The sequence below is a fragment of the Peromyscus eremicus genome, chromosome 2 (genome assembly GCF_949786415.1).
Source record: "Peromyscus eremicus chromosome 2, PerEre_H2_v1, whole genome shotgun sequence".
NCBI lineage: Eukaryota > Metazoa > Chordata > Mammalia > Rodentia > Cricetidae > Peromyscus > Peromyscus eremicus.
Genome location: NC_081417.1, coordinates 155,635,851 through 155,889,789, shown reverse-complemented (window position 1 = coordinate 155,889,789; position 253,939 = coordinate 155,635,851). Strand labels below are relative to the sequence as shown.

The 253,939-nt window shown below is 45.5% G+C and overlaps 1 protein-coding gene across 1 annotated transcript; it reads left to right on the top strand.

Annotated features, from left to right (window-relative positions):
* The first annotated feature begins 15,546 nt into the window (after positions 1-15,546).
* Positions 15,547-249,928, top strand: Vps13d (vacuolar protein sorting 13 homolog D). Its single transcript, XM_059255348.1, has 70 exons — positions 15,547-15,646; positions 20,103-20,272; positions 32,263-32,340; positions 35,101-35,291; positions 35,381-35,461; positions 38,538-38,654; positions 41,151-41,255; positions 42,140-42,310; positions 42,655-42,755; positions 44,194-44,362; positions 46,462-46,563; positions 46,723-46,924; positions 47,438-47,617; positions 48,707-48,837; positions 49,852-49,927; positions 50,321-50,491; positions 51,547-51,677; positions 54,486-54,618; positions 56,499-58,712; positions 60,007-60,158; positions 63,506-64,537; positions 68,709-68,799; positions 70,396-70,522; positions 72,213-72,393; positions 75,735-75,914; positions 80,366-80,588; positions 83,262-83,472; positions 86,514-86,685; positions 86,884-86,996; positions 88,394-88,606; positions 92,832-93,094; positions 93,927-94,060; positions 98,240-98,395; positions 103,291-103,501; positions 104,099-104,173; positions 105,995-106,201; positions 108,546-108,635; positions 110,612-110,752; positions 111,889-112,011; positions 114,144-114,218; positions 118,057-118,159; positions 120,007-120,159; positions 121,841-121,976; positions 123,490-123,537; positions 126,588-126,738; positions 126,901-127,111; positions 130,096-130,343; positions 131,718-131,909; positions 132,207-132,333; positions 134,796-134,938; positions 139,158-139,288; positions 139,505-139,680; positions 146,125-146,248; positions 147,692-147,927; positions 150,603-150,711; positions 153,991-154,154; positions 155,217-155,325; positions 158,396-158,575; positions 160,899-161,015; positions 161,841-161,990; positions 166,552-166,701; positions 167,600-167,696; positions 170,044-170,192; positions 177,527-177,661; positions 178,694-178,861; positions 203,435-203,567; positions 206,641-206,836; positions 241,230-241,361; positions 247,716-247,956; positions 249,465-249,928. The coding sequence occupies exons 2-70, from the start codon at positions 20,176-20,178 to the stop codon at positions 249,594-249,596; spliced, it is 13,161 nt and encodes a 4,386-aa protein (XP_059111331.1). The 5' UTR covers positions 15,547-15,646; positions 20,103-20,175; the 3' UTR covers positions 249,597-249,928.
* The last annotated feature ends 4,011 nt before the right edge of the window (positions 249,929-253,939 follow it).

The following is a 253,939-nucleotide window of genomic DNA, read 5'->3' as shown; positions in this document are numbered from 1 at the left end:
ACCTGCCCAGCATGGATACTAGAGATCTGAATTCTGATTCTCATGCTTGTGTACGGAGCACTTTATCCACTAAGACATCTCTCCAGGTGCTCCCCCTTTTAATGAGTTAAGGTTGGACTGGCAAGATGGCTCAGTGGATAAAGGCAATTGCTGACAAGCCTGAGGACCCAAATTGGGTCCCCAGGACTCCTGCAGGTTGTCCTCTGACTCCTCCACATGCATGCTTCTGCACGTGTGTGCACTCTCACACACACAATACATGCAATAAAATTTTAAAAATTAGTTGACTTTATTTTGTGTCATTATTTGTGCTTATTATCTGTTTGTTTATAGAAAGAGTATTTCTATATACCCAAGCTGGCTGCATACTCTGGGCACCTTGAACTTGCAAATTCTCCTGCCTTAGCTTCCAGAGCACTGAGTTATAGTCATGTGCAGCCATGCTAAGACTTTTTGGGCATTAAATTTTCCTTATTTATTTAATCTTATTTTTTCAGATAGGTCTGTGTATTTCAGGCTGGCATCAACCTTGTCTAAGGATGACCTTGAACTTGGTGTCCTCTTGCCTCTACTTCCCAAGTGTTGGGGTTACAAGTGTGTTCATACTGTGCCTGGTTTATGTGGTGCTGGGGATTGAACCCAGGGGCCTTGAGCATTCTAGGCAAACACAGCCCAGCCCCAAACTTTACTTTTTGTTTGTTTGTTTGTTTGTTTGTTTTGAGACAGGGTCTCACTATGTAGTTCTGGTTGTCCTGGAACTCACTCTGTAGACCAGGCTGGCCTCAAACTCAGAGATCCACCTGCCTCTGCTTCCTGAGTGCTGGGATTAAAGGTGTGGGCCACCACTTTACTTTTAACTTGCAAATTATCATTAACATTGTTACCAAACAAACAACTCTATTGGTGTTAAGTCCTCATAGGCACTTGACCGTCATTCTACTGCCTTTTGGAGCTCTGTGCTTGGCTTTGCCATAGCTCTATTTACTAAAGAATGCTTAGGGAGTTCAAGATCCCCCAGAACAGTGGTTCTCAACCTGTGCATCATAATCTCTTTGGGGGTCACCTATCACTGTGTTTAACATGTATGCATGCATGCCAGAAAAGGGCACCAGATCTCATTATAGATGGTTGTGAGCCACCATGTGGTTGCTGGGAATTTAACTCAGGACCTCTGGAAGAGCAGCCAGTGCTCATAACCTCTGAGCCATCTTCTCCAGCCCCCAATAGAAAATTTTTTTAATTTAAAAATTTAGCCAGGCGGTGGTGGCACACGCCTTTAATCCCAGCATTTGGGAGGCAGAGGCAGGTGGATTTCTGTGAGTTCGAGGCCAGCCTGGTCTCCAAAGCGAGTTCCAGAAAGGCTCAAAGCTACACAGAGAAACCCTGTCTCGAAAAACCAAAAAAAAAAAAAAAAAAAAAATTAGCATTCTGCCAGGTGTGGTGCACGTCTTTAATCCCAGAACTTGGGAGGAAAAGGCAGGTGGACCTCTATGATTTAGAGGCCAACCTGGCCTACACAATGAGTTCCAGGCCAGCCAAGACTACATGGTGAGCCCCTGTCTCAAAAAAAATTCTAGCATTCTTGAGGCCAGAGAGCTGGCTTGCTGGGTAAAGGGCCCAAGACCCACATGATGGAAGGAGAGAACTGACTGACCTCTGCTCATACACCCACCCACATATACAATAAATAAAATAACATAATTTAAAAGTTTTAAAAATATGTAGTATCCTCTGCTGGGACTGGAGCTCCATTGATAGAGTGTTAGCCTAGCATGCACAAGGCCCTGGGTTCAATCCCTAGGACTGCATATACTGGGTGGCTTCTTGTAATTCCAGCACTAGGAGGCAGAGCAGAAGAATCAGAAGTTCAATCATCCTTCGCTACATATCAAGTTCAAGGACAGCCTAGGCCACATGAGAACTTGTCTCAGAAAGGAGAAGGAAGAAAGAGAATAAAAAAAAAGAAGAAGAAGCTGGGCTGTGGGAGCACTTGCCTTTAGTCCCAGCACTTGGGAGGTAGAGGCAGGAGGATCTCTGTGAGTTTGAGGCCAGCTTGATCTACAGAACAAGTTCCAGGACAGCCCCAGCTACACAAGGAAGCCCTGTCTTGGGAAACCAAACCAAAATAAAAGAAAACAAAAAGATAAATCTAGCATTGTTCTTTTGACTAGACCTGTTACAGATCCTATGCCAGTTAGAACGTAAGCCTTGGTTTACTATGTCATAACACTGTATGAGAGCCAGAAACACAAATATATTGAGTATTGAGTATGTTACTTTTCTCTTTACAATGAGGAAACACCTAACAAAAGCAACCTAAGGAAGAAAGAGGTTTTTTTTGGCTCCTGGTTAGAGAGTCCAGACCATTATGGAGTCAGGGCAGCAAAAATAGGAGGTGGCTGGCCACATTGCCTCTGCAGTCAGGAAGGAGAAAGAGAGAGAGAGAGAGAGAGAGAGAGAGAGAGAGAGAGAGAGAGAGAGAGAGAGAGAGAGAAGTGCTGTTCAGTTCACTTTTCTTTTTCATTTAGTTCCATCTATGACTCCTATCCCTTAGAGCAGTGGTTCTCAACCTGTGGGTCTCAATCCCCACAGGGGTTACATATCAGCTATCCTGCATATCACAATTTACATTACGATTCATAACAGTAGCAAAATTCCAGTTATGAAGTAAGAACAAAATAATTTTATAGATGGGGGGTCACCACCACATAAGGAACTGTGTTAAAGGGTCGCAGTTGTGAACTTTTTTGTGGGGGGGGTGGGAGGGTAGGGAAAGGGGTGTGGTCGAGACAGGGTCTCCCTATGTAATCCAGGTTGGTCTGGAACTCACTAAGTAGACTAGGCTGGCCACGAACTCATAGAGATCTACCTGCCTCAGCTTTCAAAGTACTGGGATAAAAGGCATGCATCACCATGCTCAGCACTTCATGAATTCTTTGTTGAAAAATCTGGCACTGAAAATTGAAATACCAAGGCTGTGGGTGTAGCTTAGTGACAGAGCACTTGTCTACATTCTGCTGGGCTCTGGCTTCAAGCCCAAGCATAGACAAAGAAAGGAAAAAGAAATTATGACTCAATCATTGATGTTATTTTGGAGACACATGCTCATAGAGAAGCTAGACAGGCTAGCTGTGGAGCCATATCCCAAGTGGGTCAAAGCACAGGGTGCATACAGCCAGTGAGGAACGTGATCCCGCAGCCTGCCCCAAGTACGCCATCTGAATCCAGGCCGTGGCATTTGAAAGTATGCTTTCCCAGCAAGCTACCTACTCAAGCAGGGGAGTTGCCATTTAAAAGTTAGCACTTCGTGGTGTGGGGGAGGCGTGGGAGGTACCTCATCCATTAGGAGCACTGGCTGTTCTTCCAGAGGACTGGGGTTCAGTTCTCAGCACCCACATGGTGGCTCAGAACTGTCTGCAACTCCAGCTCCTGAGGCTGTGACGCCAGTGTGCTGGACCCTTTCTTAAATTGATTTTGTCAGGACATTTTAATGATAACAACAGAAAAGAAACTAAGACAAATGGTGAAAGTGTGCGGAAGCATCCTGGGATGGGCTTCTCTTCAAAAATGCCCATGTTCCTGCCAGAGGCATGCCTACCACCAGGCATGCCCACAGCCAGAAGCTAAAGTCACCTCTTATTGGTGACATGTTCCACCATCGTGAACGTGTACTCAGAGCAGAAGCTAGGTGTGGATGTGCTTGTGTGTCCTGTGTGTCTGTGTGTCCTGTGTGCCTGTGTGTGTCCTGCTGTCTAGCAAAGGTAAGAGTGCTTGTTGTTAAGCCTGATGACCTGAATTCCACCCCCAAGACCCATATGGTGGAGAGAACTGACTCCCACAGTCACCCTCATGTTCAAAGACTCCAGTGTTAAGATAGGCGTGTTGGTGCACACCTGTAATCCAGCATTTGGGTGGTAGAGGCAGGAGGATCAAGAGTTCAGGGTCATCCTTGGCTACATAGTGAGTCTGAGACCAGATTTGGTTGCGTTAGAACCTTTCAAAACAAACAGACCAAAACCAACAGAAAAGCAGACAGTGGTGTGATATTTTCTTCAGTCACCTTCTCTCTGTGTCTCATTGACAGAGACACCTATGATGACACTGGACCAAGCCTGATAGTCCCAGAGAGTGTCCTCATCTCAGGATCCTGAAGAGTAACATGGTCATAGGGTGCCCCAAATTCTTTGGAGGGGGCCACTCATTAGCCAGCCCTCCTCCCCACCACCCACTCACTGTCCCGATGCAGCCTTTCACTCCATCTCCTCTCAACCTGGGCCCTGGCTTTGCCCCTCCCTCATCTTTAGGTGTGTTACCTGGCTCCCTGTTTCACTGACAAAATAACAGAAAGAAAAGGGAATGCCTGGAGCTTCTAAGTCCACCTCCCCCTTGTCCGCACCTCAGTCCATGTTCCTGGCTTCTCTGTGACCATGGCTGAGATACACTTTCTGCATATTCTTCTTTCTCTCTCAAATATCTATTTATTTTTATTTTATGTGTATGAATGTTTGCCTGCATGTATGTAGATCATATTCATGCAGTGCCCTGGGATACCAGAAGAGGGTGGCTGTGATTCACCATAGGGGTGCTGAGACTTGAACTTGGGTCTTCTGCAAGAGCAGCCACTGCTTTTAACTGCTGAGCCATCTCTCCAGCCCATGGCATCTCTCATGAATCAAATGTATTGCTTTGGTGACTCCAAGTTTTCTCTGTCTGCTTACAGACACAATGATCTTTTTGTCCCTTTTGCAAAACAACATCCCACCTCTCACCAGAAAACAGAAAATAACAGTAGTTGGTGACATGTGGAGAGTATGAAACCCTGTGTCCTGTGGGTGGGCTGTAGAACAGGGCAGCTGCTGGGGCAGGTGGTGTAGAAGTCCCTCAGAAAGCTAAACGTATGAAACAAGCCCTGGATTCTATCGCAGGCACTGAAAATAAACCAAACATAGAACTATCAGATGATCCAGAAATGTCACTTCCGGATACCTACCCAGAAGCACTGCAAATGCACGCCAGCCTGAATGGGTATTTGATTGAACATCATCACACACTGCAGCATTGTCCACAAGAAGTAAGAGATGGAGACAAGGGGAATAGCACCCATGACAGACAAAGACAAAATGCAGACTACACATGCAATGGGGGTATTCTCCCTTAAGAAGGAAAAGGGCTGGGCTGGAGAGATGGTCCAGCAGTTAAGAGTGCATACTGCTCTTTCAGAGAACCCAAGTTCAATTCCCAGCACCCCTATGATCACATCAGATGGATCACAACCATCGATTACTGCATCCCAGCTCCAGGGGATCCAACACCTCTAGTCTCCATGGGTACCTGCATTCATGTGCACATGTCATACACATAACTTGAAATAATAAAAATCAGAGCCAGGCATGGTGGCACATGCTTTTGATCTTAGCATTTGAGAGGCAGAGGTAAGTAGAGTTTGAGGCCAGCTTGATCTATGTAGTGAGTTCAAGGCTAGCCAGAGTTACATGGTGGGATCTTGTCCCCCCCCCCCAAAAAAAATATGAACAAACAAATAAAAAACATAGTGAGATCCTGTCTTTTAAAAATGTATGTTTGTGTATGTTAAAATAAAATCTGAGAGAGAGAGAGAGAGAGAGAGAGAGAGAGAGAGAGAGAGAGAGAGAGAGAGAGGAGACACCTTATGTCAAACCCTGGCTTCCACATACACACATGCATGCACACACATCTATATACATATGATGCACAGCCATCCACCAACACATTGTACATATGCACACACAACTTAAATAAAAATAAAAAACAAAAAGCTAAAAAAGGAAGGAAACGGAAACTGAAGAGATGGTTCAGTTAGAGAAGTGCTTATTGAGTAAGTGTGAAGACCTGAGTCTGCACCCAATACCCGAGGTAAACAAAACAAAACAAAACAGCCTGGAAGGATAGCCCCATGGTTGAGAGCACGGACTGCTCTTGCAGAGGACCCAGGTTCAATTCCCAGCACCCACACGGCAGTTCACAATCAACTGTAACTTCAGTCCCAGGACACCCAACACCCTCTTTTGGTCTTTACAGGCACTGCATGCATATGATGCATAGACACACATGCAGGCAAGAAAACATTCATGCACATAATAATAAAAAAGAAGCACCCACATGAAAATGTTCCCCACACACCTATACACACACAAATATGTGTGTGTGTGTGTGTGTGTGTGTGTGTGTGTGTATAAATGAACAAATGGAAGGAATTGTGCTGTGCACTATGGCATGAATGAACCTGAGGGCAGTGTAAGTGAATGAAGATAGTCACATAACCTCATGTGACTCCTCCTCCACGAAAGATGTACAAGAGTCAAATCTGCAGATGGAAAGCAGAATGCTGGCTGCTGGGGGCTGAGAAGCAGGCAGCAGGCCACTACTGGGGATGTTGTAACTACTCAATGTTAAAGGCAGAAAGAGTTCTGGAGATGGTCAGTAGTGAGGTTTGCATGGCAGTGTGAATGGTTAAATGGTTAACGGGAACAGGAGTGTGGCTCAGTTGGTAAAGTGCTTGCCTAGAAAGCACCAAGCCCTGAGTTCCAACCCCACCTGGTGGTGTGGTGGTGGTGCATGCTTACAATCCCAGCCTTCAGGAAGCAGAGGCAGGAGGATCAGAAGTTCCAGGTCACCCCGGCAACATACCAAGTTGGAGGACAGCTCGGATTCATGACACCCTGTCTCAAGAAATCAAAGTAAAATAAAATACTACAAGCAGTCCTTGCCAAATCTGATGACCATGTGAAGGAGTATTGGCCATGTTCTCAGCTGATCTTTCCTTCTAGGCTCTGGGATACGACAGCTACTAAAACAGAGCCTGTCCAGGAAAGCAGGTAGAAACAGATTATCAGACAGATGAAGATGTGTTGGATAGGAGGGACAGAGGGATGGGGACACCCATTTTGGGTGAGTGGTCAGAAAGGGACTGGAGCAGAGGCCAAAGGGAGGAGGGAGGAACCAGGCCTCCTGCTCTGCTTGGGCAGACAGGTTGGACGAAAAGAGGGAAGCTAAGGCAGAAGAGTGTCAAAGAGCATCATCCCCCGTCATCCCCCATCATCCCCCGTCACCACCCACTCTGCAGATGGAAGCAAGACGCCAGTGACCCTTCCCATCTGGTTCTTCCTTCTGCTTGCTGGTGTCCCTCTGCCCTCTGCACCCTTTGCAGTGGCACAAAAGACGTTAGCAGGAGGAGAGGGAAGCCAGGCCTGTATTCGCTCCTCCTTATGTACCCTCTGGTAGCTTCCACCTGTCCATTAAGCCATAGAGTTACCCTCAGGGCCTCTACTTAGGTGATGCCTGGATCCTGACTCACACCAAACAAAATAATTTCTGGGGAGGCTAGATGGCTCAGCAGGTAAAGGTGCTTGTTGCCAAGTCTCACAATTTGAGTTTGATCCCTACAACCCACATGATGGAAGGAGAGAACCAACTACCTAAGCCTCTCACCATGGCACACTTAAATAAATATAAAAAATTCATAGGGTGGCTCAGCAGTTAAGAGCACTCTGTGCCATTACAGGAGATCCAAGTTCAGTTCCCAGCACCCACATCAGGCAGCTCACAACTGCCTGTAACTCCAGTATCAGGGGATTCAGCGCCCTCTTCTGACCTCCATGGGCATACATACACACTTGTGCATATATCCACACACAGATACACATATACACATAAGTAAAAATAATAAATCTTTTTATAAAAAGAAAGAACTTCAGAATGAGTCAATATGAAACCAAGTTGGGATTTATTTATTCATGTAGGTTTCTGAACCTCCTGCCTCCAGCTCCTGAGTGCTGGGATTACAGGCACGTATTCCATGTTTGATTTTTGCTGGATAATCAAACCCAGGACTTCTTGTCTGCTAGAAAACTGCTCTCTCAGCTGAAATACGCCCTTGACAAGACAGGGTTTTACCCAGTAGCTCAGGCTGAACTAGAACTCACTGCCTGGGCCAGGCTGGCCTCCAATTCACAGCCAACCCCTACCTCAACCTCCTTGGTACAGGGATTACAGGCAGGAACTGCCATACCTGGAGTTGTTTTTAAATTACGTTTTTAAAATGTATTTTAGGGGGTGGTGCATACATGCCATAGCGCTAATGTGGACTGTCAGGGAACAACTTTAGGGGACTGGTTCTCTCCTTCCATTATGTGGATCCTGGCATTGAGCTCCAGTGGTCAGGCTAGGTGGTAGGCACCTTTACTTGCTGAGCCATCGGTCCAGGCCCAGAGTTGGGGCCTATAAAGCACATACTCTAAGGAGGCAGATCCAGAGCACAGGCATTCAGAAAGAGTGGCTCCTAAGTTTTATAGGCACATGTGTGCGTGCACGCGTGAGTGTGTGTATGTGTGTGTGTGTGTGTTTGATTTTACCATTTGAAGTCACACTGTTCAAAAGATATAATTTACAACCAGATTTAAAGATTAAATAGGCTTTAAACATTAAGTTAAAAACTATGAGCTGACTTACTTATTTTTCTACACACCATTTCTTTCTGCAAGTGAAATTATAAATAAGGTGGTTTATGAGGTTTGTTGCTGTAGTTTAGGGGTGAGGAGGAGTCCTGATAAGCTTAAACTCAAAGGTCATATGCATTTCGGCACTCAGTATAGATTGTAGTAAAGTGTTTGCACACTCTTGTTGAGATAGCACTCACAAAGGGAGGATTGTCTCTGTGCAGGTGGTCCTCATAGGTGTGTGTGTGTGTGTGTGTGTGTGTGTGTGTGTGTGTGTGTGCAGTACAGAGGTCAGAGGAGGATACTGGGTACCCGGCTCTATCACTTTCCACCTTATTCTCTACCTTGAGACAGTCTGTCACTTGGAGCTGGGCTGGCAGCCAGTAAGCCCCCGAAATTCTCCTATCTCTGTTCCCCTCCCTGACAGCACCCAGGTTACAGGTGTGCATGTGGCCACACCTGACTTTTTATGTGGGTTCTGGGGATTTGAACTTGGGACTTCGTGCTTACACAGCAAGATCTTTTACCCTCCAAGCCATCTCTCCAGCCCCTCACAGGGGTATTGACTGCTATGTTGAAACCCTGGACTCTTAGCCAGTGAGAAATGCAAATCAGATCCTCAGGGGAGGGCCTCCCTCCCATTCCCATGCTTCCTTAGTTTCCCATCCTCCCAATTCCCTCATACCTACAGCTACCAGCCTGTTCTGTCTCTGCCCCTCCCTTGACTCTAACAACTTCCATCAGGCTTGTGCTTTTCTGGGTATAGATTATAGCGGTAATGCCCGCGCTACCACCACCCGTTCACCATGTCCGATCAAGGGGCTGTGGATCAAAAAACAGAGACAAGAGAATGCCAAATGACGTTTATTGAAGGAGGGAGGAGGCCTTAAATACAGGCTTACAGCACAATGGGAGAGCCCCGAGGGCAGAAGTTCGCTACCAATGTTCTACATTCTTGCATCTAAGCTGTTAATGCCCAATATGCAGGATACACAAACAAGGGACTTCCCTTAAGCATTCAGGAGTGTGGAAACTGGCAGGGAATTAGCATAGGGAGGACATCTGGTCAAGGTCAGCAAGCAAGGCAACAGCTACCCAAAAACAGGGGCCAGGGCCCTACAATAGATGGTCAGCTCTGTGGTCTCCCCTGCTGGACCGTCCTCAGCAAAAATCACCCATGACCCCTGGTTTCCTATGCCTTGTCTCCTGCAGAGAGACCCATGTAAACTTGCAGCTTGACAACCCACTTATTGCACACTAATTCCTGGGGAGATGTGTCTACTCACCTCATATAGTAAAGGTAAGGATACTACCTGTCCAACTTGGGGAACCAATGCTTATTGGGGTTACTTACAGGAGTGTGGGTGAGGGGTTACAGGAGCAGAGATGACTCAATGGCAGCTGCATTGCTGAAGCTCACCCAAGCAGGAGTGACAGCTCATGAAAGCTGGAACCCTGGATTTCACTGCACAACCTGCAGGAAGCTCTGCAGTTCTCGGTGTCTCTTCCAGGCAGCCCGACTGGTCTGAACGTGTCTCTTTTCAGTCCTTACTTACTGCTTACAACCTCAGGGAGTGAGGTAGATAGACTGAGAAATGTCTCCCATAGGCTGAAGTATTTGAATACTTGGCTTGTGCTTGGTGATGCTTGGTGATGCTGTTAGGGAAGGTTGTGGAACCTGCAGGAGGTGGAGCGTTACTGGAGGAATTACATCATTGGGGGCGGGGTTGGAGAGTTCATAGCCCTGCCCCACTTCTAGTTTGCTTTCTCTGCTTCATATTTGCAGTTGAAGATGTGCTTGCTCAGCCTTCCACTCTGACCGTCTGTGACCACGCCTCCCCCAACACTATGGAGTCTCCCTCTGGAACCACAAGCCCAAATAAACTCTTCTTTCTAGAAGTTGCTTTGATCATGACATTTTATCACAGTACCAGGAAGTAACTGTACAAGAAGGGAGGAACCTAGTGTAGCTGGTCAGTTTCAGGGACTTCCTGAAGCTTTTGAGTTGTTTACCTCCTGGGTTTTAGCTGGCTCCAGAGGACGTTGCTAGGCAACATTGTTCTAATCTTTGAGCTTCTCCATTTTTAAAATAGGCTTAATACCAGCCCTAACTCCCTTGAGATACTGATGTATGAAGAGATGAGCTAAGAGTTAAGGATGTGTCACAGTTGGTAGAATGCTTGAAGCCATGGGCTGATCCCTAGCCCCTTATAGCCAGGAGTGGTAGTACATCCCTGTAATTCTAGCCCTTAGGAAGATAAGATGTTGAAGTCCATTCTTGGCTACATAATGAGTTTGAGGCTATGGGTTACCTAAGACAGAGACAGAGATTTAGAGAAAGCTCGGAGAGCTTGAGTGGGAGGGAGGACGAACCGAGCAAACCCATTAGGTCGTGAGCTGATAAAGGGCTGCAAGGAAGGGGCGCTGCCTCTTCAGTCTCTGGCTCCTTTCATTGCTGGGCATTGAACACGCACTAAGGATGGGCCTCAGGGACCTAGCTGTGACTCACACCATTGAGGAGACAGTGGAAGCATCGGGTCATTAAGTACAAGAAGGTACAAATTTGGGGCAACTGAGGCAGCCACCTGACGGAAGTCACCAGTCAATAGGCCAGGTGCATCCCCTGCTCACTGTTTGTTCAGGCCAGAGTGAGCAGTCGGCTACGGTGGGGAGGGAGTGTCTGCTTGCTCTTTAGTTTTTGTGGCTCATCTCATTGTTACTCGGGACATGCTGATGGGGTAACAGTGGCCAGAACCCGTGTCCTCCTGTCCTCGAAGCTGACCTGCCACAGAGTGAATCTTGGCTGTTCCATTCACTCACTTCCTGTCTGTGTGATTGGTATCAGGCAATTGATGCCCGTTGTCCCTATCTGGAAAGTGGGGTTAAGAAAATACCTCCCTCAGAGGGAAGGCTGGCTTGAGTTCCTACCTGTAAAATGCTTAAAACAATGCCTGGCTCACAGCAAGAGCTTAGTTTGTGCCTGTCTTCTGTGAAGGTTCTGGAAAAGCATCTGAAGACAGAGCAGATAAGTCGCTTCCAAGAGCTACGGTCGGAAACACATACAGAGGGGTGGGTGTAGGTGTGTGTGGATGTGCAAGAGGCCTTGAAGAAACACAAAAAGAGGCAAAGGATCAAGGGGACTGGGTGGGGGTGGGTGGGACGGCTGAAGTGTTGGTGCCTTAGTGGAGCTGGGAGGTGAGATAGCTCTGGGAGTATGAGGAGATAGAGCTAGGGTTGGGTAGGATGGCCTTAGAAGCGCAGTACAGGAAGTCGAGTTTTACTTTCAGATGACACAGGAGCGTGGGAACTGTTCAAGCATGGCCTGATCTTAGAGTTGGGAAACCAGGCTTGCGTAACTTCATCTGGGAGACTGTTCTGGGAGAAAGGAAGTCGTCTACTTTCTGCTTTGCAGAGGAGGACCAGGAAGCCTGGCTGGTGGGACTGGTCAGGCATGGTGCTTATCTAAGGAGTGGGCTGGGTGCTTGTAGCAAGCTGCTTACTGTGGGAGGCTCCTGATAGCCAGTTCCTTAGAAATGCATAAGAAAGCCAGAGTTTCTCAACCTGTGGGTCGTGATAGTATTTACACTGTAATTCATAACAGTAGCAAAATAACAGTTATGAAGTAGCAACAAAAATAATTTTATGGTCGGGGTTCACCACAACATGAAGAACTGTGTTAACTGTTAAAGCCTTAGGAAGACTGAGAACCACTGGACTCTAAGCTAAAGATGGCTGTGACCCAGTGCCACCACGAATTGTCCTGAGAAAACGTGGAATGGCTTCTGCTTTCCAGAGCTCGGAACCTCCCCTCTGAGCCAAGGGCTACACTCTGTCATTTGTCTTTTTCCATGTCCCTGGGTGACAGTGACATCCCTCCCTGGGCTCTCTTTATTTTCACTACAAACTCTAGCCCTGGGCTCCTAAGCACCGTAGCTGCCAGGCACAGGATGCACCTGAGCATCAGAAGGAGGTCCATCCCGAGACTGCAAAATGAGTGTCAGTACTAGATGCCGGAGATGGAGGATACAGCTCCTTCTTTAAGCACTTAGACACATTATGCGGTCACACATACATCCTGGGTCACGTTTCTTTTTTTAAGCTGATTACATGTTAAAATTATGTTTTGGATACTTGAAGGTCAATACAAATTTTGACCGGAATTTCGTGCTTTTCTTTTCTCTCATCCTGATCTGGCTGCTTGACATTTTAAAACCATCTCTGCTGCTTCAGCTCCTGTCTATTCAACAGCACTGTTCCAGAAGGTTAAAAGCACTCAAGGAGCCGGGCAGAGGTGGCGCATGCCTTTAATCCCAGCACTCGGGAGGCAGAGCCAGGCGGATCTCTGTGAATTTGAGGCCAGCCTGGGCTACAGAGTGAGATCCAGGAAAGGCGCAAAGCTACACAGAGAAACCCTGTCTCAATTAAAAAAAAAAAAAAAAAAAAAGACAGGGTTTCCCTGTGTAGCCCTGGCTATCCTGGAACTCTGTAGACCAGGCTGGCCTTGAATTCAGAGATCTGCCTGCCTCTTCCTCTCAAGTGCTGGGATTAAAGGTGTGAGCCACCACTGCCTGGCAAAAACTTTTTTCTTTTTAATGTTTTATGTGTATGAGTGTTTTGCCTACCTGGATGTATGTGCATCATGTGCATTCCTGATGTCCTTGGTGGTCAGAAGAGGCATCAGGTCCCCCTGGAACTAGAGTTACCAATGGTTGTGGGATGCTGGGAACCAAACCCAGGTTTCCCTGCAAGAGCAGCAGGTGTTCTTGACCGATGAGCCATTTCCCCAGCTCCTGGCTTTGTTTTGTTTGAGACGGGGTCTTGCCATGTTGTCCAACTAGCCTCAAACTCCTGGGCTCGAGTCTCCTCTCGCCTCAGCCTTTAAAGTAGGGAGACTGCGGGCACAGCGACAGTGCTGGCTGAAGGTGCTTGCTTATTTATTAGAACATGCTAATCAAGGGCTGGCCCAGTGAGCCACATCTGTGCTGACCAACCTAGCCTGCATTCCATCTGGAGAGTCGCATCTGGAGAGTCCCAGGTTTTGTTCCCACATCTAAACTTTGAGATGCTAAGAGGACCCAGCTTTGAGATGCTAAGAGGTCCCTGGGAATCCAGGCCTCACTTAGGAGTGAGTCACCCACATCAGTGCAGCGTTATGAGGCTGGATAATTACCATGGTGAACATGTCGCTACAGCCTTGACATTCAGCTTCCTGCATCTTCTATGTGAGCCTTAGATGCTGCCCTTGCTCTTTTTGGGACAATGGAAGAGTGAAGTGTTCATTTACACATTCATTCATTCATTCATTTTGTGTTAGTTACCTTTTCTCATCACTGTAGCCCAATACCCTACTAGCAGCATCATAAGGGGTAAGGGTTAATTTGGGCTCACATTTTGGGGTACAGTTTCATGGTGGAGAAAGCATGTGATAGGGACAACTTGGTCTATGTCAATAACAAGAAGCAGAGAAAGAGAAATGTTGGTGCTCAGCTCTCTTTTTTTTCTTTTTTATTTAAAAGTTTTAAAAATTAATTTGTATTTACATGCATGTATGTGTGTCGGCTTGTCTGTATGTGTAACATGTGAAAAAAGTATGCTTAGGGGCCAGAAAATGGTGTTGGATCCTCTGGAACTGGAGTTACAGGCAGTTGTGAGCCAACTGATGAGGCGCTGAGAACTAAACTCTGGTCCTCGGTGAGAGTAGCAGTGATCTTACCCACCGAGCTGTTCTCCGCCGGCTGCTTTTCTCCTTTTTATTCAGTCTGAGAAACTGCCTCATCTTTCTCACATTCATCCTACTCCTCCGTTAATGCTCTCTGGAAAAGCCCTCACAGACACACTCAGAGGCACGTCTCATTAATGCCCTAGGTGTTCACTAGTCCAATAAGATAACCCTGGAGAATTCCTTTCTTCCCTTTCCCCTCTCTCCCACTCCCCCCTCCTCTCCCTCCTCCCCTCCCTCTCTCCCTCCCTTCCTTCCTGGTAGGGTCTCATGCAGTACAGGCTGGTCTCAAACTGGCTGTGTAGCTGAGAAGGCCCTGAACTCCTACCTCCCCTGCCTCCACCTCCCAAGTGCTGGGGTTGCAAGTGTGTGCCGTCACCCGGAGCTCGGACAGTGTGTGCTGCGGTAACCACTGTGAAAAGATGAAGCATCTGTTTTAGAGTAGCTGTCAGGCTTAGGAAAGATAACCAAGGACTAGACAAATACAGATCATCTCATGGAGCGTTAAGTCCTGTGAAGAGCTGGGCACGGTGGTTCACATCGCAATTCCAGCTCTCCAGAGGTGGAGAAAGGAAGACCAGGAGTTCAAGATGAGTTTTAGCTACATAGGGAGTTTCAGGGCAGCCTGGACAAACAAGCAAACAAATAAACAAATAAGGTCTATGAAGAAATACAGCAGCTGGAGACATAGCTCTGTGCTCAGGAACAGTTTGGTTTGCAGCACCCACACAACCACTATGTAGCCCAAGCTGGCTTCGAACTATCAATCCTCCTGAGTGTTCAGAAGGAGGAAAATATTTTTTAGTTAAAACGTTTGCATTTATTTATTTTGTGTGTATGTATGGTCAGGCACCGAGGCAGAGGACGTCTTGTGGGAATCAATGCTCTCCTTTCACCATGTGGGTGCTAGAAATTGGACTCAGGTGATCTGTCCTGGCTGCAAGTTCCTGTACTGGGTGAGCCATCTTGCTGGTCCAGGAGGTGAGTTTTAATAAAAGTGTAGTGGGGTGGGTGGTTTAAGTAGAAAAGGCATCATTTGAATAACAGACTTCGGTGACAGTCAAGGGGTTCCTGTGGGTGCGGTGAGATGGAAGGTGGATAGAAAGCAGGGCGTTTTTGAAGGCACAGTACTGTTTGAACTAGGTTCATTTATATCCCTACACGCTCCTGGGACTCAGTTTACCCCCATCTGTGAAACAGGGCTGATTGAGTTGTTGCGCATTAAGCCCCCAACATCCTGGGAGGCGGCCGCAGCCCTGCAGGAGCGGCTGCAGACGCTAGGGGGCGCCCCATCGATGGCTCGGTGCTCGGCTGGCCAGGCGCAGACACATAGCCTTTCGATTGGTCGGGTCTAGCGCTCCAGTCAGCGCCATTGAGGAGTGGCTGAGAGGAAGCGCCTCGCAGAACCGGGCTAGGGCGGCAGCGACGGCGATAGCTCCAGCTCCAGCGACAGGTATGGGGGAGGCGGGCAGGGCTGAGGGTCTCATGAGCGGCGCCCACCGCGATCGCCCCGGCTGTGCTTAGACGGCCCGGCTCGGGGTCTGCGGCAGCCGGCCTCTCCCGGAGCCCGGGCGCCCTCGCGGGGACCCCGGAGCCCGAGTGTCGCCGGCACCTCAGGCCCGGGCTCGGGGCACCGGTCCCTGCAGCCTGGCGACACCCCTGGATTGTGGGTGTCACTTCTCCCGAGGCCTGATCCCAACGTGCGAGTGTCCCTTCAGCACACCCCCAGCGGGGCGTCATTCCATCCTACAGTGCCTCCATCCCCTCTGGGGTCACCTCTGGGTGGGGACATCAGGCCTGGTCCCTGGGGTCCCTCCCTTCCCCTCTCCACCTCCAGGTAGGGGACCCTTCGCCTTCCTTACTAACCTAGAGAGCCATCTTCTCTAGGTTTGGTTCTGTCCCTTGCTGCAGCCAGGCTTTGGGGTTCTGACAGCCGATGGAGGTGTGGGAAGGCAAGGGAAGCTTTGCATTCCTGTGGACCCCTAGCCTGACACCTGCTCGGAGTTGTCCCCTTGAGGCAGAGCTCCCGGGATCCCTCAGCTCTCAGTCCAGGCTGCCTCGCAGAGGGACTCCCTGGGTTCAATTGGCTGCTTCCCCTTCCCGGGTTTGGCCTCCTCTCGGGAGGGGCCTGGCTCAAGGTCATGTCCGGCTGTCTGCCCAGGCTTTGGGCAAGTTCAGATCCTCAGTGTCACCTGCCACACCGATAGGGGAAGCCAGGTGGGGGTTATTGCCGAACAGCTGCCTAGAAGTCCTGATGGACCCGAGCATATAAACACTCTGGGATTCTGGCCAGTCTGGCGGCCCTTCCTGAAACCGGATTCCTTAAGGGAATCCTTGAAGTGGCCTCAAGCCTCGTCTAGATGCTTAGAGCAGCTAATGGATGCTTTCTGGCTTGGGCCCCAATTTACTGAGCAGAGGAACATTTTAGGGCGCTAACCGTCCACGTCTTTGTACCGTGTGTTTTGTATTCTTCCACATAGAGAGTAAAGTATGGTAGGGCCTGAACTTGGGTACAAAATGACAGTAGTTTGCTGAAAAAGTAAAATTATTTTACATTTATTTGGTGTTTGTGTGTGTGTGGTCAGAGGACAACCTGTAGGAATCTGTTCTCTCTTTCCACCATGTGGGTTCTGGGGATTAAACTCAGGTCTTCAATCTTGGTAGCAAGTCCCTTCATTCTTTGAGACATCATGCTGACTTGACACTGGTTTCTCTTTACTGGGAAAACATCTGGAGTTGACACTTCAGGGAGAGTTGACGTTTAGGGCTGAAATTAATGGCAATAACAAAAATGAAGCGTACTCCAGCCTTGGCTGGGTGCCCAGGACTGTTGGAGGCTCACACAGTAAAACAGGCTAGTCAGTTTCACACTGTGTTTTAATAGATTTACCTTTTTAAAATGACAAAAGAGAAATGTCTCTTTTACTTACACTGTGAAGCATTTTTGATTAAAAATAAAAACTTGTTTTTGTGATCTCTTTAAACAAATACTGAAGAGTCTCCCCCAGTTTCTTAGTTTTATGTCTGGAGCATTAAAAAAAAAAACTTTTGTAAGAAATAAGGCAAGTATTCTGCAAAATGTTTTAATAATACTATTATCTAGACAGGATCTCACTATGTGCCCTGGCTGGCCTGGAACTCTTTATGTAGATATAGACCAGATTGGCCTTAAAACTCAAAACTCCTTCTGCCTCCCTTGTGCTGGGATTAAAATTGTGCACCACCACCCTGAATAGTTAATTGATTTTTAACTGTCCCTGATAACAAATAAATCTTGCATGGAAGTGCTAGATATTACTGACAAGTAAGTCAGTCTTCCCTGGAGACTGGGTTAACTCTTAGGGGGCTTTTGCTCTGGGTCTTCTTTGTGTTAATAGCCTTTTCCTTGGGGTGAGTGTATCTTCTGGCACTAAGATAAATCACTAGTCATCGGGCAAAGTCCTTGGAAAGGATCCTGAAAATAGTCTGGTTCCAAGTGGGACACATGCCACAGGAAATCTGGAATGTCTGGTGTGGTGGCTGGTGATCAACATGAATGGCCTAGAGCAAGATTTACAGCTCACAGTTCTAATTGGGATCCACTGGCGCAGTCATCTGAGAATCTACTTAAACTTTTGTTTTTGTTTGTTTGTTTTGAGCTGTTCTGGAACTCTGTGTTGACCACGCTGGCCTCAGACTCCTAGAGATCCACCTGCCTCCGCCTCGCAGTGAGATTAGAGTCGTGTGCCAACATTCTTGATTCCCACGTAAACCTTTTTTGTTTATTTGTTTCAGTCTCTCTTGTGCTAACCTTTTTTTTAAAATCTGTGTTTGTTTATTGTGTGTATATGCATTTGAGTCTGTGTGTGGGTGTGCCCCATACCACAGCTTGCATGTGGAGGTCAAAGGACAGCTTTCTGGACCAGTTCTCTCTTTCCTGTGGGTCCTGGGGACGGAACTCAGGCCCTCTTCTGCAGCAGGTGCCTTTACCCTCTGAGCTATTTGGACGGCCCTCATGTTAACCTTTTTTTTTTTTTTTTTTTAAATATAACAGTAAAAATCATCTATATAATCTCAGGCAAAAACTTTTTTAAAAAAAATTTATTTTATATTATAAGTGTTTTGTCTGTATGAATGTCTGTGCACCACATGGGTGCCTGGTGCCCATGGAGGACCAAAGAGGGCATCAGATCCCCTGGAACTGGAGCTACAGATGGTTGTGAACCATCATGTGGGTGCTGAGAATTGATTGAACCTAGTTCTCTGGAAGAACAGCCAGTGCTCTTAACCAATGAACCATCACTCCAGCCCCCCAAGCAAAACCTTTTACAAATATTTGCTAAAGTATTATAGTTATGCCGGAGGCAGAGGCAGGCGGATCTCTGTGACTTCAAGGCCAGCCTGGTCTCCAAAGCGAGTTCCATGAAAGTCGCAAAACTACACGGAGAAACCCTGTCTCGAAAAACAAAAACAAAAACAAAGTATCATAGTTATGTTTACACCAGATGAAATGAAAACTGACTTTAAGTGCCAATCAATATTTTGATAAGCTTTATAGTGTTTAAGTATGTGTTTAAAAGAATAATAATTATTATTTTTTTTTATAATACTGGTAAGCACAATATTATACCACTTATTGTAACAAGCAATTGTGAATCTAAATACTGAACCCATAACCAGAGGATTTCTGGTGTTTGGCTAAGATACTGCATTAGGTCAACGTTATCGGATGTTTAATGATAGGGCTGGAGATGTGGCTCAGTTGGTAGGGTGCTCACCTAGCATGCTTGAAGCCCTAGGATCAATTCTCAGCACCACATAAACCAGATGTGGTAGTGCGCACTTGTAATTCCAGCACCTCAAGAGTCAGAAGTTCAAGGTTATATCCTCAGCTATATGGTGAGTTCAAGGCCAGCCTTTGATATATGAGACCCTGGTCTGGAAAAAAAAAAAAAAGATTAGTGATAAAGCACTGCCTTTCCCTCCCATTTAGATGATTTTATGAATGAGCCTAATGAATAAATTTGCAAATTTTAACTAGGATACCTTAACTAGTGTTGTAGAGTGTGAATTTCATCCACATAGCTTCTTGGACATTTTTGTTTTGATCTAGGTTCCTGCTTCTTAGCATTTGGGCTGGATGAGTCTTTGCTCTGTGGGGTTGTCATGGGCATTGTAAGATGTCTGACTGCTTCCATAGTCCCTCCTCACAAGATAGTCACAGCAGCATCTGAAGTAATAATAATTAAAAATGTCTCCACAGAGCTGGAGAGATGGTTGTGGGGGAGTTAAGAACACTAGCTCTTGCAGAGGAGTTGGGTTAGGTTCCCAGCACCCACATGGAGGCTCACAGCCTTCTGTAACTCCAGTCCCAGGGGACCCGATGCCCTCTTCTGGCCCCCACAGGCTCCTGCATGCATATGGTGCACACACACACACACACATAGAATAAAAAAAGGAATGTCTTCAGATGTTGCCAGATTGGTCCTGTGAAAAACCCTGACTAGGGCAATCTGATCCCAAGTCTAGTCCCCAAAGGAAGTATTTCAGAGAACAGTTAATTAAAAAGGCACAGTCAAATTGCAGTGATTTTCAGTAAGTTTCTGAGTGACCTTCCCTGTAGCTGAAGACCAGTGTGGCTCTGGTCTTGCATTCTCCCTCATCTCCATAAGCCCGCCCCTTGCATTCTTCCACCTGCAGGCTGGCAGAGCAGGAAGTCAACAGTAGAAATCATCCAGGTTCTGTCTTGTTGTTTTTGAGACAGGGACTCGTTATTTATCCCTGGCTGGCTTGGAAGTCTAGACCAGGCTGGCCTTGAACTCCCAGAGATCCGTCTGCCTACGCCTCTGGAGTGCTGAGCTTAAAAGTATATGCCACCACACCCAGCTATTCTGTTGTTAATTTCCTTTTTTTTTTTTTTCCTTTTATAGATTCTGTGACCATGAGAGAGAGAAATAAAGACTGATCCATGATTTCTAAGCACCTTTTCCAGAGGAAATAGTCATGTTGGAAGGTCTTGTGGCCTGGGTTCTTAATACCTATTTGGGGAAATATGTCAATAACCTGAACACTGACCAGCTTTCAGTTGCACTTCTCAAAGGTAAGCACACTCATTTCTCTTCAGTAAGGTGTGGCCTGTCTGTCTGCCTGTCTCCCTTCCCTCCCCTCCCCTCCCCTCCCCTCCCCTCCCCCCTCCCTCCCTTCTTTCCTTCCTTCCTTCCTTCCTTCCTTCCTTCCTTTCCTAACTAATTAATTAAATTAAAAATTTACATTATTTGTTTATGTGTGGGAAGGTAATGCAGGTGTCATGGTGCCCATGTGGAGGTCAGAGGACAACTTGTGCAAGTTGGTTCTTCTACCATGTGGGTTCTGGGGGTGAGTGTCAAACTCACATTAACAGCCTTCCTGGCACCTGCCCCTACCCACTGAGTCACCTCACCTGCCGTAGTTTACCTGTGGGTTTGTGTGTGTGGTAATACCCATGTTTGTGCACAAGTGAGAGTTCATGGGTGTGTTCAGAGGCCAGAAGCCAATTTAGGGAGTCTTTCTCTGACACTTTCCATCTAATTTCTTGAGGCAGGGTCTCACTGTATAATCTTGGCTGTCTAGCTAGGAACTGACCATGAAGATAGGCTGGTTTTGAACTCAGAGATCTGTCTGCCTCTGTCTCCTGAGTGCTAGGATTAAAGGTGTGTGCAACTATGCCCAGCTAATTTTTTTTTTTTTTAAAGCAAAACAAGACATAAAGTGACTGCTTTACCCCAGTTAGGTTTTATGGAGGCAGGTGCTATGTCATGATAGTGGCATTGACTTTGGCTTCAAATGCAGTTACTTATTAGCTAGATAATACTGAAATATTTTTTTTTTTCCAAGACAGGGTTTCTCTGTAGTTTTGGTGCCTGTCCTGGATCTCGCTCTGTAGACCAGGCTGGCCTCGAATGTACAGAGATCCGCCTGCTTCTGCCTCCTGAGTGCTGGGATTAAAGTGTGTGTGCCACTGCGGCCTGGCCAACAATATTGAAATTTTGAGTCACATTTTCTTTAGCAAAAGAGGGCGCTCTTCCTCCTGTGGTTGCTGTAAGGATCACATGGAAACACTCCTAGCCTGCTTCCACATAGACACAACATAGCCATCTACTAGAAGTTTTATTAAAGTATTTTACTTGGAGGTCTTTGAGAACTTGCTTTACTTAGTAGTTTCTTTTTTTAAGTTGGCTTTGGTTCTAGGAATTGAACACAGGGCCCTGTGGATGCTAGGCTGGTGCCCTACCACTGAGCTATATCCCCAGCATGTTGTCTTGCTTAGAAGTAAAGTACTCCAGGTTTGGGGCATGGTAGCCTTTGCTGGCCTGCACTTGGTGCACTCAGTTCTGTGATTTAATGTGGGAATTGGAAAACGGCAACTTTCCTCTTTTCCTTTTTTAAAAATTGAAATTCCCTTTGCCCAGCTCAAAGTGGAACTGTTTAATATGTGTAGAGAAGGAATATGAAATTTGAACTAGGCATGGTACACACCTTTAATCCCAGTACTTGAGAGACACAGGCAGGTAGATTTCTATGAGTTTGAGGACAGCCCGGTCTACATAGTGAGTTCCAGGCCAGCCTGTTCTACATATGGAGTTCTAAGCCAGCCAGGGATACAAAGTAAGACTCTTCCTCAAGAAGAAGATAGTTTGGCTTCCAGCATGCAAAGTCAAAGCTTGTGGAGAGGAAGGAGGCCCAGTGTTCTGGGAATAGGGTTTGCCCAGGCCCAGGCTGGAGGGGATATCAGTGACTCCTGGGTTTGACACTCTGAGAGCAGGACCAGAGATGTGTTCCAGGAGGTTCCCACCTCTAGGCTCCTCAGGATTGGGTGAGGTGGCTGTGGGAGCTAGTGTGCTTTAGTTGTCCTGTACGCCCTTCTTCCTTTAGTAATGGTCCAGATGTTGCTAGCAATCCATGGAGTCTGCTTAAAGGACAAAGGAATTTATTAGAGAGGGAAAACTCACTATACAGAACAGAGGAGTTACTGCAGGGTCCTGGAAGGCTGAGGCACAGACCCACACTGTTCTTTCGCCTGGTCTGTCTCCAGCATCCAAAACAATGAGGGAACAAAGAGAGCACCACGTGCATCCCAGGTCTTAAGGGTCCTGAGTGGCCACACCCCTACCTCACTAGGGGCAGTGCTTCAAGGTCATGGCTAGAATAGCTATCCACTAAACTTTAGAGACAGGAATGTATTCTCCTCTGTCCTGCTTTCCCTTCTGTTCTTTTTTTTTTTTTTTTTTTTTTGGTTTTTTGAGACAGGGTTTCTCTGTGTAGCTTTGCATCTTTCCTGGAACTCACTTGGTAGCCCAGGCTGGCCTCGAACTCACAGAGATCCATCTGGCTCTGCCTCCTGAGTGCTAGGATTAAAGGTGTGCGCCACCATCGCACACTTTTGGGACAACTTTTGGGAGTTGGTTCTCTTTCCACCGTGTATGTTCAAAGGCTCATATTCAAGCTGGGCAGGAAGCACCCGGCTCCCTTCTGTTCTTTTAAGGAAGCTAGTGGGAAGCAAAAGTGATGAGTATGTCATAGTGTCAAGTTCTTGCTCTGAAGGTTACTGATGTGCCCGGGTACCTCAACGCTGCAGGTAACAGGCCTAGAGAGCATTGCAGACTCAACTTCACTGGTTAAGAGCTGGTGTCTCCAGAGTGAGGTGGTGACATATTGTTTGCTGACAAGATGAACTGATGGAGCTTTAAGGCATGGGATGTATCTCTAGATTTACTAGTGACAGATTTCTAATCTCAGCACTTCTAGGCAGAAAAAAAATATATATAATTTAAGTGCAGGTGTGGTGATGCGTCCTTTTAATCACAGTACTTTGGAGGCGGAGGCAGGTGAAACTCCATGAGTTCAAGGCCAGCCTGATCTATATATGTGGGACCCTGACTTAAAAAAAAGAGGGAAGGAGACTGGAGAGATGGCTCAGTGGTTAAGAACATTGGCTGCTCTTCCAAAGGACCTGGATTCAATTCCCAGCATCCACATGGCAGCTCACAACTGTCTGTAACTCAGATTCCAGTGGATCCGACTCCCTCACACAGACATACACGCAGGCCAAATACCAACACACATAGAAATTAAATAAATGAAAAAAGATTAAAGTTGCATTTATATCTTTTGTATGTTTGTGGGCACACATGCCATAGTATGTGTGGGGAGGTCAGAAGACAACTTTTGGGAGTTGGTTGTCTTTCCACCGTGTATGTTCAAAGGCTCATATTCAAGCTGGGCAGGAAGCACCTTCACCCTCTGAGTCATCACCCTGGCCCTTCCTGTTGTTTTTCAGTCTGTAGCCCTGGCTGAACCTGACACTTACTATGAAGTCTCTGCCAACTTCAAACTGGAGTTGATCCTCCTGCCTCTGCCTCCCAAATATTGGGATTATAGGTATGTGCCACCACACACAGCTTAGACAGAATACGTCTTTTATTAATTAATTAAAATTTTAAATTTATTTTACATCCCGATCACAGTTTCCCTTTCCTCCTCTCCTCCTGTTCCTTACCCCTGCCTCCCCTCTACCCACTCCGTCACTCCTCCTCTGTCTCTGTTCAGCAGAACATGTCTTGTAATATCTGCATGCATCATTTTGTTGCTTTAGGGTAACTTTTCACACCCTCTTTAAGGACTATTCTCTCTGGCTTTTAAATATATGGGATGAAGCTGGTGGAGTGGGGCATCTTCCAGTCCTAGCAGTGGAGAGGCAGAGGTAGGCAGAGAGCTGCTCTACATAGTGAATTTAAGGACACTAGGGCTATGTAGACAGACCTTGAATTAAAACAAACAAACGAAAGATCATGGGATGAAACCGTGAGGAATGTTTTTCTTTCATAATTGGTATTAGTTATGAAAGAACGTGCCCCCTTTACTAAGAACCCACAGCACACCGCAGCATGTGGAGCATCACTGTGAACTGAGGGACTGGTAACGAGAGGAGCTGATGGAGTTTGTTGGTCTTGACGTAGCAGAGTAGGGATTGAAGACACAGGGTGCTAGACAGGCACGAGACTGTTATTCTGATCTAGTAGCAAATATTTGCTGTTGTAAATATATGGGGAGATACAAAGGAGACAGTGCTCTGGTGTCTGGACTGATAGTGGGGTCTTGTGGCTGGACTGCCTGGAAGGTGCAAAAGGGGGAAAAATGAAAAAAATAAAGACTTTTTTGTTTTGTTTTTTGTTTTTTCGAGACAGTGTTTCTCTATGTAGCTTTTGGAGCCTATCCTATATCGGGGACTATGGGGGTCCAGCCCCTTGATAGTCCCCTCTCAGGGTCCGTGAAGAATCTACAACCAGCTGATAATTAATCTTTGATAAAAAGAAATGAATCTATGTACAAGAAACTCCTAGTTCATACACTTTATTATTCTGTGATAGTTCTCTCTCTGCACAGCTTCTATTCTGCTCTCATGTCTAGCTCCATTCTTGCCTGATTTCTCTCTATATTTATCTACTGTCCCCCCTTGGTTCTATCTTAATTCCTTCATCTAGTTCTGTCCCTTCTAGGTTCTCATCTATCTAGTTCTTTCCCCATCAGCTCCTCTCCCATCTCCTTCTCTCTCATCTGGCTCTTCCTCATCTTGTTCTTCCCCATCTGGCTCTTCCTCATCTTCCATCTTGTTCCTCTAGTCCTCTCTTCTAGCCCTTCAATCTAGTTCTTCCCCATCTCAGTTTGTTCCTCTCAAGTTCTTACACATCTAGTTCTTCCATTCTCTTTTCTCTTCTCCCCTTTGTGCCCTGGAAGTCCTGGTATATAAAGGGAGGGTCCGAGCTAAATTGTGTAAAGCTATTACTTAACACCCACCTCTCCTAGGCGGTGTCTCCTTGTCGAATTTACCTTAAGATTTAAGTCAGGAGACTTGCAGGTGGGCTGTTATCATTGTTATCCTCAGAAGTTGGGTGCCCACTTGGGTGGTGTTTCCTGTAGTCCTTGAAAGTGGCTAAGGGAGATATCTGATTCCAGAGAAAGCCTTTCCTGAGGCTGTTCTCCAAATACCTGCAATGTATATGTCCAGAGAGTGATCAGTCCACACTGTTAGCCCTTCTTAGGGAAAAGTCAATTGGGAAAACTATGAAGGCACACATGATTTTCATAACAGAAGACAGATGATATATAACAAGCCAAGTAACACCAAAAACTCCTTGGGATTTGGCTTCCTCTGGAGGAATTCCCTGATTCTTCCAGCTAGTGACTGCCATAACCAGCTGAGTTCTTATGATATATTCCTGCGGCCCGCAGCAATCCTAGAACTCACTCTGTAGCCCAGGTTGGCCTCGAACTCACAGAGATTCGCCTGCCTCTGCCTCCCGAGTGCTGTGATTAAAGGCGTGTGCCACCACTTCCCAGCTTGTTTTGTTTTTTGAGACAGGGTTTCTCTGTGTAGCCTTGGCTGTCTTGGAACTCACTCTGTAGACCAGGCTGGCTTGGGACTCACAGAAATTCTCCTGTTTCTGCCTCCTGAGTGCTGAGATTAAAGGTGTGCACCACCGCTGCCTGGCAAGACTATGTATTTTTATATCAGACAGTTTGTGTCCAAGTCATAACATTTAGCAGCAACTTGAACACATTATTCAGTTTTTGCATGTGAGAAATTATTAACTATCCCATGGGGTTCTGAGGACCAAGTAGGTTAATGTGGGTCAAAGAGCTTAGAGCCGTTCTTGGCATGTAGTGGGCTCTCAGTGCAGGTGAGTCCTCATCATCCGTCATCATGATGGGAAGCACAGGACTGGCTGTGCACATGTACTCAAGTAGTTAAAATGCCAAACACTGGAGGACAGAGTTTGCACTTGGTCCACACTTAGTGAGCACCTGCTGTGGGCCAGGTTCTAGGCTTGGGACTGATACCAAAGGATGCGGCAGGAAAAGCACCCAAGAGTCAGGCTTTCATCACTTACAAGCTGTATGTGATTTGAGTGGCCTCTAAAGGCCCTCTCCACCCTCTTTCCACCCCAGGGCAGACAGACCTATGACCTCTAGTGCTACCATGTAACCAGCTCTGAGATTTCTGAGCAAACTGCTTGTCTGCTAAGCCTCATTTTCTCATCTTAAAGTTGAGAAACTGATAGTCAGGTTGAGTAACCTTAGTCTGGAATGTTTTGAAACTTAGAGCACTTTAGTATTGACAGCTCAAAAAGCCTTTGATGTTGGAGCACAGTAGTTGCATTTTGAATTTTTTTTTTTCTTTCGAGACAGGGTTTCACTGTGTAGTCCTGGCTGTCCTGGAACTCACTATGTAGATCAGGGTGGCCTTGAACTCACAGAGATCTGCCTGCCTCTGCCTCTCGAGTGCTGGGAGTAAAGGCATGCACCACCACTGCCCGGCTTTTAATTTTTTTTTTGTTGCATTTTGAATATTTTTAAAATTTAGTTTTCCTCTTTCACTCTCCTCCCTTACTTTTTTCCCCCTTTCTTTCCATTGTATTAATTAATTGGTTGATTGGGGTGGGGTGTGCCCCATATGAAGTAGGTGGACGTCAGAAGATAACTTGTGAGAGTCAGTTCTCTCCTTCCATGGTGTGATCCTAGGGATCACACTCGGTTGTTAGTCCTGGTGGCAGTCGGCTCTACCCTCTCTAACCATCTCTAACCTCTGGATTCTTTAAATAGCCCAGCTGGCCTCACACTTGCTGTGTGGCTGAGGATGACTTTGACTTTCTGATCTCCTACCTTCACATCCCAAGTGCTGGGCTTACAGGTGTACGCACTCCAGTCTGCAGTCCTGGGATGGACCCGCTGGCTCCAGGCATGAGAGAGAAAGTACTCCACCTATGGAACTACAACCCCGGCCTTGAACTTGTTATTTTTGTTTGGGAATGCTCAACCAGTAAAATCTATGTAAATAATTTAAAATCTGAAAATCCCCCAAACCTGAAATATGTGAATCCCAAGCATCCCATACAGGGGATACTCAACTTGTAGTATTTCTTTGCCTTGTTATGAAGATTGAGTGAGATAATACATGGGCTGGAGAGATGGCTCAGCAGTTAAGAGCACTGGCTGCTCTTCCAAAGGACCCAGGTTCAATTCCGTGTATCCACTTAGTAGCTCACAACTGTCTGTCTGTAACTCAGTTTTAGGGGATATGGCGCCCTCTTCAGGCCTCTACATGCACCAGGCACAGAAGTGGCACAGAGACACAGACATACATACAAAACATCCATACATATACAATAAAATTACAGATTAGAGTGTGTTGTCTTAGTTACTGTTCTATCGCTCTGAGGAGACACACAACCAAGGCCACTAATAGAAGAAGGCATTTAATTGAGGGCTTGGGAAGCATGGGAGCAGGCCGGTAGGCATCATGCTGTAGCTGGAGCTGAGAGCTCCCATCTGATCTGCAAGTTGCAGACAGAGACTGGGCCAGGCATGGGCTTTTGAAACCTCAAAGCCCACCCCCGTGACACACCTTCTCAAACAAGGCCATACCTCCTAATCTTTCCTAAACAGTCCACCACCTAGGGAACCAGATTTTCAAATATAAGAGCCTATGGAGGCCATTTTCATTTAAACCACCACATGTATTAAATATTTAAAAAATATTTCTTTTATCTGTTTGAGATTATAATTATACCCTTTCCCCCTTCCCTCCTTTTTTTTTTTTTTTTAAGATTTATTTTGTTATGTCTACGATGTTCTGCCTGCATGTTGCCTGCATGCCAGAAGAGGGCACCAGATCTCATTACAGATGGTTGTGAGCCACCCTGTGGTTGCTGGGAATTGAACTCAGGACCTCTGGAAGAGCAGCCAGTGCTCTTAGCCTCTGAGCCATCTCTCCAGCGCCCCCCCTTTCCTCCTTCTAAACCCTCCCATGTACCCCTTTTTGTTCTCTTCCAAATTCCTGGTAAATATATATTTTTTTAATGAGATAATAAAGGGGCTGTGGTTATAGCTTGGTGGTAGAACATTTACTTTGAATGAGTGGGTGGGAGATTATGAGGGCCTGAGTTTGAGGCTCACTGTTTGGGGGAAAGAGGGATAATGATGAAGTATTTGGCACACAGTAAGATCTAAGTGGTGGGTGCTGTCACTGTCATTGTCCCCCTCAGCCGGTAAAGTCCCTGTCCTCAGAGCCACTAACCTGTTGGGGAGGCAAACTAAACAGCAGCACAAGGCAGCCATTGCCAAATGGTTGCACTTCAGCCCTCAAGTGAGGGCTGGCTCCTGCTGTCCCAGCACTTGAGAGGATGAGGCAGCAGGATTGCTGTGAGTTGGAAGCAAGTCTGGGGTACATAGTAAGTTCCAGGCTAGTCTGGGTGACACTGTGAGAATCTGTGTTTAATTACAAAAAAGTTACATTATGCACTTTTTGTGGGTTCATAGGAGAGGAGCATTTTGTTTTGTCTGTCGGGTCTGGGGAAAGCTCCTCTGGGCGGCTTTTGAGTGAACAGAAAAGGGTCTCAGTGGGTTGCACAGGAGGGGTCGCCACACTCCAGGTGGGTGAATCCGAGGAGCAGAGGCCGGGAGCTTGTAGGCCCAGGGGAGTCAGAAAGTCAGTCTGTTGTGCAAGGACTCTGTCTGCCCTTCAACTCCCCCCTGTTTTTGAGCTCTATTCAGCCTGGCCTTTAAATAACCTGGAGCAGAGTGAGGAGAATCTGTAGTCAACAGAGATGGCTCGGAAATGCCTGAGGTCCGAGTTCACTCCAGTGTTAGTGAATAGATCTCTGGCCAGTGTGAGGTGAGGAGTTTTGGGGTGAGCCATCCATGAATAAGCCTGAAAGTTGTTTGCCTAGAAATCAATGAGTGGCATGCTGGCTTCGAAAATGCCTACCTCCTTCAGGTGCTTTACTGCCTGAGTCTCAGGCAGTCCTTTCCAGCAGGGCAGGACCCTTCCCAGCAGGGCAGGCCAGGCAGACCGTGGGCACACATGAGTGAGTGAGTGAGTGAGTGTGTGGGAGACTAATATGTCTTCCGTCTTGAACCATTACTGTGGTTTTTGCTGTTCCTTAGCTGTTGGCTTCTGTTTCTTTCTTTTCTTAACCTCCTGTGCTTTCTCGGCTTCGGCTTCTTTGATGTTTTATGTGTGAGTTCCTGATGATTCTGAGCAGTACAGCAGCCAGGCAAACCCAGGAGCCACCTGCCTTGGTGACGAGTTAGCATATGGAAAAATAAGGCTGATCTCAGTGCACATGAGAAAAGGGCCCGGGCATGGCTGCACATGGAGCCCTCACCTCACATGTGCAAGAACCTGCCTTCAATCCTGGTGCTGAAAACAAACAAGGAAATGGTAGTTTTCTGTTGGAAAGTCATTTTCACCTAAGGAGAAGATTGTCTGATTTGTTTTTCTCCTTTATGATAATTGTCTCACCACCTTTGGATGTAGATTTATTTTGCTTTAGGTTAGTCTTAAAGCATGTGATATGGGATCCCCCCCCCCAAAAAAAAAAGAGACTACATTTGCTTAGAATCTGCCAAATTGCAGGTTTGACCTCTTTTTTAGAGTCTGCATAGTCATTTATTTGGGGAAGTCACGTGCCTGTGCCATTACATCTTTGCAGTGAGCTTTGTCTGCCCTATTCCTGGGCCTTTCTACCAGTTAATGGTTGTTGTCTATACACCGTTCTCAAAAGTACCTATCCCAGACAGATTCAAGTAGCTCAGAAGTTGTTTTGTGTTGTGCAAGCAGCTGTATGATACCAAGGCCCTCTCCTCAGCAGTTCGTGGCTAGGGTGTGATGTCTTTCTCATGTTCCCTGTCGCCTGCACAGAGTAGAGCTTGATTGTATATATGCAAATGGATTTGCACAGTCAGGTGAGTCTGTTTGTCAGTCCTCCCTTACTGTGATAAATACCTGAGACAATCAGTTGAAAAGGAGGAAAGGTTATTTTGGTGCAGTTTTGGTTCACATGGGTTGCTTGGCCCCATTGCCTTTAGGCCTACAGTGATGGTGGGAACCCCTGGCAGGCAGGCCTGCTTACACTATGACAGATGGAAAGCAGAGTCAGAGAGGGGCCCCAGGCTCAATACTCCTTTCAAGGGCATGTCCTTAATACCTTAACTTCTACCAAGTAGGCCCACCACATAAAGGCCCCACCCCCTCCCAATAGTGTCATGGGATGGGATAATCCTTTAATTCATTTGGTGAATATTTGGATCCAAATGGTAGCAGAGCTGAATCTAGCTAGCTGCCCTGTCTTGGCACACCCAGGCTGGAGTCATCATACAGGCTGGCCCTGTTCTTTCTGTGCCTTCTGGCCAGTTATTATACCTCAAGGGAGGTGTAGAGAGACCATTTGGTCTTGCTAGAAAAAAAGAGTACTTTTGGGTGACCAGTTTTATTTATTTATTTAGTTGCTTTTTGTTTGTTTGTTTGTTTGTTTGAGACAGGGTCTCTACATAGCCCTGGCTGTCCTAGAATTAACTGTATATATTGACCAGGCTGGCCTCATAGAGCTCTGTCTGCCTCTGCATCCCAAGTGCTGGGATTAAAGGCATGTGCCACCATGCCTATGTTCAGTTTTATTAACTAAACCATGGACTCTCAAGCATTTTGTGACCTATGATCAATTCTGGGAGGAGGGCATTGCTGAAGGCTGGGACCGTGTTAAAAACTACAGCAGAGTCTTGTGTTTTAACCTTAGCGATTCTGATTTGGGGGATGTTGGGGCGGACCCAGGAGCCTGCATTACATCTTAGTCAGATGATGGCAGTATTGTGGGAACTGTTAGCCTAAGCTGGGTGTCTTCAAACTAGCCAGCAGGCCCGATCTGACCTGCTAGCTCAGGATGGCTTTTACTAACTTTACTAATATTACTTAATTCATTGTGTGTGGGTGCTTCCGTGCGTACGTAAGAGTGCAAGTCAGAGGACAACTTTTGGGAGTCTGTTCCCTCCTTGCACTATGTGGGTCCTGGAGACTGAACTCAGGTCTTCAGGCTTGGCATCAAGTGCCTTTATCTGCTGAACCATCTTGCTGTCCTCTATTTATTTATTTATTTGTTTATTTTTTGAGACAAGGTTTCTCTGTGTAACAGTTCTGGCTGGCCTGGAACTCACTTTTGTAAACCAGACTGGCCTCGAACACAGAGATCCATTCTCCTGCCTCTGCCTCCTGAGTGCTGGTTTAAAGGCATGTGCCCTCACTGCCTGGCCTCTATTTTTGAGACAGAGTCTCATGTAACCAGGCTAGCTCGCAATTTTGCTATGCAGTCTAGAATTATCTTAAATTCCTGATCCTTCTGTCTCTACTTTCTGGAATTCTGTCTTTTACTTTTTTTTTTTTTTTTGACAGAGTCCCTGGCCCAGGCTGGCCTTGAACTCACTATGTAGCTGAGAATGATCCTGAACTTCTGATTCACCCTGTCTCTACCTCTGAACTGTGTGATTACAGAAATGTACCACTGTGGTGGTGTTACATTTTCTTTGGTGGGGATCAAACGCAGGGTTTTGTGTATGGTGAGTGACCATTGAAATCCCTAGCTGTCTGTTACATTTTTAAACCTTTGAAAAAAATAAATGAGCTGGGTTTAGTAGCATATACCTTTAGTCCTAGCTACTCAGAAGGCTAAGCTAGGGGGATAGTATGAGCCCAGTAGTTTGAGGTCAGCCTGGGCAACATAGTGAGACCCATGAGTCAAGAAAAAAAAATTAAAAAAAAAAAAAAGAAAAGGAAATGCCAGCAAGATGGCTCAGTGGGTAAAGACGCTTGCTGCCAGGCATGGTGACTCGTATTCTATCGCTGGAACCTACATGATGGAAGGAGAGAATTGACTTCTGCAAGTTGTCCACTGACTGTCACACGTGCACAGCGCACACCTGACACACACACAAATAAATAAATGTAATAAAAAACTTTAAAAAAGGAATGCAATTGTCATGATATAAAGCCTTCAAATATTTACTCTCTGGCCCATTACAGAAATAGGTAGGATCTTGCCTAAGCTCTTCAGGCCGCTGCTCTTCAGCTGTCATTTTGGTTCAGAGTTGGTGGTCAGATTAATGCTGCAGACAGAACCCTTGGGCTAGTGGTGGCATTGCCATGGCCGTTACCCTTCAGTGCTCTGTGTACAGCCAACAGCACTGTCTTTGGATGAACATTTCATGGTGTTTTGTTTGTAGGTGCTGTTGAATTAGAAAACCTCCCATTAAAGAAGGATGCCCTGAAAGAACTGGAATTGCCATTTGAAGTCAAAGCTGGTACGTGGAACCAAAGGGGGGAGGAAGGTTTGAGGATCAAGTTGTTTGGGACAGGAGAGTCGAAAGCCCTGGAGTTGGTATCTGCTTGACCAGGAAGTAGACAGGAAGTTTGAGAGTTTACATCAGTTTATATCAGTCTCACCACATGGGTAGGTGGATCTCTGTGAATTCTAGGCCAACTTATTAGAGGGTTCCAGGCCAGCACCAAGCAAACAAACAAACAAACACAAACAACAAAACCTGGCCTCAGAATAGTCAGGGAATAATAGGGCTGGGCATGTAGCTCAGTGGTAGAGCATTTGCCTAGCATGCACAGGGCCTGGGATTCCATCGCATTATACACACACACACACACACACACACACACACACACACACACACTCTTAAACACCCTTGCACATGCAGAAAACCACAAAACCACAAAATCATAATAGTATTTATTTATTTTGTATTTTTAAAAACTTTTTTACAATTATTTATTTGTGTGTGTGTGCATGCATGCATACCACCCGCAAATATACTGACAGGAGTCTGAAAGCTTAAAGAATGACACTGGTTACTTCCAGAAGAAAATTCTTCAACTATTGAAGGATTAAGAGTAACTCTTTGGCCGGGCGGTGGTGGCGCACGCCTTTAATCCCAGCACTCGGGAGGCAGAGGCAGGCGGATCTCTGTGAGTTTGAGGCCAGCCTGGGCTACAGAGCGAGATCCAGGAAAGGCACAAAGCTACACAGAGAAACCCTGTCTCGAAAAACTGAAGGGAAAAAAAAAAGAGTAACTCTTTGGGGAAATTGATGTTTTTCTAATACTGTATTAGCAAACTTGACCTTGTTTCTTACAAAAAGTAAATAAGATGTATAAAGTTTTTCTGTCAGAATGCTTTGTATTCTCTTGCAAACTCATTCAGTACTACTGCTGTGGCCCTGCATGGCAGAGCATGCCTACAACCCAGCATTTGGGAGGGAGAAGGAAGGTCAGGCCTCAGGACCAACGTAGACTGTATACAACCCTGTCTCAAGCCAAATAAATACCTGCCACTGTGTACTAATTCAGATTGGCATGTAAGTTCAGTTATAAGTCTTATTTTTCTAGAGAAAACTAATTTTTCATTACTTTTTTCTAAAATACTCCCCCTGTAGTGTTGAGTATTAAATCTAGAGCCTTGTACATGCAAAGCAAGTATTCTATCATTGAACTTCATTCCCATCCGCAGTATTCTTAATTTACTACTGGATTAGACAGTCAATTGTTTGTATGGACTGGTTTTATAGCTCAGGGTAGAGCCCTTGCTGAACACGTACGAACATATAAGGGCCTTGGTCCCTTCTTCAACCACATACAAAGGAAAATACAATTCTTAATGCTCCATCTTGCTTTTTGTGACTGAGTCTCACTATGTAGCCCTGGCTGGCCTACAACTGTGTCTCCAGGCTGACTTCAAATTCACAGAGATCATCCTACCTCTGCCTCCCAAGTGCTGGGATTAAAGGCATGTACCACCATGTCCAGTGACCTGCTTTTATTAAGTTGAATTTAAAGGCTTGGCTAAAATGGAAGAAGTTGGGAAATAAGTATACTTTTACAGGCCAGGTAGCTCTGAGCCTGGATTCTTATTTCTATATCCATATGCTGTGTTGTCTGTTTTAGTTTACAGTGGGTATATTCAGGGTTAAATATGTAAGCATGGTAACTCCCAACAAATACTTGTCAACCAACCAGTTATTAATTAACAAGAGATGGATGAGTCCTGTGACCAGGGTCTGTGCAGATGTGTACCATGGGAAGGGTCTGTGCAGGTGGGTGCTAGGGGAAAGGTCTGTGCAGATGGGTGCCATGGGAAGGGTCTGTGCAGATGGGTGCCATAGGAAGGGTGTATGCAGGTGGGTGCCATAGGAAGGGTCTGTTCAGGTGGGTGCCATGGGAAGGGTCTGTGCAGGTAGGTGTCATGGGGAGGTTCTGTGTAGGTGGGTGCCATGGGAAGGATCTGTGCAGGTGGGTGCCATGGGAAGGGTCTGTTCATTTGTGTGTCATGGGAAGGGTCTGTGCAGGTGGGTGCTATGGGAAGGTTCTGTGTAGGTGGGTGCTATGGGAAGGGTCTGTGCAGGTGGGTACTGTGGGAAGTGTCTGTGTAGGTGTGTGCCATGGGAAGAAAGACACCTCATAGGAATTCAAGGTGTGGTCCAGTTGGAAGAGTGTTTTCATAGTAGATAGTCTATATTTGATATAAAAAAGACTCATTGGGCATTTTCCAGTTTAATTTATTGTAGCTGGTCCTTTTTAATTAATTAGTTTATTTATTGTAATCTAGCTTTTACAGACTATGCCCTAACACTAGTTTCATATATGTAGGAGCCTGATTGGCTAGCCTTGAACTGACTTGTGCTCCAGGCTGGCTTTGAACTTGCCATCCCCTGCTGTAGCCACCTGAGTGCTGGGATTATAGGCATGCCCTACCACTCCTGGCTTGCTGTCTGTTTTTGTGATTTTTGTCTTTTTTCCTTCTGGTTCTGGGGATGGAGTCCAGGGCCTTGCACTTCCTAGGCACATGTTCTACCAGAGCTAAGTCCCCCTCCCCAAGGTATGGCCCCCAACGGCCTTGGTCCTCCTGCCTCTGACTCTTCAGCATTTCTTAAATGCACCAGGACAGTTGTCAGATTCTGTTTTTTAAAATAAAATAAATAGTGGTAAAAGTAATCTGTGTGCTTTAAAGGGAGATAGAAAATGTACGGGTCTCTAATGAGGCGTTCCTTCTCCTCCCAGGCTTGATTGGGAAAGTGACCCTCCAGATCCCCTTTTACCGCCCGCATGTGGACCCCTGGGTGATCTCCATCTCAGGCCTCCACTTAATTGGTGCCCCTGAGAAGATCCAGGACTTCAACGATGAGAAGGAGAAGCTACTGGAGAGGGAGCGGAAGAAAGCACTGCTTCAAGCCCTGGAGGACAGATGGAAGGCAAGGCGTAGAGCCGCTGGGCCCTGGGCGCCTGTGACATCCAACAGTAAAGGGCAGGACCGTGCTGACACTGGCTCTTTCCCTTGCAGAGTGAGCGACAGCAGAAGGGAGAACCCTACTGGTACTCCGTCACCGCCTCCGTTGTCACGAGGATCGTGGAGAACATTGAGGTGAGTCCTGTCATCCGTTATGAGGACACATGAAGGGTTTCTGAGCCTCAGATGTGTTTTCACTTCTGAGTTGCTCTTTTCTTGTGGGTTTATGTGGTACAGTGTGTGGGGGCTGACTGCTCAGGTGTGCACTTTTGGAGGCTGTGCCAAAGGGAAAACCTGAAAAGCAAGTCCTGTGTTGTGAGGCAGACACAGGTCTTTCTTGCTTTAGCTGATGTGAGTGGGCATTTCCAAGTCACACCCCCCACCCAACCACACTTTCTTTTTTAACGTTGGAATCTGACTTGCTAAAGGATTTATCACTTCAGAAGCTAGGGTACTTAGGTCTCAATGAACTGGTTTCGGGGCACGCCATTTAACCTCTCTGGTCTCAGTTTCTTCATCTGCAGAAGGAGAGAGGCAGGGTCCCCGTTGTCTATTGTGTTGTGAACTATGAGTGGCCATAAGGTGTCCGACCTCTCGGTGATGTGTCTTACTGAGTTTGGATGCACTGTAGCGCTGGGGCTACTTGTTTGCTCATTAGGAATGGGATTGGGGATGAAATCTTCATTAAATGTCACAAGACAACCCATACTTAAAGTCTCTAGGTTCTCTTGCAGTGTCAAGGCAACCCAGGCCAAATGTGTTCAGCGTGTGTGATGTTCCCCAAAAGTATGATCTGAGGTTGTTGTTTCATAATGTGGATGAAAAGATTGGTGCACTTGAGGGCATTGATTTTTTAGAAAATATTACTATTGCCGGGCAGTGGTGGCACAGGCCTTTAATCCCAGCACTTGGGAGGCAGAGGCAGGCAGATCTCTGTGAGTTCGAGGCCAGCCTGTTCCAGGACAGCCAGGGCTGTTATACAGAGAAACCCTGTCTCAAAAAACCAAAAGAGAGAGAGAGAGAGAGAGAGAGAGAGAGAGAGAGAGAGAGAGAGAGAGAGAGAGAGAGAGAATATGTTATTATTATAATACTTTTGTTCATCTGGAGTGTGTATGTATGTATGCTTTACGTGCAGGTGTGTGTGCATGTATTTTCTACAACAAATGAATTATTTTTTTCCTCATAAAACCTTTTTTTAGCATTTATTAACTGGGGGGTGGGAGGCACATGGGAGATCTGAGGATACCTTGTGACAGTTGGTTCTGTCCTTCTACGGTGTGGGTCCTGGGGATCAGACTCAGGTCATCAGACTTGGTGGCAAGCACCCTTACCTGCCTAGCTTTCTGCTGGCTCCAGAAACGTCTTTCTCAAGGACCAGAAGAAGAAGGCCATTTCTCTGCAGTGTAATCACAGGAATGCGAGGCTTGTGCTGTGAAGCGTTGCTGGTCGTGTGCAGGTCTTATGTAGAGAAACCCACTGTATCGAGTTCCTGATCGGGGTGGGCTTGTCTTTGCTTCACTCCTCATCCTCTGGGTCTTACACTTTTCTGTCTCTTCTTCCTTGAGCCATTTAGGGCTGGGCACCCCCCCACCACATTTTACAAAGTGTTATCTACTGTGTGTGTGTGTGTGTGTGTGTGTGTGTGTGTGTGTGTGTGTGTGTGTCTAGGTCTAGGTGTACACATTTGGAAGTCAGGCCAGCTTGAAGAGTTTGGTTTTCTCCTTCTACCACACAGGTCCTGGGGATGGAGCTCACATCATCAGCCTTGATGACAAATGCCTTTACTCACTGAGCCACCTCGCTGGCCCATATTATGATTTTGGCATCAATATTAAGCATTGGTTTTTCTCCACGTTGGTCTCAATACCATGATTGTCTTTTGATTACAATCATATTAATAGAGTGGTGACTTACTGTTGTTTGACTTTCTCTTTTCTTTTCCTTCTCTGTGATGTGTGTGGTTTATGTTTGTTGGGCATGCACACACATTTACATGTGGTGCCCTTGTGTTCTTGGATGTGGAGGTCAGAGCAGGAGGTCAGTGCCTTCCTCTGTTGCTGTCTGCCTTGTTGCCTTGTGACAGGGTCTCTCCCTGAGCTAGAAGCTTACTATTTTGACTAGGCTGATCCAGGACTTGGACCACCAAGGTCCTGGGATCTGTCTGTTTCTGTCCCCTCAATGCTGGCATTACAGGTAAATGAAGCCATGCCTGACTTACTATGTGGTGCTGGAGATTTGAACTCAGATCCTCATGCTTGCAAAACAATTGTTCCTACCCTTTGAGCCATTTCCCTGGCCTAGTTTGTATTTTCGTAATGGCTACTGATGCTGAACAACTTTTCTTTCTTTTTTTTTTTTTTTTTTGAGCCTTTCCTGGAACTCACTCTGTAGACCAGGCTGGCCTCGAACTCACAGAGATCCACCTGGCTCTGCCTCCCGAGTGCTGGGATTAAAGGTGTGCGCCACCACCGCCAGGCTTGAACAACTTTCCTTGACCACATGTGTATATACTTTTTCTTTCTTGTAGTGCTGAGGACTGGACCCAGGCCCTTGCACTTGATAAACACACACTCTTTTTGAGCTACTCCCAGGCCCCATTGTTGGTTTTTAATTCACTGAAGCAGAGTACCTTCTCTTGCTCACAGGAGCAAGAAGAAATAAACACACGTGGAGAGTCTCACAGACCTTACCTGCCTTGCTGGCTTTCCTGGGCTCAGATTCCTACAGATGCTAGAGCAGAGGGACCGTTTGTCTGGATTCAGTGACGTTGTTCTTTCTCCCTCCTCTCTAAACATGATATTAATTAATTAATTAATTAATTAATTAATTATTATTATTATGGGTGGTGGGTATGTGTGCAGAGGTCAGAGGACAACTTTCTGGTATCTGTTCTTCCTTCTGCCTTTACAAGGGTTCTGGGGATTGAGCTTATGTTTCTAGGCTTGCATGGCTGTGAGCCATCTCTCTGGCCCATGGTATTCCCGTGTTTAAGTGTTTACATTGATTTCTGGAATGATTTGATGGGAGCATTGTAGCCTTCCTGTGATAATGTTCATGACGGTGAACTCTCGTTTTTGAGTGGTTTGTGATTATGTCCCGTGGAACTTTCAGCACACTGGGAACCTGTGTGTGGATGCCCTATGGTTGGACCCCACCTATAGGACTCCACCTGCAGTGGTTATCTAAATGTTTCCCCTTTTTCTCTTTGCAGTTAAAAATTCAAGATGTCCACTTGCGCTTTGAAGATGGTCTTACCAATCCCTCTCATCCTTTTGCGTTCGGCATCTGCATTAAGAATGTGTCCATGCAGAATGCTGCCAATGAGCCTGTGAGTATGATGAGCTCTGACCACAGACCAAGAGCAGAGCTCCCCGCTGGGAGCTCTGGGGCTCTGCTCCACCCCTCAATGTTATGTAAACTAGCCCTGCTACTTCACCATTCTATGCAGGCGTCCTTTTTTGGTTTGTTTGATTTTTGTTTTTCTAGACAGGGTTTCTCTGTGTAGTCCTGTCCTGGAACTCACTTTGTGGACCAGGCTGGCCTTGAACTCAGAGATTCACCTGCCTCTGCGTCCCTGAGTGCTGGGATTAAAGGTGTGCACCACCACCTTCCCGGGCTATGCTTGTGTCTTGTGTGTAGGCAACAGTTAATTTGCTGGGAAGGAGAAACAGTTACTCTTCACCGACCTGTTGCATCACTTTGGTTTTATACACAAAGAAGCTGAGGTACAAAGGATTCCTGTCAGCAAAGGATTTCCTCCTCCATTTTTCTACTCCTTTGTCAATCACCAAGGAAACTCATTCCACTTAGAGTTTCACCTGCTCCCTGGGAATGTCTGTGATGGTTTCCACACAGTCCCTTTTTTATAGTGGTGTTTTAGCCTACCTGATAAAACACTGATTCTCCACACTTTTCACATGCCCTTGTTTTTTTTTTTTTTGGCTTTTTGAGACAGGGTTTGTCTGTAACAGCTTTGGCTATCCTGGAACTCATTCTGTTAGCCAGGCTGGCCTCAAACTCACAGAGATCCACCTGGCTCTGCCTCCTGAGTGCTGGGATTAAAGGCATGTGTCACCAATGCCCGACCACACCTGTCTTAATTGATTGTATTTCCTATTGTAGAGGTAGATAACACCTTACTAGAGTAAGTGTTCTGTTGGGTAGGGCTAAGGAGGTTGATATTGCTGATAAAGAGAAGTTGACAGATCATTTCCAAGTTTGAGATGGCCTCATGGAGCTTAGGCCAAACTTGAATTGGATACGCAATTTACTAAACATCTCTTTGGACTTCTGGCCTTCCTGTATTCTCTTCCCAAGAGCTGGAAATTACATATGTGCACCACCATACCTGCCTCAGCAGCCCATAATTTTTATTTACTGGGACAACCATTTATATAGCTTTTAAGCCTTTGTGTGCCTGTGGACCTGGCACCCTTTTTTGGCCTCTGCAGGCACTGGTTACATAAGATGTACAGACATTCATGAAGGTAAAATATCCGTACACATAAAATAAACAGCAGGATGTGGTGGTGCATGTCTTAAATCCCAGCATCTAGGAGACAGAGGCATGCAGATCCTGAGTTCAAGACTAGTCTGGTCTATGTAGTGAGTTCTAGGCCAGGAAAGGACAACATAGTGAGACCCTGCCTCAGAACAAAACAAAACAGAAATGAAGGTAAAAACAAAAAAGCTACAGTAATTTATTCTCTAGTTCTGGAAACCAGAAACGTGAAACTAAGAAGTTAGTGTATCCACATCCCTTTCTAGCTGAGGGTCACTGGAAGCTCCTGCTTCCTTGGTTTATAGATGTGCCACCCCAGTCTCTGTGTGGGTGTTCACAAGGCCTTGTCTCCTCTGTCCTTTTCTTTTTCCTTCTTACAAGGACCCCATTCATTAGCTTTGTACCTACACTCATCCAGGATGGCTTCATTTTGACCTCATTCTGTCTGCACAGATGATGTTTACAAGTAAGGACACACTCACACTTGTGGGTGAGCGTGACTTCTTGGAAGAGGACACTGTTCAAACTAATACCCTAGTAATAGTCCAAGATGCTTTTTCAATACTCAGCTGACTTCCCACTTCAAATATGTGTTCATGCACATGTGTCCATACTGTTTCTCTGCCATTCAGAGTTCTAGTTAAGAAATATAATCACTGTCCCCTTTTTTGCTGACTTAGTTATTTGTATGAAATTTCAAGTTTTTTTTTTTCCCCACTTTTTTTGAGGAATCCTCTGTCTAACACTGACTGTCCTGAAACTCGATCTGTAGACCAGGCTGGCCTCTAACTCATAGAGATCCACCTGCCTCTACCTCCCGAGTATTGGTACTATAGGCATGTGCCACCACCACCCAGCTGAGATTTGCAGATATTTTGACACTTCTCTGCCCAGTGATATTTTCTGTTTGTTTGTTCCTAGCATCTTAGATATTCTTCCACTGCTTCTTCTATATAATTAAAAATATTTGTGCACATTGGTGTTGCCAATGTTGGATTTTGTTTGTCTATTTATTTATTTTTTAAGGCAGGGTCTTACTTTGTTTCCTGGCTGTCCTGAAATTCACTGTATAGACTAGCCTTGAACTCACAGAGATCTACCTGCCTTTGCCTCCTGAGTGCTGGGATCAAAGACGTGAGCCATCAGGCCTTGCATGGGTGGAGTTTGAGGTGTAGGAGAGTGGACTGTTTTCCTTTGGTTTTGTATCCCTTGCACCTTGCAAAGTGTCTGATGTGTGATATTTCACACTCCATTAGTTGAGTGAACAACAAATATACCCAGGATTAAAGATGGCCGTCCTTTTTTCTCCTCTTTCTCCCTCAGGTACAGAAACTAATGCGAAAAAAACGATTAGACGTGGCTGAGTTTAGTGTCTACTGGGATGTCGATTGCACTTTATTGGGGGATTTGCCCCAGGCGGAGTTACAGGTATGTTCTGGCCAGGGCTTTAGTGTAAGATGGTACCAAAGGCATGTGGTGCGGGGACTCTAATTTTCAGGCTGTGGTCCCTGGGTTCTCCTACAAGTGTCTTCAGTCTAGAGTCTGCTTGAGATGCCTGCAGTCTGTGTCTGCAGGTTTGAGCTTCACATGCACTGTGGTGGCTTGTGTATTTTAACTTCAATCAGGCTGCCTGGTAGATGTTTTTGTGTCTTTTTCATGTGAAGTTTTGTTTTTTTTTTTAAAAAAAATTAATATTTATTTTTAATTTTTGAGACAGGGTCTCTCTGCATAGTCCTGGCTGTCCTAGAGCTCACTATGTAGACCAGACCAGGCTGGCCTCAAATTCACAGAGATCCTTCTACTTCTGTCTCCCAAGTGCTGGGATTAAAGGCCTACACCACCACATCTGGCTATCATTCTGTTTGTAAGATGTGTCTGAGTGTCTGATTTCTTGCTTCTTACTGCTATGTGCCCGTGGCACACTGTAGTTAGCATTTTGTTGGCCAGTCGGTCTCAAACATGAAAATTTCGAGTGAACAGAGCAGCTTCTTAAAGAGCGACCAGCCTACTGGGGTTTCTCCTTGAACATCACCATGGGGACGCTTTTAAGACACTTACATGGATAGATGACGTTACTGTTTGGGAAGGATTGAGGAAAAGCTTAGCTTAGTGTTTTTGTAAAGAAATTGTAGGTACTTTAGTGAAATGGAGAAAAATGATTCATTTCCCTGACTCCAGGTGGCATAAGGTGGATTAGGTAACAGTGATGCTATGCCACAGCCCATGGCTTAGTTTCACTGTTCAGCTTAAATTCCCAATGTTGTAGAAAGTAATAGCCAGAAGGAAGGTTGGTGTGTGTTCTTGTGACACAGGAGGCCATGGCCAGAAGCATGGAGAGTCGCAGTCACCACTACATCCTGGAGCCTGTGTGTGCATCCGCCCTCTTGAAAAGAAACTGCTCCAAGGAGCCTCTGAGGTCCCGGCACAGCCCGAGGATTGAGTGTGATATTCAGCTGGAGACCATTCCCTTGAAGCTATCCCAGGTACATTTCCTCCCGAGGCTCAGACCCATTGCTGGAAGCTGGAGTCAAGGAAAACCACCCTGCAATGGTGTCCTCAGCATTGTTTCCCTGCGGGCCAGAGTCTGATAGGTGCAAACCCAGGTGGCATCACATGGTGCAATTGGGTTCATGCCCACTTAGTTTCAGTTTGGATTGGTGTTTCTAAGTACTGAGCAGAGAACATTGGAGAACAAGTAGCCTCCTGATGATGCTTTGGTCACTGCATTTCAGCTCGGCAGATTGAGTTGTTCCTGTTAGATGGAGGTCTTGACTGAGCCAAAGATCGAATTCTATCCTAATCTAGTATCTCTTACTCTTTAACAAAGCTGCAATATCGGCAAATCATGGGATTCCTCAAGGAGCTGGAGCGGAAGGAGAGGCAGGTGAAATTCCGGAAGTGGAAACCAAAAGTGGCCGTGTCCAAGAAGTAAGGGTACCTTTGCGTGTTACCCATAAGTTCATTTGATGGCAGCATGCTTTCCTGTACACAGATCAGAAACATGACTCCCATCCTTTACATGTGACTTAGAAAAAAGGGCAGTTGGGTTAACTTTGGTAGAAGTAGTTACATTTTAAAATTCATGAATGTGTTACCTATGAGGAAATTTAGAAATAATATCTGGGACAAAGGGGGCATGAAGTGTCTGTTGTTATATTAATTTTCCTATTGTATCTCTGTTGAGGTAAGAACCTCTCTTAGATTGAGAGTAGTGAAACTCAGAGGATCCTTGGTGTCACTTAGCAAGCAGATTACTCTTGTTTAGTGATGTTGGTCATTCTCTGCAGCACTCTTCTAATCTCCTTTTGTCTGTCTGTCCTCCAGTCTGTTTGGTCCACATTATGTAGGTTGTGATCTCTGACTTCCAGAGCAAGCATCAATCTTCTTTCTTACAAATATTTTTTTAAAGATGTTTTTATTATGTATACAGTGTTCTGCCTGCATGTGTCCCTGCAGGCCAGAAGAGGGCGCCAGATCTCATTACCAGTGGCTGTGAGCCACCATGTGGTTGCTGGGAATTGAACTCAGGACCTCTGGAAGAGCAGCCAGTGCTCTTAACCGCTGAGCCATCTCTCCAGCCCACAAATATATTTTAATTTAAATTATGTTTATGTGTATGTATGTGGTTGTGTATTTGCATGTTGCATGAGCCCACAGAGGCCAGAGAAGGGCATCAGATTGGAGCTAGACTTAAGGGCGGATGTGAGCTGCCAGATGTAGTTGCTGGAAACTGAGCCCTGGTCCTATGGGGGACACTATTCTGTTTATTTGTGACAGAGTCTTTTTATGTAGCCCTGGATGTTCTGGAACTCACTGTGTAGACTAGACTGTCTTCAAACTCTCAGATCTGCCTCCCTTTGCCTCCCAAATACTAGGGTCAAAGGTGTGTGCAACCATGCCCAGCCTCAGTATGTGCTCTTAATTGCTACCATCTTTCCTGCCCCATAAATCCTCTCTTCATGTTATAGTGATACATGTGACCAGTCTGATATGTAAACCTTTTTAATGATCTCACTTGTTTCTATGTATGTCCTTAGAAACTCAGTTAAATCTGTAGTGGTCAAGTCCATGGTAACTGTCTCAAGGTGGCCTTCCTGCCAGCAGCGTTTTCCTCCTTCGAGGGACTGCTTTGGGTGAGGCACCCTGTTCACATGCTGTGGTATTATTCAATGTCTTTTTGACGACAGAATCACTTTTCTGCACATTAGGTCAGTGCAGAAAAGTCCATTAAAATGGACTCAAGACAGAGACTAAGGCTGATACGAGGAATGTCTCAGGAGTCAGTAGAGTTCCAGGTTGTCCTGGACCAAGAGCACTGCAGTGGTTTTTATTGGGAGGAGTAACACATTGTCACGGATTGTTGCAGCTGTCGGGAATGGTGGTATTTTGCCTTGAATGCTAACTTGTATGAAATCAGAGAGCAGAGGAAGTGTTGGACCTGGGACTTCTTGTTGCATCGTGCCCGAGATGCTGTGTTTTACACTGACAGATATTTCAACAAATTAAAAGGAGGCGTGTTGTCTGCAGATGACAAGGTGAGTGCACTGCTTGCTTATTAATTTTTCTTGATTTGTTTGTTTGGTTTTGAGACAGTGTTGCATGTAGCCCAGGCTGTCCTCAGACTCTGTGTAGCTGAGGCTGGTTTTGAACTCCTAATCCTCCTATTTCTAGTTCCGTAGTCCAGGATTATAGGCATGAGCCACCACACTTAGCTAAGAATATTTTCTCACAGACTGAAAAAAAGGCCAAGTCTGAGAAGATACAAAGTCCCTTGCTGGAGGCACAGTTTTATAGGCTAGTGTTGGGCTCAGTAGAGTAGGGACTCCTTGGGAGGTAGTGAGCCTCATCTCGGCCAGAAGTATTTTCCTGCTCCCTGAGAAGAGCCATCAATCAGGTAAGAGGAAGCAGAAATGGCCCTGCCAGACCCCTCCTGGTACAGGATGCAGTTCTGTGCATGCAGTTCAGGGAGACTCATCGAGTCATCAGTGTCTCTTCCAGTCCTGCACCTAGTCTAACTGTTGGTCTGTAGCTAATTTCTGTGGACATTGGCCTACATTTTCTGTACTCCTCATTGACTTGATTGATTTGGGTGGTAGAGGTGAAGCCAAAGCCGGTGACGGATATGAGAAGGTTAGTCTTATCTGAATTATTTGTGGGCTAGGGTACCCCTTCCTGGGTCTGTCTGCCTTCTTCTCCCAGGAAAAGGAAAGGCAGTGGGGCTGCTTTGCTCTGTAATTGTTTTGCCTTTGTGAATGGCTCAGACGGTTCTCTATGTTTTGGCTTGGGTTATTTCTAGTTTGTTCCTCTAGTTGACCTTTATAAACAAAAACGAACAGTTCTTCACTGGATGGAGTTCTTAGCCATCCTGTCAGCATGCTGAGGCCATAGCCCCCTCCTGCATATTGCTGTCTTCAGTGGTGTCTGACACAGCTACGTGACAATGAGCACCTTGTGAAAAGGACGGACTAAGTCTGATATTTGCTCTGGATGGCTTTTCCTGAAGGCAAAGGCAGGGCATTAGGAGGAGGAATCTGAATCAGTGCTGAGGTGGCCAGGTAGCTGTGGGCACCTGCTGTTAGTGTGCTCTATAGTTGTTTTTTTTTTTTTTTTTTTTTACTCTTTACTCTTTGCCTCTGGGGGGTCTGCCACTCAGCTTTCAAATAAATACACAGACTCATTCTTTCTTATGAATGCCTGGCCTTAGTTTGGCTTTTTTTTAGTCAGCTTTTCTTAACTTAAATTATCCTGTCTACCTTTTGCCTCTGGGCTTTTACCTTTCTGTAGTCTATATACCTTTCTTTACTTCTTACTCCGTGGCTGCTGTATAGCTGGATGGCTAGCCCCTGGTGTCCTTTCTCCTCCTTTTTTCTCCTTCTATTTAGTCTCTGTGCCTGCAAGTCCCGCCTAACCTTTCTCCTGCCTAGTTATTGGCTGTTCAGCTCTTTATTAGACCAATCAGGTGTTTTAGGCAGGCAAAGTAACACAGCTTCACAGAGCTAAACAAATGTAACATAAAAGAATATGACACATCTTTGCAGCATTAAACAAATATTTCATAGCATAAGTGAATGTAACACATCTTCAACTAATATTCTACAACAGTGTTCTTCTAATGTTAGGAAATTAGACATTATTTAGGATGGGTGATTTTACTTTACTGCTACTTGTTAGTAACTAGTATGAAACATGTTGAAATGACCACACCCTTGCTAATTGTGAATATGAAAGAGCTAGGGCCTGATCATACATACTGTGTGAGCTTGGCCTTCAGTTCCTCTTAGAAGGCAGGGACAATAATAACTGCTTCCTTTGATCGCCCAAGTTAGTGGAGCTAATGTGTAATGTGGTTTGTGACTGTCAGTGCTGTGCAGATCAGGATGCCTCCGCAGTCACCCGCTGAAGAAAGAATGTTCTCATTTCTCTGCCTGCTCCCACTAGTTCTAGTGGGGTTTTTGAGAACAAGTAACATCTGCTGGATTATAGGGAGCCCCTTGTAAGCCAGAGGCAGCTCTCTTGGCATTGGTCATTGGTCACTGCTTCTCAGCCTTCAGGGAGGTGCTGGGGCTAGTGTATTGATGAGGGTGTTCACTTTCTGTAGCTCTGCAGTGTCTTGGTTTCATTTTGTTCCAAACAGGAGGAGATGTGTCGGATTGAGGAGGAACAGAGCTTTGAGGAATTGAAGATTCTGCGTGAATTGGTTCATGATCGATTTTATAAGCAAGAGGAGCTAGCAGAGGTGAGAAATCTGTTAGAAAGGGTCATTGGGTCCCAGTGCACCCTGAGCCCTTCAGTGTCAATATGCTTGCGTTTCTGTCAGGACACATGGCAACTGATGGCATATCACAGCCTGTATCTGTCTGTGGGTTTTCATGTCTGCCTCTTTGTGATTTCACAGAGTCTTCGAGAGCCTCAGTTTGATTCTCCAGGAGCCTCACCTGGTGACCCAGATGCCAGCGGAGGCAGCGGGATGCTGCAGTACCTGCAGTCCTGGTTTCCAGGGTGGGGCGGCTGGTACGGACAGCAGAGCCCTGAAGGGAAAGTGGTGGAAGGACTGTCAGCTGAGTCACACGAGCACTGGACCCCTGAAGAGATTTTGGGTACGCTGGGACCCTGTCTGCACCTGCTCTTTCAGCCAGAGCGAAGGGTTAGGTGCTAAATGTCATCCTGCTCTTTGTAGAACAGCTTGAGAGGTCATTTCTAGACTTAACCAAGGGAGGGAGACGACATTTGGACAGCAGTTTGTTACACAGAGGTAGAGGGAAGACACTCCATGGCTATGGCCATTTGTATGTTATTAGACAGATCTGAGTGGAACATTGCCTGAGAACTAAATCTGAGCTTGTTCACCAACTCTGAGGCTTGATGGCAGTCCCGAGGCCCTCTCTAGGACTGTGCTGTCAGTGTAAGCCTATAGAAACAAGGGACTACTTGTTAAATTGTTAAATTGCACTAGCCACAGCAACCACATGTGTCATGCTGTCCTTCAGTCACCTGTGTCTCTGGGTTCTTGCCTGAAGAAGGGAAATCTGGCTCAGCAGCATCATCCCAGTCAGGGCGCCTGCTCTTGCTCTCCGTGTTTTCTCTTAAGCCTGTTCTCCCTCACCATGTAGGCACCGAGGAGTTTTTTGACCCCACTGTGGATGCCTCGTGTATGAACACCTACACGAAGCGAGATCACGTCTTTGCCAAGCTGAACGTGCAGCTACAGCGAGGCACGGTGACTCTCCTCCACAAGGAGCAAGGTGCTGCTCATGCCAGTGAGAGCGCGTTCATGCAGCTTGAGTTCTCAGGTATTGCTCAGAGTCAGCTCTGCCCATCTCTAGGGCCAACACACTGTCTGTTTTCGTCATCTGTGGCAGTTAGAGTCTGTGAGAAAGTAGAAGCTGGAGAGATGTCTCAGAGGTTAAGAGTACATACTGCTCTTGCAGAAGACCCAAGTTTGGTCCCTAAAACCTATGTCATGAGGGCACCAAGAGATTTGTCTTAGTTAGGTTTCTATTGCTGTAATGAAACACTGTGACCAAAAGCATCTGGGGAGGAAAGGGCTTATTTGATTTACATGTCCGTATCACAGTATGTCAGCAAAGGAACTCAAGGCAGGACCTGGGGTGGGAACTGAAGCAGAGGCCATAGAGGAGCATTGCTTACTGGCTTGTTCCTTCTGACGTGCTCAGTCTTTCTTAAATATCCAGGTCCACCTGTATAGCATGAATTTTAAAGGGTCTTATTAATAAAAAACAAACCCGGAGCCAGGTATTGGGGTGAATGCTGAAAGATCAGAGAAACAGAACAAGCCACATCCAATTTTTCCTCACCAACTCTGCAGCTTCCAAATGCAAACTACTTCCTGTCTACCCACGCCTTTATATGCCTTGCTTTTCTGCCCTCTCATTGGCTCTTAGCCCAGCTACCTCACTTCCTTGTCACTGTCTATACAGACCTCCAGGTCTCTATGGTTGGTACTGGGATTAAAGGTGTGTGTCACCACGCTTGGCTCTGTTCCGTAGTGTGTCCTTGAACACACAGAGACCCTGTCTGCTAAGTGATCAGATTAAGGGCATGTGCTACCTGACTTTGTTTACTTAAAATGGCTGGCCTTTTCCCCCTGATCTCCAGGCAAGCTTTATTTATCAAAGCATAAATAAAATATCACCACATTTTAGCACAAATAAAATATCACCACACACCTGCCCAGGGGTAGCACCATCCACAGTGGACTGGGCATATGTGTGTGTATGTATGCATGTGTGTGTTCAAATTTCATGGAAAAATACTTCCTACTGTTAAATAGTTCTCTTTAAAATATATCCACTATTTCTAGATATAAAGCACATTAGGCCTTATATCATAATGCCATTCCTTATGTTTATCTTTTATAGATGTAAAGCTTCTAGCAGAGTCTCTTCCTCGAAGAAACTCCTCCTTGCTTTTAGTCCGGTTGGGTGGACTGTTCCTCCGAGATTTGGCTACAGAAGGAACCATGTTTCCTCTCCTGGTCTTCCCTAATCCGGTATGTCCTACAGTGGTGTGGCTAGCACACGTGGGTGTCAGTATGTATTGCAGTGGTGTGGCTAGCACACGTGGGTGTCAGTGTGTGTTGCAGTGGCGTGGCTAGCACACGTGGGTGTCAGTGTGTATTGCAGTGGTGTGGCTAGCACACGTGGGTGTCAGTGTGTGTTGCAGTGGCGTGGCTAGCACACGTGGGTGTCAGTGTGTGTTGCAGTGGCGTGGCTAGCACACGTGGGTGTCAGTGTGTATTGCAGTGGCGTGGCTAGCACATGTGGGTGTAGGTATATTATGCCTGTTTTAGGAAATCAGAAGTCCTGTTACCTGAACTGATTTTGACATTTGATCATTGGAGACAGACTGGGACTAGGTCCTTTGTTGACTTTGTTAGAGAGAAAATGTTGGTGAGCTGTGTGTGTGGCTCTGCCTCTTCCCTCCCCATGCTGTAGCCATTATGGAAGTGTCTCCCTACCTGGGGATAATGCCAGGAACACCTGCTCTCTGCACTTCATGGTTAACAGTTGAGTCTTTCCCATGTCTATATTACAGCTATACTCACAACCTACTGTAAATGTGAAATTTCATCTTTCAAGGAGCCCAAAAGAGAACTGCCTTAAGTCTTTTGTATATGTGCAATTTTATATGTAATATCCTTTGCCAACTATGGGATCTTCAGTCTTATTAAGTTGTCAAAGACATAGTCTAAATAGCTGAATATTTACCCATTTACTCTGTCTGTACTTCTTTTTGAATGTTCTTAGAGAGTGTGGGAGGATGGACTTAGTTTGAAAAGTTATAAATACTTAATATTCATCTGGCAATCCATTAGATGCACTGGGTACCACATAGCATGTTGTTTGCTCAGGGAAATGGCACAGTAGTGTATAGATTGGTTAAAACTCAGTGTGAAGGGGGTTTGAGTCATATGTGCAAAGAAGGAGCAAGGTGTGCAAGGTGAAGGGGGCAGTGTACTGTCCCGCTTGCCCACTGAAGCATTTTTGTGTGTTGTGTTTAATAGCAGAAAGAAGTCGGCAGAGTTTCACAGTCTTTTGGTCTTCAAACTGCATCGGCAGACAGAAGTGATCAATACTCTGGTAATTTTTCATATGTTCTTAAAAGAAATCATTATTATTGATCGGTAGACTTTGATTTCTGTTCTGTGCATAGTGGTTTGCTAGGTGGATCCATGTCGTGCTGTGAGGCAGCCTGGTACTCTGCAGGTGGGACTGTTTCTCTGGTGTCACTAGGGTAGCTTTGCAAGGCTAGCCCTGGGTTTGCATTATGGGAATAAATACAGCAGCCTAGCTGTCATAATTCCTGTTAAAAATTAGAGTCAGGCCTCATTAGGCTTTATTTTAAAAATCTGCATAATTGTGAACTGATTAGAAAAGAATTTAGAAAATGTCTATTTCCCAGAATGCTTTGCAGGCCTGTGTGGGTATGGTGGTTGTTTTGGCTGTGTTCCACTCTTCCATTCTTTCCTTTAGCTGCAGACCCAGACAATCCCGTCTTTGAGATGCTCTATGAGAGGAATCCAGTGCACAGCCAATTTGAGAGGCGGCTGCATGTCAGCACGAGGCCCCTGAATATCATCTACAACCCACAGGCTATTAAAAAAGTGGCAGACTTTTTCTACAAGGGAAAGGTTCATACCTCAGGTTAACTTTTTTTGTTTGTTTGATTCTCTGTTACCTTTGGGAAAAAAAACTCCTCTTTTGAGTCATTGCTGGTGCTCTGGACAAGGTTTTAATGCATTTGGATGACCTGGTATTGTGGCAAGAGCTGCAGAATAAGTGGCAGGATTGTGTATAGACACCGACTGAGTGTCCTTTGCCAATGTCCTTCCCATATCCCTTTAGGATGCACTTTTTCATACTTCATCCTGGGATGGCAGTTTCTTTGGCAATTCAGGATGTTTTAGCTTGATGAACTAAGGTGGAATGTTCAAGAATTTCTTTCTAGATGGCAGCATCTCTGTTTTTTTTTTTTAACTTGATTTAGACTGTAGGTTTCTAAGTATCGCTGTTGATGCACTTATGATTTCTTTTATTCCTCAAGGAGGTTGAGATAGTTAGAGAAGTGCTTTCACTGACAGGGAGGCTTGTGAAACAGTAACATTTACTTTGTGCACATCCTTCCTCCTTGCTCACTGTGAAGCTCTTGTAGTCTTGACAGTTGTGAGGCTTTTTATATCAACAGCAGCCATATGTGACCTGGCTGACATTTTTCCTTCAATACAATATTCTGCTTTATGATGATTTTGAAGTACAGCAGTTTGGGGTTTTCAGAAATGTTTCTAGGGATTCCAATAAGTTAGGCACTCCTCCCTCATGTACGTCCATGTCCTTAAGGCTGTCCACCATTCCCCCTTGCCTTCTCCTGGCTGTCCTATGATGGACCATGTCAGAGTAAAGAGCTGTTTTTGGCTGGGCAGTGGTGGCACATGCCTTTAACCTCGGCACTTGGGAGGCAGAGGCAGGTGGATCTCTGAGTTTGAGGACAGCCTGGTCTACGAGCAAGTTCCAGGACAGCCAGGGCTACACAAAGAAACCCTGTCTCAAAAAAAAAAAAAAAACAAAACAAAAAACCAAAAGAGCTGTTTTTGTCACTGATTGCCCTTTCCCACTTTGGTGGATCTTCTGGGTACGAGCAGAAGCGACAGTAGCCCAGCTACTTGCAAGTTCTGACGTCTTGTGCCTTTCCAATCTTGCAGGTTTTGGTTATCAGTCTGAGCTTGAGTTGAGGGTAGCTGAAGCAGCTCGAAGACAGTATAACAAGCTGAAGATGCAGACCAAGGCTGAGATCCGACAGACTCTTGACCGGTTGCTTGTGGGAGATTTTATTGTAAGTAGCTTTGCGTTATTCTGTTTGGGGGCAGGAGAGGCAACCATGTTTCCCAACAAGTTCATGACCTGTAGTAGATAGGCTTGCTTGTATCAGTTATGCCAACAGGTGAGTCAAAAAAATAAAAAATAAAAAAGGAAATGCATAATTATATCTGTCATAAAACAAACAGCTCGTGTCTTTTCTATTAGTGGTTCATTTAAGGAAATGAACATTGCTGACCAGATCATGTTTTCCTTGCTCTGAGGGTACTTTCGAGATTTGCCTGAGTGCCTCTCCAGACCTAATCTGCAGGTAGTTCACAGAAGAACCTTCCTCTTACTGTTTTAGAAGGTGTCCAGTAGAACAGTGCTCTACTTGTGGTAGTGACTTTGTGGTGCTGTGTGCCCAGCCGACTCGAGGACACCTGGAATAGAGAGAGCCAAGAAGCAGCTTAACTGTCCAGAGAGGCAGTTTCTGACCCGGGGTGTGGTAGTGCACTGCCCAGGCATGGCAGTAGATGGAGCTGTTAGACAAGTGTGGCTCTTGTGAACCCTGGAAAGTTGGCAGAGATGCTCCAAGTTGAATGCCTAAAGACTTGTGGTGGGGGATGGGTAATTAGTCTTATTTCCGTGTGTGTGTGTGTGTGTGTGTGTGTGTGTGTGTGTGTGTGTGTGTGTATGTATGTTTCAGCATAAATTACAGCTATCAGTGCCTTCCTGTTATCTTCAAAAAAGAGGGTTCTTTCTTTTTTTCTCTTAATTTCTATTAAAATTTTTTCCTACAATACGTTTTGATCATATTCTTTCTCCCTCTCCCAACTCCTCCCAGATCCTCCCCACATCCCTACCCATCTAACTTCATGTTATTTCTCTCTATCTCAAAACAAAAAATACCCCCAAACAAATGAAAATTAAAATAAACACCCTAACAAGACAAGACAAGACAAAACAAAACAAAAACACACAAAAAACCATGGAGTCTGTTTTGTGTTAGCTCACTCTCTTGGGCATGGGGCCCACCGTGGATGTGGTTGATATACCCAGTGACACTCTGTTGGTTTAAATATTAAGCAACTCCACATAGTTAAAAGGGAGGTTTATTTTGTGGGGTAACTTACAAGTGAAGGGATAGGTTACAGGGTCTGGGAAAGGTGAAGCACAGTCCAGCGGTGTTCTCTGGAAAACTCTGCTTGATCTACCTCCAGCGTCCAGGATCCAAGAACCAAGAGAGCCAGCCCATCTGGATCTGGGGTCTTCAGGGGTCCTCTCTCTGCTCTGCCTTGTAGGTGTGACAGTTACCAAAGCCTCAATGGGGGTGGCACTTCCAGGTCAAGGCTGGAACGGCTACCCACTCCACTCCACTAGAGAAAACTGTTTTCCCCATTCCCAGCAGATATCACTTGCAAATATCTTCTTGGTTGGGGGTGGGACTTCTTAGTGATGGGCTTTTGTCTGGTTTTAGTCTGTGCAGTTCTGGTGGGTACTGTCAAGTCTCTGTGTTCCTATGTATACTGGTCCTGTTGTGCCTGGAAGACTGTTTCTATTATACTGACACCTCTATCTCTGACAATATTTCTTCTGCTTCCTCTTCCACATAGATCCTTGAGTCTTGAGGGGAGGGGTTTGATGAAGACATCTTCTCTAGGGTTGGATGCTCCAAAGTCTCTCACTTTTTGCCTTGTCCAATTGTGGGTTTCTGTGTCAATTACCATCTATGCAAAAAGAAGCTTCTCTGGTGAGGATTGAGTGATGCACTGATACTATGAGCACAGCAGTATGACATTAGGTGTCATTTTATTACTGTGTTGCTTTAGTAGAATACTAGTAGTAGGTTTTCCCTTAGGACTCATGACCTATCTAGTCTCAGGTTCTTGGCCATTTTTGCAGTGTCAAGTGTGGGTTTCTGATTACATTTATATAAAGTAGCCTTTACCACATACATGAAATTGAGGCCAATTTTAATCAGAAAGAATTTGCCAATTCATAACTTGCTATATTATTTATATACAAATATTAGAATGTGTATTTCCCTCAAGATACTTTAGCATGAAAGTTTATTTATGCTTTTTTTTTTTTTTTCTCGAGACAGGGTTTTTCTGTATAGCTTTGCACCTTTCCTGGATCTCACTCTGTAGCCTAGGCTGGCCTTGAACTCACAAAGATCCACCTGCCTCTGCCTCCCAAGTGCTGGGATTAAAGGCATGCACCACCACTGCCCGGCTTTATTTATGCTTTTTTGTTTTTTGAGACAGGGTTTCTCTGTATAACAGCCCTGGCTGTCCTGGAACTTGCTTTGTAGACCAGGATAGCCTTGAACTCATAGAGATCTTCCTGCCTCTGCTTCCCAAGTGCTGGGATTAAAGGTGTGTGCCACCATGCCCGGTGAAAGTTTATGATTACCAGTGTCTATGAATAAATACAAGTATTCATATTTCAATGTTGATTTGTATTTCATGATTTCTGTGATACTTCACAAAGTAGTAAGCCCTGTAAATTACAAACAAAAGCCTTCTTAAGCTATCAGTCAGTACAAACAATTCCTCACATTAGTAATTTGCTAACTTTTCCTCTCTACTTCAAACATCTACCTGTGGTGATGTCTTCAGACACTTATAATAAGTATAAGTGTCTTGTGTTTCAGTCCTGAGGCCTGGCATCCTGGCTGGGGTTTCAGGAATGTTTAGACACCTCCAGAAAGCTGCTCGGCAGTCACAGTTATTAGTGCTAAAATGAAGTAGCCCAGGCTAGCCTTGAATTTTGGTTCTCCTGCCTCCTGAATTTTAGAGTTAGAGCAGGCTTACAGCTGAGTTTTATTTTGTCTTTACAGGAGGAAAGTAAGCGGTGGACTGTTCGACTGGACATTTCTGCCCCTCAGGTGATATTTCCAGATGATTTCACCTTCAAGAACCCGGTGCTGGTTGTTGTGGATCTTGGAAGAATGCTTCTGACCAACACCCAAGGTGGAGTGTCAGCGTGAGGTAGCAAACCTGTCTCAGTGCATTGGTCTGTCTGAGCTTCACTAAGGAAAGCTGGGCAGAGAGTTTCATAACATTTTTACACTCCAAAGTTTGGGGTCTGGAGAGGTGGCTCAGTGGTTTTACAGGGACCTGGGTTCAGTTCCCAGCACCCACATGGTGGCTTATAGCCATCCTCAATTCCAGTTCCAGGGGATCCAACACTCTCAACTGACCTCTCTGGGTACCAGGCATGTATGTGGTGCACAGATATGCATGCAGGCAAAAACATTGGGAAAAAGAACAAACAAAAACTCTTGAAAGCTCACTTGTTGCTTCTTTAATACTAAAGAGATACAATTCACATTTCAAAATGTCCAGTTCTCATCCAGGCTGAATCTCAACCCACTGACAGTCTCTAACCCCTCTTCCCTCTGCTTTGACAACCAAACCTGATCTGTATTTTCTGTTCTCAACATTTCATGCTTGTGGAGTATTTGAACACATTGACTTTCATGTTAGGCTTTTTAATTTAATTTAATACTTTGAAGGTTCATCCATGTTGTAGTGTGTGTGTGTGTGTGTGTGTGTGTGTGTGTGTGTGTGTGTGTGTATGTATTATCACACTCCTTTTTATGGCCTTTACTAGTCCCTTTATGAATATATCAAGTTTTATTTACCTGTTCTTTGGTTAGTAAACATTTGCAACACCCTCACCCCCAACCCCCGAACCCTGCTGTTTGAATAATAGCACTGGCAACAGTCCGGTCATGTGTTTGTGGAAACACATCTTCAGTTTTCTTCCATGCTCACCCATGAATGGGGTTGCTGAGCTGTGTGGTAGCCTTAACGTGTAACATTTTTAGGGACTAGTGGATTACTTTCCTGAGTGGCTTATATGCTCACTGGTTTGTGAAGATTCTAGTTTCTTCACATCCTTCTTGTCACTTGTTACCTGACCATTCGATTGCAGACATCTTGGGACTGTGGAGGAGTATCTCCCTGTGGCTTTCTTTGTCTTTCTGTGTGACATTCTACACCATAATAAACATTAATTAACTAATTAATACTTAGTGCTAGAGATAGGAGGTTAATTTTTTATTTTTAAAATATTATTTACTTATCCTTGTATGTGTGTGGGGGCGTGCATGTCATCGGACATGTGGCAGTTAGAGACAACTTTGTGCTCTTGGTTTTCTCCTTCCACCTTTATTTATTTTTATTTTAATTTTTATTTTTTTGTTTTTCAAGACAGGGTTTCTCTGTGTAGTCTAGCTGTCCTGGTACTTGCTCTATAGACAAGGCTGGCATCAGACTCACAGAGATCTACCTGCTTCTGCCTCCCCAGAGCTGGGATCAAAGGTGTGTGCTACCACTACCCGGCTATCATCATTATCATCATCATCACCACTGTCATCACCATCACCATCTCATCATATCATCATCATCATCATAATTTGAGGCAGGGTCTCTCTTTTTAGGCCTAGTAGGCCTGGAATTTACTATGTAGACCAAGCTGGCCTTCGACTTACAGTGATCTGCCTGCTTCTGCCTCTGAAGTACCGAAATATTTATTATGATAGAGTTTTCAGGGTTTTATATCTCTGTCTACAACTTGTTAAGATTCTTTTGAAATATTTATTTTTTAATGTATATTTGTATGAGTTTATATGTACCACATGTGTGCAGCAGCCTGAAGAGGCCAGAAGAGGGCGTCTGATTCCCTGGAATTGGAGTTACAGGTGGTTGTGAGCTGCCATGTGGAGGCCGGGAAAGTGCTCCTAAGCTCTGAGCTGTCTCACCAGCCCTCCTTATTGTAATAAGGGAAGGAGAGAGGGAGAAAATAAGAGACATTTTATTTACTGTCTTTTCATTTTCCCTTATAGAAGACTCTAGGAGGAAAAGTGGGGATGGGTCGGCCTCTGAAGAGAATCAGTTCAGTGACGAAGAATATAAGACCCCTCTTGCCACACCTCCCAGCACCCCACCTCCGGAGACCAGCAGCAGCAATGGGGAGAAAACGCCACCCTTTTCTGGAGTGGAATTCAGTGAGGAACAGCTTCAGGCTCATCTGATGAGTACACAGATGTACGAGAGGTACTCTTTGACGTTCATGGACCTCCAGGTCATGGTGGGGCGCGTGAGAGACAACTGGAAGCGAGTGCAGGACATTGATGTGGGTCCGACACACGTGGTTGAGAAGTTCAATGTTCACCTACAGTTAGAACGTCGACTGATTTACACGTCAGACCCCAAGTACCCTGGGGCTGTGCTCTCAGGCAACTTACCAGACTTAAAAATCCACATCAATGAAGACAAGATATCTGCTCTAAAGAACTGCTTTGCTCTCCTCACCACACCTGAAATGAAACCCTCTGATACCCAGATCAGAGAGAAGATTTTCCCCCAGGAAGGACCGCGCGGAAGCTTGCAGGATTCAGTTATGAACCTGACCCAGAGCATTGTGATGCTGGAGCAGCACACACGGGAGGTGCTGGTGGAGTCGCAGCTCCTCCTAGCAGAATTCAAGGTGAACTTCATGCAGCTCGGTGTGGAGAGCAGTGGCCGCTACATCTCTGTGCTCAAGGTGTTTGGCACCAATGCTCACTTTGTGAAGAGACCGTATGATGCTGAAGTCTCCTTGACTGTTCACGGGTTGCTCCTGGTGGATACCATGCAGACTTATGGTGCTGATTTTGACCTTTTGATGGCTTCCCACAAGAACCTGAGTTTTGATATTCCCACAGGAAGCCTCCGGGATAGCAGGGCGCAGTCTCCTGTCCCTGGACCTAATGTGGCCTTCCTAACTGATGTGGCTACCCTCAACAACCAATCAGCCACTAGTGTTTCCCTGGAGAAAATTCTCACCAAAGAACAAGAGTCCCTCATTAAACTGGAGTATCAGTTTGTGAGTTCAGAGTGCCCGTCCATGAACTTGGACAGCACACTGCAGGTGATTTCCCTTCAGGTAAATAACTTGGACATCATCTTAAACCCAGAGACAATTGTGGAGCTCATTGGTTTCCTTCAAAAGTCCTTCCCTAAGGAAAAGGATGACATGAGCCCTCAGCCTCTGATGACCGACCTTGAAAGAAGCTTTAGAGAACAGGGTACAATCCAGTCAACGTATGAGCAGAACACTGAGGTCGCTGTGGAAATCCACAGACTCAATCTCCTGCTGCTTCGGACAGTGGGGATGGTCGACGGGGAAAGACAGGGCAGGAAAATCGCAACTGCCAGTATTGGTGGCACCAAAGTGAATGTGTCGATGGGTAGCTCCTTTGACATGAGTGGTTCCCTTGGCTGTTTGCAGCTCATGGATCTGACACAAGAGAATGTGAAGAACCAGTATGTCGTCAGCATTGGGAATTCTGTAGGCTATGAGAACATTGTCAGCGACATTGGCTATTTTGAAAGTGTGTTTGTCAGGATGGAAGATGTAGCTCTGACCGAAGCTTTGAGCTTTACGTTTATTGAGAAATCAAAACAGGAGTGCTTTCTCAACCTGAAGATGGCATCCTTGCATTATAACCACTCTGCTAAATTCTTGAAGGAGTTGACATTATCCATGGATGAGCTGGAAGAGAATTTTCGCAGTATGTTGAAAAGTGCAGCCACAAAAGTCACCACAGTTTTAGCCACCAAGACTGCCGAGTACAGTGAGATGGTGTCACTCTTTGAAACCCCAAAGAAGACCCGGGAACCCTTTGTCTTGGAGGAGAACGAAATCTATGGGTTTGGCCTTCCTTCCCCTCGTTCGGACACTGTGAAGCTCATCTTGAACATAAACATCGAGTCTCCAGTTGTTTCTATCCCTCGGAGGGCTGGCAGTCCTGAGCTGCTGGTGGGACACTTAGGACAGATATTCATCCAGAATTTTGTGGCAGGAGATGACGAATCCAGAAGTGACCGCCTGCAGGTGGAAATCAAAGACATTAAACTCTATTCTTTGAATTGCACTCAGCTGGCAGGCAGAGACAGTGCTGGGCCTGAAGTCAGTCGGACGTTTTGCCCGCCCTCTGGGTCCGTCAGTGCCAACAGTCAGGAGGAGGCTCATTTCACACGACATGATTTCTTTGAATCTTTGCATAGAGGCCAAGGTGAGAAGCAGAACTGAGTTGAGTATGTGTAAAGGTTCTCAACCCAACTCCTGTATATGTGTCCCTGAAAACAACACAGCCCCTTTTAGGGTTATCTCTGGGTAATGTGTGAAAAATCATAGTGGTGTTTTAACAGCTTCATGAAGGGCTGGCATGGTTTTACTTTCTCTTTTTGGACAAAATATGAATGTACTTTGAAGTGTTGTCCTATGAAGTTGGCTGAGTGCTTCTTTACAGAGCTGCTACAGTGAACGGATGTAGTCTGACCTCACTTTGTATAATATTTCTATACTTTTGTTCTAAGCTGTACATTTTTCTTAGTTAAAGACTGCACCCTAAGGTAACGCAAGAGATTTACGTAAATAGAAAAGGAAACTTTACTGCTCTGCCATCTTCTAATTGGGTCAGTGTAGGGTTCAAGGAATAATGTTTTCATGTTTGAGGAATGATGTTTTCGTGTTTGTATTCTGGATGCAGACAGTTAGACCCAAGCAGTCCAGCTACAGAATCAGGGAAGTTCCAGAGACTGTTTATTGGTGAAGAAACTAATGCCTTTGAAAATATCTGTGCCTCTCAGAAAGTCCTTCACTGATTCATTTGAAATTTAGAGAGCCAGCCTCTGGCCTTGAGTGTGCTAGGCATGCACTTGGCCACTACTTCATTTCCATGCTTAGCAAACAGTTCTTTTCTCTGTTTGGAATAAAGCGTTCAGTTAGGAAGATGTCTTAAGGCCTAATGAGAAGGCTGTGTCTATCTCTGAAAGCTAAGGATGGAGGCAGTCTGGTTTGGAAAACTAGCTTTTATGGCTAAGAGTAATGTAAGGTAGTCAGTCTGTGGACTGACTTAATGTTTACCATATCAAATACATTTTAAATTATATTTATTTGGTGTGTGTGTGTGTGTGTGTGTGTGTGTGTGTGTGTGTGTGTGTGCATGCACACTACAGTGCTGTGTGTGGAGGTCAGCCTTTAGCCATGTAAGTTCCAGAGATTGAAATCAGGTCATTAGGCTTGACAGCAAGTGCCCTTATTTAGCCTTTGAGTCATTTTTGCCAGCCAGTAATATTTCATATTTTGAAGCTGCCAAGCAGAAAATATCATGAAAATACCTTTCCCACCCCCCCATCTTGTGGTTCTGCTTGCTGTGAGTGTTGGTCTCAGCCATGGACTCAGTTGCCAGGCTAACCTGCCATCAGATAACCCCTGGGCTTTATTTTATATACAGGACACTTGGTCCTCAATAACAAACCAGATATTAGTGTTCATGGTCTGTCATTTTTGTTCACTTCTGCCAGCCTTTCATATCCTGAACAATACCACCATCCAGTTTAAACTGGAGAAGATCCCTATTGAGAGAGAGTCTGAGCTGACTTTCTCCCTCAGTCCAGATGACCTGGGGACATCCAGCATCATGAAGATTGAAGGAAAATTCGTCAACCCAGTTCAGGTAAACAAACACAGGGTTGATTTTCAGGTCAGGGCAGTTGACAGCCCATCAGGTTGTGTTCTTTGTCTGAAATGCGGGAGACCTGATGCTTTTTAGGCTTTGGAACTTTATGTATTCGGGACATTTGCAAACCTTAATGGTCAAGCATCTCTGATCTCTAATTTGAAATCTGAAATGCTCTTAGGTTGGAAACCTTTTGAATGTTGTATCAGCTATTAGAAAGGTTTCAGGGGTATTTTGGATTTCAGATTAGGGACATTTAATTTGTGTTTATTTATTTAAGTTTTATTTTATGTGTGTGAGTGCTTTGTGTGCCTGTATGGAGTATACTGTGTATGTGTCTGGTGTCCAAGTAGGCCAGATGAGGGTGCCTGATTCTGTGGAACTAGAGTTAGGGATGATTGTGAGCTACTATGTGGTTTCAGGGAACTGAACCTGAGTCTTCGACAAGAGCAGCAAGTGCTTTTAATTGCTAAGCCATCTCTTCAGCCCCATCCATATTTATTTTATATTTGTATTGTATATAGTACTGAGATTATAATGGTATATATTTATGTGTATTAAGCATTGGAAGAAAATGTATAAGTTCAAGGAAATAATCATCAATGCATGTTCATGTTGATAACTTATTCTAATAGACGTGGAACATCTGTGTAGCCCAGGCTGACTTTGAATTCATAATCCTCCTGACTCAGCCTCTTGAGTGCTGGGATCCCTCAGCAACATGGGCTCCTTTTGTCATGTCATGTTGTCCCTGGGCAGTGGCTTTTTTCATGTATCACAGAGGAAGAAAGTGGATCTCTAATCCCATGCCCAAAAGCCGGTTGCTCTTTCCCAGGAGGATGTAATTCTCACCCCACTTTGTACACACTTTGACTAGACTGTGGAACAATGTGATTTGAGCCATTAGGCTTGTCCTCTCTGAATTGAGTTGTGTGTGTGTGAACTATGTATGTATCTTTTCTCCTTTTTAACAGGACTAGAGGAAAGAGTAAGATTAGGAAACACGAGGACTCAGGATCTTAGGACAGTGGACCCTCTGTCAGGCTGTAGTTGGTCTCAAGTTTGTCTTTTAGTTGTTCTGAAGTAACCCAGGAACAGATATCTCTATCTCTGTTGGTATCAGTAGCTCCTAGGTGTGGGTCTTTGGGTGAGAAACCTTCCCCCAGCGTTCTCTCTCTCTAAATTAAATTTTTCTATATGTATGGGTGTATTATCTGCACGTATGTTTGTGTAACACATGTGTGTCTAGTGCTCACAGAGGCCAGAAGAGATCATCAAATTCCTTGGAACTGGAGTTACGGATAGTTGAGAGTATGGTTGCTGGGAATTGAACTTGGGTCCTCTGTAAGAGTATCCAGTGCTCTAAACTACTGAGCCATCTCTCCAGTCCCCCTTACTCCCTTTTATTGAGACAGGATCTCATGTAGCCCAGGTCGGCCTCTGACTTGATGTGTTCCTGAGGATGACCTTGAATGTTGGATTCTCCTGTTTCTACCTTCCAGTACTAGGCTCATTCTTTTTAATGAGATAGTTTGGGGCAGGGGCAGGTGAAATGATTTAGTAGGTAAAGTGCTTGCTGTGAAAGCAAGACAACCCAGGTTCCATCTCCGGAACCTACACATCAGGTGGAAGGAGAAAAACTTCATAAGATTATGCTGTGACTTCTACACATGCTGTGCGTGCACACACATTTGCACTGCACACACAAGGATAATAGACATTTTTTTAAAAGAAACATTATAAGGCAAATCCCAGGCTTTATTCACTTCATCTTGTTTATTTGGAATGTGTTTCTCTGAACTGTGTGTCTCCATGTATTATAATGGCTTTTGATTCTCAAGAACGTCTTCACTTTGGTTTGTTTGCACCGGGAGCCAAGCAAGGTCTGCAGATTGCATTAGAGGCTGTGTCTTTAGGTCTCTAGGTCTCTCCGGATCTGCCCCATCTGCCATGCCATAACTCTGTGTGGACACTGGTCAGTTGCCTATAGAATGGCCTACATGGTGCATTGGCTGTTGTTTGTGTCTTTCTGAACATGTTTCTGCTGTGAACTACCCAGGCGTCTCTGGATTCTGGGTCTTTTCTTGGCTCTGCTTCTCATTTGCCCAGAACTTCACAGGTGCTGTCTGTCAGGCACCTCCAGTTACATTATATCTGTCACACAATGTCTGCATTTGATGAGGGTGTGTAGGTGGCAAGAGCCTGATCTCTCACTTGTAAAATTCCCTGTCAGTCATTTCTCTTGCTTCATACCACTAATGAACTCTGTGGGGATGAAGATTAAATTAGGGGTTATAGAACGGTCACTTTCCAAGTCTGTCAAAATTTCTGTATCTATGAGTTGGAATCCCTCTGTTAATTAATTGCCCTTAATTAGTAAAAAAGATGTACTTGAAAATATTTTTAAATAAGAAATTCTAACTAAAAGAGAGTAAGACACCAGGGGTGCAGCTCAGTGACAGTGTTTGCCTAATGTGCACAGGGCTCTGGGTCCCACCCCAGCCCCAACAACGGAAACTGTAAGAGAGAAAAAACATAATTGCAGATCAGATCATTGTTTGAAAAGTACTAACCATTCTTTGTCCCACTGACTGCTGATCTGGGTAGGTTTTTTTTTTTTTTTTTCTCTGAGACAGGGTTTCTCTGTGTAGCTTTGGAGCCTGTCCTGGAACTCACTCAGGAGACCAGGCTGGCCTCGAACTCATGGAGATCTGCCTGCCTCTACCTCCCCAGTGCTGGGATTAAAGGGGTGCACACCACTGCTCGGCTGACCTGCAGTAGTTTACAGTCTTGTTTTTCAGTCCTGTGCTGTGCCCACGTTAGACTTTTGAAGTCTCCTCCTTGCTTTCTGCAGTTCTTTCGTGTGGTTAGAAAGATTGGCTTTGCCGACTTGAGCGTACCAAGGAGCACTCACTGCAAGTTATGTGCATAGATTATTCTGCAAGGGGCTAGGGAGAGCCTTGTGAGTGGAAGTGAATGGAGAGGACAGAGGAGAAATGATGGCCCTTGGTGCCAACTAACATAAAGCCTCTTGGTAAACACAGAACTACCAACTGGGAGGGGTTCAGGGTCTGTGTGATAGTAATAGTGTGGGAGGGACTGGAGAGACAGTTCAGTGGCTAGGGCCACTGTTCTTCCAGAAGACCTGAGTTAGGTTCCTGGTATTTGTGTTGGGCAGCTGCCGGCTGCCTGTAACTTCAGCTTGGGGAAGTGTATTGGGGGGAGGGTCCTGACTCTTTTAACCTCCATGGGCACCTACACTCCTGTATACCCCCCATACACAAAATTGCAAGTAAATTTTAAAAGATGGTTCTGGAGTAACTGGTTGTTCCCTTTGAATGCAGGTGGTGTTAGCCAAGCACGTGTATGAGCAGGTTTTACAGACGCTGGACAACCTTGTGTACAGTGAAGATCTGAATAAGTTTGCAGCCAGTGCCCCATCCTCCCCCTGCCCTAACTCCCCCCTGCCCCCACTTAGCTCCTGCGGAGAACCTTCTGTGGAGAGGAAGGAGAACGGCTTGTTCAGCCATTCCAGCTTCTCCAGCACCTCGCAGAAGTCCTTGTCTGTGAAGGAAGCCAAAGCCTTTACTCAGATTCAAGCCAACTTCTGTATATCGGAGTTGCAGGTTCAGCTGAGTGGTGACCTGACTTTGGGGGCCCAAGGGCTTGTGAGCTTAAAGTTTCAGGATTTTGAGGTGGAGTTCAGTAAAGACCATCCGCAGACCTTATCCATTCAGATTGCCTTGCGCTCACTCCTCATGGAAGACTTATTGGAGAAGAATCCAGACTCCAAGTATAAGAGCCTGATGGTCTCTCGAGGGGCTCCCAAGCCATCTAGCTTATCACAGAAGGAGTATCTCTCCCAATCCTGCCCTTCGGTATCCACTGTGGAGTATCCCGACATGCCCCGGTCTCTCCCTTCCCACATGGAGGAAGCTCCGAACGTCTTTCAGTTGTATCAAAGACCCATCTCCACATCTCGGAAAAAGCAAAAGGAAGTTCAGGACAGCAGCTACCCCCTGACCCCACCGCCTTCTCCCACAGTGGACGAGCCCAAGGTGCTTGCTGGAAAGAATAAATTTGACGATTCCTTGGTCCACATCAATATATTCTTGGTGGATAAAAAACACCCAGAATTCTCTTCTAGTTACAATCGCATTAACCGGAGCATCGACGTTGACTTTAACTGCTTGGATGTGCTAATCACCCTGCAAACCTGGGTGGTGATTCTGGACTTCTTTGGGATCGGCTCCACTGCAGACAACCACGCCATGAAGGTGCCGCCTGAGGACCCTCTACAGAACGTGAAGTCGGAGTCCCGCGCTGCCATGGAGTCTGAGCTCCAGGAGCCAGTGAACTCCAAGCTGGATCTCAAGGTATCGTTATCCTCTGAAGATGAGTTTGAATCCTATCTAAATGTGAGCATTTTACATTTATCCTGGAAAAGAGTTCTCATTGGCTGAGGGCTGTGTAGTCTGTGTCTGGCTGTTGAGAAATATAGATGTTCGTGACATATAGACAGTGATGTCTTGGAAAGGGCTTTGTTGTAAAGCCCATCTGGAGGAAGAGGGAATAGATGAAGCAGCCTGTCTTCTTCTGGGCCATGTGACTCCAGGGAATCCTTTTTGTTTCTTTAGCTTCTTTCCTCCCCGTCCATCTTCTGTCATGGTGTCAGCGGTGTCTGGTGCATGGTAGCAGCTTCTGTGCGTGGCTTTCTTGTGAGCTCTCACAGCACTATTGGCTGTCACTGGGCCCACTGCAGGCTGCCATGGGATGCAGTGTGCAAGGTTAGATTGTCTGTTGGAATCCTGGCTCTGCACTGGAACCTGCAGCGGTGGTCTTGGGTGAATGAGGAAGTTTTTTCGCTAGTAAACTAGGTGGTGTGCTGCAGTGCCTATAGAGAGGGTGGTCCCAGGCATTAGACGGGATGAGTGTGAGACCCTCCACACGGTATGTGGCACATAGCAAGCATCCAGTGAATGGTTGCCGTTACAGTTTTTAATATGACATGGATTGCCATGCTTGTAACTTAATCTTGATATTCATATTGTAAATATTAAAAAATAACCCGTAAGGTAGCATTTTAAGGCATTCTGCAGTGTATGATGGAACAGTAGTCAGGTACACTGAGCTGACTGTGTGGGTCAGTACAGGCCTGTTGTAAGTTATAAGGCCTGTCCAGAGTTCTGGCACCTGTGCAGCAGCAGCTGGTCACTCTGTGTGCCTGGGGAGGAATGTCTTTATTTACATGTCTTGGTGCATGTGGCCTGCATGTACTGCTGGGAACAGCCAGGAACCCATCAACCCGTGTTGGTGTTGTCTTGTTTCTCTAACCCACAGCAGGCTTTACTCCTCTAGAAGGGGGAAGCCTGGGAGGAGAGGTGGGGGCAGGGGGGGCGGGGCAGGGGGCAGTTCTACCTCGAACTCAGTTGGCTGGAAAAGCCAGTTCTGCCTCTTGCTCGGTGGGTGGGTGAATGCTCTGAGGCTCTGGGGCATTGGGCCTAGCACGGTGACTGCAAGTGGCAGCAAGTGGCAGCGTTCAGTCATTCTTTGGTTGCATTTGATGTGTTATAAAGGTGACTTTATTCTCCTGGTGCCTGTGGGGATCTGCCTTAGGACTTCTTCCCTGCTGTGGGAAGATGTGGTGTGCTCCTGGGACCTTTGCACAGTCTGCTACTGAGGAGCACAGGACTACATAAGTGCTTCCCACAATGTATTTTTTGAGACAAGAATTTTTGAACATTTTTATTGTGATGGATTTCTAATATAACACAGAGGAAATGAGTCATGAACCTCAATATTCCTGGCACTAGAATCTGTCACATCACCTTTATTCCCTTTTCTTCACTGAAATCTTTTTTTTTTTTTTTTTTTTTTTTTTTGGTTTTTCGAGACAGGGTTTCTGTGTGTAGCTTTGTCCCTTTCCTGGAACTTGCTTTGGAGACCAGGCTGGCCTCGAACTCACAGAGATCCGCCTGGCTCTGCCTCCCGAGTGCTGGGATTAAAGGCGTGCACCACCACCATCTTTTAAAGCAAGTTCTAGGGCAGGTCAGATTGTTCAGTGGGTAGAGGTGTATGCCGTCAAGCTGTTGACTCACATGGAAGAAGAAGAGAACTGACTCTTGAAAGTTGTCCTGTGTAGCACGAATCTTAAAGGGTCTTATTAATAAAATCAAACCCAGGAGCCAGGTATTGGGGTGAACGCTGAATGATCAGAGAGACAGAACAAGCCACAGCTAACCTCACCTGGCCAGCTTCTCAGCTGGTCTTGTTTCCTCAGACTGGAAGCTTCTGTGTCCTCATCCCAATGGCTCTCAGCTGAACTGCTGCTCGAAAGCCTGAAGCTTAACCAGCTAAAAGCTTCTAGTTTCTGGTCCTCATGCCTTATATATCTTTCTGCCTTCTACCATCACTCCCTGGGATTAAAGGCTCGCTTTCTGGGATTAAAGGCGTGAGTCACCATGCTTGGTGATGGATTTCTGCCTCTGGAATGCTAGGATTAAAGGCGTGTGCTACCACTGCCTATCCTAAGTATCTAGTGGCTTTTCTGTTCTCTGACCCCAGATAAGTTTATTAGGGTACACAATATTTTGGGGAACACAATACCACCACACCTCCACATGTGTACATATCCATGTTCACACACACACACACACACACACACACACACACACACGCACACAAATGTTAAAAAATTAAAGCCAAGGCTATATAGTGAGATTCTCTCAAAAACCAAAGTAAAATTAAAAAAAAATTCTAGATACCATTACACCCCCATATTTGTTTCTAGAAAAAAATGGATATTTTTCTACAAAATCACAATCATTGTCTCGCTACATTGACAGACATGCCTTGGTGTTACATAGCACCATCAGGCCACACTCAGATTTCCAGAATGTTGCACAAATACCTTTTCCTGGATGAATTGTGGAGGCATGAATGATTTGAGAGACTTGAGGCCTTTCCTTTGGTCTCTGCAATGCTAGGCTTTTCTGAGAGGTAAGTTTTCCCAGCTACAGAATGAGAAGTCAGTAAAACAGCACATGAAAATCTGAGTCAGTGTCCAACGAGGGTCCATGTGTTACATTTGCTGTCCTGTTTACTTAGTCTCTTGTGTCTCCCAGCACCCTGTGCATCGATTTGCTAGGGAACCCGGGCTTATGCTGGGGCTGCACTCCACGTGTTAGTGGTTTTCCTACTTCCTACTCGACTCCATCCTGTTTGGGATTGGAAGTTTGTGTGTGCATCTGATTCAGATGCACTTCTTCAGATGCACTTCTTGGAGAGGACATAGCACCAAAGTGGCAAGTGCTTCCTGTCACTCTGAGGACAGCTGGTCCTTCTCAGTGATGTGAAGGTGCCATGCCGTGAAGTGAGTTCAGGTGATAACAGCGGGGTTCCTTTCAACACAGCATCTTTAGACTCAGGGTGTGTAGTCCCAGGAGATTCACTGCTTAAGGATCTTATTTTCCCTTTTTATGGACTTTGATGTCTTGATCCTTCTGTGGTCCCTGTCAGAGGAATGAGAACATCTCCGACTGAGGTCGCTGCTCTGATGACAATGCTCTTTCCACTTCCTATGCCTTTTATAGGTGCTTTTCCTCCTTTCTGCTCTCATTTTCTTTGTTTCTCTTTGCGTTTCCTACCCATCTGTCAACTCCTACTCTGTGAAGACTTCGAGGACACAGGGGTGTGTGGCACACATGCTCTTTTGTCTCCTGCTCCTTCCTTCTCTTCCGTCAGAGCCTGGCCCCTAAGGCAGAGGAGCTGAGGACTGACCCAGCAAATTCTTAGACATAGAAGTATTTTCAGTAGTTGGAATTAGCATAGTGCAGCCTCTCTCTGTCAGAGAATTCTATTCTCAAGACAAGAGGACACTGTCCCTGCCCCCTGAAGTCCCATTGCTAACCATAGACCTCTGTTAAATATGGGTTCAAAGGCATTAGGCAGGACTCCAGGTCGTTTTCATCATTTGCCTACATAGATTTTCTAGAGGAGACCTGACTTTACAGATTTGTGAGTCATTACAGAACTATGCACTGCTAACAATTAATTGCTAAGATGGGAAACCTTGTTTTATACCATGTAACATTCCACCACCAACAGAGGAACATAGAGGAGAGGTCACAGAATCTGAAACTGGAATTCCTTCCTCATGTGCTTGGTTAGTAGATCTGCTTTGGGCACAATTGAAATTGGCATCATGAAAAGGTTTGAGCTGGCAAGATGACTCAGCATGTGTAAGTGCCTGCTACCAAGCCTGACAATCTTGGGTTCGAGTCCCAGAACCCACACAGTGGAAGAAGTGGAAGGAGAGAAGATTGATCCCCACACATTGTCCTATGACCTCCAAACACATGTGCATGTGCAAGCCCAGGTACACACACACACACACACACACACACACACACACACACACACACACTGAATAAATAATAAAAGATTTACCTTCACTTTCCCAAGCCTGTCCCCATTCTCACCCGTTCGGTTTTGCCATTTCCTGTTCCTCTCATTAACTTGCCTTTTGCTTTGTACTTTGTGTCCCAGGTTCATTCGCTTTCTCTTGTGCTGAGCAAGGCCACCAGTGAGCTGGCTAAAGCAAATGTGTCCAAATTAGTAGCACACGTGGAGATGATCGGTAAGTGCGACCAAAGCAAACACTTCACGATCTGGTAAATGTTTCAACACCCAGCACAAAACTAGTTGTCCTCACATGCCAAGTAGGTGTACATCTGTGGCTTGATCGTGGGTATTGGTATGGCCATTATTTATGGTGGTGGTCCCAAATCCTGGCTTGGGATCAGCATTGCCTGGATGGCTTATTACAAAGGCAGGTAACGGTACAACTTTCTCCCTGCTCCTCTCCCATCTCATCCCAAGGGCCCCTAGCATCTATCTGTGTAGTGTGACCAGATAATTTTTTTTTGTTTAAATTGGGATACTTTTGAGAGTGAAATGGAGAGATATTAATAGTTAGATCTGGAAGACAGGCAGGTCGAAGGGCTGTCTGTGGAAAATGGGACAAGCTCATTCTGTCTGTGGTCTTAAGTAGGGGTGCTGCCAGAGGGTATGGTGTTCTGCAGCAGGGTATGGCAGCAAAGCTGGCCTCTTTCTGGTGAGCATTTGCAGGTTGGAATTCTTACTAGAATACCATGTTCTAAGGGGTAGGGTTTACAAAGCATGAGCTCAAACACTGACCTCCCTTAAGGAATGTGTAATGCAGTAGTGAAGACAGAGATGCTAACACTGTCATGAAGTCAAGAAATTGGAGAAGAAATTACCTGACAGAGAGGTCTCGTGCCTGGTATGATTTTAGAAAAGCATCCTAGAAGAGAGGTCTTTAATTGGGAGGAGGCTGGCATTTTTGTTAGAGGACATTAGGAATCAAAAAATAAATATATGTCTTTAGTCCCTGGGGAACTCACCTGGCCTGCCAGAGGTGTGTACCTTGGTGATCATGGTGACAGCTGGGTAAAGTGACGATTGGTTTTGTCCTGTAGAAATAATAGTTCAGTCATTGACCTGGAACTTCATGTAGACCAGGCTTCAGTTCCCAGGGATCCACCTGCCTCTGCCTCCTAAGTACTGGGATTACAGGCGTACACCAGCCACTGCACCCTGTAGGAAGGAACGTTTCATGCTCACGTTCCAGTACATGTGCCCCAGCACCCGTCTCCATCCTCACCCCAGGGCTGTGCTCCTGCCAGCAGACTCATTTCCAATCTGTGTCAGCACCTTCGTCCCCACGCATTAGCTGAAGTCACTGCAAGCCCACTCAGTGTTGCTTGAGCAGCTGACACAGACACTTCCTCCCTTGTTCTTTTATTCCTAGTACAGTGAATAGACCACGTGATGGTTCTCTCACTTCTAACCAGCGGTCTGGTCTCCGAGGATTCTGTTTCTACCTGCAGCTGCCAGTGTTTTGTCCTTCAAGTTGGAAATGCATTTAGTTAGTTTTCTTTCTGACGTAGATGTGCCCTAGTATGCAATGTTGCTGGCTTGTATAGACTTTGTTGTTTAGACTTGTTCATCTCCTTGAGACTTTGGCTTTGAAACCCTTAGAAATAGCACATCAAGTGTTTCTCTGCTGTCTTGGCGTCTGGTAATTTACTTTTGACATTTAGTTTGATTAAAAAGTGGAAGTCTGAGGCATGTGCATGTCTGTTTTAATTCACATGTATTAAACAAGTCCAGAAAATGTCTATAATAACGTGTTCTAATTTTAACACTGTAGAGGGAGACCTGGCCTTGCAGGGAAGCATTGGGAGCCTGTCCCTGAGTGACCTCACGCCACATGGAGACTTCTACAGAGAACGTTTCACCACAAGTGGAGAAGAGGCGCTCATCTTCCAAACTTTCAAGTAAAACATGCACGTCTTTCCTCTGGGCTGTGTGTCAAGTCGCTTGCTATAAAACATCCACCCTTTCTTGGGCTGTGTGTGGTGATCACTGCTGTTTGGAGTCCTTTTTAGACATTGTTTTACGTGTGTTTATTTTCTGTGTGTCTCCCACAGTGTGTGTGTGGAGGTCAGAGGACAACTTGCAGAGCCGCTTCTCTCCTTCCACCATGGGGGGTTCTGGGGATCGAACCCAGGTCGCCAAGCTGCTGAGCTGTCTTGCCAGCTCACTGTGTAAAATCCTTATTGACTAAACAGTGAAAAATTTTACTTTCTTAAGTAAAATTGAAAAGATCTAGCTTGTGAGGAATCCTGATTTATATTGAATTTTATTAAAGAAGATTTGCGTTGGAGATTACTTAGTGTCATAAGCGTATTGGATAGGATTGAAATAATCCCAGTTATCAGAAGACCTGGGCTTTGTCTGCTCCTACCAACTTGCTGTGTGACTTGAAGCAAGTCACTTAATTTCTGTGTGCCACTCTTCCTCTGTCTGTGAAGGGGGCCTGAGTTGAGCATCTCTGAGCTTCCATGTAGCACTGAGCATTCTTGCCTGATTTCAGTCTGAGAGTCCTGCTCCCGCTGAGTGTGCTCTCTTTGCTAATAAGTATGACTTATGTTGAATTCCTGTTGGAATTTAGAAGGTGTCTTTAGACCTATCTGCTTACTTTAAAGAATGGTTTTCCTGGATGAAGTTTTCAGCTTTCTTGAGAGGTAGTAGAAAATGTAGTTGTATAGTCCTGCCCATTAGTATTATATAAGGTCAAGGCTCCTGTTCATGCCCCCCCCCCCTTCCTTTTAGTGTGCTGAGAAAAGTGGTTCCCAAAAAACATCTGTGGGCTGAGGATATGGCTTATTGGTAGAGTGCTTGCTAGCTTGCACAAAGCTCTGGGTTCAGTCTTTAGCGAACCCCCTTAGCTCACTCTCCTCCGAGTCTGAGAACTTCTCACTGTGAGGTTGCCTCACTCTACTGAGAATTTCAGAGTTTAGTTTGATTTGCTTATTTTATACACGGCAATGGCATGGTTCTACAATAAATGAGATGATTAACGTGAACCCTTAATTCTTTGCTTGGCACAAAAGTGCATTCTTTGGTAAATATGAATTCCTTCCCTCACTGACTGTGGGGGAATCATTTCTTGGCATCCCAGGTCATTAGATTCCGAGTGACTGTAAAAGTCTTCTGTTTATCTTTGAGTCTACACTCGACATTACAGTCTACATTTCACTGACATAAAAAGACAACCCCTCTCTGTTTTTTAGAAGCCCCCTTTCCCTGGAAGCACTAGCTCTGCCTCTTCCATTTCTCCATGGCTTTTAAAATTACTTCCCTAACCCATATCGTCACAGCCTCTGCCAGGAGCAGCCGCAGCCCTTACAGCAGGGACAGGAGGTGCTGTGCCGGGGCAGCACTCAGGGGCCTTAGGTGCTTTCTAGAGGGATAGTGAGTTTTGTGCTCAGTGGTGCCCATTGTTTGTAGCCCTGGGTGTCACATCACACTTTTGTTTAATGTCCTTACTATTAAATTATTAACAGGCTTGTTTTGGGGGTTTTCTGTTTTAATAGCTAGAGCTTTTTGGAGAGGAAGCCCTTAAATCAACGTAATACTCAAATCTTGCTGATGTCTGAGTCTTATTTTTGTCCCCATTTCCAGATATGGGCAGCCAGACCCTCTGCTCCAGAGAGAGCATGACATTCGCGTGAGCTTACAGATGGCCTCTGTGCAGTATGTGCACACGCAGCGCTTTCAGGCGGAGGTGGTGGCCTTCATTCAGCACTTCACTCAGCTGCAAGATGTCTTAGGGCGCCAGCGAGCTGCTATTGAGGGTCAGACGGTGGGTAGCATCTTGTCTCTAAGTTGCCTTTTCAATTTGACTGTTTTCTTTTATTGAAAATAGATTTTTTTCATGCAGTATATTCTGATTATGGTTGTCCCTCTCTCAGCTCCTTTCAGTTCCTCTCTTGTCTCCTCCCATCTAGATCCACACCCTTTCTATCTATAGTTAAGAAAAAAAAAACAAAAAAAACAAACAGGCATCTAAAGAATAGCAATAAAGTAAAATAAAGTAAAATGATATGGGGTGTGTATGTATGTGCATGTACGCGTGTATGTATGTGCATGTACGCGTGCGTGTGCACAGGCACGTGCTTGCTTGCCTGTGTGGGCACATATATGCATCAGAGGTTGACATCAGGTATTTTGCACACAGGGCTTCTCACTGAAGCTGAAGCTTGCTATTTCAGTTAGCATGGCTGGCCAGCAAGTCACTAGGATTCTTCTGTCTCTGCTCCCTAGCACTGGGGTTACAGTCGTGTGCTGCCATTCCTGCCTTTTACATGGTGTTCTATTTTCGTTTCTGTTGCTCTGATAAAATACCCCAACATAAAGCAACTTAGGGGGAGAAAAGGGTTTATTTAGCCCATGTTCCAGGTTACAGTCCATCATAAAAAGGACGTCACAGCGGCCGGAGCTTTTGGCAGGTGTAGTCAGGAGCAGAGAGAAATGGATGCCGTCATGCCCACTTGCTTGCTCAATTCCTTACTTGCTTGCAGGCATGCTCACTCACTTACTTGTTCAGCTTGCCTTCTCCATTCTTAAACAGCTCAGGACCCTCTCCTTAGGGAATATTGGGCTTGGTCCTCTTCATCAGTTTAGATGTTCTCTGCCACTCCAGACATCCCCACAGAGCAACCCAGTGTAGATATTCCCTTAGTGAGAATCTGTTCCCATGATTCTAGGTTGTGTCGGGTGTACGTTAAATCTGATCAGCACGTGTAGGTTCTGGAGATCAAATTCATGTTCTCATGGCTTACGTAGCCAACACTGGTATCCATTAAGCTGTCTCCACAGTCTTATTTTATGATTTCTAATTACACAAATGGGTGTGTATCTGTTTGTGGTTATGTACACATGAATGTATGTGCCCACAGAAGTCAGAGACAGCCATTCCCTTGGAGCTGGAGTTACAGGTGGTTGTGAGCTGCCCAGCGGGTGCTGGGAAAGGAACTCAGGTTTCCTGGAAGAGCAGTACATGCTTTCATCTACTGAGCCATCTCTCCAGTTCGTGGTCAGTAGAACTTTGAAGCCTCCAGAGATAAATCTAGAACATTTCACTGAGGAAAGGAGAGGTATTTTCTATTTACCAATGTGTGGTCTGTGTGGCAGGTTGATTCCCCATCTCTAAGTCATACCTTAAGTTCCTTTGAAGTTTAGCTTTAGTTGTCTGTAAAAATAATAGAAGAGCCGGGCGGTGGTGGCGCACGCCTTTAATCCCAGCACTCAGGAGGCAGATCCAGGCAGATCTCTGTAAGTTCGAGGCCAGCCTGGTCTCCAAAGCGAGTTCCAGGAAAGGCGCAAAGCTACATAGAGAAACCCTGTCTCGAAAAACCAAAAAAAAAAAAAAAAAAAAAATAGAAGAGATTTCTGATTGACACTTTGGACTTCTGGACCCTTTCAGGACTTTATTGGGGTCACTTCTGGAAACTGTTGGATGATTTTCCAAATGGATGAAACTTTCCTGGACATTTCAGTTCATGGCACCCTTAGTGCCTGGATCATTTCCCCCACTTTGGTGCTGGTGATGGACTCTAGGGCCTGGCACTGCTGGACGCCTGTCCTACCATTGAGCTACAGTCCTCAGACCTTGCTTTGTAAGGCAGTGTCTTACTATATAATCCAGGCTGATTTTGAACTCACTGTGTTGATTCGGCTGGCCTTAAACTTGTGATCCACCTGCTGCAGCTTTACTGTTGGAATTGTAGGCATGTGTTACCTTGCCTAGATATTCTATGTATTTTATAATGTTTAAAGTTATTTTTTAAAATGTATTTTTTCCTTTGAGAATTTTATACATGTATACAACATATTTTTATCATAACTACCCCTACTTTTCCCCCCAAGCGCCTCTCATACTCATAAAAAGTCCCCCTCCCAACTTATGTCTTCTTGTTTTGAATAATCCATTGAGTCCAGTTAGCTGGTCATGCACACATGGATGTGGGGGCTCCACTGAAGCATGGGCAACCCACCAGTGGCTACACCGTCAAAGAAAAATGACTCTCCCAGTGTATTTTAGTGCAATGATAGGAACAAGAAAACAAAGCTAATACATTATAATTATACCCAGCGAGATAGTGTGGGCAGGCGCGTAAAGTGTTGGCCCGATCTTTAAGGGCCTTGCACAAAAGCCTGGTGTCCTGAGTTTGATTCATAGAATCCATGTAAAAGTGGGAGGAGAGAACCAACTCCACAGTTTTCCTTTCACCTCCGCATGTGTGCTGTGGGATGCATTACCCGCACCCCCCAAATATTAAATAAATTAAGAAGTTTCAAGAGAGTCCTTTGTGGCTGTAGCTCAGGGACAGAGTACTAGGTTCAATTCCCAGAATGCTCTCCGCGCCAAAACCCCTCTGTACTATAAAGTTGTATTTTTCTCTTAAAAGTAGCACAGAGGGGCTGGAGAGCTGGCTCAGTGGTTAAAAGCATTGGCTGCTCTTGCAGAGGACCTAGGTTCAGTTTCCAGCACCCACATGGTGGTGAACAACCATCAGTAACCTCGGTTCCAGGGGATCTAATGCCTCTTCTACCTTCCTAGACACCAGGCACTCATGTAGCGTACATATGTACGTTCAGGCACACAACTATATGCATAAAATGTTTGCTAGGTGTGTTGGCACATACTTTAATCCCAGCACTTGGGAGGCAGAGGCAGATGGATCTCTGAGATTGCGGCCAGTGTGTCTACAGATTGAGTTCTGGGACAGCCAGGGCTACCGAGAAGCTCTGTCTTAAAAACCAATCAACCAAACAAACACCAAATCAACCAAATTTAAAAGCAGCACAGGCCTGGTGAGATGAGAAGGGTCCTTGTTACATTACACATGTCCCGTAATCGAATATATTTTCTTCATTAACATTGTGAATGTATTTTCACATTTCTCTTATGATTTATTCTCTAATTTTTAGGCTATTTAGAAGTATGAAATTAATTTCCAAATATTTGGGTACTTTCCGTTATCATTTTGTTCCTGATTCTAATTTACTCTCGTGGCCACAAATAAACTATTGTGTTCTTTAATTGCTGTATAAGTTTATGAAAGTTTTTGGGCCCCGTAGAGGTCTGATTATAAAATTGGAGAAATAACCGAGTCTCTGGGTACTTTCCTTTCTTACCAGGTGAGGGACCAGGCGCAGCGATGCTCGAGGGTTCTTCTGGATATCGAAGCTGGTGCCCCTGTGCTTCTCATCCCAGAAAGTTCCAGATCAAATAATCTGATAGTAGCAAATTTGGGCAAGTTGAAAGTGAAGAACAAGTTTCTCTTTGCAGGTTTTCCTGGGACCTTTTTACAGGATAAGGTGAGCCCTCAGCGTCTGTGGCTGTTTAACTTGAGTTTGAATGTGAACGGAAAAATTCCCAGTCTACAGCTCAGGGGCTGCTGTTAACTTCTGAGGCCCTGTAGCTGGGAGATTTCTTTAGCATTTTATTGACATTTCACCTAACCTTTCCAGCTGAAATAGTGTTAAATTGTAACCCTCATTAAGTGCTATTAACTTGTTTCAGCTAACAACCCTGTGGGACCAGTCTTCCATGGGTTACAGTGTTCTCTACAAGCATAAAAGCGTTCCTGGGGGACAAGATCACTGGGTGGATAAGAGCACTTGCCACTCAGCCTGATTACCTGAGTTCAATCCCTGGAACCCATAGCGAAGGAGAGAACTGATCCCCAAAAGTTGTTTTCTGATGCCTACATGTACCCATACTCATACCCACACATCATGTACCTACATAGTAATAGTAAATTAAATTCTTTAAAAAAGGCATTCCTTTCTAGATGAGTTGTTTTCCTGATTTAGTTCAGTTTTTACTTGAAGACAATTAAAAATATCTTAGTGGTAAAAGGTTAGCTCATGTCCTGCTTTGCAGATTTAAATGACCTGGACATTTGTTGCTTATCGTGTTTGGAGTCTTCGGCTGGAGGTTTGCCAGCATTTTTACTCTGTATTTGGGAAAGCCAGGGCCTTTGAGTATGAGTAGCCAGTGAGTTCCGAAGCTGAGTGGGCCTTGGAGACACTCTGATGATCCATCTCCTCACTGGTTTCTGCCTTCCAGGAGCCTGAGTGACATTTCTAAGCAGCGGAGATGCCATTCTCAGGGTATGCTCCAACCACTCCTTGCTGGTCTCCAGGCCCTCAGTCCCTCTGCTTATTCAGTTCGAACTCATCTTCAGTGTGTGGGAAAGGCACTTACTAGAACACCCACCAGCTCTGCCTGTTTGTCACCCAGCAGCTAGTCATGTAGGAAAGGAGGGAGGTTTCAAGGAGATGAGTGTAAGATTTGATTGTAAGCTCCTAAGAACAGTAAAAATAGCAATGAGTAGCTGATGCTGTTGAACACCCATTGTATGTCATTTGGTGCTAAATTGTCTAAATATAAAAAGAAACCCTGTTTCTTCATAGCACTTCTGACACCATCTGTGTGCGGGCTTCTCTACACCTTCCATTTTCTAACTTTGTAGAAACCTCTTGGGAGTTAAGTTGGTCATGGTGCAGCTACCTGAAGTTAGCTAGCTTGGGCCCACTGTGGACACAACCATAGTTCTAGGTGTCTTATGCTTCTGACTAACCAGTGACAGATAAGGGGTTCCCACAGTCCCTCCCCAGGTCCAGTAAATTGCTGAAACAGCTCGTAGAGAAGCTGGGGGAAGCACATTGGCTGGCTCTTTTACAAGGGGTAGAAGAAAAGGCATGGCTGAAGAGTCAGATACATAGGTGTGTAGGGCAAGGGTGTTCAGGATCAGGAGCACAGAGACCTCTCTCGCATGCATTGGAGCATGCCCCCTTCTCTTGTGTATGTATCTAGCAATTTGGTAATGGTGAGTCCAGTATGTATGCTTTATTAATGAGCTTCTTGGCTCTTCCTGACAGCACTTTATCTCTAGCCCCTCTCTCTCTCTGGAGGTCTAAGGAGTATGACAGAAAGTTCCAGGAGTCACATAGTGAGTTCTTTGGAATGTGTTTTTTATTTATTTATTTTTATTTCATGCACATTGCATATATGTCTGTGTGTGGGTGTCAGATCACTGGAGTTACAGACAGTTGTTTGCTTCCATCTGGGTGCTGGGACTTGAATCCGGGTCCTCTGGAAGAACAGCAAGTGCTCTTAACCACTGAGCCATCTCTCCAGCCCCTGGAATGTGTTTTTGATACATCTTTTTTTTTTCTTTTCTTTTCTTTATTCCACGTGGAAAGTTTTATTATTAAAGAGAGAGAGAGAAAGAGATTGATACATCTTTATTTTGAGGTCACACTAAATGTTTGAGGCAGGGGGTTATCTGTAGTCAGAAATCTAGTTCAGTAGCACTATTTTGTTTCTCTCCCCTTCCAGAAAAAGGAATGGACTCATTTCATTGTATCAGATGTGTCTGTATATGAGCTGACAAGTTCGCTCCAAAGTTAGCTGTGGATGAAGAATTGCCAAACTATTTCAAGATGTTTTTACAAAAAGAGTCCTATATTTGTTAAGCCAAATAACAGCACAAATTATAGCATTTTAATGACAAAACCTTGCCTGTCTTTGAGGATTTGATTTTAAGTGGCAGTACCTACAAAGAATGCCTTTTCTTCAAGGTATAATGTGGGTTCTTCCTTCCTTCCTTCCTTCCTTCCTTCCTTCCTTCCTTCCTTCCTTCCTCCCTCCCTCTCTCCCTCCCTCCCTCCCTCCCTTCCTTCCTTCCTTTCTTTCTTTCATTTCTTGGTTATTTTTTGGGGAAAAAAAAAAACTTATGGGATTCAGCAGTCAGTTCACACTCATGTACTTAAAATAGAACAAAATGAAACCAGTCAAAAGCCCCCAAATGCTGACCCTTTTAAATACTTCACTGTGGGAGAGGCCTGCTTTATTACTTTGTATGGCTGCTTTGGGGAGTTACTTCTTGACTGAGCAGAGGAGCCTTTCTTAAGGACTATATTAAGAGTCTTTTTAGCCCTGACTAGTATTTCCTGAATGACCTCATTTTATATCCAGAAATCCTAGGAAAGCTGCTGTATTACACACTTGTGGTTGTTCGGTGGAATTCCCTAAGGCTGTGTGGAGTGTGCCATTTGTTCAGATCTCTGTGATCTGGCTCGCTTAGCTGTGCAGCTCCCCTCTCCTCATCCGAGCTCAGTGTTGACTGATGGTTTCTGTGTTGGTACTGTCCTCTTCCACTTTGCACTTACACTTGCCTGTTGATGTTCTTGCTCGTGTGAGGTGTGTCTAATACACAGCCCAGTGGCCCAGAACACGAAATACTGCTGACACAGAGCCTGTAGATCACTTGAGCACTTGTGCCCTGTGCCCTCAGGTTTTATGACTTCTGAATGTGGGGACAGGTTCCTAAAAAACCCATCTTACAGAAGACATGTTTGGAGTTTTGGCGTATACTTGCCTTTTCTTTTCCTCAACCATAGCTTGTGCTTAAACCATAATTTCTAAGTCAGAGTTGCTCAAAAGCTTCGAGTTGATCTCCTCAAGCCATTGATTTATTTTAGCTAACTACAGAGAGGATGGAGAGGTAAGTCAAGTGAAAGAGCAAAAACAGTTTCTGTGGTTGAAGTAAACAGAGCACTAGGGCACTTTTAATGTGGAAACATTTAAATGATAGCATTTACCTGGTAATCATCCTTGAAAACATGCAGGAAGTTTGTGTTACTGTTAGCTGTAATTACTGCTCAAGAAGTGGAGAGATCTCCGGGTTTTCACCTTTTATTCCAAAGCTGAGGAGTGAGCCTTGCAGCAGCAGCAGCAGCAGCAGCAGCAGCAGCAGCAGCAGCAGCAGCAGCAGAGAACCATTGCTTCTCAAGCTGCCAGGGTGCACGTGATAGGGCCAAGAAGGAGATGTCCCACGATGCAGAAGCCACACACAGACAGGGCTCTGAGGGTCCTGAGGACCCAAGGAAGAAGTTGAAACACCAATGACTGGCTCACTTTGTAGAATCAACTGAAAGCACTTAGCAAGAAAAGAGTCCTGTCCTTTCAAGAGAATCCCAGGGTTGGCTTTACTCTGTATGAGCAGAAGCCTGACATGGGTGACTCACCTCCTTTGTTTGCCTTTTGTTTCATTTCTATGGTTACTTAGATGGGAAATGCAGATGAGTATGGGGAGACTCGAATGCACAAACACCTTCCTGTGGTGATTCTATTGCAGTCCTAAAATGCACAAACGTCTTCCAGCGGTGACTATTGCAGTCCCACTGCCATTAGATACTTTTTGTTTATATCCCAGGCTGCCTTCAGACTTGATGTGTAGCTGAGGATAACCTTGATCCCCTTCCATCTCTACCCAGGATTACAGGCATGTGCCACCACATCCAGTTTATTTGGTGCTGGGCATTGCACCCAGGGCTTTTTGCAGACTAGGGAAGCATTCTGATACCTTAGGTACATCTGCAGTCCCCTAGGTACATTTTTTTTTTTTTTTAATTACAATAAGCTTCCCTCTCCCCCAAAGCAGTAAATATATTGTATAGTTGAGAGATTTGCTTCGGTTGAATTTGACAAATTGGTATTGTTCTTGAGCCAAAAGACAGTGTCTTCCTGCATTGCTGCTGTAATTCTCCACGGGTGTGGAATCTTTGGTAACAGTTTTGAAGATAATTGTGTGAGGTGGTGGGTGTCATGTCCCTCACTCTCTTGTGTCTAGGGTCTGAGGGCAGTGTATCTACTGCAGAGTCCTAGAGAAACTAGGGACTAGGGTGTGATTTCTGAGCTAGGAAAGGCATTGTTACCCCCTCATCTCTGCATTCTAGTTTTCTTTTCTTCCTCCTAGGAATCTGTGCCTTCAGCCTCTCCAACAGATACCCCCAAACACAGTGTGAAAAAGATGACAAGCACAGAGGATCCCAAGGGACCCCATGGACAGGGGCTATTCATGATGCCTCCTGCAGGAATGGGCCTTGGCAGCCTGAAGAGTGAGTTTGTGCCCAGTGCCTCCATCAAGCAGCGTGGGCAGCAGGCTACGCCACCTGTTAGCCAAAGTTCCAGCAGCCCAGGTAAGAAGAAGGAGCTGCACAGCGACGGTCGGGGCTGTCCTGAAGCCCTTCTGGGGAGCTCTGTGGAGTGCGGTGACATGGCAGAGGTTGACATGAGCTGGTATCTGTGTGATGACCAGGCCTCATGCTGCACTTGAGCATGAATGTCGGAGGTGCGTTTAGTCTCAGATAACTTCTAAAGTAGATTTATTTAGAAGATGTGATAGACGTGAAGAGGCTGTTGGTTGTCTGTGGGACTCTTACAGGTCCAGATGGCTCCCAGCAGATGGTGGCAGCCCAACTAGTCCTGTGTCCTCATAAGCTGTTACCCAGACTCTGTTCTTGCAGGCCAATGTCCTGTGGTCGTCCCCCGCCCCTGCCCCACACGCCCCAAAGATGCTAAGGTTAGTGTCAGTGAGGCTTAAGGGCAAAAGTACTATAAAACGACTCTCAGAGGTCTGAGTCATCCTGCTATGGGTACTCTTGTTTTTTATTTATTTATTTAGTTTTTTCTTCGGGCTTTTTGGGACATGGCTGTTTAAATAACCTAGGTTAGCTTGACCTCTACTTTCTGCCTCTGCCTCTCCAATGCTGTGACTGTGCTCCTCTTGTGAATGTAAGAATTTATCATTCTGAGCCTGGCCTGATCTGTGTTCTGGAGTTTTCAGCGTGTCGTAGATGGATGCTGTATTGGAAAGTGAGGAACTCAGTTGGGAGAGAGGCATAGTGTAAGAGGCGGCTGAGATGAGCTCAGTGCAGCTGCACTGTGGGCAGTGAAGGGTGGCTACTGAGGGAGGGTCTAACTGTTTTTGCTAGACAGACCCAAGAACGGGTGGACTCCCTGCAGGACCTCATAGTCCTAGAGGTGAGAGCAAAGAGATTAATGGCTGTGCTGTCGAGAGATGATTTTGTTCATAATTGTGGCGTTTTCTTGAACACATCAATGAGTCAAATGCCATTGTGTTTATTTGCATAGACTTATCCTTGTGGTACCCTGCTCAGGGTTTATCTCTCCTTCACAGGAGGGAGGAGATGAAGTAACTTGGCTTGTCATGTGGCTAGTAAGTGGTAAAGCTGGACAGTGAGTTTTGGAAGAAGACGTTGACCAGTGTGACTCTGTGAGCTCTGTTGGCGGTACTTGGAGGGTTGCTGTGAACCACTCTGTAAGTGGTTAAGACAGTGATGGCTAGACATGAGCCAGCCTGACATACAGGTGGATGGATGCCTGTGAGAAGAGCTCTGGGGGCGGGTAGGGAGATGGCTCAGTCAGTAAAGGACTTGCACACAAGCATTAGGACTGAGCATTTGAACCTCCCCGGCACTCAAGTCAAACAATGACAACAACAAAACTGGACAAACTAGCCTATGTCTAATACCAGTGCTGGGGAGGTGGAGGCAGGGCATCCCTGGGGCTTGTTGGGCAAACAGTCCAGATTGAATGAGAGACCTTGATCAAAAAATAAGGTGTAGAACAATTGAGGAAGACTACACAAGACACTGACCTTTGACAGCCACACACAAGTGAATGTGCATGGGCATTGATCTATACATGTGAACATGTACAAACATAAACAAAGAGATTTGGAATGTCTTACAGGAGTATGTCTGTTCCAACATCTTTTCTCCTACCCAGTTGATGTTTTTAACTAAAATTTGTTCATCCATGGTACCTGGCGTTGGATAAAGGCTGCGGTTTCACACTGTCTCCATGTGGTTCTAGGTTCTACAGCCGCTCCCTAGGATCTCTGTGGTCATGACATCACTGTTCTATACCTCTCTCACAGATACATCCTGCTCTCATGGGTTTCACGTATCTGTAGTACAACTGTACCATCAAGAACTGTTTACCAAGCTCCTGCTTAATGATGGGTGTTATAATACTCTGTTCCCTGTATATGTATATTAACACATACATATTAACATCCCCTTAGTTACAGTCCCTCCTGGGGTGTTACTTACAGAAGAAAAATATTAGATGAACATGAGCATTAATAGATTATAGTACATGTTATGGGAAAGAAGAAAATTGAGGACTCAGTGTAGATCGAGGTGGGAAGGTCATGGTACTGCTGAGGCTGCCCAAGAAGCAAAGAGCATGGCCTTTTGGGAGATGTAAAGGCCTAGAGACCTGAAATTTGGAGAGCAAATGGGAGAATGGCTTGAAGTGAGGTCAGAAAAGTGGGCTGTGGGCTTAGGTAGGACCTTGTAGGCATTTGCAGGGAGTTTTGCATTAAACATAGCTACTGAAGCTTCCAAAGGAAGAGAACATTTCAGTCTGTTTCCTTTTTACCCAGGCATTTTGTGGAGAGAATGTGGAATTATATAGGTACACTGGAGGATTGTTTGTGGAGGTGTTATAGGCAAGGGTGAAGGTGGTTTGGGTTTGATCAGTGGTAATAGAAATGGTTAAACATAGTGAGTATGTGTTTGAAAAAAGATTTCTGCTGAGACGTGAGCAGCATGGCCAGGTGTGGAGGGCAGGGAGCAGCATGTGTTGGACCCAGCTATGATGCTCTGCATCGTGGGCTCTTGAGGCCCCCGATGGCCCGGTTGCTGAGTAGTACAGTGCAGGGCAGCAACTGGTTCTGATTTTCAAGGACAGGATGAACTGACTTTGACCCTGCACTTTGCTCAAGCCCAGTCCTTTTAGCATGCTACTTTTGTCCTTACCTCTTTTTCCTTGGGTCCTTGTAGAAGACCATGTCTGCCTGCTGGATTGCATTGTCGTGGATCTGCAGGACATGGACATCTTTGCTGCAGAGAGACGCCCCAGAGAGGGCTCTCAAGCCTCTGACAACAGCAGTGGGGACCTGGTCTTCCCTTCCTATTTTGTGCGCCAGACAGGAGGAAGTCTCTTAACTGAGCCTTGTAGGCTGAAATTGCAGGTGGAGAGAAATTTGGACAAGTGAGTGTCTTATCTATCTGAATACCGTGTAAGTAGAATTTTAGTAGCTTGGAAATCAGTGCTGCAAGGTAAGAGAGGAACACTTCTTCACCTCTGTAGTGAATGTTGAATCCTTGCTATGTGCTAGACAAGAGGGTTTCTGTGATGAAAGAGAAACTGCTGCCGTCACAGAGCTTAAGTTTTTTTTTTTTTTTTTTTTTTTTTTTTGGGAGGGACATAGGAAGATAGTTAGATGGCTCTAACTTAGTGTTTGATTCGGGGACTGTCTTGTAACCTTGCTTTGGGGACAAAGAGGAAAGAGTTGGAATTTAGCATGGCTTTAAGTGGTAATAGGGAGGTAGTGAGAACAGGCAGGGTATCTGGAAAAGATGGGCATTTGGAGTAAGTGGGCCAAGTGTAATAGACCCCTGGAGTCCATTCACTTTGCATAACTGCCCTGGTGCAATTTTCCCCTGTCCATATCAGGAAGCCCATTTGAGAGTGCTCCATGAAGACTAGGGATGCCCCAATTTACCCTGTAGTTAGCCTCATGTGCAGGAAGCTTGTGTCTGTAGTTGAGAGCAATCACTGATTCGCTTCTCATTGGCTTCATAACTGCCTGGGAAACTTGATGATCCTAGACCAGCAGAGTCATGCTCGGGGTCAAAGCTTGGGTGTGTATTTAGCACGGTTGTGGCCTAGGGAGTGCTCCTGCTTGCCTGGCCCACACATGTGGACTGGATGTACTGATTACAGCATATGACATCTTTCATTATGCTGCTTTGGTTTGGGAGAAAGCAGCATTTTGCATTTTAACTCCAGGGAAAGATAGAAAGTATCTAGATAGCAATCAAAGAGATTTGCTGAGGTTGGAGATGGTTCAACGGTTAGGAGAACATGCTGCTCTTCAGGGGACCCAAGTTTGGTTCCTATCATCTATGTCAGGCAGCTCACAACCACCTCTAACTACATCTCTGGGGAATCTGATGCCTTCTACTGGCTTCCATGAACAGCTGCACACACATGCACACATGCACACACACACACACACACACACACACACACACACACACACGAAGTCAAACAAAACCCAAAGATATTTGCAATGGGTACACTTTAAAAAGTAGCCTCATTAAACAGTCCCTTTCCAGTCCCCAGGTTTGGGCAACTCACTTTATGCCATTTTTCCATTTTGGTTTAGCTCATTGGGGTATTTCTCTCATTGGAACCTGTTATTCTAGAGCTCCCTCCTGGTGTCCAGTTATGGTTGGCATGGGCTCTATTTGGCTATGTTGGCTTGCCTATCCTAAGGACTTCTTATTTAGGGACTGAACTCTTGGTTTTCGTTGCAAGCAATGGTTTTTAAGAAGTACTTTTCTTCTCTGCTTCTCTAAATTCTCCCCTTCCCTTCAGTGCTGTATGGGGTGGCACAGCTCTGTCAGCCAGCAAGAACACAGCAGCAGATGTGTTGTCCACTCCCTGCCCACCAGCGCACCACATGGCAGTGCTTCCCTGTTGTCCTTTGTTGATTGCATTCTTGCTCTTTCAAACTCTATGTGGGACTGGAGAGATGGCTCAGTGGTTAAGAGCATGTGCTGCTCTTGAAAGGCCCTGAGTTCGGTTCCCAGCACCTGTGTCAGGTGGCTTATCTGTAACTCCAGCTTCAGGGGATCCCATGCCTCTGGCCTCCCTGGACACCTGCACTCAGCATGTATACACCTTACCCCTGCCCCCTCATGTAAATCAAATAAAACAAACAAAGCAGTTTTATTGTATATAGGTTTTCCCTTGCAGACAAGTCAAATTTATTTACTTATTTACTTATTTTGGGCAGTTCTGAGAGTCAAACCTAGGGACATAGTACATGCTAGACAAGTACCCTGCCATTGAACTATATATGTCCCTAGCCCTAGAGCAGGTTTTTTTTCCTTTTCTTTTTTTTTTTTTTTTTTAATATAGATTTGCACATCTTCCTCTTTAAATCCCAATCCTTGAGTTCATGTATTCAGACCTTGTGTATGGAGGACCCATGATGCCTGCTGCACCCATGGAAGGCAGAGAGAGCTCTTTAGTCCTAGCATGAAGCATGTGTGTCCCAGCAGCTGTGGGTATCTTCAGTCTCACTCCAGCTCCTCCAGGCACTGTCAGGTGTTACCCTAATGAAGTGTCCCCCCTGTGCTCAGGAGGAAAGACTTGTTTCTTCTTCTGTCTCCTATGGGAGCTGGAGCTAAGAGCTGGGCATCTGGTCCTTATGACTTCCCCAACTGGAATGTTTAAGCTATTTTTGAGCCTTGTGAGATTTTTCCTTATTACTAGGCTAGTTAGGCCTGGTGTGGTTACACCTGTAATCCCAATATTCAGGAGGCTGAAGCAGGAGAATTGCTATGAATTCAAGACTATGAGCCACAGTGTGAGACTGTTTGAAAAACAAAACAAGGCAAAACATAACAAAAACCCAAACTCAAAACCAAAACAAAACTTGGGGTTGGAGAGATGGCTCAGCAGTTTTGAGGACTGGTTGCTCTTGTAAAGGACCTGGGTTCAATTCCCAGCACCCACATGGCAGCTGAAAACCACCTATAACTCCATATCCAAGGGATAAGATCCCCTCTTCTGGACTCTACAGGCACTGCACACATGTGGTGTACAGACATACATGCAGACAAAATAATCATGTATGTAAAATAAAAAACAATTAGTTCATATGTGTATTTGTATGTATGTGTATGTTCATATTTGTGTGTGCACTTATTTGGCATGCTTGAGATGGAACCTGGGGCTCATGTGTGCTAGACTAATGCTCTACCACAGAGCCACATCCTCAGCTCATTAGATCTGAGGATTTTTTCCATGTACATGTGGGAGCTAAAAGTGTCTCTGTAGATAAAGCATGGCAGTCACAGTAACATCATCATTGGAGATGCATGACTTTTTTTGCCATTGCAAGTTAGAGAATAGCTGACTGATAATGTTGTAGCCACATTGTAGCCTTACATTTGGCTGTGCTGTACCAAGGCAGTTAGTGACTTATTTCTGAGAGTGGCCTTCTTTCTTTCTCATAGAGAAATAAGCCACACTGTTGCAGACATATCTGTCCATGGCAGTCTGTCATCCGTGCACTGCTCCCTGGATCTGTGTAAATACAAGCTGATCCGAGGCTTACTAGAGAACAACCTGGGGGAGCCCATAGAAGAGTTTATGCGGCCTTACGACCTGCAGGATCCAAGGATTCACGTGAGTGAGATAGAATGGGTGCTCCTCCGTAACTTGGAGTCTCTGCTGGTGGTCATCCATGTGGATACTCCTCCAAGACGGTGGGGAGCAGAAGAGGGGTGGGGGTGGGACAGTGGGTGGATTAGATTTCTTTACCTTTGAGTTCATTTTCAGGTTGACACCCTCACCCCAGGGTTGACTAGCATTTTCCTTTCACAGACTGTGCTGAGCGGAGAAGTGTACACTTGCATGTGCTTCCTCATCGATATGGTGAATGTGAGTCTGGAGCTCAAGGATCCGAAAGGAAAAGAAGGCACTGGCTCCCTAGCCAGGTCAGACTTTGATTAACTCTGTGATTTTTACTGGTAGTAAGAACGATGTGAGAATGTATCCATTTCACATTAGCAGAGGGCAGAGTGCAGTGGTGGTCTGAGGCTAATGAAGTGTATAAGTGCTTTGTGTGTGTGCATGCATGTATGTGTGTGAGATCATGTTTGTATGTGCGTGAGAATGAGGTTTGTGTGTGTGTGTGTGTGGTGCTGATGATCAGGTACCGTAGAGTTGTGCCCCTGACCCCCTGAGTGCTTTATTAGAAGTTTCAATTTGGTTGTCCTATCAGCCAAGTCAGGTTAGCTTATGTCCTTTTAACAGCCTGCCCCAAATACTGGTGACTTAAAGCTGTGAAGGTATGTTTTCCTCTCAAGCTAGGACACTGGGGGACAGGCTGCTCTGCTGTTTTGTCTTTTGAGTGACAGAACATTTGCTTTTGTTATTCTTTTGGTTTTGAGGTGGAGTCTTGCTGTGTTACCCAGGTTTACTTTGAACTCCAGGAACCCAGCCTCAATTTCCTTGAGTAGCTGGGACATAGGTGTGTCACTGTACCCCATGTTCTGAGCATTTTGACAGGGCAGATTGAAAAATAAGAGCTCTGGAATAGTAAAAATAAGAGCTCTGGAATAGTAAACATAAGAGCTCTGGAATAGTAGAAATAAGAGCTCTGGAATAGCACTTCAGTGCTCTGGTACACTTGGCACTGGAGCATAGTCCGACCAGTGTGAGGGGAGTTGGGGGGGCACCTTGCCCTGTGTCTATACAGTTTTGGTATAGTTCTGGGCAGAGCATCACTGGTGACTGCCTGGTGGGTCAGTGTTTTAAAACTGAGAGAATTCAGACAGATTTAGATATAGACAGACAGACAGAGAATATGAATGAGAACTGTTTTGAAAATTGACAGCACTGGGCTGAGCTCCCTACTTGGGAACCTTTGGACTTATTTCCTTGTGTGCAGAGTAGGATGTGTTCTGATGGCTTCTAGTGTGCTATAGTGGTCTTACACAGATGTGCAGGCTGACTCTGGAAAGCGAAGCCTCAAGCATGCTGTAATTTCATAGATGGAGGTCAAAAGCGACCCTCTATATCCATTGGGGATTATGATTTAACACATGGCTTTCTTAGCCTAGGATGGGACATGGGACGGTAAACCATCAAGGATATAATAGACTGGGTATATTGTTATTCCTCTGGATATAATCACCTCTCTGCAAATGGAAAAGGTTTAAAGCACAGTACCATTAACTGCATTTTGAGCGGTCTGTGACCAAAACCAATGCAGGATCTCAGATTGAAAGGTACTCTGATACATTGATGATGGTGCTCTTGTTTCACACTTGAACTTAATTTTGTAAGGTGGGATTGTGCTTAACTTTTTGTTTGCTTTCTTCCCTTTCAGATTTGACTTTAAGAAATGTAAGCTGCTCTATGAGAGTTTTTCCAACCAGACCAAGTCCATTAACTTGGTTTCCCATTCTATGATGGCATTTGACACTCGATATGCTGGGCAGAAGCCCAGCCCTGGTATGACCAATGTGTTCAACTGTATCTTTCAGCCCTCCAAGAGCAGCAGCGCCACCCAGGGCTCCATTCAGATTGAACTGCATTTCAGGTAGTGGAGGCAGACCGCAGCCAGCTCTGCCTTCCTTTTTCTGTCTGTCCCCACCCCCACCCCCTAGGTCTCTCTGTGTAGCTCAGGCTTTCCTTGAAGCCACTGTCCTCCTACCTCCATGTACCCCCACACTTGGACCCCCAACTCTGTCTTTCTTCTCTTTTTTAATTTATTGACTTTTATTTTAAGTGCATTGGTGTTTTGCCTGCGGGTATGTCTGTGTGACAGTGTCAGATCTTGGAGTTACAGACAGTTGTGGGCTGCAGGTTCGTGCTAGGAATTGAAGAGCAGTCAATGCCCTTAACCGCTGAGCCATCTCTCCAGCCCTCCAGCTCGGACTTCCTTTATGCCGATACTTCCTTTTGTGGTCAGTGGGCCAGGTCCATGTGGCTTTAGAACATCAACGGACCCAAAAATTGGAGGCTCACTGGTACTCACCAGCACTGGTGTCGCTCAACGGCCCCATGACTTGTGGTAACAGCACCTGTTCCCTTGCAGTATCATGGACTCACCAAAAGATGTCTCTGTTGCCTTAAAAAAAAAAAAAAAAGTAGTTTGGCATTGAGCCAGATCCTCAAAATCAACCTCCTTGTAAGCTTTTATTTGTAAAGTGACTTGGGGAAGGAAGAAATTATGTGAGTTTAAGGAAAAAAACCCAAGCCAAAAGCTTTTGGTCTACATGCAAGGAAAGGCGGTTTTGACCTGAACAGTTATTTATTCAGGTCTCCCTGACTCTGGTATTATGGGAGGCAGTGGGGACAGGGAGGGGAGGGAAAATGTTCTAGAATGAGACAGACCTTAGCCCCAAGACTTAGTCTTCCTCTCCATAGCTATGCATCCTATGAGCTTTGAGATTCACTTTCCTCTTATGGAATGAACCAAGAGTTGAGTCATTCTGGCGAGTCACATGGCATCCGAAGCAGCCGCTGCTGTTACAGCTGTCATAGCTGTGCCCTTTCATGCTCCCCTAGAGCAGTGGTTCTCAACCTTCCTAATGCTACGACCCTTTAATACAGCTCCTCATGTGCTGACCCCCACCATACAACTATTTTCATTCCTATTTCATTACTGTAATCTTGCTACTGTTATGAATCTTAATGTAAATATCTGTTCTGCAGGATATCTGATGTATGACCCTCAAAGGGGTCTCGACCCACAGGTTGTGAACTCCTGCCCTAGTGTGAGATTCTCATGGCTTATGGCTGTTCTTGTACTTGTATGGCTGGTGTTTAGTGTGCCACTCAAGACTTATTCCCAGTTTAGCTTTGGAAGGGAGGAGCTCTTGGTCTCTCCATATGCCTTTAGGAGGCCTAGCAAAGGAGACATTTTAGCCCTTGTAGGAACATTAGGAGTCCAACAGTGGTAGTGCTAGTGGCTTCTTGCTGGTCCCTGCCTTGACCAGGCATCTAACCTACTGCCAGTTGAATCCTCCCAGATCTGCAAACTTGGGCAATTTCGGCCCCCTTTCACACACAGAAGCTAAAAGTCTAGTAGTCACAGTTAGACCTGGGCCTCTGATGTCAAAGTTGAGTCCCACCAACTCTTCATGCCCTCTGGTCTCTGTCATTGGCTGAGTGTAGCCTTGGGGTGTGCTGGGTGTGTTTGGCAGCTTCTATGAAGATGTTTCTTAGAACGGGGGGCTTCCATGTATTTGGTCCTCCTGCAGAGGGGTAGTTTGGTGTTTGCTTTATTGTTACTAATTGTGACTTCCAAAGTAGAGTCAGCTCTTTGTCCCCTCCTCATCATATCTTTAATATACAGGGGGCCTAAAGTATTATTCTGCTCATATACTAAAGACATATAATTTCATGGAGTCAAACAATCATTTCTTACCTTGGCTTTTGCTAACAGACGTGCCGTTGTTAGTGAGAGAAGTGAACTGCTTCAGGAAGAATCATTCTTCTGTTGGGATTTTGTATGTCAAATATAAATCACTTCACAGTGTTTGAAGGCTTGAAATATTTTCCAGAACAGGGTCTGACACACTGACTTTCCGGTTAGCACCAAGGCCTGACAGTCCCTGCTCAGAATGGGGTGGAAAAATTTTACTGAGGGCAACATTTTTTGTCCATTACAAAAGGGTAGAGTGTTTCTGTGACAAATGCTGTGTGTGAGAAGGAACTGTGCCTTGCCATGCCCTTTTACTAGAGGCAGTGAGCCAGGTTTACCAGAAGCGAGACTGGAGAAAGCAGCCTTAGGCACATCCCCAAGTCAGCGTTTCACAGGCAAGCGGGGAGTTAGTAAATGTAGCAGCCAGAGCCAGAGTCTCTTTCACAAAATCAAGTTCAACTCCCAAACCCTGAGACCTGCCCCTAGCCTGCTTCTGCTGGCCTCCTTTCCTCTGCCTGCTAGTGTGGTGATAGTGCTGCCATCACCCCTGAGGACACTGTGGCTTCAGGCCAGGCCTGAGAGTCTTTCTGGGGAACCATGAAGACTATAAAGGCAGTCCCTGTCCCCTGCCCATTGCCCATTTTTACTCTAGGGTGCTTGCTCTCCATTTATGGCCAATGTCCTCTTCAGGCTAGAATATCTGGGGTCTTAGGTTAGTTGCAGTTAAAGAAGCCAGATAGTACTGGTGCATGAACTTGACATTTGTGAAGCAGTCCTGAGGTTCTAAGAAGAGGCCTCATCAATCTTAGACTTGTTTGTCAGGAAAGAAGCTGGCGTTTAGGGGACACCTGCCACGTGCCTGGTGCTTTCGCTTACAATGTTAGTTCTCATTTTATATGAGGGAACAGGTTGACATACCCAGGATCACACAGCTTGAGAGTGACAAGATTTTAGTCTGGTCTCTTGACTTCAAAGCCTTTACTCTTCCTGCGGACAGCCTTTCCCAGCGTTAGCACTGCAGGTAGCGATTCCTTAAAAGTAGGGCCTGTGGCCAGAAGCAACTCAGAGTTGGGGTGAAAAACCCAAATATTTTGGAGAATTCACATAGGCTTTGCCAGTCAAATATCTCTAATAAACCTTCCAATATTCAGGGGCTAGAGGAATGGCTCAGCAATTAAAGCGCTTTTGCAGAAGGTCCAGGTTTCATTCCCAGAACCCAGACGATGACTTACAACCATTTGGAATGTCTGTCCCAGGGTACCAGTGCCTTTTTCTGGCCTCCTTGGGCACTGTACATATGTGGTACAAAGACATACATAAAGGCAAAACACCCATACATAACAGCAAAAATAAAGTGAACACCCAAAGGCTCTCAATTCAGATTTGAGCATTTGGGTACTTGGATTGGGATGCTTGTTGATATTTCAGCTCAGGCTGCCCCTGTAAGGCTTTCCTATGCATGGTGGCATGGTTAGGAGCATTCCAACTCTACCTACTAGGTGCCAATTGTGCCCTCTCAATAATAATATTATTAAATATTATTATTATTGTTGTTGTTTTCCGAGACAGGGTTTCACCGTGTAGCCCTGGAACTCACTCTGTAGACCAGGCTGGCCTCGAACTCATGGAGTACCATCTGCCTCTGTCTCCCAAGTGCTGGGATTAAAGGCTTGCACAACCACTGCCTGGTGCCCTCTCAAGTTATTATTACTAATAACAGCTGTCGTTAAAGACAGCAAAATAAAAAAAAAATGGCTAGATTGCCTAATAAATGCCTGTTGTGGACTCATGTTAGCTGAGGGCTCTGCTATCCTACTTTCTTAGATATAGGGTTTTTTTTTGTTGTTGTTGTTTTTTTTCAGATGAGGGGCTGGAGAGATGGTTCATTGATTGAGAGCACTTGTTGCTCTTGCTGAGGACCTGGGTTCAGTTTCCAGCACCCACGTGGTGGCTCACACTGTCTGTAACTCCAGTTCCAGAGGATCCAGTGCCCTCTTCTTGAGCACTGGGCATGCAAGTGGTGAACAGACATACATGTAGGCAAAACACTCACACACATAAAATAGTTCTTTAAAAAACGTGATTAACCTCCAGAAAGTTTATACTTCGTGTGCTCATAAAGCAGTGCTCAGAGTGTTTCCATGCTCAAAGTTGGCAGTTTCTCGAATACTGGAATGGGACCCGGCATGGTGCTACACACCTGAATTCCCAGGTACATAGGAGCCTAAAGCAGGAGGATCCTGAGTCCAGGCATTTGAGCCCATGTTGGATAACATAAAAACAGAAGAAAAGGAAAAAACAATACCGAATTGTTACTTACTGGGCCTGAATAAGGCCTTGGCAGTGATGGAAATACCATCTTTGTGATTGTTTTTTCCTGCCTTCTTTCTTGCAGATCTACAAAGGATTCTTCCTGTTTCACTGTCGTTCTCAACAATCTCCGAGTGTTTCTCATATTTGACTGGCTGCTGTTGGTCCACGACTTCTTGCATACTCCCAGTGATATTAAGAAACAAAATGTCACTCCTGCACGCCACCGCAATGCCAGCAGCGAATCTGCTGTTGTTCCCAAAACGGTTAAGAGTGGAGTAGTCACCAAGCGGTCTTCCCTGCCTGTGTCCAATGAGAGGCACCTGGAAGTCAAGGTCAATGTAACAGGTGATTGTTCTTTGTGTGCGCCAGTGTTTGTTAGTTTGGATGTTAGGTCAGACCTGTTGTACAGGACAACTTCTCTGTGCCAGCCACACCTCCTTATTTTTTGAGACAGGATCTCACATAGAGCAGGCTGATTGGAAACACTAAGGTCTACCTACTTCTGCCTCCTGAATGCTAGTATTAAAGTGTTTTTTGTTTTAGAGGAGGATCTCACTCTGTATCACAGGCTGACCTGGAATTTGTAGCAGTCCACCTGCAGTAGTCCACCTGCCTCAGCTTCTGCCTCCCAATGCTGGGATTGTTGGTATAAACCACTGCATCTAACTTCATACTTTTTTTTGGATGAAAACCCAATGTGAGTGAGTTTTGCAGACACAGCTGAGTAGAGACCTGTCAGCACTTAGCAGCAAGTGGTGGCTGGACATCAGTGGTCTGCACTCCTTGTGGGCAGTGTGAACAGCTGTGCAAAGCTGTTGTGATACCCCATGCTGCTTGACCAACCCATCTGACTCTTCTTCCTTGGCTTCTAAGTCCTCTGGAGATAGGATGCTCTTCTTAACTTCTGAGTATCTTTTTTTGGGCCTCTCACCATGACTAGAATGTCATTTCTCTGTCTGTCTTGAACATGCATGTTGAACAGAGGAACTACATTCTAGTCCTTTCTGCCAGGCACTGCTCTGTTAGCTCAGCTGTGCTTGCCAGATTCTGAGTCTGGGAAGGTAGTGAAACAGGACATCGAGAGCCATCCTAGAGAAGGAACAGTGTCCTCACCTGGCACTGTGAAGGTAGTGGCAGCTTCCTTGCTTGCCTTGACTGATGATGCCATCCTTCGCAGGCACGGAGTTTGTGGTTGTTGAAGATGTGTCTTGCTTTGATACCAACGCCATTATTCTGAAAGGCACCACAGTGCTCACCTATAAACCCCGCTTTGCTGACCGCCCCTTTTCAGGAAGTTTGTTTGGCATTGAGGTAAGTTTGTGTGTTGACCACAGCACTGCAGAGGGATCCAGAGAGAAACATCTAGAAAAGTATTTGCCTCCTGAATGCTTATTTTTCTAGTGCTAGGAATGGAACTGAGGGTCTTGTGAATGCTTAGGCAAGCACTTTACCACCAAGCTACTTTCCCACCCTGCCCCTTTTTATGCAAAATGGTTTAGGCACAACCTCCAGAGATTTTGAGTCAGTAGGACTGGGAAAAGACCCAAGACTCTGTTTTTATAAATATGTGTGTGTGTGTATATATATATACACACACACAGTATAAATATATATGGTTATATATAGTGTGTAATTTATATATATGGTTACAATATACATAGTGTGTTTGTTGTGTGGTAATTTATATATATGGATATATATATAGTGTATATAATTTGTGAACATAGATACAGGTATATATGTATATATAAAATACAGTATAAATTATAAACACATAATGCATCTATATGATTAAAATAGATATATAGTATATGTGATATATTGTGTATGTGTAATTAATAAATACACATATATAGTATGTATAAATTCTATTGTCTGTATATATAGTGTATGTGATATACATACACATATAGTATGTATATAATTTATATATGATATGGATATATTGTGTGAGTATGAGAGAGAGAGAGAGAGAGAGAGAGAGTATGTGTGTGTGTGTGTGTGTGTGTGTGTGTTGCTTTGGATTGAACCCAAGGCCTTATGCATTTTAGGCAAGCACTCCATCAACTGAGGTGAGCTACATTCCCTGCTCAGCTCAGTCCTTTTTTGTTTTGATTGTCCATTGCCTAGGCTAGCCTTGAACTTTTGATCCTTTTGCTTTAGCCTCTGGAGTAGCAGGGATTATAGACCTATGCCACCGTCTCCATCACAGCCTCCGGAACTCTTCTTAGGGGAACATCATTTAGTGAAGGGCCTTTGCCTTCTCCTCTGGCTTTCCCTCCAGTCTGGTGGCTTACTCCTCGTGTCTGTCTTCCAGTGTGAGGCTCTGAGCACACAAGGACTTCTCTCATATGCTCTCCATTCCTCAGGACGTTAGTCAGGGAGTCCCTCTTAGCTCCTATTCCTGTTAGCACCTTGTTGTGTGGTCTGGGTCTGCATGTCTTGTTGTCTTCCTGTCAGGATTGATGCAGTATTTCTTTCCAGTGTTGAAAAACATGCACCACAGGGCCCCTTAGCGTATGCCAGGTTAGTAGCTTACACTATAAGATCTCCCTCATGATCTCTCAAGGAGGATTTAGAAGTGAGATCCAATTGTGGATTGATTAATGTGTAGTCCTTGAAGGAAAAAGGAAAATTAATATTTTTCCTCTAAAGCCTTAGAAAAACTCCATAGTAGGTTTGTACAGTTTAGGCAGTGGTCCTGCTTGCCTTGAATCCTCTTCCCTCACACTGAGCACTCCCCTGTTAAGAGACAGGGCCCTAGGGTAAGGGAGGCCTGCTTAGAATAGGCAGTGAGGATTTTATATGGTATCCATCCCTCAGGAATATCTAATCTTTAGTGACTCTCGGGAGAGTCATGTGTGACCAAAAGGACCATGTCTGTGACTGGTGTCATTATTATGAAGGAGGTAATTTGTACCTGAGTAACCTTTGTCACCTGGACATGTCATGTGCATTATTAAGCAGCATCTACCCCTTGTCTTTTTTGTTTGTTTTCTTTTGTTTTTGTTTTTCCGAGACAGGGTTTCTTTGTGTAGCATTCCTGGCTGTCTTGGAACTCCCTTTGTAGCCCAGGCTGGCCTCAAACTCACAAAGATCCACCTGCCTCTGCCTCCCAAATTCTGGGATTAAAGACATGCACCACCACCACCTGTCTCACTCTGTGTCTTTTAAGCCTTGGGTTGTGAAAACAACAGAGGAGACTATGTAGAAGCCATCTCTGTGGGATGCTCTTAGCTGAGGGATTTAAGGGACATTCCTCTCTCTTTTAGCTCAGGCATCTCAGTGGATGTTCCTCCCACTCTTGGCTCAGGCATCTCGGTGGACGTTCCTCTCACTCTTGGCTCAGGCATCTCGGTGGACGTTCCTTCCACTCTTGGCTCAGGCATCTCGGTGGACGTTCCTCCCACTCTTGGCTCAGGCATCTCGGTGGACGTTCCTCCCACTCTTGGCTCAGGCATCTCAGTGGACGTTCCTCCCATTCTTGGCTGGCTCAGGCATCTCAGTGGACGTTCCTCTTACTCTTGGCTCAGGGATCTCAGTGGACATTCCTCTCACTCTTAGCTGGTGGATCTCAGTGGATGTTCCTCTCATTCTTAGCTCAGGCATCTCAGTGGACTTTCCTCCCACTCTTGGCTCAGGGATCTCAGTAGAAGTTCCTCTCACCAAGTGGTGGAACATTTGCTCAGCCTCTTGCCCCTTCTGATGGGACTTGGTGTTACTTCCATTGCTGTTATTCATTTTACCATAAGCTGTTTTTATTCCTTCTTTGAGGTTCAGATGTAGCTGAATTAATCAGGGGGTTTCTTTCCTTGACCGTTTGCTTTTGTATGGTGAAGAAAGTTCAATTTGGGATAAGGAGCTGCGTGCTCAGATGTTGTAGTTGATCATGGAATTGAAGTTTATTTGCTTTCCAGGCCATGACAAGGCCAGCTTTGAGTGGGGCATCATGGTGACTGATTAAGGAACTGTACAACTGGGCTCTGTGTAACTGAATCCTCCAAAGGAGAAAAGGAAGGAGAAACTTTCCTGCTCCAATGTTTCAGAAAAATGAAGTGGCAGAATATTTGAGATGCCTAGTTTTGAGTTGGCAGAGCCAGATCTCAGTTTTAGGACCCCTGGGAGGATTGAACATGGTGAAAGAAAGGCTTTGGTGTTCCATGGTTTCCATAGTGCTAAGAAATGTCCTGGGAAGATGGAGCTCTGCTCATAAGACGAGAGAAGCTTTACAGGAATGCTCCCTTCTTCCCTCCATCCTCCTTCTGAACACATAAAAGAATTTGATCCCAGAACGGGAGTCCTTCCTTCCTTCTGTCTACCCTGAAGCATATTTATTTGTCAGCATTGCAGAATAGTTCATGCACATGGAGTATGAAATCTAATTGAATGGATTCCTATGTACCTGTCTGGCAGCTTTAATCACGAATGTGCTTTAAATTAGGAATTCTGAGAGGACCGAAAATTACCTGTTCCATATATAGTTTCTATTCTTATTTTGGTGTGTTCTGTCTTGTCCTTGAAAGAAAGTCAATATTACTATTATTTTGTTCATTTGAAATAGGCTCCCACTATGTAGCACAGGGTGGCCTTGAATTTCAGTCCTCCTGGCTTAGCTTTCCTAGTGTTGGGATTATAGTCATGACTCTCCGGTGCCTAGCTTTGTAATATATATATATATATGTTTGGTTTTTTGAGACAGGGTTTCTCTGTGTAGTTTTGGAGCCTTTCCTGGAACTCGATCTGTAGACCAGGCTGGCCTCAAACTCAGAGATCTGCCTGGCTCTGCTTCCCTAGTGCTGGGGTTAAAGGCGTACGCCCCCCCCCCCCCCCCCCCCGGCGCTTTGTAATATTTTGATGGGGCTGTTTTTTCACATAACCTGTGATATTCTGACTTTCCTAAGATTGAAGGCATGTGCCACCACTGCCCAGCCTCTGTACAGTCTTTCCCCTCCTTCCCTCTCTTGTTTCTTTGTGTTTCCGGAGACAGGGTCTTGCTGTGTAGCTCAGGCTGGCCTGAAACTTGTGGTCCTCATGCCACTGTCTCTCAAGGGTGGGCTTAGTGTGTCACCACTCTGGCTATTAGCTCCTACCTTTAGGTGACCGCAGATGCTTTACCAAGTAGATGTGGTGCAACCTCACTTGCTCTTGTTTTTTAAACTAATAAAATGGTTAGTGAAATTTTCTATATTTTGTATTATTTCCTTAGGCTAGTTTCTAGAGAGAAGTGAGATTATTGGATCAAAGGGCAGGAGATCTGTAAGCCATTGTGGATGAATTGGGAATATTTTCCTGCAGGTGAACTAATACAGCTACTATTGACCTCAGGTTAGAGTGGCAGCCCAAATCTTTGCAGCATTTACTTTAGCAGCTGATATGGGTCCTGTGAGAACAGAGGGCTGATAGCTCCTGGGACAGTCCATTGGTGCTGCTAACCGGTAGAACCCTCTCAAGGCAGATAGTAATCTTTGCCGTATCGCATTTCATTTTCAGGTATTTTCTTGCCGACTAGGGAACGAGCAGGACACAGCTCTTTCAATTGTGGATCCAGTTCAAATCCAAGTGGAGCTGGTGGGGAACTCTTCTTACCAGAATAGTTCCGGGCTGATGGATGCGTTCAACAGTGATGATTTCCCACCCATCTTAGAGGTAATGCTGAGCAGCGTCTAACCCATAGATGCACCTCTGGTCCCCTGTGCAGACACTGTTGACCACTCTGAGTCTAGTACCATTGTAGTTACCCCAGCAGATGTAATGAATACAGTGCCACCTAGTGCTGTGGGATGGTCTGTATGTCAAGTGTGTTGCTGATTGGTCAGTAAATAAATCACTGATTGGCCATTGGCTAGGCAGGAAGTATAGGCGGGACAAGGAAAAGAATTCTGGGAAGTGGAAGGCTGAGGAGAGACACTGCCAGCCGCCATCAGGAGAAGGAAGATGTAAAGTACCGGTAAGCCACAAGCCATGTGGCAAAGTAAAGATTAATAGAAATGGGCTAAATATAAGAGTAAGAGCTAGACAATAACAGGCCTGAGCTAATGGCCAAGCAGTTTAAATAATGTAAGAGTCTGTGTGTTTATTTTATAAGTGGGCTCTGAGACTGGCGGGACTTGGTGGTGGGAGCTGGAGAGAAATTCTCCAGCTACAAATGGCGTCCAACGTGGTGGCAAGAGTTTCCACCTAAAAACTTAGAAAAAAGATTCTAAAACGGACCTAAAAACAGCTTCCTAATTGTCTCTCTCAAATAAGCGGCAGCTGCCGGTTTGAGCTACTGGCGGGTTCCTAGTGTCCGCTCTCGACCTGCAGTATGGTGGGAATGAGGCCTCTGCAAGTAACACATTAAGCTATGTGGTGGATTTAGCCTTTGCTAGTACAAAACAAAAAAAAAGAAGTTTCTGGGCTACACGCTGCTTGGATAAAAGCATAGACCCACGATAGCTCCCAGAGCTGGCGGTAAAGGTAGCCATGTTGGGAAGCTGAGGTGGGCGGAGCCAGCAGCCACAGCTGCTGCAGTTTAAGGCAAGAGATTCACAATAAGACAGATTCAGATGTAATAGTTTACAATGTATGTAAAAGATACGTAGGCTTGAAAGAGACAAAAAAAGTGATATATAGAGTTATAGAAACAAATACATAGTTTTAAAAAATAAAGTCTTTAAAGAGACAGTAAAGGTAGTATAAAAAATAAGCCACGTAAAGATGACTACCACACAGAGAATCTGGATTATGTTCTCTTTGATATTCGTAACTACAGAAAAACATTTGATTGTAAAAGCTGTTGAGTTATGCCAAAATGTATATTTTAAAGGTACCTTGACTTCAAAATTTGGATATAAGGATATGTTGCTTTGGAAAAGAGTCTCTGCTCTTGTTTCCACAGAAAGCCAGAGACTATGGATTTGTTCCAGATTAAGATACATCAGGTTTGACCAGCCAAGACCACCTGAAAGGTCTCCGATGACACCATGGCCCAGATGATCCAACATCCAGAATGGTTCCAAGGCAACTGGCTCAGATATACAGCCTCACGGACTACTCCATGATCCTAAAATTTTCTTTCTGTCTCCAGAAGATACAGCGCCCCCCTCCAGCAGGAAGTAGTAAGAGAAGCTACGCCCAAATTCCCAAATATACCAAGCTGGCTTTAGAGATGGAATTGGCTCACTCCCCCTCTAAACCCAGACATATTGCTCAAAAAAAAAAAAAATGGTTAAGAGATTCTTGTGTCCCAAATCAGAAGAGCCCTCTGGTGTGGGACAGAGAAAAAACAATATTTTTATTTAAAGCAGGTTGATTATAAATACAATCTCTTTCTAAAGAAAAAAAGGGGATAGTTTAGATATGATAGGATGAAAGGGTAGATTAATGAACCTACTTTAAAAGAGTAACAACTTGTTTAAAATGTTTTACATTGCTATAGATTTTAGTTTATTGATACAAATTTAAACTTAATTTTGTTATACTGTATATATATTTCTATTCTTGTTTGAGGTATTATGTTTATGTAACTCATTTAAAATTGTAATGGATAATTAAAAAATAGATTAATAATTAGTCATCTATGATAATCATATTTGTAGCCATGTTAGTTAAGTCTTTTAGGTATACATAGTTATATTTCAGATAGATAGGTAGTCTTCAAACACTTCAAAGACCTACAGAATATGGCATTTAAAATGTTTTAAAAATTTAGACTTTCTGGACAGTGAGACATGTCTGCTCCTGACAGCACCGATTTACTTCAGAGAGGAGGATGGGCATCGAAGACACTCCATACGGAGTTTATCTTCACCTTGACAAAAATAGCCATTTGGGCAAGAAACTGTTCTTGCCTGGACTGCTTGATCAACTGGACATGCAGGACCCATACAAAGGTGACCACTGAACTTTGCTTGACAAAATGGTCCTTCAGGTTCCTGCTTTGCAGAGAAAACTGCCAGACATTCTACAGGACACAGAGAAAAATGAATAAGAGACTCTAGGCCTGTGGGCTGAAGACAGATGTCCCAACTTTACAAGAAAACTTTGCATGACTGTCCAGGCTCAGCTGTCTCTGTCTACCCTGCAAGACTCCCAAAAGTTGCTTGCATCCTTCTCCATTTCTCAGGTAGTAATATATCCTTCTGAGGTCTTTGATGTGGTTAAAGACTAGATACTTACAATTTTCCTTAGTTATAATAAAAGATAAGTTAGATATAAAACCTTAAACTTACAAATATAAGAGATAGGATCTCTTCTTTAATATTGTAACTGTAATTCTTGCTTGATAATTGTTTTGTTATATGTAATTTTACTATGTTAAAGTTAAAACCTTCCTTTTTAAGAAAAGAAAAGGGGAAGTGCTGTGGGATGGTCTGTATGTCAAGTGTGTTGCTGATTGGTCAGTAAATAAATCACTGATTGGCCATTGGCTAGGCAGGAAGTATAGGCGGGACAAGGAAAAGAATTCTGGGAAGTGGAAGGCTGAGGAGAGACACTGCCAGCCGCCATCAGGAGAAGGAAGATGTAAAGTACCGGTAAGCCACAAGCCATGTGGCAAAGTAAAGATTAATAGAAATGGGCTAAATATAAGAGTAAGAGCTAGACAATAACAGGCCTGAGCTAATGGCCAAGCAGTTTAAATAATGTAAGAGTCTGTGTGTTTATTTTATAAGTGGGCTCTGAGACTGGCGGGACTTGGTGGTGGGAGCTGGAGAGAAATTCTCCAGCAACAACCTAGGAGCTTGCAGTGTAGACAAGGTTAAAAGACCCTCTAATAGGCTGGTATCATTTTGAAGTTCTGAAAAAGTTGATAGAAAGCAGAACTCAACATAGGCAGGAGTAGTGGGTAGAGTGCTGCAAGGTCGGGAAATCTGGGGGTGGGGTGGGCCAGGTAGGATATAAATCAGCAGAGGAAGGAGGACATTCCAGATCAAGAAGCTGAGTTAGGCCGAAGCAGAAGGTCTCACTGGGACTGAGAGGGGTTGAGGGAGGTAAGGACAGAAGCTGAAGCTAGGCAAGAGAGGCTTACAGCCCTTGGGGTTCTTGATCTCATTTTCTTTATTTCAGTGTGTGTGTGTGTGTGTGTGTGTGTGTGTGTGTGTGTGTGTCTGTGTCTGTGTGTGTGTCTGTTTCTGTGTGTCTGTGGATGCCCAAGAAGCCAGAAAAGGAGTCCGAGTTATAGGCAATTGTGACTGCCATGTGGATGCTGGGAAGTGAACTCAGGTCCTCTGGAAGAGCAGTAAGTGCTCTGAACCACTGAGCCATCTCTAAGTCAGGTGTTGTTTCTTTGATAAGAGGGCAGTAATTAATCAGTCCACTTGAATCATGGGGACCTGAAAGGGAAAGGCTATGTGGCTTTTCAGTTTCAGCAGTACCTCACTGGTAAAAAACTGAGTGAGTGAATAAAGAAAGGTTCCTTCACAAACCTTTGTACCCTGTCCAGTGTGCTGCCTGCTTGTAGGTCTGTGCTGCCCTCACCAGTGGAGCTAAATTGCTCATCTCCGAGGAGGAGTGCATTTCAGAAAGGGTACTTCCAGACTTGACCAATGTAAGGTTATGTTTGAGTAAAGCAAAGATTTTTTCATCGTTGTTATTTTTATTACTAGTAATGTTATTATTATTATTGTATTATTATTATTATTATTATTATTATTATTATTATTATTATTATTATTATTGACAGGGTCTCATGTAGCTTAGGCTGGCCTGGAACTCCTGATTCTCCTACCTCTATCTCTGAGTGCTGACAATATAGGCAAAGAGATCCATTGTGTAGGTGCCCTAGTTTCATTTCTGTTGCTGTGATAAAATATCCTGATGAAAAGCAACTTAGGGGAGAAAAAGGTTTGTGTCATCTTATAATTTCAGGTTATGGTTCAACATAAAGAGGTCAAAGCAGAAACTTCAAACACCTAGTCACATCATATCCACAGTCAAGAGCAGAGAGAAATGAGTGCACACATGATTGTTTTCTTGCTTATACTCATCCTGATTTCTCTGCTCTCACACACTTCAGCACTTCCTGCCTAGGGAATGGTGCTGCCCACAGTGGGCTGGGTCTTTACATCAATTAAGACATGCTGCCTAAGACATGTCTAAAGGCTAACTCAATACAGTCAGTCTCTCACTGAAACTCACCTTCCAGGTACTTACAGCTTGTGTCAAGTTGACAAAGCTACCCATCACAGTTGATCAATTTATTTCAGAGATAAAAAAAATGTAATGGGTCTAGGAAAAAATGGATTAACAAAATATTACCATTATGTGGTCTTCACCCCCAGCCATATTCTTATCTTGTGAGGTATTAATTGCTCTAGTAATTATCCTAGTTTAATGTTTTGTTTTGTTTTTTAATTTTATTTAGTTTTGTAACCATTACCTGATGGCTGAGATATTACCTCATCATTATTTACTTAATTTCAAGATCTTTGCAATCTTTTAAATGAGAAGTTGTGGTGATATCTGGACTTCTGAGACATAAAGTAGGAATTATGTTTGAGTGATGTGTGGGCACAAAGCCGAAAGCAGCTTTAAAACTGTTGCTACCTTTTACATTCCATTAGATTCAGTTACAAGCCCTGGATATCAGACTCTCCTATAATGATGTTCAGCTGTTTCTTGCCATTGCAAAATCCATCCCAGAGCAAGCTAATACTGCAGCCCCGGAGACAGCAGCCTTGGAGGCAGAATCTGTCAGCACTTGCCTCCCAGGGGCATCTCGAATTGGAGAGGATGTCAGAGAAGGGTCAAGACACACCTTAGATCCTGTCTTGGGTAGGTGTCTATTTGGAAACCCAGGCAGTCTTCTTGATAATACTTATTCTCTCTGTCTCTGTCTCTCATGTTTTACTCTGCGTCCCGACTGATCCAACATTTGATATGTCATATATCATCCATGCTGTTCTCAAACTTATGGCAGTCCTCCTGCCTCTGCCTCCCTAGTACTTGACTTATCTTCCATACTGGTAGCCCCACCCCACCCACCTTTAACTTTTTCAGTTTCTTATGCACAGTTCAATTGATCGTAATCTAATTGCTTGTCCTTGAGTATGATTGTAAAGTATGACTCTACAGCTACTGCTCCCGCTTACAGCAGCGTTTCCCCTTACAACTGCTTCTGGAGTTGTATGGCTCATCTACAAGTTTGGTTTTAAAATTGAGACTTTGCTTCTGAAAACTTTGAGTCAGTGTTGCTCACACTAAATGATAGTCTTGCACTTTTAAAGATACAACATAAGGAAATGATGGAAAAGTCCAAGGTACACATGATAGAGTTCTACACTAGGAGCCCATTTTACCTCAAGAAAGGAAATGTTACTAGTCCCCCCTTATATCGGACTGTGGAGTAATCTGTATGAAATTGTCTCCTAGAGTTACAGCTGGCTAGACTGCAGGAGCTGGGCTTCAGCATGGATGACTGTCGCAAGGCTCTTCTGGTGTGCCAAGGTAATTTGCTGTTTGTCTTGACAACATGCTTCCTTTTATTTCCTCCTCAGTTCAGAGAGAGAGAGAGAGAGAGAAAGAGAGAGAGAGAGAGAGAGAGAGAGAGAGAGAGAGAGAGAGAGAGAGAGAGAGAGAGAGGAGAGGAGAATATTCAGGGGGCTTTATGTATCCTCTGGGGGCTGAGTATCATTCTGGTTTGGCCATAGTTGCGATCTGAAGGATTTTCTGTGATTCGGAGGTTGACTGTAGCTGGCTGCGTGGGTCAGATTCTTCCTTGGCACCTCATCAGGGGCCCTAGGCAAGTTCCTGAGCCTCTCAGTGCTAGTGCTTCCTTACCTGTGAAGTCAGCGTAGGAGGCCCTGGCTTTGGGAAAGTGCCTGGCACTTGGAAAGTAGTTGTTAGTTCTGGTTACTGGTGGTGGTGGTAATGGTGGTGATTCTGACAGCCATGACCATATGCTGAGCACCTATAGCTCTGTCTCTGGTCTTTTGAACAAACCAACAGGGATTACATTTCTTTCTTTGTGTGGATGTATGTAAGTGAGTATTCACATGTCACTATGTGTGTATGGAGGTCAGAGGACAACTTGGAGTTAGTTGTCTCCTTCCATAATCCTGGGGATTGAACTCAAGTTGTCAGGCTTAGCAGTGAGTACCCCTGAGCCATCTGACTGGGCCTGTCTTTGTTTTATTTAGCATCAGAGCTTTGTGTAGCTCAGGCCAGCCTTGAACCCTTGTGCTTAGGATCATCTTGAATGCCTGATCCTCCTGCCTCTGTGTCTCTAGCACTAGGATCACAGCTGCAGACAACTTGCCTTTTATGCAGCTCTGATGATGGAACCCAGTGGGCATGCACTTTGAGCTCGATCCCTGTCCCCAGCCTGGCTCTAGGTTTTCTCGTGGAGTCTCCTTACTCTTGGAAATAGCCATTACTGCCCAGACTTCAGATGACGAAACTGGCTCAGATAGGTTAAGTAAGTTTGTTTGAGTTCATCTATTAGTATGGGCCCAAGGTACATTAAAGAGAGGTCTGCTGATGTGAAACCTGTGTCCTTTGTACTGTGGCACACTGCACACTGTGTCCTTCTACCATGGCACATCATACCCACCTTTTGTTTCTCTTAAAAAAAAAAAAAAAAAGCAGTACAGTCAAAGTTGGTTTTCCTTCCAGCCTTTACACTTGTTTGGTTTCTCTGCTTTTCTAGGTATTATATGTGTTCGGATGTGAGGATGGACACACACACACACACACACACACACACACACACACACACACACACACAGAGAGAGAGAGAGAGAGAGAGAGAGAGATCCCTTTTCTTTCTGAAGTGCTGGAAATTAAGGATAAGGCCTTGTACATTCTAAGTGCTCTACCACTTACCCCTGCCTGGACGCCCTTCTACAGCTCCAATCTGCTTTATGACCCAGAGAGAAATTCTAGCTCTGTAACTTTGTGATTACCAGAGAATTGTCTTTGTTTTATGTATGTATATAAACTGAAAACTTTGCAGCAAAAAAAGAAGAGTAAAGAGGCATACACAGAAAGATCACAGTGTGAACTCATTTGCTTTCGCCCTCATATACTTAGTTTTCCCTTGCTTATGGTAGCCCTTCTCTGGGCCCCAGAAGAAGGCCTTAAGGCTGGTCCTTAAAAGTCTTTGTTAATCAACTTGAATAGAAGGTATACAATAAGCGGGTGGGAGCTTTCTCTGTTTGCTTAAGAACAGAATTCCCGCTATATTCTGCCCCTGCCTTATCCTCACTCTCAGATCCTTGTAAAGCTTTGGGAAGTGGTGGGACTGCTCACCTTCTGATTTTCTTGAAGGCCAGCTGAAGAAGGCAGCAAGTTGGTTGTTCAAGAATGCAGAGCCTCTGAAGTCCCTGTCCCTGTCCTCTAGCAGTAGAGACAGCCCAGGGGCCATGCAGGCCCCACACATCTCTGGAGTAGAGGTCAAGGCTGAGAGCGTATGCATCTGCTTCATCGATGACTGCATGGACTGTGACGTGCCCCTGGCTGAGCTTACCTTCTCCCGTAAGTGTGCTTGGCTTGGGGCACTTCCAGCAACCCAGTGCTGCTCAGTTCTTAGGGCCTGCCTTGAAGTTTTCCGTGTGTTCTCATTCCCCTTCTACTTCATAGCGCAGTAGTAAGGAATTAAGACAAAACTTAATTGTCTAACACGTTTTTCAGATTTTTTTTTTTTTCTTTTGAGACAGTTTCTCTGTGTAGCAGCCATGTCTGTCCTGGAACTCGCTCTGTAGACCAGGCTAGTCCCGAACTCACAGAGATCCACCTGCCTCTACCTCCCAAGTGCTGGGATTACAGGTGTGAGTCACTATGCCCCACCATATTTTTTTTTTTTTCCCCCGAGACAGGGTTTCTCTGTGTAGCTTTGCGCCTTTCCTGGAACTCACTCTGTAGACCAGGCTGGCCTCGAACTCACAGAGATCCGCCTGGCTCTGCCTCCCGAGTGCTGGGATTAAAGGTGTGCGCCACCACCGCCCGGTGTATATTTTTTTTTTAAACAAAGCAGAATTAAGGCTTAGTAAAAATATTTTATATCTTAGTATAGGCTTCAGCAGGAGGGTTAGGATAGAGAGAGGCACCCAGAAGAAAGTGAGCCACACCCGAGGGCATAGGTGTGGGCTCTCAAGGGATAGTCAGGAGAGTAAGACATACTCTGGGTACGAGGAAGAATCACCCAGAATTTTTTATTTATTTCCCTTGTGTGGCTTCAGCCTGTAGCTCAGGAATAGAGATGACACTGATAACATTTCCATCACATCTGGCCAGACACTCTGTTCATTCTTGTCTTCTCCTGCACATGAATGTAGTGGTGAATAGACTCACCGGGGACGTCTAAAACACAAGCTGGGAGAAGAATGCTGCTGCCAGTTTTTCTCTTGAAAACTAATCCAGGATCCTATTAGAAAGCTCATGTGGCCTCTCCTGCAGAGGGCCACATGTGAGGTGACACTACTTATCTGCTTTCGATAGGCTGTGACCCGGGAAGGAGTGCTTTCTCCTCAGTGCCCTCTTGCACATGCTAGGATGAGGCTTCTGAGGGGAGCAGGTGAAAAATCACCTGTCACTAGCTAGGTAGTGGCGACGCAGGCCTTTAACCTCAGAACTCAAGAGGCAAAGGCAGGCAAATTACTGGGTTCAAGGCCAGCCTGGTCTACAGATTGAGTTCCAGGACAACCAGGGCCATACAGAGAAACCGTATCGTGGAAAAAAAAAAAATCACCTGTCACTTCCGTGGTTTCTGGCTCGCCAGCCTTTTCTCCCTTGTGAAGTTTGGTTCTGGGGATTTGAGGTTGGTCTTTGTTCATCTTCAACTTGTCCCTTTTCTGCTTTTCAGGGCTTCCCAATTAAAAGCCACTGGGGTTTTTGACTGCTGGCATGAATGTCTTTTCTGTAGAGAATAATTGTCTGACTTCTTATGTTTTCTATGGCAGTCTTAAAATTTTGAGCTAATATGGGGTAAGAAAGGGTCATGAGCCCCCACACCTATCTAGCAGCACAGAGCCAGTTTTCTTTTAGGCTCCTATTAGGTCAACCATACTGCAGTGGATGGCCCCACATCCCAGGAGTATGTGGGCAGCTCAAATTGAAGTTGATGGGTAAAAAAAGAGGAGATTTACAATTTTCCTAGGGTTCGGGGTGTGGTATAGAGGTTAGGGTGGATCTGTGGGTAGTTAGGAGGAGGAATTGGGGATAAATATGAAAATACATTGTATGAAATTCTCAAAGAATTAATAAGTACACTAAAAGCAATTTAAGCTAGTGTTCATCAGGGCATGCATTTTCTTATCACTGCCCTCTTTCCATGCATTGAGGGAGAAATACCTTATGTTTCTAAGGCTTTGGCTATACTTGTGTGCTGGAGATAGGGGCAGGGGGAGTGAGATCATGTTTTAGGTACAGTGCTTAAGGGAGTGCCAAAACCTCATAAACTAAGATAATAATATATATGTTTTTATTTTTTATGTGTATGGATGTTTTGCCTGCAAATATTTATGTACACCACTGCATTCCTGGTGCCCATGGAGACCACAAAAGGTCATCAGATCCCTTAGAACTCAAGTTACAGATGGTTGTAAGCTGCCATGTGGGTGCTGGGAATAGAACCTAGCTCCCCCAGCAGCCAGTGCTCCTAACCACTGAGCCATCTCTCCAGCACAATAATGACATTTGAATGTGGTGATTATAAAACAAGAAAACTGGTGCCCAAGCCTGTATGGTGGACAGAATGCTATAGTTATGTGTGCTCTCCCACGAGGTTGTTAGCACCAGCTGCTAGCTAGTGTCTGCAGTGCAGTTCACCTGGGAGGCCAGCTCTGCCCCGCCTCTGTAGTGAGATTTGCTTCTGTTGCAGGTCTGAATTTTCTTCAGCACATAAGAACTAGCCCTGAGGGCTACGCCCACTTCACCCTTTCTGGAGATTATTATAACCGTGCTCTCTCAGGTCAGTATAAAGCGTATGTTATTGTAGGATTTAAAGAATAAGTGTGAATGTTTACCAGGGCCCGTTGCTGCATCCATGTGACATGAAGAAAACCTGTGGTGGGGTGAGACTGAGAAAGATCAGCAGGTATGATTGCTATGTTGTAACTGTACTTTCAAGTCTTTCAAAGGTTAGCTAACTGGTCTTGAAGAGCTGAGTGTCTTTAATTTTGTTTGTGCATTTGTTTTGAGACAAGGTCTCACTCTATAGTTCAGGCTAGTCTGTGACTCATTGTTATAGTTAGGTTGGCCTGGAACTCATGGAAATCCTTCTGCCTCAGTCTCCTCCTGAGTGCTGAAATTAGTCTTGTACCACAACATTTGGCCCAAAATATAATTTTTTAATACCCAACATCCAGGCAGAAGTGAAATGTGACACTACTACATACTGGGGTGCAAATGAACCATAGTTTCTGAAGCAGAATTATAATTTGTATGGTTTGGAGGTATTCATCATGACCTAGTGGTGTTGAACACAAGCATATTAACAGCTGATCTGCATACCCTTTTCCAGGTCTGTGTACTAACACACATGGACAAAGCTTTTTAAAGTAATATTCTTCCTAGTAGTAATGAAACTAGAGTTGAATGAACATCTTTCAGGAGTAAATGAGCAAGTTAGATATTCACTGGTGGATTGCTACTCATTGGCAAAAACCATGATCTCAATCAGCTTCACCAAATATTGCAACAATGTGCTCAAACATGTTTTAGGGGCAAAGAAATCTTGAAAAGAATATATATGGGATTCCATTTATGTATCCATCTATTCATAGACAAGGCAAACCAACCAGTTCTTAAGAAGTACGTAGTCTAAAAGCATAAGACAGATAAGAAAGCAGAGACCAGTTCAAGCAGATGGTTGCAGGGAGTAGCTGGAGAAGGTTGTTGGGAAGGAGGTAGGGTAGCACTCAGACTTCATAGATACTTGCCATTTTCTAGTTCTTCTTCTTCCTTCCATTTCCTCTTTTTTTCTTTCTCCTCTTCCTCCTCCTTTATTTTTTTTTTTTTTTGAGACAGGTTCTCTCTATAGCCCAGGCTGTCCTAGAACTTGCCATATTCACTAGGCTGGCCTCAAACTCAACAGAGCTCCATCTGCTTCTGCTTGACAAGTTCTGGAATTAAAGGTGCATGCAACCATGCCTGGCCTGATTTTTTATTTCTTTTTTTCTTTTCTTTTCTTTTCTTTTCTTTTCTTTTCTTTTCTTTTCTTTTCTTTTCTTTTCTTTTCTTTTCTTTTCTTTTCTTTTCTTTTCTTTTTTGAGACAGGGTTTCTCTGTGTAGCTTTGCACCTTTCCTGGAACTCACTTGGTAGTCCAGGCTAGCCTCAAACTCACAGAGATCCACCTGGCTCTGCCTCCCGAGTGCTGGGATTAAAGGCGTGTGCCACCACTGCCCGGCAATTTTCTATTTAAGTCAAACAATTACACGAGTGCTTGTGGTAGTGTTTCTTTTTAATTATATATAATATATGTGTGTGATGCGTTTTAAGATTAAAACAAAAACCCGAGGAAGTTAAGCTAATGAGCCTCCAAATGTGCCTTTGTTCAGCTGGTGGATTGATCTATGAGCACAAGGATTGATGTAGGAGCTCTTAGCTAAAGTCACTGTTTTTCTTTTCTAACCTGAGTCTGAGGCTCTTTTTCCTGTCTCCATTGAGGAAGAGGTCACATAGCTTTAATGAAACAGAGCATGTGTCTTCCCTGCCCTTCTTCCTGCCACCTGGAGAAGAGCATGGTGGGGAGTGTTAATGCTCTTCCAGGCATATTCTGCAGACAGCAGGCATCTGTAGGGTGACCTGTAGTCAAAGGTGGTTCTTTCATTGTGAGATTGAATTGGAGCCATTAAGACTGTCCTTGCTAAGCTTTCATGAACAGTATTCTCCTATAAACCCTTGATATCTGCTGAACAGATGTTTTATTTCCTGCATTCTTTTAGGCTGGGAGCCATTTATTGAGCCATGGCCGTGCTCTGTATCCTGGCAACAACAGGCAGCTAGTCGTCTCCATCCTCCTCGACTGAAGCTGGAGGCCAAGGCCAAACCCCGCCTAGATATCAACATCACTTCTGTACTGATTGGTGAGTGGAAAGCTGCTTGTTGTAGGCTAGCATTTATCTGTAACATGAGTCCTTTGCCTGAAGACAAGGATGCCAGGTGGGCAAATGCTTGGCCCTGTGCCCAACATCACTTACTCATCATGGCTGCTCTCCTAGTGAACCCTAACCTGGTCTCTAGTGTTGGGGCCCCCATGTTAATGCTCTCACTGGCCAAGTAAAAGCTAAGGCTGCTTGGAGACCACAAAGGGTCCCTGTGAACTTTCTCCTCATAATGCTTGTCAGTGGGGTTCACAAAATATCCTAAAAGTGAGCTAAGATTCACTTCTGTTAGTCACAGAGGAATTTTTGTTCGTTTTTGAAATGAGGTTTTGTGATGCAGCCCAGGCTTGTCTCAAATTCACATTTCTCCTGGCTTAGCTTCCAAAGTGGCTGGAATTGTAGGCGTCCACTGCCATGCCCAGGTACAGAGCAGTTCTTTAAGGTATGACTTTAGCATAATGAGTTAATTTTCTGTGCTGTTCCCTTTCAACTGTCACACTGACTTAACTCTGAAAATGGCTTGCTTAAAGAATTGCCAAGCCAATGGCATTCATTCTCAAAGTTTCTTTGGTGGCCCTGAAATGTACATCTGTGGATCTAGATTTCTCTGCTGTGTCCCTCCTGCAGTATGTGCACCGAAGATACAGCATTGCACTCAATGTTCCCTCAGTGTCCTGTGTCCTTTAATGTCTTAGAGTCTTGCTAGTCCCTTTTCCCAGAATGTGATGCCATCCTCAGTCTCATTGAGTCTCTATTCATTTTTTCAAGTACTGAAACTGGGTCTGACTCTCTAAAGACTTCCCTGGACTTTGGCATACACCCACCACCCACTTTTGCCAAAGCAGAGTAAATCTACCCTTCTCTGCCCCCTAGTGTTGTATTTCTGTCTTTGCTTTATCCCCGTTCACATCGTGGGTGGCTTCATGGAAGCAGTTCTTCTGATCACTTTAATCTCTTCTAGGTGGAATTGCTGTCTCCAGGGTCCAGCCTTTCCTAGCATAGGCCCAGCATATAGGGAGGTGCTTAGTAAAAGCTTGTTTTGCTGAGTTGAAATTATTTGATATGAACTTTTACCTTTTCTATCTTCCCTCATAATGTCTTCATGGCATTCTTTCTAGATCAGTATGTAAGTACCAAGGAATCATGGTTGGCGGATTACTGTAAAGAAGACAAGGAGACAGAGTCAGCCAAGTCAGAAGACTGGATGGGCTCCTCAGTGGATCCACCATGCTTTGGACAAAGTAAGGTTTTTATATGCACATGTCTGTCTGTAGCAGTGTTAATCTACAGAGCAGTCCTTCACTGAGAGATTCAAATAGAATGGTCATTCTCTGTGGAGAACTCCATAGGAAGTTTGACTGGCCTCTGCTGTTCCTTTTAGTCTTTGGAAAAGACAGTTTTCTGGCACAAACTACTGAACTGTTAATGCAGGCTCTAATTCCACCGATGTGGGGGAGAGGGGGTCTGCAAACCGTTACTCTGGATTTCCAGTGACACCAAAGAAGAACCGGTGCACCAAGAGCGTGTCAGGACACGCTGTTGGTTGCTTTATTTTCAGTTGGCCAAACACAATTGGTTTTTCAATCGACAGGGTTTTTAATAACTGGGTTATAAAAACATTTAAAGCTAGTGCTAGAGGGTTTGTATGCATTCTTGGAAAGAGGGACGGCAGGATCCCAAGTGGAAAAACGTTTTTAAAAGAAGGGCCTGTATTGTTCATAGAGCATAAAGAGATTGAATACCGGCCTCTTGAGGAAAGAGTCAGTATGTTCTTTGTTGATGATGTTTTTGGTTTTGATGAATGCCTCAGCATGGAGCTCTGTTTGCCTCAGAGCTGGGGAGATGGTGACAGACACCACAGGTCCTGGTTGTTCCACAAGCCATTGTCATCCAAATTCAGCTCAGCCCCAACTCTTTTCAGTGTGGTTTCTTTGGAGAGTCTTGGCGGGACTTCACATAGCTCATGAATACGTAAATATTCCATCTGGTCTGCAAACAGTACCGGGAAGATGGGCTTTCTTAGCATAGGAAGCATTTGTGCTGGTTTGCCTCTCTGGGGTGTGTGAGCAGACTGCCTCGTGCTTCTAGAAGGAAAGACAAAAGCCTCAGCTGGGCTTGTTCTCTCTTCTCAGGCTGTTGCTTCTGAGCCCAAGCTCTCCTAACCCTCCTAATCTATATGGCCGAAAAGTGACCTTGCCTGTCCAGAAGACTCTAAGTAATCCTTGTGTGTCCAAGAGAGCGTGGTTCTGAAGAGAGCTCCGTACTGGGCAACCTCAGATCCAATCAGTGCCAACTCCAGGAAGGCCTGATGTGCTGGAAGGCCCCACTCTGTCTTTCTTACATTTCTCCTCTCTCTATTGTTAATAAATCGCCCTATCTATATTAAAGCTTGATTTTTATTTATCAAGATTTTTATAGTTAGTGATGCTGATGTGATACACTATTTTAACCACCCGAAACTGCTATACCCAAATAGCAAATGTCTTTTTATTGGTTATTCCTGGTAGCTGTCTAAGAGGCCTCCTGCAGCATGTATATATAGCATTGGCTTTCAAGTTAGTAGTTTCCAACCGTGTTGAACTGACTACCACTTTTCAGATCTTATTTGAGAATTTTAGCCACATTTCTCCCCAAAGTTAGGTTGTTTACTGAGGCCAGCCATAAACCAGGCTCCCAGAGTAGCCCTTAATGTGAACTTCTACCTAAGGAACTGTGGGCTTACTGCTGTTTCACTGTCTTTAGCAGGGAACAGAGCACATTCACTTTGTGTTGCCATAGTTGTGAGCCTTTCAGTAAGGGCTTATTCTTTAGGGAAAGCTCAGCAGCATGACTCCGTTGATCAGTTTATGACAAGTACAAGTTGTTTTCGTGATGTATGTTCAGTTGGAATTTAGTACTGTGAGATAAACCCTGAGAAAGGACTTTGAAATCTGGAGGCCAGACTGACTCTTGCCTTGAGTATTTGAGGTACCCAGTGACCAACACTTTGTCACTCCTGCGTTTTTCCAACTGGAATGGCATATCTCCTGTAAAATCCATACTGATTAGACTTTTCTGGGCCAATACATAACATGGTTTAAATTAAAACTCCCCCGAAGGCTTGTTGTTCCCTTCAAGGGAATGTTCAACGAATTCATTGTTGCTTAATTAGAACAAGGGCAGTGCTCTGCCTTGACATAGCCGCACCATCACAGCCTTGCAGAGAAGTGCTGGCTTTGCCAAGTCCATTCTTGGCTCCCAGCAGTCAGGAAGGGTGCTCTCACAATTGCAGGATGCATGCCATTTGTAATGTTCTCTGCTCATGCATGTTGGAGGTGTGTCTTGTTCACCGCACCTGTTCTTACCCTCTAACTTTGTCTCTCCTGTCTACCAGGCCTCCCTCTTGTCTACCTTAGAACTAGGAGTACAGCCAGTCTGACTAACCTAGAGCACCAGATCTATGCTCGAGGTACAGTACAGCCAGAGGGCTTGCATCATTTTCCTGTTTCAAGAACTGCCTTATACGTCCATTTGTACATTGTTGTTGTTTTTTCTCATATGTGTTGTTAATTGGAGCTGAATTGTATATTCAGTTGTAAGTACTTTGCTTCAGTAACCTGAAAGAATGTCTCCAGCGGATGAGCAGAGCAGCACCTCTTTATGGCTGTGGCAGCAGACGTGACACCTGCTTTCTTACCATCTCCCTTGACCTCCTGTGAAAGTGGGATCAACTGCATACTACACAGTACAGAAAAGCCAAAGGCATGAAGGGCTCTTATAGGGGAAAGGAAGGAGGTGGGAAACTCCATCCTTCGGCAGGCAGTGCCTCATGGTTTGGCCTACAGAGTCTCCAGTCAGTGTGTATTCTCATGGGGATGCAGGGGTTCTGTAAAATAGGAGCTGTAATCATTAGTCATAGAGCCAAGAAAGTATTTCCCAACAAATTGCTTGGATACTGTTAGTTATTTAGCAGCACTCTTGCCCTGCGAGGAAATGTCACGAAACACGACAGAATCCACTAACAAGTGTTTTATTAAGATAAGAGAGAGAGACAGACGTGCACAAGCCTACGTAAAACACAGTGAATACAGTTGGAGCCAGGAATATGGCTCCGGCTTATAAAGGCTGGGCCACGCCTGCGCACACAGGCCCATGTGACTACTCCACTCATGTGGGTAGATCACATGGTTGCGCTGCGCACTTTACATAACCACGCAAAGCCACGGGGTCCTGGTCACGCGAGACATTTTGACCTGGAAATGGCTAGGCAGAAGTGCCTAGGTCTGCCAGGCATTCGCAACCATGCCCAACCGTGGGGGCGTGTTGTGAATCCATATCAGATATAAACCTTCGTTTCTTTACATAGGTATTTATGTACTTAGGAGATAGGAAAGAAAATGTTCCTGAAGAACTGACTGGTGAGTGAGAGTAGAAAGAAATACCACATTTTGGATCACCTGCATTTATTCCTTTGTGTTAATGAGCACTGTTAATCTGACTGATTCATGTTTGTGACTAATTTCAGATCATGGGTCTTGATATATCTTATTTTAAAAGGCATTTGAGCTGGATTTGGTGGTCTACATCTGTAATCCCAGCACTTGGGAGCCTGAGGCAGGAGGATCATAAGTTCTAGGCTAGCCATGGCTACATAGCAAGACCCTGACAAAAGAAAAGGAAAGATAAACCAAAAGGCATTTGAGCCTCTTTTCCTGGGAATACTGAACAAGGTTATTAATACAGAAGGGTCACTGTATATTCTGTTTTTAGAAGGCTCCACTGAGAGAGGTCTTTGAGAGAGGGCTCCCATCTTCATTTCTTATGAATTCACACAGCTGAGCTTTCCAGGATGATTTCCTCATTGAGGCAAAAGCCAAGCATTATTTCCCTGTTGCCAACGTGACAGACTCTTGTGGGCAGCTCAGGAATTTGCCTTTATTTCACTTCACTGTCTAGCATCAGACTTGGGGCTTCATTATCTTTGTTATGATTCACAAGCCAGGCCCTTTCTGATAGTGCGAACTGCTAGGTAGCATAAAAATCCCACTTCTTAGAATGGCCAATTATTCTGGGAAAAATGTGCAGAGGGGTAGGAATTTCCTCAGCTGGCCTCATTTGATGCTGAACTTGGATGTGAGGAGCTTGAGGCTTTTTCAGCCCCTGAAGAAATTGGATTTGCTCACTGGAGGCAGATTTTTGAGGTCATCAGGAAATAATGTTCTCTTTGATGGATTTGGGAGTTTTCTCTTGGTATTGTGCCAAAGGCAAGGACACAGAGGAGTTGGATGCTGATGCAGTGCTGGGATTTGTGTGTTCTCTGTGGTGTTTTAGCCTCTGTTATTAGGTCTGACCAGCACATGAAACTTGGGATCCTGTGCACTATGCCTTCCATGTTATCTAATCCCACAGCAGTAGACACATAGATCACTTTCTATGGATTTCTAGTACTTGATTGAGGCTGTATTTCAAGGTAAGTGGTTAAAGCCAATCTGCCACCTGTTCTTTCAATGCATGATTTGCAAGTGGAAACTTTCAATCTGGTTCACAGTGGGATGGGAAGGCATGTCTGGTCCTTTTCCTCTTGGCCCTTGTCTACTGTAAGGAAGGTGCTTGCATGCTCCTTGCTTGCATGGAGGGAGGCTCCTCCCCGAGCACATGAGCACTGTCTGTCCTTTATAAAGCTCTTACTGTAGCTTCATAGTTTTGCTACTGTTATGAATCAGAATGTAAATAATTTTGAGATAGAGGTTTGCCAAAGGGGGAGGGGTCTCAATCCACAGGATGAGAACCACTGCTCTAGACTGTTCCTGTCCTCAGAAGATGGCTGGTGTAGGTCGTGCTGAGTTGCAACTGTCCAGAGAGAACTTGTGTAAACCTGAAGTTGTCCATTTGACAGTCATCATGCTCCTCCCCTTTGGAAAGCTGTCACAATGCAAGCCCCAGAGAAAGTGATGGATTCTTAAGTAGGCTGGTGATGGTTGTGGCTAGACAGGCCATGATCATCATGGCTCGACAGGCATGGTTTATCTTCTTGGTCTTGCCTGTGGGAAGCACGTGGAATGATTTCAGCCTCACTGGTGTTCTCCACTGCTGGCATTTGCTGTTCCTTGAGATGTCCCCCCTCCCCGCCCCACATTGACATTGTGGTTGTTCTCAGGCTGTCTTTGTGCTTTCAGGATAAATGAAAGTGACGGCTGGACCCTGGGGCCTGCTGTGGTCATCAGTGTCCATGTGCTGTGAGCTCCTCAGCCAGCTGCCTTCCTACCCTGGATTGTCACTGCTGGGTGGTTCCTGCCGCCATCTCCCACTTACTTTATATGGTTATTGGAGGTGACAGGCACTTGGTCAGAGTGGACTGCAGAAGGGTCCTGAGGATACTGGAGTGCCTTCTGATAGTTCTCAGTATTCATAGTTAGTTCACCTTTCCCTAGAATTTGGTTATATCATTTTCTAGTAGTTGTTGTTTCTCTGCAGGTTCCCAATCAGAGGTTGTTTTGTGAAACAGCTGAATGGAATGTTGCCTTTGTAGCCTCCTTGATACCTTCCTTATGGTAGCTAGCTGGGTTGCCTGTGTTAAAAAGTGAACTATGTTGGAGATCTGGCTCTTCTGTGCAAGTATGAGGACCTGAGTTTGATCCCCAGAACCCATGTGGAAAAGCTGTGCACAGTAGCATGTGTCCATAATCCTAGTGTTGGTGTAGGAGGGGGACAGAGGCAGTCAGTCGTCAGTGAACTCCAGGTTCATGTGATGCCCTGTCTCAAAATAAGAGTAAGTAAGTGAGTACATAAGAAAGTGAAGAAAGATAGAGAAGACATCAGCTCTAGCTTCTGCATGCATGCCTGCACATGCGTGCACACACACACACACACACACAGTGCCCACTAAAAAGAAGAGAGAGCTAAAATTTCATTTTAAAAGCTTTCAGATAGCATGACCTTGATTCCCTAGTGAGAGAGAAAAAAGATTACGGGCTTTCGCCAGGGTTAGTGTTGAGAATGCATTGCTTGGGAGGGGTCACCAATGTCAGTCTTTTCTTTTCTTATTTAAATTTTAACCAGGTCAGGTCCTGATTCCCTCTTCTCAGCAGTAAGACCTGTGAGAGTTGTGGGGACTGTGTGTGTATGTGTGAGAGAGCCATCACACAGAGGCCAACACATCCATGACGCATCTGTTTGTCATGTCAGGAAGCCTGCAGTTCCTTTTCTCCAGAGACAGCTGTGGGTGCTGTCTCCAGGTATAGGAGGGTCTCTATCATGAAGACAGAGTAGATCTTAATAGTCTTCTGTTTGTTTGTTTGTCACAGCAGAGGTGAAAACCCCGAAGCGCAGGCAACCATTCGTCCCCTTTGCTCTTCGGAACCACACGGGATGCACACTGTGGTTTGCCACCCTGACTACCACACCCACCAGGTAAGGTGCTTTGATTCTGTCTCTGGAGCCACTTAAATCCCCAGCAACTTCCATGCAGCAGCCTGGCAGTGCAAGGTTGGTCCCTGCTCAAGGCCTCTGGGTTTGTAACTAAATCAGTAACTCATGCCCTGAGATTGATGGTGGAAATTCTGATTCTGCAAAGGACCACAGAGAAGTGGGTCCTGAGTGTGCAGTAGTGGAGCTGTGCTCATCTTGACCTGGAATGTGTTATGTTCACAGTCAGAGGGTGAGAGAAAAGTTATTCCAGGTCTCCTTAGGCGCCACACTCTTTAAGGAAGCTATATATGGTCACAAAACTAAGTATTTTACATTTTTTCTCTGAGCCTGCTTTGGAAATGCCCTCCACCTCCTCCTACTCCTGAACGCTTGTTTTTGTCTCTAAAACACACTTTGGCTCAGATAGCATTGGGTGGAGTTGGGAGGGCATGAGAACTTGCCTAAGCTAAATGCAAAGCTTGTCTGACAACTTTGCCTGCTTAGATGTTGGCTCACTATTCTAAATACATAGGGGAACATTTCCAGCTTCATGAAGTGCAGAACTGAGTAACTGTCAGCTGATTTGAAACTACATTCTCCTGTTTCCACTAGCTGTGAGGGTACCTCAGCCAAGACTTTGCTGTTTACCAGTTCACATCAGTTAACTTCTTGCTGGTCACCAGCATACTCCCTTAGAAAGTCCAGCCTTGGTTCACATGTTCCTGACTCACAGCTGGAGCAGGTGACTGGGTACTGACAGCTTTCAGGGGTTTCTTTCTTTTTGATGCATGTGTATGTGTGAGTGTGAATGAATGTGGCTGTGTGTGTGTGCTCATGCATGTTGTGTGTGTATGTGTGTGTGTGTGAGTGTGAATGAATGTAGCTGTGTGTGTGCTCATGCATATGTGTGTGTATGTGTGTGTGTGTGTGTGTGTGTGTGTGTGAGTGAATGAATGTGGCTGTGTGTGTGCGCTCATGCTTATGTGTGTGTATGTGTGTGTGTGAGTGTGAATGAATGTGGCTGTGTGTGTGTGTGTGTGTGTGTGTGCGATGCATGCATATGAGTGTGTATGCAGAGGCCAGAGAGCAACCTTGGATTCCATCCTCAAGAATGCTGTCTGCCTCCTTTGACAAAGGGTTTCTTATTGACTTGGGGCTTATTGATTGGGCCAGGCTGGCTATCCACTCAGCTCCAAGGATCCTGTTTTTCCTTCCTCAGTGCTAGGATGCATGCACCACCACACCCAGCATTCTAAGAAGTGAAGACAGGGGGATCCCTGGAGCTCAATGAACGGCCAGGTTAGTCAGTTGATGAGCTCCAGGTCCACAGAGAGACCCTGTTTCAGATAATGAGGTGGAGAGGCACTGAGGAGGACATCTGATGTTAACATCTGACCTTCACATACACAGATGTGCATGATATAACACACACATATGTTCAACACACACACACACACACACACACACACACACACACACGAACTTTCTTTAAATTAAAAAACATTGAAACAAGGCCTCACTATGTAGCCCAGGCTGGCCTAAAACTTGCCATATAGTAAAGACTGACTCATCCTCATTCCTCAGCTGAGGTGGTAAGTATGTGCTACTATACTCACCGTTCCTTTAATCTATTTCTACATATCCAAAGAAGTTGTGACCAAACCTGAAAGTAGCTAAAGTTACTGGCCTTTAAGGTCCTTTATGGGTCACAAAGAACAACCAGATTATATTATGCCGGTGTAGTCAGTCAGTAACAGGAGGACTGCTTCTCCTTGGTGGCTTGGAACTTCTGTAGACACAGCAGGGAGAGCAAGACAGGAGGGACAACTTGTCATCTGATCTGGTTCCAGGGCTGCACTGTCTCACAGTGGGAGTCCCGGGGTGGTTCCAGAAGGGAATGGAGCATTTCTGGATGATGCCCACAACGTCAGTGAGTGGCGAGAAGTCCTCACAGGTGAAGAGATTCCCTTTGAATTTGAAGCCAGAGGAAAGTTAAGGCACAGGTAATAATATATGGTTGTTTATTCCTCTGTGAAAGATGTGACATGGATGTAAATGTTTGTCCCTGGTGTTTTGTCTTTCATTTATTCATGACTTGAATGTTTTATTGTGAAAAGATACTTTGAAAGTCACTGTTTCCTCTTAAAATATAGACTGTCATGCAATCTGGAAAAGCGTTTCTTTCTATTCCCATTTACTCAATGTGTAAGGAGATAACTAAGTTATTTCAGAGTCTGGGCAAAGGCGAGATATATGCTAACACTCAGATCCATTGCATCCTGGCCAGGTTTCCACATGCAGGGGTGATGTGCTGTTCTAGAAAGGGTCTCAAAGCCTGGTGATTTCAATCTTAAAATACACTGTGCCACAACCTTTCTGTAAGCAGATAGGCTCAGGCTGCAGAGCCAGTAATAGTAAGGCAGCAGTTCAAAGCAGTGTAAGATTAACTCTTTAAGGGGCACTGTGCTGGCCTGACCACTCCTGAAGCAGCCAGCTAGAGGACTTGGTACAAATATGGAAGAAGGCTTTAAGTTAGTTTCCTGAAAGATAATAAAATGTCCAACAAGGCATCTCACTGTGTTTTCAGATGGGAAGGCTGTCGTGGGTGTAAATGGGTGAAGATTTAGTGTTTGAGCCTCTGACTGATTTCAGGGCAAGCTGAAGTGGAAGAGACTGGTTTCAGGCCGAAGCCCTGTGTTTCTGTGCAAACCTCTCTTACAACAAAGCACTCTTTTGCTGGTTTGCGCTGGCTAGTCGTGTCTGGCGAGGGTTTTGAATACGTGGGTCTGGGTCTCTGGGGGTCTTATGGAGGTGGGGGTGGAATCTCTATGCTGGACAGATTTCTGGGGTGTCCTGTTCTTCATGAGGCTCTTGTCGATGGTGACTTTGAATAAGCCCTGCCTCTTGCATTAGAGAAGGCTTGACCTTGGTGTCATTTCCGTCTTGGTTTCCATGTTCTGTATGTAACCCACTGTTCTGCTTGAACTCATCAAAATAAATGCCTTTTTTGGGCATTTTCCCCTTGGCACACTGTACCCTGTGCCGCCCTCCTCCTTTCCTGTCAGCCTCAAGTTCAGTTCCCCATTTCAGCCTTCTGGCTTGCATTAGGCAAAATCTAAAATAGAATTAAACGTGCAATTTCCTCCCATTCCTTCTGTTCTGCCCACTGCCTTCTGCTCCAATTTCAGCTGAGCGCTTGCGCTCTGTAATTCCGAGGGCTCTGACTCCCAGGCCTGCCTGTGGTTGTGTAGGGCCCGAGCCAAACAACTGGATGTGTTCCTGAGAGGAGTACAATTTTCAACAAAAGAACCAAAAAGAGAAAGCTTATGTACCCCCAAGGGCATAGTTACGTGATTTAGTGGCTAGTATACTTTGACCACCCCACTCAACTGATATCCACTGACTTCATTATCTCATGAAGGTTAGGTAAGGACTGCTGGGAGAGACCTGGTAAGCATACAGGATTTCATGGTTTGTATGAGAGGGGGGCAGATGCCCCTTGGTTCAAGCCCCTCACGTTTTACCACCAGCATAAAAGCCCGTCTTCTTGGCTTCTCTCGCTAGGTAATGCTAACAAGGTTTAAGTGGCTGACTTTTACATGGTTATACAATAAATTGGATTGGAGTCTCTGGTCCTGATTTCCTTCCTTTTTGAGACTGGACCCTTTCTGTTCTGATTGACAGACATACCCATGACCTGCACATCCATCAGCTGCAAGTTCGAGTGAATGGCTGGGAGCAAGTGAGCCCAGTGTCTGTGGACAAGGTTGGGACCTTCTTCCGGTATGCAGCACCAGACAAGAATTCCTCTTCCTCTACGGTGAGTGGCTGCTGCGAGGTGTCATGCCACACCCTGCCAGGCCACACTGTCACACAGTAAAGCTTGCAATAACCTTGCTCCAGGGAAGTGCTTTACTCCCATATTTCTAAGAAGAAGACATCTGGTTATTGGCTCAGACATTGGGTTGGTAATCAACATGCAGATAAGCCAGGCAATGGTTGACATCAGTAGAAAAAAAGGTGGGAATTGGGCAGCAACATGTTGTCTCATATAGGCAGAGATCTTTCTTGGCTGCTTACAGTCGGGGAAACTTGCATACAGTCATCCCTCAGTGTCTCTGGGGGATAGGTTTCACGACATCACCTGTCTGCCCATATCCAAATCTTAGGTGCTCAAGTCCCTTGTGTTAAGTGTCATAGTGTTTGCACACAGGTTGTGAACCGGAAATTGTCTCTAGACTTTCTAGGGTACCTAGCAGCAGGATTGCTGTGGAAATGATTGCTAATGCTGTATTGTTTTGGGGATAGAGACAAGGGAAGAGTTTGTGCATGCTCAGTACAGGGTTACCATTGTAAGCCTGACCACACAGCATATGATCTGGGCTTGGATGAGTCTGAGGGTGTGAGACCTTTGTAAATAGAGGGCCAACTATCTTGACTGTTTTTGATGTATTATAAAGCTTTATAATTTATATACATTTTCATATTATAGTGCTTTTCTGTGGTCCTTTTGGCACTGTGTCCCCAAATCCTGTGTAGCACAGAGGTAGAGAGGTGACCATTGCTGCTTTTTATCTGATCACACATGAGCTCACATACCTTCTCCCTAGTTTTGCCCTGGCCTGTGGTCCTGGGTCTGCAGGGCAGTGGGGAAGGATGCAGGCCATGGGGGAGGATACAGGCATCGGGGAAGGATGCAGGCAGCTTCCCTGGCTGCTAGTGTAGGCAAAGGCCAGTGTCCAGGTGATACAGGTTCCTTAAGTACTCTTGTGCAATCTTCATGGTCTCTTGGTCAGGTGACCTATTTATGGGCACCAGTGATGAAATAGAAACTGCAGAGACACTGGAGCTTTCCTCATGAGAGATACTTTTGGAGAACACTGTCCCACAGGTGTTTATTTTCAGTGCCTCTCTCTCTCTCTCTCTCTCTCTCTCTCTCTCTCTCTCTCTCTCTCTCTCTCTTTCTCTCTCTCTCTCTCTCTCTGGTACCGGTACCCCACCCATCTTTAGTGGGAGAAAACAATTCCCCCCATTTCTCTCCAGATTATTTTTCTGCCTAAATTCATGCCAGGCAGTGAAAGGACCAACTCTTCCCATGCATACGTTTCTATTTTGCATTGATGGATCCTGGAGAAACCTCACCCCCATTAAATGATTGTAGACTGAATTTTGTTTTTTCCCTACTGCTCATGACATAGTGTATTGTCTTTAGACATACTGTACCTGACAGTAGTTTCAAACACCTCTCAAGGCAGTTAGATTGTCACTGAATTTAATTGCACCTGTTATTGTGGGTCTGTGCTGACACTCTGACTCTTGTGACTCTCTCTTAGATTGGCAGCCCAAGCAGCAGAACAAATATCATCCATCCCCAGGTTTATGTGAGTATGATCTTTCTGTTGCTATCATTGTGCTTACTGAGTGTGTGCACCACACTGACATTGTCCATAGCTGTGTGTTTCTTGATGGTCAAAGGACTCTGTGGCCTGTGTGTGACTGGCATTTATCCTACCCTTTCCTACTAGTGGTTCCCCTAAATTAGTGCACATAGCTGAGGAATATGGTGCCTTCAAGGCTTCTTTTTCCCTCTCACCTGAATTAACCATTTTCCTGGTTCAGTTGTGGATTTCCTATGCTGGGTCCAAAGGCCATGCAAGGAAAATACAAGAAGTTAGATTACCTCCTTACTGGTGCTGAAATGTCATTGCAAAGTGACATGAATGACATGGTCCAGGCTTTCCTTTTCAATTTCTTGTGCCCCAGAATCCCAGGGACTGAAGTTTCAGGCGGGTCTGGAAGCTCTGGGGTATGGTGCTTGGGGGCTGGGCCAGTGGAAGCTTGAGATTTGATGGTGACTAGAATGTGCTCCTTAAAAACACTGCAGAGAAGGGGCTAGAGAGGTGGCTCAGAGAATCTAAGTTCAATTCCCAGCATATCAGGTAGCTCACAGCTGCCTGTAGCCCTGGCCTCAAGGGATCCAACTCCCTCTTCTGGCCTCCAGGGACACCTGCACATGCATGGCATCACTCATACTGAGATACACACATCCACATAAATAAAAATAACAGTAAAAACAAAACAAAATCCAATAATACTCCAGAAAAGATGGTTTGATTTCTGACTTGGACTTTCTAGCGCTCTAGTTTGGAAGCAAAGTGCTTTATTTTATTGCTTACTAGAGTGATTTTCACACAGTTTTGTAGCTTGAGTTTTCCTGCCTGGCTCACAGTCAGGACAAATCTCTGTCACCTGCCAGTCCCACAGCCTCTCAGACCCGACCAAGTAAACACAGAGACTTATATTGCTTACAAACTGTATGGCCGTGGCAGGCTTCTTGCTAACTTTTCTTACAGCTTAAATTAATCCATTTCCATTAATCTATACCTTGCCACGTGGCTTGTGGCTTACCGGCATCTTCACATGCTGTTCCTCATCATGGCGGCTGGCAGTGTCTCTCTGACTCAGCCTTCCACTTCCCAGCTTTATTCTCCTCCTTGCCCCGCCTACACTTCCTGCCTAGCCAATGGCCAATCAGTGTTTTATTTATTGACTAATTAGCAACACATTTGCCAAACAGAACATCCCACAGCACAGTTTGCTTTAATAAAGTTGGCAGAATGAAGCACTTGGCTGTGTATCTCATGTGGAATTTTTTTTTGGGGGGGGTGGGGTGGGTTCAAGACAGGGTTTCTCTGTGTAACAGCCCTAGCTGTCCTGGAGCTCGCTCTATAGACCAGGCTGGTCTTGAACTCACAGAGATCCCCCTTACTCTGCCTCCCGAGTGCTGGGATTAAAGGTGTGTGCCACCACTACCTGGCCCCATGGAATTAATTCTTAAATAAATATTTCTATATGGTAGTTGTACAAAGACTGTCAGATGTAAGCAAACATACAGGAACTTAACACAGCATCTGTAACCCAACAGCAATGATGAACCATTTTCCTCTGTTATATCAAGTGTCTAAACCTGGTGTTCTGTTTATAAAGGTTGTACATGCCTGTAAAAATCTCAGCACTTGGGAGGTAGGGTCAGAGGGTCAGGAGCTCAAGACCATCCTCAAGTGCATATTAAAAGTCAACCTGGGCTACATGAAAAGCAAAACAATTGAAACCAAATTGTGATTATGGAGCAGAATCTGGACGGTTATGATGAAGAAAGAAGTTTATTTTTGAAGTTCTTGAGTGCACATAGTAGTTTTTGGTCAGCATAATGGTAAGTTGAGTCACACTGAGAGAAAAAGAAGTCATGTACTCCTAAGGAATGGCCCCCAAACAGAAAAGGCTTTCCTGCACAATGTGCTTTTCGAGACAGGTTGAAGCCTCTGCAGGCATCTTTCTGTTTTCCTGTGTGTGTCCGGGCAGGACCCAGCCCCTTGTTAGTATTCAGGGAATGCTTTCTGAGCCTTAATTTGGAAGGAAGATGCCACATGAGGGAAACCAGTTAATGCCTTGCAAGGTCCTCCCTCAATGTCTCTAATTTGAGCTGTTTCAGATGACTGTTCTTTATTTCCTCAGGAAAGTTGAAAACAAGTCTTGTCTACAGTTTCTTTATGAGGGCTTTTGGTGTATTTTTGTTTTTACCAGTTCACAGGAAATTTGGAAAGTTGAATAGGTTGTTACCACCATCTTAGTTGAAGTTCTTTATAATATATCTGGAGTCCTAAGCATAACCCTCCCTCCCTTCCTCTGTAGAACTAAGGATTGAAGTCAGGGTCTCCTGCATGCTACTCAACACCCCACTGCTGAGCCATACCTCCAGCCCTGATGGTTTCTTTGGGGACATATTTTGTGGTGTCCTATCTGAGTAGATTATTTTATAGACATTTTTAGAGTTGGCTCTTTAAAGAAAAGATTTATTGATTTTCTTTATTAAGTAGTTTATGTGTATGTTTGCTTGCATGTATGTAAGTGTGCCGTGTAAATATCTTGTCCCTGAGGAGGCCAGAAGAGGGCAGGTCCCCTAGAACTGGAGCTATAGATGGTTGTGAGCTGCCATGTGGGTGCTAGGAATTGAACCTACTGAGGTATCTCTCTGGTTCTTTTTTTTTTTTTTTTTTTTTTAAAATGGGTGGGTGGTGGTTGTTTTGAGACAAGATCTCAAGACAGAGTAGCTCTGGCTACTCTGAAACTCACTATGTAGATTCCATGCTGGCCTCGAACTCACAGAGATCTGCCTGCCTCTGCCTCCTGAGTTGTGGGATTAAAGGCGTGTGCCACCATGCCCAGCAGTTCTGTCTCTTTTATGGCAATATTCATGTTTAGCAGTATTTATGGCCTGCTTGTTTACTTTAGAGTTGAAAATTGGTTTGGGGTGGATAATAACTCACTGAAAAGCTTTGGTGAGAGCAGTGCTCCAGACTTCTCATGGTCTGGAACTCACATACTGTGTGTTTTTCCAGATGCACAGTTATTTTCTTTCTCTCTTTTACAGTTCTCTTCGCTCCCACCTGTGAGGGTGGTATTTGCTGTCACAATGGAAGGCAGTGCTCGGAAAGTAATCACTGTCCGGTCGGCCCTCATTGTAAAGAATAGACTGGAAATACCAATGGAACTACGATTGGACAGTCCCTCAGCTCCTGACAGTACGTTCAGATGGTGTAGAACTAAGTATTGTCTACTGTTATTGTGACCGTCTGTCCCTATGCAGTCGGTATACATAGTGTGTCTTGCCTCTGTCCTGAGATAATGAGTCTTGAGGTGGGGACCGTCTCCTGCAAGTGCTAAAACCCTTATTTCTGTGACAGAGCCAGTGGTGCTTCCCGCCATCATGCCAGGGGACTCGTTCGCTGTGCCTCTACACCTCACTTCTTGGCGGCTGCAGGCCCGACCCAAAGGAATGGGTGTGTTTTTCTGTAAGGCTCCCATTCACTGGACCAATGTAGTAAAGACTGCAGAGGTCAGCAGCAGCAAACGGGAGTGCCACTCTATGGACACGGAGAAAAGCCGGTTCTTCAGGTGTGTATGCTGCTGGGATAGGTGCCTGGGTGTTGGCTTTTTCCCTTCATGGGCTCTGCAGACCCTTACCAAGTCCTTTGTTTTTGTTTAAAACCCTGAGTTCTCATTCCGTAAGTTCTGGAGTTAAAGTTTGTGGGAGGAACAACCAATGAAGGCTATATCAGCTCAGGGTGCAGTATGTGTGCATCTGTACAGAGAGAGTACACATAGGAAGAAAGAACAAAACAAAAATCACCAAGTTCCACTCTATTGACCATGCTGGGCTCAAACTCACAGAGATCTCCGAGTGCTGGGATTAAGGGCGTTCGCTGGCAGCCACCACCACCACTGGGAGCAGTAAGCACTCTTAACTGATCAGTCATTTCTCTAGCCTCACACACAAGTTCCATCTTTAGACACCAATATTTTATCAACACCCTGGAATCTTTCGTCATGTAAGTGTATAAGAACACTTACTCAAGTCCTTTCCACTGTGGCTCTTCTCTGATCCCCTCTAGAACTAGAGGCTCCTGGTGAAACCAAATAAGTGACTGGTGAGGACCTCGACAGTTTGTATCTACTGATGCTCAGGCTGAATTGCTTTCTACAATTTATTGTATCAGCACATTATCAAAACAGAGGAGGAAAGACAAATTTATCCTAAGAATATTGCTATATTGTAGATAGTAAGATTATTTTTAATTCCAAGTCTTTTAACTTAGTTCATAAAATATGCAACATATGATATCAGTTGACAAGGATATTTAAACCTGCAAACCTGTAATGTTATCTTCTGTGGGTTTTTACTTGTAGTGTTTGTAGATGAACATTTGTGGGATTCTTTAACTCTGGCAAGTACAGAATCATTGAACCATTTTAATTAAAAGAAATATTTTCTGTGTGTGTGACTTGTGAGGGTAAAAAAAAAAAAAAATCACCAAGTTCTTGTATCTAAATCAGGAAGCCAAATCCTGGCCCAGGGTTTTTCTTAAGGAATAATTTTAAAGTAAAGATTCACTCCCGGTGTTGACTTTCTTGAGCATGTTGACAAAATCACCTCACCACTTAAACCTGTGTTTCCCTCTGTAGCCTGTGAGGGCATCTTCCTGGGGAGAGACACTGGATTGCTGCTTTCAGGCTTTCGGAGACCTTACACCCCATCCAGACGAGAGCTCACCTGCTCTACTTTCCATACAGTGAAAATGGACATTCATTTAGTTTAAACATACAAAATAAGTACAAGCATAGTATGGAGACTTCTAGTACACCCTTGTCCTAAATGTGCCGGTTATAGGGAGACTAAAAAGAGAAATAGATGAATACGCATGGAATCACAATTGACAAAATAATGAAGAGATCAAAGATTTTAGCCACACTGCCAACCAGCTTGTTTTAGTTGGCATATGCACAGAGAATACCTTGCCCAGTAATTCCTGATTGTATGTTATTTTCAAGTTTGTGTGGAACATTCTTTAAGAGAGGCCATCTCTTGGGCCATAGAATTAAGATCAATAAATATTTAAAAATTGAAATCGGCTGGGTGGTGGCGGTGAACGCCTTTAATCCCAGCACTCGGGAGGCGGAGGCAGGCGGATCTCTGTGAGTTCGAGGCCAGCCTGGGCTACCAAGTGAGTTCCAGGAAAGGCACAAAGCTACACAGAGAAACCTTGTCTCAAAAAACCAAAAAAAAAAAATAAATAAAATAAAAAATAAAAAATAAAAATTGAAATCATACAGCATATATATCCTGCTTATAATAGAATTTAATCAGGTCAACAGCAATAAGATACCTAGGCAACCCTCAAATATTTGAGAATCAAACAATAAATATACTTCTAAATAACCTTTGGGTCAAAGGAGAAATTACAAGGGAAATTAAAAAATACTTTGAATTGAACAACAACAATAAAAACAGTAATAATAAAGACATGTCAAAAATGGGGCATCCTGCAAAAGCAGTTCCTATGGGAAAGCTAAAGTTTTTAATGTTCTGTGAGAAAATAAAAACAGGTAAAATTACCCATTTAGCCTTGAGAAGCTAATAAAAGAATGAAAGCTAGTAAAAGCCAGGCACAGAAACACACATCTGTAATCCTAGAAGTCGGGACATGGAGGGAAGAGGATCAAGAGTTTGAGGTCATCCTCAGATTTATTGTGAGCTTGGGGCTGGCTTGGGCTACATGAGACCCTGTCTTACCCAAAACCAAAACCAAAGCCTACACACACACACACACACACACACACACACACACACACACACACACACACGCTGCAGTTTTAACAAAAGTATGATTCCCTATGATTTCTTTTTTAAACATCCTTAGTGGGTTTTTTTTTTTTTTTAATTTAATCTCTCTTCCTTAATTGTTAGCTTGATACAACTTGGAGTCATCTTAGTGGCAAGCTTCAATTAAGGAATCACCTAGATTAGATAGGCTTGTGGGCAAATCTGTGGGGGATTGTCTTCATTATTAACTGATGTGGGTGGCACCATCCCTAGGCAGGTGAGCAGTCCCGGGCTGTACATGAGCCGAAGAGTGAGCCAGCTCTTTTCTTCTTTAAAGTGCTTTTGGTCAGAGTGTGTTATCACAGCAATGGAGTGCAACTAAAATACCAAGTGTACAACAACATGCATAAATTCTGTTAACAAGAAAAAAGACCAACATAGAGTAGTGTATACTATGTGACCGCATTTGTATGGAGTTCAAGACAGGGGTTTCTTGAATGGCCGGGAGAACAAACTGTTTGGAAAATTAGTGAAGGCCCTTTGAGGGTAAAATAGTCTTTAACTTGTATGGAGTGATGGTTACACAGGAGCACATAATGGCCCAAACCCATTAAACGCCAGTAAACCTATACATTTTACTGTGTGCCACATCTCAGTACATATATTTTTATCAAGGGTTACAGCTATCTGGCTGACCCGAACTGTCATTCAGCTAAGGGGAAACAAATTCCAGTTCTTAATTCAGTCTGATGTTTTTCATACTGTTTTATCTTCACAGGTTTTGTGTGGCCATAAAGAAAGAGAATTATCCAGATTACATGCCCTCAAACATATTTTCTGATAGTGCAAAACAGATTTTCAGACAGCCTGGGCATACCATATATCTCCTACCAACAGTGGTCATCTGCAACTTGCTGCCTTGCGAACTTGACTTCTATGTGAAAGGAATGCCAATTAATGGGACCCTTAAACCTGGCAAAGAGGCAGCCCTCCCCACGGCTGATACATCTCAGAATATTGAACTGGGTAAGGCTGCCTTAGCATTATTTGTAGTAATGCTGTGAAAAATACCAGGGAGTATTTTGTGAACGTTCTAAGCCCCTTGGAGAAATCAAGTTGCATGTGATATCTCATTGAACCAACTCAGAGCCAAGGACTCAGCCAGGCAGCGGTCAACAGAGCCCTTTTTCTTGTGTGTGGGTATAGGGAGTGATTCCATCATTTCAAACTGTGCATATTCCCAGCTGTAGAATGGGGAGAGGCAAGTGTTTGTATGCACTCATCCCTTCAGGAAGAAGGCAGGCTCTATCTATGCCCTCATGTAATCCTTACAGCAGCACTTATTTGGACCATTTTATTGATGCAGAAATAGAAGTTGCAATGCTTATTGTACCAAGTAACGTAACTTTGTAAGGGTCAGGGTAGAGAATAACCACACTTCAAATACCAAGAGGATGTCACTAACCATAGCTTTACTGGGGCCTACAAGGAACTCTGGGATTTGAATGGTAAACTTTGGGCGGTGATGGTGCACGCCTTTAGTCCCAGCACTTGGGAGGCAGAGGTAGGAGGATTTCTCTGAGTCTGAGGCCAGCCTAGTCTACAGAATGAGTTCCAGGACAGCCAGGGACACACAGAGAAACTCTGTCATAAAAACAACAAAACAAAGAAAACCACACATGTTCATCATGCTGTTCAAATCTGTTCTAGGCTTTTCTTTTGGGCCACCAACCAGCTCCCAAATTATGACACAGAGACTTATTATTAGTTTGAATGTTCGGCCTAACTTAGCTCATTTCTGACTAGCTCTTTTAACTTAAATTAAGCTTTTTCTCTTTATCTACCTTTTGCTTTCTGTATATCCTACTTTCATTGATTCTCTATGTCTGGCTGGTATCTGCCTGGCTTTTTTCCTGGGCAGGTCCCTCTTTCTCTCCTTCTCTTCTCTTTTGAGCCTAGATTCTCCTCCTATTTATTCTCTCTGCCCACCAGCCCTGCCAATCCTTTCTCCTGCCTAGCTATTGGCTGTTCAGCTTTTTATTAGACCAATCAGGTGCCTTAGGCAGGCAAGGTGAAACACATCTTTACATAATTAAACAAACAGAGCATAAACAAAAATCACACACCTTTATACAGTTAGAGATATTCTGCAGCATAAACAAATGTAACACATCTTTGTCTAGTTAAAAGAATATTCTACAGCACTGACTTCTTAATGGGACTCTTGGGCTCTGGTTGCTTCATATTTGTTCCCATCCAACAAGATGAAAGTAGCCTTGAGCTTTCTACCACGGACATCCTCAGGGATTTCTCTCAAAGGACTCCAGTTTAGTTTTGTTATAGGCTGTTTTTGACAAACTCAAGTGCAAGTCCAGAAAAATCAATGTTTTGTACCTTTAGGGGTGTCACTGGAGAACTTTCCACTCTGTAAAGAATTGCTCATCCCACCTGGGACCCAGAACTACATGGTCAGAATGCGACTCTATGATGTCAACCGGCGGCAGCTGAACCTCACCATCCGCATTGCATGTCGTGCAGAAGGATCCTTAAAGATCTTCATTTCCGCGCCATATTGGCTAATCAACAAAACAGGTATACCCGGAGAGCATCCAGGTAGACCTTTGACATGGGCATTTGAATGTCTTTGCTCAGCTGACCAACTGGAGCCAGTGCAGACAGACATTACTTCAGAAGTCTGCTCTGCTGCCCAGTCGTCCCTACTGTCTCACCATAGTCAAGCTGCCCATTTAGGTTCCTGTAGACAATGGGCTGCGCCCTGACAAACTCCCTCCCTTTGCTTTCCCCGAGGTGCTTTCTCCCTTTTGCTGTTTGCATGTTTCATGGGGAGACTGGGTGGGAACGTTATAAACTTTTCCCTCCTTCCTAAAGGGTTACCACTGATCTTCAGACAGGACAATGCAAAGACAGATGCTGCAGGCCAGTTCGAGGAGCATGAGTTGGCCCGGAGCCTGAGCCCTCTCCTGTTCTGCTATGCGGACAAAGAGCAGCCAAACCTGTGAGTGTGGCTATGGGTGGGCGGGCCAGTGAGCTAGCTGGGGAGAAATCAGCAAGGCTAGAATCTACCTGTGTAAGTGTAAGTAGGACTGTCCTGTAGGCCACAGGCCTGACTTGGCAACAGTGGAGCCCTATCTTAATGGCATTCTTTTTTTTAACCCGAGTTATATGTTATTTGATATGGAGAATAAACCATTTGTGAGTTTGCAATGAAAGGTAATTTTATTTTATTGAAGTAGGAGTCTTATTTGTAACTGTGCCAAGGAAGAGAAAGTGGGCACCCCCCTCTCTTTACTGCCATCTCCCTTCTGCTAGCAGCTTTGAGACCTGGAGAGGATTGAGTGGCGTTAGGGAGGAGACAGGTTGTCCTTGGTGAAATCTTCAGCCCGTGAATCCTGCTGAGATTGTTTGTGGGAGGTTTTGAAATCCCAAATGTGCTGTTATACCATCTTCAAATTCATGGAAGTGGGGGTGGAGGAGCAGTTGTGAGGTTAAGTGAGGTGTCTTTTAAGGCATGTAGGGACATTAATCCACTTTTGTTGGTTTTTGCATTCAGTTTTCCTCAGGAGTTTACAGCCCCAATCTAAAGATAAATTGGTATGTCTTGTATTTCTTACCACCTTCTGTAGGGCGCTGCTGAAACCTCACAGGAAGGCTGTCTCAGTGCATTCCAGTGAACACTGTGAGGTGGCCCCAGTTCAGTGCTGTGAGACGGTCCCAGTACAATCCAGTGGACACTGTGAGGTGACCCCAGTGCACTTCAGTGGACACTGTGAGGTGGTTCCAATTCAGTGCAGTGGACACTGTGAGGCAGTCCCAGTGTACTCCACTGGACACTGAGGCAGTCCCAGTGCACTTCAGTGGACACTGTGAGGTGGTCCCAGTATACTCCAGTGGACACTGTGAGGTGGTCCCAGTATACTCCAGTGGACACTGTGAGGCGGTTTCAGTACACTCCAGTGGACACTGTGAGGTGGTTCCAGTACACTCCAGTGGACACTATGAGGTGGCCCCAGTTCAGTGCAGTGTACACTGTGAGGCAGTCCCAGTGCACTCCAGTGGACACTGTGAGGCAGTTCCAGTACACTCCAGTGGACACTGTGAGGTGGTTCCAGTTCAGTGCAGTGGACACTGTGAGGTGGTCCCAGTGCAGTGCAGTGGACACTGTGAGGCGGTTCCAGTATACTCCAGTGGGCACTGTGAGGTGGCCCCAGTACACTCCAGTGGACACTGAGGCGGTCCTAGTTCAGTGCAGTGGACACTGTAAGGTGGTCTCAGTGCAGTGCAGTGGACACTGTGAGGTGGTTCCAGTTCAGTGCAGTGGACACTGTGAGGTGGTCCTAGTACACTCCAGTGGACACTGAGGCAGTCCTAGTTCAGTGCAGTGGACACTGTGAGGTGGTCCCAGTGTAGTGCAGTGGACACTGTGAGGTGGTCCCAGTGTAGTGCAGTGGACACTGTGAGGTGGTCCCAATGCACTTCAGTGGACACTGTGAGGTGACCCCGGTGTACTTCAGTGGACACTGTGAGGTGACCCCTGTGCACTTCAGTGGACATGATGTGCTTATCATAGCAGCTTTGAGACCTGGAGAGGAGTGAATGGCATTAGGGAGGAGATAGGCTGTCATGGCCAGCCTGAGTCTAGTGTAAGGTTACAGTTAGTCAGAGCTCAGGCTGTCAGAGGAGACATATCCAGGCAAAATGCAACTATGAAACTCTTATTTATTTGATAAAATAAGCCCTAGATGGTTCTTTGAATGCAACACTCAAATTTCAGACATGTGATATATCCAGTAGTCTCTTTCTCTCTCTCTCTCTCGTGGCAGTCTGAGCTCTAAGACTTGGCATTTGTCACAGTTTGGTTTACCGGTGGAAGTCACACTTCTCAAAGGGTTTCGTGTAGACCATCTCATTGCATTCTCCTTAACCTCCAGTGGTTTAGGGAGGGCAGGAAAAACTATTAAGATGAGGAAACTGAGGCCCAGAGGCAGAGGTACCTGCCCAAGGCCATATGGAGTGTTAGTGGCAGAGCTGGAACACACATTCTGGAGTCTTTTTCCAGGTTCTATGATGAGGCTCCAGCCACTTCATCAGTGCTCTTACCATTGTGATCATACCGGTTCTTAGAAAGACACCCCACCAGCTGCCTCGCTTTACAGTATTTTCTCAGGGGGTTTTCTTAAATCTTTGGATTTTAAGGAAATGGTAGAGATTGTAGCATGTGATAAGCTTATGGAGAATTCTAGGGTTTTCTACCAAAGTGATTAGCTGCAGATCTCAGTCATTCACCCACTGCTGTGCTGTGGCTACCTCTGGGGTTAACTGTCTTGCTGTGTTTGGGGTCCACAGGAGGTAAGGTTGAGAGTCAGTGTGAGAGACCTAAGCAGGTGGCAGCCACAGTGTTTCCTTATTTGGAATCTGTTGTGGATGGATGTGTATATGTTTGCCCTTCTCCCACCACAGCTGCACCATGAGAATTGGAAGAGGGATTCATCCAGAAGGCATGCCAGGCTGGTGTCAGGGCTTCTCCCTGGATGGTGGTAGTGGTGTTCGAGCTTTGAAAGTCATCCAGCAAGGAAACCGCCCAGGGCTCATCTACAACATTGGTGGGTCATGTTTGGGGCTGAGGGCGGGCAGATTGGGACCCTTGGCCAAAGACCTTAGGCCTGCATGAGTAAACCAGCTATGCATGTTGGCCTGGCAACAAGAGCAGGTTTTCTGATTTGGTGGTGGTCATATATCCTTCTCTGAATGCTAGATTGGTATCTACGTAGATACGTTCTCTGACAAACCCCTTTTTTTCAGGGGAATAATAGACACACTTAGAGCACTTTCATCCTCCTAGTGTTCCCACACATTCATTCAAACTTAGAAACCATGAGCAGGTAAGAAGAGTTCACCTGAAGTGGAGAGCTTGACTGACAGTCCAGATGCAGATGGGAGGCTTGGGTCAGAGGCAGGAGGACAGTGGTGTGTAAATTTGAGGCAGGAAATACGGTAAAATGTACCTGGGGGTATCAAGTCCCCAACTTGTCTTCCTGGGTGTGTCAGGGAGGGTTCTATACCCATGTCTCTCAGTGCCACCTGAGGACATATGGAGCATTTCCTGAAGGCACAGGGTCAGTTGGACTAAGTATTCCTCATGTTTTATGTGTTAGCATTGTGTCCTTGTAGTAAATCATTCCCAGGGACTTTACAGCCATGTTTAGCCTAAAACTGCTTAGTCCTGGGTCCTGTAGAACTTTCTGTAATGCTGGAAGTTTTCTCATGCACACCCCCAGCACAGTAGCCCAAGCCATAAGCAGCCACTGAGCACCTGAGTGCACGTTTCTGAGGATGGTTGTGTAACCAAGGGAGCCATCAACTTTTCATTTTATTCAAATTTTTTAAAAGATTTATTTTATTTTCTTTGTATGGGTGTTTCACATGCTTGTCAGGATGTGTACCATGTGCATGTAGTGCCCAAGGGGACCGAGAAGATCGTAGGATTCTCTAGAGTGTTGTGCAGTGTTAATGTTGGTCTAGACAGTCATGTTGTAGGAGGGAGAACCATGATAAGTATGGTTTACCCTGAATCCTCCAGAGTAATGGGATAGTTTAATCTTGAGTTTTTTTGTAAAAATCATTTAATTATTGTTTGTATGTTTTGTGTATGAGCATGTGCATGTGCATGTAGAATACAGCTTGCAAGAGTTGGTTCTTTCCTTCCGTCATGTGGATCCTGGGAATTGAACTGAGGTTATCTTGGAGGCAAGTGCCTATAGCTGCTGAGTCATCTCGGCTGCCCTACTTGAGATTTCTGAAGAGCAGAATTATCCAAGTGTGTAGCTAGAGTTTTCCTGCCTGGCCCACCTCAGGACAAATCTCTCTCACCCGCCAGACCCACAGCCGCTCAGACCCAACCAAGTAAACACAGAGACTTATATTGCTTTCAAACTGTATGGCCCATGGCAGGCTTCTTGCTAACTGTTCTTACAGCTTAAATTAATCCATTTCCATTAATCTATACCTTGCCACATGGCTCGTGGCTTACCGGGATCTTCACATGCGGCTTGTCATGGCAGTGGCTGGCAGTGTCTCCCTCACCCAGCTTCCTGTTCTCTCAATTCTCCTCTCTGTTAGTCCCGCCTATACTTCCTGCCTGGCCACTAGCCAATCAGGGATTTATTTATTGACCAATCAGCAACACATTTGACATACAGACCATCCCACAGCACAAGTGTAGTTTCCTTTTCAGATTATTTAACCTGGATTTGTATTCATGCTCCCATCAAGCTCTTTCTTATAGTGGACATAAAGATTTGAAAAAGAAACCAGCTTTATTTGAGCTGAAAAGAGTATTCTACTTACATTTGTCTGCTCCACCCCTTGAATTGGCATGGCTTTCTGCTGGCCTGTCTTGCCCTTAATTTGTTTTCCAAAACAAGCTACCCAGGTTGGCTGGAAGCTTGATTTGGGAAGGGAAAGGAATGGAAGTTACTCCTTTTAACACAGCTCTTGCTGAGAGCCACAGAGTTGAGGCAGGCAAGCAAGAGGAGCAGTGAGCACATGTGTAAATGTGCATGCATGTGTAGCTGTGTATGCAGGTGTAAACTGTAAATGCATGTGTAACCTTGCAGTATCTGTACATGTGTGTGCTAGGAGAGTGTTCCCATTGGCCTGTCTTCTGAGTGCTGTCCTTCTTCTGAGTGAAGGGGCAAAAGGGATGGGCCAAGACAGGATCCTAAAAGTCCTTGGGTTTGTAACATTTGTGTATGTGTTGTCAATATGTGAACTGCCCTGGTGCATACAACCAGCTTCCTATTGGGAATGTTTACAGCACAGTCCCCAACAGGAAAGCCGGGGACATGCACCTCGAAAAAGATGGATTCTGTGTATTTTTATCTCAGCTCGAATATTGAGGGTCTGCCAGGATAAACTAGGATAGAAGGGAAACATAAAGCTCACCTTTTCTAAAAATAGGATGTCTGTGCTGGTCTGGGTGACTCTTTGTGCTTCCAAATTAAGCACGGCTTTTGAAGTGGACTTCATATTAGCTAAGATCTGCTGACTCTGACCCTGTTGATTTCTGGCAAGTAAAGCTTTTCTTCTTGTCTCAGAAGAAAAGTGTGGAGGGGTTTTCCATCACCCTAGAGCCATGTGTACTTCTTAGGTAAGAGTTCCCAGAGACAGTCTCTAGAGAGTGTCAGTTATTGGTGAAATTATTAAGGCCACTCCACGTAGTTAAAAGGAGATTTATTTAATGGCGCAACTTACAAATGAAGGGATAGGTAGGTCGCGGGGTCTGGGGAAGGTGTATCACAGTCCAGCGGTGTTCTCTGGAGCTCTGCTTGGCCCACCTCCACCGTCCAGGGTCCCAGAACAGAGAGAGAGCGCTGGCCCATCCAGATCTCCGGTCTCCAGGTGCTTCCCTTGGCCCCGCCTTGTAGGCATGACAGTTGCCAAAGTCTCAATAGGGGTTGGAACTTCCAGATCAAAGCTGGAATGGCTACCCACTACAGTCAGTCTTTTGAAATCAGCTGACTTCTCAAGCCAGTTGAAGCACGTTAAAGAGTCAGTAGGTTGTGGTACCTGTGACTGCTCAGGGTGCTGGCTCTTGCGAGGTGCCTGGGCTGAACCCCTAGCCTTGTCTACAGCTACATGAGCTAGAGCAGGTGACTCCATTTCCCATGCCTCAGTTCCCTCAGCTATGCAGTGGAAGTGATTAGTACCCTTATTCCAGAGGGGTGATGATGAGAATTAAGTGTAAAGGGCCTAACATGCATGAAGGAGTCGATAAGTATCAGGATTGTTATTTTTATTACTTTGGATGAAAGTGTTTTTAATTATTGTATAGCCAGAACTCAGCACAGAGCTTTGGACTTACTTTCTGTATTTATTGTCATAGCGAATGAGTGAGTCATCCCACTGAGTATTGTATTTTTTAAAATTGTCATCAGATTTTACCAGGTAACTCAGTGTGACTTCATTTGTCTTTATGTGAAACTTGTTATTTTGAGATATCTTTCTCACAGGGTGATGTGTGTGTGTGTGTGTGTGTGTGTGTGTGTGTGTGTGTGTGTGTGTTTCTGGTTTGTAATGAGTAGGGAAGGCCTATTTTTTAATGAATAAATAAATCCTAGCATCGTGTATGAGTTGGATTATTGGACAGTAGACTAAAATTACTGGAGAAGGTTCTAGCTAGAGAGTGCTCAATTGGGTTCAGGTTGGCATAGAATCCAACTAAGTAGTCTAAGGTTTCCACTTAACCTTTAACAAAGGCAGGTTCTCAGGGGGAAGTTTGTGTCCCAAGTGTAAGTCTCATTTTAGTGGTTAGTTTCATGAATAGACAGCTAAGCTATGTGTGACCAAAACACCCGTGTGTCTTAGCTGTAATTATAATGGTGTATACATGGTAAAGAGACTAGGAATTAAAGGGACATTGGCACTGCCCCTGAGACTTTTTGAACCTTTACTTACTTATTTTGTGCATGCTTGCATGTATGCCATGGTACATGTGTAGAGGTCAGAGGACAACTTGTAGGACTGAGCAGTGTGGGTTCTAGGGATCAAAATCAGGTTGTCAGACTTGGTGGTAAGTGCCTTTACCTACTAAGACATCTCGCCACCTACCCCCCAGGACTTCCTAAAGACTAAATGGGTATAAGGAATAATATATTGTGAACAACTGATATTTCCATTCCATTCTTGAAAGGCTTCGTATGCTTTCCAGGTGACATGCGTGTTTGCTCACAAGAGCTAAGGAATTATGAAGGCTACTTATTTCTGTTAGACCTAGAATTTTCTGTCATGATTAATCAATGAAATGGTTCTTGTCATTTGTAGGTATTGATGTCAAGAAAGGCCGAGGTCGCTATATTGACACTTGTATGGTCATCTTTGCCCCCCGTTACCTGTTAGATAATAAATCATCCCACAAGCTTGCATTTGCACAAAGGGAATTTGCTCGGGGACAGGTAAGCAGTTTGCTTTGAAGAATGGCCAGAGCTTGTTTTTTAATGGGAAGTTTAATGTCAAGACTCACTTCTCCTCAAGACTGTGTGTTTCATGATGTGAGTGACCTAACAGTTCCTGTGTAGGATGAGGCTCAGAGTAGGGACCCAGCAAGAATTGTATATGACTTGGTCAGGTATTGAGTGACGTCACTAAAGCCTGTGATCTGTGTATTTTAGGGAACAGCCAACCCTAATGGCTACATTTCCACCTTGCCTGGTTCCAGTGTGGTGTTCCACTGGCCGCGCAATGACTACGATCAGCTGTTGTGTGTCAGGCTGATGGACGTTCCCAATTGCATTTGGTCTGGAGGCTTTGAAGTCAACAAGAATAATTCCTTCCATATCAACATGAGGTGAGTTTGGAATGAGACAAACCAGCTTTATTTGAGGCATGTTAATAATATAGTACATAACATACATACATATATATGGCAGCCCATTTCACTCTTTGTGAGGTTGGCTTGTGAATTTCTGGCTCAGATCAAGTTCTTAGAACTTGTAAAATCCCAGGGAAGTGAGCGTTTTGATTAGATGAATTACAGAAGATGTCAGCAGCCCTAAGTGAAGAATACAGTTCTGTGGTCTTAGGGCATGTGAAGTCCAGAGTGACTGCCTGTAACTTGAAGTTGCTGTCTGTGTTCAGATGGTACTACTGTTGTTAACTGTCTTTGTTTAGTCTTGTGCATTTGAACGTCCTTCTCTCATCTGATGTTGTTCTGGTAAGCTATCTGGCCTTCTGTTCTAGTTTCATTTCTGTTACCATGATAAAATACTCTGACCAAAAACAAAACAAAACAACAACTGGAGGGAGAAAGGGGTTTATTTCAGTTTGTACTTTCAGGTGGTATATAGTCCAACATAGCGGAGAGGTCAAGGCTGGAACCTCAGTCAGCTAGTCACATCACATCCACAGTCATGAGCAGAGAGGAAGAAATGAGTGCATGCATGTACACTTGCTTATCAAATGTGCTTAGCTCCATTTCCCCAGTGTCAGACAGTTCAGGACCCTTTGCCTAGGGAATGGAGCTACCACCATGGGTTAGCTCTTCTCATATTGCTTACCTAAATTAAAATAGTCCCTGACAGAGCCACTGGCCAACCCAATGTGAGATAATCCGTCAATTAGACTTTCTTCCCAGGTGATTTTTGATTGTGTCAAGTTGACAGGTCTAAACATCACATCTTCTTTGCTCACCCCAATGACCCTCAGTTCCTTGTTAGAAAAATCAACCAAATTCAGCCTCAGCTAGCTCAGGATGACTTAATTTCCTTCCTGCTTCATCAAATGCTTTATTGTTATTATTATTGTTTATATTTGTTTGCAATTGAATCTAGAATGTATTGTACATGCTAAGCAAGTATTGTCACTGAGCACATTCCTAGCCCCATCAAACAACAACAGTTTTTGGGGGGGTTGTTGTTTTGTTTTCTTGAGACTAGAGTTTTTTTTGCTGCGTTGTCCAACTTGACTTTAAACTTTTTGGCTCCAGTGTTCACCCTTACTGATCGTGCCCTTGAACAGCCAGTGCCTGTTCATATTGCTGTACACCTGCAGGGGTCTCTGTGACCACCAAAGCCAGCAGAGTGGGAGGCAAGAAGGTAGTACTGTTCAACATGACTTAATAGCTGGTATTAGTTGAAACTACTCCCAACTAGTTTATTTTAGCATATTTAAGCACAGCACAATTTGGTGAAAATTTTCCTGTCGATAATTAATTCAATCCATTTGTACAATAAAGCTTAATATGTGAATACATTGAAACTTCATAAAGAAAATGTGACATTTTCCATAAAGATAAGTTCTATAGATTGACAACCTCATGATAAGGATCTTGGATGTGGGGAGATCCATTATGGTCTCAGCCACACAGTGCAAAGGTCACCATGCTATTAACCATGTCTGCTCCCAGCTTTCTGGTAGATAACAGATTATTCATCCTTCCCTTTGAAGAAACAGTCCTGTGTGTTTAACATTCCTGGTTTCCCAAGTGCTTATCTGTGAACACAGGAACCTTTGTGCCTCCCTCACACATCCTTGACTAGCCAGTGCACACTCACATTGCTGCACATCCTTAAGCAGCCAATGCTCACTCACATTGCTGCACATCTTTGAGCAGCCAATGCACACTCACATTGCTGCACATCTTTGAGCAGCCAATGCACACTCACATTGCTGCACATCCTTGAGCAGCCAGTGCTCACTCATATTGTTGCACATCCATGAGCAGCCAGTGTGCACTCACATTGCTTCACACCCATAAGCAGCCAGTGCTCACTCATGTTGCACATCCATGAGCAGCCAGTGTGCATTCACATTGCTGCATACCCTTGAGCAGCCAGTGCACACTCACATAGATGCCCAGAGAGGTTAGAGCTTCATGTCCTGTAAAACTCAGACTCTACACCAGTTAAATAACTCCCTATTTCCCTTGCCCCAGCCCTTGGCAGCCCCCATTCTACATGGCATATCTAGAAATTTGATTACTCAAGAACATATATTTATCTTTTCGTTACTATCTTATTTTACTTAGGATGATATCCTTTAAGGTTCATCCATGTGGCATGGGTCAACATTTCCTTCTTTAAGGCTGAGTAGCCTCCCATGTCTGTTCCATGTTTTGTTTATTCATCTACTGATGCTTCTGCCTTTTGGTTCCTACTGTGAACACAGGTGTGCACATGTGCTCTCCAGACCCTGGTTCCAATTCTTTTGTATATAGATCCAGGAATGTCATTGTTGGATCTTTTTTTTTTTTTTTTTTTTTTTTTTTTTTTTTTTTTTTTTTAAAGATGGGGTCTTACTCTGCAGCCTTGGCTGGCCCGGAATTTGTTATATAGACCAGGCTGGCCTTGAACTCATAGAGATCTGCTTGCCCCCTCTGCCTTCTGAGTTCTGGGAGTAAAAGTGTGTGCCACCAAGCCCAGCTGTTTTATTTCTATTTTTTTCTTTAATTTGAGGTCTTACTGTGTTGTCCGGGATAGTCTTAAACTGTGAACTCCAATAGTCTCCCCAGTTCAGCTTCTTGAGTGGCCAGGATTGTAGGCATAGGTCATAGGTGTAGGTTATTGGCTTTATCATTTTTAATCTTGCAAGTTTGTGCTATGCTGTGTTTTGTTAGGATTATTGCCGGAGGCTCCAGTTTCTCCACAGCTTTACCAATACTTTCCATTTGCTGTTGGGGGTATCTATAGTAGCTGTCCTAATAACCGTGAATGGGGAATCTCACTGTGGGTTGTCTCTGGGCTGCTGGGTATTGAGCCCCAAGTTCTCATAAATGCCAATAGGTCCTCTGTTACTGAGCTAAGCCCAGCCCTCACTGTAGCTCTGGTTCACATTTCTCCAATGATCATTTCATGTGCTTGTTTGTCTTCACTGGATCCTTTGCCTACGTTTGAAGTGGGTTATTGGAACTGGCTGTTGTTCTGTTGCATGTTAGTCCTGACCAGGTAGGTGGTTTGCAAATCTCCTCTTCTGCCTTTTCATGCTGCTGATTGCCTTCTGGGATAGCTTTGTTGTTGTTTAATCCAGTTTATTGGTACTTTGGTTGCTTTTGATAATGCATCCCAGAAACAGTTGTCAAACCCAGTGCTTAAGGGTTTTATAGCTCTTTTGGGTCTGGTCTGCTTTGAGTTAACCTTTGTGTGTGGTGTAACTGTGAGGGCCACTTCTTGCTTGGCCTGTGGATGTTCTGCTTCTCCAGCAGCATTGGTCGTTGGAAGGCATTTGGCTCTACACATAAGGGTTTGTTTCTGGGCTTCCTACTGACCTGTCTGCGTGCCCAGTACTAGTATTTGATTGCTGTATCTTTTGAAATGAGGCAGTGGGAGAGGAGACCTTTAATTTGGTTTGGGTGGCTCTTTTGTTCAGAATTCTTGAGATCCATAGGAATTTTATGGTTTTTCTTTTCTATTTCTGCTAAAAACATGCTGTTGGGAGTCATTCCTTAGGCTGGGATTACATGATTACTTTAAAAAAAGGTGAGGGCCGGGTGCAGGGAAGGTGATGACTGTGTGCCTAGTGTTAATCCTTTAAAGATGGCTTGAGTGTGTAATCTAAGCTACTGAGAGACTGGTGCCACCCATTTCCTTTCCTTTCCCCAATTTTTCATCTGGAAACAATTTGAATGAGAAGTCACAGGAGCAGTACAGGGACTCTCTTCCATCTCATACCTCCACTGATGTCAGCATTTTGCTAAGTCCTACTTCTGCCTCTTCCTGTCCCTTCCCACACCTGCTCTATGGTTGAGCATATGTGAGCACATTTTGCTGAACCATTGGAAAGTAAGTCAAGGTCACCGTGATACTTGAGCTGTAGTAATCCAGCCCTTACCACAAATAATGATATGTATCTAGGGAATTATCTTTGTTTTTAAAACAAATAATAATACTGTAACTATGACACCATTAATACACATGCAAGGAATCTAGTACCAGCACCGTGCTTTCTAGTGAGTAATCTGTCACAGACAGGATGAACGGGTGTGTTTTCCTTCACTGCAGCCCCCTCTCTCAGATCGGGGTCCGCTCAGCGGTCACTTGTCCACTGCAGCTGCCGATGCTCTTACTCCTGTAGTGGAGAGCTGGTGCAGCTCTCCCTTTTTGGCCGTGAGCCAGTGGTGTTTGTTTGCCAGTTGCTCCTGTGGTCTTGTAGAATGTGTTTTTTTTCTGCATTTGGGTGCTAGTGTCCTGTGTATAGATTAGGTCAGTCCTTTGTGTGAATAGTTCTAGCTTATGTGATGTGTGTTTCTCCTTGAGTCACATCAGAAGGCCTGTGTCACATTGATCTTGTGTGGTTTGATCATCATTTGGCTGTCGTGGTACCTACCATGGTGCCCTGCTGTGGGATGTATGGCAAATGTGTTGCTAATTAATCAATAAAACACTGATTGGCCGTTGGCTAGGCAGGAAGTATAGGCGGGGCAAGGAGGAGAATAAAGCTGGGAAGTGGAAGGCTGAGTCAGAGAGACACTGCCAGCCGCCACAATGAGAAACAGCTTGTGAAGATGCCGGTAAGCCACGAGTCACGTGGCAAGGTATAGATTAAAGGAAATGGATTAATTTAAGCTATAAGAACAGTTAGCAAGAAGCCTGCCACGGCCATACAGTTTGAAAGCAACATAAGTCTCTGTGTTTACTTGGTCGGGTCTGAGAGGCTGTGGGACTGGCAGGTGAAAGAGATTTGCCCTGACTGTGGGCCAGGCAGGAAAACTCAAGCTGCTCCCTCTGCTTCAAAGTCACCTTTCCATCCTTGTAAAGAGGACTAATCTATTGAGGGATCATTTACAGTCCATTATTCTGTTTCACCAAACCTTTAACGTAACTGGAATTATTTATTATGTCAGGGATTGGAAATGGTGATTTTTTTTTTAATTTCTTCATTTGTTAATTGATATTCTTCTGTAAAAACAAGGTTTTTCTTTCCTCTAGTAATTTATCTTAATACAGTGCACGTAAACACACAATACAACACATGTGCTTCTTTCCCAAGGGTCTCATGTAGCCCAGGCTGGCCTGGAACTCAGTATGTACCCGAGAATGTCCTTAAATGTCTGAACTACATCCCACCCTGTCGAGGTCCAGTATTGGGGGCCAGCCCCTATTGAAGGTTCCCTTGAAGGGGACAGCGAGGAATTTAGAAATGCTAGATAGGAAATATAAAAGTATTCGAAGAAAATAGGTAGAGACACAGGGTAGCTTTGGGAGGGCCCTGGGTCATTACCCAGCAGCCTTGAGTTTATTCATGATGAGCTTTTTATACACCAGCAAGGGGAGAGGCAAAAGACTTCCCCCTTTTAAGATTAAAGCACAATGTACAGTCAAGTGTAGACTTTTTAAAACACCTGGTAACCATGCCCTATGGCAAAGCACCTTGTGATTAGGCCTTGAAGTATAAGACAACTGGTAACCATGCCTTTGCACACTATTATGCAGCCTTGGGGAGTAATATGAATTCTGACTCTGACCTTGAGTTAAAGTTGGAGTCTTTGTGGGCTCCCGCTCCACTCCTTTCACAGGTCTTCATAGAAGAATATCAGCTGGAGAGACAAGTAGGAAATCACCATTTTGTGCTATGTTTCTACTTTCTAAGTTTTAAAAACTTTAATTTTAATTATATATATGCACATGTGTCTCTGTGTGGGTATGTGTGGTGTGAGTGCACGTGTCTGAGGAGGCCTGAATGGTCCTTTGATTCTCTGGACCTGGAATTTTAGGTAGCTATGAGCCTATGTGGGTATTGGGACTGAACTCTGATCCTTTACAAGAGCTGTATGTATCTTACCTGCCGAGCCGTCTCTCCAGCCCTTCTGCTTTCTAAGTGTGCTCAGAGACCACGCAGTAGGCTGCAGCTGCCAGCATCCTTGGCGGCCTCAGTGTTGTGACTGTGGAGCAGAGGGACTGCAGTCAGTGGCCTCCTTTGTTTTTTAAGATTTACTTTTACTGGGGGCTGGAGAAATGGCTCAGAGGTTAAGAGCACTGCTTGCTCTTCCAAAGGTCCTGAGTTCAATTCCCAGCAACCACATGGTGGCTCACTACCATCTGTAATGAGATCTGGTGCCCTCTTCTGGCCTGCAGGGATATGTGCACTGTATACATAATAAATAAATAAATTTTAAAAAAAATTACTTTATGTGCATGAGTGTTTGAGTGCAGGCATGTTTATGCATTGAGTGTGTTCCTGGTGCCCTTGGAACTCAGAAGACATCAGATCCTCTTGGAACTAGAGTCCCTGCTCTGTCCACTGAGCTGTCTCTCTAGCCTGTCTCCTTTTAATGTGGCCTTTGCTCCTTGTTCTACAGGGACACCCTGGGAAAATGCTTCTTCCTCCGAGTGGAAATTACTCTCCGAGGAGCTACATACAGGATCTCCTTTAGTGACACAGACCAGTTACCACCTCCTTTCAGAATTGACAACTTTTCCAAGGTACCGTGTGTTTTTGAGGGCTGGCTGCTCACATGGGCAGGGTGGAAGATTATGGTGCAGTGCACACATGACACTCACTGAAGCTCTGTGGCTCTGAAACCCATACTCTTTTTTTTTTTTTTAATTTATTTATTTATTATGTATACAGCATATGTGACTGTAGGCCAGAAGAGGGCACCAGATCTCATTACAGATGGTTGTGAGCCACCATGTGGTTGCTAGGAATTGAACTCAGGACCTCTGGAAGAGCAGTCAGTGCTCTTAACCGCTGAGCCATCTCTCTAGCCCCCGAAACCCATACTCTTAAGAGGTGGTTTCAGCTAGTATTGTTATTATTTTTAGATTTCCTAATTTATTTCATGTGTCTGAGCATTTTGTCTGCATGTTTATGTGTGTCTGCATCTATGCCTGGTGTCTTCAGAGTTCAGAAGAGGGCATTGGATCCCTTGAACTGGAGTTATGGATGGTTGCGAGTCACCATGTGAGTGCTGGGAGCAAGTGCTTTTAACCACTGAGCCATCTTTCCAGCCACTTCTGCCGGTTATTACGGTCACTAAGCTGTCTCATCCAGATTGAAGTAAACTTTCTGCCCCCAAAGCTTATTTTTGACTAAGAATTTGGTGCTATCTGTAGATGTGCTATACAGGCAGAGAGAGGAACCAGATTGATCAGTAGGAGTTGAGTGGGTACACTGCTGTTGCTCAATTTCAGTGGGTATCTGTATAATCCTAAATGTTAAATGGAAACCATGAAGTTCTGGTTTTTATTTTCTTGTGTGTTTGGCTGTGTGAGTGAGTGCCGTAGTGGACATGGTAAGGCCAAAGGACAAGGTTCAGGAGCTAGTTTTCTTCCAGCAGGGGGTTCCTGGGGCATCAAACTTGGGTCATCAGGCTTGGCAACACATACCGTTATCTGCTGAGCCATCTCCCTGGCCCATAGATTCCATTTTAAGTTACTCCTTCCAATTATGTGTCATAGAATATAAGACTTTCTGTAGCTAATGTCCAGACCCCTATTCCTTCCATGTTCAGACATTCATAGGGAGAGAGTAGCAAAGACACCATTGGAACAGTGGAATTGCTGCCTTGGATGTTTTGGCAAAGCCTTTTCAAATTTTTATTTTTAAGATTGATTGTTTTTACATTTTTGTTTATGTGGGTGTATTATGTATTGGTACCTATAAAGATTCACATGTTGTATTTCCTGGAGCTGCAGTAATAAACAGTTTGAGCAGCCGGGGGCACTCTGTTTCCAGTTGGCTGTGGTCTTTGCCTTTCAGCAGTGGGCCTTTTAGAAGCCCTGTGATGGTTACAAAAGCATTGTCTCCTCACTGGTCATCATTCCCTGTAGAGTATTCATCTGGGAAGATGGGAGCTTCCACCTCGGCTGGCTGGCTCACTTTCCCTGGAACACTGCCCCTGAACAAAGTCCTCTGCCCTCTAGGTTCCTGTTGTCTTCACTCAGCATGGTGTAGCTGAACCCAGGCTGCGGACTGAAGTGAAGCCCATGACGTCACTGGATTATGCCTGGGATGAGCCCACCCTCCCACCCTTCATCACTCTGACCGTTAAGGGGGCAGGCTCCTCGGAGATCAACTGCAACATGAACGACTTCCAGAATAACCGACAGTTGTACTACGAAAATTTCATTTACATTGCTGCCACGTACACGTTCTCTGGGTAATTCTGGACTTAATTACTGTTCATGTAAAGGAGAGTATTTGAACTATTCACTGGTTTTAAATTTTAAGCAGTTTCTAAGGAGACAAGTCACAACCAATCTCTTCTTTACCAAACCCCAGGATCAGGGTCTGCCTTGAGAGTCAATTTACATCCTCATCTCTAATAGCGTGATTTCTCCAAAGCCTAGACTGTTTTTTGTTTTTGTTTTTGTTTTTTTTTTCCCTTAGACAGGGTTTCTCTGTGTAACAGTCCTGACATGGATCTCACTTTGTAGACCAGGCTGGCCTCAAACTCACAGAGATCTGCCTTCCTCTGCCTCCCAAATGCTGGGATTAAAGTTGTATGACAGCTTCCCCCCACCTCCCCCATTGGCAACTCTTCCTTCTTTAAAAACCTCCCCAGGGACTGGGCCTAGCATTAAAAAACCCTGACAAGTCTCTTCCTGAATCTTGAATTCCTCCAGTGTTTGTCTTGACATTGGGCTGGTAAAGTTTGTTTGTGGGTTGTTCCTATGGCACTGACCAGTGTGACCTTCTTAAGAGCTAGTGCCTGAGAAACCAGTTCTATCTGGTTGTTAGTCCCACTTGCTCCTAGTTTTCTCTAAGTTCCAGCAGCCACTGAGCTCTTTAAAGGGAGAGTCCTAATGGGGACCATGAGCTCATAGGGTGAGTGCATGGAGCAGGGTGGGAGAGAAGCTCTTGGAAACCCTAGTATAGAACAAACCCAGGCCCTTTTGGGATTCTAGGAGTTGGAACCAGTTTTTAGGGTATACCTGATTGATGCTATTGGTGTGCATTCTTGGAAGAATTAATAATGGAGAAGAAATAAGGTTTTTTCTTAATTTTTTTTTTTGAGGTCAGGTTCATGTAACAGAAAATTAACCATTTCAAACTGAATAGTTAGTGCATTTAGTACATTTTTGATGGCTGTTGACCATCACTTTGCTGATTTCACCAAAACATTTTTGTTGTCTCTAAAAGAGCCTCCACTGGCACAGTCATTCCCCCTCCTCCCAGACCTCACCAGACCACTAATCTATTTCAAATTCCTTTGGGCTTGATTAACTGGGTAGTCCCTGCAGTCCAGATTACCCCAGTGATCTTCTCTGTCTGGCATCTTTTATTTAGTATAATGTTTTGGGTTCAGCCACATTGCCACTTGTGACTCTGCTTTTATGAAATTCATTTAGTCTGCGTGAGTCTGGGAAATGCTCCGTGTTGTGTTTTTGCTTGTCTGTCTGTCTGTCTGTCTGTCTGTGTCTGTTAGTTGGCAGGCATCTCAGCCTTACAGATTGTTTTCCCATGCTGTGGATTGGCTTTGGCTTTTTTTTTTCTCTTCTGAGACAGGGTTTCTCTGTGTAGCTTTGGAGCCTGTCCTGGAACTTGCTTTGTAGACTAGGCTGGCCTCAAACTCAAAGATATCCGCCTGCCTCTGCCTCCCAAGTGCTGGGATTAAAGGCGTGCGCTGCCTGGATTTTTGTTTTGAAAATATCATTTAAAGAACAAAGTTTGTTTCATTTCTGTGAAATGTAATTTGTTAAGTTTTGTTTCATTTTTGTCTCATATGCTTTTGATGTCCAGATGACTTATTTTTAACAGAACTCATCAGTACTCTTTGTAATAGTAAGGATTGAGGAAGCAGGCAAGTGATCTCAGTTTAACATCATTCAAGCATTATGCATATACTCCAAGGTGAGAGGCTGGAGAATGGCCCAGTGGGTACAGTACTTTATTCACAAGTGTCATTTCCTGAGTTTGGATTCCAGTACTCATATGGAAAGCTAAGTGCAGTGGCCAGTGCTAGTAACCCCAGCACTGTGGGCAGAGATGGGCAGGTCCTAGACCTTGCTGGTCAAGCAACTTAACTGAAACAGTGAGTCCCAGGTCCAGTAAGGGACCCTGTCTCAAATAATAAGGTGCAGAGTGGTAGAGGTGGATACCCCGTGTCGACCTCTGACCTCCAATGCATGCATATAGATGGGTTTACCCGACCATGTACATACAACCCACAATATCCCACACAAATAATAATAATATAAAAACACCCCAGCTGAGCCAACATTCCATAAAGCTTGGGATTTTTGAGCCACATGGAAGCACCACAGGCTTGAACTGGGAGAAGGTGACTATTGGCCCATTCTTTTCATCCTAAAAGGACTTCAATTTCTTGCCAAGATTTGGGAGTGCAATGATGCTGATACTCTGCATATCAGCGCCCTTGGCATCTGCCCTGGGTTTACACACACACACACACACACACACACACACACACACACACACACACACTGCTTTGAAGATTCATGGCTGTTATTTCATGTCTTAATTTTGTGCCACTGAAATTATGGGGAGAGGAAAACATGCCAGAGTTTTGTGTTTTTACAAATGAATCCTAAAATTGTGTAGGGGTAAGGATAGCTCTAAGCCTGTGTCTTGTCAGGCTTTTTCTTCTATATTTCATGGTTTCTGTTTGTCTGTCTGTTTTGAGACAGTCTTTTCTGTATAACTGAGGTTCTCTTCCTACTTCAGTTTCCTAAGTGCCGAGATGAAAGGCATGGGCCAACTGTTTGTTAATGGAGATTTATGCTTTGCTTGTGTGTGTGTGTGTGTGTGTGTGTGTGTGTGTGTGTGTGTGTGTATACACATGTGCATGCACACTCATTTATTTCATCTTAGTTTGCAGGAGGGAAAAGGCAGGCCTGTGGCTTCCCATAAGGCAGTTACCTGTTCAGAACTTGTCTTGGATGTGTCCCCAAAGACACAGAGAGTCATCCTAAAAAAGAAGGTAAGAACTTGTCAGCTGGTGACGAGACTTGGAGGCTCAGGCTCATCTGGTCCAGCGTCTCTGGCACTGGAGGAAATGGGCCAGGAGCCTGGAGGCTTTGGGGTTGTGTTCCCACTGTATTCACTGTATTCATGCTAGCTGCTGGGTCCCAAGCCTTCTTAGCTCCAGGTCCTTCTGGAGAGAAGATAGTCCTGAATCTGTGATTTGTGGTTTTTATTTTGTTTTTCTTTTCTACCACTTCTTCTGTCATCTCAAACTGAACTAAAGAAAAATGTCACACTGACAAGTACCCCTCTTTATTTTCTCGGATAAATTAGTGTAAGAAAAGCAAGGCACGCCCGTGTATATAGGAAAATATTTCAGTTAGATGGCCTAGATTTGGGGGGAAAAAACTTCGATCAAAGATCTTAATAAATGGCAGGAAAAGTGATAGTAAGTAGTTGAAACTGAAAGAGGACAGAAGTTAGGGACCATGGAGATGCAGCAGTGACTCTCAGGGGAAGAAGACCACACACGGAGTTGTCATTTGGAACTCATAGACCTATAGAGTCTGTGATTCACATGCTGCACCTAACCAAGGGCCCTGATGGAGGCCTGTGTTTGCATCAGTGCCTATCACTGCCCATGGCATAACGTAGCTGGTTTGTAATGGGTTTCCCTTTAGGGGATGCAGATCTGGACAGATTTCTAATAGTCAAGGGTACTCTGAACACATTCCATCCTTGAATTTCTTCCTTGCTTCCTTCCTCATTCACATCTAAAGGTTTAGGACTAAATTATTAGGGAAGAGGAAAAAGGTACCCCAGGAAAGATGATATATCTCCATTTTTTAAAGAGGGAGTTCTGATTGTTTCCAGCTTAGGACAGGTAAGTCCTGCAGGCCAGCTTCCTTCACTGGGTAAGTGGGACCTGACTCAGCCTCAGGCATCTGAGAAGCTTCTTGTGTTGGCTGGTTTTGTGGGCAGATGTGAACATAGGCAAGGCTGTGGGAGCTGCGTATGGAGATTGAGGCTGACTTTGATCTTATGGGCACAGGCAGTGGTTCCAGCAGGAAGAACAGGGTGCTGGTCTAGTTTGAGGCTAGTTTTCTCACTCCTCCTGAGCTGCATTTTTTTTTCACAGACTTCCTGGGGTTTTAAAGGAACCATCTAAGACAACCTTCCTAACGCTGCTACCCTTTAATACAGTTCCTCATTGTTGTGGGGACCCCCAACCATAACATTATTTTGTTGTTGCTTCATAACTGTGATTTTGTGATTGTTATGAATCGTAATGTAAATATCTGATATGCAGGATATTTGCTATGCAACTGGTGTGAAAGTGCCCTTTGACACCCTCTCCACCAAGGGGTCGCAACCCATGGGTTGAGAACCACTTATCTAAGATAATGTACATGAAGTGCTGTGCCAGAGATGTGGGGGTAATAGCATAGCACATAGTTATGAAGCCACAGCTTTTCCAGGCTTATACTGAGCACCTGTGTTTATTACATTTACCACAAGAACAGAAGAGGTAGTTTAGTTTGCCTATTTGACAGGTCAGAAAGTAGGCTCTGAGAGCTTAGGGGCCTCATCCCTGTTACCAGGTTGTAAACTAGCTCACCTTCTGACTGTGCAGCTAGGTCTCGGGTCCTGGCATCTTGACTTTGACGCTTATATTATACCCTTTGGTTTCTACTGTGTAGGGTGTAGAATGCAGGGCTGTGGATGTAGCTCAGCAGAAGGACACTGCCCAGCCCTGGTTTCAATTCTTAGCACTTGAAAAAAAATTGTAGAATGCAAAAAACTATCTCTCTGGCCTGTGTGTAGCATGTGAATGAGTAGTGGGGGGAGCCAGAAGTGTCCACTGATGTGGTAAAGCTCCTACATCCTGGAAGTGTGTGACCCTGAGAGTTGCAGCTTGGGAAAGGTGTCCCTGCAGTGGGACTCCGTGGCCATGTTATGGAGGCCACACTATTATGTAACAGTTAAGTGGGCTCCAGAGAGGACAGGTCCAGTTGGTCGCTCTGCTCACTAGTTGTGACAACGTGGGGAAGTTACTTCTTCTCACTAAGCCATAACTTCTTCATCTGTAAGGACAGTGACAGCATGTACCTTGTTGGATTGTTTGCATGGTTAAATGAGTTACTGTACCTAAATCCCTCAGACCAAGGCCTGACCTGCAGCAGGTTCTCAATTAGTGTTATTACTTATAGCAGATAATGGCTTCAATAAACTTCCTTGACTGACCTGGAAGCCTAATTGCAGTATTTAAGTTCTAGCAAAGAAAATGCGTTGAAAATTAGAAGCAATCAACTGAAAATAACCTTTAAGTACAGCCAAATTAATGATTAGTTGTAATCAGTTTGTAAATATTGAGGTGATAAGCATTGGAAGTAGTGAGGGCTGTTGCTGTCCCTGCTCTGGCAGTTTACAGAAATGCCAGCGACAGGGTGCTGACTCGTGTAAATTCTTGGTAAAATTATACTCTCCTCTGGGCTGAAGACATCTGAAGTCATCATATGGAACAGTGGTAACCATGGCGATATAGCTAGGGAAGAGATGACCCAGTAATTGGCTTCTGTTTTTTTGTTTTTGTTTTTGTTTTTTTTAAAGGAAAAATACTAGGTGCCTAAGTTACAAAAAAAATTTTCAATTATTCGTACATGTGCATGTCTGTGTGTGGGTATGTGCACTTATCAGTGCTTTGCCTGTGGAATCCAGAAAAGATCATTAGATCTCTGTCTAGAGCTGAAGTTACAACCAGCTGTGAGCCACTGCCTGACGTGGGTGCTGGGAAGTAACAGGGTCCTCTGCAAGAGCACAGAGCTCTTAACCATAAAGCCATCTCTTTTGAAGAATACTTATTCAAAAATCTGCACCACTTAGCAATTTTGATTGCTTGGTTTAGGATTTTAGCAAATGGGCTCAGGGTTTGTCACATAAACCTGATGACCTGAGTTTGAGCCCCAGATCTCATGGTGGAAGGAGGAACCAACTCCTGAGAATTGTTCACGGATTTCCACACACGTGCACCATTGGACACACATGCTTGCACTCAACATATACATACACACACACACAAATAAAAAATAAAAATAAAAGATGAAAAAGAGTTTAGCATACTTCATCTAAGTCTAACTAGAAATTCACAATAATGAAATCTTTAGTTGCATATTTCTATGATGTGGAAAACATACAAGTCTAGTTCCAACTGGAGAACCTCCTTGGCCTTTAGAGGGGGCGTGTGAGGAACAGAGCTAGTTCTGGCCACATCTATGTGTATTTATTTGCCTGTCAGGAACCAGGAAAGCGCTCTCAGCTCTGGAGGATGACGGGCTCAGGAATGCTGGCTCACGAGGGCTCTGCAGTTCCTCACAACCCCAACAAGCCATCAGCCACACGCTCCATCGAGGGATCTGCCATCCTAGATATTGCTGGCCTGGCCGCTGTGACAGATAACAGGTAATCTGATGGGTAACTTCCTAGTCAAGCTCATTACCTTCAAATTCAGACCCAGGAAATTCACCCCTCAAAAGAAGAGTTCTGTTAACCCTTATGAGAATTTGTATTTTATTTTGTATTTTTTTCCTTAATGGCTGATGCCCGTCAAATTCTCAGATATCATTTAATTTTAAAAATTATTGTGACAGTACCCATATAAGTGTTAAAGATCAAATAATAAGATCTTTTATAGAAAATGAATATTTACTTTACTGAGAATTCCAGTCTAAGCTTGCTTCCTAAAAGTGAACAGGGTTTTGTTTGTTTGTTTGTTTGTTTGTTTGTTTTTCCCCCCCGAGATCCGCCTGCCTCTGCCTCCCAAGTGCTGGGATTAAAGGCGTGCGCCACCAGCGCCTGGCATGAACAGTTTTTGTTCTTAAGTTTTTCTAATAATTTGTTGTCTTTCAAGAAGAATTAATTTGTCGGGCAGTGGTGGTGCACACCTTTAATCCCAGCACTTGAGAGGCTGAGGCAGACCAATCTCTGTGAGTTCAGTCTCTGTGAGTTCAAGGCCAACTTGGTCTACAGCATTAGTTCAGGACAGATATGTCTCAAAACACTAGAAAAAAAAAGAATTTAATAGCACTGTTGAGATACATTTTTATGAGTAACTCTCTGGACAGTTTACATGAGTTACATTAGATTAAATAAGTTACTTTGTTTACTATATATTAGTTTCTCCATAAATTCAGTGTATTTGTCTTCAATTGGTACCTTATGTGTTTCCAAAAATGTGTAAGTTCAGACACAGAGTAAAAGTATTTAGAAATAGAACAGTAGAGACAGTTGAGAAGATTTTTACTATTCAGCAGCTATCTGCTCCCAAACTGTAAGATGGCTTGTCCTGTGAGACTGCAACACCTGTGTTGTGCATCTCCATTCTGTTCTTTTGACTTTCCTCATGTTGAGGCTCAACTAGGATCCCCTTGGATTGCAGGGAGGGGGTGCTGGCAGGCAGAGGGGCAGAGCCTCAGATTCTCCTCAGACTTGGACCCAGAGGATTCATTGTGTGTCTCTGTCCAGATATGAGCCACTGATGCTGAGAAAGCCAGACCGCAGGCGCAGCACAACCCAGACCTGGAGCTTCCGAGAAGGGAAATTGACCTGTGGCTTACATGGGCTGGTTGTTCAGGTCAGTTGCTTTTGACACCCTCAGTTGCAGCTCCCAAGGGTTGAACTTTCTTCAAAACAAAGCCTCACCTAGGTTATACATGATGAATTATTCAACAGGGAAAATTAATCAGAGAGCAGTACTCTCTAGTTACTCCGTTTTTGTTAAAGGCAGTCAGGAAACTTTTGCTGTGCAACTGTATGTTGCTACGTGGGAAATGCTTTCTTTTTTTAAGGTTTGTTTTATTTTTAAATATGTTCTTAATTGAAATAGAACCCCATCACTTTCCCCTTCCCTTTCTCTGCTCCAGCTCCCTCCCTCAAACCCCTCTCATGCTCCCCCGACTTTCAAGCTGATAGCCTCTTTTTCTTTGATTATTGTTACATGCGTACATACATATGTATGCCCACAAGTGTATATAAATGCAACCTGCTGAGTCCATTTTTTGTTCTTTGTGTGTATATCCTTTTTAGGATAATAACTGAATAACTGATGTGGGTGACTCATCACTGGGAGGGACCAATTCTCTTTCTCCCTGCAGTCATTTGTTGCCTGTAGTTCTTTGTCTAGGGGTGGGACCCCCACAAAACTTTCCTCCTTCCATGTTGACATGTTCATGGATACTCCCATTGTTCCTATCCTGTTTATGCAGCCATTTCTAAGGGAGATTTTCACAGCAGGACTTATGGCTCTTATAATACTTAAAATCCTTCTACTCCCACAGCTCCTGCATCTATGGCTCAAGATTTAATTATGTGTATCTGTGTGCATCTGTTTGTGGGTTTGTGTACATCTAAGGGCAGATACCTGCAGTGTTTAGAAGAGAGTGCCAGATTCCTGGGAGCTGGTAGGTTGTATGGTACTCAACATGGGTGCTGGGAATCGAGTCCTCTGCAAGAGCAGCAAGCATGCTTAACCACTGACCCTTCTCTCCAGCTCTATAGGATGTGTTCTTGAAGGTGATAGACTAAGTATGGTAGAAGTAGCTGTCCTGGGTGATGACTTTTTTTTCCTTCTGTTCTTGGTTTCTCTGAACTTTTTCTCCCTTGTGGCATAAATTACCTATGTACTTTTTAAATGAAGGAAAAAAGTGTTCGTTAAAAGCCTACTGTTCAGATGGGTACTGAGATGGAAGCTACAGTGCTCTTTTGTAAAGTGTAGGAGTAGTCATGAGCTGTACATCTTCGTCCTTGTCACCATCGCTGTCTCCTTCCTCTTCTTTCTCCTCCTTCCCTCTTCTTCTCCAATATTTAGCCAGTATTCTTTCCTTTCTATTTTTTTTTAGATTATATTGTAATTACACCACTTTCTCATTTTTAATCCCTTAAAACCCTCCCATATCTTTCCCCCTTGCTCTCTTTCAAATTCATGCCTTCTTTTTCTTTAATTGTTGAGTATGCATGTGCATTACTTGTATGTATATGTTTTCAATGCTGACCATTTGGTATTATATAACCAATTAGTGTGTATACATATTTTTGATTTTGCTCATTGTTACATTCTTAGTGGTATCAAAGTTAGCATTTTGTTGTAGCAAATGTGACAGTCAAGACTGCTAGACATTTTTCTTTGTCCTCAACTCAGCCAGTCTGTGGCATAATAAATTTTCAAGTATTTTATCAGGGATTTAGATTTCTGCCCTTTCTTTCTTTGGGCTAGGTATGGATGCATGTATCTGAGGTGAGCAGATGGGAGAGTGGCTTGGAGGGGTTGAGCACGTAGCAGAGCAGCACAGTGACTGTGCGTGCAGTTCTGCCCACTGTGGGACTCACACAAAACTTAACAGTCCAGCAGCAGGCCCTGGACAGAGTTAGTGTTGCTCTCCCTGGTGGAGTCAGGCTGTCCTCTCATATGGTGGTGCATAGAGCTGTAAGAAGCCTCTTCTGTTTGGTGAGATTTATTTTCTTTACCTCTGTGGCCCTGAGCTTTTCTCATCAAAGGCCAGCTGCTTGCTTATGTGAAACTCACATCTGGAGTGGATTTGGGATTTTCAATTAGCAATACAATTCAGACTTCTAGAGGCAAAAGAAGGCTTGTTATAATTGGTGGGTTCCGGGTCTGACCCTGACTTTACTTCAAGTTTTTTTTAAAAGCCCATGTAATTCCAATTTTCGTGGAGCATTTTCCTCCCGCCCAAATCCCTTTTTAATGTTTGTTGTTTCCTGGATCTGCCCACCATGTCTTTGCTGTGAATGTGTTTTGGTTAGGGAACCGGGTTTATTTCGTTCCTATGCTAAATACAGCAATAGAAGGCTTGCAAACATTTTCTGACCTGCCCTTTCCAATGATGTATATCCTTCCCAAACTCACCTGTGAGAGGCTTTCCTTGTGTTGAAGCCTGTCCTATTTGCCTTTTCGTCACCCAGCACTTAAAATGAACGACGATGGGTGGGCATGATGGTACCTACAATCCCGTCAGGAGGCAACGCCTGTGAGGTTGCCCAGGCCACAGAGCAAGGCCCCGTCCTGAAAACCAAAACAAAGAAAGAGAAAGGATTGAAATGTTTGTTCAATGGTGTGTCCCCACAGGCCTCACCCGGTCGACCTGCATTTTGTGTTGGGAAAACAGCAGGACTATGACTTTTCCCCAAAGCTGTATTAACAGTTTAGATGTGGCACTGACTTGGTTGTTTAGCCATCAGCCTGGGGGAAGTGTTAGCTCTGAAACTGGCTTTTTAATTGGAAAGCTGAGTGATTAGTGATCAGTTTTATAATATTTAAGGTTTTTAGGCAGACCTCAATGATAATACTCAAAGAAACAAAGTTGGCTTTGGCTACTTAATAAACTTATTTTTGGTGATTGAGATTTATTATAAGGTAGATAAAACCAATCCACTGTTTGTGGAGTTAACTCCTACTGTGTGTGTAACCTTCCACATTAATCAGTAAATGTACCTTGCCATTTTATACAGGCCTACCATTTTTTTTAAAATCTGTTAGACAAGTTTTTAAACAATTTAAAAATCTTGTTAGACAAGATAACAAACTGTGACTCCCCAATTCAGTTCATTTGTCTCTCAGGTACTGTGTTGAATTGTCCAAGTCTCTGCTTTGGCCTTTTCTTGTATCTCTTTACTTTGCCGTCTTTTAGGCCAAAGGAGGGCTCTCCGGATTATTTGATGGAGCTGAAGTTGTTCTTGGTCCTGACTCATCTGTTGAGCTGTTGGGACCAGTTCCACCAGAACAACAGTTTGTTAACCAAAAAATGAGGCCTGGTTCTGGAATGTTATCCGTCAGAGTCATCCCAGATGGACCAACTCGAGCACTCCAGGTAAGAATAGCACTGACAAAGCCATGCCTCTTTCTTCCCGTCCCGATGGTCAGTCAAATATTTATTGAGTGTACTCATGCTGGATGTGGGCTATGCTGTCCTTTGTAAGAAAGGGCTGGGTCTCCATTACAGAGTTGTGTGGAAGTGAATGTAACTATAAAGATTAGCAAAGTCTAAAAAGGCTTAGGAATTAACCAGGCATGGAGGTGATTTTTCATACTCAATACTCAAGAGGCTGAGGCAGGAGGATCACTGGAGTTCAAGGCCAGCCTGAGCTGCATCAGAAGACCTTTATCTCCAAAGTATAAGAATTTTAAATAGATAAGAAAAATAATAGTGGTATTCTCAGTGTAGTTAACTATTATATTTTGAATAATTGGTGTGTGACCCCCTCATGAGAAGAGAGGAGCTTTCCTAGCCAGACAAGTAAAATGCTGTGTTATGAAGGGAGGAGTGAAGGGGTTTGGAAGAGTCTGGGTTCTGAGGCTGAGGGAACTTCCTACAAGACGTTAATACTCAAGCTGAGCACTAAGGCAATAAAAAGAGTGAACCTGGGGGAGAAGGTAAGGCAGAGGGGCTTTGCCATGATGGGCATGTTCACACAGAAGTAGTTTACTGATAAGCTATTGAAACCAGGCCGCATTTCAGTTACTAAGCATGTGACAGTGAGCAGACAGTCAGAATTCTGTCTTCATAGATAGTTGATGAGAGATAAACATAGTAAGTTATTATATTAGGGTTTTCTAGAGGAAAAGAATTACTAGAATGTGTGTGTGTGTGTGTGTGTGTGTGTGTGTGTGTGTGTGTGTGTGTGGTTTATTTGTTTTTGTTTTGTTTTGAGACAGGGTTTCTCTGTGTAGCTCTGGCTGTCCTGAAACTCACTCTGTAGACCAGGCTGGCCTTGAACTCAGAGATCCTCCTGCCTCTGCCTTCTGAGAGCTGAGATTAAAGGCATGTACCACCACTGCCTGGCTATATGTATAGATAAAAGGGGGCTTATTAGAGTGGCTTAAAGGCTGTGGCCCAGCTAGTCCAGCAGTAGCTATCTCCTCCTGGAAAGGCCAATATAGGCTGATAGTTGTTAAGCCATGAGGCTATATGCCTCAGCTGGTCTTCAGTCTATGTTATAATCCTGAAGAAGTAGGTTCTAACACCAGCGAAAGAATGCCTCGGTGGCAGGATAGATGAACTTGCCAGCAAGAGTGATGATAAGCAGGCAAAAAGAAAAGCCTTCCTTATTCCATGTCCTTCCATATAGGCTGCCACCAGGTGTGGCCCAGATTTAGGGTGGGTCTTCCTACCTTAAATGATTGATTAAGAAAACTCCATCGGTGTGCCTAGATGCTTGGGTTTTAGTTAATTCCTGATGTAGTCAAGTTGACAACCAATATTAACTGTCACAGTTATTTAGTATTTGGGAAGCTGATTAGTGAAGAGATTGGCCCATGGCATATGGTAAGAAATAAGACTAGAGACAGGATTGAGCCTGGGATTCATACTGAAGTTAGAATGTTTTGTTTAAGGCAGGCAGGAGTCAGGGGTTGACATGATAAGGATTTATCTGCAATAACTATATTGGCTACAGTGTTGAAAAGACTGGAGGCAGAGGAAGCCCAGCTAAGAAGCTCTGACATGATGATTGGAGATGGTGGCTTAGAGCAAAGTGCAGGGTGAGCATGTGAGGTGCAAGAGAGAAGCTAATGCAAAGGAGCTGAGTGGTCAGTGACTGGGTATTGATGAGGCTTGAGGCAAAGTGGCCTCCAGGAGTCTGTTCTAGGCAGCAGGGAGGACAAGGGTCCACATCACTAAGCAAAATACAGAGCAGACTTGAGGAAAACAGAAGTTATGTTGGCACTTGATGAACTAAGGTAGCCTCATGATTCTACATGATGATGTCCAAAAGCCATTGTGACTTCTGGTCTGAGTCTTAAGGCGAGATATGTGCTGGAAATGCAGACTCATCAGTCATAGAGTAATAGGGAATGTGTGAGAATTCTGGTACAACACATCATACTCCACACCATAATCTGTAGTACCACTTTACAGAGCCATCTACTCATGGCAAAAGCAAGTGCCTGCCCATGTTCTGTACGACCTGCCCATGCTCTGTGAGGCCTGCCCGTGCTCTGTGAGGCACCAAAAGTGTTTAGCTGGATAGAGTGCTATCTAGACTCAGAATGGCACCTGTTTCATTATGGCCCAGATCTTGCCCTAGCGGCCTGGGAAGCCGTTAGCTTTCGTAGGTTTCCTGGGCATAGAGTGACTTGTGACCTATAGTTGACATGAAAGCGTAAGCTCTCATCTTGTTCTGTTTTGACTTCAGATAGCAGACTTCTCCCAGCGGAAAAGTGAGCGCTCATCGTATGAAGTGGAGGAACTTCCTGTTACAGAGCAAGAGCTGCGGAAACTGAGGAATCCAGACACACAGCAGGAGTTGGAAGTAAGTTCACCAGTTTATTTAGACATATGTGCATGTGTGTGGGCATGGTACCACTGCATGTGTGAGGTCAGTTCTCTCATTCCACCTTTACTCACTGAGCCATCTTGCCACCCCAAGCAGTAAGTTTTTTAAAGGCTGCAGATTCCTTTTCTTGGTCATCGGTTGGTTGAGAATTTGCTCTGTGATTGTGTGAACTCTGACTGTGGGGTGCTGTTTCACTGTGTTTACTGTTAACCACACATGTGTTTATGTCATGCAAGTGACGTCTGGAGCTTATGTGGAATCACAGACTAACAGATGTTGCTCAAGTGAGATGACAAAAAGGAAGCTAAATGATCCAAATTTTAATAGTATTTAGAGAAAAAGAAAATTTGATTTTTCCCTCCATCTGACTCAAATGCTTATTCCTTTCCCTTTGTTTTGGTTTTGGGAAGAGAATGACAGTTTGAAATTGAGACGAGATGAGCATGAGGCAGTATGCTTATTTGATCATGTTGAATGGTGTTTAATCAAATGCCTGTGTGGAGCCATGTCAGGAGCTGTGGGAGTGTACAGAATAACCTGTGAGGAGCTCAGGTCCCAAACAGGGAGAGAGATTCTAGAACATTCACTCTACTGTACTGGGTGAGAGGTTCCTCACATCCCTCTGCCATTCTGACCTAAAGTGGAAGGCTTCCAGAGAGATGAGGACATTTGGGCCAGAAGATGACTAGTGAGGCTCTTGAGTGCTTTTCTGCTCTTCTGAGAAGCATTCATGCCCGTGTTCTCTGGCCACTATGAACTCTGATATAAATAGGTCATGGCAGTGCTTTGATTTCCTTTCAGGTGCTTGTGCGCTTGGAAGGTGGAATTGGCGTCTCTTTAATTAATAAAGTCCCAGAAGAGTTGGTCTTTGCAAGCCTTACGGGAATCAATGTCCACTACACCCAGCTGGCAGCTAGTCACATGCTCGAGCTCAGCATACAGGATGTGCAGGTACCAGGATGAGAATGTTGTCCTTATGCTCTACCTCTGCCTAGATCAAGTGTTTGGTATCTAAAAACATTGGAGCAATGTCTTTTCTTTTCTTTTTTTTGATTACTTTCAATTATGTGTATATCTGTATGTGAATAGGCATACATGAATGCCAATGCCAAGGGAAGACAGAGCTGTCCCCCTAGATCTGAAGTTAGAGGCAGTTGTGAACCATTCAACATGGGTGCTAGAAACCATACCCAGGTCCTTTGCAAGAGCAGCAAGGGCTCTTAACTACTGTGCCATATCTCTATCCCCTGGAGGAAATAACTTACGATCTTCAAAAGAATCATCCTGTGAAGTAGCTTCCACCCCAGTGTGTCTCACAAATTCTCTTTGTGTTTGAGATGGGGTCTTACTATGAAGTCCTGGTTGGCCTGTAACTTAACTGTATAGGACCAAGCTTCTGCATGCTGTCCTCAAAGGCATGCTTATTATGCCTGGTGATACAAATACAGATGAATTCCAGATGCTCTAGCTGATGTATAAGTAATCTAGATAACCAATTGGGGTGTGTGTGCGGCTGGTGCATGCACAGTATACATGTGGAGGTCAGGGGACAAAGTCGGTTCTCTTCTTCCTCCTTTACCTGGGTTTCAGGACTTGAACTTAGGTTATCAGGCTTGCATTGTCAGGCCATGTCACTGGCCTCAGGTTTCCAGAGTCATACAGCTGTCTTCTGGAGGAGTTGGGGTCATCGTAGGGATAAACAACAGGGCTTGACTTCTGCTTCCAGGCAAGATGGAGTAACTGGGACTGGTTCCATTCTCCTCTCGAGATAAGCCCTAAGTCCACATACAGTAACAACAGCTTCAGGACACTGGACATCAAACCACAAAGGACAGTGACCCGTGAGAGATAGGAAATCAAAGAGGTGAACCTTCTAACTGACTTAGCTTGAGGTCTTCCCAGGCTATGGTCCTGGGAGAGGAGCCTAGAACAGAGGCCTGCAGAGTGGACTCGTAGAGAAGACACAACTGAGCATCCCCAGGGACTGACAGCCAAGTAGATAGCAGTGCACCTGTGTGGAGAGGGCTGAGGTTTGGCAGAGTGCCAGCTAGTCTGTGTGAGGAAGCTTCTCATCCAGGAAGATCTGAGGGAGCAGGCTGTGAGCTGCCTGGGAACCCCAGAATTTGTGGGACATTGAGAAAAGTCTCAAGCAAGTCTTACCTCCATGGTTTATTTGCCCCAGATTGAATGCTACTCTGACACTGTCTTGAACATCATGAAAGGAAGATCTGAAAGGATCCTGGGAAATTGACTATGTCCCTAACAAGCCTCATAATGTATTGGAGTACAAACATGACCAGCACCCAACAAGGCAAATTTGACAGGCTACCATGTGTGTAGATGAGCAGAACAGCACACTGTGAGGACGAGAATGCTTTCAGGATGGATCTAGTGCTAACACAGTTGTCAGAACATATTAAAACTGTTATAGGAACTGGAGTTTTGTATGTTTAATAAATTCAGTAGAGACCCAGAAAACAAAAACTTGACTTCAAGAAATGAAAATTCAATGGATGTATATAACACATAACCTGGATGGGGACCCCAGTTGGCCTTCCATGACCATGGGCTCCATGTCTGTGCTGAACATATACAGACCTTTCTCCATGTCATTGTTTCCTAATGAAACATAACAACCTCTTCCATAGCACTTATATTGTATGAGGCACTGTAAGCTGTTTAGAGACTGTAAAGTATGCAGGAGGCTGTGTGTAGCTGTGTGCAAATACCACACTGCTTTATAGGCTAGAGCATTCATGGGTTTTAGCATGCAGGGTATCTTGGAACCAATTCCCTGCCACTGGGGGACATTATAGTCAGGTTATGCAAAACTAATAGTAAAGTAAATCATAGTTAAATATATTACATACAAAGGAACAATAAGATGACAAAGATAATAACAACAGACTTCTTGTTGGGAAAAATGCAAGTGAAAAGATGGTCAGCAATGTCTTGAAGTGTTGAAAAGGGTACAAAAAGCTGTCATTCTAGAAATCTGCTTCTAAAAAAAGTATCTTTCAAAAATAAAGATGTCTCAGTCAGTGTTCTATTGCAGTGAAGAGATCATGACCACAGTAACGCTTATGAAAGAAAGCATTTAATTGGGACTGGCTTACAGTTTCATAGGGTTAGTCCATTATCATCATGGTGGGGAGTGTGTGGCACACAGTCAGGCATGGTACTGGAGAAATAGCTGAGAGTTTTATATCCTGATCCTCAGGCATAGGCAGATAGTGAGACTGGGCCTGGTGTGGGCTTTGGAAACCACAAAGCCCACCCCCAGTGACACACCTCCTCCTCCAAGGTCACACCTCCTCATCCTTTCCTGGACTAGGGACTAGACATTCAGGCAGCTATGGTCATCATTCTCATTCAAACCACCTCAAAGGGTAAAGTGAAGATGTTCTTAGACATAGAAATGACAAAGGGATTTGTTATCACTGATCACCACTTCCAAAAGCATTAGAGAGCAGACAGAAAGCGGTGCTGATGGAATTTGAATCAACACAAGGCAGAGAAGAAAACCTGAAGTGATGACATGAAAACCATGCAAGACCAGGCTTCTCAGGTCAGTCTCCTGAGGAGGTGTGGTTGCTTAGACAAGCACAACAACACTGTTGCGCTGTCTGCACCACATATGAAAGTAAAATGGTAACAACAGTGGTGTGAAGTCTGCAGGTGAGAAATGCAAACAGCACTGTCATTTTGTACATGAAGTGGTATGATGTCATTTAGTGATAGAGCAACACATCGAGTTCAGTACTGTAAACCTCCCCAAATAATCATAGTTGTATGTAATTAATAAAGTGGAATGAGTGCTTGGTGGATCCAAGAGAAGGCAGGAAATGGGGAAGATAACACATGGGATGGATAGCAAGCCATAGAGAGATGGCAGACAAAAACTTAATGGTACCAGTTAATTGTCAGTATGAGCATATAGGTCAGATTGCATAAAAATGCAAGATCCAACTGCCATCCACAAGAAACACACATTAGTAGGGCCTATAATCTGTAGGAAGCTGAGGCAGGAGGATCATGTGTTCAGGGTCAGCATGTGCTATGTAGTGAGACCCTGTCTTCAGCCCTCAGCCCCCACTCATTAGTTATAAAGACACAAATAGGTTAAAAGGACCTAAGGGAGGGGGAGCACACTACACTTTTAACTAGTCTTGAGGAAGGAAGTAGGAGTCACACTGATTAATGTCAGAACAAAGAATATTAGCAGAGATAAAGAAGGTAATTTCCTAATGATAGGAGAATTAATTAATCAAGAGGACCTGACACATGCTAACACTGATATGCCTAATCACAGACTCTAGCCTTCTGACATTGTGACACTGTGTCATCCTCAGAAGCCTCACTTGAGAACTGTGCAATTGAATTACAAAGAAAGAAACCGCAAAAAGAAAAAAGAAATCTCAGGATATTTTAATAAGTTTATGATTTCCTATTTCGCTGCATTTGTAGCTGTTCTGGGCTGCACATGGCTCAGAGCCTGAGGATTGGACACACCTGATTAGAACTTTAAAATAAATAGAAGAAAGCTCGTGAAATGGCTTGGTCGACAAAGGTGCTTACTGTCAGGTCTGTTGAGAACTGACTTCCACAAGGTGTCCTCTGACCTCCACACTCACACACATGTAAACAACAACCAATTGTGTTCTCAGCCTGGTGTATGCAGTGGTGAGCAAGAGACCTGTCTCAAACAAGGCAAGGACTGACACCCAAGGTTGTTCTCTGACCTTCACACATGTGACCACGTGAACACACATCATACACACCTGCATGCATACACAGGCACAAAGGTTTAAAAAAAGAAAAATTGGAAGAGAGCAGTAAATACAAACAGCAAGGAAACAAAAAAACCACTGAATGTCTGAAATCCATGAAATTGAATCTGTGACTGCAGTAGAAAAAAATTAGTAAAATCAAAAGTTGTCTTTGGGGGCTGGAGAGACAGCTCAGCCTTCAGAGCTCTCGGAGCAGCCAAGTCTCTGCTCTCTCTTGTCTTCACGGAGCTTGTAGTGAGGTAGAAGCATCAACAGCATATCAGTAAGAACCCTAGCCTTGGGCAGGACAGGCCTGGATGCAACCGGTGGAGGTCAGGGCACAACTTGAGAGGATCAGTTCTCTCCTTCCACCTCAGGAATACTAGAGATTAAACTCAAGTTTTCAAGTTTGGCATCAAACACCTTTATCTGCTGAGCCATCTTGCTGGCCCTGTTGTTATTTTTGAGACAGGGATTTACTGTGTACTGCTGTCTGGCCTTAAGTTCTCAGTTCTCCTGCCTCCACTTTCCTAGAGTTGGAATTATGGGTATGTACCACGTTGCCCATTGTCATCACCACTGGTCTTGGATGAGAACGTGTAGGTGCTGTTGCTGAGAGGTGGCAGGATGGCCAGGGGACTCTGAGTAACCTACATAGTATGAGGCAAAAGGAAAGGTAAAAAAATGACAACTAAGCAGCTTGTCTTGTTTGTTTTTGCTTTGTGGGCTTTTTCTGCCCCCAGGTGGACAACCAGCTCATTGGTACGACTCAGCCCTTCATGCTCTATGTGACCCCCCTGAGCAATGAGAATGAGGTCATTGAGACTGGCCCTGCTGTGCAAGTCAATGCGGTGAAGTTCCCCAGTAAGAGTGCGCTGACCAACATCTACAAGGTGGGCTGCCAGGGAGGCTGGGGTGATGGCATGTAGGAGGCACACTTGCTTTCTCATAGCCAGGTTACAGAGCAATTGGCGGCACGGTGTGTGCACAAAGGTGGCTCTCAGGGCTGAGCCACGTGTGGCTCTTGTTTGACCACTGAGGGAAGTGTTAGGAGCACTTTTCCTTGGCATCCTGTATCCTTAGTTGTGTTTTCAGTGACCTTGTAGCTGAACCTTTGGTAGTACTGAACCCATGGAGGTCAGTCTTCATTCCTGAGTGAAGCAGTATCTTGTAGGCTGCTGCGATCTCTTGTTAAGGGTTGAGTAGTCTGGAGGTACTCCCGAAGTGCTATGAGGGACTGACCTTGGAGCAGCAGCATGCTATGTGCACTGCTCTCCTTGTTCTATCAGTAGAGAGCTAAAGATGAGAGCCCTCTCCTTCCTAAAGGGTCCACAGGTAGAAGCCAGCTGTGATAGCAGTAAACTGCAAAAGTGGAAGCCCTCTTTCTGGTCTTTTGTTACCGATGCTGATGGGACCAAGCTTACCCTCAGCCCTCCACCACAGACACAGTCATGTAGCTGTTGCTCACTGGTGAGGCCCTGCAGACCAAACAGAAGGGTGACAAAGTGTCTACTGGACACTCAGAGTTCTGTTCACTGTAACGAGACAAAGCCAGGTGAGCCACATGTGGTTTATCATTAAATCACACGGGTAAAGAAGCCATGAGACAGGGTCTTGCTTTGCTGCCCAGGCTGATCTGGAGCTCCTGGACTCAAGCAAACCTCTTGCCTCAGCCTCCCTAAGTAGCTAGAACTATAGTGTCACCATGCCTACCACACTGAGGCCTTTTAATGGCACAAATGAAAGCTGCTTCGGCGCTTGTCTATTAACCAGAGTTTCTTTTATCTCTAGCATCTCATGGTCACAGCCCAGAGGTTCACAGTACAAATCGAGGAGAAACTGCTACTCAAGCTACTGAGTTTCTTTGGCTACGACCAGGCGGAATCAGGTAAAGCTGCACGTTTTACACTTCTGCCTGAGATTTGGTCCACAATGGTGTGTTAGTCTGTTTGTAAAGCACAGGTAGTCGCTAGATGCCAACCAAGCTGACTCTGCCTCCTAGCCTGACCTAGCGGGCTCAGGTTTGCGGTTCAGCTGCTCTCTTTCCAGAACCGCTTGTCTGAGTTATGTCCTCACACCAGGCAGCCCCTAGAGGGTCATAGTGTCTTGGAGTGTCTAGCAGCTGGCTAGGAAGCAGCGCAGCCTCCTCTGCACTTTGCAGGTTCTGTTCCTCTGCTCTCACATAAGAGAATGATGGCTGTCATTTAGCAGGCCACTTTGTTTATGAAACCAGCTCTGGGCCAAGGGTCAGAAATGCCTTTTTGGTGGTTGCTTTGGTTTAGTTTGAAAAACAAAAACTGGCTAACCTCAGTTATTGGCTTTTGACATACGTGTCTCTGTGCCTTAATGCCATTACAAAGGTTTCTTGTTGCTGTCCTCTGGTCTTTGGAGAGGGAGTCAGATCACTATCAGAAAGTGTACATCTCCTGCAGAGCTGGAGGGAGAGTTCAACTGTTGTTGCTTTAACTTCCTCCTCACAGCCCTTTCTCCTGCTCTTAGCTGGCTGTTAGGGCTGCAGCTAAGAAAGGAGCCAGTGGTGCACAACCTTTTAAAAGACTGATTGTGTGTGTGTGTGTCTGCCTGTGTGTGTCTGCCTGTGTGTGCAGGTGCCTGTGGAGGCCAGAAGAGGGAGTCAGATCCCCTGAAGCTGGAGTCATAGGTGGTTGTGAGCTGCCCAGTGTAGCTGCTGGGAAGTGAACTCAGGTCCTCTAGGAAAACAGCAAGTGCTCTCAACTGCTAAATCATCTTTCTGGCCACTTGGCTAATTTTTGTTTGTTTTGAGACAGCCTGTCTCTGTAGTTCATACTCAAGCTCATGATCTTCCATGCCTTCGCCTTTTCAAACCTAAACTAAAGAAATGATGGTAAAGAGGCTTTTGTTCTGGTCTGCATTTGTCTACCACGAAGGGTAGTGTGTGTGTGTGTGTGTGTGTGTGTGTGTGTGTGTAAAATGCTAGAGGGAAAATGTATGTGCACTCCCACAATGCAACGAAAATAGTTTTGTATTTATACTCTGGATGTAGAATTCAGCTTTTAAATCTTTAACACCACAAATAAAATAGAATGAAGCTTTAAGAGTATTTAGGATTGTCTAGGGATTTTGCTCAGTGGTACAACATGTAGGCAGCTCTTATGAGGCGCTGTGCTGAACCCTTAGCGCCTCTAAAAGAAAGCAAGTAAGAAAGAGGAGACAAGCATTTTGGAGGAAAAGCAAGGTGCCGTCTGTCTAGCAGTATGCTATCCACTTTGGCCTGAGCTCCGGTTTATTTGGAGTCACACAGCCCCCTGAGTACCCAACATCCAGACAAGCAGGTAGGCATTCTGTGTGGCTCCTTCCCAATAAGATTCACTTCAGGGTTTCTGGGTCATGCTTTTCTTGTGTTCTTGTGAGTCCCTTTTGGAAATCTCTTCCAGCACTGCCCGGAGGACTCGGGCTTTTGTAACGACTGCAGCCTTCTCCACTCTTCTTCCCTTTCGGTAGTCAGTCTGTTTCCTGAGTATGGGAGGCACGTCCCCTTGGAGCATCCTTCAGCTCTGAGTAGAACTGAAGCGGCTTTGACTGGGAATATGCTAAGGAGCTGTGAGCATTCTCTCTGGCTTTCCTTTGGAGACACAGGAAGTCAAGGGGAAACGTGCTGCCTGAATGGATGCTGTGCATCTTCCCGTGCAAAGAGTGCATTGCTGTTCTAGCCCACGCCACTCCTTTGTACTCAGGGGCTGGCCAATAAAAACTCTGCCTTGACTCTCTGCTTCCGAGACTCGTACTGCTGGGGAGGATGCTGCTGGGGAGGTGTCCCAGCACTTTCTCAGGAACTGTGTTGTTATACTATTGCTTATGCTCAGAGTGTCCTCTTTGGTTCAGCTGTACTGCACTCTAGATTCCTGTGACCTGGATCATCGGTACTAGTAATGACAGCAATAGTTCTGGAAAGTCTGTGGCCAGCAAGTGAACCTGTGACCTTTGGCTTTCCAGGATGAAGTCTGCTGGGTGGTACAGAGTCACAGGTTAACAGATGAAGATAATCTAATCCTATTTACATTGGATAACCAATGTAAAAGCCCGCTTTCATATAGAAATGGCGTCTGGATACTGTATGCATTTCTGAGCCCACAAAAAAACTAAGAAAATGAGATGGCTACATTTTGTTTGTATAGGTTTTTCTGTGAGGTCACGCATGTTTGAATCATGATGCCAACAGCTCTTGATTTTGTTTTTTGCTTCTGCCTTTGGACCAGAGGTGGAAAAATATGATGAAAACATCCATGAAAAGACAGTGGAGCAGGGAGGAACCCCAACTCGATACTACTTTGAGAATCTCAAGATCAGCATCCCCCAGATCAAGCTAAGTGTTTTCACTTCCAACAAGCTGCCGCTGGACCTTAAGGTGAGCTGACAGCTGGTGCGCTCTCAGGGAGTGTGTGTTGACTGTTGACTGTCTCTGTCTGAAATCAGCATCCATGACATTCATTTTGTACCTTTCCTTTTACAGGTGTTCATTAACTCGTGTAATGCTCTTTTTGCTTAGTGTTTGGGGATAACTTTGCTAAAGATCAAGGCATTACTAAATAGGATAAAACAGGATGGTATAACATTCATCTGCTCTTTGGAAAGCCCTAGGCTTACCTCAGAGCAGTAGAAACCTCTTCCCTGGGCTTTGTCCGAGTTTTAACTGAGACCAAGACAGTCTTTCTTTTGACCGACTGCCCAGGTCTCTCTCACTCTTTTCTAAGCATCTGTTTCTACTGTGATGGCTGTCAGATGGAAGGTCTGCCATCTTCCAGGGAGACTCAGCTATAGGCTTGCTGGGATGTGGCCTTGTACAGTTTCAGGACATAACCCTTCTTTCTACCAACGGTCTTGATCCATGGTTGACAATTACAACCTCAGTGCCACCTTCATTTTTAGTAACAAAGAATATTTTAAGGAAGGTCAAGGGCTGACATTCAAATCCAAGTCTGTATCATGTCTGGGTTCCCCACTGTGCTGTGCTGCCCACCCTGGCCCGTAGAAGAGGATGTTGTTAGATGGCGCCTCCTCAGTGGTGTCCTTGCTAGGTAGGTAGGGAAGCTGAAGTCCGTGTATGTTTTCTCATCCTGTATAGCAGCTAGGTGAACCTGGAGCAGGATGGAGGCAGGCGGTTATTCAAATGCCCAATTTCCTTCCTTTGACTCTACCTGCTCAGGCTGGCAGCTGTTGCTTCTGGTTCTTCCTTGTGAAGTGCTTGAAGACAGTTGTCCAACCCTCCCTCTTCCCACCACACTCAGTTTCCGTACAGGCCTGTGCTGCCTTCTCTCGAGATCTAGGATGGCCGCTGTGTGTCTACAGAGAACCATCTAGATGGCTGATGGGTTCAGTGCTGGTTCAGATGCCCATGCAGGTTAGGCTGCAGGGTCTGCCTGGTGGTGCAGCGGGCCTTCAACCCAGAGCACAGCTGCATGAGGAGGGGGCAGCACAGCCCCACTGCAGCCCATTGCTGTGGGTGGGGAGTGTGAGTCCAGTGCTGCTGAGTGTTCAGGTTTTTATTTATTTTATTTTTATTTTTATTTATTTTTCTCCATTACTTTTTTTTTTTATAATTTGATTTAATTTTACATATCAGCCACGGATTCCCCTGTCCTCCCTCCTCCCGCCCCCCCCCCCCCAAACAGTTCAAGCTAATCAGCTGTCTCACTTATGCAGAGGGCCTGATCCAGTTGGGGGCTCCTCAGCTATTGGTTCATAGTTCATGTGTTTCCACTAGGTTGGCTATTTGTCCCTGTGCTTTTTCCAATCTTGGTCTCAACAACTCTTGCTCATATAATCCCTCTTCTTTCTCACCGATTGGACTCCTGGAGCTCCACCTGGGGCCTGGCTGTGGATCTCTGAATCTGCTTCCATCAGTCATTGGATGAGATTTCTAGCATGGCAGTTAGGGTGTTTGGCCATCCTATCACCAGAGTAGGTCAGTTCGGGCTTTCTCTCGACCATTGCCAGTAGTCTATTGTGGAAGCATCTTTGTGGATTTCTGGGGACAGCTTGAAATCTGCGTTTTCATATGGAATCTTCTGATTTTTAAATGTTGGCAACCAGTTCACATTTTTAAAACAACAACAAAAAGCCAGCCTTGTGGGCCTGACAGAACACATGTGTGGGCCTCATGTGCCACAGCCTGCCAGCCCCCACCTTCTAAACCAGACCTCCAGGTGATGAGACAGCTGTCTGCTCAGCCTCAGATTCTAGAAGAGGCTGGGATAGAGGTGACGGCTTCAGTGAATGCAGACAGGGGCGGGCCAGCCAGGTCCGGGGGCAGCATCCTGGGAAGAGTGATGCAGCACCCTTCTCTTCTCACTGCCCTGCTGCTTAGTCTGCCCTAATGTGTTTCCCAGGAGGCTGGAGATGCTTGTAATTAGCCAGGGAGTGAGGGGAAAACCATGGGAAAACTACTGTCTTGCTAATATCCACAAGTATCCACTTGACTTTTGTGACCCTTGGAATGGGTTTGTTTGATAAAGTCTGTTCCCCCAGAACACTTGGCTCTCACCCAGCAAACCAATGCTAAGCATTTCCTGCAAGTGGAAGACTTCTTGATTTAAAGTCATCTCGTTAAAGAGCACAGACCCCCAGCATTCCTCTCAGAGTGCTCCCAGCAGAAGTGCCTGGTTCCCAGTCCTGTGGTACCGATGCCATCCATGTGTGCTTTGCAGTCCTGGGGTACCGATGCCATCCATGGGTGCTCTGCAGTCCTGGCGTACCGATGCCATCCATGTGTGCTCTGTAGTCCTGGGGTACCGATGCCATGGGTGCTCTGCAGTCCTGGGGTACCGACGCCATGGGTGCTCTGCAGTCCTAGGGTGCCGATGTCATAGGTGCTTTGCAGCTCTACTGGTGGTGTGTATGCTCTGCTGAAATGAGCTGTCCTTCATGTTGACTGTCTTCTTGGCACTCTATTGGAGGACCGTTTCCAGAGCACTATTCAGCAGATGCCATGGCATACCTATGTTTCAGGCAGGGTGTTGGGAATTGGGACTTCAGAGTTGAGCTCTGGGCTTGAGGAAGTCACCATGTTAGCATACCTTGAGTGTTCCTCCTGGAGTCTGGGACTCCTAAGATAATATCATTTATGCAGAGTTTCCTAACAGAGTAACAGCCCTTTATTAGGAGCTCTTAGGAAGGGCAATATGCTCTTTCTGATGAATATGGAATCACTAAAAACATGTGCTTAGGAAATGAAGCCTTCTCCCTGAACAGCAGCCACAGGAGTCTGACTAAAAGGTAAGCCTGTCTTAGTATTGAAGGAACAATTGCCTCCATTCTCTGGATTCCCAGGCAGGAGTGAGGCTGTCAGAAACCTCAGAGGGAGGCCTTTGCAGGTTTACACTGAGGTACATTGTTGCTAGATACAGTGTCTGTCTGGTGACTCAGAGGCATCCGCACTGTCCGGGTGACTCTTCGCTGAATTCATGACTGACAGAAGAAGAGAAGCCAGTATTCCATTTCTTAGAACAAGAGCACAGCTGCCCTCCCTTCTACTCATGCTCTGCGTGGAGTTTGCATGTTAGAGATGCCATGTCGTAGTGAAAAACCAGGTAGCTTTTATATAGGGGTTTCCCCAGCCCCTTTAAAGATCAAAAGATACCAGGGGGTCTTTAAAGGTTTCAAAAGGTGGCCTACAGCAGGCTTTTTCCATTTAGAGCATTGGGGTATAACAAAAGAAGGACCTTAATTGAGCAATCTAGTTTGGAAGAAAACCCACACTTTAATGGTCAGAGAGCGAGCGGGTGGGGGTATGGGGGGATTTCAAACAAAGACACTATTTAAAAAGCCTAAAACTGTCTTCTCAAAGGCTTGAAATAATTTGTTGGGAAACTTCAGACCCTTTACTTTTTCCCTCCCCTCCCTAAATAAAAACCAGATTTGTTAAAAGGAAAAAAGATCCAGTATTGTTAATTGTGTTTCAGAAAGTGCCAGAGAGGGAAGTAGCCCCGTAGCTTTAAACACTGTCCCCAAAGGGAAATCGGCAAATACCCTGCTTCACATAAACAGTCTCTATGTGCCATAAATAAACCTTTAGAGAATGAATTCCAGACAGTTTTGTTTAGTGTGGGATAAACTGAAAAAAGGAAAGGACAAGGCCCAGGGACTAGCTGTGATCTGAGGTCTCGTGGACAGGTATTTCTTTCAACTGGGCGCCCCGTCTCTGGAAGGCTTCAGCCACTTTGTCTGGGAGGTGGGAGTGGACTGTTTCCTATTTTATTAAGAACTTATGAGCACAGAGTTGTTTTCTCCAGAATCCATTTTACAACAGGAAACTGCTACTTGAGTAAATAAGCGTCGGTGCCGCGTCCTACTGTATGTGACCAGTCAGTCACTCAGTTCATCTGGAAGGAGCAATCCTGTTTGGCCCTCTTCTCCTCTGTGTCTTCTCCTTCCACTGACCACATCAGCCTGAAGGTGGCAGAGGAGTCCATGCCTACAGGCTAGCCCTGGCCTTTGCAAAAGGGATGCACCCGGGCAGTAAATGACTAGGTGAAGACAGTTTCACTGCAGGTTGGGTGCTTCTTGGTTCCGGGGCAGATGGGGCCTGTTGTGAGGCCTTGGTAGCCTGGTAGAGGTCAAAGGTCCTTGCAGCAGTGTACCAGTCTTCTTTAATGTTAGGTCTCAGTGAGGAAGTTGCTATTTTTGTTTTGTTTTGTTTTTAAGCTTTCTGCCTTTAGCTTTTTTTTTAACACTTCCTCTTCTCTGAGAAGAAAGTAACACTACGAGCTGCACTGGTGAGGCCATGTGCCCACACTTGAGTCCCTTCACACTCAGCTGCATGGTGAGGTCATGTGCCCACACTTGAGTCCCTTCACAGCATTCTTGGCCTGAGGCTGGGAATAAAGGAGTTAAGCTGGCTGGCTCAGTTTCTCTGTCAGTGAAATGGGACATTTAGGCACACTCTCTTTCATGCCCACTCACTCTTTGGTGGGGGGTGGCTGACTGAATGGCAGAGAGTTTTGAGAAGAAATAGTGGACCTCTCTGGCCTGTGTACTTTCTACCAAATAGGTAGCTGCTGTTAAAAACGACACATTCAAGTCTGGGACGTGCTCATGGCTAGTCTTGTGACTTAGCATATCTTCAGTTTGGGTGGGAGGGCGGGGTTAGGCTGGCCTTGAATTTAGTCTGTATCCCAGACTAGTTTTAAACCTGGCAATCTTCCTGCCTCAGCCTCCCAAGTGCTAGAATTAGAGGTGTGTACCACCATACTGGCAACTTAAAGATGTTCTCAGTCCCTGAAGTTCTTCCTTCTGATGTTACCAGTGACATCCCATGGTACCAGACTAGTGTTCTTTCCCTGTCTCTGTCTCTGTCTGGTCCTCTGCTGTGTGGTATTTGACTCTGTGTTCATGCCGCGTCTCTTCTGCCCCTCCTTCCTCTATCGTTTCTTCTTGACCTTTTTTGGTGGTTGTTCCTTTGTTTTTGTGTTTGTCCTTCTCCACGTTAGCACCAGGCTTCATTCTATGAACTGTCCGGTCCTTCTCCACGTTAGCGCCAGGCTTCATTTTATGAACTATCCGGTCCTTCTCCACGTTAGCGCCAGGCTTCATTCTATGAACTATCTGGTCCTTCTCCACATTAGCTCCAGGCTTCATTCTATGAACTATCTGGTCCTTCTCCACATTAGCACTAGGCTTCATTCTATGAACTGTCTGGTCCTAGCACTTGGCCAGGTTTCTGTCAGGTTATTGGTCTTTTATCTCTTCTCATTTTACAAATTATAAAAGTCTTGTTTTTGGAAGTAACAAATGTTTTTCAGGGCTTAATTTTTATTTGACTATGTGTGTTCACACCTATGTGTGTTCACACCTATGTGTGTGTACAGTCTAGAAGACAACCTTAACTATTGTTCCTCAAGAGCTGTTCACCTTGTGTTTTGAGATGAGATCTCACTGACCTGGGCCTTGCCGACAAGGGTAAGTCCCAGGGCTCTGCATGTCTCTGCGCCCCCTCCCTTCCCTGCTGTGATTACAAGTATAAACCACCATGCCTAGTGTGTGTATGTGTGTGTGTGTGTGTAAGAGAGAGAGAGGGAGAGAATCAAACATGATGTGAAGCTTCCCTTTCCTCAGTTGACCTATGGGTCATAATCCTGAGGACATTGCAGGATTTTGTGGGAGGGTTTTTTGTTTTGTTTTGTTTTTTCTTCAAAATTTATAGTGGACAGTACCCAAGATAGTCCTCAAGGAAAAAAGGGAATTCAGAGCACTCACAGATCATTACAGGACCACAGCAGTTAAAATGGCAGCACTGTGGTGGGCAGTAACAGCCACGTGACCATCATTGCCTGCAATAGGAAGAGGCCATGTGTTAGGTACTGCTTAGACAGATACTGTCTAGAAAGGTGCGCGTGGGTCTCTGGTCACATAAGAAGCAAGCTTGCAGAGTCACTGTGTGAGTATGAACAATAAAGCAGATATGTATACTGAGGTTCAACATGCTCATTCTTTACAAGCCAGCAGTTCTACTCCTAGACACGTACCTAAAAAAATAGATAAATAAAATGCATACGCATTTACCTAAAATGAATGTCTATGAATGTCACAGCTGCTTCACTCATAACAGCAAAAGATTTTCAATGCCTGGGTGTGGCAGTGCACACCTTTGATCTTAGCACTCTGTAGGCAAAGACAGGAGGATCTCTGTGAGTCTGAGACGAGTTGGGGCTACATAAAAGTTGCAGGCCAGACAGGGTGACATAGAGAACCCTCTTGTCTCAAGACAAAACAAAACCCAGCTTTCCACCAATACTAATGATTAAATGGGATGTTACTTGTGTGATACAATATTATATACAAATGAAAATTAATAAGATACAGCTATATGCCATAGCCTAGTGAAAATACAACAAAGTACTTATTAACAAATCTATTTATGTAAAATGCAAATCAGAAAAACCCAATCTGTGGAGGGAGGAAAGATTGTGCTAGGGGCAGGTCTGTTTTCAAGGCAGAAACAATAATGCACTTTCCTACCTGGGCACTAGAGAGATGGCTCAATGGTTGTAAGCATTGTAAGCAAGAAGACTGGAGTTGTGATCCTTAGAACCCCACATAAAATGCTGAGTAGGCTTACTATCCTTCCTGCAGTTCTGGTTTTGGAAAGCAGAGAGGAGATCCCTGGAGCAAGCTGGCTACTAAGACTGGCTATACAGGAGCTCTGGGTTTGATGGAAAGACCCTGCCTCAAAAGAAGAAGGTGGAAGAGAGTCAAAGTTTCAAACATCAGCTTTGCATTTCAACACATACATGCTCGCACATGTGCACACTCTTGTGCACATAACCATGCACATACACACATGCATGCACACCACCCAGGAACATGCAAGTGAAGATAAGAGGCAGAAACAATAAGAAAAAAGAAAACGAATAAAGTGTTGTGCGTGATGCTCCACTGTTCCTGTGCAGTGTTGTGTTAGTCAAAAAGGAGAGCTTGGCAAACACAGGTTCCAAACAGACCAGAAGAAATTCTACTGTGAGGCTGACAGTGTTTGCTGCTGTAATGCTGAGATGTGTGTGTGACTTTGGGTAATAGATTTGTATGTCTTTTTTTCTGTGATATTTTACTTTTATAATTATAGGGGAAATCCGTATGTCTAAATGTTTATCCATAAGTCATAGTTCATCATGGATTCTAGAATTATAGCACCCCAGAAAATCATCCTGTGTCTGAAATCTGTAATTTCCTTTCTTACCTAACTAGGCCCTGAAAAGCACCCTGGGATTCCCACTCATTCGGTTTGAAGATGCTGTGATCAATTTGGACCCGTTCACTCGGGTGCACCCCTATGAGACCAAGGAGTTCATCATCAATGACATCCTCAAGCACTTCCAGGAGGTGTGCATGCAGATAAGGAGGAGTGGAGTGTGGCAGGGACAGCCAGGGCCAAGCAGCTTTGTTTTGGGTGTTGAGAACCTACTACCAAGACATGTCACAGCTCTACTGTGTTGCGGGTCAGGTCATGCTCCCTGTCCCCCATAGGTATCCTGAGAATCCCAAATTGACTTACAAGCTGTTTGTCTTGTTCCTCAGGGCCAGTCCCAGGGGCTTCCCTAGGTTAGTCACAGCTCTTAGTGGTTTAGTTGATGCTTCAATAACAACACAGAGTACTATGAACTCTTTATGTACCAGGCATGGCCTCCTTTCAACAACCACACCACTGTTCTTACCGCCTCTGAGATCTTGACCTTGAGTTGAACTTGACTTTTTTTTTTTTAAACCAAACTGGTCATTTTCCATTTTGTATTTTTTAATCTAGACTGCACAGCCCCAAATATAGAGCCTTTAATGGATTATCATATCATGCAGAATTTCTTAGTTTCCACAGTCAAAGCTTACTCATTTCCTTCCCTATCTGGAGATATTTCCCCCTCTACCTCTAGGGAAGTACACAAGCAGGTACTCCTGAAGTCAGGCATCAGGCGGGCAAAGGGCCCGAGGAGGGTTTGCTTGCCCCGATGGGCCCTCCCTCTTTTTGAATGTTCCGGCTGTGTGTACACTCCAGAACCGCCCCTCCTTGCTCCTGCCTGATTTCAGGAGAGTATGACGCTTGTTCACTAAAAATCCCCACAGAACCTTTCCAGTCTCACAGCTGCTTTTAGTCTCCTAACTGGCCTTGAAGCATATTTTTTAAGTGTATTGAGAACAGTCCCCTGTGTGTGTGTGTGTGTGTGTGTGTGTGTGTGTGTGTGTGTGTGTGTGTGTGTTGGGTGAAGTTTAGGGTCATTCATGAGAGCACAGGAGGTCATTGGTGGGTGACGAAGATTGAAAAAGTCATTGTTGACAGTACTGAAGGAGGAGAGAGATCCTTAACCGCTTCTTGGGGACACTGGTACTGACATGGCTTTCCTCCCCAATTCCATCCCACAGGAACTCCTCAGCCAGGCAGCTCGGATCCTAGGATCAGTGGACTTCCTCGGCAATCCCATGGGCCTTTTGAATGATGTTTCTGAAGGGGTCACTGGACTGATAAAGTATGGAAATGTCGGGGGCCTCATAAGAAATGTTACCCATGGAGTGTCAAACTCTGCTGCCAAGGTAAGGGAATGGCAACGAGATAGTGTGATTAGCCTCAAGAGGCCTCTGTGTCACTGGAGTTCCATTGGTGGTTAGCTGGCCTGGATAAACTGTAATCACACCCTCTCCTTCCTTGCTGAAATCCTTTGCCTTCTCTCTGCTGTGGAGGTCTGCCAGCAGGGCCCGTGAGCATGCTCCAAATCATCTTTCTTTCCCCTGTCCTCACTCTGCAGCTTGCCTGGTCAGTACAGTAGTCTCCTGACCTCTGGGCTTTGTGTATCCTTCCCAACACCAACAGAATGAACTAGTTTTTTGTAAACATGAAATTGAGGGTTTGAGGATGTGGCTCAGTGGTAGGACCCTTAACTGAGCATGCCCAAGGCCTTGGGCACCATCCTTGGTACAAAGTAGACCCCCCAAACCAAACAGTATGAATTGAGCTATGCCTTCTACCTGGGATTTACCAACTAATCCCCACAACTCCATGGAAAGTCTGAGCTAATGGGCTCCAATAGCACAGAGGGAGGCCCTGAAAGCCGTGTGAACCTAGCTGTGGGAGGACAATGGGCTGTTCTCCTGTATCTTGTAGCCCAGTGACCTCTTGGTTCCCTGGCATCTTGCTTGGTGGCCATACGATGGTCTACTGGTGGTATTCAGCAGTGCTTCTGTGTGTGAAGGTGGCTGAGTGCAGCAGCTGTTCCGTGGCGTATGCAAGTTGTCTGGGAGCTCATCTTGTTCCCAGAGAGCCTGTTTCCCGGGTTCCTCTCTGCTCCACCATCTGTTCATGTGGGCACTGTCCTGTCAGTCAGGAAGGGAACCTGAGGAAGCACTTCCTATGGGCCTGACTCCTCTGAGGCCCAGGGCTGCTGGGAAGAAAAGTGGCTCTGGCAGGGCACCCCACCCCCACCCCCTACCTCACTCCATGCTGTAGAGCAGGTGAAAGGTGCAGTTGAGTCATTTTTCTGTGTTGTATGTGGTCCTATTCGTAAGGTGTACAGGGCAGGGAGTGGGTGTCTTTTCAAGAGTGTTACCGGGGAGGACAGTTTTCCTCAGATCAGTGTCTCTGAGGCTGTGGTGTTCCTCGGTCATAGCAAAAGTGTTTGCCTTGTGGTTCACCACAAAGAAATCTTGCTTTCAGAAGAAGAGAAAGAAGAAAAAGGAAGAGAATTTTTTAGAGTACAACTTGGAAGTAGGTAAAGTCAGAGCCAGGGTCTGAAAGGCAGTACGCATCTCTTCAGAGTCTTTCTCAGGCTGCTCTCTCGACCATGTACATTACAATCTATAACAGCTTAACTTCCAAGCCTGGACTCCATGTCAGCAGATATCCTGCAACTTTCCACTGTAAACACTCTGCTTAAAGCTTTTTATTAAGTTTTATTGATTATCATACTTTATAGTGTCATCGCTTTTGTGTGAGGGGCTTTCCAGGGCTAGGGTCGCTTGACTGCAAACCTTGTTAACTGTGTCAGCATATTTCATGAGTTTCTTCTTGTCTTCAGTAAGCGGAACAGTGTTGGAGTCACAGGCTACTGAGGGAAACTGCTTTCTAGTTTATTTTGATGAACCCTGGATTTGTTACTGAAAAATTAAGTCCATCTAGCTGCAAGACAAGAAAGCTCCCACTTGACATGGGCCGGTCTGTCTGCTGACACCAGGCCAGACCATCTTTGATGTTGCTGTATGTGTGGCTGTGTTAAAGCTCTCTGTCCTCTTGTGGGTCTGGGGGTTGAAACCAGACCTTCAGGGTTGCCGTGCTGAGCTGTTTTGTCTGCTTCTCGGCATACCTGAGGGAGTTTAAGGAAGTGCAGAGGGCACACTGTGGGGCGTATTTAGAGTGCTGAGTTCCAGTGAGGAAGAGGGCAGAAGGTGACCCTGCCCCTCATGAGTCACCGGCAGCCACCCCGCTTTGCTCTGGTGTTGAAGTCAGTTTGTTTGTTGTGATTTTGACAGAGGGCTGGTAGTTCCGTGGCATTCTTGATGCCAACAGCACTGACAGGGAAAGGTGCTGGTTCCGGGACAGAGCGTAGCACTGCCGTGTGGCACACACTTTCCCCTGCAAACACTTACTGAAAGCCTTCTGTCTGTCATGCCTGTGACAGACAGAAGCCCTTGTCACACACTGCTGTGGTGGAGTTAATCTCCACCCTGCAAATCAGGAAGTGAGGCTTAAAGGACTTGGAGACATTTTCAAGGTCAAGTGACTAAAAATGACAGGGTTGGACTTGATCGAAGTCTAGCTGATTCTAATCCCCCTCCCCAACAATATCTCCCCTTGTGTGTCTAAGGTCCTTTTGCAGGCACTTAGAGAATACAAACGATTAACAACTGCTAGCTTCCTTCTGGAAGCTTGTTACTGGACATGGACATTGCTTTGTTAGCTGCTAAGTCTGCTGCTGGCCTGTCTCCCTTTGTCCTCTCACCAGCAGGCCTGGGGGACTGTGGTCACCCTCTCTACAGGCAGTCAGAGCTTGGTGCTTGCAAATGTGCCTCTGGTCTGGTGACATTTGGCTGCCTAGGTAACCCAGTCAGGTTAGGCACTGTTAGTGTGTCGGTGAAGGGACTAGAGCTCAGAGGTAAGGACTGACTCCAGTTAGCAGACACTTGTAGAAGTTTTACCTTTCCTGGATCACTCTTTCTTTGTTTTGAAAATTGCATATGTTGCTACAGTGTATTTTGATCATATCCATCTTGTACTCCCTCTTCCCAACTCCTCCTCATGACCCCACTTTGTCCCCCTCCCAACTTCCACCCCACCCCCAGTCCAATCAAAGTCTAGCACTCAGGAGTCTGAGGCAGGAGAATCATGAGTTTGAGGCCAGCAGAGGCTGCTGAGTGAGATACTGTCTCAGAAAACAAAACAAACCAAGGTCCTGCCTGCCCTCAGCATGAGGGTTTTAGCAACACTGAAGATCAAATATGGGCAGGTAGAGAATGAGGGCGGCCTTGAGTGACATCTGCAGAGTCCAGCTAGGACCTCAGATGATGTTTTCTCCAATTCTTTACCACTGTTTGGGGTAGGAGGGTGCAGCTGAGCCATTTCCCATCTGCTGGCCTTATGTCCCAGGAAACCAGATCTGGGACATCCCAGTGATCAGTGGACTTTCCTATTCCAGAGCTTCTCTGACAGGCCCTGCCCCAGCACCCGCCTCATCCGCTGTGGCCTTGCAGCAGGCAGGGCAGCCCAGCTGCCTTTTGTTTAGGAGCTAGCATTTGTTTGTGTTCGTTTTGCAGGCAGTACATTTATAGGGCTCAGACGAGACTAACGCACTGTTTATTCAGGGAGAAAGTTAGGTCTTCGCACAAAAGAATGTTCTGTGTGGATTCTGAAGGGGAACAGCAATTTATGACTTGTGTCTGTTTTTGTCATTACGTGTGACTGTTCCATTTTATTGTTGAGCTGATTATCCCCATAATAGCTTTTCCATGTACCTATAAGCGAGAAATAGGTGGATAGCTTCTCGTAAGCATTGGGTTTTACTGTGTTTAAGTTGGCATGGTTTTAAGTTCAGTGAAATTTGCTTCAGACAGTGATCTACCCCTTAGAGAATGTAGGATTTTCTGTTTTCAAAAACTCTTTGATCCCAAGTCACCTGAAGGATTCCTTTTCTGCCTCAGATGGGGTATGTTCAGGTTGTCACATGTGGAGAAATTACTCATATGTTCGGCATCAGAATTTTTGTTTAATTTTCTTTCAATAACCTTAAAGGCTAAGAGGGTTCCCTTAGTTTAAGTTCCATGTAGTTAGAGGTACTTTTCTGATGCTCACTGACCCATCCTAGCTCAGGCAAATCTTACACATCTGGGTGGTCAGAAGCCTGTGTGGCACAGGGAAGTGGAGTGGTGGCATGGGAATCCCAAGTGACCAAGGTTCCCAAGAACGGCTTTGCCACTCCTCTCCTTCAGCTGAGGAGGCAGCTTCCCAGCCTGGCAGAAAGTAGATGACAAACCTACATTTCCTAGTACCGTCGTTCAGTCAAGAGTGGGGTCCCGGAGCTGTCTTAGCAGTGAGCAGCACCTATTTCAAAGGCCTGCACCCCATCACCTAGAGGTACAGCTGTGTGGTGGAAGGGTGGGAAGCTGAAAAGATGAAAAAGAAAAAAGCCTGTCTTCCCCAAGGTTTTTCTATCTAAGTGCAAAGACGGTTACCAAAAGAAATGTAGTATAATCAGGCTTAGTAATGCACTTTCCTGTCCTTCATATCTGTATCTGATATTCCCCTAAATATTGTGCCAAATGAGTTGAAATGAACTGTACTCAATTTTCACAAATTTCTTTTATTAGTATTATTATTATTAATTAATTAATTAATTAATTTTTGTTTTTCAAGACAGAGTTTCTCTGTATAACAACCCTAGCTATCTTGGACCTTGCTTTATATACCAGGCTGGCCTCAAACTCAGAGATCCTCCTGCCTCTGCCTCCAGAGTGCTGGGATTAAAGATACGTGCCACCATGCCTGGCTAATCTGAAGGACACATCAATTAATTTTTGACAGTTGAAGATCAAGATCACTGGGCCTGGAAGATTCTATTTTCCTTGAGTTCTTTCTCCTTTATAATTGTCCTTGCTAAAAGTTTCTGTCTGTTTAAAGCAGTACTTTTTTGGTCAATATCATATACATAGTTTAAGGTCACTATGTATAACCTGGCTGTGGTCTTCAGACCCCTTTCCTGGTGCCCTCTTCCTTGGAGTGGATGAGCTGAATTTTAACTTCTCTGTGCTACTTGACTACTTTCAGCACTCTAGGATGCCATTTAAAAATACTAATATTTAAGGGCTGGAGAAATGACTTGGCAGTTAAGAGCACTTACTACTTTTGCAGAGGACTTGAGTTCAGTTCCCAGCACCCACAGGGTACCTCACAACTATCTGTAATTCCAGCTCAGGGGATTTGACACCCTCTTGTGGCCTCCATGGACACCTGCACACACACACACACACACACACACACACAATTAAAAATAATCTAAGAAAATAATATTTAACTTCAGCCCAGAATGCCTAAAACTGGGAAACATTGTACTTCCCTACTATCAACTAATGACAGAACATTCATTTGTTTTTCTCAGTGGCTCTCTTCCCTCCCTTCTTTGCTCCCCTTGGTCTCTCCCATAGCCTTTTAAACTCTGTAGAGACAAGTTTGTCTCTGAGTTCTATAAGCACATGGCTTTTAGGTGTTTAGCAATTGATTTTGAAAGGGTTATGTAGGTCCTGTCGGCCTGTTCTGTATTTGCTTCTTGGAGGAAAGTGAAGACCTTGCTCATTGGTGCTTCACCATTTCTCACTAGTCTCTGCCTGTCTAGTCACTTATTGATGACGTCTGAAGGCAGGGAGGTGTCACCCCACTACCTTTCAGAGGAAGCCTCAGATCTAGAAGTAGCTCCGTCAAGGTGACTGACAGGCTGGTGAGCTTCGGCGTTCCCCCGGTCCTGTTGCTCCTGGAACTTTGCTCGCCATTGTTTCTGAGTCTTCTCTTGTACTACAGACACAAGCGTGAGCCCGTGTTGGAGTCTCTCCCATCAATGCCCTTTGTGAGCCTTGCTAGCAAGGTCCTCTCTTGCAGAGAGTTTCAGAGACAAGAGGGAAGCAAAATGACCATGGTGATATTTGTGTGAGATGTTCGAGAAATTATAAAAAACCAAGTGGAGATAAAAAGAGATGGGAGCAAAATCTTTGTGGATGGAGGGGCTGGAAGAATTGAAGCTTATATCAAGGCATTACTTTAAATAATCTCTACAGTGTTGGGGGGAAAGACCGTGGAAGGAAAAGGTACTTCTAGAAGGCTAACTGATGGACCTTTTCTTTGCCTTGCCTCATAGCTGGATGATAACATGCCCAGGTCTAGCTCGTAGGCAACCAAGGGCACCCCAACACGGCCACAGGTGAGCAGAGGGACACCACACTCACTCAACATGTGTGTGGGAAATGTGATGTGTCCTTTCCTTTTCTGTTCAGCTTCAGGGGGAAGCCCTCCTATGCATTTCTAGGAAGGAAATGTGTAATTAAGCATGAGGAGAGTGACCATAAGCCAAACATTAGGAGGCTTCTGGAATGTCAGGTAAAGACTAGAGGATGACAAAGCCAGCTGTCCCAGTCTCTGCCTGCATGTTGTTCTCCCTGCTCTTTTTTCTTTTTCTTTTTTTTTTTTCTTTTTCTTTTTTTTTTTCTTTTTTTATTTTTAAGACAGGGTTTCACTATGTAGTTTTGGCGCCTGTCCTGGATCTCGCTTTGTAGGCCTCGAACTCACAGAGATCCACCTGGACCTGTTTCCTGAGTGCTGGGATTAAAGGCGTGCACCACCACTGCCCGGCTCTCCCTGCTCTTATTCTCACCACTTTGCCTTTGGTTGTGATGCTCATCTTGCACCTCAAGTCAGAGATTCTGTATTTATAAGGTCCAACTCAAATGCCACCCAGAAAGTGCCCCTTCCCCACAAAAGTACTAAGTGCAAGTTTCCATGGCACTTTGTACTTCTGTTATAGCAGCAACCATGTTTCCTTGAATTATAAGCAGTGGTGCATATCCTTCCAGTACCCATCAGCAGACACTTGGCATTGAGTTAGTTGCCAGATACTGTGGACAATACTGAAGAAAGGAAGACGGTGACGATGTAGTATATATTTATTGTGTGTGTGTGTGTGTGTGTGTGTGTGTGTGTGTGTGTGTGTGTGTGTGATGTGTGAGAGGGCTGGGGAGAGCATATGTGTGGAATAGAAAAGAGTGGGGCTTGCAGTGGGATCTGTGCAGACTGAGAGCAGTCACATGGGAAAGTGCTGAGTGAGGCTGTAGGGCAGGAGCACCCTGTTCTTCCTCTAGGATGAGGTCGGGGCCTGAGGAATTAAGGAATGTAGATGTCTGCTTATTGTTGCATCCTTGAGTAGACTTCAAGTTGTCTGAGGATAAAGATCTTATCTGACAACATTTTTGGCCAATATTCCTTGTGACCAGCCGTAAATATTTGCTGTAGGAAAAATGGAAGTGAGCCAGGTTGCACTATATGGGCTGTCTCTTATTTGGCTTGGCATTTTTTGCATTGTGTGTATGTTCAGCAAAGTTATGAAATAAAGCACCGGCCTGCTTTTTATTATCTGTTGTTTAGTTTTTAATGTAAAATAAACAAAAACTGTGGAACGGTTGATTTACAAGTGTGCCCCCAAACATATCTGAAGCTTGCAGCTAACCAAAATAGAAACAGGGCACCCATGTGCCGCAGGACCACAAGTTCAAGGCCAGTCTTGGAGATATAGAGAGGACCCTATATCAGGGACATTGACTTGGAGGATGTGTTGCCTCACCAGCCCTTTTGGCCCTCAGTCTTATACAGCATAGTCCACAGCAAAGACTTATCACTCTGGGTGCCAGCAGACCCTGGCTCCACCCAACATGGCAGGAAGCCTTGGTGAACTGTAGGAAGAAGGGGAAATAAACCCAGTTCCTCTTGATCTGGTGAATAAAAGTGTGGGTGGGAAAGAGCTGTTTGCTTTCTTAGCAGGGAAATACTTAGGTAAATTAAATGTATGGAATAAAACCTTAGTTTGGAGGCATTAAACTTCTAGTGTTTTTGTGGAAGTGAACGTTAAGCAGAATGTGGTGTCAAAACCAAACCATTGTTTCAATTCTGTTTCCTTTGTGATGGTCAAAGCCAGGTATTGTAGCTAGTGGGGTGATTTCCTCTTTATTCGTAACTGGGAAACGGACAAGGGTTATTCATGGCAGTCACAAAAGGAGGTGCAGCAGCTCCGTGGAGTTTTATAGACATTTATCCTTTGCAGCATGCTCCTGTCACCATCTGGTCTTTACACACCTAGACGTTAAAGGTCAAGGATCATCCCCATTTGACAGATGAAAACATTGAGTCACAGTACAGGTAATTAGCTTCTGGAGGGTCAAATGGAGCTTGCAGAAAAGCCCAGGACAATGGACTCCTCCACAGCCTCGGGCTATTCCCATAGCAGGCAGTGCTGCTTCCTCCTCAGGAGCTGGAACACTTTCATGTCTGTTGGCTCACTAGGCTTTTGACATCCCTATGGGGCCAGCAGGCCAGGCTGCCATCACTTTCCTCTGAGTGTGGGAAAGTAAGTCACCAGCGTGAAATGGGGCAGTTAGTGTTGAGCCAGGCTGCCAATCCCTCTCTGCCCTCTGGACTGAGCTTCCCCAGGGAACTCAGAAAATATCCCCCAGGAGCCCTCACAGCTTCCCAGATGGGCTCTCTCTTCACAGCTATGCTGGAAAGGGTGGACTCTAAAATCCCAGGTAGGCACACTGGGCTGCAGTCACGCAGCCAGAGGGAAACAAAGGCAGGTGGATTCTAGCAGCCCATTTCTAGTGACATTAGTGTTCCATGGCCTAAGCAGGTGAAAATTTAGACTACTACAGAGTCATTGTCAGCAGAGACCGATCGAATCAAATGAATTAGCAGTCATGATGAATTGCTAGGTCTCTGAAGAAATGATCAAAGTTCTTGGAACAAAGCGCAGGACAAATTTGCCACCTGAGTCCCGTCAAGCTAGTGTCACAGACACACACCCTGTGTGAAAACACCATACATGGTAGCAGACTGGAGCCCTCTGTCTTCCCTTCCCTAAGTGCATCTTGTATTCCCAAGAATCCTCAGACCAGATGCTTGCTTGCATTTGCTGGATGTGGAGAGCCAGCCTTTCTTAGATGTACATGGAGACACAACCTCTGACTCTTTCTGAGACACACTGAGGATAGCAGACATGGGAAAGAACATCAAGATTGGCACCGAGCCCTCGAAGACCATTGTAGAGAGACCAAGATCCTGTGAGGGGTCACAGCTCGTCAGTTCCAGGGCCAGCTTTCAGAGATAGACCTTGCCCTTGGGTGGGCAGCTTGTGGCTGCCTGCTTCTTATCCTGTAGAAGGGAAGGAGTGAAAAGTAGTGGAGGTCAGAGCCCTGGGGTTATAGCTATCTGTTTGGCACCTCCTTTTAAAAAAATTTAAACTTTGTATACTTGTGTGGTATATGCCTATGTGTATACACGTGTGGTGTCTGTGCATGCATGTGCAAAGGCCAGAGGTTGACATCATGTGTCTTTATTGCTCTTCACCTTGGGTCCCCCCCCCCCTTTGAGACAGACTCTCTCACTGAACCTAGAACTCATCTGCTTGGGCTGGACTGGCAGGCCAGTGAACCCCAGCATCCATCCCACTTCCCACTCCCGGCACTGGGATTACAGGTGGCTGCAATGATTATGCCTGGCTCTGAACTCAGGTCCTTAGGTTTGTACAGCAGACCTTACCCACCACTCCATGTCCCCAGCACCTTGTTTAGCATTCTCTCTATGGATTTTATGTGTTTCCATGACTGTCTCCACAACAGACTAAGTAGGACAAGGATCTAAATAGTTTCCTTCTGTGTTTTTAGGGCTGTGCTGTGTACAGTATGGATAATGTCCTCAGGTTGTTGCCCTGACCCATCAGCTCACCTGCGTGGGGAGGGAGGCGGGGCTCCTTTGAAGCACCTTGCCTAGCTAGTCTTTCAACAAGATCTCATCCAGCCAGTAAACCCAGGAAAATTGCACCTCCCCTATAAACAAAGCCAAGCAGGAAGCCCTTCCATAACCAGGGTTAGAGGGCAGCTGGTAAATTGAGGCAGAGATGAACTTCAGTAGGCACACAGTCTTCTATGCCCAAACTAAAGTAAGTGTTGCTTACATGCATCCGAAGAGTTCTCCAAATGTTCATGGTTTGTCTGTGTCTTGCTATCAGCAATTGTTGTCTCTAGTTGGTTCTAAAGTCTACATAAAAAGAGAATCTAGGAGTGGCCTGCTGTGGGAAGAAGCGTGGGCCTGTCTTCTTTAGGTCATGGCCCTGGCCCAGAGAGCGTAAAGGCCATGTGCTTGGTGAGAATATGGCTCTCTGAACCACGAGCCTTTGCTGAAGCTCCTTTCCCTTATAGAAGGAGTTCCATGTGCTGCTGGAAGCAGAGTGCTAGTGCTGGGTGTTTACTTGGTTTACTGTGGTCTCCTTTTGGCACAGGAGGCTCTGGATGGCTCTCCTATGTTTGTGCCAGGAGTTGAGGCAAAGCAAACCAGGGTGGGCTCGATATGTCTATGTCCCGGATTTCATGGTTTCTGCCAAGGACTGTCACTGTCAGACCACTCCCAGCCACAGCGTTTTGTCTTTTTTTTTTTTTTTTTTTTTTTTTTTTTACCTTAATCCAGAACACTTTGCCAAACCAGCAGACCAAATGGTGACTGAATCCTGCCCCCCTCTGGGACAGATGAGCCCAGTCCTGCTTGGGCTGCGTCTGTCCCAGTGTCCTCCTGTTGGTTCAGACCTGCTTGCCCCTCCATCGGAATCTCTTCACAGCTGAGGTGTTTTTTCAGAGCAAGATTGCAAAGAGTTAACACTTTTGCTTTTTCTCAAAGTTATCTGTGAAGAGTATTAGTTGTTTAATAAAGCGTGCCTGCCCTCCGGATGAACCCGCCAGTGACTCTGCAGCTGGGGTCATTCCAAGTTCACGCGGTGGACTTTTGACTGCCTCTGTGTCTGTGAAAACAGTCGGCAGCTCCTGCGGGGATCATTCATTCAGGCCTGTAACACAAAACTATTGCCAATGGGCACCTGCTGGGCCAGCTTCCCAGGAGGGCGTGGAGAGAAGATACCAAACTCCTCAGGCATCTGTGGAGATAAGAGCCACAGGGGCTCAAGGGATCTCTAATCAGGCCTGCCCCTGGGACCCTCTGTGGGCCAATAGGCCAGTGTCAGGGGGGTGTTAGCCTAGCCAGGCCACTTGGGTAGCAGGAGAGCTAATAAAGACGGTGTGGAGTGGGAGGTGGGAGGGGGAGGCAGGAGAGAGAGAGAAGAAGGGAGGGTAGGAAGGAGAAGGGGGGTGGTGCATAAGGAGGAAGAACGATTCAGAGTACATTCCCCAAATTTCCAGCACGTTCTTAATTCCTCAAAACAAGAAAACAGAGTCTATGGGTTTGGACATGCCTAATCAAAAATTGCTGTTTCTTCTGCCTGAACTGTATTTATTGGTTTTAACTGCTCTTTTCATGGAATTCATGTACCACCAAGAGCACATCTCGGTGCATTGACCCTGTCCTTGAAAACCTGCAGGCCAGCAGCTTGAGTCTCAAACATTTACTACTTTTACATATCCAGCAACAAATGTGTACATGGGGTATAATCCATACTTCTCCCCTTTGCTTGGGAAAAAAATATCACCTGCTCTCTAGAGAAGACGTCACTTGGGGGCTCTGAGTAACTAACTCCACACATGCTCTCACATTTTAGTGGCAGAGATACAGCAATGAGGTAATGGAGTTGAATGCCAGAGAACATTCTTGAGAGTACCTCGCAGTTCTAATGTAACCCCGTGTCATATGCTCCACTCACCCCCTTCAGAAAACACAAGTCACCTGCAAACATTTGACTTTCCTGCTCGTCTGTGCGTTACTTAACCTAATTCTTTCCATCATTTCCAGTAGACAGTTAACTGTATTTATAGGCCTGGGTTATCCTAATCTGCCCATGATGATATACTTTTTAAAAGCAGTTTTGTTCTCACAGAAGCCTTCCTTACTGCGTCTGATCCATTTCTCATAACTTTGTGCAAAGAAACATTTAACTTAGTTCTGCACTACTGATAACAGTCCCAGGAAATTCCAGGCAAAAGCCAGAAGCCCATTTTCTTCATCCAGGACTGTGGCCATGTCTGGCTCTGTATGCTCTGATAAGGAGGACAACAATGTTAATTTTGTATTTCCTTGGCTTTTGTCTCTCGTAATCTGTTGCCAGAATGAGCAGGCAGCTTGTCCACCTGCATGCTGTTTGTGGACTGTGTGGTCACAGTGCAGAAAGGAGCCAGACCACATGGAATGCTGTCATCTGTGAACTGCATTTCCCTTTATTTCTCAGTGTTGTTGTACAGGAGATGGGGCGCCGGGCGGGGGGTGGGGGGTGCTTTTGTAGTTGGCTGTTTCCCTATCTAGGATGAAGCGTGCAGCCCAGAAGTCAAGGCACCTGAACCTTGTTCTAGCTCTACACACAGACCTAACTAAATACAGAGTTGTGCAAATGTTAACATGTTAACAGGTTTGCTGTTTCTCATGCCTTTCCTTTAGCTCACAACTGTATGTAGACAGCTACAAACACCAGACTCTGTGCTAGATATTGGTGGAGAAGGCCAAGACTTTGCCCCTCAGGGGAACCACGATAGCAAAGAAGAGGGTGGGAACCATGTATTCAGCGAGTGTCCAAGTGCTGGGACAGGGCAGGCTGGCATGGAGAAAGCCTTGAAGATGGATGCCACACAGACAATAGATTGTAGACAGGAGGGGGCTCACAGGAGGGACTATGTGTGTGAAACACAAGGCTTGGGGTGGGGGAGATTCTCTGTGCCAGCTAGCTGGGCTAGTTAGGAGATTGGTCCACTGTTTGCCCCAAGGGCAATAAAAATATAAGAGACCTAAGTGTTCGACATTTGGAGCCTAGTACTGTATCATGATAACCTGTGGTCTACATAGAAGGATTATTTTGCAATTGCATTGTGTATGTTGAGGAGAAAGGGTCACACATTGCACAGTCAGGACAAACCAAACCGACAGCCTCTCAAACCTGTGGGTGGGAGACCTGACTCACGTAAAATACACACACACACACACACACACACACACACACACACACACACACACACACATATTTACTTATTCATTTAGTGTATGTGTTCGCATATGGAGGTCAGGACAACTTGAAGGAGTCAGTCCACTCCATGTGGGCTCTAGCGATTGAACTGAGGTCATCAGGCCTGGCAGCAAGCACCAGGTGAGCTACCTTGGTGCCCTGCCCCACTTGAGCTCACAGCACAGGGAGCTGTGTCTGCTTGCTTGCTGTAATGGCTTGCAGGTGCACCAGACTGCTCTTCATGACCGGAGTGGCTCTGCCGGGGCACCGCAGCACTTCTCATTAGCCAAGTGCTCTACTAGCCACAGCAGAAAATCGGCTTTCCGAAGCTAGAGCAGCAGACTAAGGGCCTTTGGCCCAGAAGTGAAGCAGCTGGACCACAGGAGGAAGAGAGGTGGTGGGTCTATCTTCAGCTGAGCTGTTCTGCATAATGTGGAGCTCAGCAGGTGCATTGTGTTCCATTGACCATCAAACCACATCTGGGAAATTCTCAGACTCTGTTTGACTAGCCATTAAGCTGCTTGGTGATCTTTTTAGCATATAGGTAAACTAGATGTGGCCTGAAATGGAGAAAGTTGAGCGTGTTACGTATGGGAGTGTGTTTCATGGCCTTCACCCCCAAGCCCTTATCTCATCTGTTTTGATCTGTAGATTCTTCTCTGAAAATCCTTCCTTTCATGTTTCTACTTAGCACAGCTAACAGTGCCCAGAGCTTGGCTGGGACTTTTCTTTTTTACGTATGGATTAAAAGAGGCCATTTATCTTGAGGCACAAGTGACCTCTGCTTTCCTGTAGCTAGTTAGACTTCAGGCCAGGTAGCTTCCTGGTGGCTTTTTGGAGCCTGTGATTTCCAGTGCTCAGAGTCCTAATACTGGAGTCATTTGCCCAGCAACTGGGCTGGGAGGCAGGCTGGGGCCTTTGACTCAGGCTTGAAGTTGGACTCCTTGGCATATATGGTCAAGGAAGAGTCCCTGGTGCACACCTGTCAAGACTGTCTGTCAGGATGGACTCCCTGGCCCTGACTTTCTCAGCATGATTGTGTGCCCACCCTCATCACCCAAAACTTCAAACTTTGTAGCTGACCAATTGTGTCCTGAACTTGAGTAGAATGAGTGACCATTAGAAGACTTGGAGAAATTTGCATATGCTACGATTGACTGCTCATGCCCTACCTGCATCCCCACCTCCATCATATATATCACCTACAAGGTGATTTTATTAGCAGTGGGAGCCTTTGAGAATGATCAGGCCATGAAGCTGGAGCTCTCATGACTGGGATTAGAACTGTATTCTGAGATGAGGTCGCACGCGGACTGTTGGTCAGGCTAGTGTGTAACTCATACTCATAAAGTGATCATTCTCTCTCAGCCTCCCAAGTAGCTGAGATTACAAACATGTCCCACCACATCTGGCTGGATCAGTACCCTTTTATTTGTGAAATCATTATTATTGTTGTTTTTAGGTAGAGTCTTGTTATTTAATCCAGATTGGCCTCAAGCTCACGATCCTCCTGCTTCAGCCTTTTTCATGCAGGGATTACAAGCTTGCATCACCATGCCTGGCACATTAGTGCCCTTTAAAAATAAGCTAGTTCCCCCTCCCACTGTGAGGTTACAGTGAAAAGATGGATGTCTAGGAAGCAAGCCCTTTTGCAGCTCTGAGTCCTGAGCAAAGCCAGTCCTTTCTCTGTAGCTAGAGTTTTCCTGCCTGGCCCACGGTCAGGACAAATCTCTCTCACCCGCCAGTCCCACAGCCGCTTAGACCCGACCAAGTAAACACAGAGACTTATATTGGTTACAAACTGTATGGCTGTGGCAGGCTTCTTACTAACTGTTCTTACAGCTTAAATTAATCCATTTCTATAAATCTATACCTTGCCACGTGGCTTGTGGCTTACCAGGATCTTCACATGCGGCTTGTCATGGTGGCGGCTGGCAGTGTCTCCCTCTCAGCCTTCCACTTCCCAGAATTCTTTTCCTTGTCCCGCCTATACTTCCTGCCTAGCCAATGGCCAATCAGTGATTTATTTACTGACCAGTCAGCAACACACTTGACATACACACCATCCCACAGCATTTCTCGGTGTTCTTAGGGAATACCTAAGCTGAGAATTTGGTTTTGTCTTAACTTACCTGCAGGATGGGGACATTTGGTTCCATTTTATCAAGAACTTTCTTTTGTCTTTTTGCCTGAGTCTGGCCTCAAGCTTCTCAGGGAAGTAGATCAGATTTAATTCAGTACCTTAGATCTTCACTCTCCTTCCCTTTCTAAAGGAAAGACTAAACTTCTTGCTCTTCCAGAGGCCAAAGACAGTTTCCAATGGGTATTCATGCCTGCTCACCGGTCACTTCCCCAGACACTGCCTGAAGTGAGCAGTGGCTTCATGCAGGGCATTCCCCAAATGTAGCTTCTGTCCCCAAATGTCACCCCCAAACAGGTTACTATGTTCCCAGAAACTGCTTGCTTTCCCTGGGAATAATCTGCTGTTGTTAATGAGCCGAGGGTTCTGGGAAGACAAGAGGACCTACTAGGGTGGAGAGAAGGAGGAAGGGCGGAGCCTGGATGGACTTGGATAACTTTTAGACCAGGAGTTCTGTTGGAATTCGCCAGCTTTACTTCTCCAAGAGGAAAGATGTATGCGTTCAGTCTGAGCTTCATGGCCTTCTGGAAGGCATTTTCCCACAGAGGGAATAATCAGCCTCCAGCCCTGTTCCCTCTCCAGAGAACCTGTTTTCAGGGAGGAGCACATAGTGCATCTTTGTTGGTGATTCTCGCACTCTTCCTAAGTGAGGATTGTGGCTGTTCTGTTGTGAGGAGCAGACTAGGTGGTTTCACAGCTGCTGTCACAGGGTTGCTTCACAGGACGGCTTGTCTAGCTAAGGTCCCACTAAGTAATTTTTGACAAAATTTTAAGACAAAATTTTCTTCTTTGTCTCATGAATGAAGACACTGTTCTTAAGGAGAAAGTTCCTAAAGAGAGTTTTTTTCAATTCTAGTCAATGCTAGCTAGTGTCACAGGTGGCCTGGGACTCCTTTTCACAGTCTGTGTGGCAGGGCTAGAGAGATGGCTCAGTCAGTAAGAGCACTGCTGCTCTTGCACATGAGCCAGGTTCACTAAGCCAGCACCCACAAGGCTCCTCGCAATCACCTATAGCTCCAGTCCCAGGGGAATCCAACGCCCTCTTCTGATCTCTTTGGGAACTGCTTGCATGTGGTATAGAGGCAAAACACCCACACACATAAAATAAAATAATAACAATAAAATGAAGTCCATGTACCTCCCCAGAGTGGAGCTAATTCACCCACCTAGGTAGGCATTATGCTGTGACTACTACAGAGGGCATTTGTTCTCATAATCTGCCTATCTGCCTCAGTACTTGGGTAAGAGCCTTTGGTATTTGTTGCGAATCTTGTTAAGAGGGCACAGCTGTTTGGAAGCACCTTCAGCTTTCCTCTGTGTCATAGGATTCTCAGCAGTGGGTGAGAATCAACACAGATACCAGTCATCTGCCAGGAAAGCCGACTTACAGCATGTTCAGCCACTGCAGGACCAAGTTCCATACACGACTGTCTTTACAGAGGCACTTGGGGCTGGTGAGATGACTCAGAGGGTAAAGGTGATTGCCACCAAGTCTGGTGACCTGAAGTCAATCCCTGGTACCCACATAGTGGAAGGAGAGAACTGACTCCAACAAATTGTTCTCTGAACTCTACACATGCACTAGCACATACACAACCCCCAGTAAATCAATCAATCAATCAATGTAATTTTTGTTGTTATTTTGAGACAGGGTCTCTCCACATAGCCCTGGTAGTCCTGGAACTTGTTATGTAGACCAGGCTGGCTTCAAATTCAAAGAGATCCACCTACTTCTGCCTCCCAAGTGGTAGGATTAAAGGTGTGTACCACCCTGTCTGGCAATCAATGTAGTTTTTAAATTAAACATGAAACAAAGAGGTACCTTGCCTACATGCGTCTCCTAATCCATGTGGGAAAACCCTAGGACTTGACTGAGCCCCATCCGCTGGTCTGTTGAGGTCACTCTCCCAAGCCTGCCTCCATTCTGCTGTGTGTGCTTTCAGTCTTAGAGCAAACCCTACCAGTCCTTTTGAGAGAAAAAGCTAAATCCTATTATGGAAGTGCTTCAAACCACTCTGAGCTTCCGGATTAATCTGAAACAACATCTGAGTTCATAACTGGGTCACAGTTGCAGAACAGCAGAGACTTGCCAGTTCAGCTGGCGTGTGCCTCAGGCCAGTTACGACCCCGGCAGTCTTGAGGCTGTACCTTACTGGATGCCTTTAGACCTTGTGTGCTGAGATAATCGGGTGCCTGTGGATAACTTTGTTTCTTAATGAGAAGGAGTGGCCTGTCCTGATAAGTGTTTGTCCATGAAATGGCTACACAGGACACATCCTAGGGCTGGAGGGCCTCAAGAGTCCAGAGTATGGAGGAGGAGAAAAGCAAGGTCATGTACTTGGAGGTGCCGCTGACACAGAGTGAGCGTCAGGCCCAGCTTTCAAATGCCTTACTGCTCTCAGGGTTCCCCTGCCAGGCCTGTATTCTCAGGACCACGTAGAATTGTGACCATATAGAATTGTAACTGGAAACAACCTACTCTGTGTCCTGTGGACAGAAATCTGGGGTTCCTAAATACTCCCTTTTCACCAAGCCCTGACTTATTCCTTGCCCCCTTTTTTAATGTGTATCCCTACTTGCCCCACCCCTTACCCTTGGCCAAGTGACAAATAGCGGTTTGGTTTGCCTCTTGTCAGTGACAGTTACTGGTTTGGGGTCATTGTTTCCTTTAACTTTCCTGTTTATAAATGTTGCAGAAAGGTTCAATGTCAAGACAAAACTCCCAGAATAACATTTTGAAAGCCTTCTTTTCTCTCCTCCCTCCGTCCCTCCCTTTCCTTCCTTCTGATTGGATGTTGTGCTGGGGATTGAGCCTAGGTCAGTGCTGTACCACTGAGTGGCATTCCCAGCCCCAGAACAGTTTTTGTTTTGTTTTGTTTTGTTTTGTTTTTGTTTTTTTGTTTTGTTTTGTTTTTTTAAACTGTGGCTGTTTTAATGATACCAAACAGAAAAGAATGATTTAAGATCTTGGTTTTGAAGTGATTCAGGTCACAACTGACTTGAAGCTACCAGCAAAGTTGAAAATGACTCTGGAGTTTAAAAACCCAAAGTGCTTCTGAGAAACTTGTTCAAATTGATGGGCAGACACTGGGCCCAGCACTGTGCTTTAATTACTTCTGGAACCCCTCAAAGAAACCCTCTAGAGTAGGGACATGCAGATGAATAACTGCAAGATAAACTGAGGTCCAGACAAGCTAGGTGACTCTCATTATAAGAGGATGTTAGTGACAGGCAGATGCCACTGCTCTGTTCCTGCACGCTGGCCTCCTTGGCAGCACCACACAGGACCCCTGCCCGCCTGTGGCACAGCATGGAGATAGCCATTCTGATGGTGTGTCCTGGGCACTGCTGAGGGACTTGGAACTGTGCTGGCCATGCTGCAGCTGTCCAGCCTTGTCCTTGGATGAAGGGAAATCCTCTCCCCCATGCCAGAGTCCTGTTACTTGTTTCTCTTTTCCTGTGAAATACAGTCACCACCTGCCCTGGTGACAAGGAAGATACTGTCACCAGCAGTTTGCAAGGATCTTAAGGAGGAACTTTCCATTAGGTAAATAACTATGAAAGAAGAGCCCCAGAGAACAGGGAGAAACTGAAGCCTAGGCTCCTGTTACACCAGCCAAATACCTTTGGCACCCATGCTTGCTGAGGATCATGGAAGGGTCAGGGAAATGAGCAGGACAGAACTGAAGGACACAGTGGGAATTTTCTCCCTCATGCCATTCCACTGTCTGCTTAAATTTCTGAAGTCAGACGTTCAGAGCCAGGCCCCCAAGCCCAGGCTTCCCCACAGTGTCTTCGTGCGTATGGACAACAGGATTATTTTGGAGTGTTGATGCATAGTGTGTGTTAGCTGTTCAGGAGAACAGGCATCTTGAAGTACTCCTGAGCTTTTTACCCTAGTGGAAACACTGCTTTATAGAACTTAATGATGTTGGCCTAATGCACAAGTGTGGCTAGTGCTGACGCTTCCTTCGGCTACAGAGGGGAACCCACTGTAAGTGTGTGAGCAGGTTTCTGAAGGACATTCTGTTCCTTGACACCTTTCATCTTAGCTGGGCTGACGTTCACTTGAAGCTTGAAGTGTTTTTGTAGGCTTGACCTTTTTTTTTTTTTTTTTTTTTTTTGAATGAGCTAAATTGACTTAACTCTGCAAATCCTCTGTGCTGTGGAGGTTTTGATTATAACCACCAGAGTGGTGCCTTACCTGCAAGTGACCTCCTGGATTCCAGTAGCTTTCCCATTAGTAGCCCAGTGCACATTCTGCTCCGGAGTTGTTAGATCCCTCTGTAGAGAGCATGCACCACACTAGAGGATCCTCTGTCATACCACAGAAGCCCTATAGAATATGTTTATTCCCATTTTACAGAGGTTGAGACTGCTCAGCATGTCTTATTGAGTGTCCCTTATATATCTTTCTGTGGTGAATGCTGTGCCACATTGTCCAACCTGCCTGCATTTTCCAAAGTGATATTTTTAATGCCCATTTTGGAGCTAAGAGTTAAGCCACTGTCCAAAGTCTCTCTGCTATTAAGTGTCATAGTTGGAATTTGAACTCAGGTGTGATTGGCTTTCTGTTACACCACACATACATATACCTCTGAGCTAAGGTCTTGAAGGCAGGAGACAGAACCCACTTCTGACTGCCTCTAGTCCCAGCCTCTAGGTGGCCCCATTGAGACTGGCCACATAGCCAAGCTGAAGTTGCTTGTGTCCTGAAGACTTATTCTTTCCTCTAGAACCTCTGAGAGTCACATCTCCTTTGAATACTCTGGATGTCAGACTCCAGTGTTCATTTCTATCAAGACAGTGAGACAAGGGGAGGGGGTGAGGTGACTGTGCCCTGAGTCAGTCAGATCACTTCAGCACTGGCATTGTAGCTGTTGTGAGTGTTTCCACCCTGTTGATGGTTGCCTTCAAAGCTGAGGGCATGATCAGGGAGTGTGTCCCAACTACAGCAAATACAAGACTGTGGGCACAGAGAGCAATGATTCTAGAATCCCTTCCCTCAACAGCCTGCATGTCAGTATGCTGTCTGGGAGGGATGGACAGTGGGATGTTTTACTTGGATGGGAATAAGAAGTGGATTTAAAGATGATCACGTGAGTGTCCCCAAGGTGATGGGAGGCCACTGTCTTGATCAATGTGCCCATCATCTGTCTGGCTTTGCTTTCTTTTCCGTGAAATGTCTCTGTTGGTAAGAGCTGATCAGCCTCCCACCAGCACATGTCTAGGTAGGTCACAGACTTCATTCAATATCTACCCTTTTTCTATTCTCAGATCCACTTTCTGCTGGACAAAGTGCCACATGCCTGTAATCCAGCATCTGAGAGTAGAGGCAGGAGGATTAGGAGTTCTAGAGCAGTATACTGGACACAACAGAACCCTCTCGAAACCAAACTAAAAGGCTGCTTTCCAGGGACGTAGACCTTTATAATGGTAGCCCATGAATATCTCTCTATGCTTTCAACTCACAAGTGACAAACAGCATGTCTAGATGGCTTGCACAATAGGGTTTTTGTTGTTGTTTTGTTTATTTTTTGTTTTGTTTTGTTTTTCTGAGACAGGGTTCTCTGTGTAGCCCTGGCTGTCCTGGAACTCACTCTGTAAACCAGGCTGGCCTTGAACTCAGAGATCTGCCTGCCTCTGTCTCCCAAGTGCTGGGATTAAAGGCAAATACCACTATCACTGCCCACACAAATAGTTTTTATCACAGAAAAGTGACTTAGATGTAGACATCTTTCACAGCAAAAGTCAGGCTCCTAGCCAGGTGGGGTGTTACATGCCTAAATTGACTTAACTCTGCAAATCCTCTGTGCTGTGGAGGTTTTGATTATAACCACCAGAGTGGTGCCTTACCTGCAAGTGACCTCCTGGATTCCAGTAGCTTTCCCATTAGTAGCCCAGTGCACATTCTGCTCCGGAGTTGTTAGATCCCTCTGTAGAGACCATGCACTACACTAGAGGATCCTCTGTCATACCACAGCAGCCCTATAGAATATATTTATTCCCATTTTACAGAGGTTGAGACTGCTCAGCATGTCTTATTGAGTGTCCCTTATATATCTTTCTGATATAAAGTCTGAGGCAGGAGAACTACCGGCTTGGGCACACATAGAGAGACCCTCTTTCAAAAACAAAACAAAAAGTGAAGCATCAAAGAAACATCTGGAAGGATTTGGCTTTTGGGACGGAGAGTGATCTCTCCTTGAGATGCTGATCTTCTCTTGGGGGTTAGCATGGACCTTTGCACAGAGAATCACTGGGAGCCTGCTGGTGCAGGGTGCAAGGCAGCTGTAGAACCAGATATCAGTCATAGCTTCCATGGGCTCCCTCCCGAGCCTCAAGTATCTAACTGGTTTCATGGAAGGAATTTAGAAGGGGACAGCGTCATATTAGGTATTCTTCCTAGATGACTCCCCATATTCTTTCAGAGGAAGGATGATGGGGGAATGTCTCTCTGTACACTGCAAATATGTGTTGCTCTGATTGGTTGATAAATAAAGCCATTTGGCCTATGGCAAGGCAGCTTAGAGGCAGGCAGGAAAGTCAAAGAGACATAAAGAAGAGGGGGGGGGCACGGATGCCAGCGAGCCGCCCAAGGAGCAACATGTAATGGGAAGCAGGTAAAGCCACGGGACATGTGGTGATACATAGATTAATAGTTATGGGCTAATTTCAGCTATAAGAGCTAGCTAGCAAAAGGCTTCAGCCATGGCCATGCAGTTATAATATAAGCCTCTGTGTGTTTACTTGGTGGACGAGAATGGGAGAGATTTGTCCCGACTGCCAGCAGGCCGGAACACAGGAAATCTTCCAACTACAGAAGGAAAGTTGGTTTTTATCTTCGTTCTTGTTGACTGTTACAAAAGGCAAAGTGGCCTTCACTTACACTTTCTTCTCAGTGCTTCCTCTTCTCCAGCTGAGCAAGACACTGAAGACAGCCCGGGTGCTCTAGTGCATCCTGCAGGCACTGTCACTGCCATGCCCACATGACCATCATCTTACCACCTCTGGGGCTTTGGTACAGACTGCGGATTAACGCTCCATATGTGCAGTGCTGGCCAGTGCATCTAGGTCACCACTGCCATTGCAATGAGACCTGTGGCTTCAGGACAGGCTCTAAGGCCAGTGTTTATCTCTCCAGTGGAGTCCATGTTGGGCCAGGCTCAGTGCTTTGGAAAGACATGTGCTGTGGAGATTGCTTGGAGTTAGAGCTGGAAAGGTTTTGGACACCATCCGACACCATCCCCTGAGCGCTCTAACTTTAGGTGGTCCTTCTCTGAAAACTTGGTTTGGAGGCTTGCGTATATCTGCTGTGAAGTAGGGGATGTTAAAGTTAAACCCTAGTGTGGCTGGCCACAGCTCTAACCCTTTGAAAGGGTGATGATTGCCCCTGGGCTGGCACCCGCCTCACGGTGGTGAGAATGCCAGCTGGACACAAGGCTCCTAGTTACTGTTGCTGATCTGGCCAGCCACATGGTACAGTAAGTGCAAGTGGAGGCTCAGAGCACAGCGCTCCCACAGTGCTCGAGAAGGTTCTGCCATCTGGCTCAGGCCAATGTGCATGTTCCTGGCCTTCTGTCCTGTGGTGGCTTTCCAAGGACAAAGTCTGTTCTCCATGATCCACAGTGATGGCTTTGCAACCTGCCATGATTCCTCTCATTATCCTAAAGGAATCTGTCAGATTAACTTTCATTAACTTTATTTCTGTAACTAGTCATAGAGTGATGGAGAAGGTGGGGCTGAAAAACAAACTGATGGGGCTCAGATTTCCAGGAGGGTATGCCAGTGATGCCCTAAACCACATCAGCATTAGTGTGGGTGGGACTGTAGGAGTGGGAGGAGCTTTCCCATAAGTGGCGCCAGGAAGCACTTGCTATTTCTTCCCCTATGTCCAGAACTTATCTGTCACTCACGTCAGGAAGCCTCCAGACTGATGGCTTGCAAGGCGGATCTGATCTGTGTTAACCACACCCAGAAGCCCTCATTCCTCACCCCACCCCCACCAAATCAGAATGAAGTTGGCCCCCAAATGGCTGCCTAGTGTCTTGGGTCCTCCAGGTAGGCCGTTGGCCTATAGTCTTCCCATAGAGCTGTATATCTAAATAACATTCCTGTGAGTTTTCTAAGAGGTTAGTCCTGGGTCATTGGCACTTAAACCAGTTGTTTTGGTAGATCCTTCCTGAGAAGGTTAATTATATATTTGATACCCTTCTCTTTTTATGCCTGAATGATGAGGATAAGTACTCTGTGGTTTATTAACTGTCACGTTAAACCTTTTCAAATTGTCTGGTGACAAAACAGAGTTTTATGTCCTTTTTATCCAGCTTTGATGGATGAGACAGCTTCTCTGGGTAAAGTATGCTAGGGTAAATACAATCCTCTGATTTGTGGGGGATGATGGGTTTGCACTCAAAAGTCCTGGGTTCAAGTCTGCTGTTAATTTTTTCATGCACTTCCTTTTCTTCCTTTGATAAATGGGGCTGGGTAATTGCTGAGTGAGTGAAAGAAGGCATAGCTTTACAGAGGAGGTTCATCTCACCTTTTCTCTTTCCCCATCAAACCCCGTGCTCAGTGCATGCTGGTGAGCATTTCACCAAGCTGCACCTCTCCAGAGATTTTGATACGAAACCATAGAGCGTGTTTCCTGCCTTGAAGCCAACTGATTCTTAACACAAAGGGCAGTGTCTTTAATATCAAAGGATCTCAACTTTCACTTTCTCTCCCCTGACCCCTGGCCATTTTGTCTAAACCTTTAACTTAAATTTTTTAAAAAATTGTGTATATGTGTGTGAGCATGTGTTTGTGGTATATGCACACGTGTGTGTGTGTGTGTGTGTGTGTGTGTGTGTGTGTGTGTGTATGCGCATGAGCATGCACACAGAGGCCAGAGGAGATGTCCTGCTCTATCAACCTCTACCTCATTTTCTTGAGACAGGGTCCCTCATTAAGCCTAGGGGTAGACTGGAGGCCAGCAAAGTTCAGCAGCCCTGCTGTCTTTGGCCAAAGTATGCCTGGGTAGATAAGATCCTGTGATTTGTGGGAGAGGATGGATTTTCACTTGAAGTCATGGGTTCAAGTCTGCTGTTAACCTTTTTAACAACTGCTGCAGCACTGGAGTTCCAGGCACCTGTACAGCAGTAATGGCTTTTTATATGGGCAGTAGGGATTTGAACTCTGGTTCTTGTGCCTGTTCTATAAGTGCTTCAACCTGATAAGCCGTCCCTCCAACTCACATCTTTAACTTTTCAGTACATTTTCAGGGATATGAGGAAAGTAGCTCTTACCTGAAGTACTTGGGTCCATAAGTCTTTAAAAATTTCTGGATTTTCCAGCTTCACAACTATTTACATGTAAGGTTTGAAATTCACCTGGGTTACATACACACCTCACAGGTGACTGTTTAGTACTTTTGATGCACCAACATTCTGAGATCCTTCACATGGGGCAAGGTGTGGATTTTCCACTTGTAGTGCTTTAAGCGTGCTCAAAAAGTTTCCGATTGTAGACTACCTTAGGTGCACACTTTTGGTTTTGGATGTGGGTTGTATTGTGGAACTGCTGTGTAAATGCTTTGAGGGAATTCTTGTAGCAGCTCTGCCTCGTGTTTCCCTGTGTCCGCCACCCAGGGTTTGAGACCTACTCTGCTGGGCCAGACAGTGTCTGTAACTCAGCAGTTAGTCTTTCTGGATAATCGTAACTTACTGACTCCATGGTAAGAGTGAGGGGAAGTATTTATTTATTTAATAGAAAAACTAATGCTGAGGCTTTGAAACTCCTCTGTTTCTTAATTTGTTCCAGTTTGCAGGGACGTTGTCAGATGGCCTGGGGAAGACCATGGACAATCGGCACCAGTCGGAGCGAGAGTACATCAGGTACCATGCAGCCACCAGTGGGGAGCACCTCGTGGCTGGCATCCATGGCCTGGCCCATGGTGAGTCCCATGTAGTTAGGCTGAGGAAGGACGTCTCTCCTTCCACAGTGTCTTTATATACACATCTTGGTGAAAGCGGGGAAATAAAGCTGGCAGCAGCGTAGTCCTGGCGAACTGTCTTGGTGAGCCTGCTAGACACCCACCCTTTCCTGAAGTCCTCATCCCTCTTCAGGATGCTGTGCACATTGCACTTCTTCCCGGTTCTCTAGTTTCCATTTCCAAGGGCATTAAGTATGCTCCAGCATCTCCTCTTAAAATCTGGACCTGCTGCTTTAAGACTCCCTTCAGAAGGCCGAGGAGATGGCCCAGTAGGTAAAGTGCTGGCATGGCAAACACAGGGCCTGAGTTTAATCCCCAGCATCCACATCAAAAGCCAGATTTGGGAGATCCCTGGGGCTTGCCAGCCAGCCAAGTAAAAGATACACTCTCCAACAACAAACCATAAGTGGATGACACCTGAGGTTGACCTCTGACCTCTGCATGCATGCGCACACACCCATACACATGACTGCCTGATGCTTGCCACTTGTTCCTTCCAAAGAAACTGAGATACAGAGGTGTCTGCTGGGCAGATGGCCTTGGTGTTTCTGCATCTGTAAGATGCGGGATTATAAAGCCATGTAATTACAAAGCAGGTGATGGCAGACATATGTCATCTCTGAGTTTGTTTCAACTCAACCACCAGTTATTGGCCAAAAGTCAACTTTTCCACCAATGTCCCTCAACCACTTGGTCCTTTAGCCACACAGAGCCAAGTGCTGCCAGATACTTTAGCCAGAGCCAGATCTGCTCTAGATACTTCCTGCTCATCATCCTGCCAGTACCTGTGGTGGTCTTCATTGGCCATATGGCCAGTGATGTGTAGCTTGCTGTCAGATGGACTGACTTTCAAGAAAGCAGAGGGGCCATCCAGAGTCCTCTGGTCCATAGTGCTTGCTCAATCATAGCTGGCAGGTTTGACCAGATCCTAGGAGTTATTGACACAGTGACAGTCCCCCAGAGTGATCAGTCCCAATTGTCTGCATTGAAACAAGGGGAGATAATATTTTATAATGATGTAAGCATGACTAATCCTATTCTTAGGATACAGTGTTTATTGTAGTGGGAGGTTTGGAAGAAGATGTCTTTGCTTTCCTGAGACTCATCAGCTGTAAACGTGGCAAGCGACTCCCAAGCATCAGGCTTGTTCAGGAGTAAAGATTTAATCATCTTTATTAACTGTAATGATAATACATTGATGATTAGAAGTGTCTAATTGCCGTCCTTTCTTCAGAGAGAGGTGGCTGGTCTCAATTTTGGATGAACACAACCATGTGCTAAGAAGCTAGGTAATTTGTTCACAGTTGCAAAGTCACCTCCAATCAAAGATTGTCCTGATGCTATATATAGCCCCTCCAGGAGCCAGTTAGACTAGTCGGAGACCAGAACCAGTGCCAGCTCATCTAAGAGGACACTTTGAGCTCTGGGCAGTGTGAAAAGAGTATCTCCTTTAGGAGGAGAAGACTCACATGATAAGAAGACCAGAATCCATCCAGTCTCTTTAGTTTAAAGCTGGAGTCCTAGGGCAGATCAGATGACTCAGCCCCTGATGACTTACATTCAATAGCCAGGCCCCACGTGGTAGAAGGAGAGAACTGAGTTCTCCAAAATGTCTTACGACTTTCTTGTATGCACTTTATGTACGCGCACGCGCGCATATGCACACACAAATGAAATAAATGAATAAAAACCTGGAATCCTGCTTGACCCAGGTCCATTGAAGTCTGTCTTTTAAGTCCTAGCTGTTCGACTAGGAATGTTCTTCAAAGATTAGGATAGGGATGTTGCCTCACTGGAGCAAAAGGACCCTGAATCTGAAAGAAATGCTATGAATTCTTAGTACTTTCTCACCCAACTAGTTTCCTTTCCCGATTTGTCTCACTAGAACTGAAGAGTGCAGAGAGCTTCCTCACACCCAACTGTCAGAGGGTAAACATCCTGTGAGTGTCCCTGGCCCAAGTCCTGGAAATGCTCACTGGACAGGGCCTCCCCTTCCCTGCAGTGCCTGCAGCCTCGCTAGCCTTTGCCAACTTGTGGCCACTTCTGGGCATGCTTCAGCCATTGCTGTCAGCTTTTAAAATGTTTGAATGCCTTTTTCACTTAGATTAGTCTTTTAAGCTCGACACAACCCCCAGGGTCCTGGTTAGCCTTGGCAGCCTTGTTGAATTATTTGGGGTGCCTTAATGCATTCTTTGCCATTTTCTCTAATGGTCTCAGCAAAACATGCGATATTACATAAACCCTGTCAAACATTTGGTGGTATTGGCTGCTCTCATGGTATTCATGGAAAACTGAAGCATGTAGTTAGCTAGCCTTCTGCCTTATATTTCAGAGGATCTCAAACCTTTCTGAAGAATCCTATTTTCTAGTCTCCTATTGTTACATCCCATTGTCTGCATCTTCTCTTTATTGTCTATATGCTGCCTAAGACTTAGAATAGAAAAAAAAGGCCACCATTAACTTCCCAGCCTTTTCTTTCCTTAATTGGTTGAATAATTATCTTTTCTTTTTCTTTCTTTCTTTCTTTCTCTCTTTTTTTTTTTTTTTTTTTTTTTTTTTTTGAGGTAGGATCTCATTTCTTCCAGGCTGGCCTTGAACTTATTATGTAGCCGAATTCAAGATGACCTTGCATTTCTGGTCCTCTTGTCTCCACCTCCCTAGTGCTAGGATTTATAAGTATATGCTCCTGTTCCTGGTTTTATGTAGCAATGGGGATTGAACCCAGGCTTTGTACACGAGGCAGGCACTCTACCCACCAAACTCCTACCTAATACATCCCCATCCTAAGGTTTTGTTTTGTTTTGTTTTTAATTATCCAGGACATATGTTCCTTCTAACTCACAGTCTGGCACAACATCCTCTGAATCTGGACTTCCTAGACAAGTCCCCTAGGTCCCTTGACTGTGGTCTGCCTAGAGATCAACATTGCCTTTATCATTCCAGACTCATGAACTGGGAGTTTGGTTTGGAATGCTTTTGGTTTTGTCTTTGGCCAGGTCACAGAAACCCTTGTTTTTTTTCCCCCCTCCGCTAGGTATCATTGGTGGATTGACCAGTGTTATAACCTCAACAGTGGAAGGTGTGAAAACAGAAGGAGGGGTCAGCGGCTTCATATCTGGCCTTGGCAAGGGACTTGTGGGCACTGTGACCAAGCCAGTGGCAGGTGCCCTGGATTTTGCATCTGAAACAGCCCAGGCGGTGAGAGACACAGCCACACTCAGTGGTCCCAGGTCAGTGGTCATGGCGAGAGTGGATCTCTACTTTTGAGCTCAGATCTGAGGCTTTTCTAGTCCACAGTGATGTGTTTAATGATATACTGTCTGTATTAGTTATATGTTGTTTAACTTAAATACACGTAGCAGAAATGTCTGACTTGTGCAATAAAATTCTATGAGAAGGAGGCATGAAGAAGGGATAGCATGTGTCTGTCATCCCAGCACTGGGGAGGTGAAGGCAGAAGAACTGGGAGTTCAAGGTCATAGCAAGCTCAAGGCCAGTCTGGGCTGCATGAATCCTGCTCTCACTCCATCCACCTACACAAAAAGTGGCATGTATTTTTCCATAAATATATAATACTAGGTTGGATATAGATAAGAGAATACAATGTCTGGTTCTTTCATTAGAGAGGTCAAAACTAGGATTATATCATTATCAGTTTCCCCAAGCTAATTGTGCCCTCATGCCCATCAGCTTACTGAAGGTTGGTGGTCTTTGCTCCTAGACCCAATGTAGTTCTAGAACACATCAGTTGCAGTTCATCACATGGGTTGTTCTCTTAGGTTTCCTTCTAGTCAAAATGCCAGCCAGTCCCCCAGCCTTGGAAAAGGAGCGTCCACACTCCCACAAGCAAGTTGGTGGTTCTGCTGTGGGGTAATGTGGGTCTTGACACCAGCTAGGACTGGAAATCAGAGATGGCCCATGTAGTGCCAAATCCCACAGAACCCAGCTACTTTCACTTAGCTCTTTGGTTAATGTTTTAGCCTCCCTTCTCCAGAGAGACAAGGAGGGTTGCTGTTCCCAGTGGGCTCCACTCTGCCCATAGGGAATTCATTGCAGCCCAGAAAGCTGATGTTCCCCAGATAAAGCACTGTCCTTTTCAGAAGCTGGGCTGGGCTGTGCCCATATCTGTTGCTTCTTCAGTAAAATTCAAAGGGAAGTCAACCCCAATGAAAATGAATGCCATTGTCTGTCACCAGGGAAACCTCAGCAGTGACATATTGCTGCAGTAGGGGAAGTGCTTGTGATTAGAGACTGGGCCTTGCAATATGTTCTGCCAGAATGTCTTCCATCTGGAAGCAGCTGTTGGGGGGCCGGGGGGCAGGATAAGGGGGTGAGGTCTGTGGAGTTTACTTTAAAAGTTAAGCTGCAGTCTATTCTCAGATACAAAGTTAAAACAGCCCTGGCTTCTATTTTGAGGCATGTATGCAGTAGTGAGAACAGGCAGGCAGTAGAGAGTGTTTCCAGCTAGTTCTTTATTTCTGCTTAAAGCCCAAGAAGTCTCCTCCAGTCTACAACTGAAGACCCCCAAACATTCTCAAAGAACTATTCTTTATTTGTTAAAACCCCAGAATATCAAGGGATTGGTTTGTTTGCTCAAAAATTTGTTTAAAGGTGCTGGAAAGGTGGCTCAGTGGTTAGGAGCCGTGTATTGCTCTTTCAGAGTTCAGTTCCCAGCACCAGTGTTGGGTGGCTCACAGCCACCTGTAACTCCTGCTCCAGGGTGTGTCCTTTTCTGACCTCCCTGAGCACTAGAACTCACACATGCACAGACATTTTCTCCCCGCATATACACATGATTAAACATTGAAATCTTTAAAAGATGGTTTCTGTTGGATGGTGGCAGCCACACCTTTAATCCTAGCTCTCAGAAGGCAGAAGCAGGCAGATCTCTGAGTTTGAGGCCAGTCTTGTCTATAGAGCAAGTTCCAGGACAGCCAGGGCTACACAGAGAAAACCTGATAGGTAAATAAATAAATAAATAAATAAATAAATAAATAAATAAATAAATAAATAAATATGAATTCTACACTGCAAAGGTTAAGGGTGGTTGACTAAAGAGAATTGTTACCTTTGCACAACATTGGTTTGCAAGCCTCTAGGAGGCTTTGTATTCTTTCTAGGAGCAAAAATCATGGCACCATGGTTGCTGTAGGAATAGAAATATTCTTGTCATTTTTACCAGTCATCCAGCATTTTCACAGAAAGTTTGACTTAGCGCCAATTGGTTTATATCATTTACTCATTCATTTCCAGTCAGTAAATGTTGGTTGAAAATTTCCTATGAACTCTAGGCTGAGAATATAGCAGGAAATAAGACTACCCCGAGCCTTGGTCCACTTAGGATTAATCAGGGCAGCAGACACAAACAACCATATAAATAAGGATTTGCAGAATGATGCTAAGTGATCCAGAAGTGATATAGAGATGGTGTGGTGATGGGTCTGATCAGAAGAAGTGCAGGGCCGGGAAATAGTCCAGAGGTCTTATGAGTCCAGAGGGAGCCTGGCAGAACAGACCAAGAGGAAGGAGCTTCTTACAGAGTTCCAAGCATTGTTGAGAGGCCTCCACCTTGCCAGTCCCACTCATCTTTGAGCTTTACTTACAGACACTTCAGAAAGCCTCGTGGTCATCCACAGCCACACAGCCGTCTGGAGATGGTAAAGCCAGAGTCAGGCAGCCCATCCCCTGACCCAGCCCAGCCCCTGCTGTGGAGTGCACTGCTTGAACACTCACTCTGCCTAGAAACAAGCCACAGAACTAAGTGGCTTGGGCATGGGCACTCAAAGGAGGAGTTATTCCCTTCAATCTGTCCTCTCAGCTCCTGCAGGGCTGGTGACTGGGAAAGCCACAGCAGTCATGCCCACAGGCCAGCAGATCAATCTCGGTACCCTCTACTGAACTGCAAAGGTGGGACAGGGTCTTCTGAAGGGCGAGCGGTAGCCTTTTCACCTGGTTCCCTCTGCGTGTTTGTCTAGGTCCAGGTTATTAATGAGAAGGCCTGTGTTGGTGAGCGCAGAGCACTTGACCCAGAAAACAGCAGGGCAGAGTCCCAACCCCACTCACTTACTGACCCTGACTCATTGGTTCGATCTCTAGCCTGTCCGCACCTCAGCATTTTCCATCTATAAATGAGAGATTAGATATACCTGTCTATTAAGTCTACCTCCCAAGGGTTTGAAGCCCAACCAGGATGATTTTAATATAGAAGCCATGAAGAGCTACAATAAAGCTGGGATATATTATCTTCGGGTCATGCTCAGAGCTCCTTGCAGGTGGAGAAACATGTCCTTGTCTCTGGGCTTTGCTCCGATAACACTGGGGTCTCTTGAACATTCTGACACTCCCCAAGGGATAAATCACCCTGGCTTCTTGGAAGTGAGGTAGAACCATCCAGCCATCCTGGTTGGTTGAACAGGATCCAGGGGTGTTACTCAGGGTTTTTCCCCCACTGTTTAGACAACAGGGACTAACAAATGATTTGAAGGGATTAAAAGTGAGATTCTGACCGAAGACTGACCTGAGCCCAGGGAGCTCGCCAGGAACAGAACCCAAGAGTCCAAGAGTTCTGCCTCTGAGTCTGCACTTGGAAGAGACTCTCTGCTTCCTTTGCCATATTTCATCCCATTGAAGGCTTAGATCTCAGCCATCTATGTTTTAAATGACCCAACTTTTGAGCAGATGATAGCAAAGTAAGTCATAAAACTGTGAAAGAGTACTCCTTCCAGTAATCCATCTGCATAGTAGCTTTACAGGAAACACTGGCTCCTTCTCGTGTTTATTTGAGCATGGTTTTATTTATAGGGAACCCCCCTCCTATGTCCTTTCAGATTAAAATATTTCCAAGTTCCTCTCCTTGTTGGGCATTCCAAAAAGACAGCCACCTAACTTTCTTCCAATGTTCCCATGGAGTCAACAGTCCTTAGGAAGGCAGATGGGGGAGAGGGAGAAGGCCGGAGGACAACAGCACCTCTGGCCCTTGCATCCATGCTGCAGACCAGTATCTCCCCCCCCCCCCACCCCGCATTTGTTAACTCTACAAGTATGTGTGGTTTGGAACTAAAACGGGAAACTTTTTCCAAGGCAGTGTTCTGCTGGCTCAGGGTGCGTCTTTTAGTCTACATGGAGTGGGCCACATTCATCTGTTCCCAAGTAAAATTCATAAAAATGGCACAGATGCTTGCGGTGCCATTGATGCCACAGGAGAGCCACTGCCACTCTCTGAGCAGACCAGGCCAAGCAGGGCAGCCGGCCATGTGCGTGTCTGGTTCTCTGTCTGAATGCATGGTACTGGGGGTGGGTGTTCACAGGTGAAGGTGGCACTGCCTGCCTGGGCCCACACTCCTCTGTGTGTTTTGGACTCTGGGAAGCACAGCATGCTGGGAAAGCAGCAGACAGAGATTTATGAAGCCAGGCCCCAAGGTTTCCTCCGAAGGATCTCTTCACCTTTTTAGTCAAGACCCCGAAAGGCAGGAGAAATGGGAGCTGGCAGAACTTGAAATATTTAAACCCATTTAGCAAAGCCCAGGAGTTTTGGGCTTATCTGGTTATTTAAGTTAGATAAGAAGGAGAAGAGTTTGAAGAATGATGATAGATCAGTGTTTAAGAATATAGCCATCAGGACTGACTTTCAGGAATCTCAGGATCCTGTACTGAGCCCAGAGATAGATTCCAGTTGCTGGGCAGCTTTTGAATAAGCCTAGGTTGATTTCAGAGAGGATTTATGTGGAGCATCTTTGACTTTTTCGGTAAAAATACTCCCAAGACACCTCCCCAAATTTATTAATGACACTGTTAATGTCTGGTTGGTGGGAAAGCGAATGGCTTTTCCTTAGCTAGAATCTTTTCTGTTACAGCATTTGTATTTTCCTCTGGCTCTCAGGAATGGGAAAGAACTGCTCCCAGAGCCTCCCTGATTGCGATGGTCCTGCTTTGGGTCCCTCTGCCCTGTGTTGGTGTCATATTGAGACGTCCAACAGGCTTGGTTTGACCTGAGCCTTTAAGGACTTCCTAAAGAGCAAAGCCTAATAGGATGAAGGTGTTCATGAAAACACACACATGTTCTCAGTTTCCCCAGCTGTGTTTCCATCAAGATGGGAAAGCAGACCCCTTGTCTGAAGAGGGTCAGCATTTCTCTGGAAGTTCCTGTTTGGTCTTCAGACTGCAAATGAATTTTATGTATTTTTCCATGTTTGTTTTAAGAAGGAAATATTTTCACTTGCTGCTCAGTAAAATTAACACTTCTGAACATGCACTGGGTCAGCCTGTGGCTCCACTTCTCACTTGTTTAAGTTCAAGCATGCATCTTCCAGATAAGTCCTGTGAACAGGGAGCAAGGATGTGGATATGGCTATTGACAGGATGAAGGCTGGAGTTCTCTGTGTATTTTGGCAGTGAGGCTCTCTGTCCTTTCTTAGGTGGTTCTGTGGGTCAGCCTGGTACCCTTCTGCTGTGGTGTGGCATAATTATTATATGACTGAGGCCCCATTTCCATGAAGCCAGAACATCATTATCATATCCAAACAAAGGAAAGGGATTGCCTGGCCTCTCCTGCTGTCCACAGAGCACAGTGGACAAGTCACCACGGCCTCTACTTCATTTGTCTTCTGCTCATGGCTACAAAGTGAGAGCCGTGGCTTCTCACTTCCTCATCTTGCTGGACCAGGTCTCTCAGGAGCAGGTGTGGAAGGCTTTAGGTCATTTCACACCCCTCAGTCTTCCCGTGCTACCCCAGAAGCCATGCCAGGCGCTGTCTCACTCCGATCTGAACTCAGGCTGAGGGAGTTACAGGAGAAGATATTTTTAAGAAACATCTTAACAGGCCTTCATGCCTTATAAGTTAAAATTCTCTCACAGGAACACAAGTAGAGAAATCTTATTTTCTGAGACAGACTTCTTCCCTCTTGCTGAACTCTAAATCCTCCACTCCCCTTCACTCAAAAGGCCCCAGACAATGCCGTCCTCATTATAGCATGACTTATGGAAAGCTCAGCGCTTCTGCCAAGAGAGAAAGGCAAGGTGTGTGTGTTCGTGCTCACACGTAGTTGAGAAAAGCCTTCCATTTCTGAAATCCCATGACTCATTTTTATGCAAGATTATCTGTTAGGGGGGAAAAAACACTTTTTTGGTCATGGTACATTATAATCATTTCTAGAAAGGAGAGCGTCTAATTTTTGCCATTTTTGGCATGCCAGGATGACTGACTTCATGGAAACAGCACAATCCTGCTCCCAAAGTAAAAATCAACTGAACCAGGAAAGAGAAAGAGTGTTGCTCAAGCTCAGGCCCTGTGTCTCAACCAACATGTCCTGCACAGAGAAGACGGCACGTTGGCTCTCAGGCTTGGGCTTCTGTATTTGAGAATCAATAATCGGCCATAGGTGCTCTGTCTCGCCTGTATTCAGTGAGTTCACAGGACTCACATTCCAGGTCTTCTGTCTGAACTTTGAGCAAAGTAGTGCCCATAGTTCTCCCAGAGAGAAGTCTGTGTTCTGTGCCTCGGCGGCGACATTATTTTTAGGTTTTGATGCCTGTCATGAGCCTTGAACCCTGACTGCAGTAGCATCTTTGTCTGGGATCAGACTGGCATCTTCCTAAAGATTGGTTCTAGGTAGAGCTAGAAGGCCCTCTCCCAGCAGCTTCAAATGAGAAGAATTCTGAACTACACAGAAGTACTCCCCTGCTGGAGACCAGCAGAGAATGGAACATTGGTAATGTGGCAGGGGTGAAGGACCGGAAGCTTGCAGGAGGAGTGATGGGTGGGGCCTTGAAGTTCTCCTTCTCCTTCACCTTCCCTCCACATTTCAAAGACAGAATCCTGTTCAGTTTCTCACTAATTTGGCTTATCAGAGAAGAATAAAATCAGATCAGGTCCACATTTTCAGTGGCAATATACTCTGAATGAAACTGTCTTGCCATAGTGGACTTACATAATCAAGTCAGTTGGAGGTGTTCTCAATCAGCATCCTGAGTGTACTAAATACAGAATGGGAAGTGCTTTCTAATTAGTGCAGGTTTGAGCATGTATGGAGCCTTAGAGTCGGGACCACTGAGGAACCTCAGCTCTGTAATAAGCCTATTCTTATATTCAGGTACTTATCTATGAACTATAGGTACACAATAGTTTTATACTGGTAGTCTCTAATGAGTGTGCAATGGTGTTTTCCAGAACTCCCAACAAGAGTGCATGTAGGAGCAGACATAGGATACAGCTGTTTTTGATTAAGCAAGACTCACAGAGATTTGCAAAAATGTAAAACAGTCCCCTCCTCTCACCTTTGGTGACTCTGTAAACACGTTACTGGTGACAGGTCTACCTGTACCTGGTTAATTTCCTTGACAAGCTGCTCTGTTGGAAAATACAGTGATGATCCCTCCTATTGCTGATAAGCAGCACGTATCAGTGATGGTGGATTAATCTGGAATACTCGAGGGCAGCAACAGTAATGTGATGCTCCACTTTGGACTCCTGCCAACCGTTGTCAGCCTCCTGACTTGCTCCCGATTTTACGAGGTTTCGCAAAGTAATGATTGGGAAGATTTTATCACATATCAGAAAGACCTCTTACAATAATTTACCTAATTTAGTCCTTCACCTTAACCTGCCCAACCCAATAAATTTTAATTTTGGCAACCTAAGTGGTGAGCAGAGAGTCCAGGTCCATCCTGTCAGAAGGCCACTTGGTTGGGTTAGCACAGCCCCGACTGATCTCAGATGATAGGGAAACTGTGTCTCAGTTTCCGAGTTTACTTACTTGCCCACTCCGGAGCTTTCGACCCTAGCGAAGCTGGTGCAGTGAGGCCAGCCCACGACGTTTGGATAAACCCTTTGAACTCCTGAGGAAAGCTGTTTTTATGAGGCTGTAGCTCTGTGTTCACACTGGAGTCAGCTCCTGGTACATTTTCCCCAAACAGACTTCAAACATTGATAATGGCAGGGGTGACCCGGGTCGTATCATAAAATTCCCAGCAGCCACAGAAAACTTCAAAGAGGAAGAACAGAGCCCCACCTCTTCTTGCGAAGAGCCTGGGTCCTGGAGATCCTGGCTGGAATCCAGTCAGCCTTGCTGAGTAAGGCAGAACGGCTGGGACAGGGCTCATGGGTTCCCCAGATTTCACCAGCTGATCCCAGTGGCACAATTCAGGTGGGAATAGCTGACATCTGTCTACCTCCTACTATAGAACTAGCCAAACTGCCATATGTGCTTTTCTGTCCCTTAGAGCAGTGGTTCATGACCCCATAGGGGTTCATATCAGATATTTCCGTTACAAATCATAACAGTAGCAAAATTACAGTTATGAAGTAGCAATGAAGTAATTTTATGGTTAGGGGTCACCACAACATGAGGAACTGTATTAAAGGGTTGCAACATCAAGAAAGCTGAGACATACTGCCTTATAGAGAAGATGGGCACCTTAGGTAGTCTTTTTGTGTGTTTGAACTTTGGGAGGCCCCATTAATTCAGATTCACCAATTCTTGACTTGCAATTTTCCAGATACAGTTGCTTAGTAGTACTGCAAATTAACAATAGACACTGGTTATTGAACACGTGATTCTATACATGCAGTAGGTATTAAGTGAGAATAGCTGAATAATTGGGGTCAAACTGATTTGAAGAGTCTTCAGGTAGAGCATCACCAAACTGGTTTGTGTGCTAATGCTAATCATTTATTTTACATGTATGGCTGTTTTGCTTATATATATGTCTATGCACCACGTGCATGCCTGGTGTCCACAGATGACCGAAGAGGGCATTGGATCACCTGGAACTAGAATTACAGACAGTTGTGAGGTGCCATGGGGGTGCAAGGAATTGGAACCCAAGTCCTCTGGAAGAATAACAAGTGCTCATAACCACTAGCCACCTCCAGCACCCTCTTAACACTCTTAAATCCCTCTTATGTGTTCACTAAAGTAAATGTGAGGTACTTAAAATCTGCCGCCACCGCCTTATTTCCAAGTTTACAGCAGCACTTTCAAGACAAATAGTTTAGTCGCTTTTTTTTTTTTTTTTTTTTTTTTTTTTTGGAGACAGGGTTTCTCTGTGTAGTTTCGGTGCCTGTCCTAGATCTTGCACTATAGACCAGGCTGGCCTCAAACTCACAGAGATCTGCCTGGCTCTGCCTCCCAAGTGCTAAGATTAAGGGCATGTGCCACCGCCGCCACCGCCCGGCTTTAGCCCCTATTTTTAGTTAACAAATGATTCTTTAATTTTTCAGCTGTTTGTATCCTGTTGTACTTAGTAACCATTACGTTGCAGTTGTTAAGGACAGTTTCAAATCCTATGATTTTGTCCTGAACTGTTTTCTTGTAACACACTTTTTCTTTAAAATAAATCTTAATTTAAGGGGAGATAGCTTCTCTTTGGGGTGAGGGGGGCTTGAGACAGGGTCTTACTCATTCCAAAGGCTAGCCTAGAACTTCTGATCCTTCTGCCTCTGTCTCCCAAATGTTGGGATTAACAAGCAGTGCCACCACAGACTTCAAAAGACTTTCTAATGTCTCTCTAGTGTCTCAGTAGCTCATTCTGCAGTCTTGTGCCCACCTTTCCCTGCACCTGATTCCTGATATTCAAGGGGCAGCCTCCCTCTTGTGGGAACTCTCTCCCCAGAGAGATGTAAAAAGTGTCTACCCCCTCCTTATAGGGCACAGACAACAAACTGAAGTATGAGTCCACCAGAGTCCAGCTTGGGGCCCCAGTGTGTTTACTGGGCTTACAGAGCATGGGTGGTGGGTCACAGGAGGGTATGGGTGACTGCAGAGCATCCACACCATCAGAAAGTCTCCCCGAAGCATGGTTGACAATCCCCTAAAGCTGCACAGGTCAAGTGCCCCTTCAGATACCCTTCCACAGTCTATGTGCTCTAGCACCCGAGAGGCTGAGGCTGTGCGCTGTTGGGGCAGAAATATATGCATTAGCTGGAAGGTGCAGAAGGGCATGTAGAGGTCAGGTGAAGGTCCACTGACCCTCCCCACATCATTCCTATGAGGGAAGATCAGTGATCAACAGGCTTGATCTTGAAAGTAGTCGTGGCTTCTCTGATGGAGAGGAAGATGTTGTGCTCTGAGATGGTGCTCCACAACACCCCTCTCCTCAGCATCTTTGCGGTTTCTTCAGTTTGGAGGTATCTGTCTCTGTAATTCTAAAATGAATGAAATGAACAAACAGACTGCTAGTCCCTCAGCCCATTAGACTGTCTACTGAAATACACACACGTTCTTTCTTGTTTTCAGTATAATTCTCTCATCCTGTTTTGATAAATCGATATTCAGATTTTACATTATGATTATGTAAATGGTGGTCCCAGTGAAGCCACATAGTTTACTATTATAGTTTTCTTTTCTTTTCTTTTTTTTTTTTTTGGTTTTTTGAGACAGGGTTTCTCTGTGTAGCTTTGCACCTTTCCTGGAACTCACTTGGTAGCCCAGGCTGGCCTCCAACTCACAGAGATCCACCTGCCTCTGCCTCCCGAGAACTGGGATTAAAGGCATGTGCCACCACCGCCCGGCAGTTTTCTTTTTAAGTTGTTTGGTTTATCGTGGTCCCCAACCCTACCATCCCACCCCCAAGTTTGTAACTGCTTTTAGTATTGTTGTTTGCTTAGTTTTCTATTTTTTAATTTCCATCTGCCTATTACTAATTTACCCACAAACTCTTCTCTGTGCATTTGAAAACAACTTAGATGGTTATCAGTTTCATTCTTTCTCATGGGAATCCCCCCTAAACCTAGCACTTATCCACCTTATGGACTACCCCTCCTCATGGACTGGCTCTCTCTATGAACTGGCCCACCCTATGGACTGGCTCTCTCTATAAACTGGCTCTCTCTATAAACTGGCTCTCTCTAAGAACTGGCCCACCCTATGGGCAGGCCATCCCTATGGGCTGGCCCTCTCTATGGGCTGGCCCTGTCTATGGACAGGCCCTCTCTATGGACTGGCTCTCTCTATGAACTGGCCCTCCTTATGGGTACTTGAATGTTGGTGATTATCCTCCTGCTGTCTAAGGCTGAAGAGGGCTCTGGAGTATTGTGTAATGATGACCTGGTGGAACCCATCACCTGGGCTCTGCCTGTGAGGAGGAGCAGGCCGGATGGGTGTCTGAGGAGATATGTCCATCCAGCTCCTCCTCATACAGCATTTGGCCCAATTCTCTTTCTTTCACCACCTCACACACATACCTCCCTGTTCCTCCTTTATACCCAGGCCTTCAGGGCTCCTTAGGGTCTTGTCTTTCAAAAATCTAGCAAGTTCTGCCATATTAATTAGCTCACTGCTCATTGCTTCCCCTCCCTCGGGCTTACATTTCATCGCCATGTGTCCATCTGTGTTTTGGCTTCTAAAGCTTGTTGACACCTTCCTTTTATTCGTTTGGGTGTGTGCCATGTGCGGCCTCTTGCTTTCCCTTCTAGGGGTGGGTGTCCCTGGACTAGATCTGCCATATACAATCAGAAGCCCTATAATGCAGACTTGATGATAATTCATCCGTCCTTAGCACTGTCCTTTTCCTAGTAGCTGTGGTGTGAGGTGTTAATATGGAGTCGCACTGCTAGCATTTATAAGCCTTTCTTGTGACCCAGGCCCAGGTCTATGTGGTTCACATGGATTATCTCAGTTCACCATCGTAGCAACTTTGGGACATCTATGAAGGCAGTTCGTGTGGCCCTTCTCTCAGAATGATTGTTGCCGGTCTGACCCCAGCTTTGAGACTGGTTTTGCTCTTTAATCTCTTCCTGTGTATTGTAAAGAAATAGGTTGGAGAAGGCTCTTGTCAAATCCAAGGAACATGAAAGAAATAGCACACCCAACGGTAGTGACATGGGCCTGTCACCACCCCTCCTTGAACCATAAAAGCTCTTCAGAGGGGCTGGCAGCTGGTGAGCAACTTACTTAGATCCTGGGTGCTGATGGGTGTTTGTAGTTTGCAAGGGAAGTTGCTGAAAGTTTTCTTATCTTGACACTCAGAGGGCAAGAGGTCTTTCTTCAAAGAGAAGGGCTTGTCTCAGAAGGAGATGTGGGAAGAACATAAAACCACAGGTTCTTTCTTTCTGGTGCTGGTCAGAAATGTGACAGCCAGTGAGAAAAGAGAACAAGCCCCAGGCTCTGGTGGCTTCCACATCCCTGTGGCATGAGGCCCCGCTGGCAGTCCATAATTTGAGTGAGTGTTCTGCTCCTTGGCCTGAAGCAAGTGTTCCCCCTCTTAATCTCACTTAACCAAAGGTGAGATCCCTTTGACTCCTAAGGACTAGGGATACTGATACCTACCTCTGTGGGTGGCGATGTGGATTGAATTATATAATGTATATAAACCACTCAGCCCGGCATGTTACAGCTCAAGCAATTGTATTTCAATGGTCTCTCCTGAGTGTGGAATATGGAACAGAAGTGAAGCAACAGTTGTATCAGTCTGAAATCTGGCTGACTCCTCTCTGTACTATGAATCTTGGGAGTTGTGTGTTATGCTTGGTTTTTGTTCTCCTTGTTCTCATCACAAAATATCAACAGTTAAATCAGGCCTAGGAACCAGGCTGGAGCTGCTGGCTGGTGGGTCTCACCTGGGCTCTTAGCCCATGTTCAAGAACTCTACTAGAGAAGGTGTGCAGAGGCCATGAACCTGCCCTGAACCTAGTTGTGATGAACAGGTGACCCCAAACTGTTATGAGTGTGTGCTGTAAATGAGATGCTTCTGGGGTCCAGCAGAGTTCAGCCAAAGGCCCCACATGACATGAAAATCTGCCCTAGAGCCAGGCTTGTCGGGTAAAAGTTATGTAGCAAATGTCTCCAAACACTGGCATCTGTTGTCTGCTGCGGGTAGGGCAACCGAGTCTGATGGAGTGCTTACAGAAATGTGGACAGGGCATGCGACCTGTGACAGCTGACAGACCATTTTTGGCCACTGCTGCACATCCAGCTCTTTGGATAAACAGCTTTAAAAGCATTACATGATTTGGAAAGCATTCTTTAAAAAAAAAAAAAAAAACGGTTATATTTTCCAGACGCATGACAATCTAAGGCTCAGTATTGTGTAAGGGTTTTAAGTTGTACAGCCAGAGTCCCCTCCAGCAGGGCTGTTGTCACTGTTGAGGGCTGTGCATCTGAATCTGCCTGGACAGTCTCCCAACTTTACTGTCATTTAGGTTGGGGTCCCTAATATCTGTTTAGAAACAAAGCAGCTGACTGGAGTTCAGGGCTAAGTGTTTAGGATGAAAAACTGTTTCATTTTACCTCACTGTGTTTGGCTCCTTAAAAACATTCCTATCATGTCCTCGATTCACAATTTGGCAGAATAGAGATGGTGGGCAGCTTATTCTGAGGCTCTGAGCCCTTCGAGATGAACTTTCTCTAGACTATAAATGCTCATTCTCAATTCATTTCAAACCTCGTCCTCCCACTTGGCCTATTCCCAGAAATTTAACCCATCGCCTTGAGCCTCCTAGGAAATTCTGAATGATGTTAGGCAAGGGAGGTGGCTCTTGGGACACGGCATTCAGGCCTAGCACTTTGTCTGGGTCTCTTCTGGACCATGCAATAAATACAAAGTGTTCTATCTAGTGATAATTTGAAGATTTTTTTTTTTAATCCAAGTCAAATATACCACAGATTTTTTAAGTTTCCACAGGGAAGGATTCATGGGGTTGTTATTCCCAAATTGCAGTGGGAGAGCTGGCAGGACAGCTTGGAACATCATCCTGATTTGTTGTGTTGAAGTGACAGCAGTTCATTTGCCTGTGTAGGATCAGTTTCTCCTTGACTCAGATCTCTGTGATCAAAATATCCTGTGCAGACGTTCCCTTTGGGTGTCAGTGCAGGTAGGTCTCTGGGCAGGAGAACAGGGTTGCAGACTGTGGGATCCAAATTCTAGTTCCAGGCTTGTTAAAGCTTTGTTTGCAGACTTGTGCAGATAGCTTTGATAACTCCCCTCACCCCAGGTCATTCTCTCGAGTGGCAAGAGGAGAGGATCATCTGCGTCTTGGACACATGTGTAGCGTAGTGCACACTCATTGATTTCCCTGAAGGAGCATCAGAGAGAGGACTTCTTCTACAGGTTGGCTCTCCAGATATTGGGAAGAAAGTTCATGCAAGCCATAAAAGTTAAAAGTTCAATACCTTTCTGTTAAAACTAAAGACATTAAGTCAGTCTGGGCTGTGTGGTACTTAAAACATTCCTCAGCAGCTGTGGCTCTAGTCCTGTCCCCAGCTGGACTGACCACCACTTAAATTGGTTATATCTCATCACCCAGAAGAATTGAGTCATTGGCCCAGCCTACCCATCACTGCTTCAGCCCCCTATCTGAGTTCTTACAGACACCTCTGAGAAACTTACAGATATACCAGGCTAGTTCAAACAGGAGGAATAGGTCACTGCAGCCTATATAAAATGTAATGTCCAGTAACCTGCTGTAAATGGTCTGCTTTTCACATGCTCCTCCCTTGAAGAGGTACTTTGCATGTTCACAGAGTTTTGTTTTGTTTTTTTAGCTGCTGGTCAAGAGGTCAATATCAAAACAAAATAAAGGCCTTGAGAGGCATTTCAGAAGGAGTGGGTGTGTATGTTGTTAGAAAGCAAATCCCAAATTTATTTCCTCCTGGGCCCCCAAACCCATATATCATAGCAGTGCTTCTTACCCTAACCGTGTCAGTGATGTAAGTAGCAACATCAAGGAGCTGGTAGAAGAGGGAGCCCACAGCCAGCTAGGAGAGACTGGTGCAGGGTGGTGAGTCTGCAGACAGAGGCTCTTGCCTGTGATTGGCTGCTGCTACTGCTGCTATGTAAGCAGCTTGTGCTCCTACAGTCTCAGAGTCTGGTCTCCTTGTTTGCTTTTGATTAAATGTCCCTGGAATATTGTCATAAAAGTGATCTTAAGATAGAAAGGGTCCAACAGGAAGTGGAGATGTTGAGTGTTGGCTGATGATAGACTCTCATTCTCAGGGATAGGCCAGAGACTCTTGATGCATGGAGTCTCACTGTGGGCCAGATTAGGCCCCCAGGGAACTTTGTGTTATGTAAGGGCATCTAAAGGAGGCTGAATTCGCTAGTTATATTGACCTGGCCCATGTGACAGTGTGGAACAAGTGCTCCGTTGACTGCCCTTGGAGGTGTGAGGTGTCCTTGTGGCTAAAGCTGACTGAACTCTAACCATCTATATAAGCAAGCAGAGGCAAGTTCCGTGGATTACACATTCTCTTGAGAATTTCCTTGATGAGCCTTTCTTTTTGTTGCTTCTTGTTTTCTGGCTCATGTGGTTCTTTGTAACATTTTTAACAAATCAGAATAAAGAATATGCAGAAGAATTGCCACAGACAAGAGGGATTCTAAAGAGCAAGAGACAGCTTTTTGTGGTCCATTTATTCCAGGCACTGCCTATGGACCCCTGAAAAGGTGCTTTAGGCTTCAGAATGACAGATTCACTGGCTTGTCAATCTCTCATCATTGGTACGTGGACAAAGAAGCCTTTGAGGAAACTGCTGGGAGAACCTGTGTGAACTTCTGGGGTCAGCTTCCCTTTCCAGCTTGTGCACATTCTTTATCAGTGGTGAGCACAGATGAGCTGCTGGAGTCAGGAGGGCCTTCTTTATGCATAGACCCTCAAACCAGATAAAGCCCTGCCGGAGCAGTCTGGCTACCCATCTGTGTGGGTGCTAGTCAGAAATCCTGAGTTCAGGGCAAAGGAATGGATTCATTCAGAAGATCTGATGCTTGGGACCTTCTGCTTGATTCCATAAGACCAACTTCCCAACAGACATGCAAGTGCGCGCGCGCGCACACACACACACACACACACACACACAGCACTCATGTATCCTACATTGGTAGTGAAGTCCTGAAAAACTAAGTTTGCTCTTTTCTGTATTAAAAGTATGATCAACTAGTAGTCAACATTTGTACTCCTGATGTCCTGGCTGAGTTCAAGTACAGGTTCAAATGCATGAGGACTTGGTGGCTGTTTTACAGGAAGTTTGCCAGGGATCGGGCTGAAGATTTTGCTTTTGTGAGAACAAAGTGAAGTTGTGCATTGAAGAGCAGTTCGGGGCCTATATATAGGGGCCCAGGGCCTGCTGGGATGGGGTTTACACTCGGGCTGTCCTTTTGCCCTTCCACTGAACTCTTTTCATTTCAGCCATGAGCAAACAGTCAGGGCCTGAACTAACAACCCTGCAGTCCTCCGAAGCACGGCTCGCTTACAGTACCGAACAAAGGGAGGGAGGGCCGCGTGGGCCGGCCCGGGCCGTGGAATGCAGCTTCAGGGTTCTGCTCCATAAATTTAACCAGCACGACGAAAAGAAGATAATATGAGCCTTCGTGATGATCTGAAAGGGGGAGGCTCTGTGTCCCATTGATTGCGGTCTGGCCCGTTGCCAGGCCCAAGCCTGACCGACAGTTGAACCATATCGTTAAGGCGTGTAATACAGCTCGAGTCTTGTACTGCCGCCAATGAGTACATATCCACAGGGCAAAAGTTTATAAAGAGTTGAGGCTGTCCTGCTTAACCCTCTCACACGGCATGTAATAGACCCAGCTGCCATTCAGAACCTGCCCATCTGAGGTCACACAGGGAAACCCGCATGCTTCCTTTCTTCAAACAGCATTTCAGGTCTGGGGAGAGGGAAGGAGAGTCACTTTGAGGGGGTCACAATGCTGGAATGTTCTTCTCTGGAACAGCTAAGCAGTCTGCCTCCATCCCTCCCCCGGCCCCCAGCCCAGAAATGGGACACCACGGTGCTTTCTTCCGAGTGGCTCTGTTTGCAGTATAATGTTGCTGAAGGAAACAGGGCTGACACAACAGGAAACCTAGCCGTCTCTGAGGAGGCTGTGCTGGTGGCAGAGTGCTTGATGCCTGGATGCTGGATCTTTTCGTAGCATTGCTGAGGCTCGAGATGGCTCTAGCTCCCCTCTGTACTGTCCCACTGCTCAGGGCTGTGAACTGTGAACGACTTTTTCTCTCTGGCTCTTTGAGGCCCAGTCTCCATGCTGATCAGAGCAGGTAGAAGGCTGCCTTGTGGAATGGCCCAGTGTTGCAGGTGGCCTCAGAGGAACTCTATCCCCTCACCAGGAAGGGCACAGGGAAGTAGATATCCCAGTGAGGCCCAGGCAGCCTGAGTTCTCAGAAGGAATAGTGAATTGAGCAGATATGCAGACAGAAGGGCTCTAACTAATGTAGGCAGAAGGGGAGGCTACCTGCATTCAGAGGACCTGGGAGGGAAAGTGGATGGGATAGTCTCATCCTGTTTGTCAGCCCATCACATCCCTTAGCTGAAGTGGAGACCTTGCCCATGCTTTGTGTCTCTGCCATTTCCAGAGCACAGAGGGATCCTGGCCTTTTGTGGCTCATGTCCAGAAACCAGGTCACCAAGCTCTGTGCCCAGGAGCTGTGGCACTCCCTTCCACACCCAGAATTTGCCCATTCCAGAAAGCAGCAGTGACACTCCCTGGCTGCAGCCTTGTTTCTTTCTGCTCTGCCTTCCAGAAGTTCATCTTTATCTGCTCATCACCTGGGAGTCCAGCTGCTACACAGCTGGCACAGGAAGCCTCTGCATAGGATACCGAGTCAGATGTGCTCAGCATGCTGTGACCTCCTGGGGAGGCCAGGGGATTTCTGTTTATTTTGGTGCTGTGGGCTGAGTAAAAAGGCTTTAGAGGTAGAAGAGACACCGTGGCCAGCCAGCCTGAGACTTTTGGGGCCTTTGTTAGTCATGCTTCCACTGTCAAGGTGCTCTGAAGGCCTCAGGAGGCTCTGGTGGTGACTCCAGCATGGAGGGTGTTGTCATCTGGACTCCATTACACTATTGCTAACCCTAAAGTGCATGTGTCTCTTCACCGTGCATGTGAGGCCAGATTGTATGAAGAAATTCTTCTGCTCTTTGGATTTCTGTGGTTCTGTTTAATAATCACTGAAGATGCCGTGACTTAGCCAGATGCTAGCTAGGGTTTATAGAGATTCTTATCTGCAAAATCTGCAGTCAGAACACCAGAAAGTCCTCAATGGTTTATGTGCCACATAGAGGGAAGCTTGGTCCCCGCTCCCTGGTCTGAGCAATCCTTTGGAAAGGGAGCTGTGAAGAGCTAAGACTGAAGAGTCACTTCTGACCTCCCGTGTGACTCACCCTTTGTCAGCAGCAGAGCTGCTCTAGGCTTGCTTGTGCCCCTCCTTCCCCCAAGGAACTTGGTCACTGGACAGCCACATGCCTGCCCTCACTCTCTGCTGTTGGTGCCGGGGTCCAGAAGGAAAAAGGAACCCTCAGTCTCAGGGAGAGGTGGGAGCAGAGCTTTTGTGCCCCTTGTTAGCTATCAGAGGCGGCGCGACTGTACCTGCCTGCCTCTTGCTGAGGGAGGCCTGGGCAGTAGGGCAGGGCCCACCTCTGTCTTATTCACAAGCCTGTGTGCCCATGCACAGGGAACCAATTAGAAAGGCACATGCTGGGTGTGAGCAGTGGTTGGCACCAGATCTGGGAGACTTTGCTTCCTGCCCCATCTGTCTGGCAGGGTTTAGAATCTTACCCAGCCCCCCCCCCCCCCCCCCCCCCCCCCCCCCCGGTCTCTCTGGCTCCTAACACGTTTTTAACACAATTTGCATGGGTGCTTTTTTTTTTTTTTTTTTCCAGGCCTGTAGAGGCAATCCCCACCCCTTCCGCAGGCCAACAATCCAAATGAATTCAGTCTCACGGGCTCTTAATCTCCTAAGAGGACAGGCGCTGGGGAGGTTTGGTGTCAGCTCTGACCCAGGGGTGCATCTGATCTTTATGGAACCTCAAAATATACCTGGGGAGACCCAATCCCTTATCTTTCCTTTTGATCTCTTTCCACGTGGACCATTAATTCTGCTTTCAAAGGAGGTCGGGAGTGAAGAGCATTTCAAAGTGAGGTTGATTTGGTCTCTGAACCAGCTTGTCTTCTGGCTCGTGCTCTGCCTTGCCCTGATGAGAATCAGAAGGGACAGCCATAAGCCCCTTCAGTCTCATGGATCTGCAGCCAGAGAGCCTCAAAACCAGTTCCAGATGTCACTTCTCTCTTTGCTGGTGGGTTGAGACTGCTGGTGGGTTGAGGCAAGCTGCATGTGCTCTTACCCATTCTTACAGCATGCATTTGCAATGCATGTCTTACCTGGGGGACCCCTTAATGACTGTACCATGTGTACCCAGGCCCCTTTTGGGCCTGCCAACACCTCTAGCTCCTCTGTCAGAGCACATTACTCTGAGCTTGCTGCTCCCATAAGCAGGAACAGACTCTCTCCCGCCGTTCAGGGTCAGAAAGTGAGACAGTCCTGCGAAAGTAAGTTTGTTCTTGGGCCACAGAGGAGTCCTGCAGGCAACTGCAGCTTGGTAAAGTCACATACCTGGCCAGACTGTAGGAGGGGACATGAGGAGTGATGGTTACTCCCCTTTGAGTGCCCCTTCTTCAGAAGAAAGCCATCCAGCAGCTCCTTCCCCCACCTCACATAGCCTACATGCTGTACAGTTATTACAGTGGAAACCTGGACTCATCTGTGGTTTCACTGTGAGTGTACTTTAGATATTTTGCTGTTTGAACTCAACTGCTTTCTGAATCATTGTGTGTTTTTTTAAAAAAAAACACATAGTTTTAGTGTTTAAGTAAATTAGCATGCAATATATGTACATTGCCGTTTGGGGAACTACTGTTTGAGTTAGCTCTTTGATCTCTGCAGCAAGCCACTAAGACAGGTGCTGTTATCCTCTCTCCTCCTTGTCTCAAGAGAATGAGCAGAACCCAGTGTAACCAACCCGCTGTTAATAATCACCAAAAAGATACTAATATAACCCCACCAGACACCTGCCTGCATGTCTGTATGTACACATGCGTAGACATACAAATATGTATATATATGTGTGTGTGTGTGTATATATATATATATATATATATATATATATATATATATATATATATATATGAATGTTACATAAATAGGTGTGTGTGGGGGGGCGTATGTGTTGGCGGAGGCTCAAATGTCCTAACTAAACCTAGCTCTGCTACCAAGCTGCACCTGCAGCCCCAAGTACAAACATTTGGTGTTCACCTAAAAATACCTTTCCATTCCAAAAGCAAGTTATTTTGAATATTTATGTAATATATTGTAAATATTCCATAATATACTTCCTTGCCCATTATAGACACTTGCAGCTTTTCACATTCCAAGTGTCATCTGTAACTTTCCTCACAACGCTGTCCTCAGGATGAATTCCTAAAGGCTTGATTGCTGGACTGAAGTGTGTGTTTTCTGTAGTGACACGTTACAGATTGCTTCTGAGGAAGGTGAAGCAGTTTATGCTTGACCCATGGGGCTGAAGTGGAGCCATTTCTCCAGCTCATTCATTCAGAGCGTGAGTCTCAGCTTTTATGGGGTAGCTGCTGTGCTGGATGCCCTAGGAAGAAGCAGGCTTGATCTTCTAAGCCTGCCAATCAGAGCCAAGTGTCCCAATGCTGCTGTTGCTTATACTTCTGTGTGAGCTAGGCATGCCCAGTCATCTCCTGTGTTTCTGTTGGCTATTTCCATTTCTCCATTTGTGGGTTATTTTCCATAATCTCTGTCCCAATCCTTTTTAAAGCCCTTGGAGTGTGCCATTGGTAGAGGGCTTACCTAGTCTACATAGAGGCCCAGGTTTGAGTCCCAACACTGCAAAAGTCAGGCACGGTGCTCATCTGTAACCCCAGATAGAGGCAGGAGGATCAGAAATTGAAGGTCATCTTCTGCAACATAGAAAGTCTGAAGCCAACCTGGGCTACATGAGAGAGACCTTGTCTTGAAGAAGAGGGGAGAGGGCAGATATCTGAGAGATGATTAAAGAAGCTGTTAGAACAAAATAGTATTCTTCCCCCCCCCCCCCCGCCGCCCCCGGAGCTGAGGACCGAACCCAGGGCCTTGCGCTTGCTAGGCAAGCGCTCTACCACTGAGCTAAATCCCCAACCGAAATAGTATTTTTTTAAGAAAATAAAAAGTAAACCTCTTGAAGTCAAGTATTCCTTCTTCCTTAGTGTACTTGCTGTATTTCTTTCCACTCTCCCAACAATAGGCATGCCCCTCATCAATGTAAGTGCCTGTCCTCCTTCTAGATGTTCATAAAATGTAGCTTAGCTGCTGGCAGATCCTGTCCATGTGCCTTGGAGTCTCTGTCACGGCTCTGAAAGCATGTTGTCCCTCTGCCTGCAGTAACGCCAGTTGCTACAACTCTAAAAAAGTGAGTGCTGGCAGCTGGTTTGATTGTGTGGGCTGTGACCTGTTGACTGGTTCTTGTTGTTTGTTTGTTTGTTTTGTTTTTTAATCTTGTTATTTATTGCCTTCTATTCTTAAGTATCTGTTTACAGTCTGTTCCTTCCGGCCTTACAGCAGGCTCCTGCTTGATGCCAGGCTTCCCCAAAATGCTGTAGCATGCCATTCCAAGCCTCCATAGTGCATAGCACTCCCACTAGCTCCTGCACTCACTCACCTGCTGATACAAGGTCTAGGCTTCTTCTGTAGTCATCAAGAATATAGACTGTGGGGTGCTGTGTGACAGACTTTTCCTGGGGAAACACAACACACACACATCTACTCACCGCAGACAGAGAGCTCACAACAGACCAGTGAGTTTTGGGGGGTTACTTACAGGAGCAGAAATGGCTCAAACACAGCTATGTTACCAAAATCCAGCCCAGCAGAAAAGCTGGGACCTAGAGTGTACTGCACACCTTGCAAGCAGCTCAACAGGTTGGAGGTGTCCTTTCCAGGCAGTTCAGTTGGTTTCTGCTTCTTTTAGACTGTTTGGCTGGCCTCAGAGGCTTCTTTGCAACTTGACTTATCTAAGATTGACTCTCTGGCAGCCCTTACTACACAATGTGGGGCTAGAGAGATGGCTGAGAAGTTAAGAGCACTTGATGCTCTTGCCTAGGACCTGGGTTTAGCTCCTAACACCTACATGGTAGCTCACAACCATCATAACTCCAGTTCTAGAGCATCTGACACCCTCTTCTGACCTCTGTGGGTCCCAGGCATTATGCAGTATATACATGCAGGCAGAATACTGTCACACATATAAGAAAGCAAATAAATATTTAAAAAGAATGTAGACCTGGGCACTGAGGAGATGGCTTTGTTGGTAATGTGCTTGAGGACCTGAGTTCAGATCCCCGGGGCCAGTGTAAAAGCTACCTGCAGCATCTATACCTGTCATCTCAGCACTGGGAGGAGGTGAGTTTCTAAAGCCTGTAGGGCAGCCAGCTAGCCAAGACCATGACTCCAGGTTCAGTGATTGACCCTGCCTCAAAAATCAAGGTGGAGAACAACAGAGGAAGACAATGTGTGTGCACACATATCCGTATGACAGTCACACACACATACATAACACACACACACACACACACACACACACACACACACACACACACACACACACGGAAGGGCAAGAATGTAAATTGTACCTTCCTGGTTTTAAGCTTCTCAGTATTACCTTCTCTGGTATCTATCTCTTCATGCTGTCCATATGCCTAACAGTGATGGAGTCTACGTGTTGAGAGTCTTTTCAGCAAATGTTATATCGAGTAAGTTTACTGAGTCCAAGGGAATCATAAAGACCCTTGGTCAAGTTTGCCACTTCCAGGAAGACACATTTGTCTTTACCATAAAGTGAAATATTAGTGAATACCTCCTGAGAGGAGCAGTGTGAGGCTGGAGTGTTTGGGATTCAGTCAAAACATTCATACCACCAGCCACAGCCCTACCCCTCATGCCAGTTGCCCAGTCCCAACCTGGTGTCTTCTCACCTAAGGCTGATGGGAAATGCATGTGCGAGAGTTAGTGCCACAAACATACATGATGCATGGGCATTTTCCCAGTGCCTTGGGGCATATACACACCCCTTCATTGTGTTTGAGTCACCCACAGCTTAAAACATGCCAATTAAGCTGGGCGGTGGTGGTGCACACCTTTAATCCCAGCACTCAGGAGGCAGAGGCAGGTGGATCTCTGTGAGTTCAAGGCCAATCTGGTCTACAGGGCGAATTCCAAGACAGGCTCAGAAAGCTACACAGAGAAACCCTGTCTTGAAAAACCGAAAAAACAAAAACAAAAACAAAACAATAAAAACCCCAAACATGCCAGTTCTTCTCTCATGCTCCACACTTTTCTCACAAGAGAGCAAGTGTGTGTCATGGGTCTCGCTGTATGCCTGTGTGTAAAGTGCGAGGGATCAACCCAAATGAGTTTCATTTTGTCAAACATAGCAACTGTCATCTACAGTAGCCTGATTTCCTTCTGTTCTGCTTGTTTGCTTGTTTGTTTTGTAGTCATTTTAATGTATAGAGAGCCAACCTTTCAAATGAGTCACCTTGTCAACGAAAACCTGTTAATTACTTGAACCACCAAGGACTAAAGAAAGGGCAGAGCGGCCATTCCCTCATGACCCGCCAGTTTGCAGCATGCACAAACCAGACAGAGGCAGGCTGGAGAGCCGAATCTGCAGAGGGAGCTCCGGTCTCCTCCCCCAGTGCCACCTTGCACCCCTCCTTGATTGTGTCCAGTGGCCTTCAGCCCTGCTGTGGCTTACAGCATAAGAGCCCTTCTGGCCCGTGTCACCTATGGGGCCCTGATTCGACAGGATTCAGCAGATCTGTTGAGTGCGTGTTTAATGTGACACAGATGGAGGACATCCCACAGACCTTTCTGCTTTACAGATTTTCAGCCTTTTGCATTTCATCAGCGTTGCTTATTGTTTACAGGCTGTAACCTGAGACAGCAGAACAGATTGTAATTTTTAAAAAGGTTTGGGGGGGTGACAAGGCTGCAGGGGATCTGGGAGAGAAAAAAAATCCAGTAGTGTGGAATGTTGTTTGCTGTCCAGACCAAACAAACCAGTTTGCCAAGGGTTGATGGACTATGACAGTCAGCCCAGCTCATGTTAACACCGGGCAGCACATAATTAACAGACAGCTTGATTGTTTTATCACCAAATAAAGAATGTTCTCTGTCACAGGTGGGACATCCTGGTCCCAGGCAGAAATGAGCCCCTCAAAGAGGGATCAAAGGGTGTGGCCAAGATGCCAGCTCTGTTCTGTTTGCTTCATGTCTAGAAAGAACACTGCCGAACCCAGTCTGCATTCTAACACGTGGCTGCTCTCCTTCACTTCTTCCTGCAGGGGCTTATGCCTGGCCCTATAGCAAGAGTCAGAACAAAGAGAGGGTTTTTCTTTGATATGAAAAACGAGGGTAGTCTTGAGGACATTGGACTGATGGATCAGAGCCAGGCAGACACAAGTTTTGAGACAGAGTACCATCTCTGGTTTTAGATGGTATGGCTGACTGGAGGTGGCCTTGGCTTCTGTGAGAGCTCAGCCATAGGATAAGCCTAAGGATCAACAGCAAGAAATCCAGCTGATGAGGAAGGACATGGGGACCAGAGGTGACTGGTTGTCCCTAAGATCAAAGAAACCTAAAGCATGGGCTGATATCACATGTGCTATATAAGGAATTGACCCTGAGGAGGCCTTTCCTTGGTGTTTGAATGAGTTCAGAGACTTGATCACCAAGTCAGACATTTCTGAGCCATTGACCATCTGAGTGTCAAGATACCATTGACTTCCCATGAGGAGCTGGACCCAGAGTGGCTGCCAGGCTTCTGAGCCCATTTTTTTTTTTTTTCCTTCTTGGGAAAATGCAGACATTGCATGGTTCCCCAAAGCTGCCAATTACCCTCTGGGAGCATGTGACCTGGGTCAGGAGCTTCCTTGTGTCCCCCACAATGGAAAGTCCAGCATTCCTGTGCTCCAGGGGTTCCTGGGTCGTTCTTAACTCCCAGCTTTCCCCTTGCTCAGGCTCCAGAGGCCCTACTGCCAACCAGCCTTCTCTGCTCACCCGGCCCTTCTGTACCAGCTCCTACAGTTTCAGAGCTGTACATTCATCTCAGATGTGTCTGGGCTGGAAGGAGGTACACCTGGAACCTTCCTTTCTCCCTCTGTCCCCTGCAGCTCAGCTGTGAGACCTGAAGCTGGGGGGCCTGGATGCCTGGACAGCTTTCATTCCCTCAGAGTTCTTTCTTTTCCCACCGTCCCTTCTCTTTTCCTGCTGTCCCCGCCTCCCACCTTCTCCCCTCTGTTTGACAGGAAAAGGTCGTGAGAAACCCCTAGGTTGAGCCAGCAGGTAGTCCTGAAGGGGTAAGCAAACTACCAGCAAGCCCTCCCGGAGCTGTAACATCTCCATGTCTGCTTGGCTTTGCCCCCGAAGGAGACCCTGGGGCAGGGAGCTCAAGAGCAGCAGTGGATGTACAGGGAGAGATTATATTGCAAACTGCATTTAGAGAAAGTGAATTGCCATTGATATACATGTATTTCGTAAGCCCTTGGCTATGATGAATTTTCCTAAAGGTGGTATCCTGAGATCATTTCAGCTCTAAGAATTGTATGTCCATTGTAATTTATTGAATGTTGGGTGGTTAGCACTGCTTCTTTACAGACATTATTTCAGGAAATTAGTATTTGAATAGAGCAGAGGAAATGTTCTTGTGTCCAACAACAATGGAAATGCTCCTTAGGAGTCACTCTTATGGGGAGTCACATCACAGCCTTCCCCCAATACACACACATTAGTGCTTGTCACAATGAAACTATAAATACTACACTTTTGCATTGGGGTGAGTTTTGTTTTGGGTTTGGTTTTGTTTTTTAAGATAGGGTTTCTCTGTGTAGCACCGGCTGTCCTGGAATTCACTCTGTAGATCAGGCTGGCCTCTAACTCAAAAATCCTCCTGCCTCTGCCTCCCAAGTGCTAGGATTAAAGGCATGTGCCACCACTGCCCAACAAGGATTTGACTTTTGTTTTGTTTTTGATTTTTGTTTTTTGGTTTTTTTTCCAAGATAGTGTTTCTCTGTGTGTAGCCCTGGCTGTCCTGGAACTTGCTCTGCAGACCAGGCTGGCCTTGAACTCACAGAGATCTGCCTGCCTCTGGCTCTGAAGTGCTGGGAATAAAGGGGTTGGCCACCACTGCCCGGCAGGGTTTTGGGTTTTTGAGGCAAAGACTTACACTGTAGCTCATGCTGGCCTGGAACTCATTATGTAGTCCAAACTGGCCTCAAACTTGATAATCTGTCTGCCTTAGCCTCCCAAGTGCTGGGATTAAAGGTGAAAGCCACTGTGCCCAGCCACATTTAGGAATTCTAAGTTGACTTATTTGTTCTGAGGAAGTGTAGGCAGGTGCTGGACAGTTAATTTTATGAGTCCTACTATGTGCTGTGTGTGTGTGTGTGTGTGTGTGTGTGTGTGTGATATTTCATGTCGGTGTTATCAACTGAGTAGTTATCCTGAGGGTATCCTTCTGTCTGTCTTTTCCCTACCAGCCCTTGTTCATCTCTGTGCCACCCTGGTCTCAAAAGAGATCAGCTTTTGAGAGGGAATTTCTTCCATTGGATTTTTACCTTATGTCGTCATTTGTCAGAAATTGTCTGAAAACCGGCTTTTTGTCCCTAGCATTACAGACTCAGCTTTGGCTCATGGAAACAGTCCTGGAGTTAGCATTAGAGTGACAGGTTTGCAAGGACTGTGATTCTGGTAAGCACTGGATTCTGGTTTGCTGTCATTGGTAGAATACAAAGCCTTTGGTTGTGAAGTGCCCCTTTCCTGTAATGATCCTCAAAGTTGTGTGTCGTTTTATAAAGTAAAGCAACCTCAGAATGCAGACAGATTTATGACATTTGGGGAACCTTTTCCAGAGCTCCCAGCTGTGCTGAATTCATTATAAAGTGAGCCTTCTGGGCCCTCCTCAGCCAGCTGAATTAAACAGATAGTCTCACCCTGGAGGCAGTTGACCAAGAGAAAAGTCTGGAGTGTCTTTGTCCTCCTGTTGAAGTCCCAGCAGCATGTCTACTGGCATTAGTCCTACCAGCTGTCATGGTCACAGTGTCATGGGGTCCCCAAATGCACGAGATTACAGAGAGCCTTGACCCCTATAAACAAGTCAGGTGTGAACCCCACTGATGGGTGCAAACCAGTCCAGGAAATAGCCCCTGCTGGACTGCTAACACCTAACAATATAAATAGGATTTCTATGCTTCCTTGAGTCAACATCTCCCCCCATTTTCAGTGGCAATGGTATGGTATGGGAGTTTGTGTGTTGCCTTACACATGACTTCAGAGCTCCAGGGAGCGCGGTGGAATGTCAGCAGGAAAGGGAATGGGAAGCACTTCCATGGCAAGCTGTGAGCCTCCCCTGGCCCGTCTGTCTGGGCTAGGGCCCTCCTCTGTGCCTTGGGTGCTGTTCTGTGCAGTGTGTAGTATAGCCCAGCCTCCACTCTTAAGCACTAAGCATTCAGTGACTTATTTACTACTAGTAACAGCCCTACTATCAGCTCCATTTTAATTTTTTGTTACATTTATTAATTTGCATCTCTGTGTGTATGTGCATGTGGTATGAGGGTGTACATACCACGGTGGACTATGGAAGTTGGTTCTCTCCTTCCACATGTAGGTTCTGGGGATTGAACTCTGGTTGTCAGGCCTGGCAGTGAGTGCTTCTCCCCAGTGAGCCATCCTGCCATCATCAGCTTTGTTTTATAAATGAGGAAACAGTTTGTAAATAATGGAATTGCCCTTCAAGCTTGAGAACCAGAGGGAGGCATGGCCATTCCCAGGCCTCTGAGCAGGTTTGTTTTTCTGACTACCTTAATTTGAATGCTTACTCAGTAATTCCAGGAAGACTGAATCTCTTCTGACACATGTGTCCAAAATCCAAATTATCCCAGGAAATACTTGGTATCGTTTTCCCATTTCAAGATTCAATAAGCCAAAGCTTGGTTGCTATCTGTGAGTAGCCTCTAAAAGGTGGTGGTATATCTGCCTTTAACTATTGGTGGGGCATTTCCTCATGGGAAATGGTCAGATTTGAGAGATTTTCACACTCACGTAGTGTCGTCTCTCACCAGGCATACACTGAGTGGAGTGAGGAATCTTTGTCCAGGAGAAGCATTTTCCTCAGTCTTTGGAAATGGATTCATGGGGCAGAGAGGAGACAGCTGCAGGTCAGAGGTCTTCTGGACCCCAGACACTGTACAGCAGTGAGCATCAGAGTGCGTTTTAACCAAATTGGGCTCTCCAGTGCAAGGTGGTGCCATTCAGGTGGACTGTTTGGTTCCATTCAGAACAATGATAAATGTTTGATGGAGCCATTCAGCTAAGAACCGATACCTTGTAGCTGTTACCAGTGAACAGCCAGTGTTAGAGAATCTGGGCCAACCTTCTGTTCTCAGTCTAATTATTTGTGTTTAGTTGAGCAGACTGCATAACAGTAAGATAGTTAGTGAAAACAAAAATTGTGGGCTCAAATATATAATAATGTAAGCATCATCCATCACTCCACAGAGGTCAGCATGTACAACCCCCAGTTAGATGGCAGCCCTCCATTGCATAAACATCTACTGTGCTTGGGTGTCACGGTCTACTCCTTTACTGATGGTTTGTGGATGTCATTTGGTTGATAGACATTGACCATGACAAACTTCTCAACCAGCTATCAGCTTGCACCATGCCGGGGTGGACGTACACAACCATCTGTCTCCAACTAACAGAACTGTGACACAGCTACTCATCATATAAGCAAAGAACAAGTCGTGGCCTGGCCAACTGCTGACCTCAGGCTGAAAGGCAAGATCAACCAAGTGGAACTGGTTAGATGTGCCCGCCACCTTGTTTGGATTTACTATTGCTTCAAGACTGTGACACAGGTTATTTTCATTGCTCTGATCTTTGGTTTGGGGCCCCCAGTATCTGTCAAATAGCCCCTGCCAGATGAAGTGAGTCTTCATGGACAGCTCTCCCTGGGTGGGTATCTGCAGTATATCAGCCACTGTGTGAGTAGCCCCTTCCCTGGGGGAAGAGGCATCCATGGTGTATCACCGCCTCCTGACATTTTCATGGAGTTCAAAGCTCAAGTTCATTTGGTGCTGACATTTTGGATTAGCTGGTTGACTGGAAGGGCTGCTTCTTCCTATATGCTGTGAAATTTATAAACCACAGCAGCTGAGGGCTTAAAATGGCCGACAGTCCCCAGCTGGCAGCAATTAAGTGCACCGCAGACCTTTGGCTAAACAAAAGCTTGCGGAGGCAGAGATGCTGCACACACCAAACTGACTCTTGTTCTCAATGTCGGTCAAGAAGCACTTAACCAAAGAGAGGTGAGTGAGGAGGTTTTCCCACTTCCTGTTTAATGTGGTGCCAGACACTGCTCAAGTGGCATCATGACAGTTAGCAGTGGGGTGACAGAACAGTTTCAATGTTGACCTTCATGCCGAGGACCAATGCCACACTACTGCCCTATGGGTACCATTTAGTCAGGCTTCTCTAAGGAAGCAAAACTGGTAGAATTGAATGTGCAGATATAAGCGGACTAGCTTATAGGCTGTGGTCTGGTAGTTGTTCAGTCCACAATGCTGAATGTCTCTGCTGTCCAAATCTAAAGGATTCCTGGAGAGCTGCTGGTCTTCAGAGTACATTGGAATCAGCCTCAACAGCATAGATGAACTTGCCAGAGAGAGTGGGGACAAGCAGGCAAAACACAAAGCTTCCTTCATCCATAGCCTTTCATGTGAGCTGCCACCATTAGGTGTGGCCCACACTGAGGGTGGGTCTTCCTTGTTCCAATCATCAGGTGAAGAAAGTTCCTCCCAGGAGTGCCCAGCAGCTTGGGTTTTAGTTGATTCCCAGATGTAGTCAAGTTGACAGCTGAGACTAAGCCATCACAGGACACCATTATTCTTTCATTTGAAGGGAGGAGATGGAGTGAGAAAGCGCTGAGGCCATTTTATACCCACTCCAGCAGCAGGCTGAAAAATCTAGCCCAGGCTGGCAAGATGGCTCAGCAGATACAATGTTTGCTGCCCAAGCCTGAGGACCTGAGCTTGATTTCTAAAACTCACAGTGAGACTCCAATAGCTGCCCTCTGACCTCCTCACATACGCTATGGCATACATGCACCCCTCCACAATAAATAAATAATCAAATAAATAAACATAAAATTTAAATAGACTCTAGCTCAGTATTTTCCAAGATACAACAGATGTATCAATCAATTGAATTTTGTTTTGTTTTGAACCTTTGAGACAGGGTCTCATGTAGTCCAGTCTGGCCTTTAATTTGCTTTTAACTGAGGCTTGCCTTGAACTACTGATCCTCCTGCCTTTTCCTGAGTGCTGGGATTATGCCACACTCCTGATTTTCCTTTCCTTTGTTTGAGACAGGTTCTCATGTGGATGGAGTGAGTAGAAAATTTCTTAATAAAGAAAAATGGAAAAAAAAAAAGTAAATTTCAAATTTAGTTCTTTTGTGGCTCTGGCCACATGCTCAGTACCCATGTGGCCAGTGACAGCATGTTAGACAGCTGTCCTAGACAGTACCTAGCATTGTCCACAAAGGTTCCAGTTTCACATCTGTGTCATGGCAGAAGTGTAAAGTGGTTTTGCCCCTTTTAAAGGTCGCTCAAATTCTCCTCTTAGGCAAACTTTTGATTCCTGAAATCTGGCAGAAAGTGTGCATGCATGCGTGTGTTTGTGTATATCCAAATCCAAAGGTCACCAGGAGACGTGCACCAGCATGTTGATAACCACATCACTTATAATACCAAAACCTTAGCCAGTCTCAGGTATGTTGTAGACATTCACGCCATAGGGTATTAGTAAACAGACGGAAGTGAAGTCCAGCTGCCCACGGAAATGGCTGAATTCTTTCAATAGGCCCAACATGATTATAAGCTATGGACAGCACTAGTGTGTCAGAACATGCTTTGAAGTGTGGGAAGACTGCCTAAGAACGAAAAGCATGGGCATTAGACACGAGATTCAGAATTGGGGCTGTGCCAGAGAGAAGGAATGGGTGTCTGCATGCAGAAGACACCCAGGCTGTGGTCAGCAGCGGGGCTGTGTATTGTATTTGTTGAAATAAAGAAAAAGGCCAGTGATGGTGGCAGGCCCCGAACAGAGCAAGAGGAAGCCATCCTATTCCTCTTCCCAATGCTCGGCTCACTGGGACACAGGACAGTGACTTGATAGTCAGTCTTGTAAAACTAGACACCAGTCCCTGAGTCGCAGAGCAAGAACAAATGTAGGATTGCTGTTGTCTGTGGATGCACGTGTTTGTAAGGGTGATTTGAGTTCATGATGTGTGTGTGTGCGTACACGTATATACATATATGTATGGTTATATGTATTTTTAGGACCTCGTGCAATAATAAGTCTGACTCTACTGATACATATTTTATATAACATATTACTATGTTTTTTTGTTGTTCACGTTTGGGCGATTTGGGTTTTAGTTGTTTTTTGGTGTGTTTTGTTTTAGACAAAGTCTCAGTAGCCTGGCTGGCTTTAATCTCGTAGCCATTTCCATCCCTGCCTCCCAAACACTGTGATTACCTGCTGACTATGAGAACAGTTCTACCACAGTGCTTCCTTTTCCCTGGTGAAGGTCACTTTGTAACCTTCCTGCCAGCTCTTCCCTGGGTTTGAAAACATTTTCTTATCTTTTTTTTTTTTTAAACTCTTAAGTCAGTTTGGGTTCATATTTGTTCTCACGATGACTTTAAACACTATCCCCCAACACCTGCTCACAACTAACCAACTTGGACATGAGAACTTGTAAGTTTTGTTGTGTTTTAGAGAAGAAAAACTGGCTTTAGTCACTGACAGAACATTGTAGAAGAACGAGGAAGTGTGTCTTTATTCTGCCTTTCCGCCTCTGTAAAGAATACTCCCAAATCACCCCTCTGTGAGGGAACCCCTCATTTACCGAGCTGTGTCCTCTCTTTGAGGTAAGGTTGTAATGGGAGGCTGTGGTTTTTTCCCTGTATATCCTAGCGACATGAAAATGATCCTTCACCATCCCAGTGTACTTCTCCAGGCCCGAGCACTAAGCATTGAGTCCAGCATGGCCCTTGGTGTTTGGTAGACCACCAAGAGAGGACCATAAAAATTGAGGGTAGTTTACTATCTGCTGGGAAGACAGAGAGGAGATGAGCATAACACATGGTAAGGATGGACCCACAAGGGAGCTGTTCTACCTGCTCATTCTAGATGTTTCTGTGGGTTTGTAGTTTGCAAGCTAGAAGATTGTATATTGGGAGTAGAGAGAAAGTTTGAGGAAGGGCTCTAGTGGAGGCCACTGAGTCAAGGAATTACTGTGTGCACTTAAACTTTTTGGTAACATGGGGCACATTTTCTTCCATTCTGAGTTGGGCCACAGTTCCTGTGAGGTGTGACTTTTAGGAGCTCACAAGCAGGAGCCTGCTACCTTTCTTTGACTTGCCAGACTTCCTTAGGTCCCTTCAGAGGGATGCAGTTCACAGTTGGTTTCCCCTTCACCCTAGTTAAGCACTAAGAAAAAGATTGTCTCTTGTAAGGAATAGGACACATGTCCACAAAGGTTCCAGTTTCACATCTTTCCTTTGCTGTCCCTAGTGAACTAGACAGAGGTACCCTGGACATTTCTCTTATAAAGGTAAGATTCTACTAGTTCACTTTGTACCTGATAATCATTAGCTTTCAAATCTCAGAACCTCATCTTTGCTTTGTAGCTCAGTGAAAGCCACCAAACATTGGAGATTCTGTTGCAGGCAGCCAGGTGCTGCTGAGACAAAACACTTTTTCTTGTGGTTGTGCTGTTCACATGGAAGCAATAAACACACACATATTCCAGTGCAATGATGTCCTTTGAACAGGTGACTGGCTTGCTCTAAGTTATGTTTCCAGAAGGGCCATTCTTACTGAGGTAGTGGGGAATTGGCATTCGGGAGGCTAAGGCAGAGCAGCCAGTTCAAGGCTAGCTAGAGCTATATAGTAAGTTCCGATCCAGCATGGGCTGCAACGTAGTGAGACCCTATCTCAAAGCAAATACATTCACAGGGCATTTTTATGAGCTGTAGAGAGGTGGGAATAGTTAATGTTAATAGTTAATATATCGGTAAACACCCAGGTATCTCTACAAGTTGAGAGGCAGCGTAACAGGAAAATCAAAGCTTAATTGAAAGGAGGTAGGAAAGTGCCCTCACCATCTGCCTCTTGGAGGGATATTTGGTCTTCTACTTGGCAGCCAATGGCCCTTTTAGGAGCTTCTCAGGCAAAAGAACCATGGGAATACTTTGGGGAAGACATGTTATTGGTCTGTCTAGACAGTGAAATGACAGCAATTGTTTTGCCAGGCCAGGAGACTAGAACAGGCTACCTGGAAAAGTCCACCCAGCTCCTTACTGGGGACCCCTTGCATATGGTGATCTGTCAGCATCCATAGGTGAGCAGTTACGAAGTTCCTCTCTCAGTGGACTCACAGTGTATGCCTACACCACCGCCCCTGCTTTCAGGGAGAACTCTGGGGTGAGAGCTATCCATATGTCTAAACCTTGAAGGAGGGATTGAGACTAAGCATAGTAGGAATATGTAAGTATGTGCTGTAAATGAAGCTAACCCATTACCCAGGCCTCAGTGCAAGCCACTGCCGCCTCCTCCAAGTCTCCATATCACTCCTGAAAAACACAACTCATAACTAAATATTTGAGACTTGTTTGGGGTGGGAGACCTGGCTTCCTAACAGCTATCAAACATCCTCCATGGCACCTTCTGGAACCATAGCCTGGTGAACTCAGCCTGACTTGGGTTCAGAAACACTTGCAATGACCTTAGCTCTTCAGATAGCCTGTGGCAAGTTCCAGACTGCTGCTTCCAAGGTCCTACCCTGACTTGCCCTGCAGGACACTTCTCCCCCATCAGTCCATCTCCACTACCACCAGTACGTGGTTGTGAAGTGCTGATTCAGTGTGGCCTCCTGTTCCTCTCTTTGAGGTATGTCTAGAGAGGGATGTTTTGCTTCAGTGGGTTCCAGGAACAAATAATAAAAAGTACAGCAAGTACAGGGTTGAGGACAGACCCGGTACACTCTTATCAGTCATCTGAAGTATGCACTGCCTTTCCAAGACAAATATGGACTCCTGTTTCTAGGAAAACACCAAAAAGTATTTATCAATTACCCTGTCTATGGTTTGTGGAGAAAGACAACAGCAGCCGACCCTGAAAGCCGTAGCAAAGCAGATTCCTTTGGGCAGCCGACAGCCAAGTGGCATGAGTTAGGACTGCTGCTGTGGCCTGGGACTGGTCCTCTCATGGCCACTGCATTCCTTACCCTTTACCCAGGAGCCTGAGCTCACCCCTCAGGAGCCTGGCAGCATAGCGGTTCACAGTAAAGCCCAGGTCCCTTGGTGTTCCTCCTGAACCCACTACACATCCCCAGCGGCCAATGCAAAGAAATCCCTGGCAAAACATAATACCGGTGTGGGCCACTGGGAGGCTAGTGATAATGAAAGAGCCGCAGCGATGGGTAACCTATACTCTCCAGCACAAGCCTGATGGGTGCTTTTTCATATGATCTCCCAGCCAAGAGGTAGGTTGTGCCGGCCCATTACACAGAAAATGAGATGAAGGCCAAGGAAGTCAGCTGATTGAGCCAATAATCCTGTAGCCAAAGGATGTCTGAATTCACAGTGGGCATAACCACATAACCGAGACCACATAACCGCTGCAGCTTCCTCCTGTCTATAAGCAGCATCTTTCCAAAAGAGGATGGAAGATCCCTTTAACCTTGACATTTAACCTCTTCCTGTCCATTTGCCCCTCCAGGACCCAAGCCCAGAGGGTTCGGAAACCACGGTGCTGCACTGGCCCCCAGGGGCTGCTTCCTCGATATTCTGAGAGCCAGGCAGAAGGACAGGAGCAGCTCTTCAAGCTGACGGACAACATCCAAGACGAGTTGTGAGTGGGGGCTGGAGAAACAGGTCCACTGTATTGCCTTGTCTGTCTTTGAGTCTGAGAAACTTCCCTGTGACCCAGGAGCTTCAGCCTGATGAAGCCCTTGGGAGAGGCTGAAGGATTGCGTGTCCTAAATGTCTGATGGATGTCAATATGACTTCTTATAAATGGCCTTTACTAAAGGGAATGGCTCTCAGTCTGTTCCAGAGTGGACCTTGCTGTGTCATCTCTGAAGTATGAGTCTCTCTGTAGACAGCTCAAAGAGAGGCCAGTGTGTGGGGTGTTAAGAGAGGTCTTTCCCATAAAAAATTTCTGTAAACTTTGGTATCCAGTGTTTGCTACAGAATGCTAGTGAAATGAATCACAAAACAAAAGTAGCAAACAATTGCCCATCGAATGTTCTGGAAATGCAGTTTTCTTGATTGTTTTGTCACTCTTGTAGTAATCCAGGACCTTGTCACATTTGCGGCTACTGAGATTATTCTTAGCTGATGTGGCAGCCATGGCAGTTTTTGGCGATATTCTGTGGAAACCCTCAGAATGTAAAGTGCTCTGTGACTTGACCAGATGTGAGAGGACTGCATTTGGGGCATAGCAGCGTGCTAGTGTAGTTTGTATCTTCTAAGGTGAGGCAAGCTGGGGAGGATCTGAACACTGGTGTTGCTGGCTGGTGAAAGAGTTCAGAGAGAGACTGGCTCCTGGGGTGGCCTCAGTGTCACTGGGAGACAGTGCCAGAGAGGCCTCAACTCACATCTCATATCTTGTTTGAGCGGGGACATATGGGGACATAGAAAATGAAGTCCAGGAATAGGAGGTGGGCTATGGCGTCTTCTTAGATGTGTCCTGCCATGGTATCATTGGAGCATCTCTAGATAGTGCATTTCCTCTCTTGAGCCTGCCCTGCACCCTAACAACAACACAGAAACTTAGATCTCCATTTCTGAAGTCTGAGAGGGCTGAGACTGTCCTGTACACCACATTGTTGATGGGACTTTGGGCTCCAACTCAAAGGCCTAGAGAGTCATTTCTCAGGCAAGTAGGACGTGGTATAGACTCTACTAGAATGGCAGCCAATGATGGCTAGGGTGTTCCACTCAATGGAGAACCCTCCAAACCCAGAGCAGTGCCTGGGATTCAGATCACTCGATAAACTCAGCCGGGAGAGCTGCAGTTCAACATTTGTATTAACTCATGTTAATGAGTTTCCAGTCACTGGGGATTTAGGAGTGCTATCAGAGGTTAAGTAAGGAGTGAGGAGTGCTTGCCTAGCATACATTGAGCCCTGGGTTCCATCCCCAGCACTGCATAAACCAAAAGTAGTGGCATTTGCACTTGGGAGGTGGAGGCAGGAGGATCACAAGTTCAAAGTCATCCTCAGCCATCTTGCATAGTCAGTTGAGCTATAGGCATCCCTGTCTCAAAAAAGGGGAGTAGGTTAAGTAAAATTATAGATCCTTTTGTGCTATATTTTAAATTATTTGCTAGACTACCTCTATTCTATCGAAACCATCCCTGGTCCTTTGCTACAAGATTTATTTGTAATAGAATTTCATAAGACTGGAAAACAAGAGGGGAAAACTGTATAGTCTGGTCACCATGGGATTGCTGCTGCCCATGTGGTGCACACACTGGAAACAGGCCAGGGAGCTGAGATCTGGAGTCAGGGTGAAATCAATTTCATGAAATGCTTGAAGTTCACATGATCTAGGCACAGTTACTGGCTGAATGAATTTTGACTTTGAAGATGAAAACCCTGTGTCTCCACCCAAGCTGAGGGTGGAACCTGGCCAGTGGGTGGTGAGGGAGACATGTGACCTCAGTCTTTCTGGGCATACAGGAGAGGTCAGCAGGGTCTCTGGCAGACGTGGCTCAGCGTGTCCTCTCTTAGCAGCCTGTCCTCAGGGCAATGCGAGTGGTCCAGACATCTGTCTGCAGGAAGGGGTTTCTCAGGAAAAGCTCGGGTGCCGATTTCTGCCTCTGACTTTTATCCTACATTTGTAATTAAAAACATGTTTAAGGACCTCATTATTTGCATATTCCCCTCAGAGTTAACCCGTTAAAAGGGTCTTTAATACCTTGCTCTACTGTTCTAACTAAATGTTTCCACATTTTTTTCCAGTTAGACTCACTGTTTTACTTCTGGAAAATATTGTGTAATTACTTCCTGATGGAGTGAAAACCCTACAAAGTCCCCAGTACCACAGCAGCCTCAACTTTGATCTCCCACATCAAGTTGCATTTAGTTTTGTGGGTTTTTTCCATTTAATTAAACAGTATTGAACAGATTGTCACTGACATCCGATTAAGTCTGCTCAGGCCTCACAGCAGGTTCATCGGAGGTTCGTCCGTTACTTCTCAGTCCTAGCCTAGAACCTGGAGGAAGATGGTGTTAAAATAACACTCTGTATGATTAGCTTCTCCAAGCAATGTCTAGTTTGAGGCCAGCAGTCATGTTTTAGTTGTCTTTTTGTTGTTTGTTTTTTGTGAAATACTTACTTCTAGCATTTCATCAAGGTTGCCCATTCAGATTGCAAGTCCAAGGGCGATTCTCACCTTTTCACGAAGCCCAGGAGCTGCCACATCAGCAGGACGGCCCTTGGGGCCTTTCGTCGTTTAGACAGAGAGTAATGTTTAGGAGACTTTTTGTTTTTAAATACAGAAAAGTATATAAGAAAGAAAGCAAGATGGGCTTGTAAACCTCAGGTTTTCTCCTTGGGTACTTGTCCCCTAGAGGCAAGAGAGGGGGACTTTTGAAGAAGAGGGTCCTGCCCAAAGTAGCATGCTAAAATGCCACCTTTCTCCTATAATGAAAGCAGCTCATTTACATGGCTAGCAGAATCAAACAGAGTTCAGAAAACAAATACTAGTGAAACGCCCTTTGTGAGCTCTCTCTTCTCGCTCTCTTCTCTCTCTTCTTCTCTCCCCCCCCTCTCCTCCCCTCCCTCCTTTGTTTGCTGGGAATGGATCCCAGGGCCTTACATGGCTAGATGGGTACTGTATCTCTCAGCCACAGCCCTAGCTCCAGCTTCTACTTTCCAAGCCAGGAACTAATCTGTCAAGAGTGTTTGACACCCGAAGACTTGTGTCTGACGGTTCCCCAGCTGCCCAGATAAAAGTTCTGAGGGGAGCACAGCCACCTGGCATCCCACACCCAGTGTTGCACATATGTTTAGATTCCTCCAGACCCCCTAGTGTCCTCTCACTGCTGTTGTCTGAATCCTTGACCAGTCATTAAGTCTCACTGTGTGCCAGGCCAAATATGAACTCCGTGGTGTTCCTCAGCAAGTCAGGTAGACCTGTGTGGAGGAGAGGGATGAAACAAAGGGATAAAATGAGATTTTCTCTACTATTTCACTTGCTACCCACTGCCTGTCACATAGGGTCTCTGTCCTAAAAGAAGTCTGAGCCATGTGTCATGGGGCCTCTAATGGTTAGTTTTCCTGAGAGGGCCTCTCTGCTCTCTGAGTCAACAGATCAGGGGACAGATGGAGTGTCCCTCCTCTGTCATCTATGAGGCTTTTTTTTTTTTTTTCCAGACTGAGGACTGAACCCAGGGCCTTGCGCTTGTTAGGCAAGTGCTCTATCCCCGAGCTAAATCCCCAGCCTCAACCTGTGAGGCTTTCCATCAGCCCACGTGGACCAGCGGCAGTGAGAGTGGCTGTAGGTGGAGAGCGGAAAGTCAAGTACAGGTGTCAGAGTATGGTGTCCAGCTGCGGCCTCCTGCTCTGTTGGCAGAGCCTGTAGAGAGCTGGCCTGCAGGTGTGCAGACACAGAGAAAAGGGGGGAGCTCTACTTTGTCCCCCCTCTCCTCCCCAGTCGACTCCTCACAGTGAGTGACAAGTTCGGGATCAGATCAGCGGGTGAAGGAGCTGCTCGGGAGCCATTTGAATGAATCTTGGATGTGGCTTCCAGATTTTGGGGGATGGGAATCAGGCAGAATGGCAGCAGTGCTATTGATGGGACCCCGAACCTTGACCTTGAGTAATGAGTTGCAGGGGAAGCCTCAGCGAAGATGGGGAGACAGCCATTGCCCAGCTCTCTTTCTCCTCTCAACCCTGCCCTTGGTTCTTAACTGCTTTTGGTTTGAAGGCCTTAGAACAGTGAATGCAGCTAGCAGCAGCAGCCCCAGCAGGCCTGAGCAGGGCTCCTGGGCCCAGAGTGCAGATGTGGCAATTAGGGCTGCTGTGCTGCCCATCATGGATCCCTTCGGGCTTGTGTTAACTGAAGGAGCTGGTAGGCAGCACCATCTCCTCGGAGATGAAGGAACTGAGCTACCAAATGCAAGCCACCTAGCCAGAGGGCTTGTGGGCCCTCCTTGCCTGCCTAGCCCAGCTTTCTTCCTTCTCCATGCGGTTGGTCTGCCTTTCAGGAGTCACCATTCCTCCTTAGGTTTCCTAGCCTGTAAGAGGACTCGAGCCATGGCATCCTCCCAGAAGGGAGGTTGGGAAGTGTGCTCAGGACCAGCCTCTGCTCCCTTGGGTATAAATGTATCTTTCTGGGTGTCCCCAAGTCCTCTGAAGGGTGGCGCACTAATGGGAGGCTAGAGAGGCGGTCTCTGCTCTTGTTGTAATGTGTGTGCCTGCTAGCTAGCGCCTTGCCTCCTGACCGCCTTTGGAGTCTCCTCAGAGCATCAGAGACAGCCTTCATGGCTGAACTGCTGGTTCACCTGTGCCCTAGAACAGAATTGTTGTGTGTGTTTACCTCATTTTCCATCCGGTTGCAGCTGGCCCCGTGATATCCTCTCTTCTTTCTGTCTTTCTGGCTCTCCATGTGCTCCCTTGCTCTCTTCTCCTCACTCAGCAATGCGGCCCGTGACTCTCAGAGTGTGGGACGTGAGGAGGCTGTGCTAAGCCGGCTGAGCACCAAGGGCCGCTGGGCGCTTCTAATTTTGGCAGTGAGACTTTACAAGTCTACATTCTCAGCATTGCCAACCAGTTAAATGAGAACAGCAAACCCCAGTTTTTGTCATGGGAGCCATAATTAAAATGAGGACTAGAACAAGGTGGATACTTAGCAAGTCCTCACGGGTGACTGACTCGGTGGTGGGTACTCAGGAAGTCATGTGGGTATACAGTGGACCACACCCAGGCTTAGAGCACCACCGAGAGGCAGGATGCTCAGCCAGGAAGCAGAACGAATCCTCTGGCAGTGCTTTGGCAGGCCAAGGTGTTGAAATGTCAGCAATCAAGGGCCAGGGCATTTGGGGAAGCTTCTAGAGTAAGGACGGTGACTCAGGCTGGGGGAGCGGGAAGGGGAGTGAAGTGCGGTCTAGAGATCTCCTCCTGCACAGAGCCACACTTGGGTCTGACAGGAAAGCCCCTGGTTACCAGCAAGCAGGCCTTCTACTGCCCTCTCTGAGGATTTCATGCCTTGTGATGCTGGACCAAGGCGACTCTGGACCTGGGTCCGTGGCAGTACCAGGTAGAGCCTTGGCTCTGAGCAAACGTAATTTAAAACCCTGAGGTTCACAGCCAGCCTGTTGTCAGTCAGCTCTTAGTATGCTTGCCATCACCCAGTGTGTCTTTGCTGTCCCTGATGCCCAGGCACACTGTGAAAGGCCAGCATAAGATACAGGCGTCCCCCAAGCTGGGAAGGCTGTCACTGTGGCTTCCAGGGTGACAGCTGAGCGGAGAGATGTGACCTGCATACATTTCCACATCAGCCTGTGAACTCTGCTGAAAGTGCTTAGGGCTCAGTCTTGTCTTTCTCTTTTTCAAAGCTAAGCTGTTTCTTAGTGGCCTGGGTCTCTTAGAAGCCATGACTACAGTTCTGAGAGGGAATTGGTATCTCAAGCCCCATGTCCCTGGCCATACCGGATGGGGGTCAGGTGACCTCTTATCAGTGCTGTCAGAGGGAAGAAGTAAATGCAGGTGTGCACATCTGGCAAACCTGTCCCTCACCATCTTCTAGCCCCTACTGTTGCCTCTCATGGCCTAGCTGGTCTGTGTTACGGGTCCTGTCAGCAAAGCACCGCTTCCATTTTCTCTAACTCATAAGCTATCCAAAAGCTCACTGACCACCCCACAAAGCCCATTGCAGAACAGGAATTTGTTTCTGTTTTTGAAACTCTTGCCTGACATCTCTTGTTCATGAGCACCCTACAGCTAGGAGTGTGCCGTGAATGCAGGCCTCACAGCAGCTCCTGGGGCCAAGTCCTTCCTAATACAAATTTGCAAATGAGGCCCGGAGTAATGAAGCCACACACATGCACAATTGTAGTAACTGGGAAGCCTGGGTAAGCCTTGGCTCCAGACCCCAGAGACCTCAGCAGGCCTTTGCCCCTTTGAGCATCGAGGGATGGCCTGGCCCCAACATGGAGCAGCTCAGCATCACATGTTCTTCTCTCTCCCCTCGCAGCTTCATAGCCGTGGAGAACATCGATAGCTACTGTGTGCTCATCTCCTCCAAAGCCGTGTACTTCCTGAAGAGTGGGGACTACATAGACCGAGAGGCCATTTTCCTCGAGGTCAAATATGACGACCTCTACCACTGCCTTGTCTCCAAAGACCATGGGAAGGTGTATGTGCAGGTGACCAAGAAGGCTGCAAACTCCAGCAGTGGCGTGTCCATCCCAGGCCCGTCCCACCAGAAGCCAATGGTGAGTACAGCTGCTCCTTGCCACTCACGTGGACACGTCCTGCTCTGTCTCCCGCTTTACCTTGAGGACTCCAGTGGGAGGTTGGCGCTGCACTCAGTGTTCTGCTCCCACTCTGCTGGAAGCCCCGGGTGTGCTCTCTTGCATTTGTTCCTCTGTTACCCATCAACACAGCTGGTACCATGTTCCATAGAGTTTTGTGTCCCTGAAACATGGTACTAAGTGCTGATTGATGCCTCGAGTCCAGGAGGGTGACAGAGCACACACTGTATTATTTTTCTGGTATCAGGAAACCACAATCTTTTGATCTATGCGGAGAAGTGATGTGAAGCACACTCAAAAGGAATGTGTAAAGAAAAATGGTATTTATCTCTGCAGGGTGGGAGGGTTGTGTCAGAACTTCTAGATGGAGATGCCTCTGTGTCTTCCAGTCTGCGCTTCCCACTCTTCCCTCAGCTGTTAGAGAAGAAGTCGAGGCAGGTGATTTCTTCAACCACATAGCTTGACTCTGGCCCAAGCTGGGGCTCAGACCCAGGTAACCCACCTGATCCCCGGGCTAGTGTCTGGACTGAAGAGTTCCTTACTCTGTTAAGCTGGGGCTCAGACCCAGGTAACCCACCTGATCCCCGCGCTAGTGTCTGGACTGAAGAGTTCCTTACTCTGTTAAGCTGGGGCTCAGACCCAGGTAACCCACCTGATCCCCGGGCTAGTGTCTGGACTGAAGAGTTCCTTACTCTATTAAGCTGGGGCTCAGACCCAGGTAACCCACCTGGGTAATCCCCGCGCTAGTGTCTGGACTGAAGAGTTCCTTACTCTGTTAAGCTGGGCCAGTGAGCCCACAACAGAGCAGGTGTGAGGAAGCAGCCACAGTACCAGGTGTTGGTCCTGCTACATCTCCAAAGCTGCATCCTTCAGAGTGGCTGTGTGCATCTCTGGTCTTTCTATAGACCGGAAAAGCCATCTTGCTGGGTCTCTCCTCTGAATCTTCAACCTTCCCCATTCTCTCAGCAGTGACCTGGACTAGGTTTGAACTTGTCAGGCCCCTTGGATCATTGGCTTAAATTAGAGCTGGTTGATTGAAAGTTATGCCCCAGAGTTTCCCACCAATTATGTCTAGCCACCACTGTCTCCCTCTTTCAAGGCAGGCTAGCAGTGAAGCATGCTGGACAAGAAAGATTTCAGGCACTTGCTCGCTGCTGATTTGTTTTCCTGTGCTGGCCACCACCAGGCTTTGGACTTGTATAAGGGGCTCCCTCCATTGTCCCTGCCTTACCTCTGACTGGAACCTCATCAGTTAGGGTCACAAATGCCGGTGGTGATAGTCTTAGTAACCAGAGGCATAAAGTGAAAGGTTGGATCAGAGTGAAGCAGGCACAGGCTCCTGGGACTCAATCTTGGATGCTCAAATGGGAGCTGCTATGTAGCTGGTATGGCTATATCCTGCCCATGCCCTCTAACTGTGCTTGGCCGCCCCGCTCAGGGCAGTGCGCTCATCCTTGTCTCCTCCCTAGGTGCATGTGAAATCGGAGGTCCTTGCTGTCAAGTTATCCCAAGAAATAAACTATGCAAAGAGCCTCTACTATGAACAGCAACTTATGTTAAGACTCAGTGAGAATCAAGAGCAGTTGGAGCTGGATTCCTGAGGACATCCAACTGCTGGAGAGGGATGCTCCAGACAGAACCCAACCAGGAGGACCGACACCCAGACTCATGTTAATGGAAGCCAGAAGAAGGTTTAGGGGGAGATATCAAGGAACAAGGGAAAAGAAATTCTCACAGGGAAAAATGTAAACAGAAACCATATTAGTTTGTGGGGCAGGGAGTTACTTTAGATTATGGGGAAATAATTTTTAAAAGTATTGATTGAATAACGTTAAAAATGTATTAAGATGGATCTAATTTTTAGAATGCTCTGTATTTTGTTAACATGTATATATGTACAACTGTGTGTTTGTAAATATATAGACGCTTCCGAGCAGGGCTGTGCTGTGTGTGAAGGTTTGTTACCTGTACAGTAATGTAAAGTTGGACTGGATCTTCTGTCACACTAATTCTACGTGACTCCTGCAGGGGAGTCCCTGTGGAAAGATGTTTGGAAGTTGAAGGGTACATTGTGTGCGTTGCAAATGCAGTCAGTGTTCGGGGGTGAGCCTTCAATCACCTAGACGGGAGCAGAAGCAGAGTCACCATGGAAAGGACTAGAGACTGGCATGACGCCCGTCTTTGTTCTCACCCATGTTACAGGCAGTGTTTCAGTTTCTCAGACAATTCTCTAATTTCTGTCTACTGGCTTTCTCCAAGCACTCCACCCAACTGGGAGGTCAAATGGTCAGTTGCTGAGTGTGTGCCCACACATAGCAACCATGCAGGTTTTCCTTGTGCAGTTTGTGATTAGAGAAGTTTGAAGCATTGGTGAGTTCTCTTGACATAAGTTTAAAAGAAGAATCCCACTGCCCACTGTGTTCTTTTTAATAAAACCACATGCTGATTTCACAGCACCATGGCCTCTTGGGAACAGGATGAGGAGGGAGAGAGCTCCAAGAAAGGGTGTGAACTGTGAGTACTGAAAGGGTATACTTGGCACTAGGTCTTGGCCAAAGCCTGTCTTTTCCTTGGTTCTAACCTGAAGCCTGGTAGGGGGCCAGGGGCTTCCTGGGTCTTACTTTTGGTATTTCCCTTTTCTAGAAGAAATAAGCAAATAGGAGATGGAGGAAGGTGGGCTTCACCCCACACTAGAATCAAACCTAATGGTTTTGGTGGGAGTTTTGTTTTATTTGTTTGTTTTTTAATAAAGCTAGCCAATTTCTACAATCTTTGTCACACTTATAGCTGAGATCCAGGTGACCCAGTAGGTTATGTGGAAGGTTTTGGTGTTTATCATTCTAATCCTTCCAAGACACAAATACAGCTGATCTGTTCCTTCACCTCAATCAATGCCCCTGTGTGGGTGTGTGCATGTATGTGTGTCCACCATGGCACATAAGCATCGATAGGTAAGGACAGTCCTAAAGGAGCGCTTTAGCTACATAGTGTTTCCAAGGCTCTGTCTTCTTGAACTCCAAATTTGCCATCTTCCCTGAACGGGACTTGACTTTGGTGGTTAGGTCTTTGGTTGGCAATTTGTTGCCCCCTGGGGAGGACAGGATGGTGTCAGTGCTCTTGTTGGAGGCTCACAGCTGAGGGGGCGTAGCTCCTCACAGCCTTGCTCACCAGCCTGGACCCCCACACCCACACAAGTCCAGCCGGTGGTCTTGTTATCAGTAAGTAACTCACTGCCTGAGATCTTGGTCTCTTACAGAGGAGGCTTCAGAAGCTTTGCAAATGTGTGTCCCCTGCCACTTGCTGGGACAGTTACTTCAAACATCCTAACCATTTGAAGGAACTAGTGTTGCTAGGGGAAATCCGCCCTGCCTTGGGCCCCTTAAACTGGGTTTCTCAGTCTGCAGCTGGTGCTTCAGGAGGACCCAGGGAGAATCAGACACCTCCCTCTGGCTCCTTTCTAATTTAATCAGCTCTTTAAATAACTGTCCATCTATGATGGCACACCTCCTCCCTCTGATATTTAGCCTTAGAAGGAGCAGGTATTAAAATGCCGTTTGGAGACCAGATAGGGTGGGTCTGCAGGGTGAAGCAGTTTCCAGTTCTCCTGGCTTCCCAGGACAGGGTGCAAAGCTCCAGAAGAAACAGGTCTTGCCTCAGTTCCTGTTTCCGCTTAAGTTGGTACTTAGGCTGTGGCATTAAAGACTTTGCTGGGACAATTTCATACGGCCTCAAATACAGCTCTTCTGGGAAAAGTTAACAGACAAAGGGAAGTTGGAGAAGGAGTCGTCAGAAGCCACCCCAGTTCCTAGATCCTATCAGAAAGCCAGCAGGAGAGCATCCCTGCCCCAGGCCTACATGGAGGAGGCTGAGAGGTAGACTCTTATGCCAGCCCCCCAACTGTTTGGTGGATACTCATCCCACCTCAGTGTTCAAAAGGGTCCAGGGCCACTTTGTGTTCAAGTGTCATTTGTGCCTCAAAATAAATGAATAAAAAGCACCATAGCTGCTGAGTGAATGGAAAATACAGTACCTGGTTCTTCACTATGTAAACACAGACTGCGACCAACCTGCATACCCCAGAGTTGGCACTGTTCTCCTGTGAAATAAAATGCGTTGTTGACTTCCCATGCTGGTTTGTTTCCTTCCTCCTCCTCCTCCTCCTCCTCCTCCTCCTCCTCCTCCTCCTCCTCCTCACCACCACTGACAGCCCTCAAACGTAGTACAGCAGTCAGGTGCAGCCTCTGGTAGACTCACACCTGGAGTGAGCAGCTAGAAGTGGCTCTGCCCTCCAGTGGCTGTGTGCTGGATGTTGCTCACTACCACCCTAGGGCTGTTGGGCTGAGCTTGCAGGGTAGAGGTCATCATTTAGAGTTCAGGCAGGTGAAGAGGCAGCCGAGCAGGCCCATTCAGAGACAGGTGTTGACTCATGAGGGTGTGGATCCACATAGGGTTCAGGGTTGTGCTAGCAAATGGATCTGATAAACCTGGAGGACCACATTCATGGTCCAGAATCAGGAGCAGTGGAGACGTTGCTCAGAGCACTTTTGGTGGGGTGCTGGGGCCAAAAGCTGGCTAAGAGGGGGAATGGAAGGAGAGAGACTAGAGACCCCTCATACTGACACCTCTAGAGTATTTGACCATGAGTAGAAGGTGGCCAATACCTGATGCCTCAAGAGGAAAGGGTGGCTAAGTACAATGGCTCACACCTGTATTCCCAGTTAGTGTCTCTGGAGCCCAGGCATTTCTAGACCCGCAATGTAGCAAGGAAAAAAAAAAAAATAGGGAAGGGTGGTCTGATCCCCTGGGTAGACATTTGACTGCTTCTGTGTTCTAGGGACATGAGCTGATTGTGACAGGGCAGGAGATGATGGAGATGTAGAAAGGTGTGCAATCACCCCATAGGGCAGTAGACAGTGTGCAGGAGAGGCTTATGGTTTACCATCAGGATCAGGGCTGGAACTTAGGGGTCGCTTTATGCATATAGATGCCAGAAGACAGCTTTCTAGCATTGGTTCTTCCCTCCCGCCATGTGGGTATTGAGGATTGAACTCGGGTCATCAGGTTTGGCTGCAAGTGCCTTTATATGCTGAGCCATCTTGCCAGCTCCCCCTTTAGTCTTTAAACTTAAAACAGTGTGTGACTAGATTTCCTGATACAGACCACCCTTAATTCCAGGAGAGAAGCTCACCTCTGCAGTGTGTGTTACCTGCTGTTCGGATATATCCTGTTCCCTTTTGCTGCTGTTTTGAGTCTTTGTATCTTTAAAGTAGAAAATATCTGTGGTTTTCTTAAATGGATCAGAGAGCTCTCCACATTTTTCTGCCTTGTGCTTCTTAAACTACAGTAGGGTTTCCTGCTCTGGTGTTTGAAGGCTTCGGGAGGGGGTGTCCTTTGCACAAGTTCCTTTAATCACTGTCTGCCCATGGGGGTAGTTCAGATTTTCCACTTCTTAGGTCAGCTTTGGTGACATTTCATTTTTAAAAACATGATTTAGTTCTCTTAAGCCTTTTGGTTATCAGACAGTTGTGTGGAATCTCTTTAAATTATTTTAATGCCTTCTGTGTTTTATCATTCCAAATCCTGCAGATTTCCACCACTTGGTTTTAAGTCCATTGTTCTTTTTTAATAACTGCTTTGAGATGTCTTCTTTGCTGCTTTGTTTTTATTACTCTATCATTTATTTATTTTATGTGCATTTGGTGTTTTGCCTGTGTGTATGTCTGTGTGAGGGGGTCAAATCGCCTGTAACTAGAATTACAGACAGTTGTGAGCTACCATGTGGGTGCTGGGAATTGAACCAGGGTCCTCTGAAAGGGCAACAAGAGCTCTTAACCATTGAGCCCTCTCTCCAGCACTCTGTTTTTATTACTCTTGATTCATCCATCTTTAGTGTTTTATTTTCTCTCTCTGCCTTGTTTTGATTTATGTTACTCTTTCTTGCTTT

Bases quoted from the DNA above. Each gene is read 5' to 3' on its own strand.
- Vps13d (XM_059255348.1), top strand. From the start codon at position 20,176: ATGTTGGAAGGTCTTGTGGCCTGGGTTCTTAATACCTATTTGGGGAAA. The intron at 35,462-38,537 runs GTGAGTCCTGTC...TTCTCTTTGCAG, and splicing joins GGATCGTGGAGAACATTGAG to TTAAAAATTCAAGATGTCCA. The intron at 110,753-111,888 runs GTGAGTGGAAAG...CATTCTTTCTAG, and splicing joins CATCACTTCTGTACTGATTG to ATCAGTATGTAAGTACCAAG.